Genomic DNA, 288358 nt, shown 5'->3' on the forward strand with positions numbered 1-288358 from the left:
CCCCTGGACTCTGTACTTACCAAGCACACCAAATGTTTCCTGTCTTCAGGCACTTTGTGGGGACCTAGGAAGATGATCCCGAAAGTCCGTCAGGTCTGAGAGACCCAGATTTCATGCCTCAATCAGGGGCAGGACCTGTTCCCAGACGACCCCTGCAGCCTCCAGGCCACCTGGACCAGGCTGGTGGGAAAATGGCCTGTACCCACCTCAGAGGCGCCTGCCCAGCGGCTGGAACAGCTTGGGCTTGCCCTCTCGCTGACCCCCTGGACTCTGGATCCTGGCCTCTCAGGCCATCCTCTCAGCCTCAGCTGACTTTCCTGGCCCTCAGCAGGTGCCTGCCCAGAACTAAGGGCCCTGCTTCACCTCCTCTGGCCTGCCCGGGTCTATGATTGCCAGCATCCTGGTGGGGCAATTTCACGGGAAGATGGGATCAGTACGTTAGAGTAAGAAATCTAAAGAGATGCTATTTTCTGCCTAATCTGTTTCTCCCCATGGGTCAATTTGGCTGCACTTTTATTTTGAAATAAAAGAACCTAGGAACAAATGAGCAAACACCTTATTATTAAGAACCATTTGCAGAAGATCCCGTGGAGCAGCTCCAAGGTCAAAGCTATCTGTTCTGTCTCATACACAAAACAGCCGACAGGCAGGCAGAATAGGAAATCACAGAATCATAAAAAGTTTGGGCAAACCATAGTACCTTCTTTTCAACTGAATATAAAAGTAAGAGTTCTGTCTGCAATGCAGAGAGAATCTTCAAACTCAGAACATTTGTGTGTTTAACAGAAACAACAATGATCACGTTAAATTGGCTGGGGCGGTCAGGAAAAATCAACAGCAGCCCTGAGACTCATTCTTGGCTCTTTCCTTCTCTTTGATCCTAGATTTTCATTTTTCAAAAAGTGCCATCTGTTCTTCCTGTAACTTTCATGTTGGAAAAAAATAATTTCAATTCTTGAAATTGTATGTTTTCTCCTTCTTTCCCCCTGCCTGATCCCTCTGTCTGTGCAGATGAGGGAGGGATTCAAGAGGTGAGCTTCTATTAATAAGCCTGTGTGACTAACTCCCACCATGAGAGGATGGGCCTGTGACGCTGGGCTATTAAGCAAAATTATAACACATACCATGGGATTTGCTTTAGGTTGCCAAGAGACCTCTCTGTGGTAATGGAAATGCTCTCTATCTCTGTAGCCCAATACTGTAACCATGAGTGGTTACTGAGCAATCGAAATGCAGCTAGTGCAGCTGAAGAAGTATGTTTTTAGATTTATTTCATTTTAATTAAATTAAATTTAAATGTAAGCAGCCAAATATCTAAATAGGTGTCACAGTTTAGGGGATAAATTGTGCATGCGTGTGTGTGTATGTGCACGCTCTCTTGTGCACGTGCACACACACACTAGGGGAGGCTTCAGGGGAGGTGAGCAGAGCTGGGATCCTACAGCAACAGGCTCTGACCCCCTCCGTTCTCTCCTGGTCTTCACTTGGTCCATGGTCCTTCCACAAACCACTACCAATTGCCCAAACACCCCATGAAGCAGTTTCTTCCAGCATATGGCCGCAAAGCTTTTTTGTTGTTGTTGTTAGTGAATGTAGCTTCCATCTACTGTTGTTATGTGGGCTTTTCTGATCTAACTACAGTCTTCAAGCCTCCTAGCTTTAAAAGCTTAGCTTCATCTAAGAGGCTAACTCCAATCCAAACCATGAAGCATTTTGTTGAGAAGGGATGGGAAGTCAAGTGTCAGCCCAGAGAGAAAGAGTGCTATACTCCATTAGTAATGTCTGCTGTGGCTGCAGACAAGGGTGAATAACTGGTACTCGTATTTGCCAACTCCACAGCCAATCCTTGCTGTAGCTTTGCTTCACAAGCTAGTGAACTAATTAACTTCATCTATCCAGTCTATTCTGCACAGGGACTGCTGGGCCTACGTGTTTTGATTTATTTTACAGCACATGGCCTCTGATTTTCTTTCTGTTTTTCCCTGAGTGCCTTCCTACCTAGGTAATCCTTTGCCATACCCCACAGTATCTGTGACATTTTTAAGTCTCTTGGCAAGATACCACTAAGATATGTAAGTAATTCATGTAAGGTTTAATCTTTTATTAAAGAAAGTGTAAACAAGGCCAGGGAGATGTAATTTGAGAAATGGAAATCAACTCTCCCATGAGTTTACCACTCTGGGCTGAAAGAACTCAAAGCAATCAACTCCTGGTTTTCCCCAACTCAGCATCGTCTATGACTTTACACTTTTCAAAAGTGCTTGGTCATCATCTCATTGGATACTCATTGCTGACATTAAAAAGGGCAAGTCATGTTTTCTAGATGAAGAAACGAAGGCTCAGGTGGACAAATACTTCGCTCTTGGTCACGGGGTCAATTTTATGTTTGGAGGAAGACTCCCAGATAGGATCCAGCACTAGGGATCATGTCTGGTTGACTGACAGAGGCCCTGCTAGGAGATGACCTGAATGAGGGTCATTTTTGTTGAAAAGTATGGGGAGAGGGTACATTCCTCTTGGAGAAGAGCATGGTGTCTGTGTCATGTGTTAGCCCTGGATCCAATTCCATGGCTCTGTGTCCAAAACTTGGGGAGGAAAGGGCTCCAGGAAGAAACTCAGGAAAGGGCTCAGCATGCAGTTTCTGAGTGAGGTAATGAAGTGTGTCCACAGTGCAGGAAGTGGGTGTTCTTCCCAGCTTTGTGTGGAACTGAGGGAGCTTGTTTGCCCCTCCACCATGTGAAAATGCAGCAGGAAGGCACCATCTATGAAGCAGAGAGTGAACCCTCACCAGACACTGAATCTGTTAGCACTTGGATCTTGAACTTCCCAGCCTCCAGAACTGTGAGCAGTAAATTTCTGTTGTTTGTAAATTATCCAGTCTCAGGTATTTTGTTATAGCAGCCTGAATGAACTAAGACACACAATAATAAACAGAAACATGAAAGTCAGAGATTAATTTTAAAATGTCATCCAAGTTCTTACAAGAGGATCCTACCTGCTGCCACTGAGGCTGTGTAATCAGACCTGTGGCATGGTCTGAGGCAGAAGGATGCAAGTTAAGGAGCAGATATAAAGCACAGTACTTCTATAGGATTCTCACTTGCTTGCGGTAATGATATCTTCTCAAAGAAAAACAAAAACAAACAAACAAACCTGGATGCCTTAGTAGTGGACCAAAGAGAGATCCTAGAGGAACAAGCATCCCCAAACTATATTGTTTGGCTATCAGACTGATGAAAAGTAAGTCACAGTAATGAACCCCAGCCTGCACTCAGCTCGTGGCCCCCTGTGCCCAGCTGAGGCCAGGAAGTCTGTCTTCATTGCTTCCAGGGAAGCTTTCCAGGCTCCCAACGCAGGATACTCAACAAATACTTGTTAGCTGATTACCTAATTTTAAATTTTCACGCATTTACATTTTTCAAGGCAATTTGGCAAAGGAAATCAAGTAACTATTTTTGGTTTCTCTTTAGGTTACACTTTATTCTGCACAATTTTGAGCCAATACAGTAAGAATATATAATTACATATGGAATAGTTTTAGCAACTTTGCAGAAGATGAACTTCCTGCCACTGGTATTCAGGTTCTGATGCAGAAGACATGAAAAGAAGGCGTTTGAAGTGAACGGTTCACAGTTCTAGACAGTGTACCCTCAATCCATGTTTGATTTTCTCTCCACCCATTTCCATGTCTTCTCCTTTTTCCTGTGGGGCCCAACAGGATCTAGGGCAGTTTCCCCTGACTCATGGCTGCAGCGGCTCTGGAAAATTCTTTTCCTTCTGCACCTCCATGAATGGAGGAGCAGGGAGAATTGCCATCAGGGTCAGACCAAACCGTGAGCTTCTGGGGATGATGTCTAGGACAAGGAGGGGAAGAGGAGCTCTTGATTTCCTGCCTCTTGACTCTTCACCCCACAAAATAAATGACCCCCCCATTGACCGAGAGGCAACTCCCCAGGAGAAGCAGGAGTGCCTGGGACCTGCACGCCCTGGAAGGCATTGCCTGCTGCTTCATCCTCGGCCTGTTGGTCTTTTACCCTCTCTCCAAATTTAAAAACTCTTCACTTTCAGTTTATCTTGTTTTTTTTCCCCTTTTATTTTATAGTGTTTACAATTCTTACGTTATTGTTAGCTTCACTTACTAACATGTTTTTAACTTTCGCCTCAATGGCTCTTGGGTTTTATTTTAATCATGTATAGCTTCATTTTTAGGTTTTTAATCTCTATTGGAGTCCAGCCATTTATCTTATTTTAAATCTCATCTAGTTGTATCTTGTCTTAAAAAAAAAAAAAAAAAAAAAAAAAAAAAAAAAAACCTCAACGTTCTTTCATTGGGATTTTAACTCTCGTCCAACTGCATAGTTTAAAAATTTCTTAAATTTTACTTTTTGAACTTGAGGCCTTTTATTTCTCTCATTTTAAAAAACAACTTATTTTAGGTTTTTTCTTCCTTTTTTGTATTGAAATATGAAACAAACTTGCTTATTTTAAAACTTATTCTTAAATGTCTTTTCTGTTTAAAGTGTTTGACTTTCAGCCCATCTTAACCCCTTAGTTTTCTTTGATTATAGGATTTAAATCTTCCTTATTACCTTCAAGTTCTTCTTCTTTTTTTTTTTTTTACATTCCACGATGTCTCTTTCAAATGGTGGGCAAAGGTACAGCCCCCGCAGTGTTGATAATGGGGAGGCCCCAACACAGAAGGCTACTTTCCCTCCAGCTGCCTCTGCGGGCTCCCCCCATTCTCCTAACATAGAGACCAACCCAGTTCAGGGGGCTTGACCAAGTTCCTCTCCCCAGCTGGCTGCAGAGACCCTCAGGTTATTCCCCCACCCCGCCCCCAGGCAGTAAGTCTCATTTACAGATGGAACCTCAGGAAAAATAAGCCCAGGGGCACCCTTTCTGCCTCTTCTGTGAGGATCTATGGGGCATGGGATTGTGTCTGACTCAACTTCCCCAATCTTCTCTGCTTTACCAGGGTTGAATAAAATGCTTGGGTCAACTCTGAGAGCCCTACTGGACTGATAAGATGCTGACCCTTGGAAAGTTCCCTCCAAATCTCCTTTGAGACCCTTTGAAAGGAAAGCCCCAGGGAAGGCTGCTGTCTCTCTGAGGGGATCTACCCCACGACTGCAAATCCAACACTCTGCTCTCCTGCCCTATTTCAAGAAAGAGTCTCTTCCTTAGACCCTGAGACTTACAGACTTGCCATGCAAACTGCCCTTCTCTCTTGCCTAAATCCACTGTCCTGGCAGTGACCCTTGGGAATTCTCCATGGACTCTTTTACCAGTGAACCCTACCCTAGTGCATTACCTGGTTGGGAAATCCTATAAGCCCTCTTAATTCTAGACACTGTTTAAACAGAAACTGCCAGAGCTTGAAGGAGCTTAGCCCATCTGTGAGCCATCTAACCCAGAATAGTCCAACCAAATTCTATTCTAAAACACTCGAGCTGAAGCCCCCAAGAGGATCTCTACCCCAGTGGAGAAGCAGGTAAAGAATAAGTTGTGATATGGGCATATTAAGCTCTTGGAATTTTCTGCCTAACCTGAGTAGAAGTCATCCTGCTGAGAGATGTCCTCAGGATCCATTTTGTTTTGGTACATTATTCTCTGGAGAGCCAGGAGTTGAAAAGATATTTTTCTCTATTAAACACCCAGGTTTGCTTTTGCCACAGTCCAGGCTGCTTCTGCCCATGGTTCTGAGGAGCGAGCTCATGGTGCTCCTCCCCAGCAGAGTCCTCTGCCTATACCCAAGGACTGAGCAGATGGGTCGGAATGGGAACGGGATCCGTGGAACCGGTGCCATAAGCAGCTCTCAACAGAAATGAGATCTTGTCTTTCCTCCAGCACTTAGTGCCGTCCTTTCCAGGGTAGCTGCTGCTTAAGATGTGCTATGTGGCACCATCCAACCCAGGCCTGCACCTCCCCTTGCTGCCTCTGGAGGGCTTGTTGGAGGCAAAGACACAGCCCAGCACCCACATCAGTGATGCTCCTTGGCCTCCAGAGGAAGCAGATCCTTCCAATCCTGAACAGTGTGGTAGAGAGAGAGAGAAGGGGGTGCGGGGAGGAACGAAACCAGCATGCTCCAGGCATCCAGACAAATGCTGTGCCTGCTGCTGCCTGGGCAGTGCTCGCTCCATGGTGCCTTCTTGCAATGGGGAAGCCATGGGTGTAGACAGAGGGGAGGCTGTCTGTGGGCGCTTCTTTGCCTGCTTTGGCTGTGGGATTGTCTCTCACCTAGGCAAAACCACTCTCCACATCAGCCAGCCTAACCTAGCAGCGCACTGTACAGTACTGTGTTGGATCTGGTGGCAAAGCTTGGTGGCAACAGTGAGCATGCGTGTGCTTGACCCTGTCCTCTGTGCTTGTTCATTTTCTTCCAGGACGCTCTGGACTGGACTTGAAAGAGGGAGGGTTGACAAGGAGTGACAGGATAAACAATAAGATGGACAATCTTTGAATCTGTAAAAAGACTAGCCACCTTATAACAGAGCCCTCTCACATTCAGAGATGGCAACTGTGCTGAGAGACAATTCTCAGCACAATTGCCTAAGAGGATTCTCAGGCAATACCGATTAGAAGTTAAGCTGGATAACTGCTTCGAGGGACAATATGGACATAGGAAGCCAAGAGATTTTAAAAGGTTAATATCCTGAAGTGGAGGACCTGTTATTGAGGGGAAGAAATCATATTTGGAGCAATGATTTAGACACAAGGAAATTTATCTACAATACTAAAACAAAGCAAAACAACAACTTAAATGCCAAGGAGTAGAGATGAGTTGAGTGTATTCTAGAACATTCAGATGATGAGACATTTTGTGGTTATCATACATCAAGTCTTCACTACTTATTGGCACAGGAAGATGCGCTAGTATAATAGCTATCTTTTAAGAAAAAATTAAATTTACCATATTTCTTTATTTCTAAGATACTAACAACTCAAAGAGGCACTGGATGCTTAAGAAAAGTCTTTTAAGAAGAAATAATAGAACATTAAACATTCATCAATTGTAAAACCCATCCTGACTTAAGAAACATGATAAAGTAAGAGACATGTGCCTTAGAATAGAAAAAATATAGTATATCTTACAATTTTTTTTTCTTTTACTTTTTTGTATTTCCCAAATCTTTTACCAGTAAACGTGATTGGGTTGGGGAAAATGCCTGGATTCAAGTCTGATGTTTCCTTCCTTGGGAAGGTAACCCTGAGGTTTTTCTAGGCCCCCGACTCACTCTGCCCTGGGAGGCTGAAGGAGTTACTAGCTTGGTGGTATAGGAGAGACACGGATTGCCCAAATCCCGCCACTCCCCTTCCTCTAGGGAGTCAACCTACCATCCAAGAGCAAGACTTCTGGATTGTCCTAGCTCATGGTAGGATTAGAGGGTAGAGCCCTGCCTGTGGGAGAAGGGGAGGATTGGAGGGGCTGTTGTTTGGGGGAGTTAAATTCCATTCTGGAGTTCAATATTAAAAAGCCCCCTTGCCTGCAGATACAAACCTCATTCTGCAATATCAGCTTTATTAGGGAACTGGTCATATTTACTTTGCCAAATGCCTCCATTTTGGTCTATTTCTCAGTACAAAACCCAGGCATAGAAGAAGATGCTATTTATTGAACTCCCTCAAAACTTCCAACAAATAGGTTGAATTTTATACTTAGAAGTTGCACAAAGAAGCAATCTAGTAAAGCATAGTCATACCCCTTGGGGAATGATGCTCCCAGCACAGTGAACTCTGCACGGGCCCTGGGGATGGCAGAGGGGCTGGGACATTCAGGACCAGTCTCTTTGGAGACCAGAGAACAAGCAGTAGCCCCTAGGCAGGGCTGTCCCCTCTCTCCTATCTGTACTCCAGCATCTCAGTTACAAGATGCCGCTGCTTTTTTCTTCTCCCTGCAGTATCTGTTGGTTGCTAAGCAGATCCCTTGGGTAACTATGTGGGCATAAAACCTTTGCAGAACTGCCAGGAATCTGCTTCACCCAATTGTCAAAGTGAAAAATGAAATCATTCCTCTCACCTGTCACTACTTTGCACAAAGCTTCCATTATTGAATGGTGATGGCCCAGAATGTTCTTCTCACCTACTTGTGGGAATATAAATGAGTTTTGCATATTTTACCCCCGAGAGAGTAGGAGGGGAAGAAGTGGGTGTTGGGGCCTCTCAAGCTCATACTCCTGTGAGTCAATGATTGGGGAGAAGTGGGCGGAACAAACCAGCAGTGCCCTCTGTCCTTGGCAAAATGGTGCCTCACGCAGGTAAAGACAGACCTGCTTTAGCATAAGCTTTCCTTAGGCTCAGAAGTGTCTGTGAACCCCTCTGATGCCACCCTACTGAAGCAGAATCTTTGAGAGTGAAGCCAAGGAATTCTGCATTTTAAAGAAATTTCTTGGATGAGTCTTATACACTGGATAAGTCTTAATGCAAACTATATGCATTAAAGTTTGAAAACCACTGATTTCTCTAACATAAATTTGTATATAAATAAGTGCAATAAAATATTATAGGTGTTATGATAAGTGTGCAAGAAGGAGTGAGACATCATCATAGGGATGATCAGTTTTAACTGGTAGTATGAGGAAAGTCTTTTTTTTTTTTTTTTTAATTAAATATAGAGATGGGGTTTCCCTTGGTTGACCAGATTGGTCTTGAACTCCTGATCTCAAGTGATCTTCCCATTTTGGCCACCCAAATTGCTGGGAGCCACTAGGCTCGGACTGCTTTGAACCTTGAGCATTGAGGTGATGTTCTCTAAGTAGAGAAGGAAGGGGAGAAGGACATTCAAGGCAGAAGAGAACTGCTAGCAAAGACACAGAGATGAAGCTGGCCTGATGAGCTAAGGTAAGAAGGAATCATTAGAGGTTGAATGTCTGTGTTAGTAGGGGAACTACTAGAGAGAAGGGCAGAGAAGAGGACAGGGATGCTAAGGAGTTTCGAATCTATGCTGTGGTCAGTAAGTTGCTACCAAGAGTTTCAGCAAGAGAGTGATATGATTAGATTGTATTTTAGAGAGGTCACTCTGAGGCCTAGTGCAGAAGATGGATTGGAAGAGGGCAAGACAAGAGGCAGGAAGACAAGTTGAAGGCTCTCATAGCAGTCCAAGCTAGGCCCAGGCTAGAGATGAGGGTGGCAGGGGTGAAGGCCCTTGTCTTCCTTGGCCCTGATCCATTCTGCCTCTGGTACGTAGCGTTGAACTTGCATGTCACAACACTGTTCAACTAGCATATCTATTTTTTTAAAAATTAAAATGTATGGAACTTTTGATTAAGCACCAGACATGATGATCTTTCTTTCTTTTCTTTCTTTCTTGTCTTCCTTCCTTCCCTTTCTTTCTTCTTTCCTTTCCTTCCTTCCTTCCTTCTCTTTCTCTCTTTCCTTCCTTCCCTTTCTCTCTTTCCTTCCTTCCTCTCTCTCGCTTCCTTCCTTCTTTCTCTCTCTCTCTTCTTTCTTTCTTCCTTCCTTCTTTCTCTCTCTCTCTTCTTTCTTTCTTTCTTCCTTTATTCTTTCCTTCCCTTCTCCTTCTTTCCTTCCTTCTTTCCTTCTTCCTTTCCTGTCCTGTCCTGTCCTGTCCTGTCCTGTCCTGTCCTGTCACTCCATTGCCCAGGCTGGAGTGCAATAGTGTGATTGCAGCTCACTGCAGCCTTGAACTCCTGGTCTCAAGCAATCTTCCCACCTTGGCCTCCCAAAGTGCTACAATTACAGGTGTGAACCACCATTCAGGGCCATTATTTCTTTCAAAAGACTTTAAAACAACATTTAAAACTAGTCTACCAAAGTATAATGTTTGTATTTGAACTAACAAAAAGATAATGCCCCCAATCTTCAAAGAAATTGTATAGTCCTAGAAGATATGCTTTTTAAAAATCTTGTGGTTTTATGTAACACTTAGCACCATCGGATCTCTGTTTCCTAAGGAAAGGTTATGCTAACTCTCTGGCCGGGCCCGGTGGCTCACACTTGTAATCCCAGCACTTTGGCAGGCTGAGACAGGTGGATCACTTGAGGTCAGGAGTTTGAGACCGGCCTGGCCAACATGGGGAAACCCTGTCTCCACCAAATACAAAAAAATTAGCTGGGCGTGGTGATGCACGCCTGTAATCCCAGTTACTCGGGAGGCTGAGGCAGGAGAATTGCTTGAACCCAGGAGGCAGAGGTTGCAGTGAGCTGAGATCACGCCACTGCACTCCAACCTGGGCAACAGAGCGAGGCTCCATCTCAAACAAAACAAAACAAACAAACAAAAAAACAATTTCATGAAACAAGCTGTGGCCTAGGGCAAGATAATGAAACTGGTGCTTCTCAAACAGAGATCTGATGGTGCTAAGTGTTACATAAAACCACGAGATTTAAAAAAGCGTATGTTTTAGTACTGTACAATTTCTTTGAAGATTGGGGGCATTATCTTTTTGTTAGTTCAAATACAAACATATTATACTTTGGTAGCCTAGTTTGGACCCATGGCTCATTTTTCTCAGCTCTTGGCCATCTATAAAACACAGGGGTGGGCTCTGCAATCTCTAAGGTCTTTTCATTCCCCAATCCGCAATGACTTTTTTTCCTAACTAGCTAATATCCTCATTGTTTCTCTGTAGATTTGAGAGAGAGGTCATGTTTTCTATTTCTGTAAGGTCACCCTCCTTAATGCATATTCCTGTTGTTGGCAGCTTTTTGCCCAGTTCTCAGACCCTTTTAGCCCAAGGTGGGGCCTCTCGGCCTCTGCCCCTGCCGCTCTTGCTCAGCCAGCAGATTGCCCTGCCCTCCCTCCATCTGTCTTCTCTAGGCTTTATCACCTTCCTCGTCCCCAGTTTTAAAAGGGGGGAGACTGGGGGAGGTAATAAAGACAGAGTAGCCCTTTAGTTCTGAGAAGGGAGACTTCCACCCTCCATTTGACTTTTCCTTCAATTACTGCTGGTTTGACATTTTTTCCCTTCATTCTGAGAAGTCCCTCATGAACTCTCTCACTTGGAGTTTGAATTATTTTGCATTCAATGACTTTTCAGCTTTTGATTTAACATTTAACAACTTTGCCTGTCAGCCTCCCTTCTTTTTCCTCCAAAATGCTATAAGATAGTTTTCTCCACTTAAAGTCATATCATCACTTAAAGTGGAATTTTGCTGAAACTTGAACAGAAATTTGACTGGTTTCATCAAGCAACGGAGGCAGGAGTATAAGCCTAATGTTGCATGTTGCTAAGTGAGTTCATGACTTGAACTTTCCCAACCCATTGAGCCAGTCACACACACACACACACACACACACACACACACACACACACACCCCCCACTCTTAAAGACTGTAATTTTAGGAGTTGTGGTTAGGAATTGGAAAGTTTTGTCATGAATAGAACACAAGTTTAAGACAGCAAACAAAGGATAGAGACAAGTAAATGTATCTCTCAATGGAGAAGATGTCCCAGCAGGGTCTTGGGATCACTGCAAGACAACTCTTATTTAAAAATCTGAAAGGGAGTAACCAGGGAAATCTCTGGTTCTGAAAATAAGGAAATCTCCTGTTTTCAGGTGTCTTTTCAGGTAATTAAATGCTAATTTGATCCGGGCAAACCACAGAATGCTCTCTCAAAGACAGGTGAATGGGCAAGCTCCTTGAAAAAAATCAGCGTGAAAAGGGTATGTGAAAATTCTTAGGGAGAAAGAATTTAAATAATAATAATAATATCTGAGTTTTCTATTATGTCCTAAGAAGTGTACAATATCATTATAATCCACATCATTAATCATCAGGGAACTGCAAATTAAAACCACAATGAGATACTTCAATGCATCCACTAGAATAGCTAATACGGAACCTAGGAATCATTGTAAGTTTATTGAAGAAGTTAACCTGGGGTAATTGCTGGGACCAAGACTAGAGTGAATGGCTTTATATATTTTGGAAAGATGTTGAAAAGCAAACTGCACTTGCATCAATGACAATGACAATAGTTAGAGGAAGAGAAGCTACTCTTTCTGTGCTCGCTCATGTGCCAAGCACTGTGCCTTACATCCATACATGCGCGCGCACACACACACACACACATTACACACCCAAAGAAAACACATCTGGAATAGAAGCAATGGAATAAAGAACCACTAAAATAATTATCAAGATTCTGGATAGGGAAAATGTAGAAAAAAATCAAGACTTCTCGGTCTATAGAGACAAAGGCTAGATAGGGTTTTTATTAAAGTTTGCAAAATTCTAAAAAATTTGAGGCCGGGACAGTGTTTCATGCCTGTAATCTCAGCACTTTTGGAGGCTGAGGCAGGAGGACCGCTTGAAGCCAGGAGCTTGAGACTAGCCTGGCCAACATAGTGAGACCCCATCTCTACAAATAAAATAAATTAACTAGCTATGGTGGCTCGTGCCTGTAGACCCAGCTACTCAGGGGGCTGAGGTGGGAGGATTGCTTGAGCCCAGAAGGTCAAGGCTGGAGTCAACTATGTCATGCCACTGCATTCCATCCTGGGGGACAGAGTGAGATCCCATCTCTCAAAAAAAAAAAAAAAAGAAAGAAAGAAAGAAAGAAAGTTTGGTAGGCTTCATATAAAAAATAATTAGAGGAACTGATTTCAAACATTATAAAGTAATTAAGTTAAATAAACTATATATATATAAAATTTAAAAGTAATTTAAGTCATGTGGTCCTGGCACAAAGATAGACATAAAGATTAATAGAACAGAATGGGGAATCCATAAATATATGGCCAATTGACTTTCAACAAAGATGCCAAGACATTTTCAATGGAAAAGGATAATCCTTTCAATGAATGATGCTGGAACAACTGGGTAGTTATATGTTAAAAAAGGAACCTCAACATTTATCTCACACTATATACAAAAATTAACTCAGAATGGATCATAGACTCAAACATAAGAACTAAAATTATACAATTTCTAGAAGAAAACACAAGAGAATGTCTTAGTAACTTTGGATTATTAAATGGGATATAAGTAGGAACTATTAAAGAAAAAAATCAATAAACTGGATTTCAACAGAATGAAAAACTTTTGCTCTTTAAAAGATACTGTTATGGCTGGGCACAGTGGCTCATGCCTGTAATCCCAGCACTTTGGGGGGCCGAGGCAGGTGGATTGCTCAAGCCCAAGAGTTCAAGACCAGCCTGAGCAACATGATAAAACCCTGTCTCTACAAAAATTAGCTGAGTGTGGTGGTGCGCACCTGTAGTCCCAGCTACTTGGGAGGCTGACACAGGAGGATCACTTGAACCCGGGAGGTGGAGGCTGCAGTGGGCCGAGATCACGCCACTGCACTCCAGCCTGGACAGCAGAGTGAGACCCTGTCTCAAAAAAAAAAAGTGTTGGGGGATACTGTTATGAAAATGAAAAAGACAAGCAACAGATTGGGAAAATAATATGTGAAAAACATATCTTGGACAGAGGACTTTTATCTAGAATATATAAAAGAAACTCTTATAGCTTAATAACAGTCAAATAATCCAGTTTAAAAATGAACACTTCACCAAAAAAAAAAAAGCAAACGGCGCATGAAAAGATTATCAACATCATTAATCATCAGGGAAAAGCAAATTTAAACTGTACGTCTATACATCCACTAGAATTTCTAAAATACAAAGACTACTGACCAAGTCAAATGTTGGCGGGAATATGGAAAAACTGGAGCTCTCATGCACCGCTACTGGGAATCTTAAATAGTTTAACCACTTTGGAAAATTTGGCAGTTCCTTTAAAACTTTAATCACACATCTATCACATGATCCAGACATTCTACTCTTAGGTATTTAGCCAGGAGAAAGGAAATCATGTGTCTATGCGTAGATTTGTACATGAATGTTCATAGCAGCTTATCTGTAATAGCCCAAAACTAAAAGCAACCTACATGCTCATCAACAAGTGAATAAACAAATTGTGGCATAGCCACACAATGGAACACTACTCAGCAATGAACAGGTGTGAACTACTAGTACACACAATGCCAGGGATGGCATCTTCATGGAATGAAAGAAACTGGATCAAAAAAAAAAAAAAACTAATCTGTACTGATAGAGGGCAGATCAGTGTGGACAGGGTTGTGTAGGCAGTGAGGATTCATTATAAAGAGGCACAAGGAAACTTTTAGGGTGATGAATATGTTTACTATCTTAAAATGTAAAACTATTGTGGTGATAGTTTTACAGATATGTCAAAACTCATCAAACTGTATACTCATCAAATTGTAATATGTGCAGCTTACTATATGTTAATTATACCTCAATAACAAAATGCAAATAAACATGGGAACCTTCTGAAGCTCTAATAGGTGGTCCTCTGGACAAATGAATTACTATATACTACATAGTTGATAATAAACCAAGAGAATTATTTATATCCAGGTTAAAACTGTAAGCCCTTCAGGGATCTGAATTAGCGCATTTTTTGTTATTAAGCAGAACTTGAGACTGCTGCATCTTCTGTCTCCACCCACCATCCTCACTCATGCCAGGAAGGACAACGATGCCCCCATGACAGTGACTGCTGCTAAAGGCAGAATATTGAGCGAGATGGACAAAGGTCCTCACACAAGAGGCATTTATTGTGGTTTTGTGGATTTTTAGCTCATCGTGGCAGATAACTTTTGCGTAAGGTTCACACGCCAAAGACTTATTCTATGAGTTATAACCCAGAGATACTACAAATCAAAAAATAAGCCGCACTTGTCATGTTGAATTGCAGCCAACCTCCCAGCAATCTGCTGTGTACTCTCAAAAGGCCATCTCCCTAAATCTTGTTTTAGACATGAGAATCAGTGATGTTAATGAAATCACTCCTGTTTGTGGGGTCAGCATTTTCCAGTTCTACTCTAAGACTTAGTTAAGGCAGAAGCAGCACAAGAACAGAGCACTTGGAGGAAATGGGGAAACTCAAGATCCGGCTCTGGTTTTGAGACTGGCCAGTGGCTGGACCAACTTCAATCCCATGTTCTTTCAGGGATGCTTTCCCATCACCCATAAAATGGATGAGGTCTGTGAGTTCTTTAACCATCTGAACTCTTGAGGATGAAGATGTTGTATACATGTAGGCAGGACTTGATATAATTTACCTTCCAAACCAGAACACTTTTGAAAGCACTACTCATAATTAGACTGGGTAACAGGTGCATTAGTCTGTTTTCACACTGCTAGTAAAGACATACCTGAGACTGGGTAATTTACACAGGAAAGAGGTTTAATGGACTCACAGTTCCATGTAGCTGAGGAGGCCTCACAATCATGGCAGAGGGCGAAAGCCCTTCTTACATGGCGGCAGAGAGAATGAGAGCCAAGTGAAAGGAGAAACCCCTTATAAAACCATCACATCTTGTGAGACATATTCACTGCTATGAGAACAGTATGGGAGAAACTGCCCCCATGATTCAGTTATCTCCTGCTGGGTCCCTCCCACAACACGTGGGAGTTATGGGAGCTACAATTCAAGATGAGATCTGGGTGGGGACACAGCCAAACCATATTAACAAGTATATGCAAAGACTGTCATGGGCAAACTAGGAGAAATGGTCAGTCTGAGAATGACTAAAATGAGTGCCAGGGTTGGTGGGCTGGGGATGTGATTCTGCACCAGCAATGTGAGCTAGGGCATGGTTTTCAAATCCTAGCCCAAGACGAGAAGAAAATTCCATCAGCCCATGGCAAAAACAGAAAACTGAGCATGTGAAATGTCACATATTTTTTAAAAACATTATAAAATAGTTAATGCAAACAAAAGGAGATTTACAATTTATGTATAAGGTAGAAAGAATAAGACAACAGCTGAAGACCTCATAAACTCTTTCCTGAACCCATTCTCCTCTCTTCCCTTATAAAGAATGAAATAAGGCCAGGCATGGTGACTCACATTTGTAATCCTAACACTTTGAGAAGCTAAGGCGGGAGGATGGCTTGAAGCCAGAAGCTCAAGACCAGCCTCGGCAACATGGCAAGACCTTGTCTCTACAAAAACATTTAAAAATTAGGCCGGGCGTGGTGACTCACGCCTGTTAATCTCAGCACTTTGGGAGGCTGAGGTGGGTGGATCACGATGTCAGGAGATTGAGAGCATCCTGGTTAATATGGTGAAACCCTGTCTCTACTGAAAAAACCAAACCAAACAAAACAAAACAAAAAACAAAAAATTAGCTGGGCCTCTAGTCCCCGCTACTCAGGAGGCTGAGGCAAGAGAACTGCTTGAACCTGGGAGCAGAGGTTGCAGTGAGCCGAGATTTCACCACTGCACTCCAGCCTGGGTGACAGAGAGAGACTCCATCTAAAAAAATAAATAAATAAGTAAATAAATAATTAGCCAGGTGTGGTGATGTGCACTTGTAGTCCCAGCTATTCAGGAGGTTGAGGCAGGAAGATCACTTGAGCCCAGGAGTTCAAGGCTGTAGTGAGCTGTAATCATGCCACTGCATTCCAGCCTGGATGACAAAGTGGAGACCCTGTCTCAAAAAAATAAAAACAAAAACCAGAATAATAGTTGAAGCCCCCAAATATTCTGATATGGTTTGGCTGTGTCCTCACTCAAATCTCACCTCATCTTGAATTAGCTCCCATAATCCCCACATGTGAAGGGAGAGACCCAGTGGGAGGTAACTGAATCATGGGGATGGGTTGTTCTGTGCTGTTCTCATGATAGTGAGTAAGTCTCACGAGATCTGATGGTTTTGTAACTGGCAATTCCCCTGCACATGCTCTCTTGCCTGCCACCGTGTAAGAAGTGCCTTTGCTCCTCCTTTGCCTCCTGCCACAATTGTGAGGCCTCCCCAGCCATGTGGAAGTGTGAGTCCATTAAACCTCTTTTTCTTTATAAATTACCCAGTCTAAGGTATTTCTTCACAGCAGTATGAAAATGGACTAATACAAACTCCTTCTGGAAGTATGTATTCCTCTCTTTCTTTCCCAGAGCTTACCATTATCCTGAATTTGTATTTATTGTTGCCTTGCTTTTCTTGATAGCTTTACAAAACATTGTTTAGTATTACATGCTTTTTTAACATTAGGTAAATGGAATCATTCAGTATGTATTCTTCTATAGCCTTTTTTTGCCTAAGATATTTATTTTTCAAAGGACAGCCACATTGATTGATTTTCAGCCTGTTGTTGCTCTGTTTCTTCCTTTTTGGTACTCTATAATATTCCACTGTACCACTATCCCATAATTTATGCATTGTTGTCCTATTGATGGACACTTACGTTGTTTTCTGTGAATATTCTTATAGATGTCTCCTGGTAAATGTGCATTTGTTTTTCTAACAATGTATCCAGGAGTGGAATTGCTGGTTATAGAGTATGCACATTTTCAAATTACTAGGGATCATCAAATTACTCTCTAAATTTATATCATTTTATATTCCTCTCAGCAGTGTAAAACAGCTTCTCTTGCTCCATATTCTTGCAAATATTTGACATTGTCAGACTTTTCCATGTTTGTCAGATAGGTGAGTTTAAAATCGTATCTCATCTTAATTGAGTGATCAAAGTTAAAATCAATAATGGAACAAAATCAAAATTGTGTGCCACTTTATAGAATACATCAGGAAGAATACAGCTTTGCTTTTGCAATATTCCTATCAAAAAGGAAATACCTTGAATGGAATCATATGAAGACATAAGGGAAGTCCAAATACAAAATGAATCTATAAAATAACTTGTTTAAAAGGGTCAAGGTTATCAAAGTCAATTCTATTGGACCAAGGTAGGATTAAAAAAAAAAAAGATTATTGGCCAGTGCAGGGGCTCACGCCTGTAATCCCAGCACTTTGGGAGGCTGAGGCGGGCAGATCACCTGAGGTCAGGCATTCAAGACCAGCCTGTCCAACATGGCAAAACCCTGTCTCTACTAAAAATAGAAAAATTAGCCGGGTGTGGTGGCGGGCACCTGTAATCCCAGCTACTCTGGAGGCTGAGGCAGGAGAATCGCTTGAACCTGGGAGGCAGAGGTTGCAGTGAGTCGAGATTATGCCACTGCACTCCAGCCTGGGCAACAGAGCGAGACTCCATCTCAAAAAAATAAAATAAAATAATAAATAAATAAATAAAAGATTATCAAAGACAAGAAGAAACTTGGGAATTGTTCCAGATTGAGAAGACTAAAGAGACATAACTATATGCAATGTATGATTCAGAACTGTATTCTTTTGCTATAAATGACATTATTGGGATAATTAATGAAACTTGAATGGGAATCTGAGCATTATTAAATGATAGTAATATATTAATATTCATTTCATAATTTTGGTGGATGTATTGTGGTTACAAAGGAAAATAAATGTTCTTGCTTGGATTAAGTATAAATGAGAACTTTGCAGGATCTAATTTTTTTTCCATATAGATAAATGTCCTAGTACTATTTATTGAATAGGCGATCCTTTCCTACTGCCATCAATGCTACTTTGTATCATATTTCAAGTTTTCATATGAGGTCAATTTCTGGGCAGTTGATTCCACTCCATTGGTCTGCCCTGTCTGTTCCTGAGCCAAAACATCATTTTCATTTTTCTTGAAGAACATTTTGGTGTAAGAAAAATTAAAAGACACTTACAATTCATTTGTATCATAATGGAGCCACCAGGTCTCAGAATTGCTTCCCCCACCCCAAGCCTTGGCTCCCGCCAGAAACTTTCTTGATTGTGATGTCCCCATTGCTTGGCTCCGGACTTCCTTCAGGACATTTGACACTTGGAAATAAAATACTAGAGAGTTCTTTTCTCAGCATCTTTGGAAATAAATATCTGGTTGCCCTCTGTTGAAATAGTGGTCAGCAATAAGAGAAGTATGTGGACAAGGCCTCTCCACACAGGAGCTGATATGCCCTGGGGCATGGATGAGGTGCTTGCTCTAGGGGCTCCCTAACAGCCTAAGGCAGTGCTTCTGAAACCACTCAAAGTGTGGTCTCCTGACCAGCTACATCTGCATCTCGGCATCAATTGGAACTTGTTAGAAATGCAACTTCTCAGCACACATCCCAGACCTACTGAATTCTGATAATTCTGATGCACGAAACGTCTAAGAACCTCCAGCCTAAGGGTCTTCAGCATAGAGATTATCTCTAAACCTCTGGTGACTACATGTGGTCTACTGTATTATTTTTCACAAACATTCCATGCTGCTTTCTCGGGGAGGATTATCTTTCCTCACTCTACTGACAACAGATTTGGCTACATGACTTACTTTGACCAATGGAATCTGAGCAGAAGAACCTTGTATCACTTCAAAGAGAAGTTTTAAGAACCAATAAGTGGTTCACTGAGCTCTCCACTGCCCACGTCCCATGCCCTGCCTCCTGCCATCACCTTGCAAGAGACAGTGATGTTCTGGATGGAGACTGCTCTATCAGCCTGGGTCCTAGAGTGAGGATGACATGGGACAGAGCCACAGCCAACCCACAATGGACATACAGCAAAAGTAAGAAAGCAGCCTTTGGTCTGTGAGCTATTGAGCTGTCCAGGGCTTTGTTGCTGAAGTATAACCTACCCTATCCTAACTAAAGAAATAGGAACTTTTTTCCCCAACATACTTTAAATAGAACCAATTAGCTCTTGTTGGCATCACTGAAATCAAAAGCAGTGGAACTGGAACTGAAGGATGGGGATGTCTCGTGTCATAAGAAGATGCTGGACCTGACTATGTCTTGGTCCCTCCCTGGGCAAGTGACTAAATATAACTCCATCTAGTCAGGCCACAGTCTAGACAAGTAATCGTTATCCCACCCACCAATGCCATGTCCAGGATCTGAGCATCATCTGTGAGATGTCTTACCAGAGGAGATGATAGAAGAGTGCAGGTCTGTGTCTGTGCTGCTTACTTCCAACAGGCCCTGGCTTATGAGCCTCAGTGTCAAGAACTCCAGGCAATTGACCGAGGGGGCTCAGACAGTGAGAAAGAACTTGGTATAGGGAGAGAGGAGAGGAGAGGAGAGTGGAGGGGAGGGAATAGGAGAGGAGAGGAGAGGAGAGGGGAGGGGAGGGGAAGGGAGGGGAGGGGAGGGGAGGGGAGGGGAGGGGAGGGGAGGCTAGGGAAAGAAAGAAAAAGAAAGGAAGAAACAACAAAAGAAAGCTCAGACTCAGAATGCTGAGCAAGATTGAGAGCCAGGGGACCTCTCCCTGTCCCCGTCCATACCTATCTTGGTTTATGAGGTTCTGCACACAAACTGAGATGGAGCTCAGAATAGGCTGAAGATGACTCCTGGATTTGGGGCAGTGTATCTGCTGGCTTCCTCAGGAATGCCCACTTGTGCTTTTTGCCTAAGTCCTCTGATCCAGTGATCTCCTCTGCACTTTCTATAATAACCAACCCAGGATTGCCTACAACAGCATAGGACGTCTTCCTGAAGGTCAATGCTATTAGCACTTCCTCCACAAAACCTTTCTTCATCCAACTGTCAGTTCTTTCCTCGGTCTGGAAAGCAATCGGCACTGTGCCAAACTGATTGAATTCTATATCCCATTGTCCACAGCAGAATCCTTGAGAGTCACAGCATTTATCATAATGGAGCAAGAACGTTCTACATGGTCTGTATTTTTTAACCTAGCATGGATTGACCAAAACCAACTTAACATACAATTGCAAATGAACACATGGCATTAGCTTCAAGCGTAGTTGCTAGGAGATGATCTCATTATAATTCCAAAATCCAAAAGCTCGTATTAACCTCTTTGATTCAATGTAAACGTTGTACCCTTAAGAGAGAGAATCATTCACTAAGACTCAGGCTTGTACTCAGTGTTTAGGGAATGAAGAAAAAGAACAATTGTATGACAGTTACTTTAAGAAAATGACAATAGCAAAAGAAAGGGAAAAAAACTAATCTATGAACTAAAAGAGAAAGCAGAAATAATGTGTGGAATGTGAAAGCAGCCTGCCTCTAGTGCTCACATTCTCAGCTTCAACTATAAGAAACAAATAGGCAGGCATTTATATTGAAATTGTTTTTGGTATCCCTGGACAGCCAATCTCACTTTTAGGTCAAGTAATTTCCAATCTGATGACTTTGGTTGTCATTAGAAAGTAAATAGTAGAAAACTTCAGTAAAGTTGTTTGAAAAAAGTCAAATAAATATATTTGTATTTTAAAGTGGTATTATTGGCTTCTCAGCTGCAGAATTAGGCACTTCAAATGCACATTCTCCCCATTTTTTCAGGTAGTGTTTAATTCTATGCTGATTTGGCAGTATCTACCAAAAACCTTTAAAATTTTGTACATTGTAATCCATAATTCCATTTCTGAGAACTTATTTAAGGAAAAGGAGATGCCTGTGCAAATATTTATGGACAACATCATTCATTTTCAACTCATAATAACCAAAAGTTGGAAACAACTTAAATATTCAGCATCAGAGTATTTGTTAAATAAATGATGGTACATCAATACAAGGAAACATTAAGCACATATTAAAAACTATATTCTTAAAGAATGTTGAAGGAATGAAGGAGAACATATGTGTATACACACTCATACACATATATGTACACATACAGCAAATGTGATTCTCTGGCTGCCAGTAATAACAAAAAAACTACTTGAATGGCTGAAGCATTTGTGACAAAGGTGACATTAAGATGCATTGGAGAAGAGGTTTCTTTTTGTAAATAGGATCAGATCACTTTTTTTCCATGAGGGGAAAAAAATGCATTTTGATCTCTACCTCATGCCACACACACAAATGAATTATATAACTTTTATGTATATCAATTATTTATGTATATATACATACAATATATAAGACCTAAATGTGAGAACTAAAATAAAGTATTTAAAAGGAAACACATGAAACTATCTTCATGACCTTAGGGTAGGCAAACTTTCTTATATCGAACACAAAAGTTTCTAACCATAAAGGGGAAAAAAGATAAATTGAATTTTACTTAAACAAAAACTTCTGTTTATCACAAAATTAAGAGAGTGAAAAATTAAGCTACAGAAAGAGGAAAGATAATAGCAAAACATATATCCAACAAAAGACTCATATTCAAAATATGTACAGAAACCCTACAAAAAAAAAAAAAAAAAAAAAAAAAAACACACACACACACCCAGATAACATAGTAGAAAAATGGCCAAAATATTTGAACAGGAAATTTTAAACAAGATATCCACATGGTTGATATACATATGCAAAGATGTTCAACTTGCATAACCATCAAGAAAACACAAATTACACTACAATGTGATACTACTACATACCATTAGAATAGTTAAAATGAAACAGACAATTCGTATGAAGTAGTAGCAATGCTATGAAGCAACGGAAACTCACACACACTGCTGGTTGGAGTGTAAATACAACTTTGGAAATTCCTTGGATACCTGTAGTATCTACTAAAATTGGACATACCCGTGTCATGACCTAGGAATTCTATTCCTGATTATTTACCCCACAGAAAGTGTACATATATTCACTAAAAATTATGTACAAGAGTGCTCCTAGCAGTACTACTTGTGAATAGCCCCAAGATGGAAACAGCTCAAATGTCTATGAACAGCAGAATAAATAAATATATTATGGTATATTTATACATTATACTATCACACAACAAGCAGAAGGAACAAATAATGTTATACACAGTAGCATGAATAAATCTCACAAATAGAATGTTAATCAGAAGAAACCAGACAGAAAGGGAAAACTATGTGATTTGGTTCATATAAAGTTCAAAAACTGGCAAAACTAATCCATGGTCACTTGCAGATACTGGTTACTTTCAGAAGTGGGAGTGACAAGGAGTCACTTCTCAGGGATGATAATGTTCTTTTTCTTAATTTGGGAACTGTCTACATGTGCATTAGCTATGAAAAACTCCATCGTGCTGTAAACTTGTGATGCACTTTTCCAAAAGTATGTTGTACTTCAATAGAAAGCTATTTTAATGGCTTCAAATGATAGTGGTTTATTTAACTCAAGCAACAGAAAGTTTAGAGGCAGCAGTAGAGAACCAGAATGGTGCCTCAACAATGTCTTTGAGAACCCAGGCTCCACCTTCATGCTCCTTCATGCTCAGACTGTGAATTATGTCTTCAAGGTTGTAAGATGCCTGTGACATTTCTAGGCATTGCATCTGCATTATAGGAAGGGAGGAGGCAAAAGGCCAAAAGCCAAAGAACACGTCAACTGAGCCTAACTCTGCAGAATTGAGGATACTTTTTTTTATTTTAGGCATCATAATTTTCTAGTTTCCAAATGTTCCACAATGATATGTATTAATGTTATTTTAAAAAGAAAGCTCTGCAAAATGGATTGCAATAAAGCAAAATTATTCTCTGATTTTGAACTTCAAGCCCTGTAGAGGTAATTCACAGAGTTTCCTATTGGGCTGAATAATTGGAGAATCCTTTCCATGCCTATAGGAACAGAAAAATAGCCCTGGACTTATTCTTGAGAGGGTGCAGAACAATGAGTTGCTCCCTGATTCTCATATTAGAAGGTGCATAGAGACCTTGTATGTGTGGGCCCCTAAGCAGTATTCTTTGGGAGCAGAGGTGTTTCTGACCTGAAATGACTTGGGGAAAATGGCAGCATCCCACACAGCCAGGGTTTGGTGTGTAGGTGTCTGCTGCTGCTGTTCGACACTCAAATGCATATTTTATCCATTTTCTGGAGCTCTGCAGGGTAGAGCTTAGCTCAGAATAATTAAGGAGAAATGCAAATCAAGAAATAAGCTTGGTTATAATTTAATTCACTGAAAGAAGAAAAAGTAAAAATCAGTATAAATTATATTTCAACACAGTTGATTGCCTGAAAGATATCATTGATCAACACTTTTTCTAAAGATAACGACCTTTGAGATAGCTTGTGCTTTGAACAGTGTCAAGTTTATTCACCCTATCTAAAGGATAATTCTTGGCCCTGAGGCTTCAATCCCTTATTTGCCTTCAATTGCTACTGTCTTGGCAAATGTGGTTAGCAGCAAACAAACTCCATGGGAGCTTCTACATGAAGAACCCAAGGAGAGAGCTGTCTCTCGCTGATTTCCAAGTCAAGAACCACTTGAAGATGGATCTAAAATTTTGCAGTGAAGAAAAGCAGAAAGTTGATACATATGGTTTTAAATTGTGAGAAGAGAAATTGTGTTAAAGAAGAATGAAAAACCTATATAGTTTGTAGACTTCACTTTCAACAATATTTATTTCCTGCCCACTTTGTACGGTGCCTTGTGTTGAGACCTGCCATATTCAGAGAAAAAAACTCTCACACCACAGGAACCTCCACAATTACAGACACACAGAGTCCCCCCCACAGACATTCCTCTCCACCACCACCCCCACAGTCACACCCTCCAGAGTCACCCCCACAGATACCCCCACAATCACCCCACAGCCCTCCCACAGCCCCCAGAGTCAGCTCCCACAACACCTCCACAGACATAAAGATCCATCTTTAGTTCCTCCAAGACATCAGGCTCTCACCCCGTCACCTTTACTGTACAGGAACACTCTCCTCTCCTTCTTCCTGCCCTTACAACGCACTTCTCTCAATCTGGCCAACTTCTACTCAGCCATCTGGCCTCTGTTCAGACATTTCTTCTGAGAAAGGAATGCCACCTGAGTCCTCCTGAGTTTCTCTGCCTACATTTTTATTTAGAACTTCTCCCCAGAATAACCTTTAAAGGACAAAGGAGACAAAAATAAAATGTCTTTTAAGACTATATGTAAAGAGTCTTGCTTAGTCAACATGCTGATGACAAAGAGCAAACATTTCTGTATATATTACATGCCAGGCATTGCTCTATGTGCCTGGGGGATATCAAATAATTTATTCTTTACAACAGCCCTAAGAGTTGGATGAGTAGGCCTTCTATTGTTCCAATTTTACAGATGAAGAAACTGAGGTATGAAAAGGTTAAATAACTTTTCCCCAAGTTCACAACGCTGGTAAGGGAGTCTTGGTATGCAGAATATGTCCAAATATGGACCCCTGACCCTGAGCTTATCCATGAGCTTGAGAGCTGATGGACAGCTCCATTTGGATGACCCCAAAGTCAACTAGTCCCAGCTGAAGTGATGTCTCTCCCCACAAGCCTGCTGTGTGTTCTTTGTTGCCTCTTTTGCTAGTAGCACAGTCATGCTCCCAGGAACCCAGGTTCAAAAGTCTGTGTGCTCTGGAACTCTTTGCTTTTCATCTCCCCTTCTAGCCTCTAGATTCTATACCCTAGTCCTCTGGCGTCTATTCCCTGCTTTCCCTTCCCTTGGTCAATATTCCACTCCAGAATTTCATAACCACATAGCTATCCTGCTAGTTGGCAATTCACATCTATAATCACTCCTACTTCATCCACTTTATTCACAGGTCAAAGATCTTTAATAACTCCCCATCGTGTACTGTGCTAAGTGAAAACACTCCTGTCTGTTATCTTAACAGCTATTATCAACTGGACTCAAGGTACCTTCCAGGTTTGCTCCCCACTGCTTCCTTACTTGTTTCCTGTGTCTGATTTGATGGTTCCCCAAACCCATCCTGTTTCCCATTTGTCTCATACTCTTGCCTCTGTCCAGACTTCCCTAATCCTCACCACCACTTTCTACAATAAAAGCATGTCCCAAATGCCCTGAACTCTGCATAACCTTTCATGAGTACACCAAACCAATATGTTCTCTCCCTACTTTGAAACATAATGATTATTCTGACCTATATACTGTGTCACAGATGTGTGTGTGTCTGTCATGGCCTCCTTGGAGATAGGAATTATGTCTTACTCATCTTGGCTTCCAGCAGGAGCCAGTGTAGTGTCCTAACATGGTGAATGTTAAAAACATATTTAACTTGAATATGATGACCTTGAATTGACTGTAAATGAAAGTGGGCACCAAGCTTGCCCTATGAAAGAGTTCTACTCATCTTTCCTGCTGGGTTTATAAAAACTGATTAAAATTCATAGCAAATATGGAAACAACATACACTTTCCCATGATAAAAATCAAGATAAACTTGGAGTCAAATGGTGGAGTCGGTGCCTTTAAAGCCAAAGCATTTTCATAGAAATGAAAACTTGGAATGTCAATTGGATATATGTCAATCAGTAAGGGAGCAGTTGAAAGGTTTAAGGTTGATCTTTTCAGTGGACTACATCTGGGCTTGAGAATAGCGATGTGAATCTGTGCTTGTTGACATGAGATATTCATAACAGCATTAAGTGACCAAAGCAGATTAGATAGCAGGGAGTTTATTTGCATTTTTAAAAACGTGTAGTGTGTGTCTAAATTAAAAAGAAGAGCTTGGGAAAATATACATCAAATGTTAACACCAGTTATCTCTGAGTGGTGAAATTAAGGATAATTTATGTGTTGTTCTAAATACTTTTCCTGAATTTTTGCCCTGAGCAAAAATAGAAAAATATTCAACTTTCATTGGGAATATAGTGGTCATGGGTAGCCTAACTACATGCTGAGATGTGTGAGAGGACATTGTGCCATTCTGAGGGGTACACCAAGCTCTATAACTGTAGTTGAATTAGTAAGAACAGCTAAAATGTTTGCTGTTGTTTTATGCCAGGCACTCTGCCAAGATTTTACATACATTAATTTTTTCATTTACTTGTCATAACAGCACTTTTCTGCTTTATTTTTCTTTACAGCATATGTCACTTTCTGATATTAAACAGTTTATGTATTTATCTCCTTCATTGTATGCTCTTCTCACTAGAACATAAGCTACCTGAGGGCAGGAATGTTTGTTTAATTTGGTCACTTCTGTATGCCTAGTACCTACTGCAGTGCCTGGCATCTTAGTAATTGATAAATATTTGTTGTCTGAATGAACCACCTATCTTAGTCCATTTTGTGCTGCTATAAGAGGATACCTGAAACTGGGTAATTTATAATTAAATTATAATAAAGAAATTATATAATTTTTATATATAAAAATAATATATTTATTATATATAATTATAAAGAATTATAAATATGTAAGTCTTTATAATTAAAAAAATTTATTATTAATTATTATTTAAAATTATTGGCATTCTGAATGCCAATTGGCATTCAGCTCTTGGTTCTGGAGGCTGGGAAGTCCAAAATTGAGGGCTCACATCTGGTGAGGGCCTTCTTGCTGCATCATCCCATGTCAGAAGGCACAAAGGCAAAAGAGCTCACAAGAGAGAACAAAAGGGGGCCAAACTCACTTTCACACTAAACTTGTTCTCACAATGACAAACTCACTCCCAAGATAATGACATTACTTCATTCACGAGGCCAGAGCCCTCATGACGTAATCACTTCTTAAAGGTCTTACCTTTGAACACTGTTGTATTGGGGATTCAGTTTTTAATACAACCTTTAGAGAACACATTCAAACCATAGCAAGTATTATTTCTATTTTACAATGATAACTCTAAGACAGGCTAAGTTAGATGACTCTAAGACAGACAGTTTGTCTGAAGACACATAGATATGAAGGAGCACAGCCATGTCTCAGCCCAGATCTTCAAGTGGTTCTGGTTCTGAACTGCTCTCTCTCATCAATTACACCAAATCCTTGAATGAAAACGTCCTCCTCCTCCCACCTGTAGTCAACCCATGGGAGATGGTGAAATGTGACATATGCATTTGCAAGAATGATTTTCTTTTGAGTGTTAAGTTAGTAGGATCTTCACATAATAAATGAAGTTCTATCATCCACAAGGGTTACCATAACAGGCACAATAGTTTTCAGATCAAAAGCAGGAGGGGGAGGGCCCAGAAATCTAATCAAAAATTGACTAAATAAAAAAGAAAACTATAGTCGGGGAAATAGTCCTCAGACATCGTTTTTTTAAGGAATTGTGAATGTAAGAAGTCAGACTGAATAGATAGACCCCAGAAAAGTACCAAGATTTCTCAGGGAAGCCCAGTGCTGATGCAGGAAGAAAGTACTCCGACCAGCAAAACCAACTATCTGAGCCACATGGCCGGCCATGCAGTTCAATCATGTTGGCCATTCACACCATCCACATGCCTTGCCTTGATCACCAAACAATCTTTTAACTGTCACAGGCTTCCTTTGTGAAGACACCTCTGTTCTCTTGAGCATGTGGAGTTTGACAGGTAGGCAGCCTCAAGCAGTGTGTGCAGCCCAGCCCCAAATGTGGGTGCCTGCAGGTCTTGGAGCTCAGGGTCCTAGCCAGAGAATCCCCTGACTAGCAGATATGAATTCCCCAGTCCCCTTGGCAATTTGATCTCTCACTATAAATTAAGCAATTGGCTTTCTGAATTATTAATTAGTCTTTTGTGAGCTTGATTAATGTGACTGAATACCATGGATCTGACAACCTTTAAAAGCTCTCCCAAGTCCAGTTTTGGACTCTTCAATGGGAAAACCATCCCTGAATTGTTGTGATAATTTACCTCTTTCCACCCCTCTACCTTCTCACATGAGTGCACACACATATACATATAGATACACGCAAACATGCTCACACATATGAAATAAACATACTCACATGCACACATAGATGCACATATATGAGGCCTATTTGGCCAGACAGCCTCCCTAGATTATGTCATTATCTCATCTTCTCTGTAACTGTAAAATCACACAGTTAAAAAGACATGAAACATTCAAATGTGCTTGTATTTTTCTCCATTCTTGGTGGTTGCCAGCGTTTCATAGTGGACAGACTCAATTCAGCCCAAAGTCAGCCCGGGTAAAATAGCAGGGGTTTTTTTTTCCCTCAGTTTGGCTTTAGGCTGGTCCTAAAAGCAACCAGTCAGCAGCAGCTGCTCCCCTTGAAAGCAGGAAGTGAGCAGGGCCACAGGGATCTTGGACAGAGCTGAGAATGAGACAAAGAACGCCTGTTCTCTCCCACCCACACTGGGCCCTTTCAGCGCTTCTCTGCAGAAGCTGAAAATGTCAAAAGGCCAGCCCAGGGGGCCCTTATAAAAACCCCTATTTGATATTGAAAAACATGATTCTCAAACACTGGAAAAGCCAATTCTTTGACTGCCATGGCATCTGCTCCTCATGACTACAACTTTTTTTTTTTTTTTTTTTTTTTTTTTTGAGATGGAGTCTCGCTCTGTCACCCAGGCTTGAGTGCAGTGGCTCAATCTCGGCTCACTGCAAGCTCTGCCTCCCAGGTTCACCCCATTCTCCTGCCTCAGCCTCCCAAGTAGCTGGGACTACAGGCGCCCGCCACCACGCCTGGCTAATTTTTTGTGTTTTTAGTGGAGACGGGGTTTCACCATGTTAGCCACCTCGTGATCTGCCCTCCTTGGCCTCCCAAAGTGCAACTATAACTTCTTGCCAACTCACTCAGAATATAACAAAAAGGTCTTATTTGGCCTTCAAGGCCATTGTGAACCGGTCCCCAGCTACTCTTGGACTGCAGCCACTACCATGCTCTCCCCCTTGTTCCACTGCAGCCCCACTAGACTCCTCGCTCTTCCTTTAATGCACCCGCATCTTTCTTCCTCAAGACCTCTATGCTTTCTATTCCTCCTGCATGGGATGCTCCTCCCTCACACACCTCCACAGGGCTTGCTCTCTTACTTCGTTTAGCTCTTTATCCAAATATTATCTTATCAGAGATACTTTCTTATCATACTTAAAATATACAGCATCCCCTACCTGCTATTACTTTTAAAAAATTTTTTATTTTACTTTATTTTATTATAGAGACAGGGTCTCACTATGTTGCCCATGCTGGTCTCAAACTCCTGGCCTCAAGTGACCTTCCCACCTCAGCCTCCCAAAGTGCTGGAATTACACGTGTCAGCCACTGTGCCCAGCTGGTACTTCCTATTACTCTTTATTCTCTTCTCTGATGTATTTTTCTTCCTAGTTCTTATTCCCCACTGACATACTATACCTGCATTTATTGTCTGTCTTCCTCCACTAGAACGCAGGCTCCTTGAGAGCAGGGATTTTGTTTGATTTAATGACTGCCATTTCCTTAAGGCCTAAATGGTGCCCGACCCGTAGTAAACACAAATACAGATGTGCTGAATGAATGATTGGTGCTTCTCCTTCACCACTTTTTCTTTTTCTTCATTATTTTACCCACTTCCCCCTAAGTTACAAAATCTTAAAGTAGCATGTTGACCCCAGACGGGTGTCATTTGTCCTTGAAATCCTTCAAAGAATAAAGTCCTTCATGGAACTGGGGCAACCCAAAATGAAGTCCAGTTAGGTTGAAAAAGAATTTTCAATCATTGGCTAGTTCTACAGAAAACCACAAAAAGGGAGATGCTAAGGGGATTCTAAAACCATCCTCAGAGGTAATGACCAAATTCATCTTGGGGAGAGGAATGCGCTTTGGTTGGTGAATTGCTTTAATGTGCCTTTTAGTTCTGCAAAGAGAAGCCTAACACTTGGGAAGGATAGCAGAGACACAGATAAGGGGTGCAAAATTTTGCTCTCATAAAATTATAAAAGATGTCTATACTGGTAGGAGAGGTGTTTTTATGTTTGGTGTTTTCTAATTTCATTGCCTGCTCTGAAAAACCAAAGCTTGAACAGAGGCTAAAACTTACAGAATAATATAAAGAGAAGTTAGTCTGTTCAACATGGCCGGAAAATGGGGTGAAGATCAGAAGGGGTTCCTCACAATGCTGGATGTTTTCCACCCAGCCTCATGTTTATGTATGAAGTTTTATATATGAAAACTTGCCCTCAGTCACCCCAAGTCTTCAACAAAATCCATGTTAACCACTAATGATGGCAGCCTTGTGTTAGCACTGCCTTAAGGAATCAAAGGAGCACCATATCCATGTTTTGGGATGATGCAGACCAAATGCGACTAGGGGAGCATTAAGAAGTAATGATGAGATGGCTAGGGGTGAGGAGGAGCATTTGGAAGCAGGAGGTCAGAGGTGTTAACCAGGAAAATGTAATTGCTTACAGGAATTCTTGGAAATTTGGGATAGGAAACAGAATGTCTTGCAGTCAACATCACATCAGTATTTAAATAGTAAAAGAAAGGGGACCCTGAAAGAATGGAGGACTTGTAGACTTTGGGGTCACCCTGGGTCACAATATTCAGGCTTGAATCTCAGTGGTTATCTAGTTTTCAAATATTATTTAACCATAGAAGGCTTTTTATCAAATAAATTATAATATGGAACCGAATGTGTAATACAGACAAAAATTGAGCTACCATGATGAAATGAGATAGGGGTTTGAATTTATGCCCACTTGGCCTTCCTGTTGGATCTCACATTGAACGTCAGGCACCTCCATGGAATCCCAGTACTCCAGAAACACAATTTAAATACCATCAATCTAGAACCCAAAGCAGGAATCCACTCTTTGATATTCCAGACAGTTGATCATTCTGCCTGAGTGCTCATAACCCACTAAGCAACACGCCCCTTAGCCAGCTGTCACTGATGGATGGTGTTCTTCCTTCTCTTCAACTGAATTCCTCCACTGCTACCCATTGGTGGGACTTCTACCCATCGGTGGGACTTCTACCCACTGCTCTTAGTAGAAAAATCAAAATAAGGGTAATTCCTTCCATGTAACAGCTCTTCAAATCTTCAAAGACCTCCTATATCCTTCCCTAAGATGTTTTTTTCCAAGCCAAATAGTCCTCATTCTCTTAACTATTCTCAAACTATTATAAAGTTCATATATTACTTGGGAATCTGAAATTACTGATATTAATAGTAAAAACAAGTTCAGCATAGAAAGAGAGTTCTCTTACACCAAAACAGGGGTACATGAAAGAGAGGCACACTTTGAGGGTAGTAAAGGAAAGTGAGACGCACTGATCTCCTGCTCTAAAAACAGCTCAGGATATACGTTCCCTCATGAGCACTGTGAGGGGGTGGAAATCAGCTCCAACTTCACTCAGCTCAGGGATGTGCCTGGACTCACACCCTAGCCCTAGAAGTCATCAAATCAGGGACCTAAAGAGGATGGCTATTGGCAGCAGAGGCACTCAGCTCTTCCTAATAGTATTCTTGAAACACCCCTTAGCAGCTGGGCTCAGGAATTCAAAGCCAAGAAGTGCTTAGCATGAGTTAATTTCACCTGATGTTAACTGGCAATTTGCATATCCAGAGAGTTACTGACGCTTGGACAATGACATGGAATCCTTTTTTTTTTTTTTTTTTTTTTTTTTTGAAAGAGGGTCTCATTCTGACACCCAGGCTGGAGTGCAGTGGCACGAACATGGCACTGCAGGTGAGTGCTACCATACCTGGCTAATTTTTTGTATTTTTAGTAGAGACAGGGTTCACCCCATTGCCCAGGCTGGTCTCAACTTCCTGGGCTCAAGCAATCAGCCTGCCTCAGCCTCCCAAAGTGCAAGGATTATAGGTGTGAGGCACTGTGCCCAGCCCATGGCATCTATTAATTGGCAATAAGTGACATTCTATATCATGGATCCATCAGTTGTTTCAGAGCAGGATGTATCTGCCTGTTAGCACTGTTTAGTAATAATCATTGGCTTGATGTTGCACCTGGTTTTGGTGGAGCCTGCGGGAGTGAGGAAAGTGAGTTTCAAAGGTTATGCCTATCACATAGCTAGAAAGTATCTGTGACCAGCTCACCTTCTATGAGAGACCATCATCACCACAGACAAAAGTTGGGCTCCCTGGCATCAAGCTGCAACACACATACACTGCTGGCAGTTAGAGCCCTGGAGACAATGTGCACACTGTGCAACCCAGTAGTGGGAGGTCAGTGAGGCTTGTGCCTGAGATCTCAGGATCCCTTTCCAAGCCTATCCTTCTGGGGGGAAGAGAAAGTGTGTGGCTGTACTGTTTCCTCTGCCTGTCATAAAGCTGTTCCACCAATGTAAACTGGCTGAGTCCTGTGTAAACTGTGGGTTCTTTCAGCAACTCAACACTTGGGATTATTTTTTTTTTTTTTTTTTTTTTTTTTTTTTTGAGACGGAGTCTCGCTCTGTCGCCCAGGCTGGAGTGCAGTGGTGCAATCTCGGCTCACTGCAAGCTCCGCCTCCTGGGTTCACGCCATTCTCCTGCCTCAGCCTCCCGAGTAGCTGGGACTACAGGCGCCCACAACCGCGCCCGGCTAATTTTTTGTATTTTTAGTAGAGACGGGGTTTCACTGTGGTCTCGATCTCCTGACCTTGTGATCCGCCCGCCTCGGCCTCCCAAAGTGCTGGGATTACAGGCGTGAGCCACCGCGCCCGGCAACACTTGGGATTATTAATGGGTAATGAGCACAGTGAGGATGAGAAGGGTCTTCAGATACAGCCCTCAGAGGCCTTAAGGATGCTTCTGATGGGAGAGTGTTGTGTTTGGACTTTAAGCACACATCTTAGTGTGTGTGGTGAGGTACAATACTTTAATTCTGTTGGACTTTGAGGAAGTACCTCCAGAAAAACAACAAGAACATGTTCTGGTTTGCTCCAATAGAAAAATATTTCTGACTTTAACAAAGTTAAATCTAAAGTTGCCAGGTGTGTATGCAAACAGAGAATGACCCCAGTGTTAATCCTCATTTTTCTCCCCACAAGCTATTTTGACCCCATATCTTCTAGAAGCAGAATTGTGTTTCATGTATGATAAAGTATTTTCTCCACAAACAGAATGTTACAGACTCTTCTGAACTCTCAAACAACCATGTGAAAATAATGCTGGGCATACATGAATTAAGGTCACATTGCTATTGAAATAAAAATCAAAGTAACCCCATGTCTTCCAAGAGTTATGACAGCACCAACAACAAAACAGAAGCTTAGGAAGGAAGTCAGTTCCGGGGGGAAGAGAAAGTCTATATATGCATGCGTGTGTGTTCACACACACAATTCTCACACACCACATATATGTGGGGAAATGATCTATGTAAAGAATGAAGCAAAATATAATCATTCTAGTCTTACGTCAGAATTTGAGTTGTATCTAAATCCGCACTCTGCCACCTGCCAGCTGTGACTGAACAAGGTTAAGTTATTTAACTGCTCTGAGACTAGCTTCCTCAGCTATAAAATGGCAACAATTTTTATTCTGCAAGGTTTTGATGAGGACTAAAAGAATTCATGTGCTGTACCTGTTATTAAATTAATAAACATCATTGACAGATTTCCAGGGGAGCAATTTTGACCAAAATTTGCTGACTTCCTTCCCTCCCTCTGAGGCTCTGTGTTATATGAAGAGGAAGGACAAAAGGAAGGGAAATGAAAATCAGAGAAGGGCCAAGGAAGAAAAACATTGCTTGACAATTCTCTAACACAATGCGGAAATCGTATTGATTTAGTTCTACTTGTCTGTACTAGAATAATGCCCAAGGACCAACCAAGAAATCTCCCATCACTCGGCAGACAGAAGCTGCTAACACATGGATCTCCTGACCCCAGAGCCCTACCTTCCACCGTCCCCTTGCCACAGAGTCAGAGACAGGAGGGTCACTCACTGGGGAGTGGAGGGCTGTACTTAGAGGATTTCTGGAGTCCTTTGTCATGTCATATAAACTACAAATGCTGTGCCATTCCACATGCTCATTTAACCCGGTGTTTATAATTATCCTGAGAAAAGGCATAACTATAGGATCTGAACTGCCCGAAGCAATTATCTATTAGGGGCTCAATCAAAATTCACACCTAGTTCTTCCCATCATGGTGGTTTTCTCCTTTATACCAGAACTGCTTCCAACCTGATGGCAGATGCTGCTGGCACTTGGTCCCCTTCACCCCCGGCTAGTGAGGGTGCACGCGCAGTTGTGTTAAACAGTTTTCGACATACCTTCTCGGGTGTCTGGATTTCTCATTAACTCTTGATGAGGGCTTTCTCAGGACCAGGAAATGCAGCTTGGAAAGGTGGGGGATGGGAATGACTGCAGTCCACCTTCAACAAGAGGGGTTGGACAGGAATTCAGTGCCAGCTTCTGGCACATTCTGTGTGGTTTCCAGAGGGTCCTCCAGCATGGGAGAGCCCAGCTGCCCACAGTGGTAATAACCCACTCATAACACATGTCCTTTAGTGACTTTACCCACTTCCTCAAATGTTCTTCCTGGAAGCACCTCCTAGGTAAACAACAGGCACTGAGTCTTGAACTTGTTCTACTTTTGGAGGAACCCAAACTGAGACAATTCGTGTGGTTACACATTCACACCAAAAACAAACAAACAAACAAAAAACCAAACCAAAACAAAAAAACAGCCAGTAATAATGACCATGGGTGGCTGAGCAGTCAGAACCTGAGGATAACATTTTCAAGGATTGAAAAAGTGAAGCAAACATTCTCCGCAAAGCAGCAAGTTACTTCTCCAGTTTTACCAAGACTCCATCTTGCCAGCAACTGCTGGAATTGCAATCAGGGCAGTGATGGCCTCCAAGGGCTCTAGTAAGGCAGTTACAGATCCAGTTTGGATTTTCTAGCTATTAAACAAGAGATTTTAGAATATACTCAGAAAGGAGGATATTTTTTCTCAATTCAAGAAAACATCTGGGCCGGGCACGGTGGCTTACGCCTGTAATCCCAGCACTTTGGGAGGCCGAGGCGGGCAGACCAACTGAGATCAGGAGTTCAAGACCATCCTGGCCAACATGGCAAAACCCCATCTCTACTAAAAAAGAAAATATAAAAGCCAGTTGTAGCGGCACATGCCTGTAGTCCCAGCTACTCAGGAGGCTGAGGCACGAGAATCGGTTGAACCTGGGAGGCGGAGGTTGCAGTGAGGCAAAATCATGCCGCTGTACTCCAGCCTGGGTGACAGAGCGAGGCTCCATCTCAAAAGAAAAGAAAAAAGAAAGAAAACATCTGAATTCAAGTTGTAAAGTGTTTTTTAAAAACTACAAGTATGATCAACACATTTACATTATAGAAGACAAGCACAATCATCTCGACATACATTCTAGATTTATCCACTTTGCACACATATTTTAGAAAGATTTTCAGGGATTCAGTATAATATCTTAAAATGACCACTTAGTTTTAGTAAAAATAGATTCCCAGCTTCTGTTAATTGACTGTAACTATGGTCTGAGAGTGATTAGATTTCAAAGTGTGTGTGTAAAATTCTCACGGGAAAACCAATAGTAGTGCACCGTACTGAAGTGTGATGAGTTTTACTCTGCAGTTTGTCCTGCTCCAGAGATGCCAGGCCAGTAAATTACATGGAGTAAGTTCACATAACACGATTGGTTTTATAGACTCTAACCATTTATTTAACAAATGGAAATTTCTAATACATAGCACTTTTCTACATTTAAAATTTTAGGGAGGAGAGACTCATGTTCTACAGTATACATTATTACAAAAGAGTTCATTATACATTTAAATCAGCTAAAACACTTTCTCTAATGATTAGGATTATCATCCTTTAGCGCAGCGAGGCGACATTTTGTGGAAGGCATCCATGTGTCTTCGTCAGAGGAGATGTCTTACCAGCACAACCTTCCTTCACTCTGACCCGTCCATCAGAGAACTTCCTTTACCAGTAAAACAGATGCAAGTCCACTTCTCTTTTTTGGTTCCCAACTCAAGTGCAGACCTTTTAATTTAGGAAAGAACTGAAACTTATATAAACTAAGGAGTGGAGGTTGTTGTTTTCATTCTGTTTACTCACACACTGCTCTGTAAAGTCAAGGTTTTCTTGTGGATTTTGCTTACGTGCTGATTGCTACGCGTGCAGCCATCATTAGTGCAAATGTGTGGGAGGCTTTTTGAATAATGTATAGCACCCAAAGGAATGAACAGCAGACCCCCCACCCCCAAATTTAAATCACTGCTCTTGTAAATCCTGAAAGCCAAGGATCACTTGTGCCTTACAGAATCTGGGGGCTCTATCCCCAGGTGCAAAGTACATTTTCCAGGTTTCTCCAGGGCAAAGGCAGGGTGGACACCCTCATTAAACCTGTGCCTGATGAGGAAGAGCAACTGGCCGCTCTCCGCGTTGATGAAGATAAGTCTCTGGTTGCTGTAGTCCAGCAGGATGCCCACTCTGGCTGGACGCTCGGTCACGTGAACATCACTCACGATACCACTGTAGAAAAATGTGTATCTGAAATGAAAGAGAATGGGAAACGTAAAACTCTGGAACTCTCACAGACCTTGATAAGGAAAGTCACTTGGGAATAACCAATTCTTCAGTTATTAACTCCACTTCACAATAAGGACTTGCAATCATGCTGTCCCAAATACTTTCTCTAGATTTCTTCTAAATGCTAAAATGCAGAGCTCATCCCAGCAGATGAGCATGTTTAATAATTTTGCTCCTTCTACATTAGGAGGCAGTCCCAGAATAGCCAACATGCCTCCCTTGTGATTTTTCTCCACATTCTAATTCTCTCCCAGCTGCCCACATGTTTTAACTACCGCATTCATGGCGTGTCATTCTTTTGAATAAAACTCCTTTGAGGCTGCCATGTATTTTTAAAAGTACCACAGGTTTGCCTTCCATACAATGTATTAATTTTACAGTTTTAAAAATTTATAGGTAACTTACATAACGGCCTTTATGAAGTTTAAGAAATACTTCATTATTTTTGCCAACTTCATCCTTTGTTTCCACTCCCCCTTCCCCAAACCAACTTTCCTTTTCATTTTCTCAAGGCTTTCTGCAGCCTTGCCACCAGAGGAGTGGCCTTTGATTCCTCTCTCTAATTCAGACAAATTCAACTCAACGATTCCTTGCACATATCCGTGTATCCAGCACTTTACTAGGCGCTCTGGGGGATGTGAAGGGCATGAAGTACTCTCCTTGCCCTCTGGGATCCCATACTGTATGGGGCAGGAAGGAAAAACTGCCCACACTTGAAACTCGGACCATCGCTGGGAATACCTCTCAGGGCACAGATCGTCAAGTGTTTACTAGACACATTGAATGAACCTGTTTTGGTTGTGAAGGGAAAGGGTCAAGGCCAGGCTGGAAAGGAAAAAGTGCTGACCAGAAAATCTAAATTGCTCTATGTAAAAAGGTAACACAAGTTTGGGGTTTTCTCCTAGTAGTCTTCGAAACTGAGACTGGGTACCTAAAAGTAGGGGAAAGAATGGAATGAGAGATGGAAGAAGAAAGAAGAGAGATGAGGGAAAGGTCTATGGATGTGTAGGCTGTAGGGGTGGGAGCACAACAATACCAGGGCAGTTTGGACCTAAGAATCTGGGTAAGTGACGAGTCTGGCAGGGAGGGCTGAGGATCTTCAAGACTTGCAACATCTGTTTTAAGGCCCAGAAGCTCAAGTGTAAGTATTTAGGGGATGGCAAGTTGGCAACTTCATTGCAGAAAGAAGCTCAAGTGGAAGGGCAGAGGTTCATGGTGGTGGGGAGATAAGTGAGACTTTTGAGTTGATAAAGGACGTTTTCAATGCCTTGCTAATGAGAGAGATGCCAGAACACTATGATGTTCTGGAACCTGCAGGACAGACTAAATGTTTCAGGTAGCAATGATGGGGACTGGCAGTGTGGGCTGGGCTCTTACAGAAGGCTTTGGGAGCACATGGGCTCACACTCACTAAGATAGGACAGGCAGGACTTGAATAGGTGAAAAAGAAGGAGAAAAATCCACACAGTAAGGGCAGCAGCAGTGATGGTGAGGTGGCCAAAGAAGCCCGTATGTGGCAGAGAACATCACCATTGGCCTGTTGGGTTTGGACAGGAACGGGGGTGACTTTTCGGATGTTACGTGGATAAGTCAGTCAGGGGCCAGGCTCTAGATTTGCCCTGTCTAACACAGTAGCCACTAGACATGTATGGCCACTTCCATTAAAATTAAAGCTAAGCAAAATTTAAAATTCAGCTTTTCAGTCCTACCAGCCACACTTCAAGTGTTTAATAGCCACACGTGGCACCATTTTTTCTATTACTACAGAAGGTTCTATTGCATAACACTGGTCTGGAGGGTTCTAAATGCTTAAATGAGTCATTCCTCCTCCCCTGCTTGGAAGGTCCCCGGTCCCTGCAGGCCCAGCGCTGGTCATTCCTTGAGCCAATGCCTACCCGGGAGGCCAAGTGGGGAAAGGTATTCCCTGAATCCTTGTCTCCACCAGTTCTGCAGGATGCAGAACCTGACCAGCCCTGCTTCTGTCTCTATTTCTGGCCGAGCACACCATTCTTCCACTAACCTCAACTCTGGCCTGAAGCCAAGCCTGCCTGCGTGGGGCCTCTCTGCCTGGCTGGCTTTGAACAGAGACCTGGTTGGTCTCTGTTCAAACAGGAATCATCCAGAAGCCTGGCTCTGAACACCTGCATGACCCGGGAACTGCCTCCCCTCCCCCTGGTGGACTGAGGCCCCTTACTCCCTTGAGTCCCACCTCTGGCCCACACTCAGTGCAGACCCCTTTGGACACTGGTGGTAACTCCCCTCAGGGCTCCTTGCCCCAGCCTGGCCACATTCTTTCTGGCTGCCCCTCTTCACTGTATCCTGCATGTGGTCCCACCCGAGTTCTGACACCACTGTAGATGTTTGTAGATTTTTGAGCAGAAAAAGCAGGGACAGGATGAAAATGATGTTTTAGAAATATTTCCCAGTTGCAAGTGGGTAGAGACTAGAAGTGAGGGTGCAGGCTGAGTGGCTGCTGCTGAAACTGCAGAGGAGGTGCAGAAGCCTTGAGCTAGCATGGCAAGTTTAGGAATGGACAGGAAGGAAACCAGCAGACTCTTCTGAGACGATCTTCACGCCTCCTTCCCAATTGTGACATCTGAAAGCCTAGATTCTGTGAGTAGAATCAAGAGTAATACAGGTTGATTTAAAATCATTAACCCAGAAGAAGTAGAAGACAGGAGGGGCTGCCACAGGAGCGCTCTCACAGTCCCAGAGGCCAGGGTGCCCCACGTGAAGCCCTCGAAGGATGACATGAGGGCCCCAAGGCCCCGCCTCTCTGTGCTGAGACCACACAAAGGGACATAGTCTTTCTCCCAGAATCTATGGCACCCACTCCAAGCCTGAAAGAGCCAAAGGCCAAAGCTGTAGGTTGAACTTGTCAACAAAATATACAATTCTGTTTTCTAGAGTCTAGGAATTTGTTATTGGGGGTTAGTCCTTGGTGTGGGTTTTTTAAAGATTTGAGGAAGGACATTTTCATGAAATTAATATGCAGTTTCAGCTCTGAATCTACTAACTGTAAACTGAATTTGAGTGATTTCAACTCTGGGTAGGGGCTGGGTCCTTAAGCATTGCACAGCACTGAATATCAATTAATCATAATTGCTCTGACTTGATGAAATGTGACTTTAAGTAGTGCTTGGAGATGGTGTCCTTATGAACCATCTCAGAGAATCAAACTGTCAAGCAGGATGCAGGGAGAAATGTGCAGCCAGAGATATGCAAAATCCCAATCTGTGGGCCTTTTCTGGGAACTTGCAAGCATTGAAGGCTTCTTTTTAAAGCATTATATTTAAATAATGCCTCACATTTGTATGAGACTTTACTGTTCCTAAGCTCTTCCCTGTACCTGATTTCATGTGATCCTCACAACCCCAAAAGGTAGCAAGCCAGGCATTACCGTCCCCTGCTGAGCTAGATGATATACGGTATGCTCAAAGGGTTAACCCACTTATGGCAAACAGTCAATAGGAGGCTAATTGAGGATGGAGCCAGAACTAAAATTGGAATCCTGGCTCCTAGTCCAGTGTTCTTTCTATTAAACCATACTGTGAGCATATTCCGATCAACATATGCCTGCCTGATCGCTCTGAGACTAACACAGGCTAATGGCTTTTTCACATCAACCAACCAAACAATACAGGTAATATAGAAGAGAGATTGGCAAACTTTTTCTATAAAGGGACAGATGTAAATATCCTAGGATTTGGCAGACATCTGTCAGCTCCACCATTGTAGTGTAATACAATACATAAACAAATGAGCATGACTGTGTTTCTGCAAATTTATTTACACAGACAGGCAGCAGATTATATGTGGCTTAGGGGCTATAGTTTGCCAACTGCTGATATGGACCAATGTAGGGGGAGATGTTGGAGATCCACTTCTTCCTCACTCCTGTTGATTCCTTCTCTGTGGAGGGACTCCTTTTAGCATTACCCTTGTGGTCTCTCTCCACCCTGTGGTGAGTTTAGAAGGAAAAACTGTGATGCAAAGCCCATCAGCCCCTCCCTCTTCCCTGTCTCTTACTCACTAGCTACCATGGAGACGCACATCCTTCTCTGCTTCTCCAGCCACCAACTCTGCCCCGTAGAGCAAGGAAGCTGACCTGGCCCGGGCTCTGGTTGGGTAAGTCTGCCTCATAATAGGATTTAATATAAGAAACCCTCTTCAGGTATGATTCACACACTCTAAAAATCAGCTTCCTCAGTAATCAGAGTCAGAGTTTCATCTCCATATACTTGACTCTTGTTTTCTTTCTTAGTTGGCTCAGAAGTTGGGCATGGAAGTGGGTGCTATTTATCAGGTCCCTCAGAGAGCCCTGCCTGGAAACCCAAGCATAACATTTTGATGAAGAGGGGAGGGGCAGGGCTCCAGCTTACCTCTGTGGCTCAGAGCAGTGCATGTACCATGAGGTCTCCCCTTGTCCCAGGGCACCTGCCCGCATGGCCGAGCTGGAGCAGATGCCGAGTCGATATGCTGGGCAGTCTGTGACTGTGGTTTCCCAGTAATGCTGGCCACAGGAAGGCAGCTCCTCACCCAGCACTGACGGGATTCTGCGGGTGAAGTCAATCGGAGTATGCTTAGCGCAGGAATCACCAACCTATATCTCATGAGTGTAAACATTCACAAATTCACACAGTTTAGGCAGGATACTGCCCTTGGAAACTGCTGGAATTTAACTAAAGATACTCTTTGTTCATTGTATCCCTAACCTTAACCAGATCACCACAGAACTCTCCAAACTCTCAACAGGCATTTGACATATTTCTAGTCACATACATACAACATGCATGATGTACGCTGCATCTCTTAAAAGAGCTGGGAATCAGGAAATAACTAGAATAATGGTAGGACAAAAAGAAATGCTGCAGTCTCTGCCTTTAAGGTGACTCTCTTCATAAATACAAGGGAAGCAGGTAGGAAACATAATTTGCATAGTTTTCTTCCAAAACTTGCAAAAAAGAAATCTCCAAAACCTTAACCATGACTTCTATGCCTCCTGACCTTACTGGACACAGCCACCAAATGAGGTGCAGCTCTTAAATGACAAGGCAGCTAGTGCTGGTCAGAGCCAAGTGTGGAATTAACCGAGTATGATTAGTGGTCAACAGTCTGTAATATTCTGGCCTCTTTGAACTGTAGTAGGTGCCCCTAAGAGGTTGGTTGAAGGTTTCTTTTTGTCTCACCTTAGCTATTTTTATAAGCACCTCAGTGAAATGAACCAAAAGCACTTTCAACTGCTGATGGGTGACCTTGTTTGCAAGAATTGCTCAATTTTGCTTGGAAATGGCTGAGACAGCAAGGAAGCATTTTTAATTTAAGCAGCGTTAATATTCAGTCAGCACCTCTCCCTCTCCCCTTTAACAGATGAGAAAATGATTAATGCAAGGGAATGTATTTCACTTTTCATGTCTTGACTCAACAACCTCATTTCAGAGAGGTGGCTACTGACAAGCCCTCACTCTGGAGCAAAGCCCAGCTGCCTGATATTTATGAGCTAATTTTCAGGTTAATAATAAATAAAATACTATAAAACACATTACAGTTATCATCAGTTATTATCTGTGAACTCTTACCCTCCTCCAGTCTATTTATTTTCTTTTTGATTTTTTGAGGAATCCAAAAGACAGAAAAGCTCAATCTATTTCTTAAATCTCTTTTTTCCCTGAATTCACTCATTTGTATATTTTTAGCACCTGCAATGTTCCAGGCCCCATGCTAGATTTGAGGGATGCAAAGATGCACAGGATGGGGCTGCTGCTCGAAGATGATGATGATGAAGTGGCTGACAAATGACCCCATAAGTTATCTGTTCGTTTCCACAGACAAGATCAAAGGGTGCCAGGGTCCAGAGACGCCTTGGCCAGAACCAGGAGCAGGTAACACCTGAGCTTGACAGGCAAGTAACAATGTGACAGGGAAACAGTGCAAGTCACTGCTGGCTGGCTCAGTGCCTTCTTGGGAGCACCTGGCAGCCACCGACACCAGGGCACATCAGCACCATCAGCAGCCTGTGTTTCATGTGTGTTACGGTTTTCAAGAGTTTCACATACCTTCTCCCATTCTGCCATTTTGATCTGCAAAATAACCCCCAGAGCTTGCAGGCAAATCGCAGGGCAGTTTCCCCCACCCTTCCTCCACCTTTGCCTCTTCTTTTCTTTGATGCTTCCTTTTGCAGGAGCTACTATGGGAGCAAGATTCTGTGGCCCAGAAACTAGGAACTCAATAAAATGTCCTTCTCTTCCATGCCTTTTTTTTTTTTTTTTTTTTTTTAAAGACAGAGTCTCGTTCCCAGACTGGAGTGCAATGGCACAATCTCGGCTCACTGCAACCTCTGCCTCTGAGGTTCAAGTGATTCTCCTGCCTCAGCCTCCCAAGTAGCTGAGATTACAGGCATGCACCACCACATCTGGCTGATTTTTGTATTTTTAGTAAAGATGGAGTTTCACCATGTTGGACAGGCTGGTCTCGAACTCCTGACCTCAAATGATCTGCCCACCTTGGCCTCTCAAAGTGCTGGGATTACAGGCATGAGCCACTGTGCCCAGCCTCTTCTATGCCTTTTCAAGAGGGTTGATAAAATATCTGGTTTGCTATAGAAAAATAAGAAAAGAATTACTGGACCCTTTTTTCCCCCCACTGAACCAGAGATCATACCTTAAATAGCCAATGTTTTAATCAAACCATCTGTGCTTATATTTCCAATAAAAATACTGACACTTGCTCCAAGTGATGAACTACCGCTCAGTAGGGAACCACAGCTGAACAGTGTGGATGTGCACACACTGATATTTGAGACCACATCCCGATATGTTCACTGCACCATGAATATGCTCAGGGGAGGCCACCCTGAGGCGACACACCCTAAGATCCTACTGCTAGGCCATCAGCTCACTTATGCTTTCTTCTTCTACTTACTCTGTCAGCCGTCTCCTCTCAGCAAAGCTGATCACTGTCCCACTTGAGGAAATGTGTAGAGCAGGATGAGCTGTTTCTCTCAACAAGAGAAATCTGGTTCCTATTGTAGGTGAGAAAATAGGATTAAAACATTGCCATGAGGACCAGTGCTGTCCCTAAGCTAAGCCCCACATTTCAGACCCTAGACTCCCTTTCCCCTGACATCAAAATCCCCCACGCAGTGTCTTCAGATCCACAGCTGAAAATTTCACTCATGATAAGGCCTTCATGGATGCTGGTGGCTGGTTACCTCTACCTGGTGCCGCAGGCACGTCCTCACCTCTACACCACTAATACAGGGGTACCCTCTATCAGCGCTCACCCGCGGTGCAGTGTGCTCCTTGCACCAGCAGCATCTACATCACCTGGAAACTAGTTAAAATTTCAGACTCTCAGACCCCACCGCAGCCCTCCTGACTTCGAATCTGTATTTTAACAAGATAGTCAGGAAATCTGTGTGCATATTAAAATTTGGGGATGCAGGCTGGCGAGATGGTTCACGCCTGCAATCCTAGCACTTTGGGAGACCAAGGCAGGCAGATCACAAGGTCAGGAGTTCAAGACCAGCCTGGTCAACATGGTGAAACCTTGTCTCTACTAAAAATACAAAAAATTAGCTGGGCATGGTGGTGCGCACCTGTAATCCCAGCTACTCAGGAGTCTGAAGCAGGAGAATAGCTTGAACCCAAGAGGCAGAGACTGCAGTGAGCCAAAATCGTGCCGTTGCACTCCAGCCTGGGTGACAATACCCCATCTCGAGAAAAAAAAACTGGGGGATGCACCGGTATAACCTAAAGGAGAGACTAACAATGGAAGAACAGGCACCATATTGGGACTGCGGGGAGAACACTGCTGGGAAGGCAGCCTCGCATCTTCTCTTCGTAAACATCAGGCTGGCCCTGACTATGTCACAAACAAGGCACAAGCACAAGATGTTGCTGGGTAAGCAGATCGCTTGTTGTGCCCACTCAACCTTGTGCCAGCTCTGGGTCTAGGATAAGACAAGAAAATGATCCTCTTTCCATTCCTCACTTCCTTTCACAAAAATTGAAGAGACAAACATTTTTTGTTGGCATCATCTAGGTATTTTCCCAAAAATGTCACTGAATAGTTTTATTACTTCCTTGAATTACTCTTTTGGTCATTCGTTCAACAAACATTAACTATCACAGACTATGTGTCAGGCATCAAGAATAAACAGAACAAGGCTGGTAACTTGTTCACAGAGTTCAAAGAATATCCCCAACCTATCACATATATACACACACCATACCCACAAATTATAACACATTGTGAGTCCGATAAAAATCATCTGGAGAGGCCAGGCATGGTGGCTCACACCTGTAATCCCAGCACTTCAGGAGGCTGAGGCGGGCGGATCACCTGAGGTCACAAGTTTCAGACCAGCCTGGCCAACATGGCAAAAACCCATCTCTACTAAAACAATACAAAAATTAGCCAGGCATGGTGGACGTGCCAAATCCCAGCTACTCAGGAGGCTGAGGCATGAGAATCACTTAACTCAGGAGACAGAGGTTGCAGTGAGCCAAGATCGTGCCACTTCACTCCAGCCTGGGTGACAGATTGAGACTGTCTCAAAAAAAAAAAAAATCATCTAGAAAGATTTCTAAAAGCATAAATGTTTAAGCCCATCTCCAGATCAATTAAATCAGGATCTTCAGGAGTGGAGGCAGGGAAACAGTATTTTTTAAGCACCCTGGCTGATTGCTAATAGGTAGACAAGGTTGAGACCCTGTAACGCAGAAAAACAAAAGAAATATCTTGACCTTTGACCAACCTTGGGTCCTCATGACAAAAACCTACCACTGACAGTAGGTTGGGAGTTTATAAAGTTGCCCTCTAGGACATCTTCTCTGAGGGGTAGAAGGGAAGGAATTGCTTGGAAATAGCTCACTGTGTGCAAAGGAGAAAGTACCTCTGGTGGAGATGAGAGCAGCTTCACTCTGTTCACTTGTCCCAAACGCATTGATGGCTCGCACATAGAAAAAGTAGTTATCATTGGGTTGGAGGTTAACTTTCAGCTGGAGTCCTTTGATTCCAGAGAAAGATCTAAATACAAGAGGAAAATAATAATTTTAAATATAATGCCATGTGCTAAATGATTCCTATTTCAATTTGGTAGTGAATGAACATCTTTTATTAACAACAAATAACTTATTTTCTTCCCCTTTTATGACCACTGGATTAGCAAGCCAGATCCTACAACATGGCCATTGTCCACTAAGATTACTTTATCAAATAATTTCTATTATGTGCCTTCCAGAATGCTCTTTGGAACAGAACCAGACACTTAAAAAAATTCCGAAAACAGACTACTATTGTGGTTAGTGAATCGCCAAGAATATAGCATTTTCTTTATCAATTTTTGGCCAGAGGGCACTTTTGGATTAAGATGATATTAAACCAATCTACGATGATTTTGTACATGATCATCATGCTAAAGCCATCAAAGTTAATAGAAACTGAAGATCTTTAAAGAAAACGAAATTTTTTTTTTTTTTGAGACGGAGTCTCTCTGTCGACCAGGCTGGAGTGCAGCAGCATGATCTCAGCTCACTGCAAGCTCCGCCTCCCGGGTTCACGCCATTCTTCTGCCTCAGCCTCCCGAGTAGCTGGGACTACAGGCGCCTGCCACTATGCCTGGCTAATTTTTTGTATTTTTAGTAGAGACAGGGTTTCACCATGTTAGCCAGGATGGTCTCGATCTCATGACCTCATGATCCACCCGCCTCAGCCTCCCAAAGTGCTGGGATTACAGGCGTGAGCCACCGTGCCCAGCTAGAAGACCAAATCTTTTAAAGCAAACTCGGTCTTGGCAAGAAAAGAGAATTCTAATTAAAAAAAAAAAAAAATCCTCAAAGTCGCTGTTCCTAAACTGCCTATTTAAATTAAAAGAAAAATGCTGATAGTGGTGTCTAATTGGCAGTGGGCTTGGCAAGTACACTGTAACAGCCTCACCACTTAATACAAATGGACTTGCTGAATTTGAAGATGGAGCTCTCTGAATCTGCCAACAAGCTAGAATAGTTTTGTGCTTCTTTCCCATTCTCTTTAATCTGTTTGATATCATAGCCTGGAGCATGAATTAAGAAAAAAAAAAAAAAAAAAGCAAGCAGGGCTCTTTCTTTAAACTTCCATTTGGAGAGTCCTTAGAGTTACAAGCTAGATTCCTCGCTAACTTAAGTTCCTAACCTGGGTGCTGGAGAGCCAGAGTCCTGCTCCCGGGAGATATAAGTGTCAATGAATATAATACTACAATAGCCTTCATGTTCATTCTCAGAAGGGCAGGGTTTTTTGTCTTTGTTTGTGTTTTTTGTTGTTGTTGTTATTAATGAATATACCACAAAAGCAACAGAATCAAAGAGTGGTCACTGTTCCACAGATGAATTTTTTTTCCAGGTTATTTCTACTTTTGCTGGCTTCTTTCACTTCCTAATACCTGTCTTAGAGAATAACATGGAGAACCAGAAAAAGGAAAAAGTGTTCTTGACCCAGAAAACAAACTAATTTCAAACTTCTTAAAAGCCAAACATTTGTACAGAATAACCACCCCACCCCGACTCCATGTCTAAAAGGACAAAACTCACGTTGTGCTCCTCAGAAGGCAGGGGCAAGGGAAGCACTCTGGACCTGCTTGTGTAACTGCTGTTTAGTGCCCGTGTCCGCAAAAGGTCAGTGCAAACTCCTCAAATCATATTGGTTGTTATTTTAGAACTGATCACCCGACCAGGCCCTCAGGAGAGGACTGTCCTTAGATACACTCAGACTGGATCAATGACATTGAGCCCCATGTCCACTGACAACTAATTAGGCTTCAGTAATTAATGAAAAACCATGTCCTATGATTGAGAATGTAATTTCTGACTAATATCTAGAATATTATTCTGGGGTAGATGTATTGCTTATCTTATTGGAATCGATGACTGAAGAAATGTTTTAAATGAACATTAATTATAATTAGTAACAAAATTATTGTCTCACTAAGCATACTTAGCCTGAACTGAATTTCAGACTTCATTCGCTCCCTAAATAAATATGTATCGATCACTTATCATGTGCCCAGGCCCTGTCTCTGCCTGTTATTCTGAGGGCTTGTTGAGGAGGCGGGAGTGGGAAGGGGGAAAGTGACAAGGATTGGTGGGGAAATTTTAGCTTTAGAGACAAAGAGAACACACTGGCTTCATTTTATAACAACACAGTTGTTAAATAGCAAGGATACTCTTTTTTAGTTAAGTGTTTGCCCTTAAGATGATGAAGTCTGTCAAGGAGAAAATTCCACATATACAGTCAACTGCGTGCTCTGTCTCATTGCTCATTTAAAGAATAAAGTTTCACATGGTACTGAAGTCAAAATATGGGATCCATCCTGCTTTCAGTGCATGAAACAGGTCAGGCAGATTTGACAAATGTGCACAATGTCCTCACTGAATCTGTGAAGTAAAAGCAGCAGGCATGCAAACAAAAGTAATACGAAATGTGGTGGTGTTTTGTTGTTTACAAGTTGCCATCTTATGCTCAAGCACCAAGAACAAAGCAAAAAAGGTTAGAACAAACGGTTCGTTTCCTTGTCTGCTTATTCTGACTCCACTCAGATGTCACCAAAGTCTTCATGTCAGCTGTCCCTGCGTTTTAGCCTAACGAAAACTTCAAAAATTCTGAAATTTGAGAGCTAAAGAGTAGCACTCTTCCAGAGATTATGATTTTTTTAATTTTAGAAACAAAAATCTGTCATAATTGCAACTAAGTCCATATGACTTATAACAAGCATTGCATAGTTTGCAGTAGAATTCAAGTTCACAGAATACCCAAACTAAGGTGAGTAATCAGACAGCAAATGAAGCCACGATAGTTTGTTGGTGCTTAGTTGGTGCTTAGGGATTTTATACCAGTAAATAACATGACTGATGTGACTATGATTGGAAGTCTACAGCCAATAATAAAATTTGAAAGACAATTAGAAATTTGACTCAAATGGTCTCATTTTGGGCCCTAATCGTGGGCTCCTCCCTACAAGCGCCATAGTGCAATGGAAAGAGATGGCTTTATGTGTGGAGGTCCCAGAGACACGAGGGCAGTGAGCAGCGCAGCACCTAGTGCCTCTGAGCAGCAGCCATGAAGTTGATTGCTGGTGGATGATAAGCTCGAGTGGAGCTGAAACTTATCACAGAGCATTGTGCCCAGCAGGCTTCAGAGGCCTCTCAACCTGCTCATCTCGCCCTTAGTAGCTCCACTGCTGCAAAGCAGAGAGAAATGACTTAGAGGAGACTCGCTGTCTCCTCAGAAGCCCTTGGGCTACCCTGTGAATGAGAGACGGTCTCTTTCTCTGTTGTTTCAGAGGCAAATGAGTGGACGCCCTCAGCAGCTAATGCCTGTGACGATAGCCTCTCTAGCTTGGGCCTATTATTCTTGAGTTTTGGCCAGGAGCAACTGGAAAGTTTGCCACGACTAAGATGGACAATGGGGTGAGAATCATTTATGGTAGGAATTGAAAAGGATTTTTACGAAGTAAAAAATAACTGGGGGCATAATGGTTAAGGGGGATATTAAAAGCATTCCCATTAAGTCAGAGAGAAACATGAGGTTAAACACATTGGGAGGTAGGAGGTAAAATTACTACAATTTGCAGATGATGGGACTGCTTATCTAGAGAACCCAAGAAAATCAGCTGAAAAACTCACATAATAAGAGAATTCAGTAGGATGGCTAGATATAAAACTGATACAAGAAATCAAAAGGCTTTATATACAAATAACAACTAGATAGGAGATAAAATGAAAAATCTTATTTAGAATAGTGAGACATAAAAATATATAAAGATATAAGATCCATATAAAGAACATGTTTTAAGATGCTACTGAGGGAAACACAAAAAAAGACTTGAGTGAAGGGAAAGGCACATCAGTTCTTGGATAGGAAAATGCAACATCATAAAAATTTCAATTCACCCTAAGTTAATCTATAAATTTAACATGATCTCTAAAAATAACACATCATCAGGAGCAGGCTGATGGAGGAGGCTACGCATCCTGATTCTAAAGATCATATAAAATATAAACTAGCAAGTAGAAAAAAAAGTCAGGAAGGGACAACCTAATCTACCAGGAATTCTAAATTATAAAGCTATAATAATAAAACCAGTATGGTCCTGGGGCATAAATAGATGGATCAATAGACAGATTATAAAGGTCAGGAATAGACTCAAACATATAGTCTCTTGAGTGTGTAATAATGGAAGTATTTCAGATCAGAAGGGAAAATGATGGGTTTTCTTGTTGGGACAGCTAGATAGCCATACTAAAAAAAAAAAAAAAAAAAAAGTACAATTTCCTACTTTATACAATCTACTGAGATAAATTCCAGATGATAAAACACCTAGTTTTAAAAATGAAATTGCTGTATTGGCTATTACAAAAAACATGAGTGAATAGACATATACTCACACACACACACAGAAAGAGAGAGACAGAGAGAGAGAGAGGGGCAGGGGGGCATTTTAAAATATGCTACCCAAGTTAAAAGCTATTTTCAAAAGACATTGATAAATTCAACTCAATTATTATAAAAAAATATGCACAGCAAAAATTTTTTAAAGATTAGAAACTTATATCTTAATAGGAAAGCTAACTTCCTTAAAAAAAAAAAAAAAAAAAAAAAAAAGAGCTTCTACAAATCAAAAAGAAAAAATACCACAATCCAAGAGAAAAAAAATTGCTAGGAAATGAACAGTTTATAGAAAAGGAAGTACTGTACATGGCTCTGAACCATACGAAAAGATGTTCAACCTAATAAAAGAAATGCAGTTAAACTAAAATAAGATTTCATTTTTTACAAATTGTCAGAAGATCAAAAGCTTTATCATCCCATGTTTAGGCAAGGGTAGGAAGAACTAAGCACTCTTATAAAACACTGCTAGTTGGAGTCAAATAAACAACTACAACCTCTGTAGAGACAGTTCAGTAATATCTATCAAAATTCACAATGTACACACTTTTTAACCAGTTATTCTACTTCTAATAATTTAATTTACAAATATATTTGCACATATATGAAATGATATATGCACAGGGTTGTTTACTGCAGCATTGTTTGTGATCGCAAGAGAATAGAAATAACTTCAATGACTCTCAGTTGGTAAATAAGTTAAATTATATATTTTTTTCTTTTTTCTTTTTCTTTTTTTTTTTTTTTTGAGATGGAGTGTTACTCTGTCACCCAGGCTGGAGTCCAGTGGCATGATCTCGGCTCATTGCATTCCCCACCCGGGTTCAAGCGATTCTCCTGCCTCAGCCTCCTGAGTAGCTGGGATTACAGGGGCCTGCCACTGCGCCTGGCTAATTTTTGTATTTTTAGTAGAGACGGGGTTTCACCATCTTGGCCAGGCTGGTCTTGAACTTCTGACCTCGTGATCCACCTGCCTTGGCCTCCCAAAGTGCTGGAATTACAGGCGTGAGCCACTGTGCCTGGCCTAAATTATATTCTTAATACAATAAAACTTTTTAAAATTTTTATTTTTATTTATTTATTTTTTAAGATGCAATGTCACTCTTGTTGCCCAGGCTGGAGTGCAATGGCATGAGCTTGGCTCACTGAAACCTCCGCCTCCTGAATTCAAGCAATTCTCCTGCCTCAGCCTCCCAAGTAGCTGGGATTACAGCTGCCCACCACCACACTCAGCTAATTTTTATATTTTTTTTAGTAGAGATGGGGTTTCACCACATTGGCCAGGCTGGTCTCAAACTCCTGACCTCAGGCGATCCACTCACCTCGGCCTCCCAAAGTGCTGGGATTACAGACATGAGCCATCACACCTGGCCTAAAATTGTTTTTTCTAATTAAAGTAGTTTCATATGTATTGATACGGGATGCTCACCAAGGAATATTTTTAATCAAGAAAAGCAAAGTGGTGAAACATATATAGTATGCTACCATTTGTTGAAAAACTGTAGATGTTTGTATGTGCACAGACTATCTGGAAGGATCAATATGAATCAGGTAATAGTAATTGCTTCTGGGGAGGAGAATTGGGTAGGTAAAGGATAGGTAGAAAGGAGACTTAATTTCCACTGTATTCTCTTCTGTATCTTTTTAATTTGTACCATAAGCACATATTTTCTATCCAAATTTAATTAAATATTTTACTTTTAAGAGCTATATTACCCGTTCAGAAGTTCAGGAGTTGGTTGAATTTGTTTGCACAATCTCAAAGGGGACATTAGTTTGAACACTGCAAAGTAGCCTCTCCAGGAATTTGATAATTCAGCAATTTGTGTGGGATGGAAAAAAAGGAAAGGCGTATGTATGTGCTTAAGATAACTTCAGGGGTTGGCAATTACAGGGTGTGGTTGTTCTCTGCACCACCATGTCCAACCCCTGGATCTAAGCATGCTTTCTCCTCGGGGGAGCGGGGCAGCCTGTGTACAAACAATATGGAGGAATCCAGTGCCATGATTCCTAGGAGCAGCCTACAGTTAGTGTCACTGCAGTGTACCACAGATGGCTAAGTAGGTATTGTTTTTTAAACACACAGTTGGCTCTTACTGACATTCACATTGGCAGCACCAACATTCAGGCAGTCTGTCAACACCACGTTGTATGAACTGTGGAGAGTACATGGCTGGGCCCTGAAAGACCAGCTAGTAAGGCAGTGTTCCCCAAGCCTGCCTGGGCATGTTAGACCTTCTGAATCGGAATCTTAAGAGGGGCCTTCGAATCTAAGTGTTTAGTAAGCATCCCAGTTGATTTTTATGACCATTAAGGTTGGGAAAGATAATCATAAGATAATGTGGGGTAAGAAGGGGTGGGAAGGAAAAAAAAAAAAACTACTTGAGAACATGAGCAACATTAAATATAAAAAACTAACTGAATAGCCATGGCTGTTTGAAGTTACTTATAAAATCTTAACTAACTGTAAATATGGAACTTTTTGTTTAAGGTGAAACACTTGGTTAAATCAGGATTGAGAAGATTTTCCTTTTTAAAAAAGTTGGTAAATAATTTTTGAACAGAATGATTTTTCTTTTGATAAATGATGATATTATGAGACTCGATGGTAAGTGTCTTACTCTTAGTTCATAACAGTGCGGAAAATAACATGGGGGCTGAATGGTCAGGCTGGTCTTGAACTCCTTGGCCTCAAGCGATCCTCCCACCTCAGACTCTCCAAGTGCTGAGATTACAGGTGTGAACTAACATCACTCTTAGTTCACGACGGTGTAGAAAAGTAACATGGGGGCTGAATGCTAACAACCATGGGGCTTAGGCTTTTCTATAATTAGACATTCTTGCAAAATCAGCATAAGCCAAAGGTCCCAACAGAAAGATGCTAGATTTTTGTTTTCTCTCTAGTGACTCTCCAAAGGCTGAATGGTATCATTTACATTCCAGGCAGCGAATCCCAGGAGCTTAGTAACATTCATTCCTCTGGATTCTCTAGGCCCTCCTTTACCCCTCCGCAGCCACACAGGCAAACAATTCCTTGAGATCCTCATAAAACTGCCTGCCTAGAATGGTGACTTCACATTATGCTTTCAGATCCTGTTTAAAATAATGGTTATATAGAGAATGTTTTTGTAGCTTTTGTAAAACTGCTCTTAAAGACAATCACTATTATCTTGTTCAATAGCCCTTATATAAAGATCTACATGAAAAATTCATCTTAGAGCTGAATGTCAAGAAATATAATTGTCTCTCTTAGTGAAATGTGCTTCCTTTTAAAAAAAGAGTTGAGTTATGTAATCTCTTTTTTCCTCTTGCTGTCTCCCCCTCTCTCCTGTTTTCTCTTTAGCTGCCAGTAAGTTCAGATTTAAATTTTGTGTTCTGTTGAGGTTTAGTTCTTCACTTTCATTCTCCTCAGTCCTGCATTATTTGGCTCTTGTTCTCACAGGATTGTTTTACCGGTTCTACTATGTCTGGGTCCTTCATTGTGGACAACCTGAATACTTTTGGAAATTGACAGGCCTAAGTTAGAAGTGAAGGAACTGACTGGGTTTCCATTGACTGAAGTTTTACTGTACAACTAGGAGGTGTATGATAATTTAAATGATCAAAGTCAAATAAGGGTCATTTGGGAAGAAAGATTTCATTTAGGAAAAGGCAAATGCCAAGATACTGGGTGCGATGGAGAATCATCTTCACAAAACTCCCTCTCCCAAAGGCTCCCTACAGAGGCATATGACAACTGGGTCGGGAAAACAATTTCACATACAGATTGGCGACTAGCTTTTAATTACTCAATGAGAATTTTGGCCCAATCATGTCAATCACCCTCCTATCAACCTGGGAAGAAGCAAGGAGCAGGAATGACTGCCTCCTTTAGCCACAGGGTGCAAGGAAGCTCCAATCTCTTGCTGTTGACCACTGGTCAGTCATCACCTATCCATCTGAAGGCTTAGGAAGAAAGATTGAAAGAAAAGAAAAATGTTGGGATTCCTCACTCTGCACTAAGTTCATTAGGAAACTTACCCTTATTTGTCCTTATTCTACAGACAGAGCAGTGGGTGTCCCCAGCTGAAGACACCCACATATGACAGGCAATTCCGTTCCTGCTCCACCAGGTGGGGCCCCAAAACCTGGAAGCAGGAGGAATATGAGCTCACAGGCTCAGCACCCTGAGCCCAACTCCCTGGAAATGCTTGCCCTGGAGGATGGCCCCGGGAGGGTCTCCCCAGCCCATAGCCTCAGCCAGGGCCAGGGAGCAGGAGACTCACTCCCAGCTACTTTCTGGCGTATTGACTCTCACAGATTTGTCATTCAATACACGGCTTCTCTCGCTGCAGCCCACACAGCTAATCCCTGTACTATATTTCTCTCAGTTTTCCCTCCTCCACCCACACTTCTTCTGACTTCTCTCCACACAGGAGAGACAGAACAGCTGAGGAAACAGCAGAACGGTGGAAAATTTTTGAAAGTGTTTCGAGCCCACCCAACCTGAGGAGAGCATTCAAAGAAAAACAGGAAGAGGGTGAGTAGGAGCTCCCTCAGCCCCCGCGCACAAGCCGGGGATTGTCACTCCCGCCTACCCCAAACCCAACAGGGGCCGACTGCTGGGACCGAGCCTCGGTGCCCACACGCAAAAATATGCAAATGTTTTCTGTGAGGATTATGGAATGGAGGCAATTGCTCAGCTATTTCAGACACTGCGTCATGGAACTTGGGGGCACAGTAGGCTCATTCCATTCAAACACCCACCATAAAAGTTCAACTAGCACCTTTGGTCTTAAATTGGAATCGCCAGAGGCCATCATACCTGGGGAAGGACTGCAGGTCTGAAGATGGACGTGTTTCTGTTCTGGCAACCAAAATTAGATTCGCCAATCTAGAGGACAACCAATGCCCTCTCTCCATGTGTGCGTGTGATTTAATATTACTCATCTTTTTTTGCCTTTTTGTTTTTCATTTCCTTTCAACTTGTCTTCCTACACCATACCAGAGCTTTGAAGCCTGCTTGCTTTATCACGGCTTGGGGGTGGGAAAGACATGTGAACTCATTTAGCTCTTGTTCCCTGTCTTGTTTGCTGGTGATCCAGCCAGTTAGATGACTTGAAGTGGGCAAGGACAGAAAGAGATTGGCTAATCCCATTCATTCATTCATTCATTCACTCATTCGTGAAACAGACCCTTATTGATTATCTACACAGGTAAGTCCCCCATTCGTACCCCGTTTATGGTCCAGCCTCAGTTAAACTAAGCCACAACAAATGGAAGTAATCTTTGATCCCCCTAATTTCCCTCAGGGACCTCTGGATCAATTTTTGGATCTAGTTTAGTACTACAGAGTTTTTGCATGAAATCCAGAACCTATGTAAGGGTTATATAATCAATGGATAAATAAGCTTGTAAAGTCCTTCCCTATGAGTGACCCATGGGAAGGTTTCCAGTCCACAGATTAGACTAGTCCTATCTCCTGGTTAAGTATTCAAGCACTACAAATCATTCATTCATCCATATCCATTCTTCTTTACTTTGCTGGCACAATTTATTTTTTTCCCTGTTTTAAATAAGAGATTATCCTCAAAGCTAGACAAACTTTTTTTACTAATCAGTGTTATGTGTTTGATGCTAATTGATATTTACTCATTCCAGTAACACATATTTATTGAGTAGCTACAATATACCAGGCACTGTCATAGGCACTGAGATGACAACTTCACACAATGATCCCTTCATGTAATCAACAAAGGAGTGAGATCAAACGAATCTTGGCTTGCTGTTCTTTCTCAGAGACAAAGTAACTTTATCCATTGCTGTGCAGAGAATCAGAGTGAAAAACGGGGTTCTAATACAATGGACAAAAAGGAGGAATTGTTTGCATTTTTTGACTAGAGATGATCAAGTTTTGAGCTTCTTTATATATCAGTTCCACTGTAAGACTTGTTCTCCACAGCTGACATCTTAGAGATTGAACTACATAGATCGTAGTTAAATAGTTAATGTTTTACAGAATTTTGAAGCATCGGACTGTGTAAAGAATGTTTTAAAGTTGGTTGTGAAAACCAGATGGTCAAAAGAACCACAACACATGGCCACTCCCAAAGAGCAGAACTTTCCTTCCGTCTTGAACTTTTACATTAAAGAACCAAAGAGATAAAAATTAGTTTTGCAGTCCTGGGACTCTGAGATTAAAGATTAATTATTTCAGTCTGTTGATGCCAACCTAGGGAATAAGACATTGAGGCCTGTATTGATGGGGGATGGCTCTGATGTGGTGTGTCAGCAGTAGACTTAGCAAATGAACAGGGTAGTAATTTGTGGCCAATAAATTTTTTCCTGCTTCAAAAAATTATCTATTGCCAGACTCAGCAGGGATCCAGAGGTTGGAGAGTCAAACCTGCGCTGTGGACTGAACATACCATTGCACTTCCTGGCACTGAGGGGCCTCTTAGTACCTAAATGGAAAACAATTCCATCTCCAACACAGCATTAAACTATCAGCAGGGTTTCCCATGTGGAATTTCCCTTTATTTCTAAATTTACTGGACTATAACCACTCAATAGCAAAGAACCCCTTGTATTGTTCTATAACTACTATAAATTTTTGCTTAGACGGCCCCTAATATGTTCGCCTGCAACAAGAAAAATAAAAATGAATCGATTGGCAAGATCTCAAACAGCATAAGCTAATGACAAGCCTTATGTTTTAATAAGCTCGATGTTGGTCTTAATGAAATTGGTGGATGGTCTTTTTTTTCCTACATATGGAACTGTCATTGGTTTCTTTGGCTTTTGCAAGGGATTTTTTGAAATGCATTGTTGTTATCAGAAGGAGTCTTTTCTTTTTTCTTTTTTTTTTTTCATTGCAAGGGCCCTAGGATAATCAGGGAAGGGAAAAACATTAATGAGAGGGGATTTGAATGGTAGTGCCTTCTCTCTTCATATCTATGTTTTTCATGGGACAGAGACAACTAAGGATGCACAGTACCACCCAGTTGTCAGGCTATTGAGGGATGCCTCAGTCTATTCAGGACAGCAGTTTTAAAACTAGTGGAAAGAAGAAGACAGGCCTGGGTTTGAATCCTGACTCCATACCCTCACTCCATCATTTCATACTTTGGCCAGATTATTTAACCTTTCTGAGTCTGATTTAGTGGAGATCACTACCTGCCTCATAGGATTGCTGAGAAGGTTCACTGAGAGTAGGCAAGTTTCTAGCCAGCTGAAGGCCCTCAGGGGAACGCCATCCCCCCATCCCTTCTCCCTGTAGCCATATTTATGAGATGACATCACTGTTCCTTAGTGAGACGGCTACTAGGTCTCAGGGTTTCCAGATTTCTGCTGATTTAAGTATTCAACTGTGCTGATGTGATTTATGCAAATGCCAGCTGGGGACGGATGCCATAAAGGGAATGAGTCATTTCAGAGCCTTCATTAGCAGGCTCATCTTGCCTCTGAAAGAGCTGGGTTTTCCTTACTGATGGTAGAAAATGGTGGGAGAGATTACTCTGGGACTCCGGCACTCCTGATACAGGGTTGTTCTCATATAGCATCAATGAATTTTCACAATTAAGGTCCAGGTCTCCCCTAAGTGACGTAAAGCAAGGGTTAACAGCTTAGACTTCGAAATCTGACAAAATGAGGTTTAAATCCTGACTGCTAATATAAGCTGAGTAGCCTCTAAAGTGTCTGTTTTATCTTAGAGTTTTTGTGAGGATTAAATGAGGCAACATACCTAAAGTACCTGGGATAGCAATTGGCACATAGTAAATGCTGAATAAAAGTCTGTGTTTTTGTTTGTTTTTTTTTCTCTCTCCCTCTGTTTTGGCCAGACTTCACCTCTCAGCTATTTTCTAATACCGAAGCCCGCCTTCCAGCAGTTGGCACATTAAAAGAGATGTTGTTTCTTGAACATTTATTATGTTTGTTTACACTTCTGTTTAAATGCCTACATCCCACCAAAACCTCCCCACCCGATATTAATTCATTCTTTGATCATTATTTTGTGAAGCCTGTCTTCCACTTGAAAGAAACTATCATCATTGCTCAATCATATAAAATTTCACATCATAACTAAATAAATAGTTATTGATCATGAAGATAAACAAGAGCTTAAATAATACACTTTATTTAAAGCTGTCCAGAGGTGGCTGGCAAGATGGCTGAATAGGAACAGCTCCAGTCTGCGGCTCCCAGCGAGATCAATGTAGAAGGCAGGTGATTTCTGCATTTCCAACTGAGGTACCCAGTTCATCTCACTGGGACTGGTTAGAGAGTGGGTGCAGCCCATGGAGAGCGAGCAGAAGTAGGGTCACCCGGGAAGTGCAAGGAGTCGAGGAACTCCCTCCCTTAGCCAAGGGAAGCCATAAGGAATAGTGCATTCCAGCCCAGATACTATGCTTTTCCCATGGTCTTCACAACCCACAGACCAGGAGATTCTCTTGGGTGCCTACACCACCAGAGCCCTGGGTTTCAAGCACAAAACTGGGTGGCCATTTGGGCAGGCACTGAGCTAGCTGCAGGAGTTTTTTTCATACTCCAGTGGCTCCTGGAACACCAGCGAGACAGAACCATTCACTCCCCTGGAAAGGGGGCTAAAGCCAGGGAGCCAAGTGGGCTAGCTCAGTGGATCCCACCCCAAAGGAGCCCAGCAAGCTAAGATCCACTGGCTTGAAATTCTCGCTGGCAGAACAGCAGTCTGAAGTCGATCTGGAATGCTTGAGCTTGATGTGGGGAGGGGCGTCCACTATTAGTGAGGCTTGGGTAGGTGGTTTTCCCCTCACAGTGTAAACAAAGCTGCCAGGAAGTTCAAACTGGGTGGAGCCCACCGCAGCTCAGCAAAGCCACTCTAGCCAGACTCCCTCTCTAGATTCCTCCTCTCTTGGTAGGGCATCTCTGAAAGAAAGGCAGCAGCCCCAGTCAGGGGCTTATAGATAAAACTCTCATTTCCCTGGAATAGAGCACTTGGGGGAAGGGGCGGTTGTGGGCACAGCTTCAGCAGACTTAAACATTCCTGCCTGCCGGCTCTGAAGAGAGCAACAGATCTCCCAGCACAGCACTCAAGCTCTGCTAAGGGACAGACTGCCTTCTCAAGTGGGTCCCTGACCCCCATGCTTCCTGACTTGGGATACACTTCCCAGCAGGGGTCTATAGACACCTCATGCAGGAGAGCTCCAGCTGGCATCTGGTGGGTGTCCCTATGGGATGAAGCTTCCAGAGGAAGGAACAGGAAGGAATCTTTGCTGTTCTGTAGCCTCTGCTGGTGATACCCAGGCAAACAGGGTCTGGAGTGGACCTCCAGCAAACTCCAGTAGACCTGCATCAGAGACTGTTAGAAGGAAAACTAACAAATAGAAAAGAATAGCAAATCAACATCAACAAAAAGGACGTCCACACAGAAACCCCATCTGAAGGTCACCAACATCAAAGACCAAAGGTAGATAAATTCATGAAGATGAGGGAAAAATCAGTGCAAAGCAAAGAGGCTGAAAATTCCAAAACCCAGAACAGCTCTTCTCCTTTAAAGGATCATAAGTCCTCACCAGCAAGGGAACAAAACTGGATAGAAAATGAGTTTGACTAATTGACAGATGTCGGCTTCAGAAAGTGTGTTATAACAAACTCCTCTGAGCTCAAAGAGCATGTTCTAACCCAATGCAAGGAAGCTAAGAACCTTGAAAAAAGGTTAGAGGAATTGCTAACTAGAATTACCAGTTTTGAGAAGAACATAAATGACCTGATGGACCTGAAAAACACAGCACAAGAACTTCATGAAGCATACACAAGTATCAATAGCCAAATTAATCAAGCGGAAGAAAGGATATCAGAGATTGAAGATCAATTTAATGAAATAAAGCACGAGGACAAGATTAGAGGGAAAAAAAATGAAAAGGAACAAACAAAGCCTCCAAGAAATATGGGACTATGTGAAAAGACCAAACCTATGTTTGATTGGTGAACCTGAAAGTGATGGAAAGAATGGAACCAAGTTGGAAAACACTCTTCAGGATATTATCCAGGAGAACTTCTGCAACCTAGCAACCTAGCAAGACAGGACAACACTCAAATTCAGGAAATACAGAGAACACCACAAAGATACTCCTTGAGAAGAGCAACCCCAAGACACATAATTGTCAGATTCACCAAGGCTGAAATGAAGGAAACAATGTTAAGGACAGCCAGAGAGAAAAGTCGGGTTGCCCACAGAGGGAAGCCCATCAGACTAACAGCAGATCTCTTAGCAGAAACTCTACAAGCCAAGAGAGAGTGGGGGCCAATATTCAACATTCTTAAAGAAAAGAATTTTCAACCCAGAATTTCATATCCAACCAAACTAAGCTTCATAAGTGAAGGAGAAATAAAATCCTTTCCAGACAAGCAAATGCTGTTTGTCACCACCAGGCCTGCCTTACAAGAGCTCCTGAAGGAAGCACTAAATATGGAAAGGAAAAACCGGTACCAGCCACTGCAAAGACATACCAAACTGTAAAGACCATCAACACTATAAAGAAACTACCTCAACCAACGGGCAAAAGAACCAGCTGGCATCATAATGACAGGCAAATTCACACATAACAATATTGACCTTAAATGTAAACAGGCTAAATGCCCCAGTTAAAGGACACAGACTGGCACATTGGATAAAGAGTCAAGACCCATTGATGTACTGTATTCAGGAGACCATCTCACGCGCAAAGACACACATAGGCTCAAAATAAAGGGATGGAGGAATATTTACCAAGCAAATGGAAAGCAAAAACAAAACAAAACAAAACAAAAAAACAAAAAGCAGGGATTGCCATCCTAGTCTCTGATAACACAGACTTGAAACCAACAAAGATCAAAAAAGACAAAGAAGGGCATTACATAATGGCAAAGGGATCAATGCAACAAGAAGAGCTAACTACCCTAAATATATACGCACCCAGTATATGAGCACCCAGATTCATAAAGCAAGTTTTAGAGACCTACAAAGAGACTTAGACTCCCACACAATAATAGTGGGAGACTTTAATACCCCACTGTCAATATTAAACAGATCAATGAAACAGAAAATTAACAAGGATATTCAGGACTTAAACTCAGTTCTGGACCAAGTGGACCTAATAGACATCTACAGAACTCTCCACCCCAAATCAACAGAACATACATTCTTCTTAGCACTACACTGCACTTATTCTAAAATTGACCACATAATTGGAAGTAAAACACTCCTCAGCAAATGTAAAAGAATGGAAATCATAACAAACAGTCTCTCAGACCACAGTGCAATCAAATTAGAATTCAGGATTAAGAAACTCACTCAAAACCACACAACTGCATGGAAACTAAACAACCTGCTCCTGGATAGCTACTGGGTAAATAATGAAATTAAATTAGAAATAAATAACTTCTTTGAAACCAATGAGAACAAAGACACAATGTACCAGAATCTCTGGGACACAGCTAAAGCAGTGTTTAGAGGGAAATTTACAGCACTAAATGCCCACAAGAGAAAGTGGGAAAGATCTAAAACTGACACCCTAACATCACAATTAAAAGAACAAGAGAAGCAAGAGCAAACAAATTCAAAAGCTAGCTGAAGGCAAGAAATAACTAAGATCAGAGCAGAACTGAATGAGATAGAGACATTAAAAAAACCCTTCAAAAAAATCAATGAATCCAGGATCTGGTCTTTTTCGAAAAGATTAACAAAATAGACCACTAGCCAGACTAATAAAGAAGAAAAGAGACAAGAATCAAATAGACACAATAAAAAATGATAAAGGGGATATCACCACTGATCCCACAGAAATACAAATTACCATCAGAGAATACTATACACACCTCTACGCAAATAAACTAGAAAATCTAGAAGAAATGGATAAATTCCTGGACACATACACCCTCCCATGACTAAACCAGGAAGAAGTCAAATCCCTGAATAGACCAATAACAAGTTCTGAAATTGAGACAGCAATGAATATACTACCAACCAAAAAAAGCCCAGGACCAGACAGATTCACAGCAGAATTCTACCAGAGGTAGAAAGAGGAGATGGTACCATTCCTTCTGAAACTATTCCAAACAACAGAAAAAGAGGGACTCCTCCCTAACTCATTTTATGAGGCCAGCATCATCCTGATACCAAAACCTGGCAGAGATACATCAAAAAAAGAAAATTTCAGATCAATATCCCTGATGAACATCTATGCGAAAATCCTCAATAAAATACTGGCAAACCGAATCTGGCAGCACATCAAAAAGCTTATCCACCATGATCAAGTCAGCTTCATTCCTGGGATGCAGGGCTGATTCAAAATATGCAAATCAATAAACATAATCCATCACATAAACAGAACCAATGACATTAACCACATGATTGTCTCAATAGATGCAGAAAAGGCCTTCAATAAAATTCAACACCCCTTCATGCTAAAAACTCTCAATAAACTAGGCATTCATGGAATGTATCTCAAAATAATAAGAGCTATTTACGACAAACCCACAGCCAATATCATACTGAATGAGCAAAAGCTAGAAGCACCAGGCACGGTGGCTCATGCCTGTAATCCCAGCACTTTGGGAGGCCAAGGAGGTCGGATCACAAGGTTAGGAGATTGAGACCATCCTGGCTAACATGGTGAAACCCCGTCTCTACTAAAAATACACAAAAAAATTAGCCGGGCTTGGTGGCATGCACCTGTAATCCCAGCTACTCAGGAGGCTGAGGCAGAAGAATTGCTTGAACCTGGGAGGCAGAGGTTGCAATGAGCCGAGATTGCACCACTGCACTCCAGCTTGGGTGACAGAGCGAGACTCCGTCTCAAAAATAAAAAAAATAAACTGGAAACATTCCCTTTGAAAACCCGCACAAGACAAGGATGCCCTCTCTCACCACTCCTATTCAACATAGTATTGGAAGTTCTGGCCAGGGCAATCAGGCAAGAGAAAGAAAAAAAGGTACTCAAATAGGAAGAGAGGAAGTTAAATTGTCTGGGTTTGCAGATGACACGATTGTATATTTAGAAAACCCCATCATCTCAGCCTAAAATCTCCTTAAGCTGATAAGCAACTTCAGCAAAGTCTCAGGATACAAAATCACTGTGCAAAAATCACAAGCATTCCTATACAACAATAATAGACCAACAGAGAGCCAAATCATGAGTGAATGCCCATTCACAATTGCTACAAAGAGAATTAAATACCTAGGAATACAACTTACAAGGGATATGAGGGACCTCTTCAAGGAGAACTACAAACCACTGCTCAAGGAAATAAGAAAGAACACAAACAAATGGAAAAACATTCCATGCTCATGGATAGGTAGAATCAATATCATGAAAATGGCCATACTGCCCAAAGTAATTTATAGATTCAATGCTATCCCCACCAAGCTACCATTGACTTTCTTCACAGAATTAGGAAAAACTACTTCAAATTTCATATGGAACCAAAAAAGAGCCTGCATAGCCAAGACAATCCTAAGTAAAAAGAACAAAGCTGGAGGCATCACGGTACCTGACCGCAAACTATACTACAAGGCTACAGTAACCAAAACAGCATGGTACTGGTACCTAAACAGATATGTAGACCAATGGAACAAAACAGAGGCCTCAGAAATAACACCACACATCTACAACCATCTGATCGTTAACAAACCTGACAAGAACAAGCAATGGGGAAAGGATTCCCTATTGAATAAATGGTGTTGGAAAAACTGGCTAGCCATATGCAGAAAACTGAAACTGGACCCCTTCCTTACAGCTTATACGAAAATTAACTCAAGATGGATTAAAGACTTAAACATAAGTACTAAAACCATAAAAACCCTAGAAGAAAACCTAGGCAATACCATTCAGGACATAGGCATGGGCAAAGACTTCATGACTAAAACACTAAAAGCAATGGCAACAAAAGCCAAAATCCACAAATGGAATCTAATTAAACTAAAGAGCTTCTGCACAGCAAAAGAAACTATCATTAAAGTGAACAGGCAGCCTACAGAATGGGAGAAAATTTTTGCAATTTATCCATCTGACAAAGGGCTAACATCCAGAATCTACAAGGAACTTCAACAAATTTACAAGAAAAAAACAACCCCATCAAAAAGTGGGCAAAGGATATGAACAGACACTTCTCAAAAGAAGACATTTATGTGACCAAGAAACATATGAAAGAAAGCTCATCATCACTGGTCATTAGAGAAATGCAAATCAAAATCACGATGAGATACCATCTCACACCAGTTAGAATGGCAGTCATTAAAAAGTCAGGAAACAACAGATGCTGGAGAGGATGTGGAGAAACAGGAACACTTTTACACTGTCAGTGGGAGTGCAAATTAGTTCAACCATTGTGGAAGACAATGTGGCGATTCCTCAAGGATCTAGAACCAGAAATACCATTTGACTCAGCAATCCCATTACTGGGTATATACCCAAAGGATTATAAATCATTCTACAATAAAGACACATGCACACGTATGTTTATTGCAGCACTCTTCACAATAGCAAAGACTTGAAACTAACCCAAATGATAGGCTGGATAAAGAAAATGTGGCACTTATACACCATGGAATACAATGCAGCCATAAAAAAGGATTGATTTCATGTCATTTGCAGGGACACAGATGAAGCTGGAAGCCATCATTCTCAGCAAACTAACACAGGAAGAGAAAACCAAACACCTCATGTTCTCACGCATAAGTGGGAGTTGAACAATGAGAACACATGCACACAGGAAGGGGAACATCACACACTGGGGCCTTTTTGGGGGGTGGAGGGGTAGGGGAGGGATAGAATGAGGAGAAATACCTAATATAGATGATGGGTTAGTGGGTGCAGCAAACCACCATGGCACGTGTATACCTATGTAACAAACCTGCATGTTCTGCACATGTATCCCAGAACTTAAAGTATAATAAAAAAAAAAGCTCTCTAGTTTCATACCATTATTCCTAAGTTCCATATCCTACCAAAGTAGTTTATCTCAATAAGCTTGGTTTCAAAGAAAAACTAAAAACCTCTCTATCAAAATATGAATATTAAGAATGATCTGAATATTCATCATGATACCTGAAGCTGCTCCACAGCAAGGAGGTGGGAGGCTAAGAAAACACCACCTCGGCAGATAAGTTAACATTTACCAAATGCCTAATGGATGCACAGCCGCTTATTGATGAATGTCAGCTTCAGTATCTTAGTGAGAGAGCGTCACATTTCTTTTTTCCTAGAAGAATCTCTTTACATATTTCATGCTTTTGGAGAGGCAGGTACGTCTCCATAATAATATATATGTAATTAGCTCCTTTATGTTACCAATATATCATGGAGACATTCGGATTTACATTATACACAAGCTCACTATTAGTTTCCTGAGTTAGGTGGTACGGATTCTGATATAGCTAGTAAAAAACCCATAAAATATGCATAAATCCTGCCTAATGACTGAAGTTAAATATACCTCAAAGAATGTTCTATCATTAAAATTCACATACATTTTTCTTACAAGGGAGTTATTCTGCATTGTAGCATGTGTTTTATTACAAACTTGGAGTTCATTGATGAACCATGATAGAGCTGCAAATCAAGGCAGCGGCTTCATTAGCTCAGCAGGATTTTAGGGTACATTTCTCCCTTGGTGAGAAGAAGCCAGAGGGTAGTTTAGGGCCAGGAGCTTGGTTCCTGGGCTCTGGGCAGTCTCTCCCATGGAGAGGGCCCCTTACCTGAGGCCCTCGCCCTCAGAAGAGTGCTGTCTGCAGTACTCCAGAGTGTAGGTCTCCGTGGCCTCTGGGGTGGTGGGCCGCCATCGGATAGTGGCTGTGTTCCAACACACGGTACAGTCCTCAGCGCGGATCACAGGGGTGGAGGGTGCTGCAGAAAGAGAGTCAGGACAGTCGTGGAGCAATGCCAGCTTGCTTTCCTGGGATCTGAGAAGCACGTGGTCTTCCATGGCTTCAGCATGATTCTGTTTTTAATTTTTTTTTATCAGAAAATGAATTCTGTTTTAAAAACCCAAAAGGGATCAAATATAGATGGTGAAGTCTCTCTCCCTTCTCTGCCTTCCACATTGCCCAGTTCTCACCCATCCCCAAACAGCCCCTAATAGTAGCTTCCTATAAATCCCACCAGACTTTCTTTATACATATACAAGCAAATCAAAATAAAGATTCTTTCCCCTGTCCCAGTACAAACAAGTTAGCGACGATCTTGTCCTCAGTAAGCGCTCAGTAAAGGCTTGTTTTAAAAGGCAAGAGGAAAGGATAAAGGGTAGGAGTAAACCATCTCATCCCCTGAGGCAGGTTGCCATTATCTTAAAGGCAGTGCAGCCTTGGTTTAGGCTTCATACCCTGTGAAAAGATTTCATCCTGAGAATGCATTTACAGTTAAATACCACTGCTTAAAACCTTTTGGGGGTTCCCAGCACCCACACACAGCCCAAGCTTCTTACTTTGCAAACATGGCCTCTCTATGTTAGCCTTTCTCATCTTGTCTTTCCTTTGCTTAAGTCTAAGAAATAATACTAAACTTCTTAGAGTGTCCTGCACACTCCATACTGTTTCTCGCCTTGATGCCTCTGCTCATGTCTTTTTCAAGTGGAATATCCTTCTTTAACGCATTACTTCCTATTGATCCTTTAAAGCATTTTCTGCAGGCATCAGTTCTAGGAAGCAGTTCTGATCCTGCCCCTGCTCCAGGCCAAATTGAGTGCCCCTCTGGAGTGCTCTCATAATAACCTGTGTATATCTGGATATGGCCCTTACCACACATTTTCTATGATCTTCTGTTTTTCCATCTCCCCACCTGAGCATGAGCTTCTTGAGAACAGGACCCCAGTCTTATTCATCATTGTATAACCAGCACTTGGCACAACACTCAACACACAATAGGTGCTTAATGAACACTTACTGGCTGATCTCAAGAGTCCGTGAAGAATTGAGCTTTGTCTTCTGACACCCTTAGCATCCATAAGTGTTAACACTTATGCTAGCATCCTTAGCATCCATCTCCTTACCTGTCCTAAAGATTGCCCTTTCACTGGGCAGGCTACATCCAGTGAAGTTCACAGCCATCACCCACACTTGATAGCATCGGTCAGGTTCCAGATCTTCAAAAATGCAGTAGCTTTCTTTCACTGTCAGTCTGTATTCTTCTACCAACTCTAGCATAAGACACAATTAAAATCTAAGATGTCTTCCAAAGTTAATTAAAAGTTATAGTTATTGGAAAAAGTCATCTATGATTTTCTTTCAGTGGAAAACTCAAACTGATAACCTTACAGATACCATTATGTGAAAACCAGCTCCTTAGAATACATATGAAAGCAACAGCATTCTGAAAAGAGATACTTAGGATGACATAGTACTACTTGTTAACACTTATCAGAAAATAAGAGCATATTAGTAAGATTCTGAGCTTCATATACCACAATTAAAGTAACTTATTTCAGTAGCGAATATTAAAATTACATAAAGTATATGTTAGCTTAAATCTCAGTAACACATTCTCAAGAAAAACTTAAGAATCACTGCCAATATTTCAGAAGAGTGTGTCCTAAAAAAAGGACAACTTCATGGTTTTTAAACATCTTTACAGATTAGTAAACTATTTTGGTATTCAGTATGACCTTCCAGGTTTCAAATCCTGGTTCCTTCTCATGAATTCCAGAATTCTTTCCACTAGAGATTTCCACAATTTATAGAAATACTTAAATAACTTTGGTAGGTCATAAGCTACTCTAAGAAGTAACTTTGTCCAATTAAGACATTTTTCTTCTAAAATTTTAAAAATTATTTTACTTTGAATATTTTAACAATAAACATTATTCAATATCATTCTGAACAAACCTACCAATTTGGGCCAATTTGATTATTCTTACTGAAATTTTATCTCCTTTAAAACATATGGTTTTCTGTGTAAATTTTGCCTATGGTAATTTCAGTTATCCCCCTCTTATTACTCTTGAATGTCACATCTTCAAAACTTTTCCACTTAAGAACCCAGACTGTTTCTTTAGAAGAAAATCGGGAGCTCTTCAACTTAGCAGGTCTCTCAACTGCCTCTCTCCTTTCCAATGAGCTGTACTTTCTGGACAGAAAGTTCAGTTTAAAGAACGTCATAAGGACTTGTACACTGAAGAATATTTCCCCCATAACCCAGAATCTGTGTCTGCGTTTTCACTGGAATCATTCTTTTAGGCAAGGTCCTATGATACGGTTTGGTTCTGTGTCCCCACCCAGATCTCATGTTGAATTGTAATTCCCAGTATTGGAGGAAGAGCCTGGTGGGAGGTGATTGAATCATGGGGGTGGACTTCTCCCTTGCTCTTCTCATAAATGAGTTCTCAAGAGATCTGGTTGTCTGAAAGTGTGTAGCACCTCCTGCTTTATTCTCTCTCTCTTCCCTGCCAGCCATGGGAAGATGTGCTTGTTTCCCCTTCACCTTCTGCCATGATTCTAAGTTTCCTAAGGCCTCCCCTGCCATGCTTCCTGTACACCTTGTGGAACTGTGAGCCAATTAAACCTCTTCTTCATAAATTGCCCAGTCCTAGGTATGTCTTTATAGCAGTGTGAGCATGAACTAATACATCCTATTACCCTAGCACTCCCTTTAACAATATGTGACTAGAGACCCTACTAAACGTGGCACGGTATCACAGACTAGATTATCAGATTAGCTAACTGTTATTAACACAGTTCAGGGCACAGAAACAATGAGACACAGGATAGGGAAGTGTTTGGAGTAAAAAAAAAGTACTCCAAGCAATAGCTATTTGATAAGAAGGGTCTCGGAGAGCCATGGTGTTTCAGAAAGCAGCTAGAAATAGATGGAGATGAAGTATGGTGTAAGAAAACACACACAGAGACAAACAAACAAAAGAATAAACTTCAGAGCTTGAAAGATGTGTGTTTGACCCCTGCCCCTGTCATGTACAAGTTACAAGGCCTTGAGCAAACTACTTAACCTCACATCAGTTTTCTCACTTGCAAACAGGGATAGTAACATTTACTTGGTTGTGCTGTAACAGGCGTGTGGAAATAGGTCAATAAAACACGAGTCATTACATTACAGATTTAGATTTAGCCAACTTTACAGCGTGCCTATAATTGCTTTTTTAAACTTTTTTCTAAATTAATTATCACATGACATTTCAAAAGACTTAAATATTAGTAATAGTATAATATATTACCATTCATTCCTGATTACAAATTGGGCACCTGAGTTAGGACGCCAAGCCTGCCACATGCTCATCTGGTTTCCATAGTATGTGGGTCTGTCTTCAACAAGCAACACAGAACGGCAGCACTCCCAGCTCTGATTCATCAGGAAGCACAACCTCAAACTGCCTGGCTTCCAGGGCTTATGAGAAGTCCTTCTGAGCCGAGAGATACTTACAGAGGCTCAGCTATAAGACATACCATCCATTCACCCTACTAAGCACTTTCATTTCTATCCACACATTAACTGGGGACACAGGAAGACTCCACCATACCTAGGCCCATGCCTTGGGAACTGTGAACACTGAATGAACCTTGTGGCTTGTTGGTGGCTTTTAGCAAAGACAGACCTGAGAAACTGCCACCCATGACATCTCATGCTTCATCTGCATTCAGACCATTGTGGATCACACTGTCCTCTCTATGGCTTCTTCCCTAAAAGTGGAACACGTGACACTTGTCTTTCAGGCTTTTGTACCGATTAAAACTTTATTTTCCTTGAAACTCTGGTATGTTACCTCCTTTCTGAAAATGAGAACCACTTCATTGCGCCTGTTATTCTGAGAGCTCAAAGCCAAATGTGAATCTCAATTACAATATTCGTGTTGACTATAATAATATGTATGCCATTTTGTTTTCCTTGATCTCGATTCCCAAATTTTGCTTCTGTAGTTATTATTTCATTATACAGTTGTTGGGGTTTTGTTGTTGTTTGGAAGCGGCTATAAATGCTTTGTGGGAAGAGTCACAATACAGGTATATGTTTAAATACTTCACATGAAGATGCCTGAATATGCGTATGCATTTGTATTTGTGTTAGCAATCCTACCATTTACTTCTTGGTCATCTTGTGGCTCCTCCATGCAGTAAACCTGAAATGAATCAATGACATCATCCTTGTTCATGCTCCAATAAACTGCAATCGTTGTGCTGGTGGCAGAATTTGGTTCCTGAGGTTCTAATCTAGGAGGCTGAGGAACTGGAATATAAACAAGATTTATTGTAACTAATGCTGTTTTTATTAATTTGTTGGGCAAACGTTACTTATGCTTGTTGAAAAAAATTCAAACAATATAGAAATATATGGTATAAAAGTAGAAGAGCTTCCTTGTTCCCCCGAACTCCCAACCCCAATTATATTTTTTCATTTTTTCATTTTTTTAATTTATTTATTTTTAAGACGGAGTCTCACTCTGTCATCCAGGCTGGAGTGCAGTGGCGCGATCTCAGCTCACCGCAACCTTTGCCTCCCAGCTTCAAGCGATTCTCCTGCCTCAGCCTCCCAAGTTGCTGGGATTACAGGTGCCCATCACCATGCCTGGCTAATTTTTGTATTTTTAGTAGAGACGGGGTTTTACCATCTTGGTTAGGATGGTCTCGAACTTCTGACCTCAGGTGAACTGCCCACCTCAGCCTCCCAAAGTGTTGGAATTACAGTCATGAGTCACTGCACCTGGCCAGTTTTCTTTTATTTTATTTTTTGAGATGAAGTCTTGCTCTATCACCCACGCCGGAGTGCGGTGGTGCAATCTCAGCTCACTGCGACCTCCGCCTCCCGGATTCAAGCAATTCTCCTGCCTCAGTCTCCTGAGTAGCTGGGATTACAGGCATGCACCATCATACCTGGCTAATTTTTGTATTTTTAGTAGAGGTGGGGTTTCACTATGTTGGTCAGGCTGTTCTTGAACTCCTGGCCTCAAGGATTCCACCCACCTCAGCCTCCCAAAGTGCTGGGATTACAGGCGTGAGCCACCGTGGCAGCCATATTCTTTAGATGTAATTACTGTTGCAGTTGAATGTGTGTCCCTCAGCAATGTTTCCTATGCTTTTGTACATGTGCATATATATGATACACACAGAAATAAACAAAAATGTATTACAAAATGGGATCACTTGAGAATACTCTTCTATAGTCCTATAGTTGGAGCAATAAACTCATGTAGGTTAGAGGAGGCAACAACTGACTTGCTTATCCTTCAAAACAAAACACATGCTTTGCTAGATGACCAAGGTTGTATCATTCTGTATCAATATAGATTCTATATTCACAACAGAGGCAAATGAAACCCTTTTAAGATATCGTTGGTATGTCTTCTAGCCTGAAAAATACTTGCAAAAATAAAATATCAAAATACACTTTCTGAAATGACCATCCCATTTTGTCTTTCCAATATGGCTATGCCTATCAATTTTTAAATTATTAACTTTTTAAAAATTAAACAAAATATAAAAACTATAGAAAAAGTAGCCTACTGATTCAGCGTACATTTTAGACATCTAGTATAACTCTGTTGTTCTGAATTTTACTGACAACAAAATCCTTGAATGTTTTCCTAGAAACTTGTAAAGTTCATGATTATGCATACAAACATTAATGGTATATGCAACGCCATAAATCAAGCTTCTATGCAATTCTCCCCCAAAACTTATGACACAAAATCTTTGAACATATTTTACAAATTAGAGAAAAAGATTATTCCCATAGTTGAAAAGATAGCATGCTTTTTTCTTTTTTTTTGAGGTGGAGTCTTGCTCTGTCACCCAGGCTGGAGTACAGTGGTGCGATCTTGGCTCACTGCAACCTCCACCTCCCAGGTTCAAGCAATCCTCCTGCCCCAGCCTCCCTGGTAGCTGGGATTACAGGAGCCCACCACCACGCCCAGCTCATTTTTTTTGTATTTTTAGTAGAGACAGGGTTTCACCGTGTTGGCCAGGCTGGTCTCGAACTCCTTGACCTCAGGTGATCCGCTCGCCTCAGCCTCCCAAAGTGCTGGGATTACAGGCATGAGCCGCCGCGCCCAGCCCAATAGCATGTTTTTACATTTATTTTTTGTGGTTATTTTTTTCCAGTCAACAATTTCCTGAGAGATAAGTTTACTGAAATATTAATAATACGGGCCAAATTTTATGAGATTACTAAAAGTAGACACCAAAGGAAAAGAAAACTAAAGGTCAGTTCAGCGAGAAGGTAAAAATGAGAAAAACATAAATGGTTCTAAAGAATGTAACAAAAAGAGACAAACTGGGAAGATGCAAGAGCAATAAAGAGCTGAAGAAACACACAGTTGTGAAAAACGAGAAGCAGAAGGGGAGAAGGGTCAAGTTCATGGACTTCAGTGCAGAGTGGCTGGCCCAAGGTCAAACACCAGATCCGCCCCTGTGTTACCTTAGCCTCAGTTTCCCCATCTTTAAAATGAGAAAACATTTTAAAGCATTACCTCCCAGGAGCGTTATAAGAAGCAAATAATATCTATCAAGTGCTCAGCAAAGTGGCTGACAGGTAACCAGCGCTAACATTCAGAAAGCAAAGGGGCCTTGGCAGGAGCACAGGAAACAGAGGGGCGAGGCAGGAAGCTCCTGAAGATGAGGGCTGAACGAGGGACCCACCATCTGGAAAGCCACAGAGGCCACAGAGGTAAGACCTGTGGAGCAAACTGCATGCTGAGGCAGAGGTCGCTGGTGAGAGCGCCTCCCCAGGGACTGATCACAGGTCAGAGACCCTCATACTATCTTGGAATTTATTGCTTGTCTTCCCAGCAGGAAATGGATGTCACATTCTAAATGAGTCTGTCCAGATCAATGTAGTTCAGTAAATTTTCATGCTCCCCAGGTCTATAAAAGGACCAAGTGGAATGTTTCAACGATTGTCGATCATCTTTGAAGCAATATTTCAGAATTACTTGAGGCGTGAACAATGAAAATGCTCCCCCTTTTACCCTATGAATTATACATGGAGCTGTATCTGCTTTTTAAAAATGAAAACATCTTTCACATTTCTCTCTCTCTTTCTCGGGTAAATTAACAAACTTAAAAACTGATTAATTGATCCAAGAAAATCACTTAATTTTAAAGAAAAAGCAAAGTACGTAAGTTAGAAATTTTGTTTTAATGTGCTCCTTCCCCCAAAAGCATTAAAGTTAAAACACCTTTTTTCAGAAACAGGAAATACTTTTACTTTTCAAAGAATTCTAAAATGAAAAGGGAATAAGAATATTCCATAGATATAATCTAATAATAATGGCTGAATTTACAATTCTTATGTGGTAGAACAACATCAGAGACCCGGAGTTTAGCAACTATGTTTACACTTTCACAGTAATAAACTTGAGTAAGTGCGATGCCGGCCAGGCGCGGTGGCTCACGCCTGTAATCCCAGCACTTTGGGAGGCCGAGCAGGGCAGATCACTGGAGGTCAGAGGTAGAAGACCAACCTGGCCAATGGAGCAAAACCCCATGTCTACTAAAAATACAACAATTAGCTGGGCATGGTGATGCGTGCCTGTAATCCCAGGTACTGGGGAGGCTGAGGCATAAGAATGGCTTGAACCTGGGAGGCAGAGGTTGCAGTGAGCCGAGATGGTGCCACTGCACTTCAGCCTGGGCGACAGAGTGAGACTCTGTCTGAAAAAAAAAAAAAGGTATGATACCAAAAAATACCAAAATGAAAGTTTAGGGCTTCATTATAAGAGGCTAAGGAATTGGGTAGAAGAATCACTCCTCTGCCTGATGAAATGTGCCCAAAAAGAGCCGCCACATTTGGGGAGTTAAGCATTAACCAAACTGGACTTCGGAATCTGTGGTCAGATACAGATTTCCACTCAACCTGGCCTTTGGAACGTCCTCAGGAGAACAGCATTATTCACAATAGCCAAAAAGTGGAAGCCACCCAAGTATCCACCAATGGATGAATAGATAATGTAAACGCTGTGTGTACATACAATGGAATATAAGTCAGCCTTAAAGAGGAGGAGAAGTTTCACACGTTACAACATGGTAAGCCTTGAGGATATTACTCTAAGCTAAAGCTGTCACAAAAAGAGAAATACCATATGATTCCACTTAGATGAGGTACTTAGAATAATCAAATTCACAGAAACAGAAAGTAAAATGGTGGCTGCCAGGAGCCAGGGGAAGGGGAGAATATGGAGAGTTAGTGTTTAATGGATATAGAGCTTCTGTTTTGCAAGATGAAGAGTTCTGGAGAGGATGGCAGTGATGGTTGTAACACAATGTGAATGTCCTTAATGCCACTAAACTGTACAATTAAAAATGGGCAAGATGGTAAATTTTAAGTTATGTGTATTTTACCGCAATTAAAAAAAAATCCCCAGGTGCCAGCATCCAGGAAGCCTAGATTCATGTTTGTTTATCCACTATCTGTTTCTCTCACCTTTCTCAGCAGCACTCTGCCTTTTCACTGTGGGGCAGACTCTGAAGCCAAACTCCCCTGCCACACACACCCCAACCGGTTGTGTTGTCTTGAAAATAGAACATTTTTCTATTCCTCTCTTTCCTCACCTTTCTTCACCTGTCAAATGGGAATAACAAAACCTACCTCCTTGGGTTGTGGTGAGATTAGATGATTTGATGTGCTTAACGGTTCCCACAATGCCAGCCATTGTGTAAGCATGGAATAAATCGGATGGGCTGCTACTTCTCATTGGAAAACTCACATCCTTTTCTCATTACATCTGCTTAGTTTAGGTAGGGGGTCATCAGATCAACTTTTCAGGTAACAGGTGAGGACTTCCGAGAGGTGTCACAAAATGAACAAAAACTATTTAGCAGCAAGTCAACACCCTGGGCTCCAATTTTGTGAAACAGATGCACAAAGTAACATTTATGGCTCTGAGATCAGTCTCTCCATAAAAGGCTTCGAACCACAGGGACTGCCACTTGTACTTGCTGAGTTAATTGTTAACACTTTGTGACATTTTAACTCTGTGACCTCTAAAGTATATTAAATGTCCTCTCAATGCCCATTAAGTATTGAAAAGCATATCCTCCTAAATGAACAATGGCATATAATGAATCCCTTAAAAGCAAAAGACCAGCTCTGTTAATCAAACTTTCTTAGTTTGCAATCACTGCCCTAGTCTGATCCCTCTTAAAGACATTACAAGAAAACACTTTGTTTTGAGACATTTCTAGAGAAAATCCATTAAGATCAATGATCGAGTTTTTAATTTTATAAAGGGCTGGTGGAGTTTTGGGTTTTTGTGTGTTGTGTGGTGTTGTGTTGTTTCTGTCTTTTAGACATACAGTAGCCTTTTTAGTAGTTACTGAACTAAAACTCTTGATACAGGAATGAAAGTTAATCATCAATTTAAACACAACAGCCATCATTTTTGTTTTTGTTTTTTGGGCTTTTTTTTTCTTTTTTTTTTTTTTTATGTTGCCTAGGCTGGATTCGAACCCCTAGGCTCAAGTGATCCTCCCGCCTCAGCCTCCCGAATGGCTGTAATCTTTGAGGTGATTTTGGAAGACGATAGCATCTTTTAAGGAGGACATCTGAGCACGTTGTACAGTAAGAAAAACTTGGTAATTTCACTGAAACATGGCAGCTTTGAAAAATCTAAATAAGTTTCATTGTCCTGTTTGTTAAAATAGCACATTAAAAAATATTGTGAAGAGCTGGCAGGATGCTTCTGACAGCTGAGTGGGAGGCTCCTGGCTACAGACCATGGTGCTGAGCTGATAGTTCTCTAAGCTCATCTGTTTAGTTTGAAAAAAGGGGAAAAGAACTGAATTGAAAAGGGGAAAACCACTCATAAAGAGAAATCTGTTTGACACATAGAAAAACATTTGACTTCTTTTTCTTCTATACCTGGCTGCTGGTATGAGGCAAACAACTCTCAAGAAGAGAGGGAGAGAAATCCTATTTTTAAATTTAAAAAAAAAAAAAAAAAAAAGAGGAGACCCTTTGGTTCCATGGCTCCTTCCACCTCCTCAATCTCCAAGCAAGTCATAAAGCTTCAGATGGAAATGCACAGAAATGAGATGCTCGTCTCATGCTCAATTTCAGAGTCTAGCTGTAACATTTTACAACTAATACTTTTGTTTTTCCAGTTACATGTCTTTGCATGCAAAATCTTTTGTATATATCATTACATACAAAACAAACAAGCAAAAACTGCCATATTTCATCTAGGTAATTAATATATTAAAATGCTTACCAGCCACTTGTTTTAACATCTGGTCACTTCTTGCCGAGCTGTCATCATAATGTTCAAAAAGGGAAAACGCAGCAGGCATTTTCTCTAAAGAAGCAGTGCTCTCCATTGCAGAAAGCAACCTATCAGGGGAATAGAGCTCTACATAAGTCAAAAAATTATTAACATACGGAATGAAAGTGAAAAACAGTTGTTCAAAATGAAGCTGGTGTTGGTAGTGGTGGTTTGCATAAGGCAGGGCCTCTCACTCTATCCAAAAAAGGATTTAAAGCTTTAAAGTCTTGAAATATATGTCTAAAATCTATTCTTAGACAACTGGTAATATTGGAAATTTCATTCCTATATCCTCTAGTTAGAAAAGATTCTATCAAGCAATACAGTCTTAAGTGTTTTACCTATAAAGTTGGTCCTAAAAATTACTTCATTTTAGTGATTATTTTCTTTATTTCCTAAAGAGAAAGGATTTATATCCAAAGCTTTTCATACCCACTGAGGTTTCAAAGGATAAAAATGCTAAGAGCATATCCAGAAACTTATACACTGTAGATGTCTTTGTTCTCAAACCTCAATATTAAGCTTCAAATCATTTTTTCATTCAAAACATGTTTACCTACTATGTCCCAGGCATTGTGCTAGGTACTGGGGAAAGAGCAATGAGAGAGGATAAAGCCTACCATTCATAAAAGACTAAACAAACCACAGTTTATAAATCAACAGCTTTATGGAACTCAACACCCTCATTAGTTGGAATGCCAACTGATGCTAAGTCTGAGTATTTGTATCCAGATGAAATGTGGATTTAAACAAACAGCGACAAAAAGGTTAACTCTGAAGGGGAAAGAGGAAACAGAGAGTTTGCAAAAGAATTTATTTTTAGCATGAGAGGCCTCCAAGTAGATTAGCAGCTCTCCTCTGTTCACCTCTCTCACACAGGACTGGAATTCTCTTCCAGCAACTCAGTCGGTTGCAAGGAACTGCGTCGGCTTCATTTCCATGGACGTCTTGGTTTTCCCAGCAGACCCACTGCACTTGCTGTTGGAACTTTGTTCTCCCAGACACTTGCTCAGCTCCTTCCTTGACTTAATTGAGATCTCTGTTCAAATGTCAGCTCCTCAGAGAGTACGCTACTAATACAGCCTTGCCTGCCCCCTTCATTCTTCGCTAGGCTTTGTTTTACTTCCCCAGACTTATCACAGCCTCTTCGGTTTTTGTCTGTCTGCTTCACCAGAATAGCATTTATAGGCGGGAAAGGACTTTGTTTTGTTCCCTACTGTATTCTAATGCATTACTTGGCACATAGTGGGCATTTAATAAGCATATTTTGAATAAATAAGAGGCCAATAGTTTTGTGTGGGCGAGGATATCAGGATCTCAGGGATGGTGGATTTATGGTCAGCATGAAGGAAAAATATTATAAAACAAAACTGAATATTTAGAGTGACTTCTACACTTACTACTGTCGGAAACAATAAAATTCACTATCATTTGATTTAGGGGAGGTGGTTCCAGAGGGGCTTCAAAGAGGAGGTAACATTTGGGCTGGGTCTTAATGAGTGGGAGTTTCCTAGGCAGAAGAGAGAATAAGTAAGAGCGTTGCAGACAGAAGAAGGGCATGAACCCAGGCATGGAGATGTGGCCAAGTACAGCACGTTCGAGGGCCAGAGGGCACCGTGGGAATTGAGAAACACAGACGGTTAGGGATGAAATAGCAAAGTGCTTTGTGGCTTGACTATGAAGAGCCTTTCATACCCACTGAGAGTTCAATTTTGTCTTTTAAGGCAGGGAGAGCCACAAAATTGTTATAAAAGGGAAATTTAGACGACTGTCTTGGCAAGTGTCTAAGGAAGGATCAGGGCAAGCAGAGGAGACAGGTCTGAGGTCAGGCGGGAGAACCCCACAGGGTCTAGATGAGGGAAGACAGCACCAGCCTAAATTAAGGCTGTGGAGATGGAGAGGGTGGAAATGATAGGCTCAGAATGAACAAAAATGGTGCCCCATACATGCACCAAGCCCTCTAAAAATACACATCACTGATGTGTATTAATGTAGGACATTTCGTAGCACAAAAGCTGATTGTAGGTACCACGAGCAAAATGTTCGAGTTTTCCCTTATGCACTGACCTATTCCAGTTTAACATCAGCATATGAAAAGGCAAGCAGACACCCTTTTAGAAGCAGGTCTTACAACGGTTGCAACTCCTTTTCATTATCATAACACAAAAGAGCAAAACGGAGAAAAAAATGAATCCCCTCAACAGAACAGCATTTTCTAAGTAAATGTGTTTTTCAAGATATGCAAATGTTGAGTCTAAATATGCTTGACAGCATTCCTTAATTTAAGCATTTTTAGTGTTGAGAAAAATCATTTAATATACAAGCACTGCCTTTAGAGATATAATGTGAAAGGCGGGAGAAAAAGTGGCAAGGTAAAATAAACTACAGCTGACTCTTGAGCAAGACAGGGTTTGGGGCACTGACTCTCTGCACAATTGAAAATCCATGTGTGCCGTCTGCCTCCCCAAAAACTTAACTACTAACAGCCTACTGTTGACTGGAAGCCTTATCAATAAGCCTTACCAATAACCTCAAGAGTTGATTAACACATATTTTGTATATGTATTATGTACTATATTCTTAAAATCACATAAACTAGAGAAAAGAGTTCTTCAGAAAATCATAAGAGAAAATACACCTACAGTACTATACTGTATTTATTAATACCTTAAGTTTACATCATCTCTTTACAAGATGAAGCACCTGAAATGGAAGGCAAAGGTGGCCATAGACCTCAATCTACTGAAAAGATCAAACAATTCAACTTCTTCTTGTAATGTCATGACTTTTCTCTGTTTCCTGGGAAGACATCCATGATCACTAGTGCCACTTCCTATGGGTATCATGGTGTTATTCAAGGTTTATGGTATTGCACTGAATATGGTTTAAAAAAATAGACAAGAACCTTAGGAGATCACTTTTTACTGCAATATGCAGTTTACTGGAGAGACTAACTGCTCATGGGGAGATGATTAGCGTGACACAGTGTTTTAAGCAGAGATTCACAACACTTGAGCTCATTACAAGAGCAACAGGAGGTGGTTACAAAGTTATGAAAGTAGTATGGTAGTAGTATAGCTGTAGAAATTATTTGAGTAGTACAGTATTACTACAGTTAATTTTATGCAGTTATGATTTAATACTGTATCTTTATGTTTGTTTACATTTTTTCCCAACTGCATATGGTGCTATGGACGGTGGTGTTCGTGTAAGTAAGTGTTGATGTTTTTAATTTTTATAATAGATTTGTGTATATTTTATGATAGTAAATGATAAATTAGACTAATATTTACATATATTTTATGTACTTGTGACACACCTAACATTTTCTTAATTTTTCAACATTTCTGGGCTATGCAGTTCATCTTTTAGTTTTTTTCAAATTGTCACACATCTCAAAAAAATTTTCCAATATATTTATTGAAAAAGATTCACATATAAGTGGACCTGCACAGTCCAAACTTGTGTTGTTCAAGGGCCAACTGTAGATAAGTAGCACTTCTTATCAAAAGGAACATCAATAACATCAAGACTTTGAGACAGAAGTTTTCTTGAGGACATGGAAACTTTTTAGTGACGGGGTCCAGCCTCATCAAGTGTGTGCATGTGTACATGCACGTCTGACAGTGCTTTCTTTAATTGTTCACCTTTCTTCACCAAATCCCAGAATTTTGTTGTCTTTTTTCTTTACAGAAAATAATGGTTCGCCCAAGTGTACTCTCCTTTAAGTGACAGGCAGCTTTAGCAAAAAATTAATTCACTGTCAACTGGACAATGAAATAGAAATTAATTAAAATGACACACAGATGAACACATTTAAGCACGAAGCCGAAGAAACAGTATTTACTATTAAGTGGAGGTCAATTTATATTTGCAATATTCTGATGGTTAGAAAGGTAAACACATTCTATTGCATTTTTGCAACTTTTCACTCACCAAATGTTCTTACTGAGCAGTAACTTCTGTGAATAGATAAAATATAAGTAAGCAAATATGCATTTACACGGTCCGGTATAGATGGAATGGCACTGTAAATCCATGTACTTTTTGGATAAAAAGAAATGTCAATAATATTTAGAAAAAATATATAATTTTTTTAAAAATAAATGAAACTGGAGGTGGGCGGATCACTTGGCCTGAGGAGTTCAAGATCAGCCTGGGCAACATGAAAAAACCCCATCTGTACTAAAAATACAAAAAATTAGCAGGGCACGGTGGAGTACACCTGTGGTCCCAGCTACTCAGGAGGATGAGGCGGGAGAATTGCTTGAACCTGGGAGGTGGAGGTTGCAGTGAGCCAAGATCATGCCACTGCACTCCAGCCCGGGTGACAGAGCAAGACCCTGGCTCAAAAAAATAAGGATGGATGGATAGATAGATAGATAGATAGATAGATAGATAGATAGATAGAAAAGATAGATTGGAAACTCAGAATAAGGCCTGGGTATCAGTTTCCAGACCTGACTGGTGTGTCTTACACTCGTCTGTGGGAATTGGTAACAAGCAGATGCCTGGTCTCACTCTGGAAATTTTGACGTAGTGGATGTGGGGTGGGACCTAGCGATCTTTGGTTAAACAAATTGCACAGGTGATTTAGGCACAGCCAGTTTGGGGAACCATTGGGACAAAGGATAGATTGTATAAACCAGAACTTTCAACCCTGGCTGTGCATTAGAATCATCTCGGAAGCCTTAAAAATGCTCAGCTATACCCCAGAGCAGTTAAATCAGAATCTCAGAAGATTCAGGCATCAGCAATTTTAAAAGCTCCCTGTGGAATTCTATTCATAACAGAGCCACTGTTATAGAACACTTATTGATTAATGTCAATCCTAGTATACAAATTATTTTTAAAAACTAACTGGTAATATTCTGTTGAACATAATTTGTTTTAGGTAAATAGGATTCATCTGTGTGATTTCAATTACCTAAAAAAATCATATTTCTAATCTAAATCTTTTTTTGTATTATAATACATTATAGATACAAATTTCTGATTTTATTCTATGCTGTATCACAATTTGAATTGGGATGGAAGTAAACTGAAGACGATATTTACAATTTAGAAATTTACATTTAAAATTACACTGAAAGGAGAAAACATTAGGCTCAAACCAGAAGGAAAGACCTCAGGTCTTGCTATGGGGCAGGAGGAAGAATGTGTCAGATCTGTCGGAGAATTTCAGTATGAGATGCTCCGAAAGATAAACATAAATCTGATGTTACATGTTTTTATAGACAACATGTTTTCTTGTTGAGTGTTTTGCTTTTGGAAAGAATGAAGAATTCTCTTAGATGAAGTGTTAAATACAACAACAAAACAAAACACAATCAAAAGAGGGAGATTCATTTACGTTAGCTGAGCGGAAAGAGAAGAGAAATGCATGACTGTCTTTTGAAGAGAAAATGATAGAACAGTCCATTAAAATTACATAAATCATAAAATTACTCAAGGCAGATATGAATGATTCTTTCAAATACTCATATTTAACCAATGCATCTAAGTATCTGCAAAATGTTCTCTATGCAGTGACAGGAAAGATGGCCTAGATTAGGCTGAAAATGCAGAATATATCTTGAAGAAGCAGTTAAAAATCTACATTATGATAATTGTTATTTAACTAAAGCACATGCAGTTTTCTTTCAAAGCTGTCATTTAGCTTTTAAAAGCACTGTGTCTAAAAGTGAAAACACTGTAGCCCACTAAATATTTTTTAATTGGCAGCTCATTTTCCATAAAGCACCAAAATATTAAAAAGCAAGCATCCAGTCATGCTATTTGCCACTGCATTGTACCATGTTTTATATACCTTTCATTGATTTCCTCAAACGACTTAGGGAGAAAGAGAGAGGAAGGAGGAGGAGGAGGAGAAGAGAGAGAAAGAGAGAGAGAGAGAAAGAGAGAGAGAGAGAGAGAGAGAGAGAAGCTAATTAACAACAGAAAGAAAAAACAACCAGGAGCATTAAGATTACCCACTTTTGAAAATCATAACCCCTCAGCTTCCCTGAGGTTGTTTTTCTCCCAGCCTGGGCAGCAAGGACATAAGTGCTCAGAAGGCAGGGTGCGGGGGAGGGGGAGCGGGTGGGATGGGCAGTGTCAGGACAGGGATGGAGGGTGGTTCATTTGTAGTTGGCTCTGTCTCTGCGATCAGCGGGACTGGCAATGAGTTGCTTATGCTCTGCTTCTCTCTATTCATCAACCAGTGGCTTAGCTTCCAGAACAGAATTCTCTAAAGCAGGAAAAATGACTTAAATGTATTCAATGAGGGATAGATATCAAAAATGTAATCAGTATTTATCTGAGTGATATTTTCTGTGTGCTTTTCTATATTTTCGAATTTTAAAAAATGAGTAATATTACTTATACAAGTAGGAAAAATGCCATCTGTTTTTTTTTTTATTTACAGTTTGCTCTTCTAGAGAGAAGTAAATTATTCTTATTCTTATTGAACAAAGATAAGGTTCTCAGGGAAAAAAAGCACTTAATTAACGTTATGCTTCACAAGCAGTGCCCAATTTATGAATAAGAAGCTTTGCGTTAATTACACACAAAACAATGTAATGAGTTAAGTTCTCTTTGAGAATGGCCATGTCCACTTCACCCAAATTTGCCTTGTCAAGAGCTGTCCCCAGAGGCAAATCAAAAGGCTAACATTGTCCTATTTTGCTTTGCTGTATCTCCAAACTTTTCAAAAGGGTGGGAGGATGGGGAACTTTGAAAGGGAGATTTCCAGTCATCCTAAGAGCCGTGCTTCCCGCTGTGTGACAATTAGGCTTGGAACTGCCTTCAGGGGAAACATCTCTACTATTTCTGCTTAATCCTGGCTTCATGGAGAACCAGCGTCTCACTGAATATTCTAGGGAACTGCAGGGAGCACAGAGGTGTCTCTGCTGGTGCAATTTGAGGAGCACCCAAGGGAATTTCCATGTCTACAAGTTACCTGCTTGAATTAAGAAATCCTGTCCCCAAGAAACCCCTTGTAAAAACACCAACATATTTATTACCTGAGAGGGGTATCCCATTATGTCATCCTTTTGCACACCCAAATGTTACTCCCAGCCCCTTGGCCAGGTCAGAGGGGGAACAGTCCATATGAGTGGTCACTTCAGCCTGGGGAGTGAAGGGGACAGCCGCAGGAGCCAGCTGGCCCTCAGAGGGAAAGCATGGCAGGGACAAGGCTGCTTTCCCTCCCTCTTAGACAGTGACCAATCAATCCAGTGGGACGCAATGGAATGATGATGCTGCAGGCTGTCTCCATGTATCTTTCAGCTGGATCTGGGCATTGAGGCTTTCAGGGTTTGCTGGGCCTTTTCTATAGGCATCAGACATGCCCAAATAATGCTTAAATGCCAGAATTATATAAATCCCACACAGAGATATAAATAATCTTAAGGAATAGTGAAAAATGAAGCTTTAAAAGTAGATGTGCCAGAGTGGGCGCAAGGTGTTTGAGCCCGTTTTACTTGGCACTTACAGTCAGGAAGACAGCCTCGTCAAGCTCCTCTGCTTCTCTCACGATGGTCTCCAGGGTGTCCTTGGCAGTGTCCATGCTCTGCAGAAAGTGGACCATCTGCTCATGCAGGAACTCCATCTTCTTCTTCTTCACTTCCTCAAAGCTCTGGGCTTTCTCATCATACTGTGCTAAAACCTTCTTCATCATTTCCTCATTCTGTTCTTCTAGCCTTTTCTCATTTTTACTACAGTTTTCCTGAAAACAAACATGCAAAAAAGCCCATTTCTGAATGAAACAAGAAATGCATGCTTTTTTTTTTTTTTTTTGGAAACACCAGCCTTTTAAAGAATTGACCTCTGGCATCCTGATCGGAGAATCAGACATTACATGCACAGTTCAAATTTTTAACCTACCAATCCCTTTCACACAATTAGCTTTGCAATAAAGCAATAGAATTTACTATAACAGTATCATCAAGAAAGTTTTAGTTACCATAATACAAACTATATATATATTTGTATGGAAGTCTTGCCCACCTGTACTCACACATGATGAAACTTGAAAATGGCATCACGGTAAGTGAGGATCCCTGGCCTTCAGGTGGTAGAGAAGCATCACTCCACTAAAATCACAGTGCAAGGCAGAAAGCAGCCCAGATATGGAACGGGGACCACCTCTCCAGTGAGATGGCAGATTATCCCATAGTGGGAGAAACTTTGTTGCCTGTCCAGACACACCCAGATGCCTGGCTATCCTCACTAGTGTGGCTAGTAAGATGAACCCAAAATTTACTCTCTAAAAAGGACACCTGGGGACGGGGACACAAGAAACAACTAGCACGTACTAGTTGATCTATAACATGAATTAAGCAGACCTCTCACAAGCAAACCAGGACGTGGAGTGGCCCCAGGAGTAATGGAACTGTGCAGGAGCCTCTGCAGTGGCCTCAGGCCCTCTGCCAGTCCTGATTGACTGGTGAGGGTGCCTGGGCCATCTCTGTATAAGGATGGAGCATTGCTAGTCCCTCTCTTCCCTGCAGAAGGGACAGGAGCCAGCAGCTAAGGGAGCATGAACTCATCAGAGATAGTCGTGCTATGAGAGGCACTCATTGGCCCTGGGCATGGGACACTGGACAGTGACTCAGAGCATTTCTGCAGAGTTAACCCAATGAGAGGCATGAAAACGAGGAATGTACTCTAAGACTTGGTTTCTTATCTATAAAATTGAAACAATAATAATAACACCTATCTCATATAATTGTGAGGATTTGGTCAGGTAAAGCATGTAAAGCATTTGCCCTATTTAAGTGTCTAATAAACGCATGTCTGTTGTTAAGGGCAAATCTTTTATCCATAGGCAGAAAGGAGTCTCACTGATTATGCACAGAGAGATTTTAAGTATCCTCGCTTTGAATGGAACTGAACCAACAATGGCAAACAACACATATGCACAAAATCCCCAAGTCAGATCCCTTCACCTCAGAATCATTTACTTCTGATACTGTGAACAAGCCGGGTTAAGGTAAAATGGGTGTGTTAACTTACCTCAATGGTATTAAAAAAGGATTCTATCTCACTAACAAAGGCTTCAATCCTCAAGGATTTTTCTTGTAAATTTTCTAGAAATTCTGCTAATTGAACCTGAAGAAAAGAATTAAGATATCCTTAGTATATGACATTTAGGAAAAGAACTTCAACCAGTGAGCTCCAAATTCCTTATAAATTTACTATGTTTGGTAGAGACTTACTATACTATATCCACTAACAAGTCAATCCTTAAATTTTCTTTACTGCCTCATCTGACTATAGATAATTCTGTATGATAAACAATGAGGAGGTTTTGAGTGAAAACCTCAAAACAACTACACAAAGACAGTATATCTTCTTAAGTGAACAAAGGACTTTCTTGGTAAATTGATGAGCTCAAAACATACTTGTTTTAATGAACTATGGATTTGAATGCGTTCTCTCTAGTAAGGCCTTGGTTTTTGTATGTTCTGAGAGAGGAGTCGTTTTGCTAAACTGGTCCAATATACCCGAGTAGTTTCTTCACATTTACACCAATGGCCTGAGAAGGTGATCAGAGTGCCACAAGGCCTGAAATCTAGCATACCAACTGATAGAAACTGTCTACTACAGGGACCTAAAAGCGCTAATGACCCTCAAAGGGTTAAAATACTCAAGGGGTAATAGCCAACTAGCGATAGTTATAAACCTAGACAGCAACAGTCAATCTTGCTAAATTTAAAAAATAACGGCCGGGGCGCGGTGTATGGGGTGATAGGAGAGCATGGTACTCACTTTAGCGATAGTTATAAACCTAGCAACAGTCAATCTTGCTAAATTTAAAAAAAAAATAAAATAACAAAGCAGAAAAAATAGCAGAGCTTCAGCTGTCTGATTCACTACCACAGACTGATGGAGATACAACATTGATGGAGGGCTCTTCAGGATCTGGTCTCTACTTCCCTCTATGGCCCTTACCTCTTCTCCACAGCCCCCAGGCTCCAGTCACACAAGCTGAATTTTGTCCTTGCACTCTTTCTCATCTGTGCACCTTCATATGGTATTCCCTGGCTCTAGAATGTTGTCCCTGCTCTTGACTGCTAGAAGAACTCTATCTCATTTAAAGCTCACCCAAGCTTCACCTTTTAGACACCTTTGCTCACATTCCCCTTCCTACCCCACCATTTCCTTCCCAAAAGGTTAGTTTCTCAGAACATTATGCTTTCACAACGTTATATTGATTTTGGGAATCTACGAGTCCATCTTCCTTTTTTCTTTTTTTTTTTCATTCTCAATGATTAGCACAGTTCTTGACACAGAAGAGGAGATAAATTAACAGTGAGAATGCAGGAAGAGAGTGAGTGAATGAAGAAAATAAATAACAGACAAAAGATAAGCACATGATGGGGATGGACTCCGGAGGGGACACAAGGACTTGGGTGATCTGTAACTGCAGCCATCAGCTCCTGGAACAGGCACAAATGCCTGCCCTTAAGATGCTAGATAATTTTCAAGCTACAATTTTTTAAATTGATTTTTATTTTTAAAAAGTTGCCAACTGGCCAGCTGCAGTGGCTACTGCCTGGAATCTCAGCACTTTGGGAGGCCTAGGTGGGAAGATTGCTGGTAGCCAGGACTTCGAGACCGACTGGGCAACATAGTGAGACCTTGTCTCCACTAAAAATTTTAAAAGTAGCTGGATGTGGTGGCATGTGTTTGTAGTACCAGCTACTCAGGAGGCTGAGGCGAGAGGATTGCTTGAGCCGAGGAGGCTTCAGTGAGCTATGATGATCACGCTGTTGCACTCCAGCCTGGGCAATAGAGTAAGACCCTGGCAAAGAAGAAAAGAAAAAAGGAAGAAGAGGAGGAGCAGGAGGAGGAGGAGGAAAAGGAAGAGGAGGAGGAAGAAGGGGAGGAGGAGGAAGAGGAAGAAGAAGAGGAGGAGGGGAGGGGGAAGAGGAGGGAGGAGGAGGAGGAGGGAGGAGGAGGAATTGCCAACCAACCAACTCTTACTAATCTTCATGGCTGACTTAATGAAATGAAGGTAGCTCCTTGGCTTTAGTCAACTGGGTTCCCACCTTCTCCTTCTCATACTGTTTACAGAAGATCAAGAATTAAAAAAAAAATCTTTAAAAATGATTTTAAGGCAGGAGATGTTGTATCTGTCTACTTACAAAATTTGTTTTAAATTGATCATACTTAGATGATTACTTTTTAATATCTAAAACTCATAGAGCTAAATAAAACATATTAAGAAGGCCAAAAAAATTCAGTCTTCTTTCGGCTGGCAATGCTCAGTAGTTGTGGGTTAAAACAAAGTGTCACCACAGAACGGGGCCCACTTCCACTGGGGCTTATGCATCTGATGTCTGAGATTTCACAAAAGAAGTTGCCCTACTCCCTAATCCCAAACTTTAACAAGTAAAATTTCAATAAAATTCTACCCTGGAGAACTAGAACCAATATCAGGCAAGTTGAGGATTAATTTGGGTGTAAAAAAATGCCAAGATTCTAATATGTTATCCTATTGAATCAAAATGAGTCTGATAATTCTTTAACAAGGACCTAATTGAATGATCATACTGAAAATCACTACCATTAGCAAGGTACTGAGCCAAGCAGTATGCGTATACAGTCAAGAATATGAGCTCTGGCATCAGAAAGATCTGGGTACCAGCCCCAGTTCCACCTTCCATGACCTTGGGCAAATCATTAAACCTCTCTGAGACGATTTTATTATCTGCAAGTTGATGACAGTGATAGGGCTGTCAGAAAGATTAAAAGATATCCTGTATATAAAGAACTTAAGACTGGGCATGGTGACTCACACCTGTAATCCCAGCACTTTGGGAGGCCAATGCAGAAGGATTGCTTGAGCCCAGGAGTTCTAGATCAGCCTGGGCAGCATAGGGAGACCCTGTCTTTACAAAAAAATTTTCTTAATTAGCCCAGGGTGGCAGTGCATAACTATACTCCCAACTATTTGGAGGCTGAGGTGGAGGGATTACTTGAGCCTGGGAGGTTGAGGCTGCAGTGAACTGTGATTACGCCGCTGCACTCCAGCCTGGGTGACAGAGCGAGACCCTGTCTCTCAAAACCAAAAACAAAAACAAAAAATAGTGCATGGCACAGAGTAAGTGCTCAATTGTTATTGTTATTTAGTAATTTTAGATAATTCCAGCTGCCCTATGGAGAATGGATTAAAGAGGTAAGAATGGTGAGACCAGTAAGAGGGCTATCGAAAGGTAGAGGAGAGTCTCAAAGACTACATTCCAACAGCATCTTGGGGAAGTGGAATATTTATACTCACTTAAAGGAGGACATGTGTTGGGACTAACTTATCTAGAACATTGGGGTCCTACAGACATAGCCAGAAAGAATGCAAAAAAATTTCTGCTTCTAACATGAATTTTATAAATTAAAAGGAAATACAAAGAAAGTAAAAATTTAAACTGTCTTAATGTATTATTTATATATAACTTGCAATGAAATGTCTCAATGTAATGTAAACGTGTCTTTTTAAAGGATGATATTGTAGATAATATGGAGGAAACTGTGTTTTTTGCAGTTTTTTGCTCAAAGGTAATTTCTAAAATTTCAAATTATTTGGCATTTTTGGTAATGTTAAGGGCTATTGCCACAAAGTACCAAGCTCCCCAAGGGCAGTGACCCTGTGTTGTCTATCGTGCTAGCCCCTAGGCCTGGAAAAATGTGTGGCACACAGTGTACACAGCTGTCTTCAGTATCTGCAGAGGACTGGTTTCAGGATGTCAGCAGATACCAAAATACACAGATGCTCAAGTCTCTGATAGAAAATGGCATAGTATTTTCATATAACCGGCGTACATCGTCTCCTATACTTTAAATCATCTGTAGATTACTTATAATGCGTGATACAGTATAAATGCTACATAAATAGTTATACTGTACTGTTTTTTATTCGTATTATTTTTATTGCTCTATTATTTTTATTTATTTTTATTTTATTTTTGAGACAGAGTCTCACTCTGTCACCCAGAGTGGAGTGCAGTGGTGCGATCTCAGCTCACTGTAGCCTTGACCTCCCAGGCTCAACTGATCCTCCCACCTCAGCTCCTCAGGTAACTTAAACTACAGGTGTGCGCCACCACGCCCAGCTAATTTTTGTATTTTTAGTAGAGACAAGGTCTCCCTATGTTGCCCAGGCTGGTCTCAAACTTCTGGGCTCAAGCAATCCTCCTACCTTGGTCTCTCAAAGTGCTGAGATGATAGGTGTGAGCCACCACACCCGGCCCCCTCTTACTGTTTTGTGCTTTTTTTTTTTTTCCTGGATATGTTTGATCTGCGGTTGGTTGATTCTAAGCACGCAGAACTCAAGGATAAGGAGGGTGGGCTGTACTCAATGAATGTCTGTCAAGCCTACCTTAATTAAATTCTTGGAGAAATATTCTTAGTTTGCTTTCAGACCATTCTGCTTAAAGATCAATGATCAAATATTAATCAACTTTAAAACTGAGAAAATGTAAAAGCAAATTAAATGTGTACACATATATTATTAATTATATGTGTTTTAACATCTATTCACCTTTACAGCACTTATAGCTGTGTCAAGCGTTGAAACCTCATGGTCTTTGTGGGTGCCAAACACCTTGTCAGTGGCAGAAATTGGACATTTGCAGGTGTAACAGTATGTGTCAATCTGGGACTTTTTCAGCTCTTTTTGTGCCTTTTCAGTTACTAACTCAGATGATAATTGGTTTTCTTCTTTCCACTCGCTGCCCAACTCTTTCTGTTCAGCAGATGTACTTTGCTCTGTCTCACTCACAAATTCATTTTCACTGATGTGCTCAAAGGATTCCTTTCCTTGAGATAAGACATCTTCAGGTCTGGATTCTGAAGACAGTTCTTCTGATAAAATGTCTTGAGGAAGCACTTCATAATGCAAGGATTCTGCAAATTCATACTCATCCTGAACAGGGCTATTACGGAGCCTCTCTTCACTTGGCTCAGGTGGGACCAGGATTTTAGGTTCTTCTAGTGGTGTTTCTTGAACATGAGTTGCACCAGATGCAAATTCTTCCTCCGGGAAGGACACTTGTACTGGGACATTCAGATTGACATCTGGACTTGCATTTTCGACTTCATTACCCTGACTGCCTGCTTCATCTGCATGCTCCAGAACATGATGGGTGTCTTCAAATGGAACTGCATAACTTATTTTTTGGGTAGCCACTCTGATGTCCTCTCTGATGGGAGCTTTCTTCTGCATTGCTATATTACCAAGAGTCTCCACATGGCCTACTGATTCTCCTTCCCCATAAACACCTTTCTGTTCTTCCAGACTCTTCTCCCTGCAAATAGTTCCAAACTTTCCCCAAATTTCCCCTTCTGCAGCTATCGGTTGGTATGAATCATCCCTACCAACTCGTTTTTCTTCCAGACCTTGGCCCTGGTCCTTTTGAGTTAGAGATGTGTCATGGAGAATGTCATCTTTGAGTATGTACTTCTCAAAATATATTCCTGTTCCATCATCAGTGTCAGAATTTCTGCTGGGAAATGATGCCTCAGAATTCACACTGTCACCTTCAGAAGCTGTCTCCTCTTCCTTATTTTTCTCTCCAACTGCTTCTTCATACAGATCCTTATATAAAAATGCAAGTGCAGGTGGCTCCTCCAGAAGTTCTGGATTAATGGCTTTAATAGTGGTAGGAAATATCTGGGTTCGTGACAAAACTCCTTCCTCTGCTTCAAATAAAGGCATCCCAAGTGACTTTGAGTCCACATCTCTCTTTACGTCCTTTGAAACATTTCTGTCAGCTGATTTTTGGATACCCAAAGACTTTTGGGTCTCCGGACGAGATAATATATCGTGGTCCTTTTCCGGTCCATAAAAACTTTCATCTAATTTCACCAAGTCATATTCATGTTCTAGTGCACTTTCCACTGAACTTACTGGGAAAGAGATCGCTTCTTCCGTAACTTCCTCTGAGAGTTTGTCTTCAACATTTAATTTCTGTGGAGCTTTCTGTTTTTCTGGGTCTGGGGAGATGTTATAATCAATCAAAGTATATTTTTCAAAATAATCCTCTTCACTGGGAATTGTGGACTGAATAAAAGATAAATCAGTTTCTGAATCTGTGGATGTCTTTTTTTCTGTATGACGAGTTTCCTTTTGTTTACTTTCTTTCAATGATGTAACTTTTTCATCAGAATCTTCTAACCTGCTCTTTAATGTTTTGTGACAAGCAACTGTTTCACTATCATCACGGAGTGGTACGGTTTTAAATGAGGCTTTCTCTTCCAAATATTCTAACTTATCTTGCATTTGTTCACTTTCTTCCTGATCGATTGAAGAAATAAAGGCAGGAGCATGAATATTCAATATCTCACAGCCTTCAGAAATGATACTAAAGGCAGTCTTCTGATCTTCTGAAAGTCCAGCTGGCTTACTAGTCACTGTAAAGTCTTCATCTTTTGCATATGTGTCTTCAGGCTCTTTGGACATTTCTTTATTAGAAACCATTTTATCAGCATTGCTTGCTGATGCACTATATATAAATTGAGCATAGTTGCTTTTTGCTGAAGACAGTGGTTCCTTTACATGGGTATCTTCCACAGCCTCCAAGTGGTGCTTTGAAACAAGAACAGATTGTTTAGGCACATCGAATGTGTCATCTTTAGATGTCTGAATAGTATGAACTGTATGCCTTTCTGGAGTCAATTCTGATTGTGGCATTTCTTGTTTCTTCATTGCATTAATTTCTGGAGAAGCTCCTGAAACTAGAGTTTGTGGTTTTACAGATGACAGCAAATATGGTGGTGTTTCTGAGCTCTTAGTTTCATCAAAAGGATAAGCTAAAGTTCTTTCGGATTCTTTAGTTGGAAATCCTTGTTTCATACTTTCTTTTGTGATATCTACTGAACCACCTTTCAATAGCTCTGACTCTCTGAACTGTTCTTTTTCTTCACTGTGATCTGGCATATCTCTGCTTGACTTTTCTAATACTAGATTTCCTTCCTGAGATAAAGAGTGGTTCTCTATTTCATCACGACAAGGAAGAGCCACCGGCAGGAAAGTCTTGGTTTTCTCCACCAAAACTTTACTTTCTTCTAAAGGATGTGGTTGGGTTGCTACTGCCTTTGCTTCTCTGATTTCTGGGTGAGCGTCTGAGAGCACGGCATCTGATTTTTCAGTAACTGATGTAGCTTTAACTAATGAAAATGATTGAGTTTCACCCAAAGAATGACCTAAAGAGATATTTGATTCTTTAATCATAGACTCGGCTACATTCACAGAATAAGGCTGATGTTCCTGCTTCTTCTTTTCTTCCAAAAGCACATATACCTGATTTTCTTTTTCTTCACCTTTCTCCTTTTCAGAACCAACAATGATTTTGGGTCTTTCACTGTAGTCTTCATTTTGATAGAAGTGCTGTGGCATAGCATTGGCTTTTGATTCTTCCAGTTCAGTAGATCTAGATCCATGTGTAATTTGTGTCTTCCCTATTTCATTACTATCTCTAAGCTCTAATGGGGCCACGGAGTCTTGTTTTTCTGCCAGCACCTTCTTTTCTGCCAAGGTATATGATCTGTTTTCCAAATTATCTTTCGTCTCAGTTGGACTAACAGACCTGAGTTTTGTTTCTTCTTCAGAAATTTTCAAGGAAGTAGGATTTTGCATTTCTTTCTTTAGTCCGTCTTCACTGAGATCAACTAAACTGCCTTTTGATTCTTCTACTGGCAAAATAATTGACTCTGATTTCTCTGATTCCTTTGTGATATTTTTACTTGCAAAGTTGGAGGAAGCCGATTTTGGCTGTTGTGGCACCTTATCTACTACATCAAATGAAAGGAGTGATTTTTCTTTTTGATCACTTCTTGGCTCTTCCTTAAAAATAGAAATATTCCATTTAGATGGAGGAGCAATTGCTGGCTTCTGGACTCTTTTACTATCAGTAACATGAAGAGGAACAATAGTTTTGGCTTCTTCCATAATCAGTTTCTCACCGATTAGTGAATAAGGTTGAATTTCAAGATGTTTCTCACCATCAGCAGAAGTAACTACTGAGTTTATGTTCACTTCCTCTGAATTGTCTGAGATTTCTTTTTTTCCATAATCTTCCCTAGACACCTCAGAAATGGATTTTGGCTGTTGTAAATCTTCTACATTTGACAAAATTATGGATTTTTCTTTAACGTTTTGACCTTCACCAGATTTTACTAAAGTACCTCGGGATTCGTCAGCAGTTTTGAGTTTTACCTCTGATAATGAATGATCAGCTTGTTTCTCAGCTACATTAAAATTGGTGGGAATTGTACCTTCAGGTTCTATCACAGTCACTGCTTTTTCTACAGATGGGCTTGGCAGTGTTTCTAAGTCTTCTTGTTCAGCAACTTTCCTATCTGGAGTGCTTGATCCAAAAAACAAGCTGGACATCCATGATTTGAAAGATGAAATTCCTTTCTTTCCCTTTTCCTGAGGAAGGTCTGGCTTAGCCACTTTTGGCTGTGTAGGTGGCTTTTCTGTCACCTCAGGTGACTCTGGGGATTGAGGTTCTTTTGAGTGGAGTGAGGAGATGGGTTTTCTTTGTGTGGGTATTTTCACTTCAGGTGCTGGTTTCTTTTCCTCATCAGCATCATCAATAACCTTCAACTGAACCATTTTTGATTCTTCCAGTGGCTTCTCTCCAGAAAAAGGAGGTGTGCTCCTGTGTGCTTCTTTTTCATTGCCCAGTGCCGGTTCCACACCTTCTGCCAGGAAATGGGTTGTTTTGACAGAAGAGGGGATTGTTTCTGACTTCACCTGTTCCACTGATAGGCCAGACACTGGTTTCTGGAGGAATCTTTCAGGAGGTAGTTTAATTTTTTCCTGGCTATCTTCTTTGGAAGGCCAGGAAAACTCTGTGTTTGCTTTCTCCAATAGCAAACTTTCACTCTCCATCAAAGAATGACTCTCCTTCTTCTCTGCTATATTTCTCTCTACATTTCCAGCGAGGACAAAAGACTTTGGTTCTTCAGCCAGCTTTAGTTCTTCAGAAGAGTAACTTTTACATGATAAGGTCTCTACATTACCACTGGAAGTATCAAGAGCAGATACTGCTTCTTGTGATGACAAATGAGATTCTTCAGCAGAATGAGGCAAGACCTGCTTTCTCACTTCATATATATGGTCTATACTGGACACAGCAGCCTTGAGCTGCTCTGGCCTCAGCTCATTGCTGCCAGAGGAATCCAGCTGCACAGATCCTGCTATTCTCTCTTCGTGTTGACTAGCCACATTTTCTGGCTTTCCCAACATCCAGTTTTCATCCTTTGGAGAAATAAAGAATTCTTCCATTTTTGTTTCTTTGATATCTGCAGGCTTGGTTGTCATAAATGATTTTGATTGTTCCAAAGGCAAATTCTCTTTCATAAATGAAAACTGCTTAATATCCAGATCTTGTTTATCTGCAAAAGAGGTGCTTACATCAGGCAATTTAATAGTTTGATCTGAATGAAGTGCTTTTTCTGTCTTTTGTTCCACAAGGTCAGAAAGAGCAATCTTTGATGGTTCTGTTACACTCTGGAGTAGCTGAGATGAATCTGGGTGGCCTGTTTCTTCACTTAGCTTAGCTACAATATCTCCCATGACTTGTGCCTTCAAATTTCCAGTTGGTGGTAATGGGCCTATTTCTTGATTTCCTCCCTTTTTAAAGTCAGCTGGATGGCTAACCTCCTCTGATAATCCTTTTAAAGAAAAAGTAAATGGCTGAAATTCTTCTGGGTTGTCTCCTTCAGCTACAGAAGCAGGTGGTTCTTTCAACTCTAGGCTGACGATCTTGGGAGAGAAAGGTTTAATTTCTTCATTCTGAGATTCCTCCCTAAGCAATGATGAAAGCTCTGAAGTTGTAGGCATTGTAGCAGATGCATAAAGTTCTCTATTTTCTTCTTTTCCTTCTCTGCTCCTAAGCTCAGCTGGGTCTTTTTCTAAAACAGAATCCCCTGTTTCAGTTACGGGAGACTTTGCTTGTTTTGTACCGATGGATCCACTTTGTCTACCTAAACCACTAGCAAATTCTGACCCAGCATTTGGTAATTCCAACAGTTGGTGTGGCTTGTTTTTCTTCTCAGGTTCCAAAGACAGCTCTGCCAAAGCAATGTCTTGTTTTTCTGATGGGAAGTCTCCCTGGTCTGTAGAAGATACCTCCACTGCCTGTTTGTTCTTATCATCACTGAGGAGCAGTAATGTTGGAGCTAAACCTGATGCTGAATTTTCCAACTCAGGAGATGAACTTGCTATTTCCTCATCTTTGCCTTTTGGAATTATATGTTTGGATGCAGGTGACACATTTTGTGATGAAGGAAGTTCAGTTTCTTCCTTCTTTATCTCACCCCATAGGCTGAGTGAAAGCTCATGTTCAGGCCCTAACACCTCTGAGGTAGACACCAAGCTCTTTTTCTCTGATGAAACCAAATGCTCAGAGTCGCGAACTGTAGAACATGAAAGACCTTGTTTATCTTCTACCCTTGCTTCCTCAGATTCGTCTGAATATTGAGAAGATGATGTTTTGATTACTGGCAACCCAGCTTTAACTTCTTTGGCTTCAACTTCTGACAAAACAGAATGCTCTGCTATAGAGGAGACACTTGGAGGTGAATCAAATTTAATTTCCTTCTCTGCTTCTGACCAAGCTAAATGTTTGGATGAAGTTTCATTGGGAGAAGCACCTTTAATTGCCACCTTGTCTTCTTCTGCAAGAACTGAATGCTCATCTGTAGATGCTACCAGTGGTGGCAAACCACTTCCTAATTCACCCTTTCCTACTTTTGTTAAGACTGGATGACCTACAGGAGTGACAAGAGATGAATCTGTTGAGATTTCTTCTTTTACTACTTTGGTTAAGTTTGAATCAAGCTTAGTTACAGATGCTGTGGTTGTTGAGGAACTGGGTTCCATTTCTTTTTTAATTTCTTCTGACAAAGCTGAAAATGCTAGTGCATGTGGACCATGTTCAACTTGCTTTTCCACTCCTGAGGAAGCTGAATGAAGCACTGTAGGTGTAGTTGTTATTTTAGAATCATGTTTCATCTCCATTTTTGCTGCTGATAAAACCTCAGGTCCAGATAAAGATGTTTCCTTTAGAGGTGAACACGGTTTTATTACTTCAGGCTCTTTCTCAGACAACTTTCTCTGTTCTAGTTCAGAAGTCACATTTAGAACTAATTTGGGCTTGACACCCTTCTTTGGCTCACCTACCACATCAGGCAAAACTGAATATTTCATCTCAAACCCTGGAATATTTGGAGGCTGAGGCTCCATTTTTTGATCCTGTGATACATGTGCTGTAGCTTCTTGAGAATCAGGCACAATTTCTTCCTTTCCGACTTTTGACAAAGCCATCTGTTCATCTGCAGCTTTTAGAGTGAGTGCTGCTGTGGGTTCCTGTTCTTTCTTGATTGCAGGGACTGAATCAGGTAAAACCAAATGTGGAGATGCAGGTTTGGTTTCTTCCTTTACTATAGATGATTGTGCAAGTAAAGAAGCAGGTATTGCAGTTACTGATGAACTTGCCTCCCTTTCTCCCTTCTTCACTTCACTGGTTAAATGTGGAGGAATCAAGTCTTCAGACTCAGGCTCTAAATATGCTTGAGTTTTCTCCTTCTGTGCCAAAATTAGATATTCAGATACAGATGTTGAGGTTGTTGGAATATCTGGCTTAATTTCTGCTTTCTCTGATTTATCTGTTGAAGGCGGCAGACTCAAGTCTTCAAGTGGAGATATCAAAGGGAAAGTTTCAGATTTTTGCTTCTGTGATGAACTGAACTGCTCAGATACAGGTGTAGCAGCTGTAGATCCAATGTCTTCCTCATCTACTTCTGAAAAGCAGGAATACCCTGAAGCAGACACTGCAGTTAATAGTGAATCAGGCTCAAGTTCATTTTTCTCTGTTTCTGAGATTCTGAATGGAGGGATTGAAACTTGTGACGCTGAGTCTGGAGAGAACAGTTCCGCTTCTTCAGTGTCTTCATCTGACAAAATAGTGTGCTCAGATGGCGATGTTAAACATATTGGAGAATCGCACTCAAATTCTCTTTTCTCTGCTTCCTGGGTTGCATACGGTGGAAATGAGAATTCTGACGCAAATGCAGAATCTGGAGAAAAAGGTCCAATGTCTTCTTGATCTTCCTCTGATAAATTCGTGGGTGAGGATGCACCTTTTAGATTTAGAGATCTGTGGACAATTTCTTCCTCCTGTGCCTCCGGTGTTGCATATGGTGGTACTGAAAATTCAGAAGCAGACGTGGAAGAGGGTGTGTACCGCTCCAACTCGACTGTCTCTTCATCTGATAGAACCACATATTCAGATGGGGTGGCTGAAAGTGGTGGGGCCTGGCATTCAGAAGTCATCTCGGTTGTGTGTGGTGGGAAAGAGTGTTCAGATGCAATGACCGAATCTGGGGAAGATGGTCCAATGTCCTCCTTCCCTTCTACTGACAGAACTGTGTATTCAGATGCAATGACCGAATCTGGGGAAGCTGGTCCAATGTCCTCCTTCCCTTCTACTGACAGAACCGTGTGCTCAGAAATACCTTTCAGTTTGAATTGGGATGCCTCATCAATTATTTTCTTTTGAGGTTCCTGTGTTGCATTGAGTGGGGCTGCATATTTGGAGATCAACTTTGAATCTGGTGTGAAACATTCACTTCCTAGGTCCTCTCCTTCTGATGGGACCACGTGTTCTGATGTGGCAGTAGAAGGTAGTGGTGACTGGCATTCAGAAGTCTTCTCAGTTGTGGATGGTGAGAGAGAGGGCTCAGCAGCAGAGGTCACAGCTGGAGTAAACGATCCAGTGTCTTCCTTCTCTTCTGATGGAATCATGTGCTCAGAAACACCTTTCGATATTAACGGGGACTTATGGTCAATTACTTTCTTCAGTGACTCTTTTGTTGCCTGTGATGGAACTGAATATTCAGAAGCAGATGTGGAGTCTGGTGTATAACGCCCACTTTCTGAGGCCTCATCTCCTGATAGGACCATGTGTTCTGGTGTAACTGTTGAAAACAGCGGAGACTGACTCTCCAAAGTCATCTCAGTTGTGGATGGTGAGAGCGAGCGCTCAGACGCAGAGGCTGCAGCTGGGGAATAAGCCTCAAATTCCTCATTCTCTTCTTCTGACAAAACTGCATGTTCGGCTATAGCTTCTACATTGGATGGAGAAACTGGCTCACTTTCTCGCTTCTCTAGTTCATGGTTCAAATCCTGTGGTACTGAATACTCTGATACGAAAGCAGAATCAGTAGAAACAGATGCAATTTCCTCTCTTTCTTCCTCAGACAAAGCAGCATTTTCAGGAGTTGATGTTGCCAATAATGGTAGAATAAGCGCCTCTTCTTCGTGCTCCACTTCAGGGGACATATGTGGTGGGAAGGGCTTCTCGGAAACTAATGGGCTTTCTGGGTAATCAAGTTCTATGATCTCTTCTTCTACTAAATTAGAATCTTCAGGTTTAGGGGTAGCAGCTACAGGTAGGGAAGTGTCTATTTCTTCTTTCTCTGGTTCTTCTAACATTAGAGGTTCAGAAAGAGAAATGGATGGCTCAAGCACGTTTTCTTCCTTCTCTCCTTTGACACTGGGATGGGTAGGGGTCAGTTTTGCAGAGACTGGTTCTGCCCTTTCTAGTGAAGTCAGGTCTGGCTGTTCTTGATCTGGGTCCAAACCATCCTGGGTAGATGCTGCCAGATCTGGTAACGCTGCCTCCAGAGAAATGGAATGGTGAGCAGAACACACGTCTTCCTTCTTTACCTCATTAGTAAATGATGGTGAGACTGAAGAGTCATTCTCTGAAGCTGCAGTTCCTGGTGAAGCAAGCTCACATTCTTCCTTTGCTGTTCTCAGGAACACAGTTGCAGGTGTGCCGGGTGTCACAGACGGAGGCTCCACTTCATGTGGTTTTGCTTCATCTTCTGGCTGTTGTGGCACTGACTGTGAATGCCTGAGCTGTATTCCTTGTTCTGCTCTGTCACTACTTGAATAAGAGGGAACTGTGTGCTCCAATGCAGATGTGGCATTTAGGGGAGAATCAGCACAAATTTTCTTTTGATCTTCGTGACTGAACATTGAGGTTAGGGATTCTGATCCTTTGGAGATTGAGCCTCTCCAGGGTGGAGCAACCTCTTTCACTTTATCCTCTATGCTTTGGGCTACTAATTGGCTTGTTTTGGACACTGTATTAGAATCACTATTGTCCAAATCTGGCTCTAGACTAATGGATGCATCTTTCCCTTTCCTATAATGTATTTCTTTAATTACATAACCCTTTGGTAATGTTCCATAAAATTGTAGAGGAATTAATTCTTCTTTAACTGAATTAAACATCTTAATTTTATATTGTACTGTTCCTATGTAGACTGGTCTTAACACTAATGGCTTGTGTTCTTTGTATATTGCCCCAGTGATCGGAGGTGTATTTGAAGGGGTCTTCTTTTTTCTTGCTTTATCATAAACACCAGTATATGACTTCTCTTTCTCCGTGGTTAGTATCTGGCTTGCTGAAGTTAAAGGACTGCCTTTTTTGTTTGTTGGAACATCTTGGGATTCAAATGAATTTCTTTTTTTGTTGCCTTTCCGGCGTAATGATGGTGAACCATGCTTTGACTTATGAGTCCTTTTCCGAACCTTTTTCACTTCATCCACAATAAAGGAAACATTTCCAGGAGGAGAATTCACAGTTGACCCTTCCCGACTACACACACCAGAAGTCTGACTTTCTTCTGAAGCCCAAGGAGTAGATCTACTTGAATTGGTTTCCCAGGTTATCCCACTATCTTCCCTTTGGACTGTCACCATGGAAAATGAGGGGTCAGATATGATACACTCCTGCTTGATCTTTCTCTCTTCATCCTGGTCTGATAACCTGCAGCAAATAATAATATTAATTATATATTATTATAATAAAATAATATCAATTAATTAATAGAATAAGTAAATATATTTTTACCAGGTAAAGGATTAATGTGAAATTAAAATATAGACATCAATATTGCCATCCATGTCAAAAAGAGGGATGTATATCAAATAAAGTTTAAAAACCAAAGTCAGGATACCCAATACAATGACACATCCCAGACTGGAATGACTCACTATTCCACAAACTCAAAAAAGCTAAAGTTAAACATACCACCTTCTCTCATCAGGATTGCCTTCCTGATCTCCTCGGGACGCAGCAGTCACTCAAGCCCACTCTAGTCACTGGGATCTTCATAATAACTCTTGTATCTGTGCTCTCTCCATTACCACGATCACCAACTTACCCAGATTTTCACCACTTCCCTCCTAGTCACTGCCATTAACTTCCTAACTGGTCAGCTGGTATCACAGGTACCTCATTTCCCCTCACTCTCAACCCATTGTGCCCCATCCTCCCAGACTGGCTTTACTAAACAGCTCAGTATGCCACCCCCTGCTTTAAATTCTCAGCAAATTCTTCATACCCACAGAAAAAAAAAAAAAGAAAAGATTTTCAAAATCCTTAGCTCTCTGATCCCTATCTGATATTCTTTCCAAGTATCTACCTGCACCCTATCCCTACAGGTAAATTCCTGTTTTGACAATAATTCACTGTTTGGCAAACAGATCTTGGGAACTCTGAGTCATGATAAAGAGAAAACAGGTCATTGAATAGAGAGAGGTCACAAAAAATATCAGCCTACTGTGCTTCACTTTCCTCATCTATAAAACAGGGATAATAATAGAACCTATCTCGTGAGCTTGTTGTGAAGATTAAATTAGTTAATTCACGCAAAATGCTTAGGGAACATTCCTGGCATGTAGTTAGTGCTCACTCAATAAACGTTATCTGTAGTCAGGCCTTCCTGATGACAGACGATGAAAGGGGCCTGGGCATGGTCATTTTCAGCTGCTACAGGATACAGGAGTGTGGAAAGGCTGTGTCTGTGAACTGGTCTCACATCCCTTCAGAGACGGCTGGCTTTGGCCGCCCCTTCATTTGCTATTGGGCCCCCATCTCAGACTCTGCAGTGCTCTTCTCTGAAATTCTCTTCTACCTCTTCCTCACCTGTACTTACACCGTTCCTCCATTTAGAATGCAGAGCCCCGACCATACTCCACTTCTGCAACTGTAAATTCTACCTACTCCTCAAGGCTGGGTTTAAATTCCTCTGCTGTTATCATTCCTGACCAATGCAGAAGCCACGTTTGCCATCACTTTATAAACATATTTCCTCCTACGAGTATGCGAGATGAATCCCAACTACTGACTGGCTTACATCTATCTACAACAATAAAAACAAAAAACCCTCTGTTAAAACCACTAAACGTTAAGTGTTAAACTAAGGCAATTGAAAAAAAATCTACAGTAAGATTTATGTCCCTTAGTAAACTGTTTTTATCATCAGTCTCTGCATATATCAGAGGTTCTTAACTCTGAAACATAAAATAACCTGTGGAAAGTCTTTTAAAAATACTAATACTGCCCCATACCCTTCTCCACAGAGATTCTGATTTAATTGTACAAGGGTCTGGTCTGCACATTGCTATGTTTTTAGATTTTAAAAGCTGCCAGGTGACTACAATATGTATTCAGAATCACTGGCCTGGTCAGGCACAGTGGCTCACACCTGTAATCCCAGCACGTTGGGAGGCCGAGACAGGCAGATCACCTGAGGTCAGGAGTTTGAGACCAGCCTGGCTAACATTGTAAAACCCCATCTCTACTAAAAATACAAAAATTAGCTGGGTGTGATGGTGGGCACCTGTAATTCCAGCTACTTGGGAGGCTGAGGCAGGAGAATCGCTTGAACCCAGGAGGCGGAGGTTGCAGTGAGCCGAGATCATGCCACTGCACTCCAGCCTGGGTGACAAGAGTGAAACTCTGTCTCAAAAAAGAAAAAAAAAAAAAATCACTGGCCTAAACAATCCTAGCTCTGACACTTAAATAGCACATATCTTTCTTTCTTACTGTAAACCCTTCCTGGTTTGTTAGGTTGGGTGGGGACCAGGACCATAAGTCCTTGCAGGTGCACTCAACTTCCCTTATTAAGCTTCAGAGTTTCCCCAGCAGTCTACTGTAAAGGGGTTATGGCTGTCCTGAGATCCTGGTCTCCTTAGTTCTCAGCACTGCCTGGGGCAGCCAGACCCCTTGAGCCACTAGCCTGGAACAGCAAGCAGCCAGATTCATTCATCCTAGTGTGCTATAAATTATATCATTTTCTATACATGCCATGAGTGAAGGGTCAGGAAGAAGTATTCTCTCCATTTCGCCACAACTCTGCTCTCACTCATTTGCTTGGGTATTAAACTGCTGAACTTAATTAGGAATTAATACTCTATCTTGGTCCTGAACGGAATCTTATTTTAAATTGTTTTTTTCAGGCTCCTTTACATACCTAATTAAAGCTATTCCACAAAATTTTCAACTCATCCTACATCTTCTCTCTTCCATGTCACTTAGAAATAGGATGAAATTAAAAATTAAGGTTATGACATGCATCTGGGAAGTCAGCATTTTGAATGCCCATGAATGTAGAAGCATTATAAAATTCAATTATAAGTTCAATTTAGAGTTAACTATTGATTGTAAATTCTATGTGCCCAACCAGAAAAGTTTTCATTACCAGCTAGAATGAATTCACGAGTGCTCAGGAGAGAACACACATGGTGGTCACAAGACAGGAGAGCCCTACTGAGGAGGATTCACTCACTCAATTGTTGCTTATTCATTTTCATTCATTCATGTATTTCTTTACTTAATAAAATTTCATTGAGTTCAAATACTAGCAGTACAAATACAAAGCCACAGAACCTTCTTCTAAGAAATTCAAAATCTAATATGGAGAGACAACTAAACATTCTTTTTTAAATTCCAGTTTTTCAAATTTATTTATTATTTTATTTTATGAGACAGAGTCTTGCTCTGTCACCTAGGCTGGAGTGCAGGGGCGCAGTCTTGGCTCATTGCAACCTCTGCCTCCTGGGTTCAAGTGATTTCCCTATCTCAGCCTTGGAAGTAGCTGGGATTACAGGTGCGTGTCATAACGCCCGGCTAATTTTTTTGTATTTTTAGTAGAGATGGGATTTCACCATGTTGGCAAGGCTGATCTCGAACTTCCGGCCTCAAGTGATCTGCCCACCTCAGCCTTCCAAAGTGCTGAGATTACAGGCATGAGCCACTGCACCCTGCCTCCATTTTTATTTTAGATTCAGGGGGACTATGTGCAGGTTTGTTACATGGGAATATTGTGTGATGCTGAGTTTGGGGCTTCTATTAATCCCATCACCCAAATAGTGAACATAGTACCCAATGTGTTTTTTAGATCTTATCCCTCACTCCTCCCCACTTTTATAGTCCCCAGTGTCTACTGTGTCCATCTTTATGTCCATGTGTACCCAAGATTTAGCTCCCAATTATAAGTGAGAACATGTGATATTTAGTTTTCTGTTTCTGCGTTCATTTGCTTAGGATGATGGTCTTCAGCTGCATTCATGTTGCTGCAAAGGACATGATTTCATTCTTATTTATGGCTGCATAGTATTCCATGGAGTATATGTATCATATTTTCTTTATCCAACCCACCGTTGATGGGCACCTAGGTTGATTCCATGTCTTTGCTATTGTGAATAGTGCTGCGATGAACATGAGTGCACATGTCTTTTTGGTAGAATGATTTATTTTCCTTTGGGTCTATACCCAGCAATGGAATTACTGAGTAGAATGTTAAGAACATTTTAATACAGTGTGGTAAGTACTATTACAGAAGATAGGCAAGATACAATTAGAACATAAAGAAGGGAAAACTTCAGAGGAAAAATACTTGAGTTGGTTTGTAGAAGAAGAAATAGGAGTTTGCTAACTGAACAAAGATAAGAGACGGTGTAAGGATGGGGAGGTCATTCCAAGAAAAGGTTATAGGATATACAAAATGTAGCATGAATAAACAGTCTGGTTCACTGAGAGCCCCAAAGTTGAATGACAGAGCCAACGGAACTAGAGAATGACTGTACAGTATTAGCATGTGTAAAGCCATGGCAGTATTACACTCAGTCTAAAGAAACAATGTATTAACAGAAGAGAAATGGTCACCATACCATTCAGTGTTCCCATCTATGTACATATCAGCTTTTCATAGTTAAAAGATATTGGCTATGAAAATAATCTCATCAGCTGGGTGCAGTGGCTCATGCCTGTAATCCCAGCACTTTGGGAGGCCAAGGCAGGCGGATCACCTGAGGTAGGGAATTCAAGACCAGCCTGACCAACATGGAGAAACCCCATCTCTACTAAAAATGCAAAATTAGCCAGGCGTGGTGGTGCATGCCTGTAATCCCAGCTACTAAGGAGGCTGAGGCAGGAGAATCACTTGAACCTGGGAGGCAGAGGTTGTGGTGAGCCGAGATTGCACCAATGCACTCCAGCTGGGGCAACAAGAGCGAAACTCCACCTAAAAAAAAAAAAAGAAAATCATCTCATCCGTTCCCCTCCGACTGCATTCTCACCAAGCAACCTTCTGATTATCAGTTAGCATCCCACATAGATTTATCTATACAAGTGTAGTGAGACAAATAATGACTTGGAAAGCTCACTTCCTCCACACTTTCAGCACTGGGCAAGGAGAAGGTTCAGCTGATCTGAGTTAGATCAAGCAAACAGACTGATACCAGAGATGTCAAAGGCTCCCGTTTCATTTGGAGAATAACCCTCATCTGACGAAGGAAGTTTCCTTCTGTTCCTATTCGCTCAGGCAGTTTTTTAAAATGATGAACGTTAAGTTTTATTAAACAATTTTTTTGGGTAGGGGATGGAGTTTCGCTCTTCTTGCCCAGGCTGGAGTGCAATGGTGTGATCTTGGCTCACGGCAACCTCTGCCTCCCGGGTTCAAGCAGTTCTCCTGCGTCAGCCTCCCAAGTAGCTGGGATTACAGGTGTGCACCACCACGCCCGGCTAATTTTGTATTTCTTTAGTAGAGATGGGGTTTCACCACGTTGGTCAGGCTGGTCTCAAACTCCTGACCTCAGGTGATCCAACCGCCTCGGCCTCCCAAAGTGCTGGGATTATAGGCCTGGGGCACCACACCCAGCCAATTAAACAATTTTTTATGAAACTATGGAAATGATCATATTTTCTTTTCTATCCTGTTAATGTTATAAATTACAGTGATTGATGTCCAAATAACAAACCAATCTTGAACTCCTGAACTGAACTCAACATGGCTGTGATATATTATACTTTTTATATAATGGAAGATTTTCTTGTTTGCTAATACTATGTTTAGAAATTTTGCTCCCATGTTAATGAGTGATATTACCCTGTAATCTCCTTTTCTTTCTTTCTTTTTTTTTTTTCTAATTGTTTTGTTTTTGAGACAGGGTCTTGCTCTGTCACCCAGACTGGAGTGCAGTGGCATGATCATAGCTCACTGATACCTCAAACTCCTGGGCTCAAGCAATCCTCTCTCTTCAGTATCCCAAGTTACTGGGGGAACCCGCCCCCGGTATTTCAACGTAGGTTCTTTCTATTTTCCATAGGTGTCGGCCAGTTGAGAAATAGAGACAGTACAAAGAGAGGAATTTTACAGCTGGGCTGCCAGGGGTGACATCACATATCGGTAGGACCATGATGCCTGCCTGAGTCTCAGACCAGCAAATTTTTATTAAGGGTTTCAAAAGGGGAAGGGGTGTAAGAACAGGGAGTAGGTACAAAGATCACATGCTTCAGAAGGCAAAAAGCAGAACCACTAATAAGGGTCTAACAAAGATCACAAAGCAAAGGGTAAAGTCAGAACTACTGATAAGGGTCTATGTTCAGCTGTGCACATATTGTGTGATAAACATCTTAAATAACAGAAAACAGGGTTCAAGAGCAGAGAACCAGTCTGACCACAAATTTACCAGGATGGAGTTTTTCCTCACCCTAGTAAGCCTGAGGGTACTGCAGGAGACCAGGGCGTATCTCAGTCCTTATCTCAATCACATAAGATAGACATTCCCAGAGCAGCCATTTATAGACCTCCCCCCAGGAATGCATTCCTTTCCCAGGTATTAATATTAATATTCCTTGCTAGGAAAAGAATTTAGCAATATCTCTCCTTTTTTTTTTTTTTGTTTTTTGTTTTTTGTTTTTTGAGACGGAGTCTCGCTCTGTCGCCCAGGCTGGAGTGCAGTGGCGCGATCTCGGCTCACTGCAAGCTCCGCCTCCTGGGTTTACACCATTCTCCTGCCTCAGCCTCCTGAGTAGCTGGGACTACAGGCGCCCGCCACCGCGCCCGGCTAATTTTTTGTATTTTTAGTAGAGACGGGGTTTCACCGTGGTCTCGATCTCCTGACCTTGTGATCCGCCCGCCTCGGCCTCCCAAAGTGCTGGGATTACAGGCATGAGCCACCGCGCCCGGCCTATATCTCTCCTATTGCACGACCATTTATAGGCTCTCTGCAAGAAGAAAAACATGGCTCTTTTTGCCCGACCCCACAGGCAGTCAGACCTTATGGTTGTCTTCCCTTGTTCCCTAAAAATCACCGTTATTCTGTTCTTTTTCAAGGTGCACTGATTTCATATTGCTCAAACACACGTTTTACAGTCAACTTGTATGGTTAACACAATTATCACAGTGGTCCTGAGGTGATGTACATCCTCAGCTTATGAAGACAACAGGATTAAGAGATTAAAGTAAAGACAGGCATAAGAAACTATAAAAGCATTATTTGGGAACTGATAAAAAATGTCCATGAAATCTTCACAATTTATGTTCCTCTGCCATAGCTCCAGCCAGTCCCTCCATTCAGGGTCCCTGACTTCCCGCAACACCAAGTAGCTGCAACTATAGGTGTTCCCCATCACACTTGGCTAATATTTTAATTTTTTGTAGAGACAGGAGTCTCAACATGTCACCCAGGTTGTTTTCAAACTCTTGGCCTTAAACCTTCCTCCTGCCTTGGCCTCCCAAAGTGTTAGGATTACAGGTGTGAGCCACCATGCCCAGCCTGTAATCTCCTTTTCTTTTCTTTTTCTTTTTTTTTTTTTTTTTTTTTTTTTTTTTTTTTGAGATGGAGTCTCACTCTGTTGCCTAGGGTGTAGTGCAGTGGTGCAATCTTGGCTCACTGCAACTTCCGCCTCCAGGGTTCAAGTGACTCTCCTGCCTCAGCCTCCCAAGTAGCTGGGATTACAGGTGGCCACCACCATGTTCAGCTAATTTTTTTACTTTTAGTAGAGACGGGGTTTCATCATATTGGCCAGGCTGGTCTTGAACTCCTGACCTCCTGATGTGCCCACCTTGGCCTCCCAAAGTGCTGGGATTACAGGTAAGGGCCACTGCATCCAGCCTATGTAATTTCCTTTTCTATAATGTGCTTGTCAGGTTTTTGTAGCAAGATTATGATGCCTCATAGAACAAACTGAGAATTGTTCCCCCTTTATTCTCCTCTGGAAGAGTGTGTAAAATATTACGTTATTTCTCCCTTAAGTGTTTGGTAGAATTTGTTAGTGAAGTAGTCTGGACCTGGAGTCCTCTTTGTGGTAAGGTTTTTAGTTAGCAATTTAATATTTAATAGTTATATGGCTTCGGAATTTCTTTTTGTTTTGTGTTAGTTGTTATTTTGTACTTTTCTAAGAATTTATCTATTTCATCTAACTGTTTAGAAATCATTAGATTAAAGTTGTTCATAATATCCATTTAGGATCTTTTTAAATGTATGTAAGACCTAAAATTTTACTCATTGTTTTGGTCATTCTTGATATTGGTTGTGTCATCTCAATTTTTTATTTAATATTTGTACTACCTTTTTCAGATAGATTTTCTTTTTTTTGAGACAGAGTCTCACTCTGTCACCCAGGCTGGAGTGCAGTGGCACAATCTCGGCTCACTGCAACCTTCGCCTCCTGGGTCAAGCAATTCTCTCACCTCAGCCTCCCAAAGTAGCTGGGATTATAGGCACGCGCCACCATGCCAGCCAATTTTTTGTATTTTTAGTAGAGATGGGGTTTCACCATGTTGGCCAGGATGGTCTCAAACTCCTGACCCCAAGTGATCTGCCCACCGCAGTCTCCCAAAGTGCCGAGATTACAGGCATGAGCCACTGTACATGGCCAAGATAGATTCTTATGTCATTAATTTTCAAACTTTCCCTTTTTCTAACATGTGAAATCAAGACTATGTGCTTCTCTTTAAGCAAAAATTTAGATGTGTAACTTAAAGGTTAATATACAACACTTTAAAAATTATTAATCTCAAAATGTTTTAAAATTTCCTTTGTGATTTCTTATCTGGCCCATATATTATTTGAAAATGTATTTTGCAATTTCAAAATACATGAGGATTTCCTAGTTATCTTTTTGTTTACTTTCTAGTTTAATTCCATTGTGATCAGAGAATTTATTTTGTATGAAGTTATACTTCAAAATTTGTTGAAACTTTCTTTATGGCTATATGGCCATTTTAAGAAAAATGTTTTTGGGTTCATGAAAAGAACATATGTTCTGCAGTTTTTCAACAGTGTTTTATATATGGTAACCAAGTGAGGCTTATTTATTGTGCTATTCAGATCTTTTTTAGCCTTAGTAATATTTTTTGTCTGCCTGTTCTAACACTGAGAAATGTGTTAACATTTTCTAACACAATTGTGGATTTGTCTCTCCTTATGGTTCTATAAATATTTGACTTGTACATTTTGAATCTATGTTAATAGGTAAGAATAGATTTAGAACAGTTATATCTTTCTGAAAATTTTAACTTTTAATAATAATGAAATGTCCCTTTTATCTGTAAATAAAGACTTTTTTCTAGAGTCTAGTCTGATACTATTAAAGCTTTGCTTCGATATTAATAACATTATACCAGCTATCTTTTCGTTAGTGTTTGCATGATATATCTTTTTGCATTTTTACTTGGAACCTTCCTATATCTTTATATTTTAGATATGTTGCTTATAAGCAGCACATAGTTTTTTAAAAATCCATTCTGACCATTTAAATAGAGCTCTCTGACTTTTAAATGGAGCATTTAGTCCATTTAAATGTAATATAATTGCCAATATGTTTGGAGTTAAATTTGCCATCTTATTATTTATTTTCTATTTGTCCTACCCATTCTATATTTCTTTTTCTCTCCCATCTTGCCTTATTTTGTTTTTTCATTTTTTAAAAATAGAGATGGGGCTCTGAATATGTTGCCTAGGCTGGTCTCAAACTCCCAGACTCTAGCAATTGTCTCACCTTAGCTTCACAAATTGAGCCACCACACTCAGCCTTGCCTTATTTTGGATTGAACTTTTTTTATTATTCCACTTCCTTTTCTATTAGCTTGTTAGATATATTCTATTTGACTATTATTTTAGTGATTACCCTGGAAATTACAACATACATCTTTGACTCATTAATGTCTAATATAAATTGATATTTTTTACCTATTCCCAGACAACACAAAGACCATGAATCCTTTAATTTCAACTTACATGTGCTTATGTATTTTCAATCTCAATGTTAAGCCACGTGAGATATAATTATTTTTATTGTCAATATTTATTTAGATTTACTTAGATACAGAACCTTTTTATTGTGCTTCATTCCTTCCTGTATCTCTAAGATTCCATCTGGAACCATTTTCCTCCTCCCTTTAGTATTTCCTCTGGTGTGAATCTTCTGGGGACAAGTTCTTCCTACTTTTTTCATTAAAAGTCTTTTTACACTTTCATTGTTGGAGAATATTTTTTTCGGGATATAAAATTCTAGATTGGGCCAGGCATGGTGGCTCACACCTGTAATCTCAGCACTTTGGGAGGCCAAGGTGGGCAGATCACTTGAGGTTGGTAGTTCAAGACCAGCCTGATCAACATGGAGAAACCCTGCCTCTAGTAAAAATACAAAATTAGCTGGGCGTGGTGATGCATGCCTGCAATCCCAGCTACTTGGGAGGCTGAGGCAGGAGAATCATTTGAACAAGGGAGGGGGAGGTTGCAGTGCATTAAGATTGTGCCATTGCACTCCAGCCTGGGCAACAAAAGCAAAACTCCATCTCAAAAAAAAAAAAAAAATCTAGATTGGCAGTTATTTTTATCTTAGCACTTAAAAAATATCATTCCATTGTCTTCTGTCTTCCATTGTTTGTATTGATAAGTTGGCTGTCAGTGTAACTGTTGCCTTTTTGAAGATGATTTGGACTTTTTCCCCCCACCACCTCCCACAGCTGTTTTTGGGATTTGGTTGCTGTCTTCAGTTTTCAGAAGTTACTATCATATTCTTAGACATCTTATCCTGCTTGGAGTTTGCATGGCTTCTGGAATCTGTAGATTAATGTCTTTCATCATTTTCAAGAACTCCTCAGCCATACTCTGTTCAAATATTGCTTCTGCCTCATTGCCTCTCTTTTCATCTGAGATCCCAGTTTTTCACAAATTGAAACATTTCACTGTATCCTTTGTGTGCTTCATTTGGATGTTTCTTCCAATTTATCAATCAGCATACCAATTCTGTATTCAACTGTGTCTAAACTGCTTACTAAACATAATCAAATGTGTTATTTTTTATTATTGTATTTTTCAGTTTTCAAATTTCCAGTCTTTTCATTGTTTTCAGTTCTCTGACAAAGTTCAATTTTGTCTTTTATTTCCGTATCCCCCATCCCTATAAATAAGCTAAGCATTACATAAGCATCATTCTTCTACAGAAGCCCTTCCCTTCCCATAGTAGTCCAGTTATGCCCTGAGCAAGCATTACTCTTTGTGAGATGAGAGTTTATAGGATTGTGTGTGCTCTACTACTTCTCCATTTCTGAATTTTCCCTGATAAACTCTAATTTATATTTTCATTGTGTGTTCATGTCCCTTTGCATGGCAAGAAGGAAATAAGATAATTTATGAATGGTGCTTTAATACATTTGCTGGTGATCTTCTTATCTCCAATTGTTAAATGGACATATTTTTCTAAATTTGTTTTTTGTGAGTTGTATTAGTATAAACCAGTTCTCATAAAATGGATTTCATTAACTGTGCTAAAAAATATAACATCAGATATTTCAAAATGAAGGATCAGGGTCTGGAATATGATGACCATGCCAAAAATTCCTGTTTCCTGTTTAGGCGGTGATCAACCTTCCTAGGTACACCTATTTCATCTTAGCTCAGAAACAAGTAATTTATTGAAAATTAAGTTATTAGAATCATGAGTGGAAAGAGCCTTGTGGTTTTATAATATTTCTCATTTTATAAATGAAAAAACATGAGGGAGGTAACACATATGTACGAATTGAATTTTTAAAGAGGGAAATGGGTAGCCATCATATAGGAGCTACAAAAGAATAATTTCCCACATTTCTTCATCAATATCTTTGTTTTGAATTGATTCTCTCATTCTTTCCTTAAAAAATACCCTACACTTCTGAAGAAGTGAAATGGGTTCTCTATTTTTATCTGAAGGTTATGTTTGTATGACATGTGTCACTTAACAACAGGGATACATTCTGACAAATGCATCATTAGGCAGTTTCATCACTGTGTGAACATCATAGAGTGTACTTACACAAACCTAGATGGTAGAGTCTATTACAGAGAGATGATATGGTATAGCCTATTGCTCCTGGGCTACAAACCTATAGAGCATGTTACTGTACTGAATACTGTAAGAAGTTGTAATGCAATGGTGAGTATTTGTACAGCTAAACATAGAAAAACTAAGTAAAATATGGCATTATAATCTTATGGGACCACTGTTGTATACAGTCTGTCATTAACCAAAATGTCATTATGCAGCATGATTATATTATTATACTTTGTTTCTACTGAGCTCAAGATTTGTATTCTAGGAACTTGTAGTTCCTTCCTCTGATCAGCAGTTAAAGTAACATTAAAGTTCTTTATAGGAATATAATTATGAAAAATACCTTTAGATTTGCATGATGCTTTCTTCTACTCTCAAGCAATCACAGTGCACTAACAGGAAGTGTATAAAACAAAAGAATGTAATGGCTAGGATATCTTTCTCATGAAGTCTTTTAAAATGTATTAAATATCAATTGTTATTACAATGGGGAAGTCACATATGATCCTGCTTGTATTACAAGCTTTGAAAGATATATTTAAAGCCATAAAACACCAAGCAAGCTTGTGATCTTTTAATACAAACTTTTAGTGTTTTATGTGAGTCTTTAAAAAAATGGAATTCTTAAAAGTAATCATTAACTCTATAATTAATATTTCACCAAGAATTAATTTAATATTAATGTCTTTAGCTGAAAAAATATATGCATTGCTGAATAAAAGTTCAGCAAACTATAACCTAAAATAGCTTAGGTGAAAAGGAACTTTTATGCCATTAGGGAGTTACAGAAAATTTCATGAAGACATGAATGAATAAATTGTTATACAGCATAATTATGCCATAATAGAAAGTGTTCATTTTGTAGATATACTAAAGACCATTCAACATCATTGTGAATGGAAAGAATAAGGATCTTCTTATCACAACGACCAGGTATTTTAGAAGCCTGGAACTTACGGCCCTCTACTATTTGAAACCTGGTTATCTTCCCATTCACTAATAACCCAGCCAAACATAGGCTTCACCCGTCATGCCTTTGCTGATATCTTTCTCTTCACTTAGAATGAATCATCTTTGTATATTTTATCTCTTATTTTTTTAGAGACTAGATCATATATCAACTTATCCATGTATCCATTACTGATGCTGCAAGCCAAAAGTAATTTTCTACCTCTGAACTTCTGGAATCTTAATGTAATATTCTCCTATTCATCCTACATTCAAGTTATTTTTATGTATATCTTAGCTCCTCTATAAGACTATAAACTTCCCGTAAGCAGGAATCAATGTCCTTTAGTGTTTCTTTTAGTGGCTGTCCTTATAAAGTCTTTTTAAAACATTCACCTTTGTGTTCAGAGGAACAACAGCTCTTTTACTTTTGTACTCATATTTCATCAGCTTAAGCAATATTTAATTAAATCATGTTATAGCAATAACAAGTACAACTAGTATAAAAAGGTCCTGGAACAATCACAACTGATCCTTAGTAAAAATACAACTCAAAAGAGTGAGTATGATTATTAGAGAGTAGCCTGCTAACAGGAGTGGTTTGCTTGCCTGGGGCATCATCTGTTTTAAGTCAAGATTTATTCACTCAACAAGTATGTATTGAGCTCAAATTATGTACTAGGTAGGCACTATGTTAGATGTGGTCTTTTACAGCAAGATTACCGTTTGGTATAAATTTTTAAAAGGTCTTAAAAGTTCACTTCAAATTAATCAATTTGGTCTGCACTATAGATTTGTGATATAAATATAAATTAACTTTGCCTTAATCTTCTGAAATCTAGGATGTATATGGATGTTGCTACTGAAAGTAGCTCCACAGTAAAACAAACTGAGTGCTTGCCTAAGACCTCACCTGTACAACAGCATCACTAGATACAATCAATGTTCTCCCAGCTTAGTTTGAGTTGTTGTTTGTGAACATTTTCCTGTGTCATCTATACAAGAGTGTAGGAGTAAACTATTTGATGTAAAGATTCATATTTTTCAGCTCTTTAAAATTTCTCAAAATGCATGATAGTAATTTATTTGTTAGTTGAGACACTAACTTCTCATTCCAGATGTTTCTTCTCAAGTAGAAGGACATCTATTAGTACAATACTGCTGGCCTAGCTTCTCTTTATCACTCTTCCCCATTCTACTGTGGCAAAAGCTGCAATTACTTTTGGACCAACCTAAAATATTCCTTGTGCTATGAAGTATATGAAGAGAGGCTATGGTTCTTCAGAGCCTGTGACTGGGTATATAAATCTGTCTATTTCTGAGATTCAGTAGTAGAAATCATATTGTTGTCCTATATCTAAGCCACATTCTCTGATATCAGTTGTATCAATGATGAAGTTGATATTTTCATCTCTAGCTACCATTCCTTTATCTATCTATTGCTTCAGAACTCCGACAAAGAAAAGAGAGTAATTCTACTAGTCAAATCCTAATACAAATAAATGGCCACACATACCATCTATTAGCTGGTAGGAACTAAAGGACACGACAGTAAGAACAGATATAATAGATAATCCATGTGCTTGTGAGTATCCAACATAAACTGACCTATGGACCAATTAGACCAAGAGAAATCCACCAGTTAGAACTCAGCAATGCCAAGATCCCATACAGACCTCCCTCAGAAGCACACAGCATGCGCACATCTTTATTTGCATAAGCTTTAAGAACTCCAGAACTATAGTGGTTTACACAATACTCTGTAAGCAACACAGAACAATTTTAGAAGTATGTTACCCAGTGAGTGATAAGTCATATTATATCTACTGCAAAAATGTCTACGAGTTGGAAAGAACAGGGTTGACAATTTGAACCAGATTATGCAAAAAACATAAAAGTTGGTATTCTTAAAGGAAATGTCTCAGGTTACTTTAGCTTCAGGCCCTGCCAGCTCTACAGCTCTTCTATTATCATCTGCTAATAGGAGTAAGGAAACCTAGATTGTAATCCCTGCTCTGACACTCACCAGGTGTGTAGTTTCCGGAAACAGTAATAATAAGCTATAGCTCCATATCACTTAATGACTCTCCAAATACCTGCACATATATTATTGCCTTTGGCTCTTAGATTCGTTATTTGATTTAGTCAACAAATATTTAACACCTACCATGGACCATATTGTTTTAGGCAATGATCATACAGCAGCAAACAAAACCTCCATATACACATACATAATTCATTTTAATTACAAAAGTAAATAAAAACATTCTTGTTATAAAAAAATAATCTACTTAGATAGTCTCCCTTAATTACCACCATCTTTATCTCTGTCCCATTACCAGAGATAACCCAGTTAATAACACTTAAATGAGCCTTGCAAAATAAATAATAGGAATTATGTTTTTAAGTTCTAAGAAGTACCCATAATATGCAAAGCAATGGGAATATAAAGAAGAATAACACAGTTCCTACCTTCCAGGAAATTAGAGACTAGCATAGAGATATACCTGAAAATAGAGTGTTATCATATAGTGTGACACATGCTTCAACAGAATGTGCAAAAAGCATCCCATGTGAGGCTGGGCATGGCCACTCATGCCTGTAATCCCAGCACTTTGGGAGGCCAAGGCAGGAGGACTGCTTGAGCCTAGGAGTTTAAGACCAGCCCAAGCAACATAGTGAGATCCCATCTCTACAAAAAATTCTAAAAACCAGCAAGGCATGGTGGCACATGCCTATAGTCCCAGCTACTCAGGAGGCTTAGGCAGAAGGATGGTTTGAGTCCAGGAGCTCAAGGCTGCAGTGAGCCATGGTCACAGCACTGCACTCCAGCCTGGGAGACAGAGCGAGACCCCATCAAAAAAAAAAAAAAAAAAAGAAAGAAAAGAAAAGAAAAAAGAAATCAGATATGGTACACAGAAAGACATTTTTAAACTTTGGGATACAGTGGGGCATGCTGTTTGAATACATGTGTGAGAGGAGGGGTCTGGAATATAATCGCAGAGTATGACAGAGTGATGTAAGGTTTTCCAAGATAAAAATGAGTTTTCCAGGAAAACCAGGATGCAGGTGGTTAGGAAGCAATTCAGGTAAAAGGAAAAACATGTGCAAAAGAAGAGGGGTGTGAAACCATACGGTGTGTCTGGTTATTCTTTGGGGCACCTCTGCAAGTCTGTAATCTTCTTGAAAGTTGTAAAACCCAGTGATATATATGTTAGTATTATGCAGATACTTCCAAATGCTACTCCAACCTCCAAGCAGACTGGAAAACGACCATCATTCTGTCTTTCCTAGGACTTCGGACAGTCCTGATAATTAGCTAACAGTGGGATACACATAGACTTGTTATTAACAGCCAAGGTAACTTGAGTGATTGAGTGACTAAGACATAAGCCTATCCTTACAACCAGGACAAGATGAAGATGCGATCCATGTGAAGGTAGGAGATTTCAAAGTAGTGAGTATCTTCTTTCCTACCCCTACTCCTCCCGAACCAAAATACTACACGTTGGCCACATGTATAAACTCCATTTATTCCAAGTAGGAAGTATCTACGTAGTAGTAGGTAAAGTTGTTAACATGACCCATGGAGAACTCTGGAATTGCAGAAATCATTTATCTCTCCACAGTTAAAAAAGAGTCATTTGGGCTTTAGCATGGACCATCAATTTATAAATATTTAGGGAGTATCTATCTATTCAGGTCTTGGCCATGAGCTGGGGCTGTTATTCAGTTACATAAACTGCAAGCACACATCTGAATCTGCCAGAGAAAAGTATAAAACTCAACCACTAAATTCTCCACTATTATAAAAAACTAAGGACAAAGAGATGCCGGGTCCAGAGAAGCAAAATAAATAAGCTATGGCGTGACAGCATTGTTACAGAGCTTAGTGACTGCTTCAGACCAAAACACAGGAAACTCAATTATCTGTGGTCTTGGGAGGTGGGCATTCCTCCACAGTGACACTTTTGACATTTGGGGCTAAGATAATTCTTTGTGATGGCAGGTGGTGGGGATGGGGGTGGTGCAGCGGGGTTGGGGCTGTCCTGTGTGTTGAGAATGTTTAGTGGCCTCCCTGGCCCCTATCCACTAGATGCCGTTAGCACCCTATCCCAGGCTGTGACAATAAAAAATGTCTTCAGACATGTAATAGTTGAGAACCAATGGTGTAGGCAGACTCAGGAGTGAGAAAAGACACTTAACCATAGGCAACACCAACCTTGGCTGAGGATCCAAGTGAAAAACCATGAAGGATGAGAATGCTCAGGTTCCTGGGATTCCCAGCGAAGGAGTTAAACAGGCTTAACTGTTTAGCGCTGGAATTCTTCAACAGCTACTGAATATCAGTGCAGAGCAGAAACTGCATCCCACCAGCCACTGCTGTCAAATTCCTATGAATGTTGAGTGGTGGTTACTAAGAGACAGAGCACTTCATCTGAATAGAATATGTCAGGTTGGGATCTTTTTAAAATAAACCAGTGAGCCACGATAGACTTCTCCCCACCTGTTACACTGACTTTTTTTTCCTAATACAATTATAACTCCATAAAAACATGAAGTATGAGGGCAAATTGGTCCAAAAAGTAGGAGAAATCTGATCAGATTTCCTTCATGGCCTTCCAGCAATTTTTCATATTAAATTTGCAACAGAGAAAGAGCCCTTACATTGTAGCCTTGAAAATAATAATAGTAATACATTTAAAAATAAAGCCCAGCTCATCTATTAGATGGAATCGGGGTTTGTCCGTATACCTAGTACAGTGTTTGGCAACACTTTTTCTTTTTTCTCTGTCATTTTTTAAGAAGAAAAAAATAGGCCGGGTATGTTGGCTCATTCCTGTAATCCCAGAACTTTGGGAGGCTGAGGAGGGTGGATCATTTGAGGGCAGGAGTTTGAGAACAGCCTGGCCAACATGGTGAAACCCCATCTCTACAAAAATACAAAAATTAGCTGGGCGTGATGGTGCACACCTGTAATCCCAGGTACTTGGGAGGCTGAGGCAGGAGAATCGCTTGAACCCGGGAGACAGGTTGCGGTGAGCTGAGATTACGCACCACACTCTAGCCTGGGCAAGAGGGCAAGACTCCAACTCAAAAATAAACAAACAAACAACAAATAAATAAAACACTAATGCCTCACTCCAGCAGATGCTGCTGGAATGAACGGGGATAGGTGAAGTACATCCCAGCTCTGGAGTTTCAGGAGAGAGGACTCCTTTGCTGGTGCCAGCAGAGAGGCTTGGGTGGCAGTGTGCTGGTTCTCCTGGGCCTGTTTGGATAAACCTAAGAGAGAGTCCTCTGGAGGCCCAGTGATGGCACTCTCCAGCTACAGAGAGAAGCATCCTTGAGATACTGCTGTACCGTATGTGAAGAGGGAGTGAAGATGGAACGGGATTAGACTGAAAATTGTGATTGAACAACAACCATACACATTCTCTTTAAGTTCCGGGTGCTCCTCCACTGAATTTCGATTGAGGCCCACAATTAATGCTGCCAATAATTCATCAAGAAAAATTAATCATTATATTATGGTTACTGACAAATCCTCAGATATTTTCTGCTGGATCAGCTCTGGATGATAACTCATTAGCACCATTAACTGTGTGTTGTCTTCAAGTACAGTATTAGAAAGTATGTTCTTTCGTGCATACATAAAATGTTTAGAAAATTTCCCAGTTCCCATGTTTTTCTTTATTTCCAGACAAATGATCTATAAAGCATGTATGGGAATCATTATCTTTTTTTGAAAGCGGTTAATGTCTTTCTCCAATGTAGCCTTTGCAATCTGAAAGATTCATTTCTCAAGAACATAACTTACAAAGTCTGCTAACAAAACCTATATTGACAATTAAACTTCGCCTCTCTCCTCTTCAACTTTCCAAGCAATTGTCTACGTCGTTTACATTCTTTTTCCCTCTGTACCACCTTCAGTGGCTATTCCACTTTAGACAAATTCTGCCAGGTACGGTTGGTGGCAGGGGTGCCTGGTTCCTCTGAAGTTGAAAGCCTATCAGCAGCAGCCTGGCTACGGCGGAGCTGCCGGGGAAAAGCACCCAGAAGACCTACCTGATGGACCCATCGTCAGCCTCAAACAGCACCACCAGAAAAACACAAGAAACCTCTTACCTACCACATAACCGACAGTAAAACAGAACTTACAAAAACAAGTCTCTAAAATTCCACAGGGGGAAAAACAAAGAGATTAAGTAAAATCCTTACTGATACATTAGGAAATAACTTGCTAGTAGCTTGTTGATTTCTGACTTGAAAAACTTCAGAATTGGAGATTCAATAACTTTGTTTTTATAGAGGACTGTATTGGAATAAGTGAGATTACTGGAAAACTTTGCATCCCCAAAATCATTGTTATAAGACTTTACAGTGCGTACATCTCTTCAGGAGTTCTAAAAATTAAGATGAATTTCCCATAATATTCTCTTATGAATCACCCACAAAAGAGAAAGACAGAAAAACCCTTTAAAAATGATGTGCATTTGATCCAGTAAAATGTTTTAAAAACCATAATACAGACCACCTTTGTTAATACATTTTCCCCCATTCCTCAGTTGAACTCAGGGGAAAGTTCAAGATTTTTAGGTCCTATCTGTAAAAATAAAAAATGTTTCTAATGACCAAATATAAATTTCACAGTAGGATATACAGGAAAACAGAAGCACACAAAAAAAGAAAATTAAAACAACCAGTAATCCCAGCACTCAAAGATGACCACTTTTAATATATCAGCATTCTTCATTCTCAGTCTATCCTGAGATGTGCCTCTTTTTTTTTTTTTTTTTTTTTTTTTTTTGAGACGGAGTCTCGCTCTGTCGCCCAGGCTGGAGTGCAGTGGCGCGATCTCGGCTCACTGCAAGCTCCGCCTCCCGGGTTCCCGCCATTCTCCTGCCTCAGCCTCCCGAGTAGCTGGGACTACAGGCGCCCACAACCGCGCCCGGCTAATTTTTTGTATTTTTACTAGAGACGGGGTTTCACCGGAGATGTGCCTCTTTTACACAAATGATATGTTTTGTAATGTGCTTTTTTTTAAATTAAAAAATACATTCTGAACATTTTTTCATGCTATTAAATATACTTTTGCCACAACTATTCTCAAAACTTTTAGTCTCAAAACTACTTTACACTCTTAAAAATTATAGAGGACCTCAAAAAGCTTTTGTTCATGTGGGTTATATTTACCAATATTTATGGTACTAGCAATTAAAACGGAACTTTTAAAATTTTTACTAATTCATCTAAACATTATAATAGCCTACTACATGTCAACATCAATAACATATTTTATAAAAAGTTATTTTCCAAAACACACAAACAAAAACATTTAGTGAGAACAATGGCATTATTTTATATTTTTGCAAATCTTTTAAATGTTTGGCCTAGCAGAAGACAGCTGAATTCTCACATCTGCTTCTGCATTCAAAATGTGAATAGGTTCTGTTAGTAAGAATATATAAAGAAAATCTAGAGACCTGTAGTTGGAAAAGGGAGGAGTAATTTTCAGATAATTCTGGATATTTTCTTTTTCTTTTTTTTTTTGTTTTTTTGTTTTGAGATAGAGTCTCACTCTGTCACCCAGGCTGGAGTGCAGAGGCATGATGTTGGCTCACTGCAGCCTCTACCTCCCGGGTTCAAGCAATTCTCTTGCCTCAGCCTCCCAAATAGCTGGGATTACAGGCATATGCCACCAAGCCCAGCTAATTTTTTTTTTTTTTTTGTATTTTTGTAGAGATAGGGTTTCACCATGTTGACCAGGCTGGTCTCAAACTCCTGACCTCAAGTAATCGGCCCGCCTTGGCCTCCCAAAGTGCTGGAGTTACAGGCGTGAGTCACTGCGCCCAGCTGATATTTTCTTTATACCACACGAAAACTTAAAAAGTAGTCGTTTTTTTTAAAGATTAGTTGCAATATGGAATCTAAAAAAAAAAAAAAAAAAAATCAATGAACATTTCCACAGTCATGAGAGAATGAAAGTGGAAAATGCAAATAATGTTTTAGAACTACTATAAAAATAGTTTGGATCTTATGGATGCCTTGAAAGGAAACCACACTTTGATCACTGCAGTTCCACAACTTCCTATTTAATAGTTAACATAGCATTCCATCATATAACACTCCCTTTACCCAGTACCCCGTTGTTGAACATTTAGATTGTTTCCAAGTTTTTTCTATACTAACTCTGACAAACATACTTACAGATACATCTTTCAGCACATTTTTTTTCTTAGAATAATATGGCAGTAGAATTTGAGACTCAAAAGCAAAATCATTTTTTCAGGTTTTTTACACATATTGACAATTTTTCTCTCCAGAGAGGTTGATTAATTTGCATTCCTATCAGTAGTGTGTAGGAGAGCCACACATTCTTACCCATACTCTTATCAACACTGGGTACCATGTGAGCCCCGTCTTGATACCTGTTTGTAGAAAACCGAAGTGTCACTTAGCTGGCTTTTATCTCACTTTCGTCTATGAAATATAATACCTGAGATTTACTGGAATTCAGTAGAGTACTTCTCTGGTAACTCTACCATTTTGTAAAAAATTAAATTAAATTAAATTAAATTAAAAAAAAATTTGAGACAGGGTCTTGCTCTGTCACCCAGAGTGACAGAGTGGAGTACAGTGGCATGATCTCAGCTTACTGCAACCTCTGCCTCCCGGGTTCAACCGATTCTTGTGCCTCAGCCTCCTAAGGAGCTGGGATTACAGGTGTGAGCCACCACACCTGGCTAACTTTTTTGTATTTTTAGTAGAGACAGGGTTTCACCATGTTGGCCAGGCCAATGTCGAACTCCTGGCCTCAAGTGATCTACCCACCTCAACCTCCCAGAGGACTGGGATTAAAGGAGTGAGCCACCACACCCAGCTCCATATTTAAATGTTTCTTTTGTTTTTTTGTTTTTGTTTTTTTTGAGACAGAGTCTCACTCTGTCACCCAGGCTGGAGTGCAGTGGTGCAATCTCACTGCAAGCTCCACCTCCTGGGTTCACGCCACTGTCCTGCCTCAGCCTTCTGAGTAGCTAGGACTACAGGCAACCACCACCATGCCCAGCTAATTTTATTTTTGTATTTTTTGTAAAGACAGGGTTTCACAGTGTTAGCCAGGGTTTCACAGTGTTAGCCAGGATGGTCTCAATCTCCTGACCTCGTGATCTGCCTGCCTTGGCCTCCCAAAGTGCTGGGATTATAGGCATGAGCCACCATGCCCGGCCAAATGTTACTTTCTATTATTATAATTAGTATTTGCCATGTGTCTTCGACTTAACAATAAGTTTCTTTTTTTTTTTTTGAGACGGTGTCTTGCTCTGTCGCCCAGGCTGCAAGCTCCAGGTCCCGGGTTCACACCATTCTTCTGCCTCAGCCTCCCAAGTAGTTGGGTCTACAGATGCCCGCCACCACGCCTGGCTAATTTTTTTATATTTTTTAGTAGAGACGGGGTTTCACCATGTTAGCCAGGATGGTCTTGATCTCCTGACCTCATGATCTGCCCACCTCGGCCTCCCAAAGTGCTCGGATTACAGGCGTGAGCCACCACGCCCGGCCTAACAATAAGTTTCTTGAGACAGAAACTATGTGTCATTATCTTAATGTACGCCACAGTGCTAAGTCCATGGGATAGAAACAGCAAGCGGTAATGGCAGAAATAGTATTTTTGACCTCAGAGCAGCCTAGGTTTAAATCCCGGCTTCATTACTTACTAGCTATGTGCTATGGTCTGAATGTGTCTCACAAAATTCATATATTGAAACATAATCACTAATGTGATAGTATTAATAGCTGGGATCATTAGGAGATGATTAAGTCATGAGGATGGAGCCCTCACAAATGGGATTGGCAATCTTATGAAAGAGGTTGAAGGGAGCACCCTAGGGCCTTTTGCCCATCCACTGTGTGAGGACTCAGTAGGGAGGCTCAAGCCCTCACCAGACACTGAATCTGCAGCACCTTGATCTTGGACTTCCCAGCCTCCAGAACTCTGAGAAATAAAGTTCTGTTATTTCTAAATTACTCAGTCTTAGGTATTTTGGTATAGCAGTATGAACAGCCTAAGGCACTGTGTGAGCTCAGGCAAATTACTTCCCCTTCCTTTCCGGGGCTTGAAGGTCATCATCTGGTCAACGGGGTGGCTAATATCTACTTTATAAGGTAGTTGAAAATGGTACTTTATATAAGGTACCTTATAAGGCATGTTGAAATGATATGTAAAACGTCTCGTATCATACTTGGCAAATGACAAATGAAAATACTTTTCTTCTCTTCCTTTTCCTTTTCAGTGTTGAATTAACCTTGTGAAGTCCAAACTTTGAAGATACAAGATACATAAACTCACTTTAATTTATTAATAAGCCTATAATAAGGCAAAAGGACCTCTTTAATAATGATTACTTCCAGAAAGTGTAACTAAGCAAAATTAATATGTTCTCTAATTATTCTTCCCTATATCATTCATTACTCATTGAATTCATTGATTCATCGTCATTTATTATTCATTCACTTAGTCAACATCTTTGAGTGTGTATTATGTGTTCCAAAGGCAAGCTACACACAGTCCCTAAACAAATAGAAATGTAAAACGAAATCCTTTCTAGTGCCAGAACCATTCATAAAGTTATGCTGAGTGGGCCGTTCTGATTGTATGTCTCAGTGGCTGCAGGTGCATCATTCCTGGCCCTATTCTGTTCAAAGATGACAATTCTTGCAGTGGAGCTTTAACCCTCGTCATTTAGGACCCTGAAATGTATTCAAATACTAACAAGAAAGCTTTAACATTTTCTGACAAGCCATACCAAGAAAATTAGAGAAAAGACACCAGTGAGGATAGGTGCAGTCCACACTGGAGTTCACACCTAGTTTTGATTTAAAATTAAAACAAAGCAAAAAAACCAAGAAGAGTTATTTGTGCATCTAGGAGTGCAGCTCAACTAAGGATGCAGGGTAAGGAGTGCTGGCTGACGAATAGCATTGCTAGAAATGGCAACATGAACCTAGGAAACAACTCATGTTCAGGGTACTAGTAGATGATGGGGAAGGGACAGAAGAGGAAACTGACACTCGCCCATGTCCCACTCTGTGCCAGGAACATATGATGTCCCTGTGCATCTCCATTCTCATTTACCCCAACATGTACCTGTGAAGCAGGTAGCAGTAACTACTTCTTTCAGAGTCTGAGGTTCAAAGAGATCAAGTGGCTATCAACGGTGTATTCCAGAGAACTGCTAGCATTCAGTTCTCCAAGAGAACTCCAGTAGAGATTGAAAGAAAGTCCTAGACTCTGATTTGTGAGATCAAACTGAGATTGATCAAGACCTTTTCTCTACCAGCTCCTGGATGGTATATGCTTAAGTTGGTCTTAGGTCACTATAGACCTTTCGTCAGGTCTGTAACTCTGTTCAATCAAGTTTAAAATACTTGCAATGGGAAGATGTGTGGTTGGGAAATAAAAGTTCTTTCAAATCTGAAGCAGATTTTAAAAAATTTTCTGCAGGCATGTTGTGGTGATTAAGGGCTAATGGTAGCTTTGGGTTTCACCGTTGGGGTTATTGATGTCCAAAACATTCCTGATTGTAAAAAAAAAAATATATATATATAGTATTTCTGGACATGTAGGGCATAACTCCAGTTTTAGGGGGTTCTTTTGGCTAGCTCTGGGTTAGAACACATGTGTTGCCAAGGCCTGCAAGAGAAAAATTCTTCATCTTATCTTATCTTATCTTATCTTACCTTATCTTATCTTATCAGGACTGAGTCTTGCTCTATCACCCAGGCTGGAGTGCACTGGCACGATTCGCCTCACTGCAGCCTCTGCCTCCCAGGTTCAAGCAATTCTCCTGCCTTAGCCTCCTGAGTAGCTGGGACTACAGGCGTGTGCCACCACGCCCCACTAATTCTTGTATTTTTAGTAGAGACGGGGTTTCACCATATTGGCCAGGCTGGTCTTGAATTCCTGACTTCATGATCCGCCTACCTCAGCCTCCCAAAATGCTGAGATTACAGGCTTGAGCCACTGCACCCGGCCAGGAGAAAATTTTTTTAAAGCTGTTAGAAATGTTAAGAAGGGGTTAAGGCACTTGTGGTGATAAGAAAGAAACTCTTTTAGGCTAGCTTAAATAGAGGGTCTTTATTTTAAAGAAATAGAGACTTCTCATAGGATCCAGAGGCCAGAGGTATATCCAGGCCTCCCAGTGAAGGGGAAGCAGGAAAACCATCAGGAGTCAAGGGAGCTACTCTACCTCTGATGTGTCAATTTGGCTCTGGTCTCTCCTTGTCTCTGCAAGTATTTTCTCTCTCTCTCTCTCTCTCTCTCAACATGGCTGTCCCCAAATGGCACCCTCAGTAACAGAAAATTATTTCCCAAAGAGATTAAGAGATCAACCAAGAACAAAGGCAGGGACTCCCGGCTTTCAGAAAAGTTATTTTATTGCTTTTCCCTCTTCTAATCTCTATATCCAAGAGAATTAAAATAAAGGGGTAGGAAAACTTCTCCTTGTTGGCATGATTTGCTTTGATAAAGGATGGAGCTTCTCCTGGGTGATAGGACCAGTTGAAATGGCTTTCAGACCCTTGAACACAGGGTATGATCATAGAATTCTGGTTGCTCTCACTTTGGGCGAACTGTTTTAGGGTTTTAGAAACACACTTGAGTGTGATACAGCATTCAGACCCACAGTGGGGGTCACACCCTTTCCCTACGGATTGTCACCTCCCCACCCTTCTACACTCTGGGATTCCTGCCTTGACAGATTGTTTTTATTTAGCATTAAATATCTTTTTTTTTTTTTTTTCCTGGACACCATCTTAGACACCAAATTATGCTCAGCAATTTTAGCTAATATTCTTCTTTACCGCATCTTGGGCAGTTTGGACAGTTTCACAGATGTACCTTTAGAATTTTTTTTTTTTAAACACAGTCTCATTTTGCTGCCCAAGCTGGTGCAATCACAGCTCACTGCAGCCTTGACCTGTGGGTTCAAGCGATCCTCCCACCTCAGCTTCCCAAGTAGCCGGGACTACAGGCGTGCACCACCATCCCAGGCTAATTTTTTGTAGAGACAGGCTCTCCCTATGTTGACAAGGCTGGCCTCAAACTCCTGGGCTTCATCGATCCTTCTGCCTCAGCCTTTCAGTGTTGGGATTACAGGCATGTGCCACCATTTTCGGCCCTAGAATATTTTTTGACTGATAGAAAAATTAATAATTTTCAAGAAAAGATCAAAATAAAGTTGACCAGATCTCCAAAAAGTTGAGAAACGTCCTCCAAGCCCCTTTTCTAAAGCTAACTAAAGAGAATCTCTGCCTCCATTTCCAACTTACCAGAGAAGAAAATCTGACACTACTAGAATCTGATTTCCCCCCCAACCAGGGTCATACATACACTCTATTATAGCCCACCTGTGAGATGGTGACAATTCTCCAAAGGAGGATTACCCTAGGCATACAGACCAAAAGGCTTTAGAAGGAATTAACTTCCTGATAATAGCAAACAGTGACAGGATTTCAAAGGAGTTTTGAAACCCCGAAGCAGAAATAGCAAGGTGTGTAAGACAGGTCATATCGAGGCCAGAGTGAAAGGCTTCTTTGTTCTTACTGTAAAATGGAATGTCCATGCTGGAATAAACAGTGAATACTCAGATTCAGCTGGTATTTAATGGGGGAAAACTTCAACCTCATATGGTTTTATCCGTTCACTGATCTATGTTGTGTTTTCAATTCAATTTCCTTGGGAAATATTAACCAATTTATTCTATTGCTTAAACAAAGTGTTGTACATCCACAGAAATAGCAAAATATACTGCATCCTGTGTTAAATGATCTGAGGGTCAGGTAACAAAATCTGAAGAACAGCCTAGCCCGGGGCCCCTTGCTGATCCAGCAGACATCTGACATCCAAAAAGACAGTTGAGCAAATTCTCTCTCTTCCCACTTGGTGGATTCCCCACCTTGGGGGTCCTGAGGAGACAGAACTGACAGCACTAGATACTCTCCTAGTGATGACCTTCACGTCCGTTTTTAGACTGACTCGAGAGCTACTGAGGAAACAAACAGATGTGTAGCTCCTTGTTCTCCTGGCAGTAGCAGGAGTCCCAGTTGCTGCAATATGGAACTGCTGGTGTGGATGTGGCAATAGCATAAATTGTGACATCTAGTGCCCCAGCCATGGCAACAGTTTACTCACCGGATGATTTTTTAAAAACTGCTTTATTGTGGTATAATTCACATACTATAAAATTCACCCTTTTAAAGTGTACCAGTCAATGGCTTTTAGTATATTTACAGAGTTGTGTGATCATCACCACAGATAATTTTAGCACATTTTCATCACCCCCAAAAGACACCCCATTCCCCTAAAGCATCACCCCTAATCCCTTCCACATCTCCCTTCCAGCTCTAGGCAAACACAAATCTACTCTGGGTCTCTGAAGATTTGCCTATTCTGGACATTCCATATAAATGAAACCATACAATATGTGTTTCTTTGTGTCCGACTTATTCACTAAGCATAAAGTTTTCAGGGTCCATTCATGTTATAGTATATATCAGTACTTCATTCCTTTTTATGGCCAAATAATATTCCATTGTATGAATATAACACTTTTTTTTGAGACAGGGTCTTGCTCTGTTGCCCAGGCTAGAGTACAGTGGCAGATCATAGCTCGCCGTAGCCTCAAACTTCTGGTCCTAAGCAACCTTCCCATTTCAGACTCCAGAATAGCTAGAACTATACCATGCTCAGATAATTTTTAAATTTTTTTGTAGAAACAGGGTCTCACCATGTTACTCAGATGGAAATGATCCTCCTGCCTTGGCCTCCCAAAGTATTGGTTGGGATTACAGGTGTGAGCCACTGCACCCCACCCACATTTTATCTCTTTTTTTTTTTGAAACAGAGCCTCACTCTGTCACCCAGACTGGAGTGCAGTGGCAAGATCTCAGCTCACTGCAAGCTCCACCTCCCGGGTTCATGCCATTCTCCTGCCTCAGCCTCCCAAGTAGGTGGGACTACAGGTGCCTGGGACTGCAGCCACCACTACAGGTAGGAGTACAGCCACCATGCCCGCCTAATGTTTTTTATTTTTAGTAGAGACAGGGTTTCACCATGTTAGCCAGGATGGTCTCGATCTCCTGACCTCATGATCCGCCCACCTTGGCCTCCCAAAGTGCTGGGATTACAGGTGTGAGTCACCGCACCCAGCCTCTTTATGTCTTCATTACTTAATGGACATTTGGGTTGTTTCCATTTATTGGCTATTATGAATAATGCTGCTATAAATATTAATGTACAGATTTTTAAGTGGACAGATGTGTTCATTTCTCTCGAGTACATACCTAGGAGTGGAATTGCTGACTCATATGGTAAGCCTATGTTTAACTGTTTGAGAAACTGCCAGACTGTTTTCTAAAGTGGTTGTAACATTTTACATTCCTACCAGTGTTATATGAGGATTCTGATGCTTCCACATCCTCTCCCAACATCTGTCTTTGCCATCTTAGAAAGTATGAAGTGGTATCTTATTGTGGTTTTATTTGTGTGTGAGATTTTAATTAATTTATTTTTATTGATATGTAATAGTTGTACATATTTTCTCAGTATATGTCATCATTTGAGACATTTATATAATCCAGTCAGGGTAATTAGGATATCCATTACCTTAAACATTTATTTTTTCTTTACCCTAGGAACATTTGATTTATTTTCTTCTACACATTTTGAAATGTACAGTCAATTAATGTTAACTACAATCACGCTACTGATCTATCAAACACCAGGTATTATTTCTTCTAAGTGTATGTTTGTTTGTTTGAGACAGAGTCTTGCTCTGAAGTGCAGTGGCGCAGTCCCGACTCACTGCAACCTCTACCTGCTAGGTTCAAGTGATTCTCCTGTCTGAGCAGCTGGGACTACAGGCATGCACTACCACACCCAGCTAATTTTTTTTTTTTTTTTTTTTTTTGTATTTTTACTAGAAATGGGGTTTCACTATGTTGGCCAGGTTGGTCTTGAACTCCTGGCCTCAAGTGATCTGCTTGCCTCAGCCTCCCAAAGTGTTGGGATTACAGGTGTGAGCCACTGCGCCCAGCCCTAAGTATGTATTTGTACCCATTAATCAATCTCTCTTCATTCCTCCCTCCCCGCTACCCTTCCTGGCCTGAAGTAACCACCAATCTACTCTCTATCTTCACGAGATCTTTTTTAGCTCCCAATGAGTGAGAACATGTGATATTTGTCTATCTGTGCTTGGCTTATATCCCTTAACATAATGATCTCCAGATCCATCCACATCACTGCAAATGACAGAATTTCATTGTTTCTATAGTAGAATAATATTCCATTTTGTCTATATATCCCATTTTCCTTATCCACTCATCCATTACTAGACACTTAGGTTTTGCTGTAGTTTTAACTGGCATTTATCTGATGGATAATGATGTTGACCACCTTTTCATGTGCTCACCGGACATCTGCATATTTTCTTTAGAGAACTTCTACTCAGATCCTTTGCCTATTTTTAAATTGGGTTGTCTTTTTATAATTGAGTTGAAATAATTCATCAGAGCAGTTTCGGGGCATAGTTTGAGGGGCTGTTCCTGTTTAATGCCTAGTTCTCCAACCTTCCCATGATTTATGAGCTACCACCCAATTTTCTGCTTAAATTGATCACAGTTTACTTCTATTGCAAATCCAAACCCTAACTGGTGAAGATTCTGGAACCCAAGGTAGCATCCCTCACCTAGAGAAAATAACTTACATAAGGCTTTCCTAGCAAAATGAAACCTGTTCGGTGGCAGTGTTGTCACTGAAGCCTGGGTTTCTGAATTCATGATTCTAAAGTGTTAAACTATGCAAACTCAGTCAAAGGAAACTTATGAGATTGACAAGTGAAACTGTAGCAGGTTGAGCAGCAAGTATCAACTGGAACAGAAAGAGAAAGAAAAATCTAAGAGTGGTTGCTGTTTCTTGCCATTTTCCTCTAAGGTAAAGTAGACCACTGATTCCAGTCAGTTATTCAGATAATAAGGTCTGATATTCAGATGCCAGCATTCCTCTCTCGGGCTTGGCACTCCAGCCACAAAGGCTGTATTACCCTGCATCTCCCTGCCCACCTAGGATGGTGTCCAGGGACTCCACTAGAATTTTCTTCCAAGGAGTCAAGTATGTAAATGCACTTGGGGTCCTAACTCTGTCGATGCTTTAACTCCACGTTTGGTTTTCAGGCAGTTCTAGTTTATATGTCAATACGGTTAACTCTGTCCATGCTTCTCTTCCCCTTCTGTATCGGATTCTCTGAGGAGTCAGGGAAATAAGAATGTCACCCCCTCCTGCAGTTATCAGTGACTGAGGCCAAGAGTTTGTAGCCAGTTTTCTGTGGTTTCCTGGGTGATACCCTCGGTTCACTCCTGTGAGCAGGACAGACTGAGGCACAACTGTAGCACCCAGTGCGCTCTGGGTGCCCTCTCCTCTTCTAGGCACCCACTTCCCTCTTTCCACTTTCTAGTATCCTCTTCTCCCAGGAGAGTAACCTAGATCCTGTATTTGAAAGGACTTATTAAAAATGAATTCAATCTAAAGCAGATGCTGATAGGCTTAAACTATTAACCCTTTCAAAGCTGTCTGCATTTCCATTAGTTATTCATCTCTCTCTATGGACTTGCATTTTGCCAGATCAATGACCACTGCTCGGTTTTCATTCTCCATGCCTTTTATTATCCTGGCATGAGTATAATAAACAACAAGACAATTTGTTAGGAGGGTGGTAATACGAGTGGTGTGCATCAGACAGAAGGAACTGAGATCCTAGGGATAAAATGTTATGGTGAACCCCAACTACTCATGCATTCAACATCTCTTTCTCTCTCTCTCTCTCTCTCTCTCTCTCTCCCCCCCTCCCTCTCTCTCCCTCCCTCCCTCCCTCTCTCTCTCTCTCTCTTTCTTCTGTTGTTGTTTGAGACGGAGTTTCACTCTGTCACCCAGGCTGGAGTACAGTGGCGCCATCTCAGCTCACTGCAACCTCTTCCTCCTGGGTTCAAGCGATTCTCCTGCCCCAGCCTCCCGAGTAGCTGGGATTACAGGTGCCCGCCACCACACCCAGCTAATTTTTGTATGTTTAGTAAACATGGGGTTTCACCATGTTCTCCAGGCCGGTCTCGAACTCCTGATTTCAAGTGCTCTACCTGCCTCGGCCTCCCAAAGTGCTGGGATTACAGGCTTGAGCCACCGTGTCTGGCCACAACCACCATTTATTAGGCCTACTGTGTAGCAGGCACTGTGTTCTAGCTGTTGACAATGCAACAGAGAAGCAAGGCCCCTCCCCTCATGGAGTTTCTATTCTGGTGGTGGCAATAACAAATAAATTTCAGATAACGATAGGTGCTATGAAGAGCAATGTGAAATAATGAATAATGTGACCGTGAAAGACATGAAGGGAGTGAACTAAGCCCATGCGGCAGGGCAGTTGAGGAAAGCCTCTTTAAGAAAGTGTCATTTGCACCAAAACCTGAATAGTGGATTTAAAGAAGCATTCCAGAGAGAGCAGACAGCAAGAGCAAAGACCTGGATGGAGGAACAGGCTCATTAGCCGGCTGGCTGGAGTGTAGTGAAAATGCAGTGGCATGAGATGAGCTGAGAGGTAGACAGGGGCCAGTCAGGGAGAAAGTGGACAAGTTGTGGTAAAGACACAGAGAGGCAAAGTATCCTGCCCCACGTCACGTAGTAAGTGGCACAGCCAGGATGATAATCTTGGTCTTCTCAGTTCTATCAGGTGTTTGTTTTTTTGTGTTTTTTTTTTTTAATGCAGTGTAACCTGATTTATGCCCAAAATAGTGATGGATGACTAGGGGATTTATTGAAGCTCTTCTTGGAGCTCCCAAAATTCTAAGAGCTGAAGTCAGTTGTCTCAATCTCTTCTCATGCCCTCTTGAGAAAAAATAAATAAATAGGAAAACTTCAAAGTTCATGACCCCAAAACTAATATGAATTGTCTTTTAAACAGAGAATCTGAATTTTATACATATTATGGTAAATAACTGTTGCAAGTTTGTTACATGATCCCATACAGCATATAAGGAAGTTATTTTGGTGCTACTATCTTTGGCCTTATGAAAATGCAATCACACTGGATTGCCTAATATCTATTTTTAAACATAAGATCTACTCTCATTATTACACATCAGGAAACTTAATATTGCTAAGATGCTGGTCAAGATTAGCTACTATGCAGATTTTTTGAGTCTTTGATGCTTTTGCCTTTAAAAAAGTTTGAATTGAAATGATTATTTAAAAACAGCAAAGTTGTACTCAAATATAAAAGAAATAAATTGGCTAATAAAAACAGGTGTGTGTAATATACATATTATGTAATCTTGAGGTGAGCACTGAACTGATGATGGCTCCAGCACGGGCCCTGCCAGTAGACTGGGGTTAGAATCCTAGCTGTGCTACTTACCAGCTGTCTGAAATTAGGTAAATTACTCAGTATGGGAATGAAAACAATGCCTATATCACACAGCTATTGTAAAAATCACTCAAAATAACAAGTGATAGTGCTTGGAAGAGATTAGATGTTCCTTGACTAAGTGGTTTCCCTCCTCTTATCTGGGCCTCTGTTCACTCATCAGAAGCATGAGGGTAAGGGAGATGACGTCTGAAGTCCCTTCTAGGATAAGAGTCATCAGCAGCCAGGCTGTCTTGCCAGACTCTCATTACAGGACAGTGAAACCTTTCGTTGTAGGCAGATGGAGAAGGACTAACAAGAGGGACCAGAGGCTCACTGAAAACTCCCAGGGAATGAGCAAGGAGGCTTCAGAGACTGGGACTTAAGGGTCCTAGCAGGCGCCTACCTCAGCTCCCAAGGTCCAATTCATTGTACCAATGCATTTGCTTTAGCTAATTACTTAAGAGATTATTTATTTAATACCTGTCCTTCCCAGAGGCTAAACTTTGATGATTAATAACTTTACCTGTTTTGTTCACTCCATGTTTATATTGCCTGGCACACAATAGGCCCACAGTAAATATCTTTTGAATGAATAAGTCTCTTTTCTTACAGTAAATACATTGTTTTTTGTTTTGTTTTGTTTTGTTTTTGAGACGGAGTTTTGCTCTCTTTGCCCAGGCTGGAGTGCAAAGGCGTGGCGTCAGCTCACTGCAACCTCCACCTCCCGGGTTCAAGTGATTCTCCTGCCTCAGCCTCCTAAGTAGCTGGGATTACAGGCATGCACCACCACGCCCGGCTAATTTTTGTATTTTTAGTAGAGATGGGGTTTCACCATGTTGGCCAGGCTGGTCTCGAACTCCTGACCTCAGGTGATCCGCCCATCTCGGCCTCCCAAACTGCTGGGATTATAGGCATGAGCCACCGCGCCTGGCCAATAAAAACATTTCTTTAAATGGAAGAAATTAATTTTATTTATAAATCAACAATTTAAGTGCCCTTGTGAAATCAGCCATTAGGAGGAAATTTGTAATGAATGTAAATTTCTCTACGTTTTTTTAAATCAAAATTGTATATATTTATGGTATACAACAGTGAATGTAAATTTCAATCTTGCAAGTGAATTTTTCTTAAAAGGAGGCATACTTACATGAAGAAAACACATTAACAGCTCCCTGAGAGGGCTCTGAGCATTTAGTTTGGTGGACTGAACAGTAGCATCAATTAATCTTCCCACATATCTTGGACTTTATCAGATTAGGCTGAAGAATTTTGGAACTGAATCCACTTTGGTTGTCTTAACAGAAAAATTTTCTCTGAGCAAAAAGCAAAGTCTATTCTTATTTTTCCATCTATGATCTGGCTGAAGGATCGGTCTGGGGGTGACTTTCTGACAAGTGACAGAAGGGGGCACTGATGACTGCAGACACTTTAATTGAACAATCCTTCAGTACTTGTCACTGTTCCCTCCAAGCTACTGTCTTTCCAGAGTCACTGGGCATTATCAATCCCTGGTAAATGAACTGCCAACAACCAACAAAAGTCTTACCTGATCTTACAAGTTCAATATTCCAACTCAACTTGCTTCTTGTAGAAGTCGGGAAGACTTGCCCTTGACTCACACACTCATTTATTCATTTATTCATTTATTCATTCACACCATTCACTTATCCAATCAACAAATATTCTCAACCCTAAAAAATCCTGAGATGATTCTGGATAATAACAAGAAAGTTTAGACAGAGCAGTCATTAGCAGCACAAGAGCTGGAACCAGAAACTAAAGGAATACCTAACCACATATTGTGCCTGGAATATCTTTCTGCCCAACTGCAGTGTCACTCTACAGAAATCTTTCTAAATCTCATTTTAGGAAGAATGTCTTTGGATATTCCTCTGTTAATATCCTTAGTGTAGTGCTTATGATATTACATTGAAATTAACCGCTTCCACTCACCAGACTGAGCTGCTTGAGGGAAAACAACCATGTCATCCAATCCTCTTTGTGTCCCTGGTATCCAGCACAGGGCCTGGCATATAGAACTTACTACCAACGCAGCAGTTCTCCCGATTCCAATGAAGCTAGCAGATTTCTAGGTATTATCAGACCTGCATTGTCCAGTATGATAGCCACTAGCCACATGTGGCTATGAAGCACTCGAAATGTGATTAGTTAGGATGAATTGAGACGTGCTATAAGTATTTAAAAAACATCAAATTTCAGAGACTTAGTACAAAATAGTGTAAGATATCTCTAAAAAGTTTTTCACTGATTACATGTTGAAATGGTAATACTTTGGATATTGGGTTAAATGATTACTAAAATTCATGTTACTTGTTTCTTTCTACTTTTTAAAATGTGGCTATTAGAAAATTTAAAATTAAATATGTGGCTCACCTTATATTTCTATAGGCTAATGCTGGACTAAATCAAAGGTTATGTTCATGTACAGCCACAACCTGTCTCTTGTACTTGATTCTCTGAAGTCATGTTGGTTGGAAGGGGAATTTGGCTTAATGACTAAAGAAGATTAGGTTTTCATTAAGCCTGTTTTCAGAATATCCAGGGAATACAGACTTTTTTTGTGTAAAATTTTATCAGTATGTCCTACATTTTTTAGTAAGTTTGCCTTTTTAAAGAAAAAATAATGATAATTCCAACTCTTGCTGTGTTTGACTCTTCGTTGAGTCAAAGTCCTACCAAGGACATGTAATATCCATGCAGCCAACACTTAAATAGCTCTTCAGTTTCTGGCTACAAGTGACTATGTTATCTTCTATCCTCCCTCAGCCTCTGGCATCCTGAGCAGTCACCCCTCCCATTCTGAGCTCTTTCCACTGACCTCAGAAGAAGGCTGGCTCAAATAGCACACTTGTCAAAACACCTAGGTAAGCACATCTGTGGGAGACACTATATAAATAGATACATGGAAACAGAGTGCTCTGTACTGATAACGAAAACCATTTACAAATTCCCTGCACCTTCCAAAAGGTTGATTTCCTACAAGGACTCGTTAAATGTGAATGTCACTAATAATTTTAATTCTGTCAGCTTAGACAGACCTGTTTTATAGAAGCACTGGCAAAGCTGCAATTGAAGGTGATTTTTAAGTTTTGGGTATTGCTGTAGCAAAAATCCTCTGTGCTTAAATAGAGAAACGAAAATTGATCAACAGAGAATGACCCAAAATAAAAATGCTGAAAAGTTTCTAAGTGATCTGTGGGAAAGGCTGAAAGAGTTGGCTTTCACTGGTCTACAGCAAGATAAATACAAAAATAACAGTTGTATTTACTTCTGTCTCCTCTCTATACAGGAAACCATGAGTTTAAAACATTTAACATAGTGTTTGGCACATGGTGTTTAATAAATATTAGTAAAATGAAAATACAAATGTATAGGTGCTTATTATTTAAAGGAATATTGCAATCACTGTGCTTTCCTTGTTTTTTGTGTGTGTGTTTGTTTGTTTTTATCCAGACTGGTATAGTAGACAGAACATAGCTTCCAATTTTATTCAGAATAAAATTTAAAGTCCTTACCATGGGCTACAAAGCCGTACATGATCTGCAACCCAACTATCTCTCAGCCTCGACTCTGACCACTTGCCCCCTTACCTTACTCTGTTCCAGCATCCCGACCTCCTTGTGCTCCTCAAATAAGACACATATCCCTGCCTCAGTGCCTTTGCACCTGGTCTTCCCTTTGCCTAGAAACTCATTCCTTCAGTATCTGCTCAAATGTCACCTCATCAGAGAGGCTTTCTTTACCACCTCATTCAAATACATCCCACCCGTTTATCCTGCTGTTTTGTCCTCATAATGTATTACCACTTGACATACTATATGTTTTATTTTTTGTCTCCCCAAACTGGAGTGAGTTTTAACAGGGCAGAGACCTTATTCATTTTGTTCACAGCTGTATTCCTTGTGCCTAGGAAGTTTTTGGCACATTGTAGGAGTTCAATAAATATCTGCCAAATGAATAAATTAATGAACATTAAACTGGAGTCCAGACACCTGGGGTCTACCCCTAATTCTACTCCAAAAAATTCTGTGACAGACCGGGCACGGTGGCTCATGCCTATAATCTCAGCACTTTGGGAGGCTGAGGCAGATGGATTGCTTGGGCCAAGGAGTTCAAGACCAGCCTGGGCAACATGGCAAAACCCTGTCTCTTATAAAAACACAAAAAATTAGCCAGGCCTGGTGATGCACAGCTGTAGTCCCAGCTACTCAGGAGGCTGAGGTGGGAGGATCACCTGAGCCTGGGTAGTCAAGGCTGCAGTGAGCCATGATCATGCCACTGCACTCCAGTCTGGACAACGAGAGTGAGACCCTGCCTCAAAAAAAAAAAAAAAAAAAAAAAAAAAAAAAAAAAAAAAAAGGTGTGACTTTGAACAAACGACTCCTGACACTCAGTTTCTGAACCTAAAGTCAGATCGGTTGGGAACAGATACTTCTAAAGCTAGCTCTAAAATCCTGTGGGTTTTATAATCTGCCTTTCACAAAAGTTCTCTGGTGAAGTTTTAGAAACATAAAAATCTTTTTTGATATCCACAAACTACAAGCACTGTGAGGCATTTTATTATGATTCAAAACACCGCTGCAATGATGAAGCCTTCTCCAACCCTTCCAGGTAGTATGGATCCCAAGACTTTGAGGTGCCTCATACACACCTTTTCTTCCTTAAATCTCTTCTAACAGCTAACGACATAATTATGTTTTTCTGTTTCCCCAACTAGAATGTAAACATTCTAGTTTACATTGATGGTAATGGATTACAGGATGGTAATGGATTCTTAGTTATTTTTGTATCCCCAGCACCTTGCATTGTCTATGGCAAATACTAATAGTAGGCACTCCATGAATGTTTAGTGAATGAATAAATACAAAGTGAAATAGGATCATTATTTATACTGAAAGCTGAGACCATCTCTCCCTTCATGGATGAACAGTGGGCAGAAGGTAGAGCCTTCCTGCTAATAATGACTCATCTGATGGAATAGATGAAACTATTCTTAATGGGAAGCTTAATGGGAAGCTAAAGCTTAATGGGAAGCTACTAAGAACCAAGCACTCCTCCACACATTCACATAATTTATGCAATCCTTAAGACAACCTGATGAATTAGGAATTCTTATTATTTTACAGATGAGGAAATTGGGCTCAAAGAGGACAGAATTTGCCCATTATGGAACAACTAACAGGATTCACAATCAGGCCTCTTGATGCTATATGTCACATTCATATCACTGGATGATATATCAGGATAGTTCTCTGATCCAATATACATGTTGGTGTATGTAAATGATGAGCTTTCCTGCACGACAAAAGCATTTTATAATTAAAGGGAATTTTTCCTCAATTCAGAAAGATTACTGTAGATAATTATATATCATACCTGAAAGGGTAAAGGAAAGTTTACAGATTACTTTGTGCCTTTTGAATTTTTAAAAATAAAGATTTGTAAACCAAAAATAAAATTCTAAGCCCCCTGACCGTCTGAACGGACCCCTCCTTTCAGCAAGGGCATTCCAAAGCTAACCTGAAAAACTCACTCAGGCCATGATGGGTGGGGAGATGGAACATGCCTCACTACATCCCCCTCCCTTTTGGACTTACTGATAGAACAACTCTTTCAGTCTGATAAGAAACATTTACAATCTATTCTCTCTCAAGCCGGCTACCTGGAGGCTTCATCTGCATGACAAAACTTTGGTCCCAACATCCCCTTATCATAACCCAGACTTTCCTTTCCACTGATTCCAAGTCTTAAGAGAATAACTTAACGCTTTCAACCAATTGCCAATCAGAAAAAACTTAAACCTACCTATAATCTAGAAGCCCCCACTCCCTTCAGTTTTCCCACCTTTCTGGACCAAACCAATGTACATCTTACATGTATTTGATTGAGGTCCCATGTCTCCCTAAAATGTGTAAAATTAAGCTGTCCCTCAACCACCTGGCCACATGTTCTCAGGATATCCTGCAGGCTGTGTCACAGGCCACTGGTCACTCATAGTTGACTTCAGAATCAATCTCTTCAAATATTTTACAGTTTGACGCTTTTTTGTCAACATGTGCTTTTCCTAAATCCAGAAGTTTTGCTGACTTCCTGTTACCCTTGTCATCTAATAAAAAATAAATTGGATGCTTTTTCCAGGCCTCCATTTTCCATATTCCCTCATGTTTCCCTCCACTCTATTTATTCTGACCTCTTTACCTGGTGTCCACCTTACTGTCTGTAGTCAGAGCAGGCTGAAGTTTACTGCAGACAAATCACATCCTTTTCTGAAGGCCTTGACCTTTGTCAAATGGCAATACAACCCCAAAGTGGTGAATTGTCAGCTGCTCACATTTTAGTGTAAATGAGTTTTCAGATTCTCTTGGTTGTAAATGTGGTTGGGCAAGGATATGAGGATCCCAGACAACAGTAAGGGAAAGGTTATAAAAGCTGGGGTTGACAGACTTCCCCTTCTCAACACTGCCAAGGGATCACAGGTCCCCTGCTCCCTGATCCACTCCCTACAGGTGCCTTCTCCTCTGCTCTTCCTGTTTGTAGTCCCTGCCCACTACTTCAAGGCAGCTCCAGCCCAACACTCCCTCTTCTGCCCTTGCACAGTACCCACCGTCCTTCCCTCCACCTCTATATAGCCTCACGCTCCCCATGTTAGGGAAACGTTTCCCCATAGGGGAAAAAGTTAGGGGAACTTTTTCCACAAAGTCCTTGAGGCCAGGGACTGTGCTTGCTTCCCACTTGGTAGTTGCTTGGTAAACATGTGACATGCATTCAGGACTTCTTGCCTGACCGTCCATCCTCCCCAATGCCACTCTATGGGCTACTTCTTCAACATCGGCTTTGCTGGCTTTGATTAGGTAAGCTGGGCGTTCTGAAATGGTACACACCCACCTGCCACCTTCAAAACCTTTCCACTGTTACCAACAGACTGAAGAAGAGACATCACTGACTGACGCACAGTCAGGGAAAAAACCCAAAACACATACTCAAGGAGAACCAGTGAAGGTAGAAGCAAATCCAAATAGAGATTAGACGATTTCTATTATTCTCATTTTAGGGCCTTCTTAAAGAAAGGGACGGAGGGTGGGAGATCGAAGGGTGGGAGGCGCATCTTTTTTACATAGTATTTTACTTCATCACATTCACGGAAACTGATACATGGGACCAGGAAAAAAGAAGCAGGACTTGAAGAACAGGGATTACTGAAACTCATGCTTCTTTTCCCCCAAAGAATGTATGGGCCTTTGTATCAAAATAAGGTCACCTTATTGCAGCCTAGTCCAGTGCTAGGCCGCCGGGGAGACCGCCATTCATCTGAAGGTACCAGTGCGCCTTCACCGCCTCCACCCCACCCCCTTCTCTAGCTCAGGATTTAGCGATTGTTCCTGTGCCTTGGGCCAGATGTACGCGTTCCAGCACATTTCGGCAGTTAGGCAGGACCTAAGTAAATCCTCAGGAATAAACAAGAGCAGCGAGTCACAAGGAGCTGGGGGCGGGGGTAATGAACTCTGCTGCAGGCGGGCCTGTCACTCCAGCTGACAGCGAGCACCTTCACCTTCAAGTTCTTTTAAACGGCAGTGCACCCAGAGAGTAAGTGCCTAGCTCGACGGAAACGAACCCCAGAGCTTAAAAACTTAAAGCAAACAAGCAAGGGAGCTGCTAGCTGCCCTGCAGGCCCTGGGCCGAGGAGAGAGGCTCGCGCTACCTGGCGTCGGGCTCCTCCTCCGACTCCGCCGCCGTCTCGTCCTCCTCGCCCTCCGACTCCTCCTCTGTCTCCAGCTCCCGGGTCGCCTCCTCGTCCCCGTCGGAGCCGAGAAAGCTCTCGCCAGCGTGGTTGCTATCGCGGCTCGCCATCGCCTCTCCCGGGCCGGGGCCGGAGTCGGAGCCGGAGCCGCCCGCGCCGCGCCTGGTGTTCTCCCTCCGACTGCTCTGGCCCCTGCCCTCCCAGCCCTGCCCCTGCGGGGGCGGCTCGGGTTCCAGGCGCCGGGGGCGGGCGAGCCCCGCGACTTTAAATAGAAGGCGTCAAAGTTTCGCCACCAAGCTTCTGGGGCCCGGGCTCAGCTTCTCTTCTTCCCCGAGCCCTCCCCCGCCCCCGTTTCGCCAGATCCCTGGAGGGCCTTTCGGACAACTGGAGATCATTTTAAGGGGCGCGGGCTCCGGCTGCACCAGGGGGTTCAAAGGAGGAAAGACAACCTAGCCCCGTCTCTATTTCCTCCAGAGTGAGTCTTTTCGGTTTTGAACTACTTTTTGGACCCTTTATCCCAAACAATAACTACATCCTGAACGGGGCACTTAACTACCAGGCACTCTGTTGAGAGTCTCGCTTTCATTACCTCGATTCTGCGGTGGTACCTGTAGAAGGTTTTACTGTAGTGCTGGTTTCCCAGATGAGGAAACTGAGGCTCCGAAGAGCTCCAGCAGCTCAGGCTCTCATTGCTAGTAAAGTGACCCAATGAGAAACAAAGCGGCCCTGCTCAAAAGCCCAGTTTTGAACCATTGTTCCGTCCCGGCTCCCTTTATATCGCAAGTCAATATACTGTATATTTTCTTGCTCAGTGGTCCCCGTTATTGAGCCAGGAAACTTCATCTCCACTCATCTTAAACCTTGAGGAGGAGCAATTTCCCCCACGTTAGCAAAAAGCTAAGTTTTGTCTGAAACTGGCCCAAAGGCCCCAAACCTTTCCCCGGATCAAGTTGTGGTTAAAACCCCTCAATGGCTTCCCACTGCTCAAAGCCTGAACCCCAACATCCTCACAAAGGTAACGGTTGCCTAACTGGCCATGTTTTACCTGTCCACTGTTTTTTATTTTTATTTTTTTATTTTTTGAGACGCAATCTTGCTCTTGTCTCCCAGGCTGGAGTGCGATGGCGCGATCTTGGCTCGGTGCAACTTCCACCTCCTGGGTTCAAGCGATTCTCCTGCCTCAGCCTCCCAGTAGGTGGGATAACAGGAACCCACCACCATGCCTAGCTAATTTTTGTATTTTTAGTAGAGACGGGGTTTTACCATGTTGGCTAGCCTAGTCTCGAACTCCTGACCTCAGGTGATCCGCCAACCTCAGCCTCCCAAAGTGCTGGAATTAACAAGTGTGAGCCCCCCGCGCCCACCTGGTCAGCTCTCTTTAGAAGTCAGGAGTTCCCAACATTGTCAAGTCACTCCACTGTGTCTTTATTTACACAATTCCTTCTGCCTCAAAGGTTCATCCCATTTTTACCAGGATACCAATCATTCAAGATACCACCTTTCTCTGAAATCCCAAAGTTAAACTCTGTACCTCTCTTCCAGGTTCCCACATAATCCTATACAGATTATGTTTGTATCTCCTTCCCCAGCAGACTTTGTAAGTTTACTACTCACCTTTGTCCCACCATTCCCATCCCTTACAAGCCTACACACTAGCAAAGTAGCTAGCACACAGCAGGTACACATAATGGATGCTCCCTGAAGAGAACAGAACCAGACCTGCTGACTGTACAAATTGAGGTATCTTTACAATAAAGATACCCATTTTATAAGAATGATTTGATGGCTAGAAGTTAACATTTATTTTTAATTATAGCAAGTCACAGAGTTGTTAAATGTGACTGTAAGCTGGGGATTATTCACCAGTTACACTAGTTGCTATGCATATGTCTGTAGCTAATGAACTGTAAATCTTTGAATTACAGTACAGATACATCAGCTAGTGGGACATAAGGAGGGAAAACAGCAGAGTCAAGACCCACAGTTCACTAAACCAGATTTAGCATCAGCAATATTTATTCTCTTAACACCAACTAGACTTTACTATCAGTAATCCCAAATGACCATGCTCATCCAGGACAAAAGGAATTCAATCGCAGCTGTGAGAATCTGTTACACACTAATCAAAACCACAGGTAGCCATTCTATGTTCCTTCCATCATTTAATTAAAAATTTCTTACAAACATTAATGTCTATGAGATTTGCAAAGATCCTAGTTCAAATCAATCCAAAATTTAGAATTGTAGTACAGATTGCACATTTTAAACACCACTTTAACAACATATGCAAATACAGTCAGCCCTCCGTATCCATAAAGGATTTGTGAATTCAACCAAGGATGAAAAATATTTGGGGTGGGGGGTAGGAGAGGGAGGAAGAATGGTTGCATCTGTACTAAACAGGCATAGACTTTTTTTTCTTGTCATTATTATTCCCTAAACAATACAGTATAATAACTATTTACATAGCATTTACATTGTATTAGATATCAGGTAATTTAGAGATGATTTAAAGTATACAGGACAATGTGTGTAGGATATATGCAAATTATATCATTTTTTATAAGGGACTTGAGCATCTGTGGATTTTGGTATCTGAAGAGGATGGGGGTGGCCTGGAACCAATCCCTCAATATACTGAGGGACAACTACGTACAGGAATGGACAGATCAACACAAACAGAAAATAATTTAGTACTCATCAAACAAATGAGATTAGTAACTTAAAAGTCTAGAAAATTCTCTCATATATTAACAGTTCACTTATCTGACATATTTGGCCAGTCACATGTGCATAATTTTAGGCCTCAGTCTACTGATTTAGAATTGAGTCTAGGTTTAGTGACTTCTTGATCTGTTTTTCATAGTAAAACAAGTGAAAAGCAGCAGCAGTAAGGGTGGGGCCATTGAAAACTGAGAAAACAGTGACAGTGAGGGAGTCCACAACATGGTAAATTCTGGGGTTTTATTAGGAAATGTCATAATACTGTAGAGGCAGAGGGTACATACTTACCCATCCCTGAAAGTTGCACAGTATTAATGAATAGTACTAAGACTAATGCTTATAATGATTACCCAGTCATCACTAGAATATTAACTCTACTCAGTACGTTCTCATTAAGAGATGCACAATGTAAATTTTAGGAAAAACTCCCCCCCGCCAAAATATGAAAAGCTCAAATGCATAAAAAGTGTTACACATCAGGAATCTAAAACACTATGTGTAAACTTTCATTCCTCATAATGCCAGAGACATAAGATATTGATGTGGTTAGCTGGCTAATAAGTAGATTTAGTTCAGTTCTAGATGATAACTACAGCCTCAGTCTCATCTCAAAAGCAAAGACTTTCACAGAAAAAAAAAACCACCTCGACAATGTCCATATATAAATTTTATTGCATTTGACGTACAAAAATTTGAACTTAAAGAAGAAAATGAAAATGTGCACCTTTTACAAGTCAAAGAAAAGCAAAAGTTTTGGCATTTGGTCTGCGAAAAAAAAAATACGTTAGAGGTACAAACTGTACTACAGCAGGTCTAAAAAATGTTGGACATAGTCCTTTTGAAAAAGTTAAAACTGTTTTCAAGATTACTTTTTATATTTAAATTTACAGGCACTGACCAATTTACAAATATTTACATAAATCAAAAACAACCTTAATAAACACTGTAGCTTTTTTTGTTTAGCAGCCACCACTACTTCTTTCATGTAAAAAAAGAAATACTAAAAAAGAGATTTTTTACAAATATTAAGCTTTTATTTATAACAATTTTATTGTGTCATATCTAAAACATTTTGTAGTGGCTTACTGTCTAAAAATTCCAGTTTAGATTACAATCCTATAATTGTACACAGAAAAATATCTGATACTACAAACAGGATATAATCTTAACTTTGATCTCTCAGTTTCTGTTGCTTCATGTCACAGAGAAAATAGAGCAGGAAAACGGCAAGTAAAGCAGAAGTGCACATTGTACTAAGCTATCATAAAGCACAGGAAACAATCTTTGCAAAATGTCTACACTGAACTGATTCTTTAAAACAATTCACTAACTGTTTTAAGAGTTAGTGCTCCTATTACTACAGTGCAAAATGTATTGTTGTTTCAATACAAAATTTAAAGCAATCTCAAGAGTACATCAAAAGCATGTGAAGTACTAATGAAATGCTAATACAGACACACCCAAAGCCTCAGTCTATCCCAGTGAGTCAAGCAAAGCAAAGACTTAAGGCAACTGTTCAGTATTTCATGACTCTGCAGTGATTTGACTGAAATGATTTCGTTTTGCTTCAAGTAACTGAACAACTGACTTGAATCTTCACTTTACTAGAACAGACTTTGACAACAAACTATCTAATGTAGGTTAGACTTTAAGCATGTATGAATTAGACCCCTTCCAAAATTCCACACATCTCTTCAGGATTAGCATGTGTTACAATTAATTGAAGTTGTATCAAAAACTTTTTATTTGTTCAGGTAATTTCGCAAAATATATTTTATCTGATCACCTGAAAACGCATGCCATAATATTACTAATCATCAATGTAAACATTTTCAAAAATACATTTTTATTTTTAAATCAAAGGGTTTTATTAGGAAATGTCATAATAAAATATGCAATCTTTATATGTCTTTTTAAAAATAAAAAATGAAAACAAGAACTATGAAAAAAGCAATTATGATGGAGGTAAACATAATGTATTACGATGAAACTATTGTTCTTTATTTCTTGGAAGAATTTATTAAGAAATAGAGGCCAGTTATCTTTTCAGGACAGCAGCTCTTACAGGTAGTATACTGTTCAAATCTCTCTTGTTTTTCAATCTGTGCCATGACTGGGAGAGAAAGAAAAATCATTCTTAAAACCTGAAATTTATGCAGAACAAAAGACTGAAAGTTTAAAAGAATGTTAACAGTTGTTCTCTCTAGGTGGTAAAATTTTGAATAGTTTTTTCCTTGAGTTTTTTCTTTTTTTGAGATAAGGTCTCGCTCTGCCACCCAAGCTGGAGTGCAGTGGTGCAGTCTCGGCTCACTACAACTTCCATCTTCCAGGCTCAAGAGATTCCCCCACCTCGGCCTCCTGAGTAGCTGGGATTACAGGCGTGTGCCACCACGCTCAGCTAATTTTTAAATTTTTTTGTAGAGACGAGAGGTCTCATTGTATTGCCCAGGCTGGTTCTTTGAGTTTTTATTTTCCAAGTTTTTAACACAGTATAAGTATTATTTCTGTCATCAGAAAATAAAATGTTATTTAAAAACTCTGTATTTTTATGGTTCCAATTCATTAATAAAGAAATGGGCACAAAGGTGGTACTGAAAGAGACAACTGACAATATTTATTCACAGATTAATTCGATCAAAAAATAGCAAACAAAAACTTTGGATTTGAGAAGGGAGGATTATTTCAATTATTTGATTGACTGTCTTACATCTTCACTAGCTTTTTCCATTAAAAATAATATTTATGGGACTGGGTACAGTGTCTCATGCCTGTAATGCCAGAATTCTGGGAGGCTGAGGTGGGCAGATCACTTGAGCCCAGGAGCTCAAGGCCAACCTGGGCAACATGGTGAAACCCTGTCTATACAAACAATACAAAAATTGGCTGGGTATGGTGGCACACGCCTATAGTCCCAGCACTCACGAGTCTGAGGTGGGAGGATCATTGAGCCCAGGAGATTGAGGCTGCATGAGTCTGGGTAATAGAGCAAGACCCTGTCTCAAAAAAATATATATAGTATTTACGAAGGAGAAAGTAAATTTACAATAAGGTACTTTATGTATGCCTCTGGAAAATAACAGTGATTTGAATGGATAAGAAGAAAAGAAACTTGTTAACAAGCTAAAAATCTGTCTCACTACTTGGTGACTGCAGATCTTTGTATTCTAGTCTCATGTCAATTATTCAATTGTCTAAAAGTACTGGTTTTACAACTAAACAATCCTAAATGAAAGCTCACTCATCAATAAGAACACCAATGTAGCATTGCTATTTTTGAGTTCTCAATTTAATCTGACAGACCAAAATATTCTCTCTTGAATATTTGTTTTAAAATTAAAGAATTTCTATAGGACAAATTTTCTATTCTGGTTGCCAAATTAAGAAAGTCTCATTTGAAGGATAGCTTGTAATAGAATACTTATATTTTATCTATTTATTTATTTGAAACAGGGTCTCACTCTATTACTCATGCTCAGGCTGGAGTGCAGTGGCACAATCACAGCTTACTGCACCTTCAACATCCTGGGCTCAAGACCTTTCTCCCTACTCAGCATCCCCAGTAGCTAAGACACAGGTGCATAACACTACACCCAGGGGTGGGGTGGAGTGGGGTGCGTGTGTGTGTTAACTATGTCGTGTGTGTGAACTATGTCTTGCTATGCGTTGCCCAGGCTGGTCTTAAACTCCTGGCCTCAAGCAATCCTCCTGCCTTGGCCTCACAAAGTGTTTGGATTACAGGTGTGAACCACTGCACCTGGCCATTATTTTTATTCATTTTTTTTTTTTTTTAAGAGGTGGAGTCTCTCACTCTGTTGTCTAGGCTTGAAGTGCAGCAACTTGATAATAGCCCACTGCAGCCCCGAACTCCTGCGCTCCAGTGATATTCATGCCTCAATACTTGTATTTTACATTATCATTAAAACAAAGTCCACTTGTACGTCTAGATAATGAAAAAGTATGCCTCTAAAATGATCTTTGCAGTTTTCTCATCTTTTTCTTCTACGAAGCTTTCCCTCCCCTCCATGTCTCAATACTACAATGTGTTGTGGAAGTCCTTGAAGATTAAGACCACATCTAGCAACATCACTGATGAATAAATTCATACTATAGACACAGACACATACATAAATTTTAACTTTCCAAAATATAAACAAAAATAAAACGGCACTCTAATTCCTGTGACAGTGGGGTATACATTAGAAAAAGCATGGACATCAGTTTCCTTCTAAGGCCACAATAAATTCCCCAATATACTAAGGAAGGAAAAGAGTCCGTTAGGTTTTACTCATTTTGGAAATTTAATAAGCTCACTATGAAAATGCTTACTTCGGCAGGGCATGCACGGTGGCTCATGCCTGTAATATCAGCACTTTGGGAGGAAGAAGCAGGTGAAACACCTGAGGTCAGGAGTTTGAGACCAGTCTGACCAACATGGTGAAACCCTGTCTCTACAAAAAAATAAAATAAATAAGCCAGGTGTGGTGGCACACGCCTGTAATCTGAGCTACTTGGGAGGCTGAGCAGGAGAATCCCTTGAACCTGGGAGGTGCAGGATGCAGTGAGCTGAGATTGTGCCACTGCACTCCAGCCTGGGCAACAAGCGTGAAACTCCATCTCAAAAAGAAAAGAGAAAATGCTTATTTCTATGAAAGTGAAAGCAATGTGAATAAAAACAGAGCCAGATCTCTGTGAAGGAAAAGTTTAACTAAATTCAAATAATAAGTTCCCTATCATGCTATATTAATGGATTCACAAAAGAGAAACCATTCTGTCCTATTACATATATATTTTCTCCTGTTTAAAGCATACGGGTCTACTAATGCTTCTAGGGTTGATCTAATGCATTGTTTACCTTTAAAAATTGATCCTTGATCATGTCAAATTTCTGCTTTTCGTGCACTGCTCTGGCTGTATTTGTTCCATCAAAAGGTTCTGCAACGTTAAATGCACATGTACAGAAAACATTATTAAAATGAGAGCTACAGTTTCTTTTTTAGGTTTGACGCTGTCAATATGTAACAGTTTTTGACCTACAAAAATTGCAATTTCAGATGGGTCAGCCTAATATCTTTATTAGATTTATGTATACAGAAAAGCTTAATATACTATGAACTGCCTAACAAGGTAGATAGAATTCAAGGGAGAAGGTGATTAAAAATGAAAGTCATCAGCATAGATGTGTTAAGTCTAAATCATAAATGTGTGTAAGGTTTCTGAAAAATTACAGTGTCAAAGACCTACCCTTAGGAAAATAATAAAAGTCATCAAAAAGAAGAAAGCATTATATCTAAGAGAGGCGGTTAATGTTAAATATCACAGAAAGGTAACTTTAAATTTAATTTTAACTTAAAAGCTGATGTGTCCTTTGAAGGTAGAGGTTCAATACTGGAGAAAATGGAAGACAATGCAGGGAGTTATGGCCCGAGTGGATGGTTTAGAAAAAGATACAGTGAAGTCTGGCCAGACACGGTGGCTCACAGCTGTAATCCTAGCACTTCAGGAGGCCAAAGCGAGTGGATCACAAGGTCAAGAGATCGACACCATCCTGGCCGACATGGTGAAAGCCCATCTCTACTAAAAATACAAAAATTAGCTGGGCATGGTGGCGCGTGCCTGTAGTTCCAGCTACTCGGGAGGCTGCGGCAGGGGAATCACTTGAACCCGGGAGGTGGAGGCTGCAGTGAGCCGAGGTTGCGCCACTGCACTCCAGCCTGGCAAAAGAGAGAGACTCCATCTCCAAAAAAAAAAAAAAAAGAAAGAAAAAAGATACAGTGAAGTAACTTGCATGAGAAATTTGGCAGAAAAAGAAAAGAGAAAAAGAGAAAAGCAAACAGAAGACAGGAAAAAAGCAAAGGAACAGTTTTTATGTATGTGTGTCTCCAATATATATACCTTCCATGTTCACACCACCATCCCACTCACCCTTCACCCACAAGGGAGAAGAATATAGAGAGAGAGGAAGAAACCAGAAGAGTACAAGGAAACTGAAGATCATAATGAGAAGACAAGGATAACTAAAGGCATCAGGAATGAGATGAAATGTCTAAAATAATGCCAGCAGTAGGTAAAAATTACTAGAAATTAAGAATTTTAGCACTGAAAAAGGAGGAAAAATGCCTAGAAGAACCAGTAGGACCAAATAAAGAGTATTTTTCAACAATGAGAAGACCTATGTATGTATTAAAGCTGAAAGGGAAGGACTGGAGAAAGAATGAAGTTGTTGGTAAGAGGAAAGGTAACTGAGGGGAAAGACCTAGAGAAAGTATGGAAGAATAGGGAATCTGATGGAAAGGTCAAAACTTTAGATTTATCATATAATCTACACAGGTCCATAATTTTAAGTACTCTTTTTGCTTATTTTTTATTGCTTAGAAAGGCTATGTTAAAAAGAGTCTACTATCACAGTATTGTGGGGTTCTTTTCCTTAACAGAATAAGGTCATAAGCCAAATTATACTGGATTGCATCATCACAGCACTTTAGAACAGTGTTTAGTATTCAACTGAACACAAGTAACTAAAATAATGTCCACCCAGTGCAGTTTATTAGCACACCAAAGCAGGAGATTTAATTTCATATTCAAAAACTCTTAAAATACTGCATATAATTCAAGATTAAAATATCCAAAATCTGATGTTTTCTACAAATGCTGATTCTCAACTACTTATACTTTTTAACCTCCAGATTTACAAAGGTCTTCAATTTAGCATCTATGAGAATAATTTTGTCCCCTGAAGTCAGTTTTCTACTCACTCAAAATGTCTCAAGGATATATTCAACTACATGTAAATTAATTTTAGAGAAGAAAACTTCTTCAGATCATTTAATTTTTAAAGCAAAATCAATTTCTATTTATAAAAGTCCAACTTGTACTAAGTAATATTTTAAGTGCAAAAGAATATAAAATAACTCATTGTATGTCAATATAAGAATCATATATAAAGATTCTATTTTCTTCCATCTGTAAGTCATGAAATTGTCCATCAACCACAAGAGGGATAAAGACAGCTTAAATTTTATCAACTAGAAAGGGTGAATGCCTAAAGTTTATGTTTATTATTTCTCACACCTACAAAATTTTAAATGATTTTTTTAAATTAAAATTTTTAAACTAAAAGACTTACAAATCACTTCAGACATAAATGTATTACTTTTAACTGAAACACAGCTGAAATTACTCAAGTAATTCTCTTAGTACCATGATGATACATGGATGGTAAACAGAAAACTACCTTCTACACAGATGTATTTATTTCTCCATTCAATACCATCAGGCCTCGGAATGGCTTTGGCTTCACGAACTGAAATCATTTGACTATTCCAGCTATAAGAAGAAAAACAGTAAACATGTTAACTATTTTCATAATTTCTCTTATATTATTTTTATTGTATCAATAGTAAGGCCTACCCCAATCTTCCTGTGGAACACTGAAACCTGTGCCCCAACCCTCAGCACCACAAGCCCTATTTCCCACCTCTATTTTATTTTCCACAACACTTATCATCTTCTAATAATTTGTTTCTTACATTTACTATTTATTACGTTATTCTTCATTGTGTCTCCCTCAAGTAGGAGGAAAGCTCCAAGATACTGGATATTTATCTACTTTTTTCACTCTTCACCTAGGAGAACAGTACATACCAGGTTTTCAACACATATTTCAATACATATGAAAAAATGAAGTAACTGGAAAAAATAAGAAAGTACAGGCTGGGTGCGGTGGCTCACACCTGTAATCTCAGCACTTTGGGAGGCTGAGGCAGGTGGATCACGAGGTCAGGAGTTCAAGACCAGCCTGGCCAAGATGGTGAAACCCCATCTCTACTGAAAATACAAAAATTAGCTGGGCATGGTAGTGTGCACCTGTAGTCCCAGCTACTCGGGAGGCTGAGGCAGGGTAATCGCTTGAACCCGGGAGACGGATGTTGCAGTGAACGGAGATCATGCCACTGCACTCCAGTCTGGAGAGAGGGTGAGACTCCATCTCAAAAAAAAAAAAAAAAAAAGAAAGTACAAGTAAACAAACAAAAAAATAACAACTATGGTCATAGTTAACAACGCAGTAACAATCTGTTATTTGTTAAGAGGGAAGTAATCCTCTAGTGTTATCTTCTGGTATTATTAAATAATTTTTGTTCAGGTACATCTTTATGTGTATGATTTGGGAGAAAATTTTGAAATTTTCCAATAGAAGTAGATGCTGTTTTAGGAAAGCAAAATTAATACTCTATGAAAATATACTTTATTGCTGTATATAAGATAAAGTTGTTAAGAGTAAAATTTTATTCAAGTAAAATAATTTCATCAGTGGGCCTGAAGGTAAACTGTCCAGTCTTTAGTATATACTAACTTTACATTTTTTAAAAAAGGTTTTTCTAACAGTTATTACAAGTATTTTCTTTTTTTCAAGGAACATTTTAAAGTATATGACTACCCAGCTTGTACATGAGAGAAAAATAAATTTGAGGAACAGCTAATACCATTTTTTAAGCAGTATTTAGCTTTCTCTACCACTTAAGACTATTGCTTGGGACCTTCCAACACCCTACACTTCTCCTCTATTTATCAGAAAGATAATTTGTAGGAATATAATAATGGATCCTGTATGGCATTTATTTATAGAAATTTGACTAATTTCTATATTAAATAAGCATGAAAAATCTTGCATCTTGTGAATTTTGATCCTTGTAAAGCACACTGAAAGTATAAATTTATTTTTGTTCTGATCAAGAGTAGTTTGTAAATATTTTATGAAGAAAGCTTTAAGTTCTTTTAAAATATATACATCAGGATTTGTGCTTTTTAAAAATTAAGTAGGTTATCAAATGGAAATACTTAGTATTGGTTACAGGAAAATGTTTCAGATCCCTCATATATTGTAGTTCCATTAGTACAGACTCCAAAAAGAAAGACTACTCTGCTCTATTGTTTCAAATGTCTTTACTAAAAATCCAAAAATCCAAAAATTAGCAGGCGTGGTGGCAAGCGCCTATAGTCCCAGCTACTCAGGAGGCTGAGGTGGAAGGATCACCAGAGCAATGGGAGGTTGAGGCTGCAGTAAGTTGTGATCATGCCAATGCACTCCAGCCCGGCTGACAAAGTGAGACCCCATCTTAAAAAAACAAAACAAAAAAATCCATACAAACGTTTCCAACAATTTTCTTACATTGTTTCTTTACAACAACAATGTAAAGAGGGGAGTTATACAACCACAAACCTGAAGCAAACAAGGTTACATACTACAGTTTGCATCACTTCACTTTATACTAGTTATGTCAAATTTATTAATAAAATGAATTTTCCCTTGAGACTATTTGTTTTCTAATAACAGCTTATAGGACAATTAAATCTGCAGAATTAAAATTGTAAACGTTATTTTTACAAGGCATAGATTTATTTTTATCTTTCAGAAGAGTTTTAGAATATTGAAATACTATAGCCTGCTGTTAAATTACAACTTTTATTTCCTTAAATCAAAAATTCTATCTTTACCACTATATTTCTATTAAAACAAATCCTGATTTTTTTTTTTTGAGACGGAGTCTCGCTCTGTCACCCAGGATGGAGTGCAGTGGTGTGATCTCGGCTCACTGCAACCTCTGCCTCCCAGGTTCACGCCATTCTCCTGCCTCAGCCTCCCGAGTAGCTGGGACCACAGACGCCCGCCACCATGCCCAGCTAATTTTTGTATTTTTAGTAGAGACAGGGTTTCACCATGTTAGCCAGGATGGTCTCAATCTCCTGACCTCGTGATCCACCCGCCTCAGCCTCCCAAAGTGCTGGGATTACAGGCGTGAGCCACCGCGCCCGGCAACAAATCCTGATTTTACGCTACATGCCACTACTTGGTTCTAAACTGGGTCACAGAAACAGTATGAGATATATATTAATAGATATATTCATTTTATTGATCATCCCTTACCAGATATTATTTAAGTTTCAATGTACAATAAACCCAATTTGAAGTGCTTCAAAAAGAAAAAATATTTTGAATCACTACTATTTGGACTGATTCAATCTACTGTGCTTTCAAAGAACTTTTAAATATTTCCAGATTGTTAAAAACATTTCAAATCATTAAAACATGACATAATTTTATACTCTTTGTACTCTAAAGGTGGATTTATTTATTTATATATTTTTTGAGACAGGGCTTTGTTGACAAGCCCAGGCTGGGGTACGGTGGCACAATCATGGCTCACTGCAGCCTCAATCTCCTGGACTCAAACGGTCTTCCCAAGAGTTGAATTTAAATGGTAATTTAGAAATATCTTCCCTAAATATTTCATTCTTTAAAACACAGCCCATAACCTAAGCCTTCTATCATACTAATCTATTCTCGACCATAATTTGCTTGGCATGTAAAAATCTGTTATTGTCACTCAATAATTAAAGTGCAAAATAAGATACAGAATCTATAAAGAGAGATGTTTCAGAAAGAAGAACAGATACGGGGCTTAATTTAATCTAAAATACACTGATAATAAATGATAATCTTTTAAATATAAAACTGAGACAACTCATTATATTAGAAGCAAGTTAGGTCCTTGCTTATTCTCTCCAGTAATGTTAACAGACTGGCATTCATCAATAAACTCTCTTTAGCCATTCTTTTTATTTATTTATTAGTCAGAGTCTTGCTCTGTCACCCAGACTGGAGTTCAGTGGCACAATCCCAGCTCACTGCAACCTCCGTGCCTCCCAGGTTCAAGCAATTCTCCTGCCTCAGCCTCCCGAGTAGCTGGGACTACAGGCACCCACCACCATGCCTAGCTAATTTTTTTATTTCAGTAGATACGGGTTTTCACTATGTTGGCCAGGCTGGTCTCAAACGCTTGACCTCAAGCGATCTGCCCGCCTCAGCCTCCCAAGGTGCTGAGACTAGGCATGAGCCACTGCACCCAGCCCCATTCTTTTTGTGACCACAGAAAGTATTTTGAGGCAACTGTTTAAATTGGAAATGCTGTCTTAAGCGACATAAAGAAAAATTCAAGTCTAATAAAGTCAAAATTATGAGTCTGATACCATATGGCTCTGTGTGTGTGTGTGTGTGTGTGTGTATAGACTAGTAACATTAAGTGAACAAATACATATAATTTTGTTTTATTGTTATGGGCTAGGAAGCAAACAGAAAGAAAACTTTGTTAGGAATTTCAAATGTCTTAGGTAGAGAAAATATTTTACTCTAATCCTAGAGTTCTGTTTTGACTGGCTTCTCATCTTCTACCTGAACTTTTAAATGTTAGTATTCACCAGGGCTCAGCCTCTTTGAATCTTCTAATGGTAGAGTACACACCTTAGGCTCCAATAATCTGATGTTTCTTTCCCAAATCCTTTCTCCAGCTCTGACCTTTCTATTAAGGTCCAGACTAACATTTACAACCAGCTATTGGAAACTGTCACCTGGATGTCCTATAGGCATCTCTGTGCCCACATTTTCAAGACTGAATGTAATACATCCCATGCATGGTCAGTTATGAAGATCACTCCCTTTCACATACTCTCAATTCTTACCCACTCTTGCTGCACTGAACTTAGTTGGCTGAAACACAACCCTGATTAAATCTACTCCAATTCTTTCCCACACAGCTGAACATGGGTGGAGAGATGCAACCACACAGACTGATCACACTTTAAATTCATGATCACTTAGCTAAAGAGGGCTCTTAATGTTACTACCCCCAACCATACTGTCTTTCCATAGTTAATCCACCCTTTTACGCTAGTGTATGACAATTCATACTTTCATCTTACTTCTCAAATTTCCACCTTCACAATCATTACCAGCCCATGTCCATGACTCATTTCACTAAAAACTTAAAACAATCCAAAAGTAATTCCTACTAGCTCCAATCACATTGATTCAGCTACATTTACCTGTGTCCATATATTCTACTTTTGATCATTATTAATGAATTATCTGTGCTCCTATTCTATTTGTGCTCTAGATTCCAACCATTCTTAACTCAAACAAGTTTATTTCCAAAAATTTACTATGCCTTTCTCTGGTATCATCAATTTTTCATCAAGATGGGTTATTTCTCCTCTCTAACAATAAAAACAAAAACTGGACTCCACTTAACGCTCTAATTTCTACACTGTTTTTTTCTGCTGTAGAGAATGAGTTACATTATCCATATTGAATTCTTCTCCCTCTGTCTTCTCTTGAGCCCACCAATAATGCTATGCTCTTTATCCCCATTATTCCACAGAAACTGTTCCTGTCAAGGGTCCAGAGGACTCCATATAGCTAAATGCAATGGTCAACATTTAGTTCTCATCTTAATCTATCAAAAAATAAAGACACAGATAATCACTCCTTCCTCCTCAAAACATTTTTTTCTCCTTTGGATTCCAAGATACCACATTCCATTGGATTTCCTCCTATCTCAATGACTCTTTCTTCCTAGACTCATATATTAGTTCCTTCTCATCCCCAATCTCATTTTTACATCATCTATGTATTATGAAAAATTTCAAATACAAAAAAAAGTATAAAATTTAAAAACAATTCAACAAGTGTTAACATTCTACCACATTTGCAGGTGTGTGTGTGTGTGTGTGTGTGTGTGTATTTTGAACTGGACCACTCAGTAACCTGTACACCTCATGAAAGTTCATTTCTGTATCCTTCAGCATGTATCTCCTAAGAATAAAGCCATTCTCCTTTACAACACCAAAAGCAATTAGAAAATTAACAGTGACTCAAATACCTTTTATAGTTCCCCCACCCCAATCGGATTATAATCAAGGTTCATGCCTTGTATATGACTGTTCTATCTCTTTAAATCTAATAAAGAACCCCTCACATTTTGCTTGTTTGTTTTTTGAGATGAAGTCTCGCTCTGTCCCCCAGGCTGGAGTGCAGTGGTGCTATCTCGGCTCACTGCAACCTCCACCTCCTGAGTTCTAGCGATTCTCCTGCCTCAGCCTCCTGCGTAATTGGGATTACAGGTGCCTGCCACCATGCCTGGCTAATTTTTTAATTTTTAGTAGAGATGGGGTTTCACCATGTTGGTCAGGCTGATCTCCAACTCCTGACCTCATGATCCACCCACCTCAACCTCCCAAAATGCTGGTATTACAGGCATGAGCCACCACACCCGGCCTTTGTTTGTTTCTTTTTAATAATACTGACTTTTGAGGAGATTAGGCCAGGTATTTCCCAGAATGCCTACATTCTGTATTTGTCTGTCTGTTTATTGTGTCATTTAACAATACATATTCCTTTATCCCCTGCATTTCCTGTAAACTTCTTAACATTGGAGTACCCAATGCTTGGCTGTTTTCTCTTTTCCATCTATATATTCACTCCCTTGATTTTTTTCAAAGAGTTTCATAGCTTTAAATACCATCTACCTGGTGACAACTCCCAAATATTTAGCTCTGTGGCCTGTCTCCTGATTCTAGGCTTATATATCCAACTGTCTACTCAATATCTCCACTTGAATATCTTGAAGTTATCTCAATCTTAAAATGATAAACAAATTCAGTAAAGCTGCAACCAAGCCAGCATGGGATTGGCATAAAAACAGACACATAGACCAATGGAACAGAATAAAGAACACCAAAATAAATCCATACACCTACAGTGAACTCATTTTCAACAAAGGTGCCAAGAACATACGCTAGGGAAAGCAGAGTCTCTTCAATAAAGAGTGCTGGGAAAACTTGATATCCATATGCAGAAGAATGAAACTAGAACCCTATCTCTCGACATAGACAAAAATCAAACCAAAATGGATTGAAGACTTCAATCTACGACCTCAAATTATGAAACCACCACAAGAAAACACTGGGGAAACTCTCCAGGACATTGGTATGGGCAAAGGTTTCTTAAGTAATACTCCACAAGCACAGGCAACCAAAGCAAATGGACAAATAGGATCACATCAATTTAAAAAGCTTCTGCACAGCAAACAATCAACAAAGTGAGGAGACAAACCCACAGAATGAGAGAAAATATTTGCAAACTATTCATCTCACAAGGGATTAATAGCCAGAATATATAAGGAGTTTAAACAACTCTATAGGAAAAAATCTAATAATTCAATTACAACACGGACAGAAGATCTCAACAGACATTTCTCAAAAGAAGGCACACAAAGAACAAACAGGTATATGAAAAGGTGCTCAACATCACTGATCATCAGACTTAGGCAAATCAAAAGTACAATGAGGTGTCATCTCAGCCCACTTAAAATGGCTTTTATCCAAAAGACAGGCAACAATGAATGCTAGCAAGGAAACCCTCATACCCTGTTGGTGGGAATGTAAATTAGTACAACCACTATGAAGAACAGTTTGGAGGCTTCTCCAAAACTAAAAGTAGAACTACCATGTGATCCAGCAATCTCACTCCTAGGCGTATACCCAAATGAAAGAAAATCAGGATACTGAAGACATATCTGCACTCCCATGTTTTTGTAACACTATTCCCAATAGCCAAAATTTAGAAGGAACTTAAGTGTCCATCAACAGAGAAATGGATAAATAAAATGTGGTACTTATACACAACAGAGTACTATTGAGCCATACAAAAGAATGAGATCCTGTCATCTGCAACATCATGGATGGAAATGGAGGACATTAAGTGAAATAAGCCAGACACAGAAAGACAAACTTCACATGTTCTCAGTTATCTGCAGGATCTAAAAATTAAAACAACTGAACTCATGGAGATAAGAGACTAGAATGATGGTTACCAGAGGCTGGGAAGACCGGTAGCAGGGAGAGGGGCAAGTGGGGATGGTTAATGACTACAAGAAAATAGAACGAATAAGATATATATTTGATAACACAACTGGGTGACTATAGTCAATAATAATTTAATTGTACATTTAAAAATAACTAAAACAGGAGAACTGAATTGTTTGTAATGAAAACGATAAATGCTTGAGGTGATGGATACCCAATTTACCCTGATGTGATTATTATGCACTGTAGGCCTATATCAAAATATCTCACATACCCTATAAATATACAAACCTACTATGTACCCACAAAAAGTAAAAAATAAAACAGAAGTATTTCAGCAGCAAGGTGTGAGTGAAGTAGGTAAGAAAAGTAGTAATTTTTTTTTTTTTTTTTGGAGACAGGGTCTCGCTCTATTGTCCAGGCTGGAGTGCAGTGGAGCAATCTCAGCTCACTGTAACCCCCGCCTCCCTGGTTCAAGCGATTCCTGTGCCTCAGCCTCCCAAGTAGCTGGGATTACAGGCATGTGCCACCACGCCTGGCTAATTTTTGTATTTTTAGTAGAGAGGAGGTTTTGCCATGTTCATGTTGCCCAGGTTGGTCTCAAACTTCTGGGCTCAAGTAATCTCCCCTCCATGGCCTCTCAAAGTGCTGGGATTACAGACATGAGCCACCATACCCAGCCAAAAAATAGTAATTTTTAAATGACCATATAAAACTTCTGCAACATTTATACCATATACTCAACCATCCCTTAACAGTCACTTAATGTTTTGTCTTTCAGAAAAAAGAACTTTAGGTTAGGCGCAGTGGCTCACACCTGTAATCCTAGCAGTTTTGGAGGCTGAGGTGGGTGGATAACTTGACCTCAGGAGTTTAAGACCAGCCTGGCCAATATGGTGAAACCCCATCTCTATTAAAAAAATAAAAATAAAAAAAATTAGCCGGGCACGGTGGCATGCGCCTGGAATCCCAGCTACTCGGGAGGCTGAGGCAGGAGAACTCCTTGAACCCAGGAGGCGGAGGTTGCAGTGAGCTGAGATCGCACCGCTGCCTGCACTCCAGCCTGGGCAACAGAGCAAGACTCTGTCTCAAAAAAAAAAAAAAAAAGAAAAGAAAAGAAAAAGAAAAAAGAACCTTTTAAATGATTACCTTGAAGTTCAGAAGAAATCCTTATTGACATTTTTAACAATTGCCATAATTCTTTTATACAGCATCCAGTTTATTACCATGACTACATTCTTGGCTGTGATCCCCACAGTCACATTTCTGAAAATATCTCATATGAAATGACAAATGTACTATATGGTGAAGTTCTGAAACCTCTTTCCAAGCATCAGCATCATGTGACCCAGCAGACTAGTTTCCTTTAATATTAAATTAACATACAAACCTACACATCTACTATCTTGTTTCTGTTCAACAAAGCAGGTGATTTTCAAGGTATTTGTATACAGATGCTCTAATCCTACACTATACATAGGAGAAATAAATCTTTCTTCTGTGAATCCTTTCCCCCTCCACAAACATCCCCCAGTCCCTAATTTATATAACATAATAAACAATGTCAATACAGTCTAACAATTAAGAATGTAGTCTTGGAGTCCAGCTTGAAAGTGAATCCCAACTCACCCACAATCTAGCTGTAGATTGCCATGGACAAGTTTCATGTACACAAATTCCCTAAGCTTGACAGAGGTTATTGTGAGGATTAACTGAAATCCATGGGAATCACTCAGCTTACTACAGGACACTAGATAAATTCTCACTAAACATTAGCTATTGTTATTGCAATATCTTAAAGAGAACTCTAGAATAACCATTAAACCTTTACAGTCCATTTATGTACTACGTCTCATCCAGTCTTTAATCTTTCCTCATCTTTATATAAATGAAAGCTCCGTGGCTGAGCACGGTGGCTCACACCTGTAATCCCAGCACTATGGGAGGCTGAGGCGGGCAGATCACTAGGTCAGGAGTTCGAGACAAGCCTGGCCTATATGGTGAAACTCCATCTCTACTAAAAATACAAAAATTAGCCAGGTGTGGTGACGGGTGCCTGTAATCCCAGCTACTTGGAAGGCTGAGGCAGGAGAATCACTTGAACCCGGGAGACGGAGGTTGCAGTGAGCCAACATCGTGCCACTGCACTACAGCCTAGACAACAGAGTGAGACTCCATCTCAAAAAATAAATAAATAAATAAAAGCTCTTACCTTTTTATACTTGTAAGTATCATAGTTAAGTGTGAATTCTGTGTCAAAACTATCTGAAATACTATTTTTCTTTTTTTTTTTTGAGACAGTTTCACTCTTGTTGCCCAGGCTGGAGTGCAATGGTGCAATCTCAGCTCAGTGCCACCTCCACCTCCCAGGTTCAAGTGATTCTCCTGCCTCAGCCTCCCGAGTAGCTGGGATTATAGGCATGTGCCACAATACCTGGCTAATTTTGTATTTTTTAGTAGAAACGGGGTTTCTCCATGTTGGTCAGGCTGGTCTCGAACTCCTGAGCTCAGGCAATCCACCCGCCTCGGCCTCCCAAAGTGCTGGGAATACAGTGAGCCACCGCGCCCAGCCTGAAATACTACTCTTATTAGCTACGTGATCTTGGAGCACGTTACTTCCCCTCTCTCTATGCTTCACTGGTAAAATGGGCATAATATATCACACAGATAACAATTATGTAAATGGAATGAAATGATAAATATAAACAATAATATAATATGTTTAGAACCATTTTCCCACCTAGTAATAGCAATTTATTATTATTATTACTATTATTATTCCCCTATGCAAACTTCTTCAACGTGGTATACAGTGGTAACTGTACCTGCCTCTAATACTGTACAATTTCTAAATCTTCTCTCTTCCTCCCTCAAGCTTTTCCAGATTGATCAGAAGAGCTGCAAATAACTCCTAACTCCACTCTATCTGAACTTAGAACTCACATAAGAACTTTTAGTGCTGTCCAGCCTGATTATACATTCTTTGTTTCATGTTTACATATCATCTTCAAAAAAGAAAAAACAAAACGACACATTCCTTGATTTTTATATCATACTAACACAACTATTTATGAAGATGCCAAATATTAAACAGATCTCTATTAGTCTGTCTTAGCAGTGTTTTTTACTATACATTTTAAGTTTACAGAAAATGGATGTTCCAAACTACACAGCACCTGCACAGGACCAACACATAGGGCCTATCACTACTGAAATCAACTAAAACTGGGCTTACTGGACTATGAATGTATTTATTAGCTAAGAATATAAAATCTATTAAGCTTCTAATAATTCACTGTCATGTAAGAAATTTTATAAACTATACATTTCTGGACAACTTGACAGCACTAGAAATGACAAATATAGCTTCTGACCAAATCTGTAGCATTCACTTATATATATTCATATTCACATATATATATATACACACACATATATATAAATGAACAAACACAATTTAAAGTTTTACTTACTCAAATTCTGTAGCATAATATTTAAGAAAGCCCAGTAAGAGGTCCCCAAGGTTTGATTCATTCTTTGAGAGGTAAGGAGGAACATTACATGGAGCTTGATGTACAAGGTGCAGCTGTATAGCAGGACTAAAAGATTCCTGTCAAAAAGAAGGGGAAAAAATGTAAAGCCATTTAAAACAGACACTAAGAAACTTTATAAATCCTGAACTAGACTCCTCTTTGAAAAAGAGAGAAGAAATTTTCTCTACGTTGGCAATTTGGAAACCTGAAATTTTTCTTCCACTAAAGACTTCACCAGTATTTGCAGTAGGCCAGAATGTACCTGAAAAATTAACAATCTAATCCTTGGCTTGAGTACAGCACTCAGTTAACCGAACAGATTGCTATTTAGCAAAAGATTTTCTAACTCATAAATAAAGCCTTACTATGCATACCAAGATTCTACCCAATACCATATAGATTTCTTCATAAAGGTTATCTCATTCTTAATAATTCCTACAAGAAGCAGTATATGTATAAAGGCTATATCAAGCACAAAGAAAGAGTTTTTTCTGTCACTTCAAACTTCTCTCAAAGGCCGTAAGAGTACCCTTAATATAGAAATACTACTTATACTAATTTTAAGATTTTATAAATTTTGCTTTGTTTCTGTATCTTAGGTGGAAGAGGAGATGTTCAACCTGAATTAAGCTTGAAAAGACAAAGAAGGCAGGGAAAATAAGATAGGAAGCATACCAACAAGCAATATTCAGCAAGCTTTTACCATAATATTTATAAAAGAGGATATCATTTGCCTGAAATCCAGGAACAAAGACACCTATTAGAAAGAATACTAATGGGTACTTATCCTGTTTTCCTATGTTACGCCATTCATTTTCATATTCATCTTTCCTCTATTAACAGCAAGTTCTGGCTCTCAAATATACTAAATGTATTATATAAATTATCAAGTCCATTTATATACATCAATTAGAAAATAATACAAGATAATTTGCACAGTGCCATCAGGGATGGTTTTCTCTATTTCTCCACTGCTGTCAGAACAGAAATGTTAAATTAGTTAAGGCAGCAGAATGACAACTACAGTTAAGATTCCAAACTACCTATTTAACCCTGGGCTTATAGATACTAATGTAATTAAAGACATCTAGATAATGCCAAGTTAAAAAATGGAGAATCTCCGGACGGGTGCAGTGGCTCACGCCTGTAATCCCAGCACTTTGGGAGGCCGAGGCGGGCAGATCACGAGGTCAGGAGATCGAGACCATCCTGGCTAACACAGCGAAACCCCATCTCTACTAAAAATACAAAAAATTTGCCAGGCATGGTGGCAGGTGCCTGTAGTCCCAGCTACTTAGGAGGCTGAGACAGGAGAATGGCGTGAACCTGGGACGCAGAGCTTGCAGTGAGCTGAGATCACGCCACTGCACCCCAGCCTGGGAAAGAGAGTGAGACAAAAAAAAAAAAAAAGGAGAATCTCTGAACAATGGTAGTAGAGAAATAGCATAGTGCATCATTTAATGCTAGTGCCCCCAAAATATGAATAAAAACAAAGGAGCAAGAAAACAAAAATACCTCCTCCCTTGTTCCATTACCTATAATTCTATCAATAATTGTTAACTACCAAGAAGTGATTACCTTTCTCTTGGAATAAAAATTCTATTCCAACCAAATTCATAAAGTTGATACTCCTCAACATGGGACTTTCCCCTTACATTCTAACAGCTGTAGTATTAATTACATTTTAAAATGCAAGTAGAAATTTTAAAAAGAGGAGGGTGTAGGAAAGAAACCTCAATTAGTAAAGACTAAAGGCAGAAGGAAGCACAGATGCAGTGCCTCTATTCCCCTTTAACTCTTACTCGTTAGGTATAAAATTGAACTTAGGGCAACAATATTTAAAATTATAAAATTTAAATGTTATTTTCTGGCAAATCAAACAAAAGGTATAATGTAGATCAAGTAAGTACGTCACTGTTTAATAGCTTCTTACTAATTTTGATTCCTAGCACCAAGCACAATTAGCATTCAATTTGTGAACTGAATATGCTAAAACAGAAGTCACTTTCTTATCTGAAGTTTAAAAAATGATTGTACCTCCTGTAAAATTTTTATTTTGTTCAATAATTTAAAGAAAAAGGTCAGCAATTATGACATTAAGAACTGAAGAGTCATGAGATCCACTCCATTAAAATGCTGAATGACCTCAGACCAACAATTTGGCCAGTCTCCTCTTAGCTCCACTGTTCTTTTTCATGGTCATACACAAAGAGTCAGGTCATGCTTATTGAGGGAGAACTGAAGCAGAAATCCAAACCAAAACTAAAAAAGATAAGGACACCTAAAAGCAGCTACCAGTAAATAGTAATTCTATCTATCCTTAAGAAATCCCCTAAGCCAGGCATGGTGGCTCAAGCCTGTAATCCCAGCGCTTTGGGAGGCTAAGGCAGAAGGATCAATCTTCGGACAATGAAGCACTTTCTGAAATAAGTTAGACTGGCTAATCTTCTAGATGGAAACTGTTCTTTCTTTAAAATCTTAAGTGAAAGATGATCACTTTCCATCTCCAGGCAAACAGAAAGAAATTTAGGTGATTATCAAATAAAACAAATTAAGTATAATTTCACGGCAATATGAATTACGAAATCCCTGAGACCAGGAGTTTGAGACCAGCTTAGGCAACTTAGTGACACCCCATCTCTAAAAAAAATTGAAAGATCAGCTGGGTATGGTGATGCATTGCTGTCATCCCAGGTACTCAGGAGGCTGAGGCATGAGAAGTGACTGAGCCTCGAGGGCTCATCATTGCACCACTGCACTCCAGCTTGGGCAAGACTTTATCTCAAAAAAAAAAAAGAAAAAGAAAAAGAAAACCCCAGTTTTTAGTGACCATTCACATTACAGAAAGATTCTTTGCTTTAAAATGTCAACAAAGAATTTTTTTAAGGCCGGACGCAGTGGCTCATGCATGTAATCCCAGCACTTTGGGAGGCCGAGGTGAGCGGATCCCTTGAGGTCAGAAGTTAGAGACCAGCCTGGCCAACATGGTGAAACCCGGTCTCTACTAAAAATACAAAAACTAGCTGGACATGGTGGTGGATGCCTGTAATCCCAGCTACTCAGGAGGCTGAGGCAAGACAATCGCTTGAACCCGGGAGGTGGAGGTTGCAGTAAGCCAAATCCACGCCACTGTACTCCAGCCCAGCCTGGGTAACAGAGCAAGACTCCATCTCAAAAAAAAAAAAAAAAAAAAAGAATTTATTTAAAAGGGAGCTTCCCCACTGTAGTTATGTATTTAAGAAAAATACACGCTATTTCAGATAGGACAAAGGGGTTCAGAACTTAAACTAATATTTTAGAAAGTACATAAAGAGCAACCAAAAAGTCAAAGAGAAAGAAAGCAGCCTTAAAATTACAAAGTAAGTCCACGGAATAGCAATTAAACTGATAAACATCCATCTCTTTAATAAATACATTTTTGGGTTACAAATTTTTACTGTTGCTTGTGTGCCTATATAGAGGGAAGATTTATTATATTTTTTGGGTTATTTTGGGCTTCTGATAATCAAATGTATAACGTATTAACTCCTGAAAACATTTCCAAATGATTTTTAAATGTTGATCCTTTAGAAGACACGTAATCTTTTATTTTTCTTCAAGTTAAAAAAAATTAAATAGAAAACCCCTTGAAAAACATCTGAGAACTCTCACCGCTTCTGCTCATCGAACTGTCTTTAATAATGGTAAAAATACCTTTTGCCAGATTCCATCATTTTCTCTGAGACTGTCCCACGATATCTTATGTTACCTTTAAAGTCTGAAATTTGGACAATTAAGTGCTTTCCAAAATAAGTTAGACTGGCTAACCTTCTATTTGAAAACTGTTCTTTAAATGATGAAAGGCTTAAGTCAAAGATGATCCCTTTCCATCTCCAGGTAAACAGAAATTTAAGTTATTAAAAGAGATTAAGCATAATTTCCTAACAATATGAATTATGAGACCCTAGAAATATATGTGAAGGAAGGTTACAAGGAAAAGAAAAACTGATAGGGAATAGTTCTGCCTGAAAAGAACAACAACTAAGTGATATCTTCAAGTTTCTGCAAAGCTATCTGAATTGCACGCAGGTAAGTCATCATTAATCTGGTGATATATGTTAAAGATTGATCATAAAATTTCCTTTAATTATATCTGACTTCAGATTTAAAAGTTGTGAAATCAACGTAAGTAACATAAAGTAGAGGTACTATAATGAAGAGATTAAAAGCATTAACTTTGAAGTCAGACTGAAGTGTGAAGCATCACCCTTCTACTAGCTACAAGCATTTAAACAAGTTACCTAGCTTTCCTCAGCTTCGTCATTTATAATACAAGAAAAGGAAAAATACTCAGATGGTTGTTGTAAGGATTTATTAACTGTTTAGTATATGCCACATGTCATTATTATTGCACATTTATACAATGCAGTGTGGTTACCTTCTGAAACTTTTCATGTATTATTTCCAAATTAACTTTCCTATGTTTTCAAAATTCAAGTAGTGCCAACTTTAAAACAATGTTTTGTAACCATTTTTTAAAAAAAATCTACACCAAAATTTTTCAATCTTTTTTTTTTTTGAGACAGAGTCTCGCTCTGTTGCCCAGGCTGGAGTACAGTGACATGATCTCAGCTTACTGCAGTCTCTGCCTCCCGGGTTCAAGCGATTCTTCTGCCTCAGCCTCTTGAGTAGCTGGGACTACAGGGGTGTGCCACCATACCCAGCTAATTTTTGTATTTTTAGTAGAGATGGGGTTTGGCCATGTTGGCCAGGATGGTCTCGATCTCATGACCTCGTGATCCACCCGCCTCAGCCTCCCAAAGTGCTGGGATTACAGGCGTGAGCCACCGTGGCTGGCTAAATCTTTTCAAAGGTATTCATTTATAGCCTGTTTCAGGTAATTGATCAATCTCTTCATCATATTAGGGCAATTTTTAAAAAGAAAAAAGTCGTTATACATATGTGTATACAACTGTCCCTTGGTATTCCCAGGCAACTGGTTCCAGGGCTCCAGGGGATGCTCAAGTCCCTTATATGAAATGGTTAAGTATTTGCATATAACCTATGTACATCCTCTCATATACTTTAAATCATCTCTAGATTACTTACAATACCTAATACAACTTAAACTCCATCTAAATAGTTGTTACACTATGGTTTTTTATTTGTATTATTTTTATTGTTGTATTTTTATTTTTCCTGAATGTTTTTGATGTGTGGTCGGTTGAATCCATGGACACATAACCCACATATAGAGGGTCAACCGTATATATACAGGCACACCTCGTTTTGTTGCGCTTCGCTTTACTGTCCTTTGAAGATACTGCAATTTTTACAAATTGAAGGTTTATGGCAACACTGCATCTAGCAAGTCTATCAGCAGAGCCATTTTTCCAGCAGCATGTGCTCACTTCAGGTCTCTGTGTTACACTCTGGTAATTCTCATATTTCAAACTTTTTCATTATTATTATATGTTATGGTGATCTGTGATCAGTAATATTTGATGTTACTACTGTAATTGTTTTGGAGTGCCACAAATGGTATCCGCTAAGACTGCAAACTTAATCAATAAATGTTATGTGTATTCTGATTGCTCCACTGACTGGCAGGCAATTCCCCTGTCCCTCTCCCCCTGCTTGGGCCTCCCTATTCTCTGAGACACAACAATACTGAAATTAGGCCAAATAACAACCCTACAATGGCTGTCCAAGTGAAAGGAAAAGTCACACATCTCTCACTTTAAATGAAAAGCAAGAAATGACTAAGCTTAGTGAGGAAGTCATGTTGAAAGCCAATACAAGCCAAAAGGTAGGGCTCTTGCACTAATGACAGCCACGCTGTGAATGCAAAGGAAAAGTTCTTGAAGGAAATTTGAAGTACTACTCCAGTGAATGCATCAATGATAAAAAAGCAAAACAGCCTTATTGCTGATATGGAAAGTTTCATTGGTCTGGATAGATCAAACTATCAAAATATTTCTTTAAGCCAAAACCTAACCAGAGCAAGACTCTAACTCTCTTCAATTCTGTGAAGGATGAGAGAGGTGAGGAAGCTGCAGAAGAAAAGTTGGAAGGTAGCAGAGGCTGGTTATGAGGTTTAAGGAAAGATGCTATTTACATAACATAAAATTACAAAGTGAAGCAGCAAATGCTTAGCTAGAGCAAGTTATCCAGAAGTTATCTCCCCTAATTAACATGGCTACACTGAACAACAGATGAATGCAGCTACATTAAATAGCAGATTTTTCAGTGTAAATGGCAGCCTTCTATTCGAAGATGCTATCTAGAACCTTCACAGCTACAGAGGAGACATCAATGCCTGGCTTCAAGGTTTCAAAGGACAAGCTGACTCTTGTTAGGGGCTAATGCAGCTGGTGACTTTAAGTTGAAGCCAATGCTTATATACCATTCCAAAATCCCAGGGCCCTTAAGAATTATGCTACATTTACTCTGCCAGTGCTCTATAAATGGAACAACAAAGCCTTCATGACAACACATCTCTTTACAACATGGTACACTGAATATTTTAAGCCCACTGTTGAGACCTACTACTACTGCTCATTGACAGTGCACCTAATCATCAAAGAGTTCTGATGGAGATGTACAAAGAGATTAATGTTTTCATGCCTGCTAACGCAACATCCATTCTACAGCCCAAGGATCAAGTAGTAATTTTCATTTTCAAGTATTATTATTTAAGACATACATTTCACAAGGCTATAACTACCACAGATAGTGATTCCACTGATGGATCTGGACAAACTACATTGAACCCTTCTGGAAAAAAAGTCATCATTCTAGATACTGTTCAAAACAGTCATGATTCACAGGAGGTCAAAATGTCAACATTAACAGAAGTTTAAAAGAAGTTAATGCCAATCCTTTTGGATGATTTTGAGAGGTTCAAGACTTCAGTGGAGGAAGTAATTGCAGATGTGGTGGAAACAGCAAGAGAATTAGAATTAGCAGTGGAACCTGAAGATATGACTGAACTGCTGTAATTTCACGATAAAACTTTAACAGATGAAGTTCTGCTTCTTATGGATGAGCAAAGAAAAGCAGTTTCTTGAGATAGAGTCTACTCCTGGTGAAGATGCTGTGAATCTTGTTGAAATGACAACAAAATCCCAGTACTGCTTGGATCAACCATGTAACTTTTCTAAGACTTAGTTTTTTCATTCGTGAAAGAGGGATAATATTTGTAAGTGTATAAACAAAGGATTTAGAACATTACATAAACTTAGCTGGTAAAGTAGTGGCAGGGTTTGAGAGGACTAACTTCAATTTTAAAGGACGTTCTACTGTACGTAAAATGCTAGCAAAGGTCATCATACACCATAGAGAAATCTTTTGTGAAGAAGAGTCAATCAATGTGGCAAACTTTACTGTTGTCTTATTTTCAGAAACTGCCACAGCCACACCAACCTTCAGCAACCACCACCCTGGTCAGGAGTCGTCAATATCAAAGCAAGATTCTCCACAACTGGTGCTGAAGGCTCAGCTGATCGTTAGCACTTTGTAGCAATAAAGTATTTTTAAACAAAGGCATGTACATTTTTTAGATATAATGCTATTGCATACTTAAAACACTACATGATAGTGTAAACATAACTTCTGTATACACTGGGAAACCAAAAAATTCATGTGACTCACTTTATTGTGGTGGCCTGGAACCAAACTTGCAACACCTCAAAGGTATGTCTGCACAGGTTGCAAATCTGCACAGCATGTTATTACTGAATACTGTAGGCAACTGTAATAAGTATGTGTGTATCTAAACATATCTAAAAATAGAAAAGGTACACTAAAAACATGGTATAAAAGATAAAAAACAGTATACCCTTACCATGAGTGGGGCTTACAGAAGTAGAAGTTGCTGGGTGAGTCAGTGAGAGAGTAGTGAGTGAATGCGAAGGCCTAGAACATTACTATACACTACTGTAGACTTTATAAATATTGTACACTTAGGCTACCCTAAGTTTATTTAAAATTTTTTCTTTTTTCAATAATAAATTAACCTTAGTTTACTGTAACTTTATTTTAAAAACTTTTTAACTTTTAGGCTGTTTTGTAACAACACAGCTTAAAACACACTGCGCAACGATACAAAAATATTTTCTTTCTTCATATCCTTATTCTATAAGATTTTTTCTAATTTTTTTTTCCTTACTTTTAAACCTTTTTGTTAAAAAACAAAGGCACAAACATACACATCGGCCTAGGCCTACACAGTATTGGGATCATCACTATCACTGTCTTCCACCTCCACATCTTGTCCCACTGGAAGATCTTTGGGGACAATATCATGCATGGAGCTGTCATTTCATATAACAATGTCTCCTTCTGGAATACCTCCTGAAGGACCTACCTGAGGCCATTTTATAGTTAGCTTGCTTTTTAAGCATGAAGAGTACACTCACAAATAATGACAAAAAGTATAGTACAGCAAAAACCAAGTGACAGGAATTTTTCAGCTCTATCATCATCTTATGAGACCACCATCATGTATGTGGTCTGTCATTAACCAAAACATCATTATGCAGCACATTACTGTATATGTATAATTTAAGGTGTTTTTAACATTTAACTACACAGAAAAGCTCTAGAATTCTTTATTTCATAACTATTAAAAAGAAGAGGGTTATTTTCTTGCGACTCCTAGAGTACAAAGATACTTTTAGGGAAGGAAACAAATAGCTAAAAAATACAAGTTGTACTGATAAATCTACCTAGCATAAATTTAAGTTAACCCTCATAGTAATATGCTTGCATTAAAATAAAGATTCTTTCATAAGCTTTATCTGTTTATATATTTAACTTTCTCAGCTTCATTTCTTCAACTTAATAGTAAATACTCTGCCCTCTATCAGTTATGTTGTTTAAGTCAATAAGAATTTAGTAATAATCAGTAATTCTATACTATAATATAGTCTTCACAATGTTTACAGCCTTTTATCCCTTTCATATCACAACTGAACTGAAATATACCAATTTTTAAAATATTTAAAATGTTACAAATTTTGAAAAGAAAATATGAAAATGACTAAAAAGCACAGTATACTGAACAAACTTATTCCATTCCAAAATTGTTTTATTTTAAAAATAAACCCTATTTTGTATTAGAGAAGCTCCAAATTTAAAAGAACCCTGTGGTTTCCTTTGTAAAGTAACAAAGTTTTTTTTTGTTGTTGTTACTTAAAATGGTAAGTCATTCTTAAACTTATTTATACAAGCTGAAATTTTGCCGTAACTGTTGTCCTTAAAGGTATATCTGTATAAGAACAATCAGATGTATACAAATAAAATGTAATAAGCAACAGAAATTAGGTAAAATATTAGTGAATACTACCATAAATTTGCCTTCCCCCAAGAAACAGTATAATGGAAAAACTGTTAGTACCACTTGGATCAATCATGTAACATTTCTAAAACAGTTCCTTCATTAGTGAAAAAGGGATAATACCTTGCAAGTGTATTTGTTCAGGATTTTTAAAATTGTGTATAAAATGTACAGTATGCTGACATATAATGGATACTAAACAAACAATGGTTATGGTTATTTTATATATATATATATATTTTTTTTTTTTTTTGAGACGGCATCTCACTCTGTCGCTGAGGATGGAGTACAGTGGCGCAATCTCCGCTCACTGCAATCTCCGCCTCCCAGGTTCAAGCAATTCTCTTCCTCACCCTCCCAAGTAGCTGGGATTATAGGCACCTGCCACCATGCCTGGCTAATTTTTGTATTTTTAGTAGCGATGCAGTTTCACCATCTTGGCCAGGCTGGTCTTGAACTCCTGACCTCGTGATCCACCCACCTCGGCCTCCCAAAGTGCTGGGATTACAGACATGAGCCACCGTGCCCGGCTGGTTATTATTAATAGCAAATAAGCTGATTTGTTTGTTACATCAGACGGACTATTAAAAATGTGTTCTGCTGACCAGCTTACAGGTTTCATAAAAAACAAAAAATCCTGTGTGAGAAGAGGTAGTTAAGTCCCTACCCATGTAAACAAAAATCTTATAGTAAAGGCAAATTCAATATTTATGATGGCAATGTAACTATATGTGAATGCAAATCAGGAGATTCCTAATCTGGTAGGTCTTGCTATTAGTATTTTTTAAGGTCTTGGGGCTAAATCTATTTCCCCATTGCAGGTATAGAAATAAGCTTATAAGCAAAACAGATGGAGAGTATAGGGCCAGAGGTAGTGGATATGAACAGAAGTCAGGACTCTGTCATGGAAGAAAGCTAGATAATAAGAAAAACAGAACACAGAAGTGAAAATGGGGCCGTTAGTAAGAACCTGAGTATTATAAAAGCATTACCTCTGACCCCAACCACAGTACACTGATATTTTGCCAGTGTCCTATATTAGTAAAAAGAGCTTCATGTAGCATAGGGTTTTAAGTGAGACTGCTGCAGAAGCGTTTTTCAATACACAATATTATTTTAGGGATAAGTTTATTAGATCCTTTGCTAAAGAACATATGCAGCTCTTTCTACACGGACACCTGGGTCTTAAAGCAAGATGAGATTGGGTCAATAAAATGAAATATGACCTTTCAGTACGAACAGAAGAGTCAATACTTCATGGAGAGATAAAAACATTCAAAATGAAGGCCAACAGGCTGGGTGTAGTGGCTCATGCCTATAATCCCAGAACTTTGGGAGGCTAAGGTAGAAGGCTCACTTGAGGCCAGGAATTTGAGACCAAACTGGACATCACAGCAAGACCGTCTCTACAAAAAAAAAAAAAAAAAAAAAAAAGAATATATAAAAAGATTTCAAAGAATAAGGTCAAAAAGTTCAAGTTACGGCACCTGTAGTCCCAGCTACTTGGGAGGCTGAGGCAGGAGAATGGCCTGAATCTGGGAGGCAGAGCTTGCAGTGAGCTGAGATCCGGCCACTGCACTCCAGCCTGGGCGACAGAGCAAGACTCCGTCTCAAAAAAAAAAAAAAAAAAAAAAGGCTCTTGTTATACAGTCTCTTCTAGTAGATGACCTTCCACAGAATGTGAGATCTCCACTACAGCAAGGCTGTATTAAAATGAACCTTTATTATCCAGCACCTTGCATGTGTGCATTACAATAATAACTTATGTTCAAAACCAAGAACATTGGTCCTTCTCAATTATCAGATATTAAACTGTATTAGTTGATGTTCCATGTCAAGTAAATTTGTTATATTTTGTGTAACACAATAAGTACGTTTTTTGAGAATTAATCGTCTAAGCTGATTATATTTCTCTTTGTAATATGACTATTTAGTAAGTTCAGAAGACAGCTCTTCTTATAAGTATATGAAACCAATATGTAAAAATTATGTGGTTTCAGAAGAGCAGTCAAACATTCTAAACAAGTAGCTTAAATATTATTTCCAAATAAATGCAGGAAAAAGGATGACTATGGAGGAAAACACTAATGATATAAAACAAAGAAACAGAGAATTCTGGAGAAAGAACACGAAAACTGAAAAAGAAACACAAGGATTCTTATAGATGATGAATACATACATAACGTATGTGTCTCTAAACTCAAACTAAGTACATATTAAATCTTTTCTAGTAGCCACACTTCATTTCTTGAACGTTTCCAATTAATGTCAGCAGGATTCATAGTATTATGCAGACAAGAATAGTGTACTAATATTACCTGTTTTGGTGTATTACTTGGCAAGATCAAATTAAAGATAAAAAGATTATCCAATTGTTCAACTTCTCTTCCCCCTGCTTTTCAAAGTATAAATATACTGGGCTAAAAAATGTCTGAGTTACTAACTAAAGAAATCCTGTGAAGCTATATTTTAAAATAGTAGGAAGAAAACTGGAATAAGGCCAAATGGGCAACTGAGTATATTTAATCTCCATTAGTGATAATCTTGAGCATCATGCAAAACAAATTCCACCATTAACACAACTGACCAGACTGTCTGCCAATAACAAAATAACAAGTATGAGAGTTTTCTGAAACAGAATATGAAACATTTTAAATGTTCTCTTGGTATATATAGAAAATGTTATGTACTTAACCTTACTACTTTTATAGTCACATTAATACTACTTATAATAGTTCTACATACATTTGACATAAAATGTATTATAATAATTTATAAGAAACACTTACTGGGTAAATTTTTTGGAGGGATGGAAGGATGGGTTCAGGTAGGGCTATAAAAAGAAAAAGTTTAAAGCTTCCGTGATTCACGTGATTCATTTTACAATGCAATAATTTGTCAGCTACATCCCAGGTATGAGACTATAAGGGTTTATGCTAAAATTCAACAGTTTTCAAGTATTTCATGAAATTCTTATCCCTAAGTTTGTATTTAAAATATATTTAAGTTGACAAACTAAGGTTTTATTAATAAACTATATATATCCCTATGTAAACCAATGTTCCTCACATGGTTTTAGAATAGGCTATCAATAAAGGGACACATGTAATTTGTCCAACATCAGACATACACACACAATAAGCAAGACAAGGATTGCTCTACAGATACTGAATAGACATTATTAAGATGGATGTAGTAATCAAAAACCATAATTTTAAAAATACAGTTCAGTGACACTAGGAGAGAAAAATAGTTCTTTCATAATTGTCCCTTTATTATTTAATTTCCACTGACAATACCAAAATTGAAATCGTTCAGGAAACTGATATACTGCAAATAACAACAAAAAAAAATCAAATAAAACTGAAAGAAAATCTTTAACCTCATTAGTACATTTTTAAAGAATGTTCAGCAAAAGTTAGAAAACTAAGGGCAACAATCTGCTATAAATAAAATTTCACACAAAGAAATCATTATCCTGTTATCACCATATTTTTGTCATCCTTCACCATTCAATAGTTCTAAACAAATCCAATCTCATTAAATGCACTAACAGTAACTTTACATTGTTTTAATATGAAAAGAACAATATAAAAAGGCAAAGTGCCTAACATTCACAATATAAGAAATAACTGTAAAGTATAATGTCACGAGTATGGTAAAATACAAATACTACATTTTCAAATTTAAGAATTAGGAAGTATTTAAGAATTAGGAATACACTACATATAACAACTACATAAACTCAACAACAAAGCATATTAATTCACTTTTAATGTGTGATTTAGCAAAAACTTTAAAAAATGACTTCTGAAATATATAAACGTACATGTAATGAACCATTATGACCAACGTACATGGTCTCCAACTATAATTAAAAGGGTATAAGTTTTTACCACATATTACAAAGTAGGATGCTTTATTTAAATTTCCCTTATGTATCACATTTCACCCCATGTTGAAAATTGGCATAAAATTAAATTCCATGATACGTCTTCATGTTCTCAGTACATGACTGAGAATATTAGTAGAAAAAACTCAATCATTACTTACCAGAATCACTCTTAGGAAGTAAGAATATATATATTCCTTTCCCCTAAGAGGCATTCAAATACTCAACATGCTAAAAGACCTGTCAAGTAAACTCAAACCCCACTCACCTTAATTCTAAATGTCTCTATATTTGTATAACACTTTTTAATGGCTTTCTAGTAATTTTGGTTATAATACAGAAGTCAAATTGGAAAATCTTGCAAGAAATTAGTTTACTTAAAAACTTGAATACCTTTCCCATTGAATACTCTAGTATACTAAAAGTATAATAAAACAAAGGATGAAGAAAAGATTATAGAGAATTAGAATAAAAAACCTTTATCTCATTCTGGTAACATAACTAGAATACTAGGAGAGAAAAACAAACACTAGCCACTGGTTGAGGATCTTTCAATGGACAAAAGAGCTTTTAGAACTCAGCAATTTGGAAGTTTCTGGAGGCAGGGTTATCATTAAGTAAATTCTTTATGTTACAACCTTAAAAGATTTATAAACACTAGTCATCAGAGAAGCAATTAGTGTACTGCAGAAGTTATTTATTAACAATATCCTGATATTAGTCTCAATGAGTTTAGTAGTTTTTAAAATGTTTATCTTACTCCAAAGCAATGTAAATTCTGGAAAAATCTGACTATAACACCTATTTTAACTTCAGAATTTTGGATTACAGGTTCAGTCTTTTAAATTTCTCTCTCAAAGGCAAACTAAAAACAAAACAAAAGCTCAATATTAGAGTACATGATTAACAGGCAATGCCTTGAATACAGCTAATGTACAAAATTTTACTTTACCCAAAGTTTGCATAACAGCTTGCTGGTAGGGACCCCACAAATTCATACCCATAAACTTTCCATATAGATGTACCAAAAATTTAAATTTTAAATAGCAGATCTTCGATCACACTAAGAATCATTAATTTTGAAAATACAAGGACAACTTTACTTATTCATTAATTTTTTTTGAGACAGAGTCTCGCTCTGTCACCCAGGCTGGAGTGCAGTGGCACGATTTCGACTCACAGCAGCCTCTACCTCCTGAATTCAAGCGATTCTCATGCCCAGCCACCCCACTAGCTGGGATTACAAGTGTGCACCACCACATCCAGCTAATTTTTTAGTAGAGATACAGTTTCGCCACATTGGCCAGGCTCTGCAAGGACAATTTTTAAATGTCTACCAGAAAGCTCTCTGCCTAGGAATATGGCAAACATTCCATGAATATTCTTTAATGTTATTATTTCTAGCCAACTGATGATCTTACCTTTTTCATTACTTTTTTTTTTTTTGAGACAGAGTTTCGCTCCTGTTGCCCAGGATGGAGTATATTGGTGCGATCTAGGCTCACTGCAACCTCCACCTCCCAGATTCAAGTGATTCTACTGCCTCGGCCTCCCAAGTAGCTGGGATTACAGCCGTGCGCCACCACGCCCAGCTAATTTCGTATTTTCAGTAGAGACAGGGTTTCACCATGTTGGTCAGGCTGGTCTCAAATTCCTGACCTCAACTGATCCACCCGCCTCAGCCTCCCAAAGTGTTGGGATTACAGGCGTGAGTCACCATGCCTGGCCTCCTTTTTCATTAACTCAAGTTATAATTAAAATCTCTTCTCAATTTCCCCTCATGCTTTGATCAGTCATCTTTCAAGTATCTGTAGTCAATTACTGACGATTGGAATTTATTCTAGGAAATGTGTTAATCTTTTTAACCTTTCTACATACACAGGATCTATTTCCTTTCTCTGTTTATGGCAGAAAAGATATTGCAGGATTTAAGAAGTTCAACAAAACGTGAAGGTCATTTAATCCAACTGTTTGTGTTACAGGTGAGTTAAGGCCAGTGAGGTACAATAACTTGACCAAAGTCATAAAAACTAGTTTTTTGTGGCAGAGCCGGAACTCCTCAATACACCTTGCAGACTCTTGTTTGCCCTTTTCCCTCACAGTAATGTGATACTGCCAAGAAAAGCAACTATCTATTTTAATCACTCTCATTTCTTCTAGGGAGGAGTAGCTTAAATTTGCCAGTGTAGAATTACACATTAGCTCTGGGTAGCTGATGTCCTTCAAGAAAGACCTAGGAATGGCTGAATGCAGTGCTATTAATTACAAACCACTTCAGTAAATGGGACCACTCTGTCAAAAATAAAATGTTGGGCAAAGTCTAAACTAAATTTTAGTATGATTTTAATAGGCTGGCAAAATAGCAATGTTTAATTTTTTTGTTTTGTTAAGAAAGAGTCACTCTGCTGACCAGACTGAAATGCAGTGGCATAATCACAGCTCACTGCAACCTCAAACTCCTGGGCTCAAACAATCCTCCCACCTTAGCCTCCTGAGTAGCTAGGACTAACGATATGTGCCACCATGCCCAACTAATTTTTTTTTATTTTTTATTTCTGTAGATGGGGGAGTCTCACTATGTTGCTCAGGCTGGTCTCAAACTCCTGGTCTCAAGCAATCCTCCCGCCTCAGCCTCCCAAAGCACTTGGGATTACAGGCATGAGCCACTGAGCCTGGTCCCAGTTTAAAATTTTTAATTTGCTTTCAATACCACATTGGGGCATGTGTGATTAACGTACATTTATCTAAAGAAGTCAATCACATTTAAAATTTCTAAGGTAACCAGTAAGAATTAAGGAGTAGGGCACATATTATGGATGATCATGTATGCTAAATGCTTTAGTCAAATCTCATTTTTAAATCACAACTAAAATATAAAGTGAATGGTGGTGAGTGCTACATATCTTTTATATTTTATATATATAAGAAATCCTATTCCATTTTTAATGAAAGTAAACTGTAATCCACAAGAGAACAGAGTTCACTGAAAAAAAATGTTTAGAGTTCACCTGAACATATATTATAAAGTAATATATATATATAGACATGTATTTTGTAAAACTGGACAAAAATGATTAATGACACATAAAGTAGTATCTAAAATAGCCAATGTCGTATGTTTCGAATTCTTTTAGAGGGGCAAATGAATCATCAAACCAGCACATATTCAAGACTGGTCAGCAATAAAAATACATGTATTAAGATTAGCCTGAAATATTTTAACATTAAAAAAGATTATCAAACCTCTCTGATGACTGATTCATAAAAATGTTGGCCCATTTAAACTATTTTGTCTCTCTTGGTAAGTCAAAAAAAAATCTGAGACCAGCATCCAAAGGAAAATATACTGTCATATATTATAAAACATCTGCAAGTACGGTGAAGTACAGAGAACTTCGCTAAACTGTCCATAAATAACCTCTGATATAATTTTGGCACCTACCTTTTCGGTATTTGCACATATACAAATATATACACAGTTATTATTTTTAAATAAAATTGGTATTATGATATATGAGACAATATATCATGAATATTTTCTTGTATCATTAAATATATTAAAAACATGATCGTTAGTTGCTATGCAGATCTCATATTAGGGTATATCGTAATTAATTTAACCATTCCCCTATTCCAGAAAATTTAAGAGCACTTCTAATCTTTTATTATTTACATAACACCATAAAAAAATAGCCTTACAGGTACATCCATATATGCACCACTCATTATTACATTAGGATAAATTTCTAGAAATGAAATAACTGAGTCAAAGAACATTATATAAATATACAACACTGCCTTCTAAAGGGGTTGTACCAAATCAACACTCTAAGCATGACTGTGTATTCCATTTTGTCATTTTTAAAAACTGCCAATTTAAGAATATTAACCCCTACATCTGTAATACATGTTCAAGTGAAATTTTGTAAGTAATAGGACAGAGTATAATATTATATTCTGTCAAGAAAGTAGAATGCCAAATTCACCCTAGGAGCATACCATAAAACTCTGATTACCAAGAAGGGACAAGGTTGACACACTATGAAATTAAGAACAATAACATAAACACTTCGGTCAAATAATGGCACCCTATCTCCAGACAAAGATGGGATGAAGATATGTCTAAAGGTAGAATCAAGATTTTGAGAACTAGCTAGCTCTAAGACTACTCCAATTAAAAAATAAATATGAAAAAATGTTCCCCAAATTCTTCACCATAGAGGAAAGGTTTCTAAGCTGTGATAAACTAAAAAAATTAAAACGTGTGTGTATGTGCCAAAAGTGGGAGGCGTGTAACAATTACACTGTTTTGTGATGGTCTGTCCATTATTCTGAGATTATACCATTGCTTTTTTGGTATTTTATGCACCATCTTTTATGAAGTAATGGTAGTAATTGGTAGCAGTTTTTTGGTTCTGATACTTAACACAGCAAAATAAAAACTCCAGTTTGGTTCTTTTCTTTTTTTGGACATTACTCTTCCTTGAAATCTAAAAGTCTGAGAATCATGTAATGAACAGGTAAAAGAAAATGTAAGAACATTATTTAAGAAGACCATGATTTTGTAGAGGAAAAAAGAACACACACCATTTACAGTTACTTATTTGTCGCCAACTTTTGGAATTAAAAGACCTGAACTTGACATTTACGCATTTAGGTTTGGCTAAACATTTTGAAACCTTTGCAAAGAAAACAAAAACCAGAAAAAAATAAAACAAATGTTAACAATAACAATCTTTGGGTGTGAAAATACATGGGCAATGTATTTTTTTTTTGGTCCACTTTAGTATATTCTCAGGATTTTCTATGATATATGCACAACTTATTCAAAATGAATTTTAAAATGTAAAATAACTATTTTAATATCACTATGTTTTAAGTATTATTTTAAACATAATAATTCTGAAACAAAATAGAAAATTCCTGACAACCAATCTTCCCTCTGAACTGCTCTTTTTTAAGGCATTGGTAGGACAATCTTCATTTTTGTCCCAACCAGTTCTATCTATCCTCCTATTAGTAAAAGTGGCTCATCACACAGAAATTCTCAACTTAGGTATCATCCTCCAATCCCTATCCAAAGAAGCCCAGTCTACCAGGAACTGGGCTAACAAAATTGTAATCCCCAACTCTAACCATTTCTGATCTATATAACAAGGAAAGGGTGTCTTCTCCTTTTCCCAGTTCCCAGTATCCTCAATACAGAAACACAGCTGTAAAGGCATCAAATCATCTCAACTTTCCAAGACTAAGCTGCTGTTGACAAAATTGCTAATATTATCTGTTATCTCTCTCAGAATCTAAATACAAAAAGCATCAAACAATACAACAAAAGGATATTTTTCAACAGGCTTTTTTAAATGACTACACTGTAATAATTCATTTGTTACTGAGCATATCACATGTTGACAGTGCTCTATCAGCAGCTCAACTCACACGGTGGTAAAAATGTCACATTTTATTAGTAATCTGTGAGTTGCTTAATAATTCATATTTTGGTAGGTAACAGCTACAAAAATGTTACATTTTACAAGTCGAATATGTAAGCTTCATGAAGAAGATAATTGTTTTTGTATTGTGTTCACTGCTGTATTCTCAGATCCTAGAATACCTAACATTTTCTTGGTAGGTATTCTATACATATTCATGGAATGAAGAAATAAGTATTATATATGCTAAAATATGTTTTCTCCTATTATTGTAATCTTTGGAAACCGAGACTCTAAACTGTGGAAATATCATCAATCCAGAACAGATCAAGCCCCAGACATCCTGGCAAATGATCTTCTACTACATTCACACCAAGTCTTTCACTTGGTCCTCATGTCACCACTTATTCGTATGTTCAGTTGGTTAGTCATTAAACATCTCAGTCTCCTGGTCTAATAACTACAAAACAGTAGATGTATCCATCTTTTAACAACTCTTGATGTCCAACTAAGTAGAAAATATAAAGTGGCTTAATGTTTATTTCTTAGATTGTTGTATACATAAGATATTTTTGAGAAATATGAAAGTAAGGATTTCAATTAGATCTAGTCAGTCTGTCCCATACTTCTAGGAAATTTTCAATACCATAAAAATTCTCACACTTATCTAATGAATGGTCCAAATTACAGGTGTTCGCTTATTACTGTTTGTCACTATGCATGCGACAAAAGTATGGCTTTTACCAGAATGGCCTTATAAACAATGACTAACCAGACAAAATTAAAATTTGGGAGCCAACTGATACAACAGTCCTATAAAGATAAAATCTAGTTGAGGAAAGCAACTCAGATTAAAAGCTTCTTTAACCAACAGGAAAATCATTTAATCCCTGTCTCAAATTAAAAATTAAAAATATGATGAACAGTGCTTGAACTAACTTTTATAGACCTTTTGAACATTCGTCTGCCTCAAGATAATGGGTCCACAATACAGTGGTGAAAGTTCTTTGAAAACAAAAGTGACTATAAAAAAAACTTTCAAAAAGTAAAAAAACAGTGAAACTTCTTAATATTTTCCAAGGAATAACACTTTTAAAACATTTGTCCAAAACAACAAAACAGGAAATGTGTTTTGTGGACTCTAGAAAGAACTTTTAAAACAATACTATTTGAAAATAGGGTCAACAGAGAAAACACCATAATAAAGCTAACTGTCTTTTACTTTTAAAAATTGGGTAAAACCCCATTATACTTACTTTGTAAATAGTGCAAAACCATCAATACAAGACTATAGCTGCTTAAAGTACCACGACTGGCATCATTTATCTGATGGTGACTTGCCCACTTCTTAATCACCAGCACTAACGGACGAACTCGATTTTCAACTGAAAGTAAAATTAAAACTTAACATGGTAAGAGACATTATAGTTTCTTTGAAAGTTTACATTATTTCCCAGATCCATGCCAAAATAAAGAGCACTGTCTCTGTGTACATTAAACACTGTGTCTGTTCACCACAAATGTGTCTTATGTCTAAAACTCACCTTAGTTACCTTTTAAAAATTACCAATTATTAAAATGCCACTTGATTCACCTATAACTGATAGTATATGATTTTAGTGTAGCAACATATACAAATAAAATAAGATATACTTAAACACAACTAAAGGGATGTCACTATTTATGACAAACATCTTTAAAAATGAATAAAGAAAAAAGAGGCTAATTTTTTATAAACAAACCACAAACTTACGGTATGCATAAGTTCTGAGAAGGAATGTGTTTCTTATTCCAACAACATTGTTTACATTCAGGTCAAACTCCACACAACTATTTAAGAAAAAAAAAACAATAAACTTTAGCTGAAGAACAAAAACACTTCCTTCCTAATAACTAAATTAATGCTCATCCATCCCATGATGCAAAATAGCATGGGCCCAAAGGCCACAGACCTGTGTTTTTAACATGACACACTAAAGAAATCAGAATGAACAAATACTCAGTATGTTATTTTGATGTGATTTGGTGAGTACTGAAAATATAAAATAAGACTAGTGGAAAAATCAGTAACATACTGCTAAGGCTCCAATTACCCCAAAGAAAAAAATTTTTTTTTTTTCTTTAAAAAGATGGACTCTCGCTCTGTGGCCCAGGCTGGAGTGCAGTAGCATAATCATAGCTTACTCCAGCCTCAAGCTCCTGGGCTCAAGCAGTCCCCCCACCTCAGCCTCCCAAATCACCAGTATTATAGGTAGGAGCCACCATATCCAGCTGAAAATGTTTAAATCTCACAATCGTTTCCAGATAAACAAAACTATGTGACCAAAAACATTTCTGAGCAAGCTATCCCATTAAGTTATACATTCTCAAATGATCTGGAATTATAGCATCATATACTTTAAAACAACAGGAATAAAAAGCCAAATAAAATGCAGGGGAAAAAAATTTAAAAGCTCTGTCTACACATTATATTTCCTCTAAAATGGCTAGTAAATTACAGTATCATGTCAGATTTGGCTACTGATACCTGGAAAAAGCTATCTATAATACTCAAACACATAATGATTATTTATTTGGAAGCAAATATATGCAGTTCATAATTTAAAAAACAGGGCAATGGCCAGGTGCGGTGGCTCAAGCCTGTAATCCCAGCACTTTGGGAGGCCGAGGCGGGCGGACCACAAGGTCAGTAGATCGAGACCATCCTGGCTAACACGGTGAAACCCTGTCTCTACTAAAAATACAAAAAATTAGCCAGGTGTGGTAGTGCGCGCCTGTAGTCCCAGCTACTTGGAGGCTGAGGCAGCAGAATGGTGTGAATCCGGGAGGTGGAGCTTGCAGTGAGCCAAGATTGCACCACTGCACTCCAGCCTGGGCAACAAAGCGAGACGCCGTCTCAAAAAAAAACAAAAAAAAAGAAAATAGGGCAATAATGACGCAATCTACAAAAAACGGCTAAACTCATACAAAAACGAAGGATTACTTTCTGTAAGTCAGTTCTACTTATACCCATGTGAGATCCCAACTTATAAATACTAAATTTTTCTGTGAAAAGACTGTCTAAAATAAAAATGAAATCTTTCTATATTAATTACAGATTTTAAGTATAAAATTTGAAATCTACCATTTCAGTCTTTCTTATTTGGGGGAACAAAAGAAATCTTACAATCTTTCCATTACCCAGGCATATTAATAAAAATGAATAGTAGTATTAACACTTCAGATATTATACATTATTTGGCTTTGGGAAACTTACAGTAACAATAGAGTTATTCTTTGTGTTTGTGTAAGTCTAACACTGAAGCCAATTTGTACTGCATCCATATAGTAACTCAATAGAAAAGAAAAACACATAGATGGCAACTAGTCTGCAGTTAAAAATTTTTCCAAAATTGAATTCAGGGCTTTAAAAATATCCATAGTCCCTGCTTCAATACTACTTCTAGAAATACTAAAAAAGTGATCCTCAATATGGAAAGAATTTATGCACAAAATGCTTATTTATGTTATCTAAAAACTAGAAACACACCAAATGTTCAAACACAGGGGAATGGTTAAGTTAATGACAACTTACTTATTCACTCAATGAAAAAATATAAAGCCATTAAAAATGAGCTGTAGAACAATACTTAATGATATAACCAAATATTCATGAGATATGGTTCTGTTGGGAAGTAGGATTTGGCTAGGTATAGCAGCACACTCCTGTAATTCCAGAACTTTGGGAGGCTAAGGTAGGAGGATTGCTTGAGGCCAGGGGTTCAAAACTAGCCTGGGCAACATGGCAAGACCCTGTCTCTACCAAAAATACAAAAATTAACCTAGTGTGTTGGTGTGTGCCTGTAGTCCTACCTACTCAGGAGGCTGAAATGGGAGGATCACTTGAGTCCAGGCATTTGAGGTTACAGTGAGCTATGATCATGCCACTGTACTCCAGCCTGGGCAACACAGTAAAACTCTGTCTCTTAAAAAAAAAAAAATGCTTAAGAACAAAAAAAGTTTGTATGATAATCTTAAAACAGAAAAAGAATAAAACTATTTTTGTAACTATAACTACAACCATATATTATTAAAAACTTATAATTAGATAATAACTTTATGTTTTATCTCCCTATATACTTCATATCTGCTTTAGGAAAATGACACAATTTACTTGGCAGAAATTTAATAAGTATTTATAGATCTGACTGATGTTTAGATATATAAAGGAATGGCTTGAGCCAGGCATTAAAGTTTGTTTAAAATATATATATTCAGTCAATTTTCATCATTCATAGTAGCCACATTCTATAAAGTTGCTGCAAACACTGAATTAATAAATACTATATATCATTGCTCCTAGGGTAAGCACAGGGTTAGGTTTCTGCCAGCCTGGTCACATTTTCATAAACTCATCAATATGTAACCAAGTTTTATGTTGTGCTTCTGTTTGAAGACATTGTATTTAATACATACGGTTGATTCATTAACAGTGGACTCATGGCCAAGAGTACTGTAACTCATGCCTGAGCAAAGCCTACCTAACACATATTTTCTCCATAGGGCACCATCACAGCCTTCCTGCACTTGGGGACACTAGAAAGTAACTCCACACTATGCTTGGGGGCCATTTTAAAAAGCAAAAAAAGCACAAAAATGTGAAAAATATGGCATTAATTAGACTATGAGGAGGTTATCTGTTTACAGTACGAAGCTGAACAAGAAGACAGTGTCACCTAATTCTATCTCAGCTGGAAACATGGTATTGGGTGATTTGAAATTTTCACCACTCTGTGTATGCCCATGAAATGACTGCTAAAGCGTATGAATATTCATGTGGGGAGTTACAAATAACTTTTAGCAAGTAGGCAAATTGGTGCAAACACAATCTATGAAAGATAAGGATCAATAATGTGTGTGGGGGGGCATAATTTCAGTATTAATTTTGTAAAACTGGACAAATTTTATGAAATCTGTCACAATTCTATTTTTAGAAAACAGTAACAAATCAGTTGAATGAAATAATCAACATCTATTTACATTTTGCATTCAGATATTATATAAAAGATCCCAATTCTAATGCCCATAAGAAATTCAGAACCCAAGCTGGTAGAACATATAAATATAAATTTTGAAATGGAACAAGTATATTTTGCTGTTGTTCGTTCATTATCTATTCTCTAGGTATTATATGTATCTTTCATTAAAATGAAACATAACTTGTTTAATCATAATTGTATTTACAACAAATCCCTTGATATTAGTATGTCAAATTTCATTAATTATGTTCTTCAGAACGCATTACTTCCAAAAGGCAAGAGATCATTTAAAAATCTAAAATACAAATATGTACATACTCTTTAAATTGGATAGTCTCACATATTCAAAATGTCAAGCAGAATAGCTAAGTATAGTTAAGCATAAAATATCGCTCAATTTTAAAAAACCATTTCAAACACCAAGTCAAATGATTTCTAAAAACTGATGAAAATAAACTGTAGTGCTACAACATACAATTCTTAATTATCTTTATCAGATGAGTATCTAAAAATGATCTAAAGGAACTGAAAAAAGAAAGCTCATTGATTACTTACCTGACTTTATCCCTGAACTTCACAATTGGCACTTTTGCTCGAATCAGCTGAGGTCTCTCAATGTAGCCCGCTGAAAGACAAAAGATAATGTGAATATCGGCAAATGTTTCTAGAATTCAGAGTGTTCCAATGCACATTTTAAAAAAAATAGTATTTACTAAGCTAAAATAATTTAAGAAAACGTCTGTGAAAAAGAATACAAGCAAGGACATTATCAAGTTCTTCTAAGGTTGGAGGCTCCAGTAATATCATTTAGGGGGCTTTATATTAAGGTTATTTTCAGGAATGTGGTCTAATATAGTATCTATAGAGAAGTTCATCAGATCACTGTAAGAGTGAAAATATATGTAAGCTAGCAGCAGAGGGAATAGCTAATTTTGGTACAGCACAGAGTAAGGTATCATGGTAACTATAGAAATCATATTGTCAGAGTCTTATGTGTGGAAATGCTTTGCAACATGATACATGGGGCTTGGATGCATTCAGTAAGTGTGATCTCTATGAGTGAAAAATACATATATTTATTATACACATGATCTCTACAAGTGAAAAATTCAGAACAGCTTAGTGAACACCAATTATTGTGCTATTATACACAGGAGTATCAGTTGACAGGAAATTCAAATATATACACATATGTATTACATATATACACATATCATATACAACATATAATAAAAGTATATACATATTTTTATTCCATCAAACTAAAAAATTGAGTTGAAAGTAATACATGCTTATCATAGAAAATTAGGAAAATACAGAAGTGTATAAAAATGCAATTCTGAAAATCTTTCCCAAATGAGCAATTTTCTAATTTTTTAACTACAGAAAAAGTAGTACCAGGATTTTTTTAAACCCGAAAATTTTCTGTTATAATGTTTTACCATCAAAATTACAGAATCTATATCAGCTGGGCTTGGTGGTTCACGCCTGTAATCCTAGCACTTTGGGAGGTCAAAGTGTATGTATCACTTGAGGCCAGGAGTTTGAGACAGGCCTGGCCAACATGGCAAAACCCCGTCTCTACTAAAAATACAAAAATTAGCCAGTTGAGGTGGCACACACCTGTAATGCCAGTTAATAGGGAGGCTGAGGCATGAGAATCGCTTAAACCAGGGAGGCGGAGGTTGCAGTGACCTGCGATTGTGCTACTGCACTCCAGCCTGGTGAGAGAGCGAGACTCTGTCTCAAAAAAAAAAAAAAAAAAAAAAAGACTATATCAAGCTTCAAAATAGAATTTATGTGCAGGAATTCAGAAAAATAAAATTAGGAGTTAAAAGTTTTGAGTAATAAGTACAGGTTCTGAGACCAACAAACTATAGTCCAAGCAAGTTACTAAATCCATTGATCACCAGTTTCCTTAACTATTAAAAATAACCAAAAGAAAAAGGAAAAAAAAAAATTCATGTGAATTACATGATCTTTAAGGTACCTTCCGTTTTTAATATTTTGATTCAAACAGCTATTAAAAATCCACTTAGGTATGAATTATTCTTTATTTTACAGAATAATTCAGAATGCAGAAGCCTAGGTCCAAAGAAATAAATCACTTCATTTATTTCTCTTCTACAGTAGATGTAAGTTATTCAAAGACAGTGACTTGTTACTTGACTTGTACATTCCAGCTCAAAGTCTGGCATATAATGAATGTCTGTTCAACAAATGAACAAGTGTCTTTCCAATATCACACAGGATAACTTCAACTTTCTATAAAATTCTATATAAAAAGAAATTATTTGAGATGGCTTAACATGTGGATTAAAATCTGTTTAGAGTCAGTGTATTCAAAAAGTAAATTCGTAAAATAAAATGGCTTAAGTCAACAATTTGCTTTCTGTTGAAGTCATACATTTAGGTCTCATGTTCAGTGATCTTATTTTTAAAACAAGTAAAGATGCATATCATTGCAAGCCAGATGAAATTCTCATCTGGACTTTATGTGTATCAACACTTTTAGCTTTTCACAGATACTCTGTTATTACAACTATTTATATTCATGCTTTAATTTCCCTAACAATCTATAAACTTTTGAGAAAAAGAACTAAAACTTACATATCTTTGAATCCCCCCCACTGCAGCAGGTGGTATATTTTGCAGTAAGAGCCATAAAGATACGCTGAATAAATGATCACTCTTCTTTTTAATCAAAAGTTAAAAGAAATTCATTTGGAAAAAAGGATCCATATTATACCTATCCTGACCAGAATAAAAAATTCTTACCAGAAGATAACGTAAGAGGCATTTTAAATAAAGTTATGTCAGGTGACATACAAACTTGAGGCATGTCAGACTTACAAAGTCTAGTACAGAAGTGTTTATGGACTAAGGTGAGTATATGCCGTGCTTCAGTCTTCTGATTTACCTGAAAAAAACACTGAAAAGTTAAAAATAAAGTGTTTTTTCATTATCTTTCTCAGCTTAATGTTTCATTTTCCTAACGTATCTCAACAAAAACAAAACATACAAGATATACTTTCCTTTGGAGTTATTTTTCAATATACCCAAGGAAACTTATTTTTCTAAATTATAGAAAAAATCAACCTTTAATGCTATCTTTCACATCTACATTTCTAAATCAATTCCTGATTTTAAGCTTAAAAGCAGTTTTCAAAGAAATTCTGAAACAGCCATTTATGTCATTTTTCCCTTCAGTATAACACTGTACAAAAAGCAACCTCCAACAAAAATAAACAGAATTTTAGCCTTATCTAGATCTTAAGCTGCTCAAGGATAGTTTCATATCCATGGTGCCTCAGTTTGTGTAAAAGCTATGACAACATGATTTAGACATGTGAATAAGACTAGAGGATGAGTGGGATGTGCTTGAGTATAATCTAGCAGCACAAAAAAGTTTTAATTACAACCCTTGTATTCTCCACTGTTAATAATGTGAGGTTTTTTTAAACTTTCTCTTTATATGATTTCAAAGCCTAGAAAAATATTCTTCCTGGAATAAATCTCTTTCTGATTTGCAGTAACTAGAAGTCATTTTTGCTAGTGGAATAATATGAATAGTAAAATTATACATTAACATTCAATAATTTTTTGTATTTTTAAAGATGTAAAACATAATAAGGCATATTAAAATTACACTGAGCTTAATTTAATCACTGGTAGTTCAGAAGAAACCTCAGCATCTTAAAGAGGCTGCCTCAAGTCAGCTTAACGAAAACCAATTACTGCAGTATTAAACACAGGAGTATCAGTTAACTGGAAATTCAGGTAAACATACTACAGGTTGAACATCCCTAATCCAAAAACTTGAAATCCGAAATCTGAAACTTTTTGAGTGCTGACATGATACTCAACGGAAATGTTCATTGGAGCATTTCAGATCTGGATCAGGGATGTTCAAATGTTAAGTATAGTGCAAGTATTCCAAAAAAAAAAATAAATCTCAAATCCAAAAAACTCTGGTCCCAAGCATTTTAGATAAGGAATACTCAACCTGTACTAAATTAACACAGTATCGTTGCTAAAGAAAAAGAAAAAAAAAAAAAAAAGGCAAAATGTCAGAGAAAAATATTTTAAATTTAATAAACATGATAGTCTTATTTTAAATTTCAGTGAAACCTATTTTCCCTTAACAAGCATTTTCAAGGAGAAAAAAAGTAAAGATTAAAAATAGAATCACTGAGAATTCAAATGGAAAGGAAATATATCAAGAAAATAATATTGCCACATGCTCTTCTTTGCTGCATCCTGATAACATATCCAAACTAATGACATTTCAAAACAGAGGCAGAGTTCTTGAAAAAAAAAAACAACACATAGTGAAGCCATCTCACTTTAAAAACTTAGAATTAAATTAATGCTATACTTCCTATTACTTAGCTTATTGTGCACATGCCTTAAAAATAAAAAATTTCCTAGGTTTCCTGCAATTATGGTAAACAAAATACAAAGAAGTAATCACAACAAAGCAAATTTTTTTCCTCAATGACTTTTATGTAAAATTTCTTAACCCATTAACACGAGAAACACACTTGGAATAAATGTTTCCTTACTTACTGGTTCTTCCTTAACAACTAGGCATAAATCACCATCACTGCTCCGGGTACCAAATCCATTTAAAGAGGACCCAACCAAAAAAAGTCTGCTTTCTAAAGAAACAGAAGAAAGTAGTAAGAGTACTTAAAATCTAAACAAGGTGCACTGGTTCTGTGCCTATTAAAAAAAAAAAAGATAAAATTTAAAATAGGAAACCATATACCTAAAGGGCATGCAAAATAGGGAAACATACGTGGAAATAACAGCTGAATTTCTCTCTGCAGCTGGGTTCGACAGAGTTCTTTCTTCTTTAAATCACTTATATGCTGCTGACATGTTTCAAATAACTCCAGTATCTGCTGACTCAACTTGAATCCACCGCAAAAAAAAAAGTAAAAGTTTTGTTCAGCAATGTAAAAGTAATTGCCATTTGGAGAAGTATAAATTAATTATATTGACACTATTTTAAAAGGGAATATATATTATCTTCTTAATAGTTTCCAAAACAAAGCTACTATTACTCAAGTACAGGAGGAGAATGGTCTGAAAAACTATATATAAATTTTACAAAGTAAAATTTACACCTCACAGAAAAGTACAGACACAGATACTTCATAATAAAAATAATCCATCGGTCAGCAAACTGTTTAACACTTGCTCACTGTATTTGTATGGCCCCTGAGCAAAGAATTTTTTTACATTTCTAAAGGATTATGAAAACAAACAAATAAGAATATGCAACAGAAACAATATGTGAGTGGCAAAGCCTAAAGTATTTACAGTCCCTGGTCTTCTGGGCTCATGCAAACCACCCCCTGTCCCATTCTTGTAATAATGCCCTGAACCCTAACTTCATGTTGCCATGTACTTACCACCTTTTTTTTTTTTTTTTTTTTGAGACGGAATCTTATTCGTCGCCCAGCCTGGAATGCAGTGGTGCGATCTCGGCTAACCGCAACCTCAGCTTCCTGGGTTCAACCGATTCTCCTACCTCAGCCTCCCAAGTAGCTGCGAATACAGGCATCTGCCACCACACTCGGCTAATTTTTCGATTTTTGTAGAGACAGGGTTTTGCCATGTTGGCCAGGCTGCTCTCGAACTCCTGACCTTAAGTGATCCGCCTGCCTCAGCCTCCCAAAGTGCTGGTATTACAGGTGTGAGCCATCACAACTGACCCTACCACCCTTTTATCTACTGATCTGGTTCACACTTTTCCCTCTAGCCCAATTCTTGCCATCAACATAGGTGATTTCCCTATTTGAAATGGGCTATATATCACGACATACTCCGTTTCTGGACTTTTATTTCCTCCAGTATTCTTCATCAGTATACACTCCTATAATGTGGTCTTTACAATAAACTGGAACTGCTCTAGCTCTGAAATTTTAAATTCCAATATACTATCTTGGCTTCAATCTCCTATCCAATTCACACTTTCTCACTCTCCTCATACCTGCTCTACAACCACAAGAGATCTAGATTCCTTTGAATCCTCCCTTTTCCGCCAAGCCATCAGTACCTAAATGGTGTTATTTCTTTTCCTATGCAGTCTACACCACACAGTGCATCCCTTGAACCACTCTCTTATCATGCCTTAACAACATTATCTACCTTGTCATGTTCTAATACTTGTCCTACAAAACCCTAATCTTAGGTCAATTAAAAAAAAAAAAAAAAAAAACACCTTCTCTGCTCTTACATCTAAGTTGCTAAGAGACAAAACTGAAAAAAAAAATTAAAATTATAAAATTGGAGTATTTCAAGTTTAGTCTTAGGTTGGCCCTTAGCATCACTTAGCAATTTCTTCCAAGTCTTTGGTTAGATATCGCTTCTGTTTTTCATTATACCATTCCAAAACGTTTACTATCTTCTTCAAGCCCTCTAAACTTATCTCCCTTTCTCTAGCAGATACAGTTAAAGTTTACTACGAAAATTGAGAATACCAAATGCGATATTCCTCAGCCTCTTAACCACAGACCTAAAAACAAACATATTTGGGGGGGGTGGGGAAAGGCGCCCTTTTCCCCATTCAAAGCTAATCTCTCTACCAATAATTTTGTATTCAAGCCTTCTGGTCACCTTAAGGGCACAAACACCTCTACCAGTTTTTCAGTCCTGCTCTTGTATTTTCAATCTCTCCCTCTCTAGGACTGCCTTATAGTCCATAATGAGGCAAAAATATCACCCATCATGAAAAATGTTGTCTTTTACATATTTAGGATCCTCATTTTAAGAAGGCAGAGGCATTCTAGGCAATTTGGCAATGAAAGAAGCATAACTTTCTTTAAAATCTCTGAATACCCACCCCACAAAAGACAGAGCAACTAGGAGAATAAATCAAAGAGATCAAACCAAACCAAAATGTGGCCAAAAAATAAAACACAATTGACTGACCAAGTATTCATCATGAACACTCAGGAGTGCGACAAATACCAACAGCAGCAAGATTCACACGGTATCAGACACGGTAAAAGAAAAGGGAATGGGATTTGAAACAGTCTTAAAAACAGAACATGCAGAAATCAAATTGCTTATAGGTAATACCTTCTCCCCCTCACTCACCAAACTAAGCAGCCCACATCAATGTACCACAACCAAAATAGGCAAGCAGCTTCATAGGCTACAATTCATAGGTAAATGCAAGGGGACCACAGAAAGATCAGAGACCTCCAAACAAAATGAGGTTCCCTTCCAAGAAAAAGCAACAGCAGAAACTACCAGGAAGAGAAACTTAAACTGGACAGTACAGAGCCATCAGGAGAAAAGGAAAGGTGTAAAATGATTCTGACTCTCAGTGGACATATGAATATGAAAACATTTTTCGTCATCATAACAGGACCAGGCAGGGCAGAGGGAAAGTCCCTGGCATTTAGTAGGTAGAGGCCAGGATGTCACTGAACATCCTACAATACAGAGGACAACTCTACCACAGCAAAGATTATCTGGCCAATAGTACAGAGGGTATGCCAATAGTACAGAGGGTAAAAATGCCAATAGTACAGAGGGTAAAAAATTCCGCTCTAGATAAAAGTAGGAAAGGAAAAAAGCAAAGGCACTCAGGAAGTATATTTCTGAATACTACACAAGAACAGAAGAGGCCTGGGCGTGGTGGCTCACGCCTGTAATCCCAGCACTTTGGGAGGCCGAGGCAGGTGGATCACAAGGACAAGAGATCGAGACCATCCTGGCCAACACGGTGAAACAGCATCTCTACTAAAAATACAAAAAAATTAGCCAGGAGTGGTGGCACATGCCTGTAGTCCCAGCTACCCGGGAGGCTGAGGCAAGAGAATCACTTGAACCCAGAAGGCAGAGCTTGCAGTGAGCTGAGATCACACCACTGCACTCTAGCCTGGGTGACAAGAGTAAGACTCCGTCACAAAAAAAAAAAAAAAAAAACAGAAGAGGAGAAGTCCTAGAGCCACAAAGCTAGCCTGCTCAACCCTCTCCACATAAAAGTAGCACACTGCTGGGCACGGTGGCTGAGCACGCCAATAATCCTACCACTTTGGGAGGCCAAGGCAGGCGCATCGCTTAAGCTCAGGAATCCGAGACAAGTCTTGGCAACATGGCAAAACCTCATTTCTACAACAAATTTAAAAATTAGCTGGGCATGGTGGTGCGTGCCTGTAGTCTCAGCTACTAGGGAGGCTGAAGCAGGAGGATTGCTTGAGCCTGGGAGGTCGAGGTTGCAGTGAGCCATGATCACACCACTGTAATCCAGCCTGGACAACAGAGGAAGACCTTGTCTCAAAAACACTGAAATAAAATAAAATGAAAGTAGTACAGAAAAAGCCATCTCAAAGACAAATAACAGAAAGAACTGGAATCTCGAAAGAGGTAAGAATGGGAGAGGAGAGAAGAAAAAATTGAAGAAATAACGCCTGAAAGTATTCTAATCAACTTCCATACAAAGTATTTGTAAGAAAAATGAGAATACATTGAGCAACTTTTTGTTTTTTGATACATGGTCTCACCGTGTTGCCCAGACTAGAGAGCAATGGCGCAATCAGAGCTCACTGCTGTCTTGACCTCCTGTCAAGCAATCCTCCCATCTCAGCCCCGCAAGTAGCTGGGACTAAAGGTGTGCAGTACCACATCTGGTTAATTTTTTTTTCTTGAGAGACAGGTTCTCAGTATTTTGCCCAGGCTGTAGAGTAACATTTCTACAGACAATAAAGCACACCAGAAGAATGTGTAAACAAAACTAATATGTTTAACATAATATAAAAAACCAAGGCCTTTTCTCGTTTTAATTTTCTAAACAGATAATTCACTACTTAAAGCATATATACTATCAACAATTAAAAATTTACTTTTTAAAAACTTCACAATAGCAGCAAAAAGCATGAAATATTTAGAAATCTATGTACCAAGAGATGTGCAGAATTTGTATACTGAAAACTAGAAAATATTGAGAACCTAAAGACCTAAATAAAGGGAGAGATAAACCACATTCACGGATCAAAAGACTATTGTTAAGGATGTCAATTCTCCCAGAATTGATCTTTAGATTCAATGTAATCAAACTCAAAAGCCCATTTGATATAATTTGTTTCACAACAAATGAAAAAGAAATCGAAAGCCCAGAAGGCTTCTTTCTAGAAACTGACAAAAGAATTTTAAATTTGACTTAGAAAGGCAAAAGTCCAAGAATAGCTGAGAAAAAAATTGGAGAATTTAACCCAACTGACTTCTATACTTAATATAATGCTACAGTAATCAAGACAGTATGGCCCTGATGGAAGGATAAACAAAAAAGATCAACTGAATATCAGAATACTGAAATATTTACCAATAAAATAACTCAAATCCGATTCAAACTAATGAGGGAGGGAGGTAAAGGTAAAATAAGATTAGTCATATGTTGTTAATTGTTATGGTCATATGTTGGCAGTTGTTAAAGTGGACAACATGAGGACTTGATACGTTTTTCTCTCTACTTTAGTATATGGTTTGATATTTTCCATAATAAAAAGCTAAAAAGAAAAGTGTCCAAGTTTGTAACAAATGTGAAAAAGATCTCCAGTAAAAGTGGCTAACATAAAATTTTAAATGATACTTGAAGGATTTTTTAAATATGCAACAGAGGACTTATGTAGCCCACATGCCTAAATATTTACTATCTGGCCCTTCTGCCAACCCATAATCTAGAGAATCAGGCAGATTGGATCAACATAATCCTAGAATTCACAGTAGGTACTCAGTCTTCGTTGAATAGCAAAATCAACAAACAAACTTCTTGGCTGGGCAAGGTAGCTCATGCCTGTAATCCTAGCACTTTGGGAGGCCGAGGTGGACGGATTGCCTGAGCTCAGGAGTTCAAGACCAGCCTGGGCAACGACGGTGAAACCCTGTCTCTACCAAAATACAAAAAATTAGCCAGGCAGAGTGGCATGCACCTGTAGTCCCAGCTACTCAGCAGGCTGAGGCAGGAGAATCGCTCGAACCCAGGAAATGGGAGGTTGCAGTGAGCTGAAATTGCACCACTGCACTCCAGCCTGGGCAACAGAGCAAGACTCTGTCTCCAAAAAAAAATTCAAAAATTTTTTTAAAAAAATTTTCTTTACAATTCCCAAGTGGAATGTTGTTATATTCATAAAGTGCTTTCATCTGAATGACCCTGTTAATGTAGAAAGAGTCACATGTGAAAAAATTTACAATGACTTAGAAAATACGAAATTCCATATTCTTGTTCCTCTCTATTTTTTACATGCATGGAAACACTTTTTCTTTCTCAAGGTCTACTATAATGGAGATTTAATGAGTTTTTATGTGAAAGAATTTTCCTCATTATCTACCCATTAGCTTGGGGATTCACATTATCAAATCATACTACTTTACTCTAGAACAAATACTGAGAGTTCAGATGAGACAAAAAAAGAAATGCACATATATGTTTGAACAAGATTTCTGGTGCTTTAATTTAGAGAAATATTCCAGGAGATGGCTCACTGTTCTTATAATTCTTAAAAAAAAAACAGAGAGGAGGAATGTATAATATGAAATATCCTTGGCTAAAAATCATATACAATTTAGATCACATATGTAATAACAAGCTGACCACGCATAATTGCACTCCAAAAATATTCTTTAATTCTGGGGTAAATTTTTCCTAATTTTTAGTTTAAAAAAACTATTCCAAGCCAGGTACAGTGCAAATGCTGGTAGTATCAGCTACTCAGGAAGCTGAGGCAGGAAGATGGCTTGAGCCCAGGAGTTCAATAGTAGCCTGGGCAACTTAGTAAGACTCCATCTCAAAAAATAAAAAAAAAAAAAAATCCCTCCAGCAACATATATATAAAATGGATTATTCTTAAACTTGTCTAAATCACTACAATACTACCTGCTTAGGCTACCTACCAAGATCTATCACTATAAAATTAATTAGTCTATTTCTCACTACACAAAAAATTTACTTATACATAGTCTAAAATATTAAAATAAATATTTCTGGCCAGGTGCGGGGGCTCATGCCTGTAATCCCAGCACTCTGGGAGGCCAAGATGGGCATATCATTTGAGGTCAGGAGTTCGAGACCAGCCTGACCAAGATGGTGAAACCCCATCTCTACTAAAAATACAAAAAAAAATAGCCAGTCATGGTGGCAGGTGCCTGTAGTCCAAGCTACTTGGGAGGCTGAGGCAGGAGAATTGCTTGAACCTGGGAGGCAGAGGTTGCAGTGAGCCAAGATCACGCCACTGCACTTTAGCCTGGGCAACACAGCAAGACTCCATCTCAAAAAATAAAATAAAATAAAGAAATATTTCTTCCAAATACAAATGTTCATTTTTCCTAAAAAAAAATTGTAACTTGTCCTCAAAGTCAAGGTCAAATTAAGTATCAATAAAATTACCATTGTCTGAAGTCAACACAAGCCATAAGGATAAGGGAAGTACTGGCTGGGATTCAGAAAAGTTTTTATATGTACCAATATATAAAGCTCTCACATGGTATTTAACACTGTATAACTTTCACATGGTATTCTCAGCAGTTCACTACCTGTCCCTGATAGCTGGGCCCTGGAGTAAAAGAAAGTGGGGAAAAAAAAAAAAACTTTTTAGCCTGGCGAGGTGGCTCATGCCTGTAATCCCAGCACTTTGGGAGGCAGAGGTGGGTGGATCACCTGAGGTTGGGAGTTCGAGACCAGCCTGACCAACATGGAGAAACCCCGTCTCTACTAAAAATACAAAATTAGCTAGGCATGGTGGTGCATGCCCATAATCCCAGAATTGCTTGAACCCAGGAGACGGAGGCTGCGGTGAGCCGAGATCACGCCATTCCACTCCAGCCTGGGCAACAAGAGCGAAACTACGTCTCAAAAAAAAAAAAAAAAAAAAAAAAAAAAAAAAAAAAAAAAAACTTTTTAGCTGGAAATACCAAGACCTAATCATATACTACAATGTAAATTTTTTTTTTGCCTAAGTGCTATCTACAAGCAACAAACACAAATCAGCAATGAGCTTTCGAAATGGGAGAAACAAAATTAAATTATAGTCCAGAAAGCAGGTCATTACAGCATATAAACATTGCAATAAAAACTGGCAATTCCTCAGGCTCTCTCACTGCCTTAGTCTTTGTTACATGTCGCTATAGAAAGAGCTGGTATTAATTTTCTGAGTAAAATAAAGCCAGATGTGTAATAAAAGTTTAAATTCATTCTTCACAGTCAATTCCCTTTCCCATCAAATTAACCAATTCTGAAATAAAATAGAACCAGAAAAATGTCATGCCTAAAACAACCCACTTTTTGTTTGTGTTAAATTACTATGGTTTTGGGTACGGACAAAGTTGGGAGTATTCTTAATTTATAAACTGGCGGGTTGAGAAGGCAATCTGGATTACTGATTGTTTTCCCCCTGAAGTTTGATTACTTTAGGCGCTTACTATTACCTGAACTTGGCCAAAGAATTGCCCAAAAAAGGATAGAAAAAAACAAGTTTTTATTTGATCTCTTCTGTCTGAGTTCTCTCTTAGGTGCTCTGGGTAAATTGACATCTCAGTGGTTTTTTAATTTTTCTGATAAAAACATAAATTAAAAAGACAGACCCTTTAGAGATCTGTAAGATAACTATCCCCAAAGTGTTCTTCCAAGGATGCCAAGAAGCTCCATAAAATTTGCCCCTTACCAAATTTAACATTACACAGGAAATGTAACAATTCTTTAATAACCATCTTTTTATTTCACAATCAATACCAAGAAAAACCTCAGCCTAACCTCATTTCAACTCAAAATTCAAAATCAAATAAGTCAATTCACATAATACCTTCTACTAACCAGAAATTTCAAAGAACAGTTCTAATACTGTAGATGGAATTCAGGGGCTTAGATAGCTAATTACAGTCTCTTTTTTGTGCAGAAAACCATATATTCTTCTAAAACCCAGAGTAAAAACAAAAGTTAAAATTCAGAAATAACTCTGATCTCTACTTTGAAGAGTTGTTAACATAGTAACTTGAAAAAGACAAAAAAAAAAACACTGATGAAAAAATTTAAACTCAGAGGGTATTCATTTTCAAAATTCAATTCTTTAGGTTTATCCTCAAAGTAGTTAAGAAAACTTCTAACAAAATCTTTCCCTGGAGCTGGCAGATTCAGCTGACTGACTTACTATTATTATTAATGAATTCATTATTACCACTCTTAAGTGAGCCCTCTATACTACCCAGAAAATAATGTTTCAAACCTTCTGCACTCTGTTTCTCTGGTGAGTTTGATTCCCCACATTCAGTAAATGGTATTTCAAACATTCTCCACTATTCTCAAACCTCCGATATCCTACTTTATCTTCTCCAGTCTCAACAGATGATCTTGCATAGTAATTCAGAGAGAAAACGGGAAGATGCCATTCAACCCTGGAAACTCCACTAACTTCTCCCTACCGTATCTACAAATTTCCCTCTATCTATACCTATCCTCTCCTCCTATCAGCCAGTTCAAAAAAGTTTTTCTCTTACCTAAGGCCAATCACTCCACCTATATACAGGATCCATTACCCTTCCACCTTGTAGGAAACCTTATTCATGATTGTTCTTTTCTTTCCAGAGTAGTCAACCTCTTTCCTGTCTATGAATCTTCCCCACAAACATTTATATGTGGGCAGAGTTTCTCCCACCTTACAAAAAAAAAGCCTTGTCCCAACTTCCCACCTTTTGCTCCCCCCTTTCACTGCCAAATTTCCCAAAACAGTTGTGTATATCTTGGTTTGCATTTGTTTTCCCATTCTTTCCTCAATCTATTTCAGCCAGTCTTGGACATAGACTCACTTCCTGAGGCTTCAATTACTATCTGTATACTGATGATGGCCAAATACACATTTCTAGCTAATGAATATCCTTTGAATTCCAAATCTATATGCAGTATAGTCAATTATCAATGCTAAATATCCACTCTGACGCTTCAAAAGCATCTTAAAGGCAACATGTCCACGGACTCATAAGTCAATCCTTATTAAGCACATATATAAATGTTTCTCCTCTTCCATTCTATTCTGTCTCAGTGAATGATGCCACCATGCATCCAACTGTAGAAGCCAGAAACTTGAGTGTAATCCTCAATACTTCTCCTCAATCGAACCCAGTGGTTTTCAACTAGGACAATTTTGCCCCACAGAAGACGACTGGCAATGTCCACAGACATTTTGGGTTGTCACAACTAGGGATTGGTGGCAGGAATGCTACTAGACATAGGAGGGTACACAGGACAGCCCCTCCACACCAAAGAAAGCTGGCCTAAAATGTTGATATTGCAGAGGCTTAGACACTGTAATCTAATATATCATCAAATGTTACAGATTCCACCTCTAAAATACAGCTTAAATCCATCAATTTCTCTTCATAACTACTAGCACTTCCTAATTCAAGGTACCACTGCCTCTCACTTGAAATACTATAGTACAACAACTTCTCTACATCCATGCTTGCTCAACTTCAATCTGCTCTCCACAGTGCAGTGAAAATAACCTTTTTAACTTATCTGTCCACCGCATTTAAAAAAAAAAAAAACAAAAAAACCTCTGAATAGGTTCCTGCTGTTCTTAAGCTAAAGACCAAAATGGCCTAGGAGTCCTTGCAAAATATGCCCCTCTTCCCACCTCCCCTACCACACCTTCAACCACTTTCCCTCTAATTCATGAAACACTAGCCATCTTGACCTCCTTTCAGTCATTTGTACACTCCATTCTCTTTTCTGCATTAGGAACCTCAAACATGCTATTTCCTCTCTCTAAAGCAGTCTCCCCATCCCCACTACTTTCTGAGATGGAGTCTCACTCTGTCTCCTAGGCTAGAGTGCAGTGGTGTGGTCTTGGCTCACTGCAACCTCCACCTCCCGGGTTCAAGCAATTCTCTGCCTCAGCCTCCCGAGTAGCTGGGATCACAGGCACCTGCCACGAGGCTAATTTTGTATGTTTAGAAGAGATGGAGTTTCGCCATGTTGGTCTTGAACTCCTGACCTCAGGCGATCCACCCACCTCAGCCTCCCAAAGTGTTGCAATTACAGGCATGAGCAACCGTACCCAGCTCTCCACCATTCTTTAACTAGTTAACTCATTCATCTTTCAGATCTCAACTCAAATAATGTCTCCTCTAACAGGTTTTCCCTGAGACCCCAAATGCATTCTCTCAGCACTCAGTAATTTCCTGCACAGCGTTTATATAAATAAAATTGTGATCTGCATTTTTTTTTAATTTTTTTAAGACAGAGTCCTGCTCTGTCACTCAGGCTGGAGTACAGTGACACAATCTTGGCTCACTGCAACCTCTGCCTCCCTAGTTCAAGCAATTCTCCCGCCTCAGCCTCCCGAGTTGCTGGGACTACTGGCGCACGTCACCACGCCCAGCTAATTTTTTTGTATTTTTAGTAGAGACAGGGTTTCACCATATTGGTCAGGCTAGTCTCGAACTCCTAACCTCAGGTAATCCACCCATCTTGGCCTCCCAAAGTGCTGGGATTACAGGCGTGAGCCACTGTGCCCGGCCTATGTATGATTATTTTTTAATGGCTCCCCCTCCTCTCACTATGCTGTACCTAAATGTAGAGACCATGTATGTTTAGAAAAACAGTGTATCTCCCATGCCTAGAGCTCACAAATATTTGAATGCTAAATAAATTAAAAATCTTATCTACTCTAGGAGTTTCAACTGTCACTTTTGTTTCAGATCTCTTCAGGATCCCTATCTCCAGCCCAACCTTACTTCTGAACTCCAAACATATACTGTCAATACAGTTATATTTTTCTACAATACCAATTAGCTTATATGTGATTGGTAAACAGGGGAATGGTATCAATACAACATGTAAGTTGGGTTTGTACATGATTTGTACATGGAGCTGTAACTGTAGAATTATAACTGTCATGAGAAAGAAAAAAACCCCTCAGTATGTAGTCCTTACAGATCTAACGGAACTAAAAAGCATTTGCATCCAAGACTCCTGCTCAAGAAAACATACTCCTAGCCTCGGACAGCTCTGTGCTGGTGTATTTCCTTTTGTCTCTACCTTAACAGCAGCCTCACTGACTCAGAGCTCCATTTTTAACTGCCTGTCTCAATGCCCAGCACAAGCCAGCATCTCAACTCTATTTTGTATATTTCTAATATCCCCTGCAGCAGCATCTAGCCGTGCCAAACTGCCTGCCTGGTCTGTCCAAGTTATTTCCCAAGATATCAATTATTATTCTTGATAGTGTTCTGGTTACAAAACTGTTTAGGTTTTGAGTAGCCTGTTCCAACCCTATTTCCCATAAGCCCTATATCATTAGTGTGCAATCTGCAGGACATGAAGTTTCTCAGGAGCACAAATGTTTTATAGTAGATTCTCTCATAGTACAAATAACTCGAGTATTTCCTCAATCAGCCTATATACCCAAAATCTAGGTTCCTTATCTCTACTAGTAACCCAGAATCAAATCATTGGAGTCATTCATGTCTCTTTCACCCTCTCTCTTCTACACTCAATTATTCCACACATTCTATCAATTTTCCTTATATATTATCTCCCACATCTTTTTCACTACCATCTACCATAACTGAAAGCTTCAGCGCCTCTCATTAGGATGAATTTAACAGTCTTCAAGGGGGTCAACCATCTTCAGGGTGAATGTAACAGTCTTCAAGGTGATCACCATCTTCCAAGCCCACTTCATTCTAAACCAAATTCACTATACAGCAACGACTTTCTAAAAATACAAATCTGACTGTGCTATTTTTCTACTTTAAAACCTTCGATAGCATTTTACTTGCATTCAAGGCTTCAAACCACTGCCCCACTTTATCTCACACTGAATCCTCCATTCACTTTACACTCTACAGAAGTAAACAGCAGTAAACCATACAAACTGTCAAACACAATGCCAGTAATGACAGATACTCAATAAATATTAATTATCACTGTCACAGATCACCTGGTATTAGAGTTAGAATGTCATCTGCCTAACCTTGATTTTAAGTATCTTAAACTCCTTTTCTTCATATTTTTAGAGACAGAGATCAAATCTTGGTTTTACCACTTACTAGCTATGACCTTGAGCAAGTTATTTAGCTTTCTGAGCCTCAATAACATTAGGATAACATCCATGTCATGGGGTTGCTGAAAAGACTAACTGAGATAGCATATGTAGAATGCCTAAAAGAGACATCAATGTTAGCTTTCTTAAAAAGTATTCACTTAAAAAATAAGCACAAAACTAACTGCTTGCCTTCTTTCTCCCACAACTTGACAGGTAGAGAGTAGCACTCAAAGAAATTGGTTCCAGCCAGGCGTGGTGGATCACACCTGTAATCCCAGCACTTTCGGAGGCTCAGGCAGGTGGTTCACCTGAGGTCAGGAGTTTGAGACCAGCCTGACCAACACGGTGAAACCCCATCTCTACTAAAAATACAAAACTGGCCGGGCATGGTGGCACGTGCCTGTAATCCCAGCTACTTGGGAGGCTGAGGCAGGAGAATCGCTTAAACCCCGGAGGTGGAAGTTGCAGTGAGCCAAGATAGCGCCATTACACTCCAGCCTGGGCAACAAGAGCAAGACTCTGTCTCAAAAAAGGAAAATAAAGAAATTGGTTCAATTACACAATTTATCTTTAGCCTTCTGAGATAAATCCCTAATTCTAAATATTTAGGAGTATCTCTTTCTATATGACTAATTTTAAAACATTATTGATACAGAACGGTACTTTGCCAGATGGTTTACGCTGACACTAATGTGAATTGTTATTAAATTTACTGAAATTGAAAATTTGCCTAGTTCATATGCAAAACTCGTAGTTAGTTAGTTCTAATAGTTAACTATCACAACATACAAATCCAAGTAAAAATAGAGAGCTTTCAATAGTTTATCACAATGAATTCCATAGAAAACAGGGCTATCAGCATACATACCTTAAAAAACCAGTAAAAGATTCTTATTTTTTTTTGAGACGGAGTCTCACTCTGTTGCCCAGGCTGGAGGGCCGTGGCGTGATTTCGGCTCACTGCAACCCCCGCCTCCTGGGTTCAAGTGATTCTCCTGTCTCAGCCTCCCAAGTAGCTGGGACTACAGGTGCCTGCCACCACGCCCAGCTAATATTTGTATTTTTAGTATAGACGGGGTTTCACCACATTGGCCAGGCTGGTCTTGAACTCCTGACTTTGTGATCTGCCCACCTCGGCCTCCCAAAGTGCTGGGATTACAGGTGTGAGCCACCACACCCAGCAAAAAGATTCTTAAATGTTCATTCAAAGGATTGATCTGATTTGATTTATACCATAGGCTTTCATATTATGGCATTACAAGATAGTCTTTAAAATGAGTAAAAACAGCTAGGCACAGTAGCTCATACTTGTAATCCCAGCCCTTTGGGAGGCCACTGCGGGAGGATCACTTGAGGCTAGGAGTTCAAGACCAGCCTGGGTATCATAGCAAGACCCTGGGTATCACAGCAAGACCCTGGCTCTACCAAAAAAAAAAAAGTTAAAAACATTAGCCAGGTGGCTGGGCGCAGTGGCTCACACCTGTAATCCCAGCATTTTGGGAGGCCGAGGAGGGTGGATCACAAGGTCAGGAGATCGAGACCATCCTGGCTAACATGGTAAAACCCTGTCTTTACTAAAAATACAAAAAATTAGCTGGGTGGGTGTGGTAGCAGGCGCCTGTAGTCCCAGCTACTCGAGAGGCTGAGGCAGAATAGCTTGAACCCTGGAGGCAGAGTTTGCAGTGAGCCGAGATCGCGCCACTGCACTCCAGCCTGGGCAACAGAGCAAGACTTCATCTCAAAAAATAAAAATAAAAATAAATAAAAACTAGGCCGAGCGCCGTGGCTCACGCCTGTAATCCCAGCACTTTGAAAGGCCAAAGTGGGTAGATCACGAGGTCAGGAGTTGAAGACCAGCCTGATCAACATGGTGAAACCTCGTCTCTACTAAAAATACAAAAATTAGCCGGACATGGTGGCACACACCTGTAATCCCAGCTACTCAGGAGGCTGAAACAGGAGAATCGCTTGAACCCAGGAAGTGGAGGTTGCAGTGAGCCAAGATCACGCCACTGCACTCCAGCCTGGGTGACAGAGCTAGATTCCATCTCAAAAAAAAAACAAAAAAACTAACTAAAAAAACCCAAGTTAATCTTTCCTCAGTTTCCTTTGCCTTTTTCCTTTCTCCCACTGATTTTGACTGATTGTTTTTCCTATTTCAATATGGTTAAAAAAAAAGTTGCAGAGGAGAAAAGAACAGTTTCTTCAATAAGCTGCTGGGACAACTGGACCAACAGCAAAAGAATAAAGTTGGACCCCCTACTTTACATCATATACAAAAATTAACTCAAAATGGATCAAAGTCCTAAATGTAAGAACTAAAACTATAAAATGTAACACATAGGCAGGGCAAGGAAAAAATAAAAATAAATAAATAAATAAAATTTAAAAATTAACACATAGGCATTAATCTCTGTGACCCTGTACAATAGTTTCTTAGATATGACACCAAAAGCACAACCAACCAAAGGAAAATAGATAAATTGGACTGTATCAAAATGAAATGTATTTGTGCTTCAAAGGATACCAAAAAGAAAGTAAAAAGACAAGCCACATAATGGGAGCATAAATTCACAAATCATTATCCAGTAAGGGTCTAATATGTAGAATGCATAAAGAACTCTTACAACCCAACAGTAAAAAGACAAACAGTCCAATTTAAAAATGGGCAAGGTATCTCGATGAATAGACATTTCCCCAAGAAGATATACAAATGTCCAATAAGCAAATGAAAAGATGCTCAATATCATTAGGCATTAGGGAAATGCAAATCCAAATCACAATGAGATACCATTTCATACCCACTAGAATGGCTATAATCAAAAAGACAGACAGTAACAAGTGCTGCAAGTTCAGCAAGCATGTAAAGAATGTACAGCACCTATACACTGTTGATAGGAATGTAAAATGGTGCAACCACTTTAGAAAATACTTCAGCAGTTCCTCAAAAAGTTAAACACAGAGTTACCATAAGACCAAGCAATTTCACTCCAAGAGAGGTAAAAACATATGTCCATGCAAAAATCTGTACAGATATTCACAGCTGCACTATTCATAACAGATGAAAAGTGGAAACAACCCAGAAATTCACCAACTGAGGACTGTATTAACAAAGTGAGGTCTACTCATACAATGGAATATTATTCAGCTATAAAAAGGAATGAAGTACTGATGTGTATGCTACAACATGGATGAACCTTGAAAACATGCTAAATGAAAAAAGCAAGACACAAAAGGCCACATATTGAATGACTGCATTTATATAAAATGTCCAGGATGGGATAAAGACAGAAAATAGATTAGTTGTTGCCAGGGAGCAGGAGAAATGACTGCTATTGGGTACGTGGTTTCTTTTGGTGGTGATGAAAATGTTTGGGAATCAGATAGTACAGTTGCACAACTTTCGGAATATATTTCAAAACCACTGAACTGTACACTTTAAAAGGGTGAATTTTATGGTATAATTGTAACTTACTTAAATAACAAAAGAATAACAGAGGAATAAAAAAGCAGCACAACTAAGGAATGAAGCAGATGTTGCTTTTCTGACCCAACATTTCTGTACACTTACTATGTTTCAGACCTATGCTGGTTGATAGGAACTCAAAGACGAGTAAAACAAAGTTGCTGTATTTTCTTCATGGTCCTTCTCCTTAGCCTACAAATATCTCATTTCTCAAGAGTGTGGCAGCTTTGAAAATGCAAAAACAGCAAGTATAAACCACAGACAACCCAAGAGAATGCAGATATTTACATTATAAACCCTCTCAATTACTCGGAAAAACCGTATTAGGTTTCACTAAATATGGGGGAGGGGAGAGATATGTTTCTAGTATTAGATGTTAAATAACTCATTGTTCCCCAATGCTGACAATGTCATTTTCCAAGAATTATTATTTAAATAGCTTCATTTCACTTAACTGAAAATGTTTTTTATAAATGTTTTTGATAAATCTTTGTTGATTGTATCACTTTGAATGTATTGTTTTTCTCAGTGACTCCCCAAAATAAAATGTGTTCTAACACTCTATTACGATAGCTATATGAAAAAAACTTTTTTTTTTTCAGTAAGAACAAGTAACAGGGCAGTTCTCTAAACTAAGAAAGTGTTTGGGTTCTAATAAAATTTTCATACATCAGGGAAAATCTGATTTCCTGACAGCTGCACTTTTATAAAAGAATAGCTACCAAAAATCAGAGTAATGTTTAGACAGAAAATTAGGCTGAATAGTACTTTAAACATTGCAAGAAAAAAAGGCATGTTCTACTTAATCCAGGATATTAAATATTTTTGATTAATACATTATTTATACTAAATTCCCAAAAGGCAAAACTAAAATCTACATTATTATTACCTTATCTTTGGCCTCAGGCAGTGTGATTTCTCTAGGTTCTAAAAATGGTATTTCTCGAAAAGGTGGAACACATCTGACTATATCTGGTACATAATGTGTATGAAACAATGGCGGCATTGAGTATCTTCGTTCACCTGATAAAGGCACTATCTGGTTAACTACAGTTGGCTCTTGGTGGGGTGAATGGAAACGTTGCCGTTTACCGTCAAGAGGAAGGTTTTTTTCATCGCTTAATCTCCTGAAAACAAGCAATATACCTTAGTAATTAAAGATACAACTTTTTAATAACAAAAAGCAATTAAAAATATATAAATATCATAAGAGATAATGACAATATTATGATTCTTTCAATAAGGTCACATTATTAGCTTTATATGGCTCTTAAAAATATTCACGTTCAGCACAAGAAATGCCTCTCAACACCTTAGAAAAAAATAGTAATAATGCAGACACAAAAAACTACATGTATATACTGAAGTTAGTCTCCCATATTTGAACTACCCCAATGTTTCATCTCAGTAGTGAAAACTTTGTAGGAAAAGTTCTATTTATAGAATTACTAAGAAGAAAAGATCCAAACTATAACATATGGAAGATAAGATTGAGTTGAGTGCTAGTTATAAAAAAGGGCTCTTTGAATATACCTATGTTCTGACTCATCAGCAGGAAAGACCAAATTAAGAGACACTTTTCAATAAAGCTATAAAGACATTGGACAAATGAAGAAATTCGAAAATGAGCTGCAACTCAGATAATATTATTTTATTAATATTAAATTTATTGGGAATAATCAAGGTATTTTGGTTACATAGAAGAAAAGCCTTGTTTTTCAGGAGGAATAAGTTGACATGTTTTAAGGTAAAATAAAATGGTGTCAACAACTTTATTTTATATAGTTCAGGAAAAAAAGCAGGTGGGCAGAAAAAAAAAGAGAAAGAAATCAAATGTTAAACTTTTAACTCATGAATCTAGGCAAAAGGCATACAGATATTCACTATATTATTATTTAAATTTTTCTGGAGGTTTAAATATTTGCAAAATAAAAAGGGAAAAATCATTAAAGAGTAAATATTTGTTGCAAAAAAAGACATTGACTTCATTGCTATATTAAGTTGTTCATGTAGGTAACACTTTATGACACAGAAAATGGTCCAATTCCTTTTAAGCCTGAAAATTCTATGGGTCATAGAAGGTTTTTTTCTTTTTCTTTTTTTTTTAGACGGAGTCTTCCTCTGTCACCAGGCTGGAGTGCAGTGGCACAATCTCGGCTCACTGAAACCTCTGCCTCCACGGTTCCAGCTATTCTCCTGCCTCAGCCTCCTGAGTAGCTGGGACTACAGGCGCCCGCCACCATGCCCAGCTAATTTTTGTGTTTTTTAGTGGAGATGGGGTTTCACCATGTTGGCCAGGCTGGTCTTGAAATCCTGACCTCAAATGATCCGCCCACCTCGGCCTCCCAAAGCACTGGGATTACAGGCATGAGCCATTGCACCCAGCCCACAGAAGATTTTTTAACACTCCTCTGGGATTATGTCAATTTCTCTCTCCTTGACAGATCTGCAAAATAAGTGGAACCCCTACTCACAGGTAAAGTATACAGTGCTAAATGCTAAAAGTTTATTTAATAATTTTAAACATAAAGTATCTTAGAGCTGTATATGCTGAATATCTTCTAATAAGAATGCCAATTTTAATTCTAAAAATATGTTTAACTACAAATTAATTGGAGATTTTTGTTGTTGTTGTTGTTGTTTGAGACAGAGTCTCACTCTGTCGCCCAGGCTGGAGTGCAGCGGCGCAATCTCGGCTCACCACAAGCTCCACCTCCCGGGTTCATGCCATTCTCCTGCCTCAGTTTCCTGAGTAGCTGGGATTACAGGCACGTGCCACCACACCCGGCTACTTTTTTGTATTTTTAGTAGAGACGGGGTTTCACCGTGTTAGCCAGGACAGTCTCAATCTCCTGACCTCGTGATCCGCCTGCCTTGGCCTCCCAAAGTGCTGGGATTACAGGCGTGAGCCACTGCACCTGGTCTAATAGAGTTTATTTTCATTCTTAATTCACAAATTGGCTCTGAAGGCAATTTCTAAAAAACAAAATCTGAATAAAGTCAATACTATAATTATAGTCAATATATAATAACGAATTATAGTCAATATATAATAATGAATTATTATAAAACTTTTCTCAATGACAATTTTGAAGAACAAACTGTAGTGCTTATAAGCATATGACTCAGAGACATACAACATTTCAAATCCCAGCTATGTCACTTCTGAGTAACTAGTTACTTAACCTTTGTGTGAGTCAGCTTTCTCCTCAACAGGCAAGGGATAATAGTACCTACCTCAGTGTTATGTGATTTAATCAAACCATTAATTGTAAAGGCTTAGAATAATGATTACTACATAATGAGCAATTAATAATTCCTAGTGTTATTATTTTTTTTTACAGCACCTTGTTCACCGATAGTGTTATTTTTTTATGAGACGTAAAGGTTATAGAATGTTTATATAGGTTTTTAAGTAACAGAGGTATCTTTCAAATATTGCCGAATGTTATTTTAACAATCACCTCTCAAGTTCTATTTTGTAATAAATGAATTTCTTTTAATCAAATAGATTAAAATTAATTGACTCCTGACTTGACTATAGGAAGTTTTATGTTACACAGAAATTTTCACTACAATGTTTGTTATCATGGAACCTTACCTGTGTAGGATGCAGATAAATCAAAACATAAAGTTTACTAGAAAGAAAATGTTATAATTATGTCCCCCTAGAAATTCAAAAGCTGAAGTCCTAAGCCCCAGGAGCTCAGAATGTGACTGTATTTGGAGAGAGGACCTCTTAAAAGTTACCTTTACCTAAGTTAAAGTGGGGCCTTTAAGATGAATCTTAATCCAATATGACTGGTGTCCTTAGAAGAGATGAGGACACAGAAAACACAGGGAAACAACCATATTAAGACCCAGTGACAACGCAGTCTTCTACAAGGCAAGAAAAGAAGCCTCAGAAGAAACCAATCCTGCCAACACCTTGATCTAGCCTCCAGAATTGTAAGAAAATAAATTTCTGTTGTGTAAGCCACCCAATGTGTGGTACGTACGTTGTTACGGCAACCCTACCCTAGCAAATGAATACAGAAGGCCATCTCATTTAGTTAAAAAATCTCAATTAAAAAGTGGTTTTCTGAGGAAACTTAGCTTTATTCTAGAAAAAGAAAACCTGGAATATAGAAAAGGGAAGATCTCATGTAGGGCAGAAACAAACATACAATAAAGCAGAAACAAATCAACAAAAGAACCCCTAAAATTTTTAAATGCAAAAAATGTTAAAATTCCATGACTGATCTGATCGTACAGGTCCCGGAAAACAAAACACAGGGCATAGGGTCCATACAACATTAATTCAAGATACACTGTTACAGAGTTCTCAGAAACGCAAAAATATTCTTTTAAAATAATTAAGAAGTACTTACTTCCTTCCTCGAAATAATGGGGAAGCTGAGGTCTGTATTGGACTGACATTTCCATATGTCAGCTGCTGTAATGACACAGCTCTAGACAAGCTATCAAAATCAAAGAAAAGAACAGTAATAATATACACATTTTTTCTTTAAAAACAAAACCAATCTCTTTAAAAAAATTAAATACTTCCCTATCAAAAAAAAAAATGTGACGACATATTCTCCGCGTTCGAAAGTTTCATACAAAAAGGGCTTATGTCAAATAGAAAATGAAATTTACCAACAACATGGGCCAAAATATCACCATACTTACTCTGCATTCTGAAAGTTGAATTGTGCATCTATAAGCTGCTGGTGTGAATAAACAGTAGGTGACAGGGTAAAGAAGTTATTATGTTGTTGATGATTTGGAGTGAAGGGTGGGCGACCCAAAATTGAGTTTGGGAACATGCTCTTGTTCACTGGAAGTGAACATGTATTCTTCTACCTAGGATAATTTTAAAAGACAATATTAAATTATTATAGTTTAAAGATACTAAACACTTCTATTATCCAGTAACTTAAAACAATTAGTTATCAAGTTACAAATTTTATTTGCAAAGTTAAATAGGTCTCCTAAGTGCCACTGTAGGTAACAAAAGGAAACAAACAATAAATTCTAAATCTAAGATTAGCATTATTCAGATGCAAGGTACATGCACATTTCTAATTTTCTGATGAATTTACCCTACTACATTTACCCTCATATCAAAAAATCTTTTAGAAAATCAAGTTATCACCTGACATTAATAAAATCCCACAGATTCTTACATTTATTCTCAATCTAATTTATACAAAGGTATAAACCATCACATGACATCCTGATTCCTAGAATTTGGTTCTTACAGGTCCGATCAAATACGGAATGGATTTTATATTGTCTTAACAATTTATAAAATTCTGAGATTCCCCTCAAAGTCTACATAATTTATATAAAAGATTTCCAATAAAAGAGGGCTCTGTTCCATAGGAATAGGGAAAAACTATACAAAGCAATCAGAATCCTTCACTGATCCAGGGAGGAAAGTAGATATTTATTCTTTGCAATGACTCATACAATAAGGTTGTAGTCTTACAAAGGATTGGATAAGGTAATAAACTGAAAACGAGTATCAGGTAAAGTCTACAAAGAAAAATAGGACCCCTCAACCCACTTTCTCAAAGCAAGCAATTAGAAAACTCTTTTATGAAAAAACAAGATGACAGAGAAACTATGTAACATAGTAACAAGAGAACCTGTAACATAATAATACTTGGGAATGCATCAAGAAAATGTCAAGCTAGCTACCTAATCAACTTAACATGAAGCCTACTAGTTGACAGGCCCTACCCACACATTTTTAGAGTTTCTAATTAGACTCCTGATATTTTCACTTAAAATAGGCATCCATGGATCACCAGAAGAAAAATAAAACCTGGGAATAAACAGAAACAATGTCAGGAACAAATGAACACTCAGAAAAAAAAAATCTCAGATTAATGAAAAGACATTGTATATATAAAACAAGAATATGCTATTTAAAAAGAAAGGGGCCAGGTGCGGTGGCTCACACCTACAATCCCAGCACTCTGGGAGGCAGAGGTGGGAGGATTACTTGAGCTCAGGAATTCAAGATTAGCCTGGGCAACAAAGTAAGACCCTGTCTCTATAAAAAATCAAAGAAATTAGCCAGGCACAGTAGTGTGTGCCTATGGTCCCAGTTACACAGGAGGCTGAGGAGGGAGGACTGCTTGAGTCCAGGAGGTCAAGGCTGTAGTGAACCATGTTCATGCCACTGCATTCCAGCCTGGGTGACAGGGCAAGACCCTATCTCAAAAAAATAAAATAAAAAGGCTGTGGGAAATTATAAAATTGAAAGCAGAACTATCCAGAAGAAAGTTAAAAGGTAACTTTGAGGAAATGTATTAGAAAGAACAAAAAGGAAAAGTTGGTAGGGGCAGGAAGGAGGCAAGACAATAGAAGAGAAAACAGAAGACTATTAAACTATGTAATCTAACATAACAGAAGGTCCAGGAAGAACAGAAAAAAACACAGGACATCACCTAACAAATAAAACAAAAAAATGCCAAAGACTGAAAGACACCAATCCTCAGATTGAAAGGACCTAAATAGTACAAAGCACAGTAAAAAAGTTACATGTCAAGGTATATTATACTGAAGTTTCCGAATATTACACACAAAAAAATCAGTTTATAAAATATTCCAGAAGGAGAAAACGGTATAAACAAAGGGCAAGCAATCAAAATGGCTTTGGACTTCTCAATAGCACAGGACATGGACTCATGACTTCAAATCTCTGATGGAACTGCTCTCAGGCTGAAATTCTATACCTAGCTGTACTATCAAATGCAAGGGCAACTAGAAACATTCTTAGGTAAGTTATCAAAAAAGAAAACGAAAACCTGGAATCCAGAAAAAGGGAGATCTGATGTAGGGCAGAAACAAAGTAAATGCCCCAAGATGACAGTGTTGGGAAACTAACAGTTCAAATTAGAATAGCAGGATGCAGGGCTTCAAGAAGATATCTAAGTTAAAAAAAAAAAAAAAAAAAATCAACTGGTAGATTACCTGCTGTATTTGACCATAGAGAAAAGTTCTGTTAACAGAGTAGAAATAATTTTAGAAATACAGAAAAGTAGCTAGTTAAAAATAAATTACCAAAGAAAAAAACACTCAATAGGTAATATAAAAAAGGCAATATAATCATAGTTACCTACCTGATTCTTACAATAAAGATTGAATATACTGATTTTTTTAAACTGAGCTACCATATAAAATTTATTATATATTTATTTATATATGACATTATATTATACATTTGTGTTTATATATCACAAGTTTTATATGGAGGATGACAGAGGGTACAAAAAGTGCTAAATCCTCATTTGCAGTAAATATAAATCAAAAGAATGAAGTATAGAAGCTTTACTTTACTTTTCTTTTTTTTTTAAACAACAGAGAAAAATAAAACTAGGTAGCCAGAAGAATCGAAATAGTCGCCTCTGGGGATTGTGACTAGGAGGGCTGGAAAAAACTATAAGAGACAACAGGGAAGAGAAAGAAAGATCTGGGAAGAAATAAATAAATCCCTCACAAACATTGTTCCTTGTTTTTTCAATTCCATAAGATTAAAATTCCCTAGGTTGGCCACAGATAACAAGGCTCACCAGTCCAGGGTTCATAACAGCTTGTGGACAAAATTCTATGAACCACCATCGGACCTCATCCCAAATGCCTGACTCTAATTTGGACCAGAGACAAGGTTAACCTCCAGAAAACAAGTCTGTCAACTTTTTTAGCAGACCCTTATGTCTTTTTATAAGAGATTTTAAAAAAAGAAAATAATCCTATCATATTTCCTCACCTGTACACCCTAGCTTCTTCAGAGGAAATGGACAAGTATCTCGAACTAAGCAGCATTCCAGGGAATCCCCTAGTAAAAATACATACAATAATCCTGGGCTGGGCAGTTGCTCACCCCTATAATCCCAGAACTTTGGGAGGCTGAGGCAGGCAGATTGTTTGAGCCCAGGAGTTAGAGACCAGCCTGGGCAACATGATAAAATCTCATCTCTACAACAAATACAAAAATTAGGCCGCACGCAGTGGCACACACCTATAATCCCAGCATTTTGGGAGGCCGAAGCAGATGGATCACCCAAGATCAGAAGTTCACGACCAGCCTGACTAACATGGTGAAATCCCTACTAAATACAAAAAAAATCAGCCAGGCGTGGTGGCACATGCCTGTAATCCCAGCTACTTGGGAGGTTGAGACAGGAGAATCGCTTGTACCTGGGAGGCGGAGGTTGCAGCGAACCAAGATCGCACAATTGCCCTCCAGCCTGGGCAACAAGAGCAAAACTCCGTCTCAAAAAAAAAAAAGAAAAAATTAGGCCAGGTGCAGTGGCTCATGCCTATAATTCCAACACTTTGGGAGGACAAGGTGGGCAGATCACCTGAGGTCAGGAGTTTGAGAACAGCCTGGGCAACATGGCAAAACCCGTCTCTACTAAAAATACAAAATTAGCTAGCATGGTGGCAGGCACCTGTAATCCCAGGTACTTGGGAGGCTGAGGCAGGGGAATCGCTTAAACCCGGCAGGAAGAGGTCACAGTGAGCGGAGATCACACCACTGCACTCCAGCCTAGGTGAAAGAATGAGACTTCGTCTCAAAAAAAAAAAAAAAAAAAAAAAAAACAAGACACAACAAAAATTAGCCAGGTGTGGTAGTGTGCATCTGAAGTCCCAGCTATTCCGGAGGCTGGGGTGTGAGGATCGCTTAAGCCAGGGAGACGCAGGTTGGAGTGAGCCAAGGAGACTGTGCCACTGCACTCCAGCCTGGTCAACGGCTGGAGTTTTGAAACCCTGTCTCAAAAACAAAAAAAAAAAGAAAAAAGAAAAATATTGGATTGCCAGATTCAAGATGGGCAACAAACACTTTTCATCCTTTGCTCAGGCTCACACTCCTTCTTGGCCTTTTTTAACCCTGGTTCCCTAACCTAATTTCCCATAAAACATAGGATCCTACTTCATAGGATTTATAAGAAAATGCTATTAAACACAATTCACTGTAACAAATTTTGCTTTATAGACACCTGTTTATACCTATAAAAACATGCTGTTTTTCCTCTATAACTGAATAAGGTCCATGTATATTAAGATTTGAAGATCCAAAAAGACATTAAGAGCCCCAGACCGCACCTTGTTTCCATCCTATACACAGCCAAAACCAAACTAAGAATAAATCTAAAGATGTCTTGTGGCCCAGAACTACTCTACAAAGTTAATGATCAAATTATCCCCAGCTTAAAAACTTAGAATGAGTCCACAGCCAGATGTTTACTCTGGGGCAGAAATCTAGTTCAGCCTATCCCAAATTCCCAGAAATATATCAAGCTCTGGAGCCCCTGCAAAACAAAGCATCTGTCAGCCTCTCCTCAGTATGAATTTTGGCCCTCAAGTCAGGCTCTTAACGAAGGTAGACTTCAAGTCGGGGAAAATCATTCTGAGGCACTCATTCTATGTTCATCAATATAGGTATTCTGAAAGACATCTAGAGTTAAAGAAGTAAATGAAACGCCCATGAATTTCTATTCCTTTTTTCTAATATATTTCACATTGATTTTGATGAAAATAAAAATGACATCAAAACAATTATCTATCATAAACAACATAATCATTTTTTAAACAGAATGTAGTTTCACAAAATAAAATACAGTAAAACTATTACTATAACAGAAATAAGGGGACCTCCACAAAATTTTAAATCTTCATTTTCTTCATACTCTCAATGAAAGGTTTCCTCAGTAAGTAGGGATTCGTTATATAAAACATTACTCCACATTAACTGTGGTCTTCTACCATCTTCCATGTGACAAATTTTATGAGAGATACATAAAATCCAGATATTGGCAATATCCAATTTTCCTTACCTTAAAAGTTATCAGTTCCACAATCTGTACTTGACCATAAAATAGTATACTGTATTTGCCTTATGGAGAAAACCTTAAAGACTGTTTCCTAAGGTGGACCCAATGGGAGATTACACAGGTTTACGTGAAACAAGGCAGTAAAAGAGTAGATTAATTCCACCGGGCACCGTGGCTCACACCTGTAATCCCAGCATTTGGGGAGGTCGAGGCGGATGGATCAACCTGAGGTCAGGTGTTTGAGACCAGCCTGGCCAACATGGTGAAACCCCGTCTCTACCACAAAATACAAAAATCAGCTGGGCATGGTGGTGGTCACCTATAATCCCAGCTACTCGGCAGGCTGAGGCAGGAAAATCACTTGAACCCAGGAGGCGGAGGCTGCAGTGAGCCGAGATCGTGCCACTGCACTCCAGCCTGGGTGACAAGATCAAGACTCCGTCTTAAAAAAAAAAAAAAAAAAGTAGATTAATTCGTAGTAATTTCTAGTGATAAAGTATTTGGTCCTGTAATTTGCAACCTGGAATTTCTGTCCTCAACTTGACCTCTCCTCCAACAAATTAGAGAACACTCAAGGTTATATATAATTCCTTCATTAGATTCTTTGAAAAGCAGAATATACCTAGTATAAAAACCAGAACTGTACTGGCTAAACCAAGATACTGTCCATTTTGTACAAATATCTTTGATCCCTCAAACCCACTTCTTTTCTCCACAATACGAAAAATCCAATTCCTAAATCCTACCAACCCACTGTGAAAACCACTTCCAGGTTTTGAACAGGATATTCCCTTTGGCTAAGAATTGAATTACACCCAAGTCTTCAAAAAATAATCTAGTCACATGGCTCCAAACGGGCATTTCTTAAACAACTCATAAATGGCCTGTTTCACAAGGAGGCTGTTACAAGACATTTTCAGGCATAATTAACAGGCATAATTAGGGCTATTCACACCAACAAAGTAACGTCACTATTACTGGCTATTAATCAGTATAAATTAATAGCCTTATGGCTGTTAATCAGTACGTGTTGGAAGCCTTGTGGTACTGAACCATACAATATGAAGATATTTACAAAAGTTAAGTATGTTACCTGTAATATAAAAACACAGATTTAGTGATCAGTTACAATCTCTCTCCTCACAAAATCATACACTGCACATCTGTTATTAAGATTGTTTTACAGTTTCCCTTTGTTTCTTCTCTGTTCACCCTAATGAAAAACATCTGCTATTTTAAACAAAGAGTTGAAAGAGATAAGACAAGTAATTTAGAGAATCCATAAGTTGTGAGACACATAAGCCTTTCGTGTTCTCACCTTGAGACACGAAAAGCCTTTCTACAAAGGCTGAACAAGAACGTACACAACTAACAGTCTTAACCTGTGCATTTTCCTATAAGTGAAAAGCTGAGGCAATTTCATGCCATTTAATTAAGCCTTAAAAGATAAATGCCTTTTAAATTTTTTAATTAATCCAGCTATTTACCTTAGTTCTTTACCACCCTTTGAAACACCATGCAGGGGTCCCAAGACTATCTTCCTCTTTTGGTCCTGGAGTGGTGGACGAGGGAGTACGCGAGAACGAGAAAAACCAGTAAGCAAAGTAAGCGGTCCTAAGATTCTTCAAAATGTACAAGCAGCCCAGGGGCCGCCCATAAACTTGGAATAACCAAGAGATACTGCCGGAACCTCCCACTCAAAACAAAACGCTACCGTTTCGGAAAAAGTTTCCCGCGCCCCGCCCCCGACCTGGGCCTACACCGCTGCGTTCCTCTCCGAAACCCCCTAAACTCACAGGTGTCCTCCGGGAAGGACTAAGCAGGGCCTACCCGCACTGCCCGCTCAGAAGTTCCAAGGCCCGAGCTGGGACGGCTGGGCGTACTCGGTCGTAGCTTTCTCTCGAACCAAAGGAGGTAGTGGTGGCCCGTGGGGCAGCTAGGCCCAGCTCCGACCCTGCCTGCGATCTAACCCCCGGCACGGCTGCCAGGGGAGGAGTAACACAATAAAAGATAGGAGCCGCAAGGATTTAGAAGGTTGGGGGCGGTGGCAAAAAGCGGAAGACCAAAAAGTCGCAGAAAAAGCGGCGTAGAGTACCCTGTCAAAGACACCCGGAAGATCGACGTGACCCCGGATGAGAATAGGCTGCGGGGAGCGAGAGGTCACACTTCCGGTAACGCCCTCCCTCCCGCCTTCTATGAGCGCTTTGCGTGAATGCGCAGGCGCAAGACAGCTGGACTTGGAAGGAGGTGGTTTCTTAACTGCTGCCAGCACCAGTTGGGAAAGGGTTAGGGCTGTACTAGGAGGACAGGGGAGCAGGCAGTCGCCGGAGGGCCACTTCTGGGCCCCTTGTGTGAACTCACGTGCAGCTGTTCTAACTCTAACGTTTTCCGTGGGTCCTTCATGTGTTGGCGGAGTGACTTGTCCCCAAAGAAGCCTTTCTTTAAGCAATGCTCCTCTACTCTTCTGCCCCGGAGCAACATTAAGCTTTATCTGTTTTTTTGCCCCTGCAGTAACCTGAGAGCTTCTTTGGAAGGAAAATGCTTCCTTTGGCCCAACGCGGTGGCCCACGCCTGTAATCCTAGCACTTTGACCGGCCGAGGCGGGCGGATCACCAGGTCAGGAGTTCGAGACCAGCCTGGCCAACATCGTGAAACCCCATCTTAAAAGTACAAAAATTAGCTGGCATGGTGGCGCGCGCCTGTAATCCCAGCTACTCAGGAGGCCGAGGCTGGAGAGTCGCTTGAACCCGGGAGGCGGAGGTTGCAGTGAGCCGAGATCGAGCCACTGCACTCCATCCTGGGCGACAGAGCGAGACTCGGTCTCAAAAAAATAAAATGCTTTCGTTTCTCTCTAAAACCCTGCCCATAGTAATAGCTGGCATTCACTAATTCAACCAATATTTATTGATACCGCCTCTTGAGTGAGCTTTAATAGTTTGTAGAAATGTCTAAATTGTTTAATAATGCAAATCTGTTAGCTGTATTCCTTTATTGTCCACTTAATGTCTATAAAATCTGACCCCTCCGGTTCTGAAATTGGTAATTTGTGTGTCATCTTTTTTTCTGATCGACATGGCGAGGGGTTTCTCGATTTTACGGATCTCAAATCTCAAAGCCCGTTTTTGCTTTCTTGGATTTTCTCTACTGGTTTTCTGTTTTCTATTTTATTGATTTCTGCTCTTATGTTTATTGTTTCTGCTCTTATGTTTATTCTTATGTTTATTGTTATTTATTCTGCTATTTTTTAATTTTTTAATTTATTGTTTTGTTTCTCTAGTTTCTTAACTCAGAAACTGATGACCACTAATTTTAGATGTCTCTTGTTTCTACAGGCATTTGGTGTGATAAGTATCCCTCTATACTGTTTTAGCTACATCCCACATATTTTGATATATTGTATTTTCATTTTCCTTCATTTCAAAATACTTTGTAATTTCCCTATTGCTTTCTTTTTTTGACCATGGGTTTCTTGTGTTTTTCGTAAGTGGAGGAGTTTTCCAGATAGCTGCCTGTTACTGATTTCTGATTTAATCCCATTGTGATCAGAGAAGATGCTTCGTACAATACTAATAATTTTAAACTTATTGACACTTGTTCTGTGGCCCAGAGTATAGTCTGTCTTGCATTTGAAATGAATGTGTTTTTTGCACATGGATGGAGTGTTCTATAAATGTCAGTCATGTCAAGTTGGTTGATATTAGTGTTCAAATCTATATCCTTTCTGATTTACTGTCTACTTACTCTACTAATTATTGAGAGTATTAAAATTTCTGACTATTACTGGTTTTTTTCAATTGTAATTCTATCAATTTCTGCTTCATGTACTTTGAAACTCTGCTATTAGTTGCATAAACATAGTTACTCTCTTATTTGTATGAATTTATCCTTTATGAAAGTTTCATCATTGTGAAATTATCCACTTTACAAATGACCCTCCTCTTTCCTGACAATGTTCTTTGCTCTGAAGTATATTTTGTCTGATAGTATTACAGCCACTTAGGCTTTCTTTTGTATGGTTTTAACACGGTATATATAAGAAAAACATAATTCCAATTCTAGATAAAGTCCTCCAGAAAATCGAAGAGGAGGGAATACTTCCCAGCTTATTCTATGGGGCCAGCATTAAACTAATACCCAAACTCTAGATATTAAACAAGTATACTGTGGACCAGTATCTCTCATAAGCATAATATGCACAATTCTAGTCACTTTTATTTCACAGTATATAAAAAAAGAATACATTATAGCCAAACAGAGGTTTATCCTAGGAATGCGAGGTTGAATTAGCATTGTATTGACCATAAAAGAGTATACTGGTACTTGTCTTATGGAGAAAACCTTAAAGACTGTTTCCTAAGGTGGACCCAATGGGAAATTACACAAGTTTACATGAGACGAGGCAGTAAAAGAGTAGATTATATTAGAAAAAAAGATATATAAATATGTAAAAAATATATTTAAAAAGATAATACATTATAGGCCCAAACAGGGGCTTATCCTAGGAATGCAAGGTTGAATTAGCATTGGTAAATCAAGCAATATTTACAGACTGAAAAAGAAAAACCATTTGATAATCTCAATACATGCAGCAAATGCATTGGACAAAATCCAATATCCATTCCTAAGATTACAAGGAAACTTCCTCAACTTAATAGAGAGTGTCTATAAAAAGCATCACACTTAATGGTGAAGAACAACGCTTTCACCTTAAGATCAGGAACAAGGCAAGGATTTCTGCTCTGACAACTTTTGTTCAATATTGTACTGGGGATTCTAGCCTGTGCAATAAGGCAAGGAAAAAAAAAGGCATTCAAATTAGAAAAGAAGAAGTAAAACTGGTTTTATTTGTAGGTGACATGTTGAAAACTCTGGCACAAGATCTACAAAAAACTATCAGATCAAATAAATGACCAAAACTACAGGTCATAAAATCAATATGCAAATGTCAGTTGCATTTGTAGTACACTAGCAATGAACAATCTGAAATTAAAATTTAAAATACCATTTACAACAGCATCAGAAATACTTGAGGCAGGCATGGTGGCATGCACCTGTAGTCCCAGCTACTCGAGAGGCTGAGGCAGAGGATCACTTGAGCCCAGGAGTATGATGGCATCATCATAGCACACTACAGCCCCAGAAAGAGAATGGAAAGACAAGCCAAAAACTGAAGCAGCTATTTGCAAATCATGTATCTGATAAGAATGTGTCTGTATGTGGTTTTGTTTTGTTTTGTTTTTGAGACAGGGCCTCGCTGTGTCTCAATAGAGCTGGAGTATAGTGGCATGCTCATGACTCACTGCTACCTCAACCTCCCAGGCTCAAGTGATCCTCCCACCTCAGCTTCCTTAGTAGCTAGGACTACAGGTGTGCAGCACCATGCCTGATTAATTATTGTATTTGTTACAGAGAATGGCGTTTCCCCATGTTGCGCAGGCTGGTCTCGAATTCCTTGGCTCAAGCAATCCACCTGCCTCAGCCTTTCTAAGTGCTGGGATTACAGGTGTGAGCCACCATTCCGGACACTGGTAAAGAATTTGTATCCAGGCCGGGCGAGGTGGCTTACGCCTGTAATCCCAGCACTTTGGGAGGCCGAGGCGGGTGGATCACAAGGTCAGGAGTTCGAGACTAGCCTCACCAATATGGTGAAACCCCGTCTCTACTAAAAGTACAAAAATTAGCCTGGCATGGTGGCAGGCGCCTGTAGTCCCAGCTACTCAGGAGGCTGAAGCAGGAGAATCGCTTGAACCCGGGAGGCAGAGGTTGCAGTGAGCCAAGATCACACCATTGCACTTCAGCCTGGGTGACAGGGCAAGACTCCATCTCAAAAAAAAAAAAAAAAAAAAAGAATTTATATCCAGAGTGTCTACTTTCTGAACTCTCATACCTCAATAATAACTCAAAAAACAAATGGGCAAAAGGTTTGAAGAGACACTTCATCAAAGAAGCCATATATGGATGACAATAAAGGCATGAAAAGATATGCAGCATCATTAGTCATTAGAGAAATACAGATTAAGAGAAAAATACAAATTAAGACCTCAACAACATACCCTACCTATTTAATGGTAAATTCCAAAAGACTAGTCATACCAAGAATTTGTCAGAACATAGAGCAACTGAAATTCATACACTACTATTGGGAATGTGAAATGGTACAACCACTTTGGAAAAAACTTAGGAAGTTTCTTAAAAGGGTAAGCATATGTTTGTTTGCATGTGATTCAGCCATTCCATCCCTAGGTATTTGCTCAAAAGAAATGAAAGCACATGTCCACAGAAGGACTTGCACACAAATGTTCATAGCAACTGTATTTGTAATTGCCTATAATCCCAACCCTTTGGGAGACCAAGGCAGGAGGATTGCTTGACGCCAGGAGTTGGAGACCAGCCTGAGCAACATAGTGAAACCCTGTTTCTACTAAAAATAAATAGCAATCTCAGCTACTAGGGAGGTTGAAGAAGGACAATCGTGTGAGCTTGGGAGGTGGAGGCTGCAGTCAGCTATGATCACACCACTGCACTCCAACCTGGATGACACAACAAGACCCTGTCTCAAAAAAAAAAAAAAAAAAAAAAAATCCAACAATTTGGAACACAAATACCCATTAACAGGCAAATGGGCTGAGAGTGGTCACACCTGTAACCTGAGCACATTGAGAAGCCAAGGTGGGAGGATTGCTTGAGGCCAGGAGTTGGAGACCGGCCTGGCAACATAGTAAGACCCCCATTCTACAAAAAAAATTAAAAATTTTGCCAGGCATGGTGGTATGTGCCTATACCAGGAGTATCCAATCTTTTGGCTTCCGTAGGTCACACTGGAAGAATTGTCTTGGGCTACACATAAAATACAATAGCTGATGAGTTCAAAAAAACAAAATTGGAAAGAAAATATCATAATGTTTTAAGAAAGTTTACAAATTTGTGTTGGGCTGCATTCAAAGCTGTCCTGGACCTTATGCGGCCTGTGGGTTGAGGTTTAGACAAACTTGCTCCTACCTACTAGAGAGCTTGAACAGGGAGGATTCCTGGAGCCCAGGAGTTTGAAGCTGCAGTGAGCTCTGATTCTACCACTACAAGCAGAGTGAGACGCTATCTCTAAAAACAAAATTAAAAATAAATTTAAGATAAAAATTAAAACCAGGCTGGGCACCGTGGCTCACGCCTGTAATCTCAGCACTTTGGGAGGCCAAGGCAGGTGGATCACTTGAGGTTGGGAGTTCAAGACCAGCCTGACCAACATAGAGAAACCCCGTCTCTGCTAAAAATACAAAAGTTAGCCGAGTAGGGTGGCATATGCCTGTAATCCCAGCTACTCAAGAGGCTGAGGCAGGAGAATCACTTGAACCGGGAGGCAGAGGTTGTGGTGAGCCGAGATCGTGCCATTGTACTCCAGCCTGGGAAACAAGAACAAAACTCCGTCTCAAAAAAAAAAAAAAAATTAAAACCAAGTAAGTGGATAAACAATTCATGTCATATCCATGCAGTACAATACTGCTCAGAATAAAAATAAATTACTGACACAAGCAATGATACATGGATTAATCTCGAAATAATTACGATCAGTGAAAGAAATCAAAAAGATTTTTTTAAAAGTATATACAATCCCATTTATATAAAATTTCAAAAAATGCAAACAAATCCTTAGTGAGAAAAGGCAGGTCAATGGCAGCCTGGAAGATGAGGGTGTAGGGGACGGGTAAGGACAAAGAAGGGCAGGAGAGAGAGATAAAAGGAATACAAGGAAACTTTTGGGAATGATACCCATGTTCATTATTTTGATTCTGGTAGTTTCATTTGTGTATTTATATGTAAAAACATGTACAATCTATTATGTCTCAATTATACCTCAAAGAAGCTGATAAAATTGAAAAGAAAAAAAGCTTTTGGTCCATGTTGCACTTTGGTTTTTGTTTTGGTTTGGTTTGGTTTGGTTTGGTTTGGTTTTTTGAGACAGAGTCTCACTCTGTCACCCAGGCTGGAGTGCAGTGGCACGATCTTGGCTCACTGCAACCTCTGCCTCCCGGGTTCAAGCAATTCTCCTGCCTCAGCCTCCATTACAGGCGCCCACCACCAAGCCTGGCTAATTTTTGTATTTTTAGTAGAGACAGTGTTTCACCATGTTGGTCAGGCTGGTCTCAAACTCCTGGCCTCAGGTGATCGCCCACCTCAGTCTCCCAAAGTGCTGGGATTATAGACACGAGCCACCGCACCCGACCCCATGTTGCACTTTGAATAAATCTCTCAAACCATGCATGATTTGTGATGTTACACTCGTCATTTAGAAATATTGGTTCACTGACTTATGCAGATCTTCCAAACCTTGACACATTTTATCTTACATTATCAAACACGTCACATTTGTTAATATCACTTCCAATCTCATCAGAAGAGTCTTTAATTTTTTTTTTTTTTTTTTTTTTTGAGACAGAGTCTCACTCTGTTGCCCAGTGAGGAGTATAGTGACACGATCCCGGCTCACTGCAACCTTCGCCTCCCAGTTCAAGCAATTCTCCTGCCTCAGGCTCCCGAGTAGCTGGGACTACAGGCACGCGCCAACATGTCCGGCTAATTTTTTTTTTGTATTTTTAGTAGAGATGGGGTTTCACCATGCTGGCCAGGCTGGTCTCGAACCCCTGACCTCAGGTAATCTGCCCACCTCAGCCTCCCAGAGTGGAGGATTACAGGTGTGAGCCACCACACCCGGCCAGAATCTTTAAGTATTTGGAAGCAATCAAGATCACAGTAGTGATGATGCAACCTTTACCAAATTGTTATTTTTGCTTGAAAGTTCAGTTATGTCACTGTCAACAAATAGATGTTATTTATTGTCATGAAAATGTTTTCCAAGTACCTAAGTCTGAATAACCAGCTTGTCTGTCAATAGATCTTTTAATTAAAATGGTGTTTCACGATAAATCAGTGAGTTCAGCCTGCAACTCATTCCCACAAGTGCTTAGAGAAAAGCACTTGTTTGAAAGTTCTTTGGTATGCAGCAGAAGTGCTTTATAAATGCTTTTTTTTTTTTCATACAGAATATTTTAAGAGATGTACATTCATGGGTCAAAACAATCCAATTTGCAATTTTCATTGCTTCATTAAGAACATTCTTAAATAAAATTGGAAGTTTTTTAAAACTGCAAGTGAATGGCAGTGAAGAATATAAGGACTATTAATTTGTATCAATGGTATTCAACTGGAGGCGATTTTGTCTTCAGGACATTTGGCAATGTCTGGAGACATTTTTGGCTATCACAACTTGGAGGAGAGAGTTACTACTGACATCTAATGAGTAGAAACCATGGATTCTGCTAAACATCCTAACAATGCATAGGACAGTGCTCCCACGTCCACCGAAAAATATTATCAGCCCAATATTCTATTATATGGGTATACCACACTTCGTTTATCTGTTCATCTGATGATGGACATTAGCATTGTTTCTACTTTTTGGCTATTATAAATAATGCTGCTATGAACATTGATATGGTTAGGCTTCCCTCCTTCCCCCACAAATCTCATCTTGAATTATAATCCCCAGTTGTTGAGGGAGGAACCTGCTGGAAGGTGATTGGATCATGGGAGCAGTTTTTCCCAGGCTATTCTTGTGACAGTGAGTGAGTTTTCATGAGATCTCATGGTTTTATAAGTGTTTGGCAAGTTCCTCCTTCACTCTTCTCCCTCCTGCCAGCATGTGAAGAAGGCTCTCTTGCTTTGCCTTCACCTTCCACCATAAGTGTAAGTTTCCTCAGGCTCCTGCACCCATGTGGAACTGTGAGGCAATTAAACTTACTCTTTCCTTTATAAATTACCCAGTCTCGGATATTTCTTTATAGCAGTGTGAGAACAGACTAATACAAACATTCATGTATAAGTTTCTGTTTAAACATGTTTTCAGCTATCTTGGGTATATACCTAGGAGTTAAATTGCTAGATCATAGGGTAACACTATATTTAATTTTTTGAGGAACTACCAAACTGTTTCCTAAAGTGGCCGCACTATTTTACATTAACATCAGCAGCCTATGAGTGTTTCAGTTTCTCCACATCCTCATCAATGCTTATAATTGTCTTTTTTCTTATAACAGTCTTGGTAGTTGTAGAGTGGTATCACATTGTGATCTGCAATAGTTTGCTTTTGAACTATAAAAGCCAATCTTAACGCAAAAGACAGTAACTAAATTCTTAGCATTGTTTTTTTTCTTTTTTGAGACAGAATCTCACTCTGTCACCAGGCTGGAGTGCAGTGGCATGATCTCGGCTCACTGCAACCTCTGCCTCCCAGGTTCAAGTGATTCTCCTGCCTCAGCCTCCTGAATACCTGGCATTACAGGCACGTGCCACCATGCCCAGCTAATTTTTGTATTTTTAGTAGAGACAGGGTTTCACCATGTTGGCCAGGATGGTCTCCATCTCCTGATATCAGGTGATCCACCCACCTCAGCCTCCCGAAGTGCTGGGATTACAGGCATGAGCATGAGCTACCACGCCCAGCCAATTCTAAATATTTTTATCTAGGTTTGACATCATGATCCCTGAAAATGTCTGTGGATCACATTTTGAAAATGGCTTAAGTAGGTAGGGTATTGCAGATGCCCTGAAAGAATTGATAGTAGAGAGATTTATTGGGAGCTTACTATATGCCAAGCACCTTGCTAAGCACTTTACATCAATTGCCCTTTATAATCTGATTAACAGCCCTCTAATAGAGCTACTATAATTATCTCCAATTTATGGGTGAGAACACTGAATCTCCAGCCAAGCAACTTGCTCAATGTCCCACAAATAATGCCAAAGACAAGCTCTGAATCTAGAGATAGCCTGACTCCGGCGCTCTATGCCTTCTCCCCCAGCAGAGCGTAGCCTCCTCCCACACTCAACCCCAAACCTTGGGGCAGAATCAGCAAATAAGGGTAGTAGTGAGGGACTTGAGGACTTTTGATGTGGTTTTTATGATTTTTAATTTTGTATTTGGCATGCAAGCTCTTCTGTGATTTGCAATCATTCTACAGCAAATTCTAGGTTCCTTCATCCTGGATTTATTAATTTACATCCCCATTCCCATATACCCAACATGTTTCTGTTATGTCTGCTGAAAATGTTGCTTTTTCAAAAGGAGATGGGAGTGGGGAGGCAGACTGTTTAGAGAGATGCTGACAATCACCAGCCTACGGGGCTCCCTTGGCCCAGAAGAGAGAAGGTAGGAGAATATACCCACTGAGAAAACTGGAAGGAATTTACAACAAGACCTGGGAGCTCTACTTCCTTCGTGCATGAGTACGCGTTGGTACATTCATACGTCCTTGTCTCTTCTTGGCATTCACTTCATAGAGAACCTGAACTAATTGAACTAACTCAGAGGGTTCAGGGGAACCTTTCCTTGAGGAGTAGAAGTTAGGTGAAAATTTGAGATAAGAAAGAAAACAGTCCTGAGATAAGCAGGAGCTTGGCACAATGCCTGCCACACGGTTGGTACTCCATAAACATTGCTCGACCAAATGGGATGCAAAGCACTTTATGTACACATGTAATTATTCCTCACAACCAATTTTACAAAAGGAGTTCCATTATTTCCCCTGTTTTACAAATGGCAAAGCTGAGGATAAGAGCTATAAAGTAAACTGCTCAAGGCCTGACAATAGTTTAAAGGTACAGCTAGGATACAAACATGTTTGTTTCCAAGTCTGTTATTTTTAACTGCTTAACTACCAAGTTATACTGGCTCCCTTCAGAGCAATTGAAAACAGGCTTTGAAAAGAAAATGGCCAGCCTCAGTGGTTCATGCCTGTAATCCCAGCACTTTGGGAGGCCGAGGGGGATTGGATCACCTGAGATCAGGAGTTCGAGACCTGTCTGGCCAGCATGGCGAAATCTCATCTCTAAAATACAAAAATTAGCCGGGCGTAGTTGTGGGTGCCTGTCATCCCAGGTACTCGGGAGGCTGAGGCAGGAGAATCACTTGAATTGTTGTCTAGGCTGGAGTGCAATGGCACGATCTCGCACTGCAACCTCCCGAGGCAGAGGGAGGAGGTTGCCTGGGCAACAAGAGGGAAACTAAAGAAACTCCGTCTCAAAAAAAAAAAAAAAAAAAAAAAGGCTGGGTGCAGTGGCTCACACCTGTAATCCCAGCACTTTGGGAGGCCGAGGTGGGCAGATCACAAGACCATCCTGGCTAACACAGTGAAACCCCGTCTCTCACAGTGAAAAATACAAAAAATTAGCTGGGCCATGGTGGCATGTGCCTGCAGTCCCAGCTACTCAGGAGGCTGAGGCAGGAGAATCACTTGAACCTGGGAGGCAGAGGTTGCAGTGAGCCGAGATCACGCCACTGCACTCCAGCCTAGGCAACAGAGCAAGACTCTGTCTCAAAAAAAAAAAAAAAAAATATATATATATATATATATATAAAATATGTGTATATATATATAATATGTGTATATATATATATATAATATGTATACATATAAAATTAGCCGGACGTGGTGGCACATGCCTGTAATCCCAGCTACCTGAGGCAGGAGAATCACTTGAACCCAGGAGGTAGAGGTTGCAGTGAGCCAAGATCATGCCATTGCACTCCAGCCTGGATGACAGAGCAAGATTCCATATCAAAAAAAAAAAGAAAGAAAAAAAGAAAACGTATTCATAGGAATTCAAAACATACTACTGCACAAGCTATCTCTAATGAATTTTTTATATAACAATCTCAGCTAATGACAATAGAATATAAAAGCTAAGATACAGTTTGGCAATTATCTGTACTCCTCATTTTACATGTAAAAAAAGATATATTAAAGATAGAAAGGAAATAAATTAATATGCACTACATCATTTTAAGTATGTCAGCATGTAATTTCAACTTAGATATTGCCTGAGAATAGACAACACAATCAAAGAAGGCAGTTGCAAATTCTACATGACTATACTGTGATCATAGTTCTCTGTTCATTCACCTGGAAAGAATCTCTGGAAATTTCAAGTTGAAATTACTGCTGTCAGGAATTACTGTAATAAAGTATAAATTTGAGTACCCATTTGTGCTGAGTGATTAATGGCTGATTAGGTGGGGTGGGTGTTAAATAGAATATATTGTTTTCTAAGACTGTAAAAAGAATGAAGACTTCTTGGATAAAAATTAGAAAATACAGAAATGTATTAAGAAAAAAAGTAAATAAATAAAGTTCAGTGCAGGTGCAATAGCTCACACCTGTAATCCCAGCACTTTGGGAGCCTGAGGCAGGATGATCACTTGAGGCCAGGAGTTTGAGATCAGCCTGGCCAACATGATGAAACCCCATCACTACTAAAAAATACAAAAATTAGCTGGGCACAGTGGTACATGCCTGTAATCCCAGCCACTTAGGAGGCTGAGGCGCAAGAATTCCTTGAACCCAGGAGGTGGAAGTTCCAGTGAGCTGAGATCGCACCACTGCACTCCAGCCGGGGCAACAGAGCCAGATTGTGTCTCAAAAAAAAAAAAGAAAAAGAAAAAGAAAAAGAAAATAAATTCAAAAGATCATTAGAAACTACTATAAGCAACTATATGCTGATAAGTTGGAAAACCTGGAAGAAATGGATAAATTCCTAGGCACACACAACCTACCAAGGTTGAACCATGAAGAAATCCGAAACCTAAATAAACCAATAACAAATAATGAAACTGAACCCATAACAAAAGTCTCCAGCAAAGAAAACCCCAGGAGCTGATGGCTTCATTGCTGAATATTACCAAACGTTTGAAGAAGAACTAATACCAATTCTATTAAAACTATTCCAAAAAACAGAAGCAGCGGGAATACTTCCAAATTCATTCTACAAGGCCAGTATTACCCTGATACCAAAACCAGACAAAGACACATTAAAAAAAAAACAAACAAACTACAGGCCAATATCTCTGATGAATATTGATGCAAAAATCCTCAACAAAAAGCTAGCAAACCAAATTCCAAAACACATTAAAAAGCTCATTCATCATGACCAAGTGGGATTTATCCCAGGGATGCAAGGATGTTTCAACATATGCAAATCAGCCACTCTGATACATCATATGAACAGAATGAAGGACAAAAACCATATTATCATTTCGACTGGTGCTGAAAAATCATTTTATAATATTCAACATTCCTTCATGGTGAAATTCTTAAAAAAAAAAAAAAAGGATATGGAAGGGACATATCCCAACACAATAAAAGCCATATAAGACAAACCTATAGCTAGTATCATTCTGAAAGGAAAAAAAAAAAAAAAAAAAAACCTGAATGCCCTTCCTCTAAGACCTGGAGTACAACAAGGATGGCCACTTTCACCACTGTTATCCAACATAGTACAGGAAGTCCTAGTTAGAGCGATCAGACAACAAAGAAATAAAGGGCATCCACATTGGAATGGAAAAAGTCAAATCATCCTTGTTTGCAGATAATATGGTCTTATATTTGGAAAAAAAACTAAAGACTTCACCAAAAAAATTATTAGAATCGATAAGCAAATTCAGTAAAGTTGCAGGATACAAAGTCAATATAGTATACAAAAATCAGTAGCATTTCTACATGCCATAAATCAGTACCATTTCTATATGCCAACAGCAAACAATCTGAAAAAGAAATCAAGAAAGTAATCCCATTTATGATAGCTACAAATAAAATACCTATGAATAAATTTAACCAAAGAAGTAAAAGATCTCGAAAATGAAAGCTGGAAAACATTGATGCAAGAAATGGAAAAGGACGCACACCAAAAAATGCAAAAAACATTTCATGTTCATGGATTGGAAGAATCAATATTGTTCAAATGTCCATACTACCCAAAGCAATCTACAGATTCAATGCAATCCCTATCAAAATATCTGTGACATTCTTTATGGAAACAGAAAAAATAATACTCATATTTATATGGAACCACAAGAGACCCAGAATAGCCAAAGCCATCCTGAGCAAAAAGAACAAAACTGGAGGAATCACATTGTCTGACTTCAAATTACACTACAGAGCTGTAGTAACCAAAGAGCATGGTACTGACATAAAAACAGACACGTAGACCAATGGAACAGAATAGAGAACCCCAAAATAAATCCATACATCTACAGCAAACTCATTTTCTACAAAGGCATCAAGAACATACACTGGGGAATGGACAGTCTCTTCAATAAACAGTGGTGGGAAAACTGGACATTCATATGCAGAAGTATAAAACTAGACCCCTATCTCTCACCATATACAAAATATCAAATGAAAATGGATTAAAGACTTGAATCTAAGACCTCAAATTATGTAACCACTACAAGAAAACATTGGGGAGACTCTCCAGGACATTGGTCTGGGCAAAGATTTCTTGAGTAATACTCCACAAGCACAGGCAACCAAAGCAAATGGACAAATGGGGTCATATCAAGTTAAAAAGCTTCTGCACAGCAAAGGAAACAATCAACAAAGTGAAGAGACAACCCACAGAATGGGAGAAAATATTTGCAAACTATTCATCTCACAAGGGATTAATAGCCAGAATATATAAGGAGCTCAAACAACTCTACAGAAAAAAAAATCTAATAATCCGATTACAACATGGACAGAAGATCTCAACAGACATTTCTCAAAAAAAAGGCATACAAAGAGCAAACAGGTATACGCAAAGCTGCTCAACATCACTGATCATCAGACAAAGACAAAACTACAATGAAGTGTCATCTCACCCCAGTTAAAATGGCTTTTATCCAAGACAGGCAGCAAAAAATGCTGGCAAGGAAACTCTCATACGCTGCTGGTGGGAATGTAAATTAGTACAGCCACTATGAAGAACAGTTTGGAGGTTTCCCCAAAAAAACTAAAAAAGGACTACCATATGATCCAGCAGTTCTATTCCTAGGTATGCACCCCAAAGAAGGGAAATCAGAATACTGCAGAGATAGCTGCACTCCTATGTTTATTGTAGCACTATTCACAATAGCCAAGATTTGGAAGCAACCTAAGTGTTCATCAACAGATGAATGGATAAAGGAAATGTGCATATACCCAATGGAGTGCTATTCAGCCAAAAAAAAAAGAGAGATCATGTCATTTGCAACAACATGGATTGAACTGGAGGACATCATGTTAAGTGAAATAAGCCAGGCACAGAAAGAAAAACCTCATATGTTCTCACTCATTTGTGGAAGCTAAAAATTAAATCAATTCATGGAGATAGAGGTAGAATGATAATGATGGGTAGGAAACAGTCTGGAAAGGGGAGTGGGGGCAGGAAAGTGGGGATGGTTAATGGATACAACACTATAATTAGATAGAATGAATAAAAGCTAGTGTTTGATAGAACAACAGAGTGATTGCAGTCAATAATTTTTTTTTTTAGATGGAGTTTTGCTCTTGTTGCCCAGGCTGGAGTGCCATGACACAGTCTTGGCTCACCGCAACCTCCACCTCCCAAGTTCAAGTGATTCTCCTGCCTCAGCCTCCCAAGTAGCTGGGATACAAGCATGGGCCACCATGCCCAGCTAATTTTGTATTTTTAATAGAGATGGGGTTTCTCCATGTTGGTCAGGCTGGTCTCGAACTCCCGACCTCAGGTGACCCACCACCTCAGCCTCCAAAAATGCTGGGATTACAGGCGTGAGCCACCGTGCCCGGCTTGCAGTCAACAATAATTTATTGTACATTTTTAAATAACTAAAAATGTATGTCGGGGCCAGGCATAGTGGCTCATGCCTGTAATCCCAGCACACTGGGAGTCCAAGGCAGGCAGATCAGGAGATCAAGAGATTGAGACCGTCCTGGCCAACATGGTGAAACCCCATCTCTACTAAACATACAAAGATGAGCCAGGTGTGGTGGCATGTGCCTGTAGTCCCAGTTACTTGGGAGGCTGAGGCAAGAGAATTGCTTGAACCTGGGAGGCCAAAGTTGCAGTGAGCCAAGACAGAGCCACTGCACTCCAGCCTGGCGACAGAGCAAGACTCTGTCTCAAAAAGAAAAAAAAGAGTATGTTGGAATGTTTGTAACACAAGAAATGATAAATGCTTGAGGTCGTGGATGCTCCATTTACTCTGATGTGATTATTACACATTGTATGTCTGTATCAAAATATCTCATCTACACTATGAATATAAACACCTACTAAGTAGCCATAAAAATAAAAAAAAAAGAATCAAAATAAGTGCAAATTGATATCTCAATTTTTCTCTTTTTTGTCATCAAGGGATATTTATTGAACATATGATTCAATGTGGCCCAGAAAATATCACAGTTCTTAACTTTTATTACTTTGAAAACTGAAAGGAATCATACAATTTAAGATAGTATTCTAAAGAATTCAGAGTACAAGACAAATTCTGCAATTAAAAGAGTAATTTACTAGGCAGTGAGAATCTAAAAAAAATCTTTCTCAGTGGTAAGTTCCAAATAACTAGATAGAATAACTGCAATTAATAAAGGTAACAAAAAAGAATAACTACAATTAAATGAGTTAGTTTGACCAAAATAAGGCTTCTCACTGAACTAATAGTCCCTTTTAGGTTAGCATTTGATTTTCCTAAGCTGAGTCCTGAAATTATACCAATCTGTAGACTTTTTATGGTTTATTAACTTTAAAGGTTAATAAATTCTAGGGCTATGTAAAAGAATAAAATCAGTATCATAAACACAAAATGTATCAGTAAGGATATGTTTCACATTAGTCACTTTTATCTTGTTTCTTCTTCCTAAGAAAGTCTTCATTCATTCAGTCATTCATTTGTTCATTCAGTCAATCAACAGATATTTAGTACTGAACACCACCAATTCGCCAGATTCTGGTCTATGCCAATAGCTACATCAAGAATATCACCATGTGGGAGGTGGAGGTGGCAGTAATGAAAACCTGAATATAAAAGGCAACTAAATAGAAAAAAGCCCAAAATTCAAGACGAAACAAGTTGTATGTGAACAAGGTTAAACCCCAAGAGCTAGAAAAATGTCATCAAGGAGCAAAGTTTCATTCAAAAAAACCTTTCCTCAAAAGATAAAGTGAAGAAAATGGCTGGGCGGGGCGCGGTGGCTCACGCTTGTAATCCCAGCACTTTGGGAGGCAGGCAGATCACGAGGTCAAGAGATTGAGACCATCCTGGCCAACGTGGTGAAACCCCGTCTCTATTAAAAATACAAAAAGTAGCTGGGCTTGGTGGCACAGGCCTGTAGTCTCAGCTACTTGGGAGGCTGAGGCAGGAGAATCACTTGAACCTGGGAGGCGGAGGTTGCAGTGAGCCGAGATCATGCCACCGCACTCCAGCCTGGGTAACATAGCGAGTCTCTGTCTAAAAAGAAAAGAAAAGAAAAGCGCTGGAAGAAAAGTGAATTAATTGTACAGAAATGTAATTCTCATGGGTATCAGATTTCTTTATTTTTTTTTTTTTGAGAGGGGAGTCTCACTCTTGTCACCCAGGCTGGAGTGCGATGGCATGATCTCGGCTCATTGCGACCTCTGCCTCCCAGGTTGAAGTGATTCTACTACGTCAGCCTCCTGAGCAGCTGGGATTACAGGCACACACCACCACACCCAGTTGACTTTTGTATTTTTAGTAGAGACAGGGTTTCACCATGTTGGCCAGGCTGGTCTCAAACTCCTGACCTCAAGTGATCCACCCACCTCGACCTCCCAAAGTGCTGGGATTACAGGCGTGAGCCACCTTCCATGGCCCAGGTATCAGAATTTAATGCTTCTGTTTCTAATGTTTCTATTCGTCTTCTGCCTAGCTTTATACCACACTCTCTTCTCTTACAATTTCTTCTTAAGGAAGTTCCACTCAGAGAAGAATTTTTTAGGTTTATACTAACCAGATGGCTTTTTCTAATCTTCCCCAGAAAAATGCAAAGTAGAGTTTGAAACTAACACTGCCACCTACAAGTAAGTACTTTGAAAAGAAAAAAGACTGAAATACCAATCATCTGGGTAGATGTCCAAGCTGCCAGAAGTCTAAGAATAGGGCTTTAGAATGGGGTTTACAGAAAATAGAAATGTGATTAAAATAAAATAAGGAAAGAAAAAGAACTTCAAAGTCTTGACATCATTCAAAAACAAAAAGTCTATTTGCCTTTGTATTTTATCTCTATATTCGCTATATCGTTGCAGCCATTGCCCCAGATCCTTGGGCAAGTTACTTTTAACATCTCTGCATCTCCCTTTCCTCATCTGCATGAAGATAATAAGAGTACTTACCTCTTTGTTGAGGATTACATTCTTAATCTTATTAAGAATTTAGTGTTAATTATGAATACCTAGTATTATTAATACTGTGTTAATAAGAATTTAATAGTACCTATTAAGAATGATTGAATTTCAATTCAGAGACCTAGTTCATCTTTTCTTGAGTAGTATTATGTTTAGCCTTAACTATTACTAATACCCATGACTCCTTAACTCCCACCACCAGCACCGCCCCCCCCCACCGCAAAAAAACTTACCAGACCCTTTGTTTTCTGGTGAAACTGTGACTATGTATACGATCACCAAGTAGGAATTATTCTCTTATTCACTGTGAAATGTGTACCTGAACAACATGGTTGCTACCATAAGGAGAGAACCTGAAGTTGGACTTCAGCATTAATACTGATAAAGTAGGTCTCTAAGAAATAATTGCTGAGTTGGGCCAGGCCCGGTGGCTCACGCCTGCTGTAATCCCAGCACTTTGGGAGGCCGAGGCAGGCGGATCACGAGGTCAGAAGATTGAGACTATCCTGGCTAACACGGTGAAACCCCGTCTCTACCAAAAATACAAAAAATTAGCCGAGCGTGGTGGTGAGCATCTGTAGTCGCAGCTACTCCGGAGGCTGAGGAAAGAGAATGGTGTGAACCCAGGAGGCAGAGCTTGCAGTGAGCCGAGATCGCACTACTTCACTTCAGCCTGGGTGACAGAGCGAGACTCTGTCTCAAAAAAATTTTTAAAAAGGAAAAAAAGAAAAAGAAATAATTGCTGAGTTGGCCGGGTGCGGTGGCTCACGCCTTTAATCCCAGCACTTTGGAAGACGGAGGCAGGTAGATCACGAGGTCAAGAGATCGAGACCATCCTGGCCAACACGATGAAACCCCGTCTCTACTAAAAACACAAAAATTAGCTGGACATGGCGTCGCGCGCCAGCCCCAGCTACTCGGGAGGCTGAGGCAGGAGAATCGCTTGAACCCGGGAGGCGGAAATTGCAGTGAGCCAAGGTCGTGCCACTGCACTCCAACCTGGGCAACAGAGTGAGACTCTGCCTCAAAAAAAAAAAAAAGAAATGATTACTGAGTTGAATTTTTAGATTTTAGTTTCAGCGATTGCAGAATTCAATGAATGGCTCCAAATTCTAAACACATACCAAAAATACATGTCTTGATATTAAAATTATACTTAATGAACTTGGAGGCCAGTTTCTTTTAGCTATTGCAGCATGGAAGTCACTTGAGCTTGATCCTCCAGGAAATAACTTGATGTTTTGGGGAGGAGGATAAATAGGACTGAGGGGAAGGGGATACAAGGAATGCTGAATACAATGAATTGTGCCAGTGCACTACCCAGATGATGCCATGCTGGCAAATAATTAATATTATTAATCAATCAACCTAAACATTGTACAGCACTTTACTCGGCATCTACAAAGTAGATTTATTTAAAATGATAGATAAGAAGTGTAGGTATATAAGGACATGATGAAAAGATACCTTCAAACTGAGGTTAAAGTTGAACCAAAAAATGACAACAGGGAAAATAAAAATATAAATATAGGTTCAGCTATCTGTAGAATGATATCCCTGGCAGAAATTTAAAAATAGGCCAATATATTGATAAGGATGTGGATCAATGAGAGCTCTTAAATACTTCTGGTGAAATTATAAATTGTTGGACAGGCACGGTGGCTCACGCCTATAATCCCAGCACTTTGGGAGGCCAAGGTGGGCGGATCACTTGAGGGCAGGAGTTTGAGACCAGCCTGGCCAACATGGAGAAACCTTGACTCTACTGAAACTACAAAAATGAGCCACGTGAGGTGGTGGGCACCTGTAATCTCAGCTACTCAGGAGGCCGAGGCAGGAGAATCACTTGAACCCAGGAGGGGGAGGCTACAGTGAGCTGAGATCACACCACTGCGCTCCAGTCTGGGTGACAGAGTGAGACTCCATCTCAAAAAAACAAAAGAAAGAAATTCCTACCCAGGAGATGTACAATTATGTCAACGCCAGCATTACTTCAAATACCAAAAACTGGTAACTCCCATATTCCTTGACAAGAAATTCAATGAATAAATTTTGCTTTATTTGTGAAAGAGAATACAATAGGGCAGTGACAATAAATTATAGCTACACATATCAACATGGATGAACTTCATAAACCTGTATGTTGAATGTAGGAAGAATAAGATGTAGGAGAAAAGATCTATATGATTCCGGTTATATAAGGCTTAAAATACATGCAAAACTAAAAAAGTTGTGGTTTAGGGATACATCCATTTATGGTAAACTATTTACAAAGCATGGGAATGATAAATACAAAACTCAGAGTAGCAGATACCCATGGGGAAAGGGAGAAAGGGAGAGGAATGAGAGAGTGAAGAAACAGAGAATGGGACATACTGGTGATATTCTAGTTCTTAAGTTGGGGGGTGGGTACCTTGGTGTTCATTTATTATAATAATGAATGAGTATGTCATGCATAATAACAAAATTATTTAAAATTGGAAATTACAAATCCTAAGAGATTTTTCAGTTAAGGTGTGATTTAAGTTTTACAAGGTGACCAGCCACAGTGGCTCACGCCTATAATTCCAGCACTTTTGGAGGCTGAGGCAGGTAGATCACGAGGTCAGGAGATAGAGACCATCCTGGCTAACATGGTGAAACCCCATCTCTACTAAAAATACAAAAAATTAGTGGGGCATGGTGGCATGTGCCTGTAGGCCCAGCTACTGGGGAGGCTGAGGTGGGAGAATCGTTTGAACCTGGGAGGCGGAGGTTGCAGTGAGCGGAGATCGCGCCACTACACTCCAGCCTGGGCAACAGAGCAAGACTCCGTCTCAAAAAAAAAAAAAAGAAAAGAAAAAAGAAAAAGAAAAAAGTTTTACAAGGCTGGGCGCAGTGGCTCATGCCTGTAATCCCAGCACTTTGGGAGGCCAAACTGAGTAGATGGCTTGAATCCAGGAGTTCAAGGCCAGCCTGGGCAACATGGGAAAACGCTGTCTCTACCAAAAATACAAAAATTAGCTGACCGTAGTGGTGCGCACCTGCAGTCCCAGCTACTTGGGAGGCTGAGACACAAGATCGCTTAAGCCCCAGAGGTCCAGGCTACAGTGAGCCATGATAGTGCCACTGCACTCCAGCCTGGACAAGAGAGTGAGACCCCATCTCAAAAAAATAATAATAAAAAAAAAATTTTGCAAGCATCCAAAATCCAGTCAAAGTAATGTGAACATAACTTCAGGGAGGCCTCATTTTACACACACACACACACACACACACACACAAAAGATACCAAGTGCTTTGCTTCTGGGGTGGCTTTGATGCAGGGCAGGTTCTTGGCTTCACTCAGGAAGGAACTCAAGAGCAAGCTGGCAATAGAAGAAAACTGCTTTACTGAGACTAAGCTCAGTGACTGCTGTTGCAGAGGAGGGTTTCCCCATAGGCAGTGTGCCTAGAGTAGCAGCCCAGGGGCACTTTTGCAGTCATACTTATACCCATTTTTTTTTTTTTTGAGATAGAGTCTTGATCTGTTGCCCAGGCTGGAGTGCAATGGTGCCATCTCAGCTCACTGCAACCTCTGCATCCCAGGTTCAAGCAATTCTCGTGCCTCAGACTCCCGAGTAGCTGGGACTACAGGGTGCGACACCACACCCAGCTAATTTTTGTATTTTTAATAGAGATAGGGTTTCACCATGTTGGCCAGGCTAGTCTGGAACTCCCAACCTCAGGTGATCCACCGCACCCGGCCATACTCACTTTTAATGACATACTAATTAAGGGGCAGGCTGTTCAGAAATGGGCGGTAACTTCCAAGTGTTGCCATGGCAAGGGTAAACTGTTGTGGCACTGGTAGGTGCTTCTTCCTGACTGTGGCCAGTCTTCAATCTGGTCCAGAGGTAAGTCCCACCTGCCTCATACCTCAGCTTCACCCAGTTGCTCTCCAGTAGCCCCATTCTTATTGTTGTCAAGTGACATCAGACAAGCCAAATTCAGTCCTTGAGAACCATAAATGATTTACAATAAAGGATAGATTACTCCAGCTTAATTGGCCCAACTGATACTGAGCAATTTATGATTTTTTTAGTGATACTCAAAGTTGGACTAGGTCCCAGTGTAAGGAAATTTGGAACCTGAGACAATTTCCATTGTAAAAACCTTCCACAGAGAATGTAATCTACGTGAGCCTGTTTTCATTTTTTATTACAACAGAAAATGTAATAACTTTTTCAAGGCATCTGACTGGTACACTTTTTGGTCATTTTTTCCAGCTGTTGTCTTATATCATTCTCTAAGTTCTGCTTTTCTCTCTAACCAGATACCAAGTTCCTCAAGAGAACTTCCTTATGAGCTCTCTAACCCCTGGCAGAGTGCTGAGGACACACATAACAAGGTTTCAATAAACTTTTTAAAAAGTTTTTTTAGAGACAGTCTCACTCTCTCACCCAGGCTGGAATGCAGTGGTGTGATCATAGCTCATTGCAACCTCAACCTCTCGGGATCAAGCAATCCTCCCTCATCAACCTCCCAGGTAGCTGGGACTATAGGCAGGTGCCACCATGCCTGGCTACCGACTTTTTAATTTATTGTTTTTATTTATTATTTTTTTTTTTAGATAGGGACTCACTCATTGCCCAGGCTGGTCTCAAATTCTTGGGCTCAACCGATCCTCTCACTTCAGCCTCCCAAAATGTTGAGATTACAGGTATGAGCCATCGTGCCTGGCCTAACTTCTAAAAAATTTTAGTAATTCACCAGGCACAGTGGCTCACGCCTGTGATTCCAGCACTTTGGGAGGCTGAGGCGGGCGGATCACAAGGTCAGGAGTTTGAGACCAGCCTGGCCAATGTGGTGAAATCCCGTCCCTACTAAAAATACAAAAATTAGCCATGTGTGGTGGCGCATGCCTATAATCCCAGCTACTCAGGAGGCTGAGGCAGGAGAATCGCTTGAACCTGGGAGGCAGAGGTTGCAGTGAGCCAAGATCACCCTACTGCACTCCAGCCTGGGCAACAGAGTGAGACCCCATCTCAAAAAAAAAAAAATTAGTAATTCAACCTAAAACATTTGATTCACGTACAAAGTAATGTATAACGTTATAAAAATGTAAACAATGTAGGTTGGAGTTACACACCTTTTTCTCTCCCACTCTCAACTACCCTACCCAAGGATTGTCACTGTTAAGTTTGCTGTGAGTTTTTCCAGAACTTTTTAATGCACAGACATACTAATTTGCAAGTTTTTTTCCTTGTATATGTCAAAAGAAAAATTACAATTTTTACGCATTTAATTATAGATCTAATTGGCTTTTTTTTTTTTTTTTGAGATGGAGTTTTGTTCTTGTTGCCTAGGCTGGAGTGCAATGGTGCGATCTCGACTCACCACAACCTCTGCCTCCCGGGTTCAAGCGATTCTCCTGCCTCAGCCTCCCAAGTAGCTGGGATTACAGGCATGTACCACCACGTCAGGCTAATTTTTATTTTTAGTAGAGATGGGGTTTCTCCATGTTGGTCAGGCTGGTCTTGAATGCCTGACCTCAGGTGATCCTCCTGCCTCAGTCTCCCAAAGTGCTGGGATTACAGACATCAGCCACCGAGCCGGGGCTAATTGGCTTTTATTTGTAATTCATAAATCAGGTCAGCTTCTATTTTATATAACAGAATGAAAGCTCCCCCTGGGCAATGGCAGAACTGTGGGCTTCGGAAGGTAGGAACAACGTAAAAAACAATAGAAAAAAGCTGATTGGTTAACATCAGGTTACTTTTTTCGATAAGGTTTACAGCAGAGCGGATTTCCTTATATTAACTTAGGTAGATTGAAATCTCGCATTTTCAATGAAACGTGTCTGTTTTGGGATCTATTTTTTTTTTTTTTAAGTTTCAATTTGATTATATGGCATTTAACATGAGTGACTCTGTTATCCACACTGGATTGGTTCCACGACTTGGCAGGTGATAGTCCAATGGCAACAACCAAGGAGGACTTTCCAAGGGGATTTTATTACTTGTAACAACTAAGAACACTGTGGACAATTCTCCAAAGCAGTGCCTCCCCACACAAAGTGGAAAACAGGGCTTATATTAGGCTGGTTAGCTGAGTCATTGTACGTAGCAGTGTAAAGGCAGCACCGTACAGTTGCCAATCATGCTTCTACAGACCTCATACATCGCACGTTTAAGCAATGGTGAATAAGCTCCTTTCTGGGTGGAGTTTTTAGTATGGTAATGAGGAGAGTTTGCCAGAGTTCACTGCCAACTCAGTTATCTCTGGATCTAAGTGTTTTTTGTTTTTTGTTTCTTTTTGCCAGGGCTGAGCTTCTTCCTTGTTCTTTGAAACAAGAACTTAATGTGCAATAGTTGCAAGGGGTTACTTTTTCACAATGTGTACTCAAAAACCCAGGGACGGTCGGGCGTAGTGGTTCACGCCTTTAATCCCAGCACTTTGGAAGGCTGAAGCAGATGGATCACCTGAGGTCAGGAGTTTGAGACCAGCCTGGTCAACATGGTGAAACTCCCGTCTCTACTAAAAATACAAAAAAAAATTAGCCGGGAGTTGTGGTAGGCATCTGTAATCCCAGCTACTCGGGAGGCTGAGGCAGGAGAATTCCTTGAACCTGGGAGGCAGAGGTTGCAGTGAGCCGAGATCGCACCACTGCACTCCAGCCTGGGTGACAGAGTGAGACTGCATCTTAAAAAAAAAAAAACAAAAAAAAACCCCAGGGACTATGGGTTACAACTCCATTCTGATTTGGTCTGGTCTGTTGGGGCCTAGTACAGGAGCTTAGTCCAAAACAATAGCCTCCCAGTTTGTGTTAACACATAAACATGGAATTGTACGATCTATATTCTTCTAAAACTTGCTTTTTAAATTGAACAATATAGTCTTCCTTGTCACCGTGTGTGTATACCTATATATGTTGTTTTAGATAGCTGCTTAGTGTTTCATATTATGGATATGTCATAGTTTCTTTAAATTTATTCAAATAATCTCCTATGGTTGAATATTTAGGTAGTCCTTAAGTTTTCACTCTATGAAAAATGCTACGGTGAATATTCTTGTACATATATTTTTGCACGATTGGCCTTTTTTTGTAAGCTACAGCTCCAGATGAATTACTGGGGGAAATACAGTGATGTTTTGAAAAGGACACTCAGGAAAATGCAAGTTCTAGTCTTAACTCTGTGACTTCTAATTTCTGTGACTTTAAGCAAGTCACTTCAACTCCCTGAAATTCTGTTATTTCCACTGTAAGAGGAGAAAACATCTCAGTGTGCTTCATAGAATTGTTGTGAAAATCAAGCAATGAAGCAAACGCATCATGGTTGATTCAGATTCGTTTCAGTTTCATTTTAATAGAATAAGAGTATTTCCTCAGCCTCTTCATATTCTGCCAAATCTCATTAGATGGCATGTAAAATTTTAGTGATTGATTGGAATGTTCCTCTCTTGAATATATAATAGGGAACCAAGCAGAAGAATATTACTGAAATAAAATAAACCAGTGCATTGTGGGGAAATAGGTCTCTTTCTTAGGAAGAATGAACTGAGGATCCCAGATATGATCATCCTTAGAAAAAGCATGAGAACAGCCCATAATAATCTCCAATAAATAATACAAAGAAAATGCCTGTCCTAGAGTTCTATAAGGTCATAGGCAGGAAAGTCTATAGGACCGTTATCATCAAAGCAGTCTATAAAACACCAAACGGTTAAGAAAGTACTTGTGGACCTGATGCAGTGGCTCACACCTGTAATCCCAACAACACTTTGGGAGGCTGAGTCAGGAGGATTACTTGTGTCCAAGGGTTCAAGACCAGCCTAGGCAATACAGTGAGAGCTGATCTCTACAAAAAAAAAAATTTTTTTTAAATTAGCCATGTGTGGTGGTGTGTGCCTGCAGTCCCAGCTACCCAGGAGGCTGAGCCAGGAAGATTGCTTGAGCCTGGGAGTTTGAGGCTGCAGAGAGCCATGACTGTGCCACTGCATTCCAGCCTGGGCAATAGCGTGAGACCCTGTTTCCAGGAAAAAAAAAAAAAAGAAGAAGAAGAAAGAAAGAAAGAGAGAGAGAGAGAAAGGAAGGAAGGAAGGAAGGAAGGAAGGAAGGAAGGAAGGAAGGAAGGAAGGAGAAAAGAGAAGAGAAGAGAAAAGAAAAGAAAAGAATTTAATATTTGTGCCACTAATCTTGTTTTCAAAAGACCCGAGCTTGAACTCCGGCTTTATCATTGACCGGTTCTGTGAGCAAGTGATAAGCTCTCAGAGTTGTTTTTTTTTTTTAATAAAATTGAGATAATAAAAATATCTATAATTCTTAAGTATTATATGAGGCAATATACATGAAGAAAACCAATAGAGATCTTTGCAAATTGTGATGCTTAGTAGATGTAATTGAGGTAAAAGGAGAAACAAAGAAAATTCTCATGGAAATAACATTTCAAGAAGGAAATAACTTTGAGACCTTGAACTAAGAGTTGTCACCTCTCTAAACCTCTACTTTCCTCACCTGCAAAATGAGGAAACTGAATTAGATTTTTTTTTTTTTTTTTTTTTTTTGAGACCGAGTCTCACTCTGTCGCCCAGGCTGGAGTGCAGTGGCACCATCTCAGTTCACTGTGCGCTCCGCTTCCTGGGTTCAGGCCATTCTCCTGCCTCAGCCTCCCGAGTAGCTGGGACTACAGGCGAGTAGCTGGGACTACAGGCGCCCTCCACTGCTGATTAGCCACCCCCCGCCCCCCGCCTAATCTTTTTTATTTTTAGTAGAGACGGGGTTTCACCGTGTTAGTGAGGATGGTCTCGATCCCCTGACCTCGTGATCCACCCGTCTCGATCTCCCAAAGTGCTGGGATTACAGGCGTGAGCCACCGTGCCTGGCCGAATTCAATCATTTTTAAGGTCCCTTTCATTCAAACAACAATAATAATGGCAGCTACATGTAAGAAAGTGCTTACTATGTTGAAACACTGTTCTAATTGATTTATATGTGTTGATTCACTTAATCTTTTAGCTGAACCATGAAGCAGACATTGATACCTGTTGATATTGGGTTTTTTGTTGTTTGTTTGTTTTTGAGAGGGAGTCTCACTCTGTAGTCCAGGCTGGAGTGCAATGGTGCGATCTCGGCTCACTGCAATCTCGGCTCCCATGGTTCAAGGGATTCTTCTGCCTCAGCCTTCCCAGTAGCTGGGATTACAGGCGCCTGCCACCACGCCCGGCTAATTTTTGTATTTTTAGTACAGACGAGGTTTCACATTGGCCAGGCTGCTCTTGAACTCCTAACCTCAGGTGATCCGCCCGCCTTAGCCTCCCAAATTTTAAGATTACAGGCGTGAGCCATTGCACCCGGCTGATACTGTTGATATTTGAAGGAGACTTCTTTTCTAAATTATTTTACTTCATTTTATTTTTAAGATTTATTGACTAATAAGTTTATGTAGAGATGCTTTTTCTCTTTTTGGGGAAAAAATTTAAATACAGAGAAGAACTAATATTAGTTATCTAATGCTACATAATGAATTATCCTACAACTTAGCAGCTTTAAACAAGCGTTAGTCTCACGTAATTTCTGTGAGTCAGGAATCTGAGAGTGGCTTAGCTGGATGCTTCCATCTCTGACTCTCTCATGAGATTATAGTCAGATTGTTGGCCAGGGCTGCAGTCATCTGAAGGAGCTGGAGAATCTCCCTCTGAGCTTATTCAGTAAATTTCAGTTCCTTACCACGTGAGCCTCTTCATAAGACTGCTCAGACAACTTGGAAGCTGGTCCCCAGAATGAGAAATCAGAGAATATGAAAAAGAAAGAGAGAACCCAACACAGAAGCTGTAGTCTTCTAATCTTGTAGGTGTATCCACTCCTTTAATCTTGGATGTGACATTCCATCATTTCTTTCATTTTCTATCTGCTAGGAGAAAGTCACCAAGTACCAAGTCCACCCCATACTCAAGGGGAGGGAAATTAAGCTCCATGTCTAAGGAGAGAAATATCAAATAATTTATAAATATATCTTTTATTTCATTTATTACTATTATTATTATTATTATTATTAAGACAGAGTCTCACTCTTTTGCCCAGGCTGGAGTGCAACGGCATGATCTCAGCTCACTGCAACCTCCACCTCCCAGGCTCAAGTGATTCTCCTGCCTCAGCCTCCTGAGTAGTTGGGATTACAGGCTCCTGCCACCACACCTGGTTAATTTTTGTATTTTTGGTAGAAATGGGGTTTCCCCATATTGACCAGGTTAGTCTCAAACTCCTGACTTCAAGCGATCCACCTGCCTCAGCCTCCCAAAGTGCTGAGATTGCAGGCGTGAGCCAGAGCACCTGGCCAGAATTTATAAATATATCCTTTAAACCACAAAGAGTACAAAGAAAAATATAACACATAGTAGTGTACTTACTGCTCCAAATTGACAGTGAAATTATTACCTTATATTTTTCTCAGGAACATTTTCAATTAAAAAAATTAGAAATAAAATCTTCTTTGTTTTTATGCCCAGTCCCAATTCTATTCCTACTCTCCAGAGGTAACAGCTATCAAATTGTATGACATATCTTTCCCTTCTTTTTAAAATTATTATTTTACATACACATAAGTATAGTGAAATAATGTATAGTATTATTTTGTGAATTTTTTAAAAATTCCATAAATGATATCATACATATTCTGCAAGTCACATTTTCACTCAATATTGTTTTTGAGATCTGTGTATGCTGATATATTTAGACTTAGTTAAATATTTCATTGTATAAATACACCACTTTAAATTCATCTATTGATGGAGATTATTTCCTAAATTATAAATCCCTATTATAATCAAAGCTACAACAAATAGCTTTATTCATGTTTCCTTGCACACATGTGCAAGAGTTTCTCTAGAGTTGTTTCTCAGATATTTTGACCCAGTCCATAAGAAATGTCTCATTGTGACCAACCTATATGTCACTGTGACCAGTTATGTATACTTAATTGAAACAAAGTTTCATGAGAAAAGTACTTATTCTTTTTTTTTTTTTTTTTTGACGGAGTTTTGCTTTTGTTGCCCAGGCTGGAATGCAGTGGTGTGATCTCGGCTCACCGCAACCTCCTCCTTCTGGGTTCAAGCAATTCCCTGCTTCAGCCGTCCAAGTAGCTGGGATTACATGCATGCGCCACCACGCTAGGCTAATTTTGTATTTTTAATACAGACGAGGTTTCTCCATGTTGGTCAGGCTGGTCGCAAACTCCTGACCTTAGGTGATCCACCTGCCTCGACCTCCCAAAGTGCTGGGATTACAGGCATGAGCCACTGAGCCCAGCGAAAAGTACTTATTCTTTCTACAAAGAAATGGCCTTTGATGTTACATATTTTTAATCTGTTAATTATTTATTTACTATGTTGCTCAGGCTGGAGTGTAGTAGCTATTCACAGGTGATCATAGTGCATGGCAGACTCAAACTGCTAGGCTCAAGCCATCCTCCTGCCTCAGCCTCCTTAGTAGCTGGGATTACAGGTGTGCATCATAATCTATGTTGTTTATTTGTTTATTTTTATTTTTTATTTTGAGATGGAGTCTTACTTTGTCACCCAGGCTGGAGTGCAGCGGCTCGATCTGGGCTCAGTGCAACCTCTGCCTCCCAGATTCAAGGGATTCTCTTGCTTCAGCCTCCCGAGTTGCTGGGATTACAGGCACCCACCACCACACCCAGCTAATTTTTTTTTTTTTTTTTTGAGACGGAGTCTGGCTCTGTCGCCCAGGCTGGAGTGCAGTGGCCAGATCTCGGCTCACTGCAAGCTCCGCCTCCCAGGTTCACGCCATTCTCCTGCCTCAGCCTCCCAAGTAGCTGGGACTACAGGCGCCTGCCACCTCGCCTGGCTAATTTTTTGTATTTTTAGTAGAGACGGGGTTTCACTGTGTTAGCCAGGATGGTCTCGATCTCCTGACCTCGTGATCCACCCGCCTCAGCCTCCCAAAGTGCTGGGATTACAGGGGCGAGCCACCGCGCCCGACCTCCAGCTAATTTTTGTATTTTTAGTAGATATGGGGTTTCACCATGTTCGCTAGGCTGGTCTTGCACTCCTGACTTCATGTAATCCTCCCACCTCGGCCTTCCAATTTGCTGGGATTACAGGCATGAGCCACCACACCTGGCTAAATCTATGTTATTTAAATTGCTAGTTAACATCCACTAAATTGATTTCTAGACCCACTATTGGGGTCTCCATCTGTAGTTTACAAAACAATTTTCTAAGGTCTATGTGTACCCATATACAGGTTGTGGCAATTTAAACTTAACAAAATATTGCAAAATTGTTCTTTGTAGTATTTGTATCAGTTTACACTTCCCCAGCAACTTACAAGAGTTCCTTTTTGCCCACATTGACACCCACACTCAATATTGTCAGATTTTTCATTTTTACCAATCTCATTATCAGGTTTCACTTAAGGGATGGATGCAAGCAGGCCTGCATAAATGTATTATTTCTTTTGTGGAGGAGGCACAGGTGTAATGGGAAAATTCTTTCTCCTATGCTTGTCCTCACAGCTGCTGTCTGTCATTACTGCATCCCTTGGAAAATGCAATAATTAAAGGCAGAAAGGAAACACTATGGGGGCATCCCTCAGAGGGATGAGAGATGAGTCTAAAATATAAAATCAGAGTAATCATGAGAGCCTTCGGAACAGAGCCAGACCAATCAGCTGTGGCTCCCTCTGGTCTCCCACGGGAGCCACTTCAACCCATATACCTCTTTCTTCAAGCCCTCTACTCTTTCAGCTCCCCGATATTCAGCAGATACTTATCCTCCTACTACACAGAGGACATGAGACCATTACATGAAAACTCTTCTATACCTTATCCTTCATCTATAAACTTCTGCTTTCTCTCTCCTTTCATCCTACCCCAGAGCAAGTGGTAACCTTCTTCCTGCCCAAGGCTAATTATTTTCCATTGCCTCTACCCTCTGAGGGTTCTTGCTTCATGAATGATCCCCTCTTTTGTATCTGTCTTTCGCTCCTCTCCTCCCTCTTCTCTACCTCATCCTTCCCTTCAGCATGTAAGTATGCTCAAGTGTCTCCTTCCTGAATGAGGTCTTTCCTTGATCCTTATTTCCTCTCGTCTGACTTATTCTTAATTACTCTCGGGGTCAACTATCATGTCCTCAGAGCGTCATAAGACCTATTCTTTTCCTTCATAGCATATACCAAAGCACCTGTGAGACTACAGACTCCTATGCAGTCAGCCCCAAAAGGTCAGAGACCTGGTAACTCTAGTGCCTAACTCCGAGTAGACACTCAGTACATGTCTATTGAGTAAGTAAGTGATTTATAGCCTAGAGCCTCAGTCTTTTATTCTCCACTTCTACACCACATGGGTCATTCTGAAATTAAAAGACTTTCCCACCTTCCCCTCTTGAAAAACGCTGTCGGCTCCTCAGCCTGCAGAGTAAAGTCCACTCTCCTTAGCACGGCATAAAATGGTTCTGTGAAAACACCTCACTCTTCCCCACCAAAGCACAATGAATACCAACTCTTCTAGAGGAAGCAGAAGAGGAAAAATTCAAATCAGTTATTATTGTTATTAGCTGACAGAGCTGGAGAAAGAAGCAGTTGTAAACACCCAATGGGTTCACCTTGCCCATTGCCTAGACAGATCTGATTTATCCAGACAGTGGAATTGCAATAAAGAAAGACTTGAACTCATGCAGAACAGGCTATATGGCAGACGAGAGTTTCATTATTACTCATATCAGTCTCTCTGAGAGTTTGGAGGGTTTTTTGTTGTGTTGTTTTGTTTTGTTTTGTTTGAGACAGAGTCTTGCTCTGTCGTCCAGGCTGGAGTGCAATGGCGCCATCTCGGCTCACTGCAACGTCCGCCTCCCGGGTTCAAGTGATTCTCCTGCCTCAGCTTCCCAAGTAGCTGGGATTACAGGCACGTGCCACCACACTTGGCTAATTTTTTGTATTTTTAGCATGGATGGGGTTTTACTGCATTAGCCAGGATGGTCTTGATCTCCTGACCTCCTGATCCACCTGCCTCGGCCTCCCAAAGTGCTGAGATTACAGGCGTGAGCCACTGCGTCTGGCGAGAATTTGGAGTTTTTAAGGATAATTTGGGGGGGTAGGGGACAGTGAGTCAGGAGTGCTGATTGGTTGGGTTGGAGATAAAATCATAGGAAGTTGAAGCTGTCCTCTTTTGCTGAATCAGTTCCTGGTGAAGGCCACAAGATCAGATGAGCCAGTTTATCCACCTGGGTGGTGCCAGCTGATCTATCAAGTGCAGGGTCTGCAAAATATCTCGAGCACTGATCTTCGGTTTTACAAAGTGATGTTATCTCTAGGAGCAATTTGGGGAGGGTCAAAATTTTGCAGCCTCCAGCTGCATGACTCCTAAACCATAATTTCTAACCTTGTGGCTAATTTGTTAGTCCTACAAAGGCAGTCTAGTTCCCGGGCAGAAAGGGGGTTTATTTTGGAAAAGTGCTGTTATAGTCTTTGTTTCAAAGTTAAACTATAGACTAAGTTTCTCCCAAAGTTAGTTTGGTCTATGCCCAGGAATGCACAAGGACAGCTTGGAGTTTAGAAGCAAGATGGAATTGGTTAGGTCGATCTCCTTCATGGTAATCATATTCTTAGTTATAGTTTTGCAATGGTGATTTCAATCCCTCTGTCTGGGTTTTATAAGACCTTATTCTAAAGGTGTGTCTAGGAAGATGGGAAAAGGTCAAAAGCTGCACTGGTTTCTTCCTGCTGACAAGGGAGCGTAGTGGGAATAGGAATTATCCCCAAGGTGAGAGGAGTGGAACCACTTTGCAGCTTTCTGAGCATAGGGACTGGGCTGGGGTTCCAAGGTTTACATGACAAAGGCTTCAGTATTCTCATCTACAGTTTTAGTACACCTTTTAAGTGACTAGCATACTATAAGGTAAATGAGTCCTAGGATAAGAAACGCAAATCCTAGTTTTAGAAGTAAAGATTTGAAAGCATTAGTTTGGGGACTTATAGCCTACGAAGAATTTAGGATTTAGTCCAAATTGCAGAAAATAATAAAAACTCGAGAACAACTAACAATAGGTGTACTATATTTTTCTAAAACATAATTTTTCTCTCTACAGTTGCCGTTTTTATTAAAGCAAAATAAGTTTTAGTCGTATTATGCATGGTCTGATTATTTGTATAAAGTGCAGCAAGAATAATTATTTGCCATATAGGCTCCTTTTAAAATTGGCTTTGCTGAGGCTAGACGCGGTGGTTCATGACTATAATCCCAGCACTCTGGAGGCCGAGGCGGGTGGATCACCTGAAGTCAGGAGTTCGAGGCCATCCTGGCCAACATGATGAAACCCCGTCTCTACTAAAAATACAAAAATTGGCCAGGCAAGGTGGCGGGCACCATCCCAGCTACTCAGGAGGCTGAGGCAGGAGGATCATTTGAACCAGGGAGTTGGAGGTTGCAGTCAGCTGAGACTGAGCCACTGTACTCCAGCCTGGTGACAGAGTGAGAATCTGTCTCAAAATAAAGTAAAATAAAATAAAATAAAAATTGGCTTTGCTGAAACTTTGTTCCATAAGGAATCTCAGATTATACTTTTTAAAGCCTTGAAGCCCATCCATGGATTTATCTATGCCTGCAAATATACCTGTATGAGTTAGATGAATTTTCCTCCTCTCCAGGTCCCAAGATAACTTGGGATCCCTGGTCTTTCAGAAAGTGACATTCTTTACTTACCACAGGTCAGGAGCCCTGTACAGACACTGTGTAGACAAAGTATGAGGCCAGCTTTCCTACAGGGCTTTTATTGGCTCTATAAGTCAACTTTGATTCCTTAAAGCAGTCTGTTTACATTTGAAAGCATAACATTTCAAAACCTTGGTAAAATAACCATCATATCCAATTATGTCCCTTTTTGTCAGCATACAAGGTTTCCAGGTTTCTTTTCTCTGCAGTTTCCAGAAGAACAGACAGTCACCCTGAGTCAGGCCTGTTGAGCTTCCACTAACAATTCCTCCAGGTTTCAGCAAATGTGACCAACCAGACAAACTACAAGAGCCTATTGGACTTTCATCAGCAATTTCTTCAGAGATCTCCTTACACATGCAAATACATAAAACAAAAAAGTCAAGCAGAAGTCCTTCCAGACAGAAATTCCAGATTAAATTACAAACCAAGAGTATTCCTCTAAATATGTCCCCTAATCCCCATCCAATTAGAGCAGACTCCCCATGATGGGGCTACAGACAGGCACCCCATGATGGGATTATAGATAGCAGCCGTTTCATTGAGGCCAACAAATCAGGAGAAGGAAAGGGTTGTTGGCAACACCTAGAATACTCATCAAATCAGACACTCTGGGATGAGGCTACAGACATCCCATGGTGGAGCTACAGACACCCTGTGATGAGGCTACAGTTATGGGATGTCTCCCCACGATTATTTTTCTATCACAATTAAATCCATGCACCATGGGCTAGTAATGCGATGCCAATACAGACCATGCCAGAGTCAAAGAGAACTAGATGTCTGCTTGGGCTGGCCTCTGGATCCATCACCAGTAGGGGGCTACCAAACTGTGGGCAGGTAGAAACAAGGACAATCCTGGATGAGCCCCCAAATTTGTAACTACCCAACAGGTTCTTCTTGCCCACTGCCTAGATACAGCTGATTTATCAAGACAGAGGAACTGCAATAGAGAAAGAGTAATTCATGCAGAGCAAGCTGTACAGGAGACCAGAGTTTTATTATTACTCAAATCAGTCTCCCCAGTACTATTTCTCTATTGCAATTAAATCCATGCATATTGGGTCAGCAGCATTCCACTGGTAGAGACAGTACCAGAATCAGCCCTGAATCCAGGAGAACTAAGTGGCCATTTGGGCTGGCCTCTGGATCCATTGCTGGAGTTGGGTACTGAGCCACAGGCAGGTAGCCACAAGGGTGATCCTGGACAAGCCCCCAGATTTGTAACTGCCCAGTGGGTTTTTCTCGCCCGCTGCCTAGATAGAGCTGATTTACCAAGATAGGGAATTGCAATAGAGAAAGAGGTTAATTCACACAGAGCCAGCTGTATTGAAGACTGGGGTTTTATTATGACTCAAATCAGTCTCCCTGAGAATTCAGAGATTGGAGTATTTAAGGATAATTTGGTGGGGAGGGGTCAGTGAGTTGGTAGTGCTGATTGGTTGGGTCAAAGATGAAATCATAGGGAGTCAATGCTGTCCTCTTGTGCTGAGTCACTTCCTGGGTGGTGGCCATAAGATCAGATGAGCCAATTTATCCATCTGGGTGGTGCCAGCTGATCTGTCAAGTGCAGGGTCTACAAAATATTTTGAGCACTGATCTTCAGTTTTACAATAGTGATATTATCTCCAGGAAAAATTTGGGAAGGGTCAAAATGTTGTAGCCTCCAGCTGCATGACTCCTAAACCATAATATCTAATCTTGTGGCTACTTTGTTAATCTCACAAAGGCAGTCTAGTCCCCAGGCAGGAAGGGATTTGTTTTGGGAAAGGGCTGTTATTGTCTTTGTTTCAAAGTTAAACTAGACACTTGAGGCCAGGAATTCGAGACCAGTGTGACATGGCAAAACTCTGTCTCTACTGAAAATACAAAAATTAGCCAGGTGTGCTGATGTGTGCCCATAGTCCCAGCTGCTTGGGAGGCTGAGTCACGAGAATAGCTTGAACCCAGGAGGTGAAGGTTGCAGTGAGCTGAGATCATGCCACTGCACTCCAGCGCAAGACTCTGTCTCAGAAAAAAACAATAATAATAAGTTAACACTATAAACTAAGTTTCTCCCAAAGTTAGTTTGGCCTATGTCCAGGAATGAACAAGAACAACTTGGAGGTTAGAAGGAAGATTAAGTCAGTTAGGTCAGATTTTTTTCACTGTGATTATATTCTCAGTTATAATTTTGCAATGGCAGTTTCATGGTAGAGAAAGAGTTTCAAATCTACAGATAAAAGTTACATAATCATTTATAAATTTTATCCATTTGTTATGCTGGTGGTGGTTGTTTTTCTCCTGCTCATTTTTCCTCCACAGGAAAAGCTGTATCTATCATTTCAAAGGGAAGGGATTCTAACATTTTACTGAGCACTTACTGTACACCAGGCATTAGACTAAATTTCTTATTTACTATTGAGAAGAGGAAACAGCCCAGAGCACTCTAAGCTGTGTGAGGTATGCAAAATTTATCAGGCCCAGAGAGACTTGAGTATGGGACTTCAGTTATTCCCCATTCCCACGGGCAATTGACTAAAAGCATTTTGTTCCTGACTAGCTGCCTCATCCGTTATCTTCATTTTCCTGGAATCTGAGATACAAAGAACAATGTGCGGCAGCCAATCAATATCTTGTGTTATTTTAATGTAAATTATTGGTAAGCAACTTAGGAACTGCCTCTTCTTTTTTCCTTTAAAAACCCACTTGTAACTGCTGCTAATCAAAGCAAATATTCAGGGCACCATGAATCTATGCTCTTGGGTTGCAGTCCTCAAACTCAGCCCAAATCAACTCTCTACTTCTATTAATTTTACCTCAGCTTTTTCCTTTTGGTCGGCAGGATTCAGAGTGACTTCCCACCACCACCTTGTGTTTCTCTCTGAAATCAGTGCTTGGTACCAGCATGAACCCATTGCATTCTCCATTTTTGGAGGTCCTACCACATGTTGGGGGTGACTTCTTCTGAATCTGAACCTTCCTTTCTTTTCAGTTGCAGTCTAGATTTTAAGTTGTTCTGCAAACCATCTCTTTCCTTTAAGAATGAGGACTTTAGTCTCTCTCTGGATAGGACATTCAGGTAAAAAGCTCTGCAGAGAGCTGCCTGCTTCTTGTTCCTCACAGCTCTTTGGCCTCAAAGCAGAAGGTTCAGGTCACAGTCGGGCAAGAAGTTATGCAGAGGACTTCTGCCTTCTCTGCCTCTACCTCATGACAAAAAGTTCAAGTTAGAGGTCACATGGGTACTCTAGCACCAGTGGTTTCACTTCTTCTGGCCTAGAATTCTATAGCATGCTTTTAGAACTGCAGTTGCTTTCTATTACTTATAATTTGGACTTGTATTTTCATTTGTGACCAATTTCTGTTGATTTCAAACCAAAACATGCATATGGGTAATTTATGCTCATAAGCAGCACACTTTGACCCAAAATATATTTCTGGCCTTGATCAATTTTGAAAAGTCCCTAAATTACGGGAAATCAAGCTTCAAAATCTGAGCACTCTTTAAAGGGACAGCCTCCTTTAGAAACACCAACTGGTTTTAGGCACAACGCTTATGGGGCATCCTCTTGTAAATATCTAAGAAAATTGACTCACATAACCTGGAATGGTCATAAACATCAATGGCTAAAATGGGGGGATCCTTTGAAATATGTAAAATAATTCATTTGTGTCCACAGTTGGAAAAAGTTGAACCAGACAAACAGAAGGAAAGACATACCTTTTTTTTTTTTTTTTTTTTTTTTTTTTTTTTTGAGACAGAGTCTTGCTCTGTCACCCTGGCTGTGCAGTGGTGCGATCTCAGTTCACTGCAACCTCCGCCTCCTGGGTTCAAGCAATTCTCCTGCCCCAACCTCCCAAGTAGCTGGGATTACAGACTTGTGCCACCATGCCCAGCTAATTTTTGTATTTTTAGTAGAGACAGAGTTTCACCATATTGGCCAGGCTGGTCTCAAACTCCTGACTTCAAGCGATCCACCCGCCTCAGCATCCCAAAGTGTTGGGATTACAGGCGTGAGCCACCGCGCCCAGCCCGAAAGACATACTTACTGTTTGTCGTGGTTGAAATTTGATAAGAAAAGATTTGAAAATATTTTTTAAAGAGTTCTAATGGCTGGAAGTTAGCTTAAAAACTGATATTCAGACTATAACTTCCTTTGTGAAAAATAAAGAAGGTCTTTCTGCTTTTCCTTTTTTGTATTCTGTTTCTGGGTTTGTTTTTTGTTGTTGTTAATATACTAAAAACCTTATTTTAAAAAATGGTTGGTTCCCTCTGTTTCCTATTTTGTTGGCATGATTTTTGCTGAGAAAAAAACTGTAAAACTTCACTGGCCTTTTAGATAGCTTAAAATCTCCCTCAGGCCGGGCGCAGTGGCTCACACATGTAATCCTAGCATTTTGGGAGGCTGAGGCGGGCAGATCACCTGAGGTCAAGAGTTCAGGACCAGCCTGACCAATATGATGAAACCCTGTCTCTACTAAAAATACAAAAATTACCTGGACATGGTGGCACATGCCTGTAATCCCAGCTACTCGGGAGGCTGAGGCAGGAAAATCACTTGAACCCAGGAGGCAGAGGTTGCAGTGAGCCGAGATTATACCACTGCACCCCAGCCTGGGCGACAGAGCGAGACTCTGTCTCAAAAAAAATAAAAAAATTAAAAAAAAAAAAAATTCCCTCAGTTGGGTCCTCCAGGACTTGTTCTTTCACTCCCTTCCACTTCTGCTACTCTTTCCTTTTGCCATCTTCAATACCATGTATGAGACCTAACAGCCCTGAGACCCCTCAAGGAACACAGGAAAATATGCCACCCTCTCCCCTTTTGGGAGGTCTTCTGTCTCTCATGAAGTCTCAAAAGTCACGGGCAGATTCCTCACAGGTCTAAAGCTTTGCTTTCTTCTGCATTGAGTTTTCTGATCTCTTTGGCTTTAGGAATGCCAAGGGTTACTTTATACTGTGAGGGAGAACTTGATCTTTGTTTGTGTAATAGCTGGCAAGTCACTGGTGAAACCTACAGAAGTGACTGACAGCAGCTGCAGTGAATGGTAATTACTGCAGTGAGCTGCTTGTTTATTTGCACATTTAGGTAAGAGAGACATTATTTGAACACTTGGAAGCTATGGAAACACTCACCACCAAGGGATAAGGCTCCTGTGGAGGATGAGCTGACCACATAGTGAGCTGAGTGCTGGGTTGCCCACCAGCCTTAGGGGAATGTCTTTGTAGTGAGGAGCACTGTGGAAATGTTGCACGGCCTGGTCTCGTGACATTTCCCTTTTGGGAGAAATCAGGGATTCAAAGTAAATGTGGAATCCTTGATTTCTGGAGATCTAGACGCTCTACCTTCCAGCTGTGCCTGCTTTTCACATATTTAAATATTAGGCCCTAAAAACAACAAATGTTTTATTTGCCCTGTTCATTAAAGGGCTCCACCCTAAAGTCAGTAATTTAATTAAGAAATATTAAATTGAAAAGACTACCTATCAAACTAAATCAGTCTCCAAAATGCAACTTTCTGACATTTAGCTAGTCATTTTGAAACTTTTTGTAAAAGATATTTAGGAGTACAAAAGGCTTATTGAAAAAAAAAAGAAATAATAAATAAAAGATAATTACATCTATAAAGGAAATGTCCATTTGTAAGACCATCTCCCTGTCTGCACCTAAACTACGTTGGCTTAAAGTTTATGTAATAAGCCTTGGCTTTGTTTAAGATGATTTTTCAGCCAGGTGTGGTGGCTTACACCTGTAATCCCAGCACTTTGGGAGGCTGAGGTGGGAGGATCACCTGAGGTTGGGAGTTTGAGACCAGCCTGACCAAAATGGAGAAACCCCGTCTCTACTAAAAATACAAAATAAGCTGGGTGTGGTGGTGCATGCCTGTAATCCCAGCTACCTGGGAGACTGAGGCAGGAGAATTGCTTGAACCTGGGAGTCAAAGGTTGCAGTGAGCCGAGAAGGTGCCATTGCACTCCAGCCTGGGCAACAAGAGGGAAACTCAATCTCAAAAAAAAAAAAAAAAAAAAAGATCTGTACTTATGTATGTTTATATTATGCATATGGGATATTTCACTATCAAAATATACAAAACAGCTCCAATTAATTGGTTCTAAAAAAAAAAAAGTAAGCACTTGGCCAGGCTTGGTGGCTCACGCCTGTAATCTCAGCCCTTTGGAGGTGGGCGGGTCACGAGGTCAGGAGACTGAGACCAGCTTGGCCAGCATGGTGAAACCCCATCTCTACTCAAAATACATTAAAAATTAGCCAGGCATGGTGACGCATGCCTATAATCCCAGCTACTCAGGAGGCTGAGGCAGGAGAATCTCTGGAACCCGGGAGGCGGAGGTTGCAGTGAGCCGAGATCGTGCCACTGTACTCCAGCCTGGGTGACAGAGTGAGACTCTGTCTTAAAAAAAAAAAAAAAAAAAAAAAAAAAAAGTAAGCACTTAAATCAAAATAGAAACTAACTAAAATGTTCAGTTCATATGACTTGAGTAAATCTTTAGTAAAGAAGACTACTTTAATATGATTGGTTTAATGAAAATAGCTATGTCTTTGGATCAGCAAAATACCCATGTATTTAACTTTAGGGTTTTTGCTTAGGTGGCAACTGCCTAACATTTGCAGGCTACAAAAATGATTAACACGGAAATAACATGAGATGATGACTAGCTTGTTTAATGAACAATTCAAGCATAATTGTTAAAAGTGAGTAAGTCAAATGAATAGAGACAAAAGTTTATCAGTGTACTCATTTGTATAGTGGTGAGTTTTTGAAAAATTGATAAATGAACTTTTCAAAAATCTTTTTCAGTAAAAAGATTCAAAGTTTCAAAAACTTAACCTTTTTTTTTTTTTTTGAGATGGAGTCATGCTCTATCACCCAGGCTGGAGTGTAGTGGAGCAATCTCAGCTCACTGCAACCTCTGCCTCCCAGGTTCAAGAGATTTTCCCGCCTCAGCCTCCCAAGTAGCTGGGATTACATTACAGGTGTGCACCACCACACCTGGCTAATTTTTGTACTTTTAGTAGAGATGGGGTTTCACCATGTTGGCCAGGCTGGTCTTGATCTCCTGACCTCAAGTGATCCGCCCACCTCAGCTTCTCAAAGTGCTGAGATTACAGGCATAAGCCACTGTGCCCAGCCTCAGTAACTTAATATCAAAGTCATGTTTTAATTAAGTGGTAGATGTTCATGAAATGTCTGAGCCATCTCTAAATAAAAATACTAAAACATTAATCATTAAATATAAGTTTAAATCTATATACTTTGAGACTTTTATATGGTATAGAAAAGCTAAATATATTTAGACCTGTGAATAAACAAAAATAAATTGAGATATCTTTCTAAAAATTATAAAATGGTTTTCATCCATCTACCAGTATTGATATAAAACAGTTCAAAATTACTTCCTAAGTTTTCCATCAGAAATTCAGGTTGCTAAAAGTTAAAATTGTAGTTCATACATGCAAATGAAACTACTAGATGTAAGAGAAACCATTCTGTATACAGAGTGTATAAGAAAAAAAGGATGTATTTTTGGTAAAGAAGGTTATAAAGAAAGTATGAGAGTGAGGTTTTTGTTACGGGAAAACTAATTTTGTCTAGAGGCTTTTAAAGGCTGTTTTAATTTGAAAGGACAAAAGAAAGAATGATGGATTAAAGTACATGAACATAGAAAGCTAAAGAAAGAGAATGCAAAAAATTCTAAGTCAGTGGTTATGAGAAGTTTATAGAAATCTTATCTTGGTTTTTTATTTAAAAAAATTATTTTGGTGGAGATGAGGTCTCACTATGTTGCCAAGGTTGCTCTCCAACTCCTGGGTCAAGCAATCCTCCCACAACAGTCTCCCAAAGTGCTAGGATTACAGGCATTAGCCACTATGCTCAGCAAGAAATACTATTTTGTGTGGTCAAAGATGATTGAGATTGGATGGATTAGCATTTCCATTGTGCAAATCACTCAGTCTTCCAGACTGGTAGAATGAATACACGGAATAATGAAAAGTCAGTTGAAATCTTCAAGGAAATTTTAAATTTCCTTGGCCTAAGGATCTTCCATTTGCTTAACTTACATTCTACCCTGTTTGGAAAACATCAGCTTTCTGCCTTTGAAATGGGAATAGGACTACCCATGCACCTGGATAAAGGAGCCTATGAACCAGCTCTCCTTAAAAGTTGTAAATTAGGCCGGACCTGGTGGCTTAAGCCTGTAATCTCAGCACTTTGGGAGGCCGAGGTGGGTGGATCACGAGGTCAGGAGTTCAAGAGCAGCTTGGCCAATATGATGAAACCTTGTCTCTACTAAAAATACAAAAATTAGCTGGGTGTGGTGGCAGGCACCTGTAATCCCAGCTACTTGGGAGGCTGAGGCAGAGAATTGGTTGAACCTGATGGTGAAGGTTGCAGTGACCTGAGATCATGCCACTGCACTCTGATGGAGTGAGACTCCAATTCAAAAAAAAGAAAAGTTGTAAACTAAAAATAAAATCCAAACTCCCTTACCAACTGAATGAACCCCCTCTTGTCCAAGGGGACCCCAGAGAAACCTTAAAAACTGAACTCCCAGGGGCTGGGCGCGGTGGCTTACGCCTGCAATCCCAGCACTTTGGGAGGCTGAGGCGGGCGAATCACGAGGTCAGGAGATCGAGACCATCCCCATCTCTACTAAAAATACAAAAAAATTAGCTGGGCGTGGTGGTGGGCACCTGTAGTCCCAGCTACTCAGGAGGCTGAGGCAGGAGAAGCGTGAACTCGGGAGGCGGAGCTTGTAGTGAGCCGAGATCGCACCTCTGTACTCCAGCCTGGGCCACAGAGCAAGACTCTGTCAAAAAAAAAAAAAAAACAAGAAACTGAACTCCCAGTCAAAACAGGAAGAGAGGTCAAGCACGCCTCATTGTATCCCCTCCCTTTTGGAATTTAGGCACAGCAATTGGCCAGCATTAATGTTAAAATAGAGATTATAAGACTGAAAAAACAGACTCTGTGGCAATAAGATATCAAATTATAAATAAGACCTAACACTATGGAAGAAAAGGGTTAAGTCATGTCTACAAGCCATCAATCTTGCTACATAGCATGCTTAACTTAAAACATTCCTTTCTGGCCGGGTGCAGTGGGTGACGCCTGTAATCCTAGCACTTTGGGAGGCCGAGGCTGGTGGATCACCTGAAGTCAGGAGTTCAAGACCAGCCTGACCAACATGGTGAAACCCCGTCTCTACTTAAAAGACAGAATTAGCAGGGCGTCATGGTGCATGCCTGTAATCTCAGCTACTTGGGAGGCTGAGGCAGGAGAATTGCTTGAACCAGCAAGGTGGAGGTTGCAGTGATTCGAGATCACACCATTGCACTCTAGCCTGGGTGAGAGAGCAAAAATCCGTCTCAAAAAAAAAAAAAAAAAAAAAAAAGTCCCTTTGTGCTGACTTCAAGTTTTAGACACAGCCCTACTCTTTTGGTCAATTCCAAATTAAAGAATCTCTGACTGGGCACAGTGGCTCATGCCTGTAATCTCAGCACTTTGGGAGGCTGAGGCAGGCAGATCACAAGGTCAGAAGTTCGAGACCAGCCTGGCCAATATGGTGAAACCCCGTCTCTACTAAAAATACAAAAATTAGCCAGGCGTGGTGGCAGATGCCTGTAGTCCTAGCTACTCGGGAGGCTGAGGCAAGAGAATTGCTTGAACCCAGGAGGCGGAGTTTGCAGTGAGCCAAGATTGTGTCATTGCGCTCCAGCCTGGCAGACAGAGTGAGACCGTCTCAAAAAAAAAAAAAAAAGAATCTCTGAATCCACCTATAACCTGTAAGCCCCTGCTTTAAGGTATCCCACCTTTTCTTTCTTTCTTTTCTTTTCTTTTTTTTTTTTTTTGAGACAGAGTCTCTCTCTGTTGCCAGGCTGGAGCGCAGTGACACAATCTTGGCTCACTGCAAACTCCGCCTCCTGGGTTCAAGCAATTCTCCTGCCTCATCCTCCCGAGTAGCTGGGACTACAGCCGTGCGCCACCACACCCAGCTAATTTTTGCATTTTTAGTAGAGACAGGGTCTCACCATGTTGGCCAGGATGGTCTCCATCTCCTGACCTTGTGATCCACTCACCTCAGCCTCCCAAAGTGCTGGGACTACAGGTGTGAGGCACCACACCAGACTAGATATCCCACCTTTTCATATGGAACCAGTGTATACCTTCCATGTATTGATTTAAGTCTTCACCTATAATTCCTGCCTCCCTGAAATATATAAAACCAAACAGTAATCCAGACTTTGGTGCAAGTTCTCAGGACTCCTGAGGTTGTGTTTCCCTGGGCCACATTCACTCATGTTAGCTCAGAATAAAACTCTTGAAAATCTTTTACAGAGTTTGGTTTTTCCACTAACAAAGTGATATTCTTCATTATTGCAAAGCCTTATAAGTTTCTTACTGAAAATTCTAAATTAATTAAGGATTATTTTAACAGCAAGCTCCCAGCAGGAGACAAAAACATCAAAGATCATGGACTCCAACCTGGAGATTTTGTTTAATGGAAAATACCAAAGGAAAGAACAAAAGGGAAGAAAAGAAAGAAAGGAAAGAACGAAAGGGAAGAAAAGAAAGAAAGGAAGAAAGGAAGGGAAGGAAGGAAAGAAGGAAAGAAGGAAGGAATCAAATAAAGGACTTGTTCCAACAACTACATTAGAAGGGACACTATTATTAGGCAGCCCTGCCTGAGTGGACGTCATCCTCAGTGGAGATCTCCAATACTTTGTTCTTTAGACCAGGACAAGAAATAGATTACAATGTTAATTCGGTTACCTTCAGGAATAGGAATACTTTTCATATTTGTCTTTCAAGGTGTTTTGTTGATAACTGCCCTTATTCGTGTCACATTTTAAATTCCTAAATTAATTATGCTTTGTATTTCTAGATGTCTAAAGTCTACTACAAAAGTTTATAACAAAAAAATAATCATGATAGCTAGATGCTTAGAAATGAGCTAACATGCCTCAACTCCAGTGTAAGTAAACGGCCTAAGATTCCATTACTCTGACCCTTTATTGTTCAGTTCAATCCCTGAATTGTTGCCAACCGATTCAGCCTTGGATCTTCACTAAGTTCTTAAGTCATAGTACTTCTGCTGATTCCCTCTGACATGGGACAAGATTATCTGAGAATGAGTCTTCCCAGGAACACGGGACAAACTTACATCTAAAATGTTGATCATTAGTGCTTTCAGAAGAGAACCATTCTGATCAAAAGGAGGAAATGAGAAAGAAAAATAGCTCAGAGCAGCCTGAGAAATGTGAAGTATGCAAAATTCATCAGGCCTGGAGAGACAGGAATATAGGATTTCAGTCACATCTCACTGCACCCATTCCCAGGGGCAAATATATATATATATATATATATATTTTTTTTTTGGATGATGTCTCGCTCTGTCCCCAGGCTGGAGTGCATTTGCGTAATCTCAGCTCACTGCAACCTTCACTCCCGAGTTCAAGCGATTCTCCTGCCTTAGCCTCCCGAGTAGCTGGGATTACAGGTGTGCAGCATCACGCAGGGCTAATTTTTGTATTTTTAGTAGCCAGGGGCAATTATTTAAAAGCATTTTATTTCTGACAGCTGCCTCACCCACAGTCTTCATGTTCCTGGAATTTGTGATACAAAGAACAATGTATAGCCAACCAATAGCTTGTTATTGTAACATACATTATTGATAAACAACTTAGGAACTGCCTCTTCTTTTTTCCTTTAAAAACCCATTTGTGGCTGGGCGCAGTGCCTCACACCTGTAATCCCAGCACTCTGGGAAGCTGAGGTCGGTGGATCACGTGAGGCCAGGAGTTGGAGACCAGCCTGGGCAACATCATGAAACCCCGTTTCTATTAAAAATACAAAAATTAGGCGGACGAACACCAGTAATCTCAGCCACTCGGGAAGCTGAGGCACAAGAATCCCTTGAACCTGGGAGGTGGAGACTGCAGTGAGCCGAGAACACGCCACTGCACTTCAGTCTGGGTGACAAGACAAGAGCGAAACTCTGTCTCAAAAAAAGAAAAAAAAAAAAGAAAAAAAAACCATTTGTAACCGCTGCTAATAGGAGCATATATTCAGAGCAACTTGAATCTATGCTCCTGGGTTGCAGTCCTCAAATTTGGGCCAAATAAACTTTCTACTTATATTAATTTTGCCTCAGTTTTTTCCTTTAGGGCAACACTATTTATACTCATTTCATGTGATTTTCTTTACAACCAAAAGTATATATCTCTTCCCCTTCCAAAAATAAAATGAGGCCAAAAATATCAAATGCAGCAAGGAAAATAAAATGTTCTGGTGATTTCCACATTATGAAACATGCAAAAATCTTGTATGATATATATGATTTTATTCGTTAAAATTAGGCAGTGGGTCATCTCCCTGGCATGTGTGTAATGGGATGCAGAAAATAATTCCCCAAAATATGGCACTTTGACATGCTGAGTGCTTTTAAAAATTAAAAGTCCTGGCCAGGCACGGTGACTCACTCCTGTAATCCCAGTACTTTGGGAGGCTGAGGCAGGCCGATCACCTGAAGTCAGGAGTTCGAGATCAGCCTGGCCAACATAGCGAAACCCCGTCTCTACTAAAAATAGAAAAATTAGCTGGGTGAGGTAGCGTCTGCCTGTAATCCAGATACTCAGGAGGCTGAGGCAGGAGAATCACTTGAACCCAGGAGGCAGAGGTTGCAGTAAGCCGAGATCATGCTACTGCACTCCAGCCTGAGTGACAGACAGAGATTCCGTCTCAAAAAAAAAAAAAAGAAAGAAAAGAAAAGAAAAAGAAAAATTAAAAGGCCTTGGAAATAAGACTCAGAATCAAAGTCCTCCTAACCTTGTCTTGTTTTTTTCCCACTCCAAAGTCAGGGAGGAACTCTGAAGTTTCCTAACCTGATCAAGAAATCATCTTACCAAAGAAACAATTGACCTTTATTCCTTTCTAAAGTCTTATGTATTTCGAAAAAGAAGACCAAGGAATGCAACCCCACCATGATGGACTTTTTTTTTGAGACAGAGCCTTGCTCTATCACCCAGGCAAGAGTGCAGTGGCACGGTCTTGGCTCACTGCAACCTCCACCTCATGGGTTTAAGCAATTCTTCTGCCTTAGCCTCCCAAGTAGCTGGGAGTACAGGTGCCTGCCACCATGCCCAGCTAAGTTTTGGAATTTTTAGTAGAGTTGGGGTTTCACCATGTTGGCCAGGCTGGTCTCGAACTCCTTACCTCAGGTGATCCACCCACCTTGGCCTCCCATAGTGCTGGGATATGGCATGAGCCACCTCGCCTGGCCTTTTTTTTTTTTTTTTTATACAAGCTAATGCCTGCCTCAAAGGGGGGGCGGGGGAAAAGAACAGGCATATAAGCTTCTGTACCCCACTGGGAATTTGGGGTAATCACTCTGTGATTTTTCCCCCATGCATGTCAATAAATTTGTATGCCTTTTTTGAGGTGGAGTCTTGTTCTGTCGCCCAGGCTGGAGTGCAGTGGCAGGATCTCAGATCACTGCAACCTCTGCCTCCTGGGTTTAAGTGATTCTCCTGCCCTAGCCTCCCGAGAAGCTGAGATTACAGTGCCACTATGCCCGGCTAACTTTTATATTTTTAGTAGAGATGGAATTTCACCATGTTGGTCAGACTGGTCTCAAACTCCTGACCTCAAGTGATCCACCTGCCTTGGCCTTCTAAAGTGCCAGGATTACAGGTGTGAGCCACCTTACCCAACTGCCTTTTCTCCTTTAATCTGCCTTTTCTTAGTTAATTTTCGTGAACCTTCTGAAGGCAAAAGTGAGTTTTTCCTAACTCCTGCATGTGATACCGGCAACATGCCAGTCTTCTACATAAACTCCTCTCCCATCTCTATTTCTCTTTTCCTTCTCTTGTTCTTCTATTCCTCTTTACTTGCTTTTCTTTCTCTTACTCTCACTCAATTCACTTACTTTCTGCTTTTCCATTTTTCTCTCTACCTACCTCTTAAACTCATCAATAGCTTCATTGTTGTCATTTAGTCCAAAAAGGTTACCAACCCCTTGTCCAAACTGAAATGAAAGCAAGCAAAAAGAAAAGTTTCTTTCAACTCCATTGGGCTAGACCTACAAGCTATAATGATGTTATAGTATAGTATATGACCCTAAGAGATAAAATAATATGTACACTAACCAGGCTTTTGGCTTCTGATATGCAAAAGAAAATGCCCACTGAGCTCTTTGTGAGGGTCTCGATTATGACTGATAATTCTGAAGTTCTCATGTTTCCACTTTGAAAAAAACAATGACCAGAAGACATTAGCTGTGGCATTAGCCATGACAGACTGCCACTGCTACTACTTGAGACCCTCACTACGACAGTTACTACTGTTACTATTACTACTTAAGACCATAGTTACAGGACTGAACGAAGGGGGATGAACATAGAAATGAAAACTTAAGACAAAAGAAACTGTTTTAAAGAAGGGATCTGGGAAAGAAGAAGAAGCTCCCTGCTTCTGGTGAGCAAAGGCAGCAGCCCTAAGCTTTTACTTCATATTTATTGGGTAGAAAGGGCAGGGAGGAGGAGGTAACGATTAGTCAGCTGCTTAATTGATCACAGGTTCACATTATTGCTGACAGGCTTCAGATGTGCCTAATCACAAGAAACACTGCACTTGGGGCATGACTGCCCTCAGCATTCCTTGTGGGCGGGACGCATTCTGCATTTATGAGAACTGTTTGCCTTTACTCATATAGCCTCCAGTGGTATACTGAGTTGATCATGACTCTTTCGGCCTGCAACAACTAGCGTTTTATCTGCACGTGAGAAGTTAAGAGGGAAGTTTACCTGCAGCTTAAAAAATGAGAATGGAGGCAGACCAAAGAAGCTGTCCTTTAAAGGGCAAAGATTTAGGATGTGCGGCTGGGTGCGGTGGCTCACGCCTGCAATCCCAGCACTTTGGGAGGCTGAGACAGGTGGATCACCAGAGGTCAGGAGTTCAAGAACAGCCTGGTCAACATGGTGAAATCCCGTCTCAACCAAAAATACAAAAAAGCTGGGTGTGGTGGTGCCTGCCTGTAGTCCCAGTTACTCAGGAGGCTGAGACAGGAGAATTGCTTGAACTTAGGAGGTGGAGCTCGCAGTGAGCCAAGATCGAGCCACTGCACTCTAGCTTGGGTGACAGAGTGAGATTCCACCTCAAAAAAAAAAAAAAAAAAGAAAAAGATTTTGGGTGTGGGAATATGAAAGTAGCATCCTGTGGAAAATTCAAGATGAGACTGGTGGTCCTGAAATTCTGCCATTCATTAGGAGATTGCAGAGGCTGCTTTGGAAACCAAAAGTAGATTATTAATCTAATCTAGTTTTAGGCTTTCTACTCTGACTGTATAAATCAAAGCTGGCATAACAGGTACCCCCTCCCTGCTCTACCCCTTTTGATGTTTTCTGATTCTCCATGATCTCCACTTTCAGGCAAATGAGAAGAAACCAAGGGATAAATCATTCCTTCTGTTCAATTTGAAGAAAAAGGTATTCATTTATTTGCAAAATATTTCAAGTGCTTTCAGAATTCCAGATTCAATATTTAAACAAACCAAATCTTGTAGATCAAACAGATGCTATAAATCATAAAAACAGCTCCCTGTTCCCCCTCCCCGCCAAACAAACCAACATTAAAAGAAAATTAGTGTTGAAGAACAGAGCGGGTGGGTAGGTGGTTTACAGCATATGGGTTGGTGATCTGACAACATTTTATCAGAGAACTTTGCTGACTGGCAAAAAGCAGTGAGTTGCTAAAGCTGAGAGGTTGTTATGAATACTCACGGGAAAGGTATTGTTCTCTGGAAACAGGAGCAGTGTTTGAAAGCTATAGCCCTATAACTTTCACTTTCCTTAGGGACAAATGGATTTACATCTCATGAGGAAGTCTCTTTCACTTGATGAAAGGGATTTAGATTCCTGCCAACACATCTTCTGACCTCTTTTTTTTTTTCTTTTTCTTTTCTCTGCCTTCTCTTGAAGGGACTCCCACCACCCTGAGTTAATCACATACCTTGTTGGTTCATTAAGTCTTGAGGTCATTTTGATACATATACTGTTACAATGATACATACAAAGCTGCAATACCCAACCTCTGCTTACAGGATTTTTTAGGCTGCAGGTCTCAGTGATGTTTACAAGTAATTGATCACAACCTATTACAGATTTCTTTGTTTCTTCTCTACTCCCACTGCTTCACTTGACTAGCCTAAAAAAGAAACAAATGAAGAAATAAAAGAAATAAAAGAATGTTAAGGCTCTATTTTGGAGATGAGAAATTTTTGTCTGTTTTTTTATCTGAGTCGTTTGCTAGGGAAAGATGAGAAACTTTGAATCATCTAATTGGCTCAGGAAATGAGTTCACTGGCCTATTGCAGAGTCATTGAAGAAAAAAAAAAAAGAAGAAAGAGAATTCCCCGGGGCTTAGATCTCAAGGGAACTTTTAGCTCTCCATTATAATTTTAGGAATACAATAGTCATGGCAGTTATATGGAAGTTTTGCAAATTGGCACTTCAAAAATGTAGCATAACCAGGGCTCCTTTTTTGGCTAACTGCATGTAACTGGTTCATTGAATGGGCTGGACTCAGAGGCAAATGAAAGCAACTCTCTCTACTGCTCTTTTAAACCGTCTCTGTCAAATTATTCTTAACCGTCCTTGGATGAAATTTTAGGCAGAGATCCTAGCTGTTCTGGTCACAGGCAAATATTAAGAAGCCCAGTGCCAGCTGGGTGTGATGGTGCACACCTATAATCCCAGCACTTTGGAAGGCCAAGGCAGGTGGATTGCCTGAGCTCAGGAGCTCAAGACCAGCCTGGGCAACATGGCAAAAACTCATCTCTAGTTTTAAAAAATAGTTTTTAAAAAAAAAGAAAAAAATAATAAATGATAAAAAAAAAAAAGAAGCCTTGTGCCATCTTATATCAAAGCATTATATTCTCATTTGATTCAATACTTCTTTTTAGGCCCTCACTCTCCCTCATTCAATCCACAGGCCTGAATCTACTTGCAAGCCAAAAAATAAAAAATAAAAAAAGGGAAAGGCTAGGGTGGATGTGTGGTAGTGGCAGAAAAGTGGGTGATATGATTTGGATCTATGTCCGCACCCAAATCTCATGTGGAACTGTAATCCCTAGTGTTGGAGGTGGGGCCTGGTGGGAGGTGATTGGATGGATCATGGGGGCGGGTTCTCATAAATGGTTTAGCACCATCCCCCTTGGTGCTATTCTAGTGAGTGAGATCTAGTTGTTTAAAAATGTGTGGCGTTGCTGTCCCAGTACCCGCTTGCTCCTGTTCCTGCCATGTAGACACCTGCTCTCGCTTTGCCTTCTGCCGTGAGTAAGACATCCTTCAGGCCTCCCCCAAAAGCAGATGTTGCATTGCTTCCTGTACAACCTGTGAAACTGTGTGCCAATTAAATGTCTTTTCTTTATAAATTACCCAGTCTCAGATATTTCTTTATAGCAATGCAAGAACAGACTAATACAGTAGGGGTATTCTTTCTTCCAAATCCACCTCCTATATTTTCTAGCTGCTATTTTCAGCTCTTCTACGGTCTAGTCAATGTAGAAGATGGAGTAGAAGACAAGGACATTGTTCTGTGACTGATGCAATGGACTTTCTGAGTTTCCATTTCTGAGGACCTCTTACTTCCAGTTTCCTTTCATAGAAAATGATTCATGCTGACAACTGCTTTCTCCGCCACTTCTCACCCCAACCACATCACCTCAGCTTGAAACTTCAGAAACTTTAGAAATACCATTTTGGTGAAGTCCCTTTTAAGACAACCAGAATCTAGCCTTTTTTGATGTAACTCACATGCATACCATAGGAAACCTGTGTGTTTGTCCCACAGACCCTTATTTCCAACTTTATTATTCAGGGTTCTCCAGAAAAAAATACAATGTATGTGCAGAGAGAGAGAGACAGAGAGAGAGAGAGAGATTATAAGGAATTGGCTCATGCAATTACGGACCTTGAAAAATTCCCAGATCTATAGTCAGCAAGCTCGAGAACCAGGAAAGTTTCAGTTCATGTCAAACGGCAGGAAAAAAAATTGATGTTCCAGCTCAAAGGCAATTACATAAGAAGAATTCCCTCTTACTCACATGAGGGTCCATCTCTTTGTTCTATTCAGGCCTTCTATTGATTGGATGGAGCCCACACATCCGTTAGGGAAGGCAATCTGCTTTACTTAGTTTACCAGTTCAAACGTTCAAACATTAAACTCATCCAGAAACATTCTCACAGACACACCCAGGATGTCTGACCAAATATCTGGGAACCCTGTGGCCCAGTCAAGTTAACATGGAAAATTAACCATCACACCAACTCTATTCACTCTGCTACCACACATCCCCTCACTGAGCCTCCTCCTGTTTAGACATTTTCAGACATATGACAGGTTCCTGATTCCTCCTGATTCCAGGAGCACATGCCAAGCTCTTTTATCTTGATATGTGGGTTTTGAAGTGCCCCCTCCCCTATAGGGGTACATAAAACACTCCTTACACTCTGGCATCTCACAGGGGGCAGATATAAGATGACTCTATGGAGAACTTAATTTAGCTTCAGATTGATATGAAATCCCAAATCCATGGTAGAATAACAAGAATGTCTGTAGTCAAAATCTAGATCAAGAGAGAGAGACATCCAGCCCTGTCATCTGTTACCCCATTCCCAGAGCCTACCCTCTCAGGTCCCATTTCCTGAGGATCTACCAATTCCCCTAGGAATTGAAGCAGAGAATTGCTGGCCAGTCGTAGTGGCTCATACCTGTAATCTCAGCACTTTGGGAGGCCGAGGAGGGTGGATCATTTGAGATCAGGAGTTCGAGACCAACCTGGCCAACGTGGTGAAACCACGTCTCTACTAAAAATACAAAAATCACTCAGGCGTGGTGGTGCACACTTGTAATCCTAGGTACTCAGGAGGCTGAGGCAGGAAAATCTCTTGAACCCGGGAGGCGGAGGCTACATTAGTTACATTGGTTTGGTTCAGAAAGGTGGGACAACTCAAAGCAGGGGCTTCCAGGCTACAGGTAAATGTAAACATTTTCTGATTGATAATCGGTTGAGTTTATCTGAAGACGTGGGATCAGTAGAAAGGAAATGTTCAGGTTAAGATAGAGGATTATGGAGACCAAGTTTTATTGTGCAGAGGAAGCTCTCAGATAGCAGACTTCAGAGAGAGAGCAGGTTGTAAAATGTTTCTTATCAGACCTAAAAGTGTGCCTGGCTCTTGGTTGATAATTTCCTGGATCTGGAAAGGAAGGCAGGAAAACAAAGGAGAAAGGGAATTCTCTATAGGATGTGGATTTTCCCCACAAGAGACTTTGCAGGGAAATTTCAAGGTATGGCAAGGAAATATATTTTGGGGTTAAATATTCTGATTTTTTTTCTTGTCTCATGCCAGATCAGATTCAAAAGTCAGTCACAATATAATAGGGTCAAATAAAACTCATCTGATGAGAATTTATGGTTTGTAGGGCATAACTCCCTAGACCCCTTAGATAGGAATTTGGGCAAGATAAAAACAATCAGAGCTTAGTCCTCACTAGTATTTTATTAAAATCTGCAAGAGTAAAGTCAAGACCTTTTGGCTGAAGAGTGAAGCAATTCTCTGTTTCTTTTTTTTTATTTTATTTTTTACTTTTTTGAAAAGGAGTTCCACTCATTATGCCCAGGTTGCAGTGGCAGTGGCATGACCTCAGCTCACTGCAACCTCTGCCTCCCAGGTTCAAGTGATTCTCCTGCCTCAGCTTCCCAAGTAGCTGGGATTACAGGCACGTGCCACCACGCCTGGCTAATTTTTGTAATTTTAGTAGAGATGGTGTTTCACCATGTTGGCCAAGCTGGTCTCAAGCTCCTGACCTCAAGTGGTCCGCATGTCTCAGCCTCCCAAAGTGCTGGGATTACAGGCATGAGCCACTGCGCCTGGCTCTACTGTTCTTTTTGACAACTTCAGTTTTAATAATATCATGTCTAAAACAAACAAACAATTACCAGGTTTATTTGATTTTCAATGTAAGGCTTATTGGACATGATAGCATATTTCCTGAAACATCAACGAAAATAGGAGGTTTAGTTTTTCAGATGTATTAGCCCAGTATAAATACAGCTTTATCCAACAACATCAGACCTGGCCATATTTAACCTACCCAATCTGAGTATATCCTTAAGAAATATACTTTTACTAAGTGTATTTTTTGTTTGTTTGTTTTCAGTTTTTACTTGTTTATTTATTTTAGAGACAGGCTGTCACTGGGTAGCCCAGGCTGGAAAGCAGTGGCATAACCATAACTCACTGCAGCCTTGATCCTCCTGCCTCAGCCTCCTGGGTGGCTGGGACTACAGGCACAGCCACCATTCTCAGCTAATTTTTGATAATTTTCCGCAGAGACAGGGTCTTACTATGTTGCCTCGTCTGATCTTGAGCCCCTGGCTTCAAGAGATCCTTCCACCTCGCCTCCCAAAGTGCTGGGATTAAGGCATAAGCCACGATGCCTGGCCCCCATACCTCTCAAAAACATGGTCCTAATTGCAATATTTTATACTATGTCTAATTCTCAGTATGTTCTGAGATATGAGTTAAAACCAGGCTTTGATTCTAAATGAAAAAGTTATTTAAAATGTATTTTTTGCAACTACAATAGAGAGGTTCCAAGTTAATTCAGAAATTATTAGTTTTTTCTTGTTGAAACTTTCTTACTGTGAAATATATCATACCACCATAAGGGTGTATATATGTGTATGTGCCATTTTAAAAAGAATAATAAAGAAGAATAATAAAAGAATGGCTTGGGCCGGCCGTGGTGGCTCACACCTGTAATCCCAGCACTTTGGGAGGCCAAGGTGGGCGGATCACGAGGTCAGGAGATCGAGACCATCCTGCTTAACACGGTGAAACCCATTCTCTACTAAAAAATACAAAAAATTAGCTGGGCGTGGTGACAGGTGCCTGTAGTCCCAGCTACTCGGGAGGCTGAGGCAGGCGAATGGCGTGAACCCGGGAGGCAGAGCTTGCAGTGAGCTGAGATCGCGCCACTGCACTCCAGCCTGGGCGACAGAGCAAGACTCTGTCTCAAAAAAAAAAAAAAAAAAAGAATGGCTATGTACATAGAATATTACCGGTACCTCAGAAGTTTCCTTTATGCCTCTAATTATGTCCCTTTTCCTGCCTACCCCTAGGTAACCATACATTGAAACTTTCTTAGTCATTCTTTGCTTTTATGGTTTTATGATATATGCGTGTCCTTAAGAAATATGTTATCTAATTTTACTTGTTTTGCAATTTATATAAATGCAATCACACATATTTAGGTTTGTGTGATTTGCTTTTTTGTTCAACATTACTGAGATTCTTCAACCATTGATATATGAAGCTGTAACATTCATTATTGCTGTCTGTAATATTCCATTGCATGAGTAGACCACAATTTAGTTATGCATTCTACTGTTGAAGGACAAATGGGCTATTTCCAGCGTTTTGTCTCTTCCTGGACAAAGGTGCTGTAAACATTTTTATTTGCGTTTCTTGGTGTCCATGTGCACAAGTTTCTCTGGAGTATAAACCTAGAAGTGGAGAGTTTAATTATCATCTAAATAGCTTGGTTTCAGTTAGACAGTAGGAATAAGTATAAGAGATCTATTGTACGTAATGGTGACTGCAGTTAGTAACAATACATTGTGGATTTGAAAATTTTGCCAAGAGAGTAGATTTTAAGGTCTCACCACAAAAATGTAAGTGTGTGAGCTAATGCCTATGTTAAATAGATTGAGTTCATCATTCTATAATGTATACATCTATCAACACATCATGTAGTATACCATAAATATATACAATTTTTACTTGCTAATAGAAAGGAGAGACAAAGAAAGAAAGAAAGAAAGAAAAAAGAAAGAAAGAAAGAAAGAAAGAAAGAGAAAGAGAAAGAGAAAGAAAAGAAAGAAAGAAAGAAAGAAAGAAAGAAAGAAAGAAAGAAAGAAAGAAAGAAAGAAAGAAAGGAAGGGAGGGAAGGAAGGAAGGAAGGGGAAGAAAGAAATAAACAGAGAAAGAGAGAGAGAGAAATTGGGATGATTGTATGTGGTGGAAGGAAAGAAGGAAGGAAGGAAGAAAGGAAGGAACAAAAGGAGGGAGGGAGGGAAGAAAGGAAGGAGGGAGGGAAGGAGAGAATATCCATGGGGAAAAATAGTTATATTAAAAAATCAGGCCAGGCACGGTGGCCCATGCCTGTAATCCCAGCACTTTGGGAGGCCGAGGCAGATGGATCACCTGAGGTCAGGATTTTGAAACTGGCCAACATGGTGAAACTCCATCTCCACTAAAAAAAAAATACAAAAATTAGCAGGGCATGGTGGTGTGTGCCTGCAGTCCCAGCTATTCACGAGACTGAGGCAGGAGAATCCCTTGAACAGGGAGGCAGAGGCTGCAGTGAGCTGAGATCGCTCCAGCCTGGGTGACAGAGCGAGACTTCATCTCAATCAATTAGTCAATGAAAAATAAAAATTCAAAGCAATTCCAAACTACTGTATTCACAGAGCATGTATTTAAGATGATTATGATTTCCTTGCTGAATAATGATATAACAGGGAGTGCTCATGCTGTGCTTACTGTTTTGGTTTCAAAATATTATCATTATCACCAGTCAGTCCCACAAGAAGACATTCCAAGACATTTAAAACAAGTCTCTAGGTTTTTCCACCTAGGAAGCAAAAGCTGGAAGGATGGGAAATTCAATGGAGTGGTTTACCAAGTGATGGTAAATATTTGACAAGTGATAATATAGAAAGAACTGAAATCTCACTACTACCAGGAAGAACACGGGCTGGACAGGAGCAAAAAAAGTTCGCCCTTTAAACTGCCTCTTATAGGTTTACAGATGGCTATGTGATCTTGGGCAAATCAGGTAATCTCACGGGATCTCAGTTTTTATGTCCAAAAAATATGAAGTTCAGATTTGATGACCTCCGGGTCACTTCCCTCTCTAAAATTCTTACTCAGTAATTGCAGAATGCTTTTGGAAATGACAGTTTTGCACGCCCCCTAGTGGTTTCCCCTCTGGTCTTGCAACTAGAGAAACCAGCTTAAAATGGTGGTTATTGCCTCTCAAAAATTTCCCTGAGCAAAACATTTTAGGCATTATAATTTTAAAAATAGTAAGAACTTAAGGTTTTTTGTGAAGTTACTACAATTTTTGAAAACACACGCAAATGAAAAATTATTTTTCTCAGATAAGTATTAACATTTGGTCTTAGCAATCACGTCTTTTAGCTGTACACTTACAATTTTTGCATTTCCTTTTTCTGTAAATGCAACTCACTTTCAATAAAAAGTGAAGGACAAAAGGTTCAGGGTTTCTGCCCCCAAGATGAAAAAACAAATTAACTGATGCATTACCGTACAACTAAATTAATGTCATTAATCATCATATAAGTAGATCAAAGACTAGAGAACTCCTCAGAATTAAACAAAATAACTTACATAGTACTCAACCCATAGGAGGCTTTCAAAATGGGTTAAATGGATATGACTATGAATCTGAAAAAGAAAACTTTTTTTTTTTCAGTTGGAGTCTGAGGTTTCTAGTAGATTAAAGAGAATGGCATTGATCTACTTTGTAAAACTCTTGGAAACAGACTTAACTACTTTAAGATTGAGTTTCTTTATTTGCAAGGAAGGAATGAAAATTCTTGATGTCTGTCGAAATGCCAGGGACATCATAGAGATTCGTGAGTTGAACGTTGGTAAAGAATATCATGTTCCTTAGAAGAGTAGTGCTATATAAAGACTCGGTTCAGTATCACGTGAAACTGGCTACAAGGGCACTATGAAATATACGCTATGCCATTTTTAAAATAGAGTATAAAATCATAACAAGACAAATAGCCCTGCTCACAAAATTATAAAGTGTCATTTTTCTTCAAAGAGAAGAAAATAAGAAAAATGAAGACTCCTATCACTGAACTTAAACACAAAATTAATATACAAAATAATCAAGTTCTGAGTCCTGAATGTTTTAGTTCCTTCAGCATTTTAGTGAATAAATACAAAATAAGTTTAATGAAAATAAAAGTACTTTGACAGATGTTTTCACCTTTTTATTTTCTTTTTTATGGTGGTTGTTTCCTTTTTGTGTGTGTGTGTGTGTGTGTGACAGAGTTTTGTTCTTGTTGCCCAGGCTGGAGCGCAATGGTGCGAGCTCGGCTCACTTCAACCTCTGCCTCCTGGGTTCAAGCGATTCTCCTGTCTCAGCCTCCCGAGTAGCTGGGATTACAGGCATGCACCACCACGCCTGGCTAATTTTTGTATTTTTTAGTAGAGACGGGGTTTCTGCATGTTGGTCAAGCGGGTCTCAAACTCCTGACCTCAGGTGATCCTCCCGCCTCGGTCTCCCAAAGTGCTGGGATTATAGGCGTAAGTCACTGCACCCAGACTGTTGTTTTCTTTTCAATAGTAGAGCTACCCTGAGAAATCTTTTTCTATGGTCTCCTGTCCATCTGATTTTCCTAGAGGCAGCCCAAATGAGTGAAAAAGAATGGGCTTCACTCCTGTAATCCCAGCACTTTGGGAGGCCAAGCCAGGAGACTCGCTTGGGTGCAGGAGTTCAAGACCAGCCTGGGAGACATAATGAGACCCCGTCTCAACAGCAACAACAAAATTAGCTGAATGTGATGGCATGTGCCTGTAGTCCCAGCTACCTGGGAGACTGAGGTGGGAGGATCACTGGAGCCCAGGAGGTCCAGGCTGCAGTGATCCGTGATCATAACACTGTACACTCCAGCCTGGTCAAAAGAGCGAGACTCTGTCTCAAAAAAAAAAAGAGTGGGCTTCTAGTTAGGGAAACTAAACTTTAACTCTGGCTCTGCCTCTTAAGTAGGAGTGAGCCTGAGCAAGCCAATTCAGCTCTCTAAGACATACTCTTTTCTATAAAATAGGAGCTTTTGATAATAGCAGCAGCTCTTCCTCTCCCACAGTGATGATTAAGTGAAAATGAGTAACTTTTCTTTAGGAACAGTAATTTCCAAATGTTAATGACGGTTTCTCATATCTTTGTTCCTTTTTGTCTATACAAACCTATCAATCTTGACTTTATCAATTATCGGGTCTCAATGATTTTACTCCAAAACTCTCATATCCAGTTCTTCTCTATATCCCACCTCTGCTGCTGTAGATTCTACAGGAACCGTTGTCATTCACCACCACATCACCCCCTCACTCCCTTCCCCCAACTATTGCTGGGCTCTAATCAAACCACCCTGACATCAGGGTGAAATTTCCCATGGGCAAATGTAACCATGCCTTCCTAGTGCTTGGTATTCATTACGGCTCCCAATCACCTACAGAATAACATCTCAAGTTTTTCACCATCTAGTCCTGCCTACCTGTTCAGCAAGCTTCATTTTCTGCTGGTTCTTTTTTGCCCTTCACAGACTCATAATTCCAAGATTGTTTTTTTCCTGCCTCTCTGCATTTGCACACTTCTCCCGCCTAGAATGTCCTCCTCCCACTCAGCATCTCTAGTACAATTTTTCTGCAGTATCTTCTCATTCATTGCTGGCAAAATCCTACTTACTCTTCACATCTCAGTTCAAAATGCCTCCTTTTCACATGCTCCTTTCCCACTCTGTTTGCATCTTCTCTACGGTTCTTCATTGTACTTGCTGTGTCCCTGTTAGACCTTTGATACCTAAAGAGGGTTGATCACGTCTTTTTATGTTGCCATCTCCAGCCCCAGCACAATGCCTGCACCTAGTAAACACTTAATAAACACTTAACAATCTTTCTTTGTTGCATGAATAAATATTTTTTAGTATTCTTAACCCTTGGGCTGGTTTCATTTTATCTATCTTATTTTCCCATTTTCACAGGATTTAATCATTTATGTATACCAGTTTAGCATCCTTCTTTTGATATTCATAAAAGTAGTTATAATAACCTTATCTTGGGGCATCGTTACTGTATTAAATATATTATTGCTGAAGTCAGGACTTTTATAATTCAAAGGAACTGATAATCACCCAAGCTAACTCCAGGGAAGGAAGGGCTGGGGCTGTGGGTATTTTTAAGACACTGCAGTGATCCTGTGGTGATCCAAGCACAGGAAGCCTCGCGGGAAATGGGGCTGGTACAGAGCAGGTTTTTCATCTCTTGTCATGTCGTGGCATCTTCCTACGTACGTGCTCTAGTGTTTTTCACTCAGCTCCATCTGTTTTCAATTTCCTGGTAACTTGCCTGTGAATTTTGGCTATCATTCAAGTCCCTTACGTCCTTTCACTCTGCCTCACTATGTCCTCCCTTTTTCTCAAATTTCAGATCCATAAGAGAGAACTCTAATTGACACAGTTCATCTATTTGGGCCAAGCCACAGCCATTCATTCATTTATCAAATATTTATGGAACACGTAATATGTGCCAAGGACTCATCTAGATGCTGGGGTAAAGACAGTGAAAAAGACAGATACACATGTCTGCCCTCATGGAATTTACATTCTACCCACCGCAATCAAGGCACTGAACTGGCAGTACCTAGGCCAGATGCTATCTTTTGACATCATCACCTGGGGTGGAAGTGGAGAGGCAGGGTCATGTGGCATAAAACATGGCCACTTGGTCAGCAAATGTGGGCAGGGCAGATTCCCCAAAAGGAGGTGTGGGCAGGCATGGAGGGACTTTAGCAAAATTTTAGTTCGAATTTTCTCTATATTATTCAGAATTCCCTTACTTTATTCTCCCTGCTTCCTGTATGTCTCATATATGGCTTTTAAAACATTCTTTTAATCTTACCTTCCTTGATTCATGCAAGGACATCAGGATATCTGAACACATTGTTACATCTTCTAAGTAGGTGTAATCTTGAAAAGTAATTTGAAGGACTTTACCTTAAGAAAAATCTAAAATTTGAAATGTTTTTCAATGCCTAAAGAGCACATTCCAAGGCAGAATGGTTAACCTTCTACTTTTAATTTAATTGTCTTGGCTCATTTTGCAAGTACCAGATGTTGTTATTCCCGTTTATATCTTGTGGTTGGGGAAAAAAGAAATGACTTTAGAAGCCTTTAATAACAAACCCTAAACTCCATTAAAGTCTATCTTTCTGTGTGAGTCTGCCTTTCTAGGATCAGTGTGTGCACAGGCACAGGTGTATATGTTTGTGCACAAAAGTCAGCATGGCATATTATTGTCACTGTCTCTTGATATGTCTGTCTTTATTCCTTGGCTCATCTTTTTCTCCCTCTACCTCTCCATTTTTTCTCCCTTCTCTTCCCTCAGCCCCCAAGTCTGTTTGTCTCCCTCAACCAACTATGACATGGAATTGAAATCAATGTTTCAGTACTGGTGCCACCACTTCACTGGTTTGCAATGACAGATAAGTACCCCAAGACTAAACTACCATTCGGTAGTATGCCCAAAATTCAGTTAGCTGCCAACAGGTGAGAAGTAATGACTCAGCCATAGGCCCAAATGGGAAGGCTTCTTACAGGAGTAGCTCTCACCAAATGATACCCTTTCACTTACAACTCCATAAGTTACTGAATTGCATAAATACATTATGTGAATTCACAATGATGGTGCTCATGTATTTTTTATTAGGAAATGGTCAGAAAGCATGACAGTGTCAAGAAAATCTAACACCCTTCTACAGTCAAGAACTTTGCTCATTAGACTTAACTATAATCAAATACTCTCCTCAATAATCCTCTGTTTAAACTAGCCCAGGATTACTCAGGCCTACACAGATGAAATTTGCCATAAATCTCTTCAAATCGAAAGTCTACAAGGGTCCTGGCTCCAGGTCTATGGGACTTTGGAACAACTTATCAATAAACTCTTGTTGGTAGTTTTCACTCTGCTTTTATTTTAATTTTAATTTTATGTAATTATTTATTTATTTATTTGAGATGAAGTCTTGCTCTTTCGCCCAGGCTGGAGTGCAGTGGCGTGATCTCAGCTCACTGCAACCTCCGCCTCCCGGGTTCAAGCAATTCTCCTGCCTCAGCCTCCTGAATAGCTGGGACTACAGGTGCCCACCACCATGCCCGACTAATTTTTGTATTTTCAGTAGAGATGGGGTTTCACCATATTGGTGAGGCTGGTCTCGAACTCCTGACCTTGTGATCTGCCCACCTCAGCCTCCCAAAGTGCTGGGATTACAGGTGTGAGCCACTGCACCCAGCTATTTATTTATTTATTATTTTATTTATTTATTTATTCATTTTGAGACAGAGTTTTGCTCTTGTTGCCCAGGGTGGAGTGCAATGGCCCGATTTCGGCTCACCACAACCTCCACCTCCCGGGTTCAAGCAATTTGCCTGTCTCAGCCTCCTGAGTAGCTGGGATTACAGGCATGCACCACCATGCCTGGCTAATTTTTGTATTTTTAGTAGAGACAGGGTTTCTCCATGTTGGTCAAGCTGGTCCCCAATTCCCGACCTCAGGTGATCCACCTGCCTTGGCCTCCTAAAGTGCTGGGATTACAGGCGTGAGCCACCTTGCCCGGCCTATTTATTTATTTTTAAAGATAGAGTCTCATTCTGTTGCCCAGGCTGGAGTGCAGTGGCGAGATCTTGGCTCACTGCTTCCACCTCCAGAGTTCAAACAATTCTCCTGCCTCAGCCTCCCAAGTAGCTAGGACTACAGGCGCCTGCCACCACGCCTTGCTAAGTTTTGTATTTTTAGTAAAGACAGGGTTTTACCATATTGCCCAAGCTGGTCTCAAACTCCTGACCTCAGGTCTCTTGACCTCCTGCCTCAGCCTCCCAAAGTGCTGGGATTACAGGCGTGAGCCACTGCACCTGGCCTAATTTTTTAAATCTTTGAGACATGGTCTTGCTCTGTCGCCCAGGCTGGGGTGCAGTGGCACAATCACAGCTCACTGCAGCCTCGATCTCCTGGGCTCAAGCAATACTCCTGCCTCAGCCTCCCAAGTAGCTGGGACCACATGTGTGCCCCACCATACCTGGTAATTTTTTTTTTTTTTTCTGTAGAAATGGGGTTTCACCATGTTGCCGCGGCTCGTCTCAAACTCCTGGCCTCCAGCGATCCACCCATCTCGGCCTCCCAAAGTGCAGGAGGATACAGGCATGAGCCACTGTGCCTGACCACTCTGCCTTTTTTTTTTTTTTTTTTTTTTTTCGAGACAGTCTTTCTCTGTTACCCAGGCTAGAGTGCAGTGGTGCAATCTCAGCTCACTGCAACCTCCGCCTCTCAGGTTCAAGTGATTCTCATGCCTCAGCCTCCCGAGTAGCTGGGATTACAGGTGCAAACCATCATGCCTGGATAATTTTTGTATTTTCAGTAGAGACAGGGTTTCACCATGTTGGCCAGGCTGGTTTTGAACTCCTGGCCTTAAGCAATCCACCTGCCTCAGCTTCCCAAAGTGCTGGGATTACAGGTGTGAGCCATAGCACCCAGCCCACTCTGCTTCTAAACTCCAGTTGGACCTATAACGGTTTGCTTACAAATTGTAGAAAGCCAGCATTCATTACTTTCTCTAACTTTCCCTGTTCCTTCTCATCTCTTTGATCTCATAGCAAAAGTGTATGGCAGAGGAGACAATGTTTCAGCATGATCTAGACTGGAATAAAAATCCTAGGATGATCCTTTTTCAGTCAAAAGGCCATTCTACAACTGTTGACCAACTTCATCCAATTCCTTCCACACTCCTAATTGAATTTATACCTACACTTGCCATGTGTATATTATTGACTCATTTGAAACAGCTTTAATAACATTATAACACCTTTTTAAAAAACTTGCTTCTTAACGTGACATAATCTTGAAGTGATGTTAGACATTACCCTCTTGTTCTAAAACATTTTTGTAACATGTTAAACTAATGAGAGTTTTAAAACAGTTTGTTCAATTTTCAACAAACATTTATTGAGCCCCCACTAGTGATAGTCACTAAGAATATACCTGAATACAACAGATAAGAATCTTGACCTCATGGAGCTTACATTCTAGTGGAGATGAAGAAGACACAACAAAATAACTAACAAGTATGCAGTACGCAAAAAGATGAAGTGTTATAGAGAGAAAAATGAGAAAAGGCCGAAGTTGGGATTATAATACAAAATAAGGTGATCAGATAGGCTGAGTCTTTTGAGATAGTTCTGTATTTTCTATTCTTGATTTCAAAGGCAGAGAAATGTCCATTTATAATCCTCCTAGTATAAAAAGGTAACTTACTATTTTTAATTGCTCTTGAACTTAAATGCTCTTATTAAGTATTTTTATGTTGGATCTTCTGCCAGAAAATAAATAAATAAATAATTAATTAATTAATACATAAATAAATAAATTAAACCAGAGCTTAGGTTTTGCTGGTTGTCTGCAGCTGCTTCAATTTATCAACTTAGCAACATTCTACTTTCTGAATTGACTGGCAATTTGGGGCATCAGAAGGCATGTACCTAAGAGTTGATAATTCCAGAGAAAGAGAGTACTTTATATTGTCTGGGACCAAAAACTCTGGTGAAGCTGTCTGATTTTAGTCACGTCAAGTTAATGCAGAAATTTCTTGCATTTCGTGTTGTCCATTTTACATACAACAGATAAAAATACTAACCAACTACAAGTGTAGTTTAAATTGTTTTCAAGCATATGAGAATGGGTTTAGGTTCTCTGTTTCTGTTGCTTTCCTGCTTTTTTTTTTGAGTACATTTTTTTTTCCTTTCACCTTGAAAAATCCTCTACTGAGTACCTACTTATCAGTCAAATACTTATGGGACATCACTTCAGCTTCTGTTAAACCAAATCAGTGGTGCTTAACCCTGGCTGTGCACTGGAATCATCTTTTAAAATTACTGATGTCTGGGCCCTGATTCCAATTAAACTAGAATTTCCAGGGGTGGGACCCAGACATGAGTACTTATTCATTTATTTATTTATTTTGCAATCAATCATGTTTTCATTTTCTTCTTTCTTTTTCCCTTCTTGTATTCCTTCTTTCTCTCTTTTATCTTTCATTCGTTCACATATGCCTCACATATACTTATAATTTTAAAGACATGCCATTATACTCCACATTATGATTTTTAAAAAAATTCCAATTACATAAAAGATTCCAATGCTCAGCTTAGGCCAACAATCTCTGAACTTAGCCTACAAGCCCCCAGCAGCCTCCCACCTGGCACCACTGAGGGTATCCTAAGGTAATCAATCAGTACTTTGTTACCCCTGTGGGGACTTCAGCTTTCACCTCATTCTCTTATTCTTTCAACTCCTTTCCTCCCTCTCCCTTACTTCTTGTCCCCTCTTGTCTGCTTCTGCCTGAGGCCTGCTGACAGCACCTGCTAACACTGTATTGGTGGCCAGCATTGGGTTAGTTTCAGCCCCTGATGCAAAACAGATCTAGTTACCTGGAGATTGCCCACTCATCACTTCTGCGGCTGCTTCTGTGGTTCTCTGGGGCTTCTCCACACCTGCCAGGCTGGCTGCTCTTCATGGCTGGTGCTGTCATGGGCCAACCCCAGGATGGCATGCTCTGACCCTCAGAATTCCTGTCTAAGAAGTGCTGTCAGAGCATGTGTGTATGCTCTCAGTGTGGCAGGTAAGGCATTTAATCATCATCTGGCCCTTTTCCTCTTTCCCATCTCCCTTCCCACTATCACCACCACAGTACTCCCCGGCTGCCATACACACACATCACCTTATGTGTGCTATTATATTTCCCTAGATGAAACCTTTCCTCAACCTGGAAAACTGCATATTCATTCTGCAGAATCCTAACTCAGCTGTTACTCCCCTAGGAAGCCTTCTCCAATCCCCTTGATCACAGTGTTGTTCATATTGTATCCTGCTGGCTTTTGTGTTTATGTTCCTGGCTCCTCCTCTAGGCTCAAGGCAGAGGCTGGCTCTTTATTCTAAATGTCTTTAAATAGATAATAGCTTCTCAGTAAACATTGAATGGAAGAAAATGTGAATAGACCCAAGGAATGTACATGGCAAACTACAGTTAGCTTGTAGACCACATCTGGCCCATCACTTGTTTTGGTATCTAGAGTTTTATTGAAATACAGCTACACACATTTGTTTATGTATTCTGTGGCTGCTTTAGTGCTACAAGGCCAGAGTTGAACAGTTAAAACAGACACCATATGGCTCACAAAAGGCAAAAATATTTACTCTCCAGCCCTTTCCTGAAAAAGTTTGCTGACCTCTGATCTAAAAGAAACCTGAGAGGTCTCCTACAGTAACATATCCAGTAGAAAGAGAATACAAGCCATACAGGTAGTTTTAAATTTGCTAGTAACCACATTGAAAAAGAAAAGAAACTGGTAAAAATTATTTTAGTAATATGTTTTATTTAATCCAATATATCCAAACATTATCATTTCAACATGCAATTAAAAAATTGTTTTGTAGTGAGATATTTTACTTTCTTGGTGTGGTACTAAGTCTTTGAAATCCAATGGGTATTTTACACTTACAGAATATGTTAATTTTGACTAAGTTCATTGTAAGTGCTCCATAGTTACATGTGTGGCTAGTGACTATCTTATTGGGCACTTCTAGATCAAATCCATTGCATTATAGTTGAAGAAACTGGTCCAGAGAGAGAAAAAGTTTATTCTAATGTCACATTTAGTAGAAAAATTGGGCATTAAACCTGGCTGTCTTTATTCCTAGCAAAGTGCTCCACTGTCACATCATGCTGACTTTGGCCTTATTGTTTGTTCACTGGAAGAGATATGATAAGAAGATCTAGTTCCTAATTCTGTACAAGCGTTAATAAGTTGTGTGACTTTAGGATATTTCTTAGCTTCTCAGGATTTTCATCTCCTCATCTGTAAAATAAGAGCACTCGACTCACTAAAACTTAAAGGTTTTTAAGTGTTAATGGTATATGACAATCAAACATGTGTGGTTTACAAACCAGAACACAGTGCAGTTATTTTGCCTGAGAATTCTTTTCCTAAGAAGCTGTGTGCAAATATGAATTCATGGATATGTTGACTATCACCATAACTTGAGGAAGGCTCTTAGAGGCCAGATTTCTGATGGACAATCCATTCACATCTACATTTTAGTAATAAGGACCAAGAGATTTGGAAATGATCCAAGAAGGTCATTGCTGAGGAGTGAAAGAGCAAAGAAGGGACTGGTGTTAGGGTCCATATGGGGCAGCAGAATGGCTTCCTCTCTCTGCTAAGCAGCATCAGAGTCTGTCACAGGCAACATGGCAGTGAAAGGAAATGGAGCTGGCATAGCTTAAGAAATTAAAGGATAGAAAACTGTGACAAAGATTAGATAATCAGATTTGATTATCTATTTACTTATTTATTTATTTATTTATTTATTTATTTATTTATTTATTTGAGACAGGGTCTCACTCTGTTGCCTGGGCTGGAGTGCAATGGCATGATTTTGGCTCACTGCAGCCTTGATTTCCTGGGCTCAGGAGATCCTCCCACCTCAGCCTCCTGAGTGGCTGGGACCACCAGTCATGTGCCAGCATGCCCAGCTAATTTTTTTGTATTTTTTATAGAGATAGGGTTTTGCCATGTTGCCCAGGCTGGTCTCAAACTCCTGGGCTCAAGCAATCTGCCCGTCTAGGCCTCCCAAAATGCTTTGATTAGCCACTGCACACAGCTTTTATTTTGTAAATAGTAAATATTGTAACAGAATCAATGGCTTTATTAAATTTGTACTCAAACCACAGAAGAAACTTAACAATGTAGGAGAAAGGCACATTGAAATGGAGAAATGGAGGTGGGCAGGCACCAAAAGCAAATGTGCTTTTTTTTGCCTAAGATTGATTGTGTTCACTTTAAAACCCATTTACATCTTGCCCCTTCCTCTTAACAGAAACATTGCTTTCCTTCAGGGACTGGAGAAGATTGCAGTATGAGGCAAAAGGTATGGGCTTTGGAGTTAGACAGGCTTGAATATGAACCCTAGATCCTCCTGTAAAAATTATATGGCCTTGGCACAAGTTCATGCCTCAGTTTCCTCCTCTGTAAAGTGTGCATAATAATAGTACTTACCTCACAGAATAGAAGATTAAATGATTAAATGAGGCAATATATGAAAAGTTCTTAGCACAGTGGGTATCACAGTAAGTTCTAAATTAACCTTAGCTATCAGTCTCACTCTGAAAATAGGATTCAAGAGGCAGGAGAAGAACTACCAGTGTGCTATATCCACAGCTGGCTATAGGTGAATCAGAACCAGTCCACCATGTTTGTAGAAATGGTGGTATAAATTAAATTGTGTACATGTAAATTAGTGCAACTCTAGAGCATTCCGAGGAAATCTCACTGTATCACTGACTCCTCTGTTATAAATGCCTCCAGATAGTGACTGGGCAGCTGGACATGAAGGTAAGGAGTCTCCCAGGGAGCAAGACATCTTGCTTTTGTTACCTGATAGGTAGGTTCTTCAGAATTCTAAAACGGAATTTTGTTTCTTTATGGCAATATTTCATTTTTATAAGCGTGTGCATTGCTAACTGACTTTAGAATGGTTTTGTTATCTTTCATCTTTCTGGAAAAAAATGACACAACAGTTTAAGCGACTTCAAGTTTACATCTTGTGTAGGAGAATTTACCCTCCAGTACCAAATGACTTGATAAAACAAAACTTGTGCATTTGTGCAGCCAGCAGAGGTGGGCTCCCTCCCAGCCAACTCATCTACCACGCTTCCTGCAGGATGGATTCAACTTAGCATATTTGCAATCACTGGTCAAAGACCAAGGAGACAACCCTGGGGATTTCTTCCTGGGACACTTCTCAGGGAAAACTCAGCTCCTTAGATAGAACAGCAGATTTATTTTGAACCAACTGTCAGCTACAATTGAACTAGGAGACTACCCTTTTTCCTGTAATTTAGAGTATTTAAAAGAAATACACAATAACTACATCCAACACTTATGTAGCACTTATTGGCCACCAGTATTCTATTTTACTTTTATTAACTCATTTAATCTTAACAACCCTATGAAGCCCATCCTGCTATTATCATCATTCTCATTTAACAGATAAGGAAGGACAATGATGTTAAGTAACTTGTCCAAGACTACACAGCAAGTAAGAAGCAGAGCCTGAGATCAACCCTAGGCAGTCTGGCTCTAGTCTGTGCCTTTATTTCCCTGTGTCACGTCTACAAGTTAAGAAGTGCCTTTTTAATTTTTGGGCAATATTTTTGATGCGACTGCAAGTATGTAGAATTTAAAGACTATTTTATTTAATAAAAATTATGTATAATACTTGACTTTGATACTAAGTCAATTTGTACTTTTTCAGGACTTTTAAGTTGTTAGTTATTTGCCAAAATGATTATGGAATTACAATACATTTTATTTTGTGAATAAAGAAAGACAAACAGGTGGGGCACAGTGACTCATGTGTATAATCCTAGCACTTTGGGAGGCCAAGATGAATGGATTGCTTTGAGCTCAAGACTTTGAGACCAGCCTGGGCAACGTGGCAAAATCTCATCTCTACAAAAAATACAAAATTAGCCAGGTGTGGTGGCACATGGCTGTGGTCCCAGCTACTTGGTAAGCTGAGGCTGGAGAATTGCTTGAACCCAGGAGGTGGAGGTTGCGGTGAACCGAGATCACGCCACTGCACTCCAGCCTGGGCGACAGACCAAAACCCAGAACGGAAGGAAAGGAAAGGAAGGGAAAGGAAGAGAAGGGAAGGGAAGGGAAGGCGAGGGGAGGGGAGGGGAGGGGAGGGGAGGGGAGGGGAGGGGAGGGGAGGGGAGGGGAGGGAAGGGGAGGGAAGGGAAGGGAAGGGAAGGGAAGGTTAGGTTAGGGAAGGGAAGGTTAGGTTAGGGAAGGGAAGGTTAGGTTAGGGAAGGGAAGGTTAGGTTAGGGAAGGGAAGGTTAGGTTAGGGAAGGTTAGGGAAGGTTAGGGAAGGTTAGGGAAGGTTAGGTTAGGGAAGATTAGGTTAGGGAAGGGAAGGATAGGGAAGGGAAGGTTAGGGAAGGGAAGGTTAGGGAAGGGAAGGTTAGGGAAGGTTAGGGAAGGTTAGGGAAGGTTAGGGAAGGGAAGGGAAGGGAAGGGAAGGGAAGGGAAGGGAGAAGGAAGGAAGGAAGGAAGGAAGGAAGGAAGGAAGGAAGGGAAGGTGCACTCCTGCTTCCTCTCATCTTCATGTGAAATTCACAGTCATCCCTCAAAACTAGTGTATACACATCACCTCTGATGTGAGGCCTTCAGTTGTGGAGTTAATTACTTCTGCTACTGCTAAAGCTTATATACATATCTATAATTTTACTTATCACAGTGCATTGTAATTATTTGTGTATCTTACTTATGACCTATGCTTGACAGGAAAGCCTGAGGATAGGATCTATGTATTACTCATGTGTGCATTTGTGTAATAAAGTCAACAAATTTTTGTTGAACTGTATTTGAGGAAAAATTCTTATATTTAAATGGATTTCTTTTTTTCTTTTTCTTTCTTTTTTTTTTTTTTTTTTTGAGATCGAATCTCACTCTGTTGCCCAGGCTGGAGTGTCAGTGGCGTGATCTCGGCTCACTGCAACCTCCACCTCCCGCATTCAAGCAATTCTCCTGCCTCAGCCTCCTGAGTAGCTGGGATTATAGGTGCCCACCACCATGCCCAGCTAATTTTTGTATTTTTAGTAGAGACAGGGTTTCACCATGTTGGCCAGGCTGGTCTCAAACTCCTGACCTCAGGTGACCTGGCTGCCTCAGCCTCCCAAAGTGATGGGGTTACTAAATGGATTTCTTTTATTTGAAGTGTTTTTATTCCATTGATCAGGCAGATTTAACATGAGAGAAATTTCTGGAATACATGATTACTGATGGCTACTCATAAAATTTTTCTTATTCGAAATACTGTGGGTGCAAAACTATGGAATAACTTAGCTGTATTCATTCTAAAGAACTGTAGCCTTTACTGCATGAAATATTTATAATCCATTCTTCTAACATTAATAACTCTACCATTTAGCCGGGCACGGTGGCTCACGCCTGTAATCCCAGCACTTTGGGAGGCCGAGGTGGGCGGATCACGAGGTCAGGAGTTCGAGACCAGCCTGACCAACATGGTGAAACCCCATCCCTACTAAAAATACAAAACTTAGCCAGGCATAGTGGCGCGCACCTGTAATCCAAGCTACTCAAGAGGCTGAAGTATGAGAATCGCTTGAACCCAGGAGGCGTAGGTTGCAGTGAGCTGAGATGACGCCACTGCACTCCAGCCTGGGTGACAGAGCAAGACTGTCTCAAAAAACAAAACAAACAAACAAAAAAACCTCTACCATTTATTCTAAAATCTACCATTTATTCTAAAATCACATTTATTTACCATTTATTCTTAAATCTTATTGGGTCTAAGTTTTAAAGAGTTATGTAAAGCAGACGCAGTGGCTCACACCTACAATCTCAGCACTTTGGGAGGCTTATGCAGGCATATCTCTTGAGCCCAGAAGTTTGAGACCAGCCTGGGCAGCACAGCGAAACCCCGTCTCTACAAAAAACACAAAAGTTAGCCAGGTATGGTGGCATGCACCTGTAGTCCCAACTACTCAGGAGGCTGAGGCAGGATGATTGTTTTGAGCCCAGAAGGAAGAGGCTGTATTGAGCCATGATCTCACCACTGGCTTCCCGCCTGGGCAACAGAGGAATACTCCACCTCAAAAAATAAAAATAAAAATAAATGAGCAAATATACACACACCAGATTTTAGTGGAACAGGAGCACAGCACTGCAGCTCAATTATACAAATAGAAGCAAATACATTTATGTAACGCTTAAATTTCACCACTTAAGCACTGCTTTTTATAAGAATAAAAGTAAAGTAATTATACTGCATAATCTTTGATTAAAATTAGTTGAAAACCAACATGGTTCTAACATGCTGTAATTCACCGAGCAGCTAATATTAACAATAAATTTTTTAAATCCCAAATTTATGTAATTTCTGCTACTAAGCATATTTACATGGCCTGAATTAAAACAAAACTTAAGCTTATGTTACTTCTAACTGGCTTCCTGAATTTAATATAAGAGCTCTTTTCAATTACAATTTTTTTGGATCAAGATTTCTAATTTATTTTGCCATTCTAAGAGAATATATTTTCATATATTTAAATTATAAACATGCTGGTGTTCACAATGTTTTTAATATAAGCATTATGAATCCTGGACCTCAGATTCCCTAGGGGGCTTTTAGGAACTTGTAGTAAATATTTAATAGAGGATATGAGCTTTCTATTTTAATCTTTATTTTTCCAGAAGGGGATATTATTTAATCCATCCATATTTACTCTATATTCCTGTAAGATAACGCCACTAGGGATGTAGTGGACTTACGAAATCTAACTTCCAAATTCTCAAAGGCTCATTGTATTTCGAATGTTTGCCTATAATGGGATATTGCAGAGTCTGTTGAACAAACGGAAGTGATTAGTT

At 39.8% G+C, this 288358-nt stretch overlaps 2 protein-coding genes across 8 annotated transcripts; both read right to left on the reverse strand.

Moving 5' to 3' along the window:
- Positions 1-36012: 36012 nt before the first annotated feature.
- Positions 36013-140327, reverse strand: CMYA5 (cardiomyopathy associated 5). Its single transcript, XM_050795626.1, has 13 exons — positions 140098-140327; positions 90048-100356; positions 85523-85618; positions 84000-84233; positions 82335-82357; positions 76475-76593; positions 70348-70497; positions 67316-67462; positions 66027-66174; positions 45807-45940; positions 43832-43931; positions 41293-41466; positions 36013-36871 (listed from the first exon to the last, which is right to left on the reverse strand). The coding sequence occupies exons 1-13, from the start codon at positions 140244-140246 to the stop codon at positions 36625-36627; spliced, it is 12030 nt and encodes a 4009-aa protein (XP_050651583.1). The 5' UTR covers positions 140247-140327; the 3' UTR covers positions 36013-36624.
- Positions 140328-143514: 3187 nt separating this feature from the next.
- TENT2 (terminal nucleotidyltransferase 2) lies at positions 143515-217257 on the reverse strand. 7 transcript variants are annotated; one of them, XM_050795681.1, is made up of 16 exons: positions 216932-217257; positions 216589-216653; positions 209943-210116; positions 209642-209731; positions 206161-206398; positions 189550-189664; positions 189318-189409; positions 187602-187668; positions 185304-185373; positions 181484-181560; positions 180987-181115; positions 173199-173242; positions 161031-161167; positions 150092-150183; positions 147713-147792; positions 143515-144973 (listed from the first exon to the last, which is right to left on the reverse strand). In XM_050795681.1, exons 3-16 carry the CDS (start codon positions 210077-210079, stop codon positions 144899-144901), a joined length of 1443 nt encoding a protein of 480 aa, XP_050651638.1. In that variant the 5' UTR covers positions 210080-210116; positions 216589-216653; positions 216932-217257; the 3' UTR covers positions 143515-144898. The 7 variants fall into 7 exon arrangements, with proteins under 7 accessions (XP_050651638.1, XP_050651634.1, XP_050651640.1 ...); XM_050795677.1 differs by having other exon boundaries at positions 187602-187680; XM_050795683.1 differs by having other exon boundaries at positions 216898-217257.
- Positions 217258-288358: the final 71101 nt, after the last annotated feature.

This window comes from Macaca thibetana, chromosome 6 (genome assembly GCF_024542745.1).
Source record: "Macaca thibetana thibetana isolate TM-01 chromosome 6, ASM2454274v1, whole genome shotgun sequence".
Classification (NCBI taxonomy): Eukaryota; Metazoa; Chordata; class Mammalia; order Primates; family Cercopithecidae; genus Macaca; species Macaca thibetana.

What these genes read in the sequence shown, in the direction of transcription:
- CMYA5 (XM_050795626.1), bottom strand. Translation starts at nt 140,246, where the DNA reads ATGGCGAGCCGCGATAGCAACCACGCTGGCGAGAGCTTTCTCGGCTCC. An exon ending in TTTGAGGAAATCAATGAAAG is followed by an intron (nt 76,594 to 82,334) that starts GTATATAAAACA and finishes TTCCCCTGATAG; the next exon opens with GTTGCTTTCTGCAATGGAGA. An exon ending in TGCTCTCATCTCCACCAGAG is followed by an intron (nt 43,932 to 45,806) that starts GTACTTTCTCCT and finishes CACCTACAATAG; the next exon opens with GAACCAGATTTCTCTTGTTG.
- TENT2 (XM_050795679.1), bottom strand. Translation starts at nt 210,079, where the DNA reads ATGTTCCCAAACTCAATTTTGGGTCGCCCACCCTTCACTCCAAATCAT. An exon ending in TGCCTGAGGCCAAAGATAAG is followed by an intron (nt 189,665 to 206,160) that starts GTAATAATAATG and finishes GGTGGATTCAAG; the next exon opens with TTGAGTCAGCAGATACTGGA. An exon ending in TAAATACATCTGTGTAGAAG is followed by an intron (nt 147,793 to 150,091) that starts GTAGTTTTCTGT and finishes TTAACGTTGCAG; the next exon opens with AACCTTTTGATGGAACAAAT.